Source organism: Taudactylus pleione, unplaced genomic scaffold, assembly GCF_031769625.1.
Source record: "Taudactylus pleione unplaced genomic scaffold, aTauple2 ptg000183l, whole genome shotgun sequence".
In the NCBI taxonomy this organism is placed as follows: domain Eukaryota; kingdom Metazoa; phylum Chordata; class Amphibia; order Anura; family Myobatrachidae; genus Taudactylus; species Taudactylus pleione.
The window spans coordinates 8,485,347-8,761,262 of NW_028284585.1; the positions used below are offsets into that span (position 1 = coordinate 8,485,347).

General features: G+C 43.7%; 2 protein-coding genes and 1 pseudogene across 2 annotated transcripts; 1 reads left to right on the top strand and 2 right to left on the bottom strand.

Moving 5' to 3' along the window:
• Window positions 1-25,335: 25,335 nt before the first annotated feature.
• On the bottom strand, window positions 25,336-92,414 carry LOC148519769 (UPF0462 protein C4orf33 homolog). The gene is made up of 6 exons (XM_088476099.1): window positions 92,181-92,414; window positions 75,491-75,671; window positions 46,182-46,242; window positions 34,525-34,576; window positions 29,591-29,790; window positions 25,336-25,759 (listed from the first exon to the last, which is right to left on the bottom strand). The coding sequence occupies exons 2-6, from the start codon at window positions 75,669-75,671 to the stop codon at window positions 25,669-25,671; spliced, it is 585 nt and encodes a 194-aa protein (XP_088332225.1). The 5' UTR covers window positions 92,181-92,414; the 3' UTR covers window positions 25,336-25,668.
• Window positions 92,415-92,574: 160 nt separating this feature from the next.
• On the top strand, window positions 92,575-239,096 carry SCLT1 (sodium channel and clathrin linker 1). The gene is made up of 22 exons (XM_088476098.1): window positions 92,575-92,692; window positions 101,225-101,295; window positions 109,040-109,107; window positions 124,060-124,115; window positions 124,628-124,700; window positions 127,509-127,564; window positions 150,588-150,723; window positions 151,357-151,479; window positions 154,682-154,747; window positions 161,151-161,221; window positions 161,570-161,660; window positions 163,325-163,416; window positions 164,589-164,766; window positions 171,937-172,035; window positions 174,307-174,378; window positions 184,895-184,969; window positions 185,456-185,601; window positions 201,944-202,136; window positions 205,262-205,458; window positions 219,407-219,485; window positions 229,792-229,887; window positions 238,841-239,096. The coding sequence occupies exons 2-22, from the start codon at window positions 101,259-101,261 to the stop codon at window positions 238,892-238,894; spliced, it is 2,058 nt and encodes a 685-aa protein (XP_088332224.1). The 5' UTR covers window positions 92,575-92,692; window positions 101,225-101,258; the 3' UTR covers window positions 238,895-239,096.
• On the bottom strand, window positions 209,934-212,140 carry LOC148519771 (uncharacterized; annotated as a pseudogene).
• Window positions 239,097-275,916: the final 36,820 nt, after the last annotated feature.

Consider the following 275,916-nt stretch of genomic DNA (forward strand, 5'->3'; position numbering starts at 1 on the left):
ATATACACTACCCTGCAGTTCCATAGTGCACGCCCGTAATGCAAGTGCTCTAAAGGAGCTGGTTATCATTTGCACTTTAACATGAGAGTGGATAAAGGTGCAGAAGGAATAAATTGTTGTATACAGTATAACAATAATGATACTGGGATACAGGAACGTGCATGTTCATTTTGTAATACACCGATCAGGCTTCTTTGTATTGATATACAAAGAATGTCAAAAAATTAATAAACATGTGGTAATTCATAAACTAGAAACAGTAACAAAAAATATACTGTACAGAAGATAAACGGCAAATCCACTACAATGTATCTGTTTTCAAACCAAACAATTTAAAACGTGATCACTGTTCTGAACTACTGCTAAGTACACACAAATTAAAAGTAATATAATCAGCTTATGTATTTTAAATAGTAAAATACCTGTTGACCAATGGGTGATAAGTGTAGCACTCAACAATAAGACTGACAATCAGCAGAGCTCTCATTGTCATTCTGATGGATTTAAATCGCAATGAACATGTATCATATATTTATACCTAATGTGCTTTGCTATAGCCAAGTAACTGTTAAAATATTCAGCTCCTTCCAAGATAAAAAGTGATTAATAGCACATATATCCTTGAGTATTTTTAGAATTGATAACTGCTGGTAGTGGAGCACAGGGCAGGACAAATATTAAAGCCATTTGCCTGCAAAACCTCAGCAAATTTAGCATGAAAACACAGTTCTAAAAATGACCCTTCAACACTTCTACATGCAATGTCAGTCTTACTATGTGACAAGCACCCCTAACCATCTCCATTATAAAAGGAAATTGATTGTGAAGGGCAGAAACTGGGGCGATGCCCATGAGTTTTCCCCTGGCCCCTATTAAATTGCTTTGACTAATTTACTAACATGAAGACAGAGCATTTTAAAATGGCTGCATTCTTCTGCAGGCACTAGCTTCCAAGGGAAGCACAGTAATTGATCAGCATTACAGAGAACACTGATTTACCTTTTTACTCAGCCGATATGCACAAAAAGTACTAAACATATCTAAATACAATAATCTAAATGTTATTACAGTACGTACATGTAATAAAGCACTTTCAGAACAGTAAATTAAAATATCAGCAAATGTTTGTACAGTATATTCATTAGCAATTTGTTGCTTTTTAAGTTTTTTATTTTGTAAAATGTGCTATACTTTGTATTTGCAGACAGTTCAGTGGTGCACCTGATCTGAATCCTAACATCAGTGACCATGGGAACAAATCAATTTAACTCCTTGCACCTCAGGCAATGACATTTTATTGTGAAAGCTTATGACAGCAAAACACAGTGCACACTATCAATGTCACACAAGGATGAAAAATATAATAATGTGGACTTGATATGCCATTTCAACCTGAAAAGAACAATAAAAAGTAAAATACACAAAAAGTTGGCATTTATAGCGCTTTTACAGTCCATTAGATGACTTTCAATCTGCAAAGCTCATAAACCCTTTACTCGCGAGTTAGTCACAGTATCTGTAATGTAGTTTACATGAATGCCTCTTGCCCAAAACACACAAAAAAGTACTTTCTCAAGTGAACATCAAAAAAAAATATGTAGAAAGTGAGTTCCATTGTTATAACTGCAGTACACAATATGCTTATTTAAGCAACACAGGAAATTACATTTTACAAATGAGATAAATATATATATTATTTATATACAGGTTGAGTCTCCCATATCCAAAATGCTTGGGACCACAGGTATTTTGGATAACGGAATATTCCGTATTTTGGAATATGTGCATATCATAATGAAATATCTTGTGAATGGGACCCAAATATATACACAGAATGCATTAATGTGTTATATACATATTATACACACAGCCTGCAGGTAATTTTATACAATATTTTCAATAATTTTGTGGCTCAAACAAAGTTTGTGTACAGAAATTAAATTAATTTATGTTTCATATACACCTTATACACACAGCCTGAAGGTAATTTTATACAATATTTTTAATAATTTGTGCCTTAGACAAAGTTTGTTTACATTGATCAAAAATCAAAGATTTCATTATCTCAGTCATGCCAAAATAACTGTGTGTTTCTGAATATTCCGTATTTCTGAATATTTGGACATGGAAAACTCAACCTGTATATATATATATATATATATATATATATATATATATATTATATGCGTGTATGTACTAGGGATGTGCAGGCTCTCATCCCTAGTATGTACATAAACTGCCACACCAGACTCTGCTACTTTATAGACACATGGATCATCCTTAAAATTGACATATACGTACAGTATGTTATCATTGATATAGAAGTCAAATTTTGTGCAGTTTAGTTCTACACATTATAAACTGTTTTATCATGTTGTAATTAAAGATGACGTAAATACAGCACCTGAGCAAACATCCAATAGTTCACCCACATCATTAGGTTATTATTCAAGATAATAAACAGTAACTATGTTCTAAACTTCAGGCACAGAGAATGAATCAGAAAGTTACAGTTTGACCTTTTTATACTTTCAGGTTTTAAAATACATATATCTTTCTATATCCCCCAAACATTGAAATTGTCACTTTGTAGTATGTAAACTCTCACGGAAAAGTGTTATTTCAAGTTATTGCTGCTTAACCATTAACTCCTCTCATGATTCATTTAAAATGAGGCTAAAGAAAGCAGTATTTAGGAGAATAGCATAAATGTTAAGTAAGGTGTGTTCTAATGGTGACAGTAAGTTTGGAATTTGTACAGTTTCACAATGCTCATTTTCAGGATCATCTGACATCTCAAATATTTTTTTTGGTAGCATTAAACTATACTATTTTTATAGCAGAGGCATGTGTTTTCAGATAGCGATTACAGTATTTCTGTATAGGCAAACAGAACAGCTTGGTGTTAGTAGCATAAAAATTGTAAGTAGTAAATAAAAAAGTAATCACACAGCCATATATATACGGAAGCCTCCTCTGAAGGAGCACCAGTTTTGTGCGCATAGTTCTACAAAACTACAAATAGGCACAGTGGGGCCAAATATTATGCATTATGGATACAAAATGAAGTTTATTTTTTTCAATAAGTGTATATACAGTCAGGTCCATAAATATTGGGACATTGACAGAATTTTCATATTTTGGGCTCTATTCACCACCACAATGGCTTTGAAATGAAACAAACAAGATGTGATTTTACTGCAGACTTTCAGATTTAATTTGAGAGTAATTACATCCAAATCAGGTGAACGGTGTAGGAATTACAACGGTTTCTATATGTGCCTCCCACTTTTTAAGGAGCCAAAAGTAATGGGACAAACTAAACAATCCTAAATCTAACTTTCACTTTTTAATACTTTGTTGCCAATCCTTTACGGGCAATTACAGCCTGAAGTCTGGAACGCATAGACATCATATAGGTTACTGGTTCGCACAAGTTCAATATTTTTATAAATATCAAGATATGGAATTCAAAAACAAAACTTTTTTGCATAAACAACCAACATTAGGGTCCATGGTGCACCCACAAATTTTGTGTAGAACACATCAAACAGGAATTTGGAAATATTACTATGCAAGAGGGCATAGACGTAGTTCCAAAAAAGACAAAAAAGTCTAGGGCGGGGCACTCTTGAGACAGAAAATAATATGACATAAAAGAGATGTAATTTTGGGAGATATTAAAACTTAACGTTTATTTTTACCTAAAATGAAACTCTCTTATACCATAAATTGCAATGCATGAAAGGTAATACTCGACCAAATTATTGCATATGAGGGTATATACGAGAGATAAAGAGAGAAATATATATATGATCAGGATCAATAAATAAACCTTGTGAATATAGCAGTCAATGGTTGCAAAGACACATAGTATATGATATGTGTATAGATGTATTCACTCACAGGTACATAGACCTATATGTGTATATTTATAATCACTGATAATACGTAGTAAAGGTATAATAATCACATAGACCTATACGTGTATATTTATAATCACTGATAATACGTATTAAAGAGGTAGCAGCCAGATGCATATAATTGGAACAAGGTAATAGGCGAAATATATGAGAAGGACCTCAAATCTCTAGTACATAATTGATACTAGACAGAAAGATTAAACACACCACCTCGAGATGTAGAATATATTTATAAGAGCTCAATACTTTTGGAGATGTACCGTCTGTTCAACCATATCTAGCAGAATCACAGTACATATGTAATGTAATAACTGAGCAACTGTACGGAAAAAACCATAAGCAGACACCTTTATTCCAGTTTAAAGGTGTTAAATACATATGAAATCATTTAGTGTTAATGAACAAATAAATCAGCATACAGGGATGAGTCTAAGTCACCTAAATGAGGAAATGAGGTTAAGTGAAATCAAATAATAACCCAATAGATAACTTGGCTGTTAGTGAATATATTGAATCTTAAATCTTCTTTCATGTGTAACAGGAAATTGCAATCCTGCCAAATAAATGTGAACAGGTACCAAATACCCAAGAGAAAGAATTAATAATAAGTGTGAAAAAAGTAAGGTCTGGAATAATTTTACATGAAATCACTTCTGCTGTCCCCCATCTAGATAGGATAGGGAATGAGAGAGTGACAATCATGCATAAACCAGATGAAACAACAGACAGCACTTCTACTGTCTGAGAAAGTAGCTGCATCTCTTCCCTGATACCAAATGGCATTGCAGGGAGAGTCAAGCGCTAAGGGACTCAGATGAGAGAGCGCTATAGGAGCAAAGAAAATACCTGGAAGAAGAATGTATTCCGTACAGCTGCTGTAGGGTGCGTGTGTGGTCCTGCTACTGTGAGCACTGTGAGAAGGATGCACGTTTCGCTGGGAAAGCTTGGACACCTGATCGCCGGATAGTGCTTCTGCCTGCTGATAGATAAAGAGCTAATGCCCAATCAGTAAGCACAGTTGGAGAGTGACTGTGAATACAGCCTATACGTACAGGCTGTGAGTTAACCAATCACTCTCTGCCCATGTGATCGGACACATGTTCTGACTGAAAAAATTAGCATATGTAAACACAGGAGTGAGTCATCGTTATCTTTACATGTAGCGATTCCTGTGCATATGCTACAAATAGAAGAATTGGTAGACTTGCATAAATAAATATATATGTATATATAAATAAATATAGCAACGACAAGAAGACTGGATAGGTATATAAATAAAATAATGAAAATAAATAATAAATAGACTAGAGGATAAACGAATGAGCTGGATGAGAGAATAACTGCAGCAGCAGCTAATTAAAACAAATTAGACAAAGGCTAATCATCACTGACTGATAGACTTGGAAGAGAATACAAAAATAGAGTGAACATGAATATAAACCATTTGAGGATGTAGAATAGATGTGCATATGCATATATACGCGCATGTGTACATACACATACAGATATGTACACCTGAAAATACGCATACATTGACACATGTCCATATGGAAAAATGAATAGTAATTAAAATAAGATAGGGAAGGTGAATAAGAACTAATTGTAAGGTAAAAGATTATTATATAAGAATATAGAGGTGAACAATGTCAGGCCTAACAAAGACCTAGTAAATTCAAAAAAATAATAAATCCCCCGGGGGTGTTGGTTACAGTCAAAGAAAAGAGGGACAGAATCTGGTGAATGTAGAAACAGTAAGGTGCAAGAATAAATACAATAAAATAAATATAAATAAAAAGAGTGAAAAGAAAAGAAATAAAAATAATAATAAAAATGGAACCTACTATAGAGGTGTGTGCAAAAATGTGAAAAATGAGATTAATAGAGGATTATGACTGTATGCATACAAAAATTAAGTAATAAACCAGCACATTGAAAATTACCTCCAAGGATATGTTCTAAAGATATCAGGGTCCTCTAAGGAAGACTGGCGCACACAAAACGCACCAAGGCTCCCCTTGGGACACTGGACCATAACCAATATATTTTGGACATATACTGGAGGACATTCTCTGACCAGGAGAATGGCACCCCCCATTGCTATCACATAAGTATAGCAGATGATTATAGATTATATGCTTTTATTAATAGTTTTTTTTTTTTGTTTGTTTGTTTCTTTGTTCTTTCAGTATCACACTATGGTGAGATTGTTCTTTGAGGCAATTGAACCTTTTTGGAAGAGCCAGTCCTCAGTGAGATTTATTTCTTGTATATCTCTCAAGCAAAACATACAGTACAGCATTTCTGTTGATCCTGTTATCCATTTGTTGCGGAGACAGATAGTTAGTCTGTAACTCTACTGTTTGTACGTGCTATGCTACCTTCTTGTTGTTCTCTACGGTATATTTGTTTCAGATATAAAGATTAACGAGACACAGAAGTCAGTTTTTTTGAGATGCACATTTATTAATTAATTTATGAAACATACTGTATGTGCACTTATTGTAAAAATAAACTTTATTTGTTTGGCGCACCCAGTGTCTTTTTGTAATTTTACATATTTGTTTTTTTTACTGGTTACTACTGTCTAGGCAAATCGATGTTCATAGTACTGTCGATACCTTTTCTCTTTTTCACGCAAACTTTGGGGCTGTTACCTTTACTAAACTGTGATTATTTGCCTACAATATCTATCAATATGAGAATCACATCTGGGGGTTATCTGGTTCTAGGTCTGTCACAGTTTGGATTGCCATTGGCCGAGACAGTGGGCTATCTTATTATTTAAATGTTTCTAATAGACTAACATGCTGGTCAGCACAGTGTGAGGGTCTGCACAATTTGGCCTGGAACAAATATCATGTGGACATACCCTTTTTGTCTCAGGAGGCTTCGATACTAGATGAACATATTCTGCACAAAAGACCATATGGGGGATGCACCGCAGCCCTGCAAAACATTGAAGAAGATTCAGGATAACTTCAAGCAGCAAGAACAGCAGGTGGGACTGAAAGTAGATGAGGAATTGCTTTAAATGTCATACTAACTGGTTCCAAAGCATATATTCCATTCCCTTCACATCTTGCTTTACTTTTCTAGAGACTCATACTGAGAACTTAGCTAATACACAACAACGGTAGTCATAAGACTGGCATTTAATCTCATGCTGCATAGAGAGTGCTTACACTTTCTTGCACTTATATATAGTAATGTTGTTTCTTTTTAATACTGGGGGACTACAAGGCAGTGCATGCCCTGCTAGAGAGCAAGCTGGGACTTACACTTCAAAATAGCTGAATCCGCAAATGTGCACTTCATAGCTGTGTTAATAAATGACCTTTCACAAATTACAAATAGAATCCAGTCAGAGGGAAAATAAAAGAAAGGAGAAGGGACACATGGAAGACATAAGGGAGAGGTGAAGAAACATTGTGGATCTGAAAGGACTAAAGAATTCAAAAGAGATGTAGGAACATGGGAGGCTTTAGGGAAAGATTAGGTACAGCATACACGAGGAAGAGGTGGTGGACACGCAGGGTGGATAGCCTTGCATCATTTAATGTTTTATATTATTATATTAAAGCATCTGAAAAGCATTTTCCCATAGATTTGGAAAGATAATTTGTCATACCTTGGGATTCAGATTTCAGCCTCTATTGGAAATGTCTTTTATAAGAATGTCACACCCTTGATTTTATGAATCTCATTAAGTTTACAAATATTTGGATCAATCACAAGGTCGCCTTGTTGGATCTATTATTGACTTTTATAATTATGTTGCTCCATAAATTAATGTACAGTATATTTTAATAACTATACTTTACATTGTTCCCAAATAAAATATGAGATATGGTAAGAACTTACCCTTGTTATCTCTATTTCTACGAAGTCCATAGGGTTCCACAGGATACCTTGGGTATAGGCGATGGCGGCAGACATCCAGGCACCACAGAGTTAAATTTTCAGCCTCCCAGGATGCACTGGGGTCCCTCTCCTATACCCCGCCCCCGAGCCTCAGGCCACTCAGTTTCGTAACAAGCCATAGGCCGGAGCAGGAGCAAAAAAGAGAGAGAAGACAGTCTGGAACACACAAGAATCACATTCTCACCCGAAGGAGACGGAGAAACCGGTGACCAGATCAAAGCCCATCTGCAGTACAGGTGCGACAGGGCGGGAGTCCTGTGGAACCCTATGGACTTCGTAGAAATAGAGATAACAAGGGTAAGTTCTTACCATATCTCATATTTTCTACTTCAGGGTCCATAGGGTATCCACAGGATACCTTGGGGATGTCCCAAAGCAGTATCCTTTAAGGGTGGGGACGCTCCTGTGCTGTAAGGAGAATCCGCCGCCGAAAGGAAGCATCCTGAGAGGCGAAGGTATCAAAAGCATAATACCTTACAAAAATATGGACAGATGACCACGTGGCTGCCAATCACCGCTGAGGCGCCACGTCGAGCTGCCCATGAAGGACCCACAGACCTAGTGGAAGAGCTTTAATAGAGGATGGAACAGGAAGACCTGTGAATCCATCCTGCCAAAGCTAGCGTAGTGGCAGGCCAACCCTTTTTATGGAAACCAGAAAGGACAAAACCGAGAGTCTGATTTCCTAAATGGACCGGTACGGTCAACTTAAATTCTTAGCGCCCGTACCACAGCCAAATAGGCCTCACCAGCAGACAGGACTGGGGAAGTAAAGGCAAGCACTGCCCTGTTCCTAGGAAAGATGAGAAAAAGGGAGGTCTACATGATAGAGCCTCCCATTCTGAGATCCTACTGGCCAAATTAAGAGCCAGAAGGAATACAGTCCTAGCCGTAAGCCATTTGAAATCCACTGAGCCCAGTGGAACAAATGGCGGTCCTCAGAGAGCCCTAAGGACCACAGCCAAATCCCAAGGAGACACAGGTGGAACAAAGGGATGCTGAATATAACGTACACCCTGCACAACGGTGCGGACATCAGGAAGAGTAGCAATCCTACACTGAAACCATACTAACAGGGCAGAAACCTGCACCTTCAGATAAGCAAGGCGAAGACCGTTATCTAAGCCCACCTGTAGGAAAGCCAACCTCTAAATATCCGGAATACCCGAGGAGCCTAGCCTCTAGGGCGACACAACTGAAAGAAAGTATACCATACCTAATGGTAAATTCTTGCAGATAAAAACTTCCGAGCTCTTAGCATGGACAGAGCCCCTGTTAACTATAGAGCTGGAAAAACTCCTAGACCTTAAGAGGGCAGTCTCCACCGCCACACCGTCAAGGACAGACAACCCAGGTCTGGGTATCAGCCAGGATCCTGAGACAACAGGTCCGGGCGTAGAGGCAACAGCTTCGGAGTGTTAACTGAAAGGCTCCGAAGATCTGAGTAATAGTGCCATCTGGACTATGCTGGAGCTATCAGCAGGAGCGTGCCTCCTTCTTGCTATTACTGGAGGAAGAAGGGATAACGGAGGGACGAGGTACACAACTTGGAAGGTCCACTGGACCTACCTACGTCTATCAGAAGAGTCTCATCTCTGAAAGGCTCCACTTGTTCACCAGAAGATTGAACACCTCCTGATAAAGAGGACATTTCCCTGAATGCAAGTCTTGACGGCTGAGAAAGCCTGCTTTCCATCTGAGGATTCCTGAATGAACACTGCCGATGACGGCAGGGATATAGCCTTCCACCCAAACCAGAATTCGGGACACCACTGTTAGTGTCGCCTGACTTCGGGAACCTCCTAGGTGGCTTACATAAGCCATCATGATGGCGTTGTCAGACTGTACCTGCACGGTATTTCCGTGGAGGACCTGTCCTGCATGCTGGAGAACCTTGAATACTGCTCAGAGTTCTCGGAAGGTTATGGGAAGCGCAAAAACTACTGGTGTCCACCTGCCCTGGAACAAGTGTGGACCCGTCACTGCTTCCCAGCCACGGATACTGGCGTCCGTCGTCAGAAGGACCCTGTCCGCAATCCCAAAGGGGGTGCCCCTTGTTTAGGTGAGCTCTCTGCAGCCACCAGGCCAGAGAGAGACAAACCTCCGGGAAAAGCCTATTGACTTTATCCTATGGGGCAACCCATCCCATCCGGAGAGGACCAAGTTCTTTAGAGGGTTAGAGTGAAGCTGGGTACTCTCCACCATGTTGAACAGCGACACCCTGGAACCCAGGAACCACATTGCCAAGTGAATAGACACTCGGCGACTCTGCAGGCAACTGCGTACCTTTGCCTGTAATGCAGAGATCTTTTCCTCAATCACAAAGATCCACAGATGTTGGGATATGGAGCATCCTCTGTGAAGAATCAAAGAGGACCATTTCCAGTTTATCAGTCAGCCCTTACGTAGCAACACAGATATTGTCCGTTGCATATGGCACTGAAGTATCTCTGGAGACAGTGGTAACAACAGGAGGTCACTCGGATAGGGTAACAAGCGGACCCCCTGCATCCGCAGGTGGGCTGCCATAACTACCATAACCCTGGTAAACCGTGAGGCGCGGAGGCCAGACCAAGGGGCAATGCCAGAAACTGGAAATGCTTATCGACCACTGCAAACCCGAGGAAAACACTGGTGTGCTAAGAAAAGAGGGATATTCAGGTAGTCACCCTGAATATATCCAACGACACCACAAAATTCCCAGGCTCCATTGAATGATGGAATGCAGGGTCCCCCTCCCGAACCGAGGAACCCTTAAGAATTTGTTGAAGGATTCGAGGTTGAGAATGTCCTGGTAAGACCCAATGGGTGTCTGTACCAGAAAGAGGATGGAATAATACCTCGTTCCCCTTTGGGGCAACGGAATAGGTACTATAACTCCTGCCTGTAGCATAGAGTGTAACACCCTCAAAAATTACAGGGCCTTGTCTTGAATTGACAGAAGACCTGTAATGAAAAACCGTCTGAGAGGCTTTTACCGGGAGGAGAGGACATACATTCAAGAAAATACTTCTCTTACCCCAGTGTCCGTGGAGGTCAGACACCAGCACTGGGCGAACTGGAGAAGCCGGCCTCCAACTCTGGGGGCTCCCGAGAGGAGGCCCGTCCCGTGAGGCTGAAGGCTTATAGTCCAACTTGGGAGTAGGACGTCTTGTACTCCAAGCCTGTTCTTATGGCTGAGCAGATTTCCTGGCTACTGACTGTCTTGGAAAGCTGTATTTTAGACTTACCCTGGCCTCACAGGGCCGAAAAGACAAAGCCCCAGACCCTGATGGGACTGTAGCCGATGGCAGACATGCAGACGTAGCTGCTGCCTGCAGGGCCACAATTGCGTCCAGACGAGGGCCAAACAGGACTTGTCCCGTAAAAGGCAAAGCATTCCAAATGGAATCTGTGTCTGCTTTCCAAGAGTGCAACCACAGGGAGCGGCAAGCCGCTACTGCTGCCGAGGAGATTCTGGAAAGGAGTAGGCTATATGTAAGACCGTCTCATTATGAACGTGGCAAAGTTTCTGAGAATTTGCCACTATCCACCTGCTCTGCTGGAGAGTCAGTGTGCAGAGATCCAGTTACCTACTCAGTATTCCATGGCTCTGGCCCCCCAGCACACGGCCATAGCCGCCCTGGAAGCCCCTCCAGCAAGGGAATATTGGATTTTAGATATATTTGCACCTTGCAATCTGGAACCTCCTTCAAAGAGGACCTGGAGGGCATGGGCAACGTAGCACTCCTCACTAGGCGTGTAACATGAGAATCTACCCGTAAAGGTAACTCCCATTCGGAAATGTAATTATCTGCAAAAGGGGTATGCAAAAGGTCAACCGTTTTTGAGGCTGGAACCGCTTACTCGGATTTTCCACGCCTCCTCTAAATGATCCACCTGACCAGATAGAGGAATTACAGTGGAAACACCCTTATCCTTAAAGAAGGCATATTTGGATTTAGCCACGGGGGATATGTAATAACCAAAGCCGCACGGACTGCCCGTAGAAGGCCAGGTATATAGACTTTAGACCCAGACTACGCCTCCTTTGCACTAAGGGGCTCGTGTCTGAAAAAGTCAATAATGTCACCGTCATCAGACGTCATATCTTTACCCGTCTGAGACCCGAAAGGCTGTTTAGAAGGCCGAAATGGTGACTCCCCCTGTAAAACGTCCATCAGGTGCTATACCATTTGGACAATAAATTCACCCACACAGGCTCCTGCGAGACCTGGGGGGGGCGAAAAACAGGATACACTGGGGTACCATCAACTGTCCAGGGACCCCTGCATGTGATGAGACCACCACAGGCTGCGATAACCCCTATGGTGAAACGCAGGGGGCATTGCCCACAAAGGCTGTAAGCATCTTAGCCAGCCGAGGGCGGTCCCCCTTTTTTTTTTTTTTTTTTGTGCAGGCACAGTGACAGACATGGGGCGTGATATATAATACAACATGCCCTCCATAAACCCTCAGCGTCTACATATGCCTTCGCTAACTGCACATGATATCAGTACATTATAGCTGGAAGAGGATATCCTCTTTCACTTTCCGACATGAGGAGTGTGAACGGAGCGTATGTGACCTCCCACACAGAAAAACCACGTTTACTGTGAGGTAATAAACACCCTGCAACACCGCACCGCAAGGGCTGTAGCAGAAGAACAGGGATAGGAAAAGGCTGACAGTCAGAAATGAAAGTACAGGCAACAGCGCTAGCATTTAAGTCACATACAATGCACAGATAACATCCTGCATTACAAGCACTGTGATCAACTACACAGACCAGAGCCTGGTAGGAAACAGTGCTGCATACACTGACCTTAATTGAAGGAGAGGTATGCGGGGGACCCGGGCCGCAATGGCATCTGTATCAGCTTCCAGCAGCGTTTGCCATCCCCAGCACATGTAGTGAGAAAATGGCCACCGAGGAGCAGAGAGGAGGCGGGCCCGGGGGAGGAGCGCTGACACAGCCCGCTCAGACCGCTGTGGAATGGCACTGTGCAGCGGGGGAGACGCCGGCTGTGAGACAGGGAAGGCGTTCTCCCCTGGCGTGCTATTAACCCCTGGGACGCCGCGCTGTACCGCACATGCTGCGGCCTGCTGTCCCTGGTGGTCTAGTGGAAGGCGCAGGATCAGTACCTGGCCCCACGCGCAGCCGGTCCCCAGGGAGCCCCCTGCCTGGGGACCAAACAGGACTGTGTTACCGGCGGGTGCCCACTGCGGGACCCCGCCGCTTACCTTGTTCCCCGTGCATCCGGCCACAGTCCAGGTAGCCGGGGATCACCGCTAGCTGTGACCCCAGCTACCTACCAGCATCCCCGGATCGGTAGCGGCGTTCTGGTACCGGCGGGGTGTAGGAGTGACAGCATGGACGTCAATACTGACTGTCCTATGCTGGAGCACTCTAGTTGTGCAGCCACAGCTGCGAAGAAATATTCAGGGGCCTTAAAGACCCCCCTCTGTACGGTGCGACTGGTCCGGCCAGGCACCTACGAAAACTGAGTGGCCTGAGGCTCGGGGTATAGGAGAGGGACCCCAGTGCATCCTGGGAGGCTGAAAATTTAACTCTGTGGTGCCTGGATGTCTGCCGCCATCGCCTATACCCAAGGTATCCTGTGGATACCCTATGGACCCTGAAGTAGAAATTATGGATAAACTTAAATAGACTCACATCTAGGGGTGCCATTTCTTTCTGGTATAAGTTATTGCACTCCAGAGTCTTGGACTAAATCTCCCACACAGGTTCAATGGCTCTCCTGTCAACAGTCGGAACATATCTATTTATCATCATATTGTATGTCTAAGTGATTGAACCATACCGAAATGCATATAAAGTTACTTCATAGACTTCATCTTACCCCTACTAAACTTCATTAAATGTGGTATATTACACTATGTAGACAAAAGTGATTGTACACTGACAGGAAATAGATCAACAAGATTTTATTGACATCAGTACTTTATAGGTCCAGAGTCTTGGACTAAGGCCCTCATTCAGAGCCGTACGCTCTGAGCAGAGCACACGCTCTGAATGAGGGCCGCCCTCCATGAAAATGGAGCGTCCTCCTGGATGCTCGTATAGCTGTGGGTCACCACCCACAGCCTATACGAGCGTGCATTGTGATGGTCGTGACCATCGCGACCATCGAAACTGCGAGCCGGAGCCTGCGGTTGAGGTTTTCAACTGCAAGCTCCGGAGTGATTTTGGCTCTATCAGAGCCAAAATCACTCCCACTGACATCACTAGTGATGTCAGTGGGCCGGCTTCTGACGGGAGGCGTTCCCGTGGGAACGCCCCCGTCAGGGAGGCACGCCCCCGGCACGCCCACCAAAGGGGGCGTGCTGTCAATCAACATCGACAGCACGCCCCCTTTGATCAGACACAACGAGCGAAGGACTTTCCTTCGCTCGTCGCGTCTGGCGCATGCGCATGACGGAGCTCCCTCCGTCGTGCCCATGCTCAGTGCATAATATCGACCCACTTGCGAGCGGACAGCCGCTCGCGAGTGGGTCTGAATCAGGCCCTAAATCTCCTACACAGGTTCAATGGCTATCCTGTCAACAGTCGAAACTTGTCTATTTATCAACATATTGTATGTCTAAAGGTGCGTACACAAGGAATGATATTGTGAACAATATGAATGATAACAATATCGTTCATACCGTTGAATGTGTATGCAAAACATCGTTAACGATGTCTTTCATGGCCCGAACATGCAGGCCAACTTGACAATATCGTCAGGCCCTGCATGTTCGGGGACCGTGGCCGGTGACGTCACTGAACGATATCGTTCAGTGTGTATGGTTAATGTCGGGAATGACATTGAGCCCGGCAGGTGAGGGGACAACACTGAACGATATCGCTCAAGCCGCATACAAACTAGACGATTTTTATGAACGAGTTGGATGATAATGATATATCTCATATCATTCAGTGTGTATGCAGTGAAAGACCAACGATGCACGCAGGTTGTTAACAATGTCTTTTGTCATCCATACATGCATGCCAATCTTACGATATCGTCAAGAATTGCCTGTTCAGAGATATGGCAGGATGACTTCACTGAAAGATATCTTTAAAGATATCTTTCAGTGTATACACCCAATATCGTTTGTCCTACACTACAGAAAGTTCATGGGAAATCTTAAACCAATATCGTTCATACTGCACATCGTCTAGTGTGTATGAGCGTTAAGTGATTGAACCATACCGAAATGCATATAAAGTTACTTCATAGACTTTATCTTACCCCTACTAAACTTCATTAAATGTGGTATATTACACTATGTAGACAAAAGTGATTGTACACTGACAGTAAAAAGATCAACAAGATTTTATTGACCTCAGTAGTTTGTAGGTCCACCACGTGCAGTGATTACTGCAGACACCCTTCTTGGCAAACTGTCCACAAGTTCATGGACAACAGCAGGTGGTATGTTTTGCCACTCCGCCTTAAGTACAGTCACCAACTGTGACACTGAAGGTGGTCAAGTCGGCCTAGAACGCACCCATCCCTGCAGTTCCTCCCAGAGGTTCTCAATGAGGTTAAGATCTGGACTCTGAGCTGGTCAGTCCATCCAGGTTATGGAAACATGACAGGTGGCATTGTCATCCTGATATAAACATTTGATGTTTCCATAGAACTGCATGTGAATAGGCCTCCCTATGAAGTGTTCTTGTTAAAACTGCCACATTAGTGGCCATTTGGAACTCGTGTGCAATGGTATGAATTTAGTTTGCGCAGGGGTGTCCAATCACTTTGGTCTACATAGTGTAATGTTTGAAGTTGTGGTGGCATATTTGTGATTAGGAGAGAAATATTACACGTGTATTCTTTGACTGCCTAGTTATCCAGCCACTATGGCAGGAGGTCTTTAACCTCTTTAATCTCTATATTTTCAATTTATCAATAGTTCCTGAAACTGGTTTGGCCCTACTACATTTATTCCCCCTTATGTTCCAAAAGATCACTGTTATATTTTGGGTCACATTATGATAGCTGTTAAGGCGGCCATAGCACAATAATGCAAATAGCCTGCCTCTCCCATCATTTCTAAAACTATGACCAAGATACAATATAATTTTGAGATGGAAAACCTAGAGATGCCCTACTCTACTTTGGCCACATCACATTTTTACGAATAGTCTTTATGGCACGATCACATAATGGAGGCGGAGGGCACTCCTGAGTCCAAATCTAGGATAGGCCATTATTTTTTGTAGTTTGTTTTATGCACCCTACATGTTTTAGTGAATCTGATAATTGGTGTATAAATGTTTTAGGTATTTTTGTCCACTAATTAAACTGGATAGTATTGCCTTAACCACTTTTTTTTTTTTTTTATGGGGGGGAGAATAAATAACACTTGTAAAGTGTCGGGGTTTTTTTTTAATTTAATTACATTTCTAATGCATTTTTAAAAATGTATTTAAAGATCCTCCGGGACAATAGATCTCCCTGCATCTTCCCCATCCCTTAGTGGTAATAGATCCCCAGTGGCAGAGCGCTCCCACCCACCAGTGTCCGTAAATAACTGACCATCAGTCCCCCTCGTTAGTAGAAGGGTGAATTGTGGGCAGTCTGACTGGGGTGACAGAAGGTTACCATTAAATGGTGATGAAATGTAACTTGTGGTGACCTTCAGTACATCTGTGTTGTGCAATGTCTATCACATCTGCAACTCATATTGGTCCGCTTTTAAGTATGGTTTTACAGTAGTCTATGGGCAGTAATGACAGCAAGAATAGAGTACAGTAGGTTCTCCAATACTATTCCATTCTTCAAATGCAGCAAATATTTCCTGCTTTGGTTTCATCTAGCAGCGTATCCCTACATCCGCCTACACTTTCTCAATGCATTTTTTCATTCTTATACTCTGTAACATCACATTTACTTTCCAAATTGTTTGGTTTCTTGACAGTCATTTTCATGTTTGTCATTAGCTCCCATAATGACATGCCCCTTTATTCTTTGTTCTTCCAATTTCTGTCAGTTTAATGAAAAAGATGGCTTAGGGCGCTGGCCACATCCACTGTATTTCCAGCTCTGTGATTAAAGTGTAACGTATCTGATAGTGAGAAATGCTTTCTGCGGGTGTGCAGACACTGGCCCATGACAGATTTCATTATCACCCTGAAAAAATAAAATCCTACTATGATATGCTCATTTGTCAGAGTGCTCTACTCAAAAACTTTAAAAAAGCAGCACCTGCCAAAACAAGGAAAGCGGCAACATAACATTTGCATAATGTACTGCTGATTTACTCTAAAAAAATCCCTGCATTTTCTTTTAACAGTATGTCAACATGTACATGTTAAAAAATCTATGATCTGGAAAAAAAAAGAGCTATAAACAGGAAAGGTTTGCAAAAAATATGTAAACGGACGCAAGTTTTTTTTAATTATTATTTGTGATTTACGGAAGTATAGGACATTTCTCAAAAAGAAAAATATGCATACTAGCAACTATATTTAAATATGCAAAATAAATGCACACAAAAACAATAGCTACTATATGGAATTTTAAATATTATGTAGATATTGCAGACTTGATTAATCAACTCCACAGTGGTCACCTGCCACTTCTGCCCTGAGAGATTCCCCTTCCTCCTCCTCCTCCTCCTCCCAAGTGAGCAGCTTATTATATGTAATGAGAATAAAGCTAGATCTTGTAGCATGCAGGCACTTGACTTTAAAATAGCAATAAAAATAATGTTCTTTATGTGTCAGATAAATCACAGTTATACCCGATACTCATTAATCAAGGTTAAAATAACAGCAAAATAGAAAATGAAGATTTTTTTTGCACTGGGAAAGTAATCTGAATATATCATAAATGTAATTTTGCCTTAATATACAATTGCATCACTAACATTAAAAATTAAGCTGCCATCACTAAGTATTTTTTTTTTGTCAACTACTGCATTTTTCTAAGTTTATGCATAATGAACATAATTGCAGAGAAACGGAAAATGAGGAGTCGAGGATGTTGAAAAGATCATGATTGCTTTGAATAAATTTACAGTGAATAGCACCTGAAATGATGTATGTTGATATATGTGCTCTTCTCAGGGAGGACGATAAAGAAGCTACTTAATACTGTGAAAGCATGTTTGCCCTTATGTTTTTCTGCAGTGTAGAGGACAAAATGGATGGCTTCAAGAAAGAGTCACATACTGTGACTCTGAGTCAGAAATGAGTTTCCTGACTATATACAGTATTATAGATAAGGATATTTAGTTTTCCATGCTTACTTAAAAAGAAAACACTGTATCTTTTATAGATAGTAACCTGCTCTGCACTTATCTTCTGTAAACCAATTTTTCACCAAGCAAAAACAGACTGCACTGTATCCGAGAGGCCAAAATAATACTTGAACTGTGCCCTGTGCAGCAAATGAATTGCGATTACGCTCACACAGAGGATTCACTTGCAAAGGGAGTGACTGGTATTCAGTATTTGGGAGAGGTAACGAGGGGGAGGGGTGGTTAGAAAAATGTAGGTGTGTCGGGACCACTTAAACACTGTTTTCTGGGCATCCATAGTTTAGCCATTGAGTCCTTGATCACAGCAGGAGAGCCCTCTGTGTGTTTAGAGACCTGTTATGTCTGCGACAACTTATGCTTGTTCAGAATGATGATGGTCACCTGATCTGCGTTCAATGTGTCCGGTTTTGTGCATGAGCAGCAGATCTGAGATGCTTTCAGGAGGCGTCACTAAGCACTGGACAGCGAGTGAGTCATTAGCGTATTTTTGCAATTGTGATCCACAAGAGATCACAGCTGTTATGGAATTTGCATCCACATCTGATTCACACCCTGGGTTTCTATGCTGTAACATGTGTTGTAGACAGTCAGCAATTAAAGATACAACATTAAAAATAACACAATAAATAGTGCCCGCACATTTTTATTACTTTTTTTTTTCCAAGTATGGCATAGGAATCACTAGACTGCAGCATTTGGATGTAGTTTACTAAAAACAGTGTGACGACCAATTGGTTCCTCCACATGCATAGTACAAAAATTGATTCATGAAGATTAGAGAATAATGAAGAATATGATTTGGGATGGCTTTTCAGGGCCAGTGTAAGGTTTCTTGGCACCCTAGGCATTTCTTCAGCCGTGCCCAGAGTAGTAGTCCCACCTACGCAGTGCCCCTTATATAGTGCCCCCAGTACTAACCCCCCCAGTGCAGTGCCCCCAGTAGTGGTCCCCCCCCAGTAGTAATGCCCACCTTTGCAATGCCCCCAGTAGTGGTCCCACCAGTGCAGTGCCCCCACTAGTAGTCCCCCCCAGTAGTGCCCCAGTAGCCTCCCCCCAGTAGTAGTCGTGCCCCCAGTAGTAGCCTCCCCCCAGAGTGCCCCCAGTAGTGATGCCCCCCCCTCCCCAGCAGTAATACCAGACACACACGGAAGAAAAAAACAAAAAACTCCACTTACCTTAATCCCCGCTCCGGCGTCTGGTCCTCTGTCCCACGGGCCAGGGCGGCTCTGCATGGCGGGACAGACGTCATGACATCTCTTCCATCACTCACTGCGGGAGCCGGAAAATAGAGCTTATGAGTGAGCTCCAGCCCAGCTCCGGCAGTGGGCGCAGCAGCCGATGAGAGTCTGTCTGACGGCTGACGGTGGCTGTGTGTTTGTTCCTAGTAGTGTAGTGCGGACGGCACTTATGTGTGGTCCACACTACCGCCCTGCAGTGGCTGGAGCTCTTAGGCAGCTGCCTAAGTTTGCCTAGTGGTAGTGCCGGCCCTGTGGCTTTGATATCTATATGTGTGTCGCTGTCAGCCATGAAATGTTTTCAATATTCTGAAATATATAAGGCTATACACCGTTAATAAGCGATATACGTGTGACCACACACGTACACATGCTGTGAGATTATAAATCTTCTCCCTGCAAACGCTGCTTCTGTCTAAGGGCCTCATTCAGAGGCGGTCGGAGGATGCAAGCAGTCGCTCAGAAACTGGGCGGCCGCTTGCATCCTGACCGCCCGCCTCTGTTTCGGTCGTTAGGCTGTGGGTTAACACCCACAGCTCTAACGACCGCTAGGGTGATGGTCGCGATGGTCATTGACCATCTGAAATCCAATATTGGTTTGAAAAAAGTCAAACTCTGTATGATGACAGCGTGTTGTGATGTTCTGCTATATGGCTTGGTGCATTAAAAAAACGTTTTGGTTATATACTGGCAGTAAGTCAGCTCATACACTGAATAGTCAGCTTGGCCATTTTTTTAGCATTACAACTTTTGTTATGGAATGGCAAAGGGAAGTTTCTCTTCTGGCCCCAGCACCCCAGGGTTCTCCTAACAGCATTGCAGGCCCTGGGCAAAAGTACTGCAATGGAGCCCTTACTCATTCATTAACAGGAATACAAATGTAAATCGTCAATACAATTAAACCTTTAGATTTATTGATACTTTCAATTAAATAAAGGTTTAAACATAATAAACACTTTATAAGCTTTGCAAAACAACCATTTTAACATATAAATGATAACTACAGTCCACACATATACACATACATACAGTCACACACAAGCATACGTAGTCATATACTTATACACATACATAGTCATATAGATGCATACGTACATAGTTACACACCTACAGTATACACATACATATATTGTATACAGAAACTCACATATATATACAGTAAATATACATAGTCACACACATATATACATTCATAAACCTATACACATATATAGTGTCACATATATATTGGCACAAACCCATACTGTACATAATCATACACACACATGCATACATATAGAGTATGCCCCCACCCTGAATCTCTTACCCTATAGGCTGGTTGCTGGATAGTCTTTATCACTCTGGTAACTGGGTCTGCAGCAGCTCCTCCTACTCTCTCTCCCATGCTACTGCTGGTACAGTGCCGTGTAGCCCTGCATCCTGCTCAGACTCCAGCTCCCCCTTCTCTTCTCCAGGTAACAGAGATGTTCCTGTCCTGCACTGCAGCTGTGATTAAAGTATGGAGCGCCAACCTGTGTCCACCCCTTAATCTAGTTCTGTGGCTGCAAACTGGTAGTTCTGTGGCTGCTTTCTGGCTACTCTGATTGTGTGTAATTCACAACCTGATAAGCCTAGGGGCATCTCTCTGCCTGCCTCTCAGCTACCTGCCCTATGGCCCTGATACAGCAGTGCACATAAGTGGTCGGTAATCTGCGCAGGTGCCGGACTTATACTGCGCATGTGCAGTACAGGTCCTGCGTAATTATATGCAGAGCGGCAGAAGGCTGTCAGTGATTGAAAATTTGCTGGTTTGTGGGCAGGAAGGGGGCGGCGACAGTCTACATTTCCTAAAACGGAGGCATATCGCCGCCATTGGGGAGGAAATAAGAGTCCAGGATCTCTGGCCCTATGCGCTCGCAAGCGGGTCGATGGTGGCCCAGTGCCCATGCGCACGACAGAGCAGGCTCCGTCGAGCGCATGCGCGAGACCCGGATAGCGACGGGCAAACCGTCGCTCCGGGTCTCGTACCAAAGGGGGCGTGCTGTCAATGTTGAGTGACAGCACGCCCCCTTTGGTGGGCGGGCCGGGGGTGTGGCTGCCCAGAGGCGTTCCCATGGGAACGCCTACCATCTGGGGCCGGCCCCATTGACATCACAAGTGATGTCAGTGGGAGTGCTTTCGGCTACCACAAGGGTCTCGTCGCAAGCCCGATGGTCTTGACCATCTTCCTGGCCGCTCGCTATAGCTGTGGGTGGTCACCCACAGCTATGCGAGCGGCCAGGAGGCCGCTCGCTCTAAAAAAACAGAAGGCCGGCCCTGATTCAGAGCGAGTGCTCTGTCAGAGCGTCCGGCTCTGAATCGGGCCCTCTGTCGGCTGACAGAGATTTCCTGACCTTTGTTGTATCTGTGGCAGCTGGATTGCGTGACCCCCATGGGTCACTCAGCCGGCCGATGTGATCGCAGATTATCTGATGCTGCGTCCTTGGATATGTAATGCACGCAGGAGGTGTGACGCCTCCTGCTGAATTACCATATTACAGCTATCACAGCTGCTAACATGTTAGCAGCAGTGATTGCTCCTGCGTCCCCTGCTGAATCACCCCCTATGTACGGAGCGAGCGGCCGCGCACTCCAGGTAGATGCCCACCTGCTCAGACCGACCCTGCTCAAAGATCCCTAGAATTGTTGGGCCCTGGGTAGCTGCCCTGTGTGCTCATGTGTTAAGATGACCCTGAGCATCATGCCTCTGTCAACGCTCTTAAATAGTTGTACTAATTTTTGCACAAGAAAGGTAAACATATGATGACAATGTTACAAATCAGGGACAGACTGGACAGTAGAACAGGCCCGACATCCCTTTATGCACACATGGAAAAGGGGCATGACCACACCTCACTGGGAGTGGGCCTCACAGCATGCCCCCCTTCTCTCTGCACTCCAGGTGGCACTGTTAGGCTTGGCTTACAGGTCGGGCCATCAGCCCTTATGGACTTTGCCAGGAGGTTGGTCTGGCCCTGCTGCTAATTGTGGGTCTTCTTCCAGTAGTTGTGTTAATTTGCTTCTCTTCACTTGCATCAAGGCCTCTACACAATATATTTAATTCCCTGTTACAATGATCCTTAAAAAACCTTAAATTTTTGGCCTGATGCTACATTTGGAGCAAAGCAAAAAAAAAAAAGTAAGTAACTTTGCACTTGGACAAACCATGTTGCAATGCAAGGGGTGCAAAATACATGTAATGTTTTTTGGATGTAGGGTAAATACTGGCTGCTTTTACATGTAGCCCTTAAATGCAGGGAAGCTTTAACCAGCAACTTACAAATGAAACTGCAGACACATCTAAAATACAATAACTAAGGGCCTGATTCAGAGCCGCTCGTAAGCGGCCGCTCGTTCGCTCCGAGTGATGTTCGCACAACTGCGCATGCGTATGGGTTGCAATACGCATGCGCGAACCAGTCATTGCGGTCAGAAATTGTGTGCTCGCAAAATATCGAATGCCTGCTAATTTGAGTGACAGAATGAGGCGTTTGTGAGTGGTAACAGGGGAAGGTGCTTGAAAACGGGGAGTGGAGATCCGAACGCAGGCGTGCCAAAACGGGTGTTTTAAGGGTGTGCATAATTAACAAAGCAGTGTCATCGACCACGTCACTTGGTTGTTTCTTAGCCTGAACTGTTCGCATGATTGTGGTAGGAAAATCCAACCACAAGCACTGCGAGCAGTTCAGAAGCCTTTCGATGTACTCGATTAATCAAATAAGTAGCGGAGATGACGTAGGATGCGAGCGACCAGGGGGCGTCTTTCCAAAATAGCGAGCACATGTTTCGTTCGCTCGCTCAGACATAGAGGCGTCAACAGACCGCAAAGAGCGAGCGCTCAATTTAAACAGCCGGCCCCTTTTTCTGAACGAGCGAGCGCAAATAGCGTCCGGCTCTGAATCAGGCCCTAAATACAGAGAAATTCTTGCAACAAATGCATTTTGGGATACATATTATAAACTATGGTATTATGCATAAGGTTCAAGAAAGCAATTTATGGACGATACACTAGTCCAAGCTACGGCCCGGGCGCCAAAAGGAACCTTCCACCTGCTATAATGTGCCTCCGTGTTCTAGTTCTATGTGAAACTGTGATAAGTGCTCTGCTGATCTTGGGTCAGACGAAAGCTATTTACTACATTTTATGCCATCTCAACATCTAATATAAACTATTAGGATTTTACACAAGACTTTTATACCTTTAGCATAGTCAAAAGATAATGGAGGTTCTTACGCTTTCATTAGTATGCAATTTTGGTTGCATTTCATGCTTAAGGACTCTAATACTAATAGAGACGAAATGGAGGATTAAATGGACATGCAAGTGTAAGACACGAACAGTAAGGACATTTGCATACAAATATGCCAGGTCACAACCAATATGCATATGTGCCCATCAGGAGGCCATTCTCTTATGAGAACCCCTTGTGTAAAACATGCATTGGTGATAATGATGACAAGCGTCAGCCAATTCTGATTGGCTGAGGATGCTGATGACAAATGTATAGCCACTGCTGATTGGCTGAGACTGTCTTGGTCTCACACTTATATAACGTGGCTGCTGTGGTCTATTTGTATTATTTACTGTAACTGATATTTGCATTTGGTACACATCAGGAATGCAGAATACCATTTCTTATTTTAAAGGAAAAGACAATGGGTGGTAGTCTTTAAACTTAATTAGTATTTCATTTGAGTCTGAATGTAATTGTATTTACATTTTGCAAGGTAATTGTGATTTTAATAATTATTAATAACACTGTACAAACACAGTCTTATTAACATATATTGGAGGAAATGTATCAAACCTTCTAAAAAGTGTAGAAGATGCCCAAAGCAACCAATCGGCTTCTACTTATTTTATAGAATGTACTTTCACTGATTGTGGACAAAATGGGTACTGTAACTTTAGAATTTATTAGTAACACTGTCAAACCACAACTCCTAAACCAGGGCTTACTGCTTTATCCTGATGTAAAAGTGTCACGTATGCTACCCTTGCAGGTCAGGATGCATACTGAGATCTCTCCAGCTCTGGGCGATCCGTCTTTTTTTCAGTTGCATTTTAGAGAACAGTTTTTTCAAAGTACATCCAACTGTACATCAGCTCCAATGTTGGATAAATATATCCCAAATACAGATAAAGTTAATTCTCTTCAACTAAATTTTTTATCCATGGATATTCATTAACATATGGAATGTGGATGAATGCTGACGTACTGGTTGGGCTCTTTAGGTAAATCAGTGGCCACTGATGCCTGGTGATCCGTCAGCGGATCGGGGAGATTCAACATGTAAAAATCCCTGACTCGCCGATTCCGACCACTTACGGGTCGGGATCAGGGAATCGAGATTGTCCAAAATGTTGAATATGCCAGATTCGCTGAACATGACCCCGGCAGAACGGGGAATTTTGGCAATCAGTCGCAAAAGTATGGGCCCCTTAAGGCAGAACGGGGAATTGTGGCAATCAGTCGCAAATGTATGGGCCCCTTAAGGCAGAACAGGGAATTGTGGCAATCATTCGCAAATGTATGGGCACCTTAAGGCAGAACGGGGAATTGTGGCAATCAGTCGCAAATGTATGGGCCCCTTAAAGCCTTGGGCAGCACAGACGGTGCAATGGTTAGCATTACTGCCTCACAGGACTGAGGTCATGATTCCCACCACGGCCCTAATTGTGCGGAGTTTGTATATTCTCCCTGTGCTTGTGTGACTATCCTCACACACTCCAAAAATATACTGGTAGGTTAATTGGCTCCCAACACAAAAAATTAACCCTAGTATGTATGCGTGTGCGCATGTGATAGGGAATATAGATTGTAAACTCCACCGGGGCAGGGACTGATGTGAATGGCCAAATATTCTCTGTAAAGCGCTGCAGAATATATGCGCGCTATATAAATAACTGGTAATAAGAAAAAATAAATAAGGCTATCCTTCTATTACTCTGAAAAACACATATACTGTACATACCATACCTTGTTTTATTTATATTTTAATAAGTACTGTGGGCCGTCCCTTTAACATTAGAATTTCACAGAAAGATTCCAGAACCATAAATATGAGTGACATACTGTAGTATCGGATTTACCAATGGGGCAGAGAAGAGGTTTCCCATCTGAAGCAAGGTGATAAGGTGGTGTGATTGTTTTTCTACAGCTGGAAAATTTTAATACAGAGCTGCTCCAGACTGCAGTAAAAAGTATTAAAACATTCAATGCTATGCTACTGTGTGATTTTCTCTGCTGATACTGCAAAAGAATCTGATTTGAATAATTAGAAGACATTTATAGCATAAATGCAGATCTTCAAACAAGTTACATTTTCCAGAGGCTGGATTCAGGCTCCTTCCATTCTTCGCCCATCAACACAGAGAAGTTAAAAGGCCTGAAGCACTCCAAGCGATGACTATGAAATAAAGGAGAGAATAGGCAGTTCTAATTCTGTGAAATACGTTGATAAGTGGATTCCCCTTTTTTCACATATACAATTATTTCACTTTCATAGTAGGTGTGACTGGTTTGGAAAATTCAGCACATGAAAGTTATTCAAGTCACAGGCTCTTCATTTCATATTTGCTCTATATAAGAAATGATACCTAACATCTATGCTACAAATCAGTTTTCATTCTGCAAAATTAGTTGGCAATACGTAGTTAACAGCTAGATGGTAAAATATTTTCTATGTATTAAATACACAGCAGAATACTTACAATTTTATAAACAATGTCACGTTAATGTTTTTCTCACACTTTTGTTAATTTGCAATCCATGAGCCTTGCACATGAGCCTTACACACACATATATACAGTATATATATATATATATATATATATATATATATATATATACACACAGGTTGAGTCTCCCATATCCAAATATTCCGAAATACGGAATATTTTTGGCATGACTTAGATAATAAAACCTTAGATGTTTGATGGTTCAATGTACACAAACTTTGTCTAAGGTACACATTATTAAAAATATAGTATAAAATTACCTTCAGGCTGTGTGTATAGGGTGTAAATGAAACATACATTTATTTCATGTATGTACACACACTATGCTTGAGCCACAAAATTATTGAAAATATAGTATAAACTTACCTGCAGGCTGTGTGTATAAGGTGTATATAACACATAAATGCATTTTGTATGTATATTGGGGTCCCATTCCCAAGATATTTCATAATGATATGCAATTATTCCAAAATACGGAATATTCCGTTATCCAAAATACCCCTGGTCCCAAGCATTTTGGATATGGGAGACTCAACCTCTATATATATACATATGACACAAAGAAAACGTTGCTGCCTTTAAACTAGGGAGTATATGCATTACTATTTGCCGATTTTTCGTTGCAGCCAGGTCAGAGATGTGTGGGGGGTCATAATGGAGCCAAATGGGGTGGTGCATGGTGCGTGACTCCCCCACTATACAGTGCTGAGATTAGCAGCATTGCAAGTGTGATGGGGCCACAATTCTGCACAAATTGCATCATCGAGCCGCCTGGAAAGTCCACTTCACTAAGGAAGTCGGCGGCAGCGGGTGGCCTCTGGGAGATTTGTGAGTTTCAAAAGGGGCTTCATTTACTGTTGGCCATAACTATATTTTCAGGCTGCACATGTGTACCAAAATGCATCAAATTTCGATTTGAGTCTATCTTACATATGTGGCCCTTTAGGCTTGGAATGGTGGAAAGGTGTTATGCAAGAATAAGATAAAACAGTAAGGAAACTCCTCTATCTGCTTCTCCGCCCTCCTCTCTGTGGATAGATTTCATTTTCTTCAGAAATGTGATGCTGGCTTTATGTCCCATAAGAAAAGGGCACAACTTTTGAATATGTTACATATAACTAATTTGTCACTATTACAGCATTGTGCAAAGGCTGCCTTCTCCAGGAAGATGATTAAGTGCTACTTAAGGAGTTGTCAATACACACATCAGTTCAGCAACACAATGCACGTGATTTTTATTATAAGTAAAATTATTGCTTTTATACTACTCACAAATGTGCGCCCTATATCTACTGAATTATACACAGCCTATGCCTTATTTACCCACATCATTTGTGATTTTAAAATACACACACACACACACACACATATATATATATATATATATATATATATATACTACCGTTCAAAAGTGTGGTGTCACCCAGACAATTTCGTGTTTTACATGAAAACTGACTTTTATTTATCAAATGAGTTGCAAAATGAATAGAACATATAGTCAAGACATTGGCAAGGTTAGAAATAATGATTTTTATTTGAGGTAATAATTTTGTCCTTCATACTTTGCTTTTGTCAAAGAATGCTCCTTTTGCAGCAATTACAGCATTGCAGACCTTTGGCATTCTAGCTGTTCTTTTGTTGAGGTAATCTGAAGAAGTTTCACCCCACACTTCCTCAAGCACCTCCCACAAGTTGGATTGGCTTGATGGGCACTTCTTGCGTATCATACGGTCAAGCTGCTCCTACAACAGCTCAATGGGGTTGAGATCTGGTGACTGCGCTGGCCACTCCATTACAGACAGAATACCAGCTGCCTGCTTCTTCCCTACATAGTTTTTGCATAATTTGGAGGTGTGCTTTGGGTCATTGTCCTGTTGGAGGTGGAAATTGGCTCTAATGACATAGCATTGCAAAATGGAGTGATAGTCTTCCTTATTCAAAATCCCTTTTACCTTTTACAAATCTCCCACTTTACCAGCACCAAAGCAGCCCCAAACCTTCACATTACCTCCGCCATGCTTGACAGATGGCGTCGGACACTCTTCCAGCATCTTTTCACTTGTTCTGCATCTCACAAATGTTCTTCTGTATGATCCAAACACCTCAAACTTCGATTCGTCTGTCCAAAACACTTTTTTCCAATCTTCCTCTGTCCAATGTCTGTGTTCTTTTGCCCATATTAATCTTTTCCTTTTATTGGCCAGTCTCACATATGGCTTTTTCTTTGCCACTCTGCCTAGAAGGCCAGCATCCCGGAGTCGCCTCTTCACTGTAGACGTTGACACTGGCATTTTGTGGGTACCATTTAATGAAGCTGCCAGTTGAGGACTTGTGAGGCATCTATTTCTCAAACTAGAGACTCTAATGTACTTGTCTTCTTGCACAGTTGTGCACTGGGGCCTCCCACTTCTCTTTCTACTCTGGAAGAGCCTATTTGTGCTGTTCTCTGAAGGGAGTAGTACACGCCGTTTTAGGAAACGTTCAGTTTCTTGGCAATTTCTCGCATGGAGTAGCCTTCATTTCTAAGAACAAGAATAGACTGTCGAGTTGAAAGTTCTCTTTTTCTGGCCATTTGGAGAATATAATCGAACCCACAAATATGATGCTCCAGATACTCAACTAGCTTAAAGGAAGATCAGTTGTATAGCTTCTCTAAGAGCAAACCCATTTTCAGCTGTGCTAACATAATTGCACAAGGGTTTTCTAATCATCCATTAGTATTCTAATGCGCTTAGCAAACACAATGTACCATTAGAACACTGGAGTGATGGTTGCTGGACATGGGCCTCTATACACCTATGTAGATATTCCTTTAAAAACCAGATGTTTGCAGCTAGTATAATCATTTACCACATTAACAATGTATAGAGTGTATTTCTGATTAATTTAATGTTATCTTCATTAAAAAAACAATGCTTTTTTTCAATAATAAGGACATTTCTAAGTGACCCCAAACTTTTGAACATCAGTGTGTATATATATATATATATATGTATATATATATAAACTGTGCATGTAGGCAACTAACCCCATTGAAAGATTACAAATCTGTAGAAATCTAGTATATTCTGACAATATTTCTAACTTTTTAAATTCCGGAATTTGCTATAATTTATCTATTCCAAGTACATATGTTGTTTATTCTCCATCCTACTAGCTATCGCTTAATTGTAGAGGAACAATTATTGTATCATTGCTTCAGAACTTATGGTGTCTGCAAAATAAATGTTGTAACTGGCTTTCAAAACTTCTTTACAAACTGCTTTTAGCAGTAAACAATTCTGTTCAAATCATGACTATCGCAAACAACTTTGTCAAATGCCTACAATTAGTAATCAAAAGCCTGAACGGTAACTGCATTTCAGCTCCAGCAGTCTCTTTTGTTTCCCTTGTTACTAGAATTGCCTTCAGTCTATTGTGGAGAGAGATCAATCATTCCTTTTTACATAATAAAAAAGTTGTCCACATCAATACTTGCAACACAATTATTTTACACTTACAAATCAGGTTGCTGACCCGCTTGTACTTCCTTTTCAGGTACAGGATAAAGTGCCTCATAGGTTCTCTTCAAGCCAGAACCATATATTGCAAAGGCATTAAATCGGTCTACGGAAGGAGGGAAATATTCCCAGGGAATCAGTGCGCTTCCTTTCCATGTCACCTCTGTAGTGGACGCTTGAAAGGACAGCGGTAGACACACCTGTGTATGAAATGAACCAGGTATTATAAACCCATCCTAAGAGACTCACAAAAGAGTTAGAAAAACAGTGGTTTGCATTATTTGTACATATCTCACAGATGCAGGAGCGTGAAGGACAAAGTCTCTGTATGACAAAGACAAATGTAACATGTTAACACACAGTGCTGCTGAATAGACAGGCACATCTATATTCTCAGTTATGTGCTCAATTGTCCCCTATATTGTAGTTGTAACTCAATGAAGATATACATATATGTATATGACTACAGGTAATCCTGCTGAGATTATGACTACTTAATGTAGAACAGGCACGTGTAAAATAGGATTCTGATTATGAGGTCACCGAGAATAAATTGGGATGAATTTATTAAGGGATGCAACTAACACTTGGCTGCTTATGTGGGTGTACAGATCGCTAATATAACAATGTTTATTATCCATGTCCGTGTCCTGCTTTGTATTGTATTGTAAGTCGCTGGTATCTTATTTGTTTATGTACTTTGTAAGGCGCTGCGGAACACTTGTGGCGCCATATAAATTATAATAATTAAGGGATGTAAAGGACTGTAGAACAACTTCATATCTGCAACTTCAATTATTAACTTACACTGCTATATTTAGAACCGACACACATGTCATTAACATATAATCTTCCATTTATATTTTGTCCTTAGAATTAAAATGGTGTTTTTTTCCTGTAAATAAATATTTGTTAGCACTAAACATCTAGTTTTATTTAATTTAATCAACTGATTTTCTTTAAAAAAAAAAAAAAAAGCAGTATAGATCAGACATCCTTGGAATTCAGGCCGTGTGTGTCATCCCTTTGTCTTATGCTTAAAAAGCAATCCTTTACCTGCTGCCTGTTTTGTCCTTTACTAAGGCTTGTCCACAGGAATATACCCGTGTATTGCACTTGCTCAGTTTGGAACGCAATCAGGCAAAGTTAAACAATTGATCCCTATGCAGTGATACATATGCTGTTCACACTCATTTTGTTCAGCACTCTGGGCGAATAACAAAATGGTCAGGGGCTGACACGTCAAATAAATCTTCTGTCGGCCAGAGATGTAGGTCTTCTCATTCAAAATCCAAGTGATCCTGATCTGATTTTGATTGGACAAAATGAGTGTATGTGTTGCGATAGTAGGATTGGAAAGGGTGGAGATGGGTGGAATATCAATGAATAGAGTCCAGAGGTGAAGATGTGACAGCTAACCTTGTTGTCCCCAAATTTTCTCAATGATCTCTAAGGGGTCGAAGTAGGGTTGAATGCCAGTCGGCCATAATTGAGTATATTTGCTCGTATGCAGAGTTGTAGACACTTCTCTGGCCAGACTGCACCTATCCATATGCTTGGTTTGATACCAGTCACCACCATCAGTACACACTTACACCAATACTATATTACTGTAAGTGCAAAAGATTAGTGTGAAAACAGGTGCATTAGCGCTTCCACACAACTCTGCGTAGCCAGCAATTCTGTCAATACGACCTCAGTGAATACCTGCCTATGGGAGACAGCCTCATTACAGACCAGTAACAGCCCTTCAGTCACAAGTGGAAATGCAACGGATATGCATATGGCTCTGCATCGACCGTACTTGTGTACACCTGGTTCCGAAGCATGTGCAGAGTGAAAACACAATAGATACGGAGTAAAAAAGGACTTGACCTCTACTCTGCATCAGCCCATAAGTGGGACAATTTATAAGTTAATTCTCTCCAAACTTTGATGAATACCCCATTAAACACAGTACTGGTACCTTTGCATTGCAAACTGTCACATGTAAAATAAGTTATTGTATACAATGCTCAGAGGATGGCTGGTAGCCAGACTGAATAGGCAATAATGCAGCATCCATGATGAGCAAGACTGGAGTATCACTGAAACAGCAGAGACTGCTTATACAGGTAAAAATGTAAGTAACTAGATATACAGATAATGCACTGCTAACAGGATTGGAGCAACAGGAAACAGGAATGGCGTGTCATTAGAATAATGAGATACAGAACTGAAGAAGCAGACTTGCACATGAATAATAGATAAATTGAGTAGATTGGAAACAAATTAGTGCCAGTTAGTGACAAGGACAGGTGCCAGATGAAGACAGGGGATCCAAGAATAAAAAAACTTATTGCTAAAGAAATGCACACTGATCATGCTAAGAGAAGAGAAAACTAAATTCATAGCTCTTATGTTAATATGTATAGGATCATACTCCCAGGCTTCTCATGATGCAGGTCATGAGCTTTATCTGAAGGACCAATTACTGATGTAGGTTCCCAAGCATTCCCTTTATCTGTAAATCCTCTTCGAGAAACCATCCAGAATATAAAAATCAAGTATTATAGAGTCGGGCAGCCATCTCCGTAACCTCGGGACAGGCATTCAACTCCCTGGGAACTCAGGACAGGAATCAGTGTCTGGAACCTCAAAACTATAGACAGCAACTAGGACCTAAGGACAGGAGGTAATGACTGGAACCCCAGGACATGGAGCAACAATTGGGCTCTCAGGTCAGGATGCAATGACTGGAAGCTGAGTATATGAGACAACAATTGCAACCTCGGGATATGCTCCAGCAACTGAAAACTCAGAGCAGGAAGCATCTACTGGAACCTCAGAACAGGAGGCAGCAACTGGAACCTCAGGACAATAGGCAGCAACTGTAACTTAAGGTTATTATACAGCATATGGAATCTCAGAACAGGAAGCAGCCACTGGAACCTCAGAACAGGAAGCAGCAACTGGAATCTTTGAACGGGAAGCAGCAACTGGAGCCTCCAGACAGGAGGTTCCAGACAGAACCTCAGGGCAATAAATAAACAACTGGAACATTAGGTCAGACTTTTTTCAGTCTTGTACCTGCACAGCCATGTTATACCAGTCACCTGCCAATGCTATTTCCTGTTACTCTAATCCTGTTTACCATCAGAGCATAAAAATGGCATCCCCTTCACCAACTGATAGTCAATCTGATGCATAAAAGCCCAACCTTCCTTCCTTCCCACACACACACACACACTGCCAACCACCTCCTGCACAAAGACCTCCAGCTGCTAGCCACCTGTTGCACTATGAGTGCATGATGAATTCCACCTTTCAAAATCCTAGCAATCCTCAGAGTAATGTGGGATCTCTGAGTCTTCTGTTCAGGAATAATGTAGGGCTATAAACTCATTTGCATTGAGAGATCCTGGAAGCAGCATGAAAATGCTTATACTATGGTTATAGATGACTATAAGTGCTGATAATTGGTGCACAGTGCAATTTCAGAGCTAAAGGTAGTTTAGCTGTCTTCGTCACAGCCATTGCCCAATTTGGGGAGATAATCGTGCATGGCAGTAAAAAGAAATTATTACCTTGCCCTAAATATGAGTCGTCAAGAGTAAACTTGGAGGTTGCATGCGCAAGGCTGTGTATGCAGCTTCACCAAAAGTCAGTGCTGTGTATGCAGCTTCACCAAAAGTCAATGCTGTGTATGCAGCCTAGAAGGGGTTGTGACCATGCATACATACAGGAAGTTATTGGTTCCCACAGCCACTTTTCCTAGCCTTTAATGTGGTTCATTTGGGGAAATGGATGAGGATAGAGTCCCATCCACCATCACCATAATCTTCCATCACCAGACTATCTAAGAGAGGCCATGGTAATTAGTAACCACCACACATTTACAGCATATGCCACCTCAATGATGTCACAGATGTTTCCATGCCAATAGGCCATAACCTCAAGCCAGAGGTTCCCAAACTCAGTCCTCAAGGCACCAGGAATGGTCCAGGTTTTAAGGATATCCATTATTGAGCACAGATGGTTAAGTCAAACTGACTGAGGTAGTAATTAAGTCACCTGTGCCCAAGCATGGTTATCCTTAAAATCAGGGTGCCTTGAGGATCGAGTATGGGAACAAAGAGATTACGTTATGTGTAAGAGAGGAGATGCAAAGGTCACTGTAACTGCAAGCTGATTTACTAGCACCATTATAGAAACTAGACAAAGTCATACAACAAGACTATATTGATACACTGCCCCTTACCATTTACACAATACAAATAAAATGGGAGTCTGTCTTTAAAATTTATTACGCACAGCCCGTTGTAAATAAATATGAACCTGTAACACTGTATTGGGAATTGTTTGTTGCACTGGTAATATTCTTGTTATTTATATATGTTTTATTTATGTTATGTAGCTGTTTTTTGTTCTGCATAGACAGTGCTACAAGTTCAAATTAAATTTCCTTCAATGCTTGTGAGGTTCTCATTACTTATGGGGTTATACAGATGCACTTAACACTCTGTTCAAATTATCAATTAGATATAATCATCCTGTGATGAAGCCAAGAGCTGTGGAGTGCACGCACATTCTAAATTTGGCAAATCACCACTAATTATTCATGGAGTTAAAAAGAAAGGATGAAGCTAAAGGTTTCTAAACTGTATTATCCCTAATCTTCGCCCGCCCTCCTGTTTTATAGCTGACAACTGTGTTGTGCAGTATATGCCAGCTTTAATTAGAAATTTCATTTTATTAAATGGCTGCTTGGCAGGAAAAGACTGGGACTGAAAGGCCGAGGAAAGAGAAAGCAGACGATCCTCCAGGTAGCTCATTTTCTCTTCTGTGGTGCCGAGTGGAGGATCTGATTTTTTGCTATTTTCAATGTTTATGATTCACATTTCAGGCAGCTCAGCAGGTTTTCAGTCTTCAGCAAAACCACAATCGTCACTTACCTTCCAAATATTCCTGCGTTGTGAAAGAAGCAGCACCAAATGATGCCCATGTCTGCAAAAATAAAATTACACGATAATATGTACTTGAGTGATTTCTAGTATAAATACTTAAACTCTATGACTGGGAAGAGGGACATATGCAGGTATGATTGTTTTCACGCTGTGCACAGAACAGCACATGCACAACTGCGTAATACTCAGCCAGCACTGCTCCGCCATTCAGAAGATTAAAAAACCATTCAGATATAACTTTCCCTTTGCTGTCTTCTGTTTTTAATGTGCAAACAAAAAATGCTGTGTTGTTTACTGCCCTAAAATGAGCCTAATTTCAATATTCTGCAGAGGATTGTTAATTTCAGCAAAATCACACAATGTAAACAACAATTTAGATAAACATTTCTAAACCTCAATTACAACTAACTTCCAGGGTGTCTCAGAGAGATCCAAGGGGAATATCAGCCAGCTAAATTTAACTTAAAATTAAATGTTATTACAATATTTACAAAACTATCTGAGGGGGTATTTTTACTATTTAAAGGCATTTTGTATAAATATATAAAGCTTACAATGTACTTGGTAAATATTTACATATAATGGGGTACTTATGGCCTTATTCAGATTTGGGAATATAGTAAGATAAAGCAAGTAACTATGTACATAGAGAGACCATGTTGCACTACAAAGGGTGCAAATACATATTTTTTTTTTGCATGTGGGCTAAATAGTGGCTGCTTTTGCATGTAGCCCACAAATACTGGACAGCTTTATTTTTACACTGCAATATAAAGTAGATGTTAATTTGGACACACCCCTACCAAATCTAAATCTCTCAGCACATTTTAAATCTGTTTTACCAAGATGCACAGTTATTTGCTCTTTCATAAGGCTGGCTACACACGTAAAGATTTTCTGTCCAACCATCCAACTAGTTGATTGGTTGCAATGAAAATCTGGTAACGTATGGGAGTAACTGATGATCAGCAATTTGCTCCTAAATGCCAGAAAACAGATGAAAATGGTCGTCAGACAAGTTTGTTAAATGTTTGATCTAAACAATTTGTTCAAACAACAGTTTTTGTCCATTTCCCAGCATTTGGGAGCAAATTACTGATTGTCATTTGCTTTCATACCTTAAGCTGGGCATCCACTATACAATTTTCTGTCAGATATCTGTCCAATTTGGCTGGTTGGAATGAAAACCTGGTAATGTATGGGAGCAAATGACAGTCGATCATATTGTCTTAAACATTGGAAAATGGACAGAAAACAATTGTTCAAATTTGTTAAAGTTAACCAATGTGTCTGAAAAAAACATTTTTGGCTATTTTCCAGTGTTTATGAGCAAATAGACTATTGTCATTTGCTCCCATACATTACCAGGTTTTCATTCCAACCAGCCAGATTGGACAGATATCTGACAGAAAATTGTATAGTGGATGCCCAGCTTTAAGAGATTTTCATTCCAACCAATCAACTAGTTGGATGGTTGGACAGAAAATCTTTACGTGTGTACCCAGCTTTACTCTATTCCCAAATCTGAATCAGCCCCCTAGTAAATATAACCGCCATAGGGGCTGATGTCGGGTTCCAGTATGTTATCTGTACTTGATATAAAAAGATGTACCTGCTAGTTGAGACATCACTTGTAAGTACTACTGAAGCCTAATAGTAAATGTCCAAAATAAATAGGTAAATCTATGTGTGCATGTGATGCATGCTGGATGTAAATATGGGACATGCTTGAGCAGACCTGCACACAACCTGCTTTAGTTACTAATTTACATTTGCTTGTATTTCTGGCTTTTTAATGAACACATTTTATGTGATATACTGTAGGGCGCAAACTTTCAGTCACATAATGCAGGACATAAGAAAAAGTTGGAGAAATCCTGATTTATATTGATAGCTCTATTCATTTTACATTTTTGTTCCATTTATTCAAAATTCAACACATGTCCAGTTGGACTAATTGTTTTAATCTCTTTATAATATGCATGATAAAAATATTACCATCTTTATTTATGTTCCTTATTATGAACTAATTATGACATTCTGACCACTGTAATTCCATATACAGGTTGAGTCTCCCATATCCAAAATGCTTGGGACCAGGGGTATTTTGGATATCGGAATATTCCATATTTTGGAATAATTGCATATTATAATGAAATGTCTTGGAAATGGGACCCAAATATACACACAGAATGCATTTATGTGTTATATACACCTTATACACACAGCCTGCAGGTCATTTTAGACAATATTTTTTATAATTTTGTGCATCAAAAAAAGTTTGTGTACATACATGAAATTCATTTATTTTTCATATACACCTTATACACACAGCCTGAAGGTTATTTTATACAATCTTTTTAATAATTTGTGCCTTAGACAAAGTTTATGTACTTTAAACCATCAAAAATCAAAGGTTTCATTATCTCAGTCATGCTGAAAATATTCCGTATTTCGGAATATTCCGTATTTCGGAATATTTGGATATGGGAGACTCAACCTGTACTACATTTCTTCAAACCGCTCTATGTCTATTTTACTTTCTACTGAATGTAGGTAGCATATACTATAAGCAAGTTCCACATCTACTCCATAAATCCCAGATGTGGCAATCATGCCTCTCTCACAAGACAAAGCATGTCATATTGAATCTAGTTCTGGTCTTTCGTTTCCTCCAAATATTAGTATTGCACACAATGACCTTTTCAAGCTTGCAAAAGGGCTGTCTGTTGTCCATATATTATTCACTACTACATAAACTAGATAAATTAATAGCGTGGCGCTTTCTGCAGAAGAATAAACTTATAATTCTTAAAGAAACACGGCTGAGTGCTTACTTTAGGGATCAATCTATAAGGGACGTGCAAACAGGGTAGAGCCTCCTCTGTCATACTCCACCGTCAGACTGCAGATTTATTACTATAAAATGTATTAGAATTATACAAAGAAGATATTTATAACTTATAAATATCTTCTTTGTAATATTCTTATCCTTTTTATATGCAAAACTCACCAAAATTCCAGCACTCCCTGGAAATACAGGGAGTGATGAGGCAGTTAGAGCTCAGCCTCACCTCTGATAGTTCAAACACTGCCTGAAGCTGGGGGCTGGGCCACGAAGCAGCCAATAAAACACATAGAAAAAGAGCTAATGGAGGCATAGCTCATTTTGAGGGGGCGTGCCTTGAGCTCTGATGGACACCTCTGACAATCAGGTGACCAGTCCAGGAAGTACTCAGGCATTGGAGCACAGCAGAAGCACTGAGGAGGGAAGGAAATTGGCATATGCAGACAGAGGAAATACACAAAGGAGAAAAAGGTGAGGAGGGTCTGCTGTTAGGGGGAGATCTGTGTGAGTGTGTGTGGGAAATCTTTTGTCCTAGGGGGAATCTTCTGTACTAGTGGGAGACAAGTGTGAGGGGGATCTGTGCTACGGGGAATCTACGTATGTGGCGGGGAAAATCTGTATGAGGGGGGAGATCTGTGTAAGTGGGGCAGGTTTATATATGTGTGTGTAAATCTGGCTCTGATACTAGCCAGTGCCTCAGCATCCACTGACCTCAATCTATTGACAGAGTTCTATTCTACCCTGAAGATGCCCTGAATGTTTGACTGATAAGTGACTTCTAAAGCTCCATCTACATTTGGATACTTAGATGGGACAGTTTGTCTCAACCCTTTTCTCAACTAATAATTATGCTCTGTCTGTGGGAGACAGCCGAGAGACTTGCCTGCTGTTCCGGGGGGCTGGGAGAGCCACACAATTTTTGGGCGGCTCACGGCCGTCCCGGGAGAGTAGGCAAGTATGACACACACTGGGAAAAGAGCCATGGGTTCACAGGGGCTGGGAGTAATGTAAATGCAGCGCTGTCTGTCCCACAGTCACAGTGCATACCTGTTAGCTGCAGAGAGGAGCAGCCACCTTGTAATGTAAAGTAAATAGCCCTCCTAGTGTATAAACATAGCAGTGCCTTTGCTTCCCCTCCTCGTGTGCCACGCATTTCCGATATATCAATATTCTAACAGATCGTGAAACTATTTTTGGGATAATCAATATTAAGCTGGGTAAACATTAAACGATGTGTGTACCCAGCGATTTCAGACGCAACGGACCCGGCTGGGGTGCCGGCATCGGTAAGTGTATACACACTTGCTGATGCCGGCAACGATGAACAACGGCAGAGGGGGGGAGCGGGGCCATGCTGCATTCGGCAGCATAGCATCGCTAACGTTATCCCCGGACTGTACTGCAAGTACCAACGACTGGGGATATCGTTAACTACCCGCAGGAGCGCGCATCGTTAGCGATATAGTGCATACACACTTGCTGATGCCGGCAACGATGAACAACGGCAGAGGGGGGGAGCGGGGCCATGCTGCATTCAGCAGCATAGCATCGCTAACGATATCCCCAGATTGTACTGCAAATACCAACGACTGGGGATATCGTTAACGACCCGCAGGAGCGCGCATCGTTAGCGATATAGTGCGTACACACTGGATGATAAAAAAACTATATTGTCTTAACGATGTGTCTTTATCGGTAATATCGTTTAAAATATAGTCTAGTGCAGCAGTGGCCAACCTGTGGCTCTTGAGCCACATGTAGCTCTTCCATTGTTCTGATGCGGCTCCCCTGCAGGCTCCTCTGATAGGAGCACAGCTGTTCAGAGGAGGCTCGTCCTTTGTTGCAGCAGTCTGCTCTTCTCCGGAGGCATGTATGGGCGATGTGGTGATGTCACGCTGCAAACAGGAGGCAGAGCTCAACTTGGGACTGAATCTGCAGCCACAAGGAGGACGTGGTCACAGATGCCGGAGCCTACCTATGTGACACAGACAGTCGCAACAGGGTAAGAGCTGTGGGTGTTTTTTAAGATTTTTCATTTTATTTGTGACATTTGGGGGGGCTGAGTTGCCCGTGGAGTGGGAGGGAATATGGGGGAAGGTGGCTGGAGAGGCTCGGGGAGAGAGGGGGGCACTGGAGTGGCACATGAGGGTCTGCAGTTGTGACACATGAGGGTCTGCTGTTGTGACACATGAGGGTCTGCTGTTGTGACACATGAGGGTCTGCTCAAGTGACACATGGGGAGTTGCTGGAGTGACACATGGAGGGGCTGCTGTTGTGACACATGGAGGGGCTGTTGAAGTGATAAATGAGGGGGACTGGAGTCACACATGGAGGGCTGGAGTTACACCAGGGGGGGTTGGATTGTATAAGGTGAATCTGTTTTTTTTTTTGTTTATATATTTTTTGTGGATGTTGCTTTTTCAGTGTATTGTATCATGTGGATGTGGCTTTTTCAATGTATTGTATCATGTGGATGTGGCTTTTTCAGTGTATTTTATGTGGATCTGGCTTGCTTCAGTGTATTTTATGTGGATCTGTTTTTTCAATGTTTTTTTTATATTGTTCTGGCTTTTTCTTTCCCTTTAATAGTTACCTCTACAGTGATTGTGTGCATGCGCTATTACATGCTCCTACAAACATCATACCAGGTGCATGGCCTAGCTGGACACGTCCATTTTGCATGTGCGCCTTTGGTGTGCACATGATTTCGGATCTTTGACTTACCTACAGATATTTTTGGGCTCTGCCTCTGACTGGTTGGCGACCACTTATCTAGTGTGTACACACCTTTAGTATCGATGGTTCCATGAATCCTTTTGATTATGGTTAATAGTTTACATTTCAAGTTCATGGGCAGTATACCATAAAATGGCTATTTATATGGTATATTGTGTTTCAAATAAATTTGTGTTGGATAGGTGTTAAATAGATATTCTTGACCTAATTAATCAAAACTCACAGTAGCGGCTTCCCTGGTATCTATACAGAAAGTAACTTTATTCCTCCCCCTTTCTGTATAGATACCTGGGAAGCCGCTAGTGTTAGTTTCCTATATTGGCCTCTGTTATTGTATCCATAGCTATATCTTTGTAACACTTTAAAAAGGTTAGAAACATATTATTGGGATGTTTTGCTATACCGCTAATTCTATTGGTGTTGACTTAACTACGTGACCGGACCAGTCACGCCGTCGGGAGAACTTCCGTATACCGCATATTATTGGTGAAATTAAACCACGTGACGGGACCGGTCACATGATTGGGACAACGATAACAAAGGAACTTAGAATGCAGTCTAATTCATCTATGTAAGTCAGTTTTCATTATTTGGCAGTTAATATATGTATGAATATTTGGGGATAAGTAAGATTGCCTGCATATTAGTTTTAACAGATTTGATGGACAGTTTTCTGTGTACCGATTGACTACATGTGTTTATAATTCTTAACTAATGAGTGGGTACTTAAGACATACTGTGGACCCACACATTTATGCTTATACTCCTGAGGAAGCTGGGGGGAATCATACCCCAGCGAAACGCGTTGGTAGGCTCATCTTCTATACTCCAAAGACTGACTAGATGTACTCTGGACAAATTCACAAGCCCCTCCGGGCAGGATTGAGGTGTTAAAGACCTCTAGGTGGATAACATCTCATAACTTTAATTACTGCATGGTGGATGCTAAAAGGAAATCCTGAGAACTAATTTCCACGGACTGGTAACTTTTATGCTGCTTAATTTAATCCTCTGGACATACAGGAAGGGGTCCTAATTTCCAGTTTAAGCGATTTGGGAGTTAAACTGCACTAATTTAATTTTTATTTTTGTGTATTTTTTGGATTTTGATTTTAATCATATATGTGTATTTATGCATGCATGTCAGAAACTGCTTAAGTGTGCACTAAGTGCATTTTTTAGTGTGCACTACTTGATAGTGAAATAAATCTCTATATATTTTTATATTCTAAAAAGCGTCCATCATATTTATATGTTATAGCGCTGGTTTCCATACTATTTATCAGAGATGAGAATAACCTTTAATATAAAATGCTATAATTAAATGGCATATATTGTGAAAAGAGTCTACCATATATCGTTATCAGAATGGGAATGAAGCTCTTACTTCAATGGATGAAGTCAATGGCATGACACTCTAGTGCAAATGGAAGAAATAATTAAAATAAAACACTCTGTACTGTTATAAAGCAAATAGATTGAAAAAATTGAAAGTATGCCAACGTTGGTTCGGAGGGAGTGGGGCTACGAGATCAGGCAAACACTTAGGTCAAATATCAATAGAAATGTTTTAATACATAGTTGTGATAAATGGACAATGCCAAAACATTTGTGCTAACCCAGTTTTTCCAACAGGTAAGTGATGAGTTGGAAGCATTGTAAGAATTTTAATTAGGTTTAAGTACCATGTTTCTATTTCTTATGTGGTTAGTGCAGCTTGAGAGGATACTGTGCTTTTAGTTAATAGACCGGCGGACGCAATGCCGCCGGTCTAAATCCCGACGGACCTGCCCGACAAGGGACTTAAGATAGGCGTTGAAATGCTGATGCCTATCTTAATCCCGACACCGGAGGACCGACCCCCGCCATCCTGATCGTCCACTGACGGGTAAGTATAACACATAGCCCAGGGTAGGGGGGGTTAGGTTTAGGGATCCCCTCGCCCCCCCCGGAGAAGGTTAGGGTTAGGCTAGGGGGAAGGGGGGGTTATGGTTAGGCACTAGGGTGGAGGTTAGGATTAGGCATCCCCCCGGGAGGGTTAGGTGTAGGGTGCGGGGAGGGGGGGCTAGGTTTAGGCACCTCTGAAGAAGGGTTAGTGTGCTTACCAACACCCATCGAGATCTCTCACTGACGCTGCCGGTATTTCAATCCCATTCCTTTAAAGATTATAAATAATTTTTGCATATTTTTTGAGGACGGCCCGGAAAAGGAGGCACCCTTCCATCCACATACACAGGCCCCGCAGCAGGGGTGGGGGTGGTGGGGGGGGAAGGGTGGCGATGACGCGATTTACGGGCTGCTAGGTTAAAGGGAGATGAATAGGGTACATGGATTGAATCCAGAAATTTATGTCATCTGAGGATAGCAGACGGGTTAAGGGGTCTTTTGGAAGATTATCCAGGGAGTTGTAGTATTTTACAAAGGCATTTGCTAATACTATGTGTAGCCTCTTGTTACTATGTAGCTGGTATAAGGTGCATGAGTAGGTAGCTTATAATTGTGGTTAGTTAGTGACTAAAAGGTCCCCGCTTGTTCTTGTGTGGACACAGGTAATGTGGTAGGTGTGCATTGCTAGTACTATAATTGGGGCGCCAGACCAGCTCTATTCCAAAATATCTTCTCTTTAGTAAACGACTCCTCCAGAACATTACTTGGTTGTAAAACAATACATGATAAAGGAAAAAATATCTAAGCCACGGAAAGGGCATTTAATTCCTCTATTTGCATATCTAGCTACCTAGTTATCAATTTAGATGGTAATCTAGAAAATCTTTAAGGTTAATGAATGTATTACATATGTCGAGTTCTTATGTTCTCCCTGTGTTTGTGTGTGTGTCATCTAAATGCCCCTTTTCTCTTTCAGAGTCCAAAAACATACTAGTAGGTTGATTGGCATCTGATAAAATGGACCCTAGTAGTTGTGTGCTAGTGAATTTAGACTGTAAACTCTTGATTGATCCTGGAGGCAGAACCAGATTAAGAGGCGCCCCCTTAGACATTAATTATAATTGCGATGATGGACTTCCCCGGACTGTAAGCAGAGGAGGACAAGGAGGGTGTGTGCCATGACGTGGGCAGGGATAGGTGGCACAGTGTACAGTTCTAGATTGAGGGCCATGAACTAATCTTGGGGGCTGTGAATTAACCAGGGAGAGGGTCAGGAATTGATTCTGGAGAAACAAATTTACATAGGAGGACTCTATACCTGCTGAGGCAACGACGAATCTGTGTGATCATAGGATGGCTCATAGCAAGTGCAAAGATCGCAGGGGTGGGCTGCTGTCTCTGCAAGTCAAGGGCTCCCAGCACATTGGGGTTTCCAAACAAAATGCTGACATTCAAAATGTTGACAATCATAATGTCGACATTCAGGATGTTGACATGTTTAGAATTAACCATTTAGGGTTATTTTTAGGTTAAAATATCAGTGTCAACATTGTGAATGGCGACATTCACACTGTGGACACATGCAATTAAGGTTAGGCTGCAGTTTTGGTTAAGGATAGGCAGCAATTAAGGTTACATTTTAGAATATCAGTGTTGACAATGCTGACATTTTGAAAATGACGACATGTCAGTTTTGACATTCAGTGTGCCGACATTATGCATGTCAACATACAGATGTGTTCACATACATCTATCCCCATGCACTACAAGTCGCGTTACACATAACGCGTGAGCGCTGTGTGACTTGGTAGCGCTGAACGTGTTTTGGTGCAACTTTTTACCTTCAAATGCGTCTTATTAGCACAGTGGTGCATATGGAACGTACAAGCAGCTTCTGCTGATTAAAATGATATGCAGCATGCCTACTTTCCTTGTGTGACTGCAGGTGTAATGCTACATTACAGTGTCAGCGGCTGTGACACTATAACATAATGTTTTGCATGCAGATGCACCCTCAGTTGCACACAGAACATAGGCATGCCGCATACCATATTAATCACCAGAAGCTGCTTGTGAGTCATATTCACATTGCTGTGCGAATAAGACGTATTTAAAGAGCATGGCGCGACTAGAAAGGCTGTTTAACGTGTAAGGGGGCTAGATTTGTATGTAGACACATCTGTATTATACCATACCAGCATACTGAGAGAGGTTCTCTGATCAGTTTCAGTTTAGGGTGCTGCTGTTGCTGGTTATGTCAGCTAATACTAGTGTTAACTCTAGGTCCGGCGGGACCGTTATAAGGACACTCATGAAGCGTAGTCACGAGAAAAGGGGCTGTATCCTTAAGAAGTGCCCCCTTTTCATCACTCCTGGGGACGTACCCAGCACATACGAACATGCTGGGCTGCCCTCAAGCTCTCACCTTACAGTGAATCTGAATCTGTATACAAAGTCTAAATCTGTATAAAAACCACAACTGAACTTGGCATGAAATCAGGTTGCGGGCCCCTGCATCGTAGCCCTTCGTATACCGAGTCAGACTCAGTCGCACACAGATATACAAGTGTCGCATATCAAATGAATCAGTGCAGTCTTGGGTAGCAGTTTTGTTGTCTAAGTTGCATTGCAAATTACATGCACCTTCACGCAAAAAAAGACGCTTATCGCAAGCCGAGTTGCACAGTACCTGGCGCGCTGAGTAGGGATGTTTGGTGCAACTGCAGCAATAGTGTATGAGGACACATCTGTAAATTCAGGTGGTAGAAAGTCATTGACAGGAACATTAGTGATATACAGAATAGTATATAGGTATAAAGTCAAATTTACAGCATAACATGAACGAATAATGGTTAGGCTATTAACAGTAGCATATAATAAAATACTAATACAAATATGCTGGGGCAGAGAACACTGCAGGATTTTAATATGCTGGGGCAGACAGCAGTGCAGGTTATTAGGTCAACATTTAACATATTGACGGTCAAATGGACAAAGATATACAAGTGTCGCATATCAAATGAATCAGCACAGTCTACTGGCACATCCTAGTCACATCATGACTTAGACGCATTTTCGGCAAGACGCCCAGTGCTAGCAGTCTCATGGGATCTGGCATGCCATGAGGGCTGTTTGGAGCGACTGCAGCAAAGGTGTGTAAGGACACATCTGTAGCATGGGGTGAAATAATTCTACGTCTCATCCGCGATCAAGAGCCCCATCCTCACAGTGAACAGGTCTGGAAATAAACTGTCCCATGTAGTGATGTACATTGCAGAGCTGCCATTCACCTTGGCAACTGGCTTCTGCTCCCATAAAGGTCCTTTTTAAAGCTAAACCCACTAGGGTAGGGATTGAGATTGTGAAGAAACTGGAAGAGTACAGTAAGGATGCTTGAATCAAATTTTAATTCCTAGTAATTCCATGATTTATTTAAGAGTAATAGACTATCAGTGACATCACTACCATACCTTTCAAATTAGATATTTCAGCCAGTGTAAAAGAGTATTATGAGGCTTATTTTAGAACATGATGCAAGAGAAATATTGTTTTATAATTCATAGCAAATAATCACATACCATTGCTAAGCTTTCCAGTGTAGTGTAGTCTGACTAATGACAACTGACATCTAATTGGTAGGTTAAGCTACAGAACATCAATGCTCTTTGCACCATGCTAATAAACAAACCACTTAGAGCACATGATATTTATAAGAAACCCTTTGAAAAGTTGACTCATCACCCTTATATTATATTTACTCCAATCGCTTCATAAGTCTTTACCTAAACTTAGGACGACAAGGGCATGACATTGCTATAATAAACCAGGCCTAACCAAGTCTACCACAACATCCTGGAGAAATCTGTTTTATGTATACAGAATTCTAGTTTTAAGCTGGGTGTATAGTCAGCAAACATTAGTTGTATGGTATTCATACTTATTTTGAATATGTTATGTACTTGCTCAATTTAAGGGGAATTTCCATTAATTACTGCTAAAGGCTGCAGTCCTGGATGAACTCTCAGAAAATAATTGGCTGTAGTAATTAGGTGGATATCGCAGAATCTGATTGGCAGGTAGTGGTGCTAACAATCAACCCATTCATCACTGACCAACTTATACAAATGTTTTCAGCTGTCCAAATTTTAACATAAATGAAAAATACAGTACTTACGGTCCAAGCTCAACTTCTAGATAGTGCTCCTTTTCACTATTTAGGAAAAAAGCTTCCACCACTTAAAAAAGAAAACAAAAATTATTATTACATTTTATTTATAGGGCGCCAGAAGTGGTCCGCAGCACCGTACATACAGTGAAGGGTACACAGAACATTACTTTACAATACAGTAACCAAAATATAAACAGAACACAAGTAACAATTAGCAACACAATTCTCCATACACAATACAGCTGGGAAGGTGAAGGCTGTCATAGAAGTGCTAGAGAAGAAGGTTGTGAGTCAGTGGGGAGGAGGACCCTGCTCCTAGGAGCTTACAATCTACACTACAACATTACATAATGTTGAAAAAATATTTATTTGTACAGTACACACAATAGCTAAAGTTAAGTCATGATGATGACTACGCAAATTCCGGTCTAGTAACAATGATAACAAGAGATATGGTAAGAACTTACCTTTGTTATCTCTGTTTCTACGAATTCCATAGGGTCCACAGGGTTGACCTTGGGGTATAGCTGGATCAGGATCCATGGGCACCACACAGTTAAGCTTTTAGCTCCCAGGATGCACTTGGGTCCTCCTCTATACCCCGCCCCCGAGCCACAGGCACCTCAGTTGGTAAGCAGCCTAGGCCGGAGGAGGAGACTAAACAGAGAGAAGGAAGACTGGAACACACAAGAAACCATACTCACAAAAATGGGAGATGGAAAACCGGTGACCAGCCACACAGCCCAATTGAAGCCAGGTGCGTCAGGGCGGGCGCCCTGTGGACCCTATGGACTTCGTAGAAACAGAGATAACAAAGGTAAGTTCTTACCATATCTCTTGTTTTCTACTTCAGGGTCCATAGGGGGTCCACAGGGTAGACCTTGGGGATGTCCCAAAGCAGTTCAACTAAGGGCGGGGACGCTCCTGTGCTGAAAGGAGCACCCGGCGCCCAAAGGATGCATCCTGAGAGGCGAAGGTGTCAAAAGCATAGAACCTGAAAAATTTTGAATTGAAGACCAAGTGGCCACCTTACACAGCTAAACAGCAGAAGCGCCACGTCTAGCAGCCCAAGAAGGACCCACAGAACGAGTGGAATGAGCCTTAACAGAGGCTGGCACAGGTAAACCCTCCTGTGCATAAGCCTCACAAATAACGGAACGAAGCCAACGGGCTAACGTTTGTTTGTTGGCATGCCAACCCCTCTTGTGAAAACCAAAGAGGATAAACAAGGAATCAGACTTCCTAACGGAAGCCGTCCGGTCCACATAGATTCTAAGCGCCCGGACCACATCTAAGGAAGTCTCACCAGCTGAAAGATCAGGGGACTGAAAAACTGGCACAACAAGTTCCTGATTAATGTGGAACTTCGAGACCACTTTGGGCAAAAACTCAGGACGAGTGCGGAGCACCGCTCTGTCCTGGTGAAAAATCAGGAAAGGAGGGCGACAGGAAAGCGCCCCCAATTCAGACACCCTCCTGGCAGAAGCAATTGCCAGGAGAAAAACAGCCTTAAATGTCAGCCACTTGAGCTCCACCGACTCAAGAGGCTCAAACAGAGGACCCTGCAGGACCCGTAGAACCACCGCCAAGTCCCAAGGAGCCACAGGAGGCACAAAGGGAGGCTGGATTCTGAGAACACCTTGGAAAAAGGTGTGAACATCCGGCAGTATTGCAATCCGCCGTTGAAACCACACAGACAAGGCGGACACATGAACCTTCAGAGATGCAAGGCGTAAGCCGAGGTCCAATCCTGATTGAAGAAATTCCAAGATCCTAGAAACTCGGAACACCTGAGGATCATAATGTCTGGACTCACACCACTGAAAGTAAGTGTGCCACACCCTGTGATAAATCCGTGCTGAAGCAGGCTTGCGTGCCCTGAGCATGGTATCAATAACCGAACTGGAGAAGCCCCGAGACCTCAAGACGGCTGTCTCAAGAGCCACGCCGTCAAAGACAGCCGACCCAGATCCGGGTAAAGGCAGGGCTCCTTGAGACAACAGGTCCCGACGCTGAGGAAGAAGGTACGGCGCGTCCATGGAGAGGCTCCTGAGATCGGAGTACCAAGGCTGTCTGGGCCACACCGGAGCCACCAGCACGAGCGTGCCGCCGTCCTGCTTGAATTTCCGCAGAACCCGAGGAAGTAGGGATATCGGAGGAAACAGATACGCCAGGTGAAACGTCCATTTCACCGACAGCGCGTCCACCAGACTTGCGCCTGCGTCTCTTGTCCTTGACCCATAAACGGGCAACTTGTGATTGTGACGGGAGGCCATCAAGTCCAGCTCCGGCAGTCCCCACCTGTCCACGAGTAGCTGAAACACCTCTGGGTGAAGCGACCATTCCCCGGGATGCACGTCGTGACGGCTGAGGAAGTCCGCTTCCCAATTGAGGACTCCGGGGATGAAGACCGCCGAGATCGCTGGAATGTGACACTCCGCCCAAGTCAGGATGCGAGACACCTCCGACATCGCTGCCCGACTGCGAGTTCCTCCTTGGTGGTTGATATACGCCACCGTGGTGGCGTTGTCGGACTGCACCTGTACCGCCCTTCCGTGAAGAACGGGACCGGACGACTGAAGGGCCCTGTATAGTGCCCGCAGTTCCAGGATGTTGATGGGGAGAAGTGCTTCCTCCGCAGACCAACGACCCTGGAGAGACAATGAGCCGGTCACTGCCCCCCAACCCCGGAGACTGGCATCCGTCGTGAGCAGGACCCAGACCGGGATCCAAAAGGGGCGCCCCTCGACCAGATGAGCTGTCTGAAGCCACCAAGCCAAAGAGTGCCGAACCTCCGGAGACAACACCAGCACCTGAGAGCGGATCCGGTGAGGTAACCCGTTCCATTCCGATAGAATCAGCCCCTGCAGGAGCCGGGAATGGAACTGGGCAAATTCCACCATGTCGAATGTCGACACCATGGACCCCAGAACTCTCATAGCCGAATGGACCGACAGGCGGCGACTGCTCAGGCAACTGCGTATCCGCAGCTGTAGGGAGGCGACCTTCTCCGGAGTCAGGAAAATCCTTTGCTGACGCGAATCCAGCAGGGCTCCCAAATGAACCATCCGCTGTGATGGACTCAGGGAGGACTTTTTCCAATTTATCAACCACCCGTGTGCTTGCAGGCAAGCGATCGTCAGGTGGAGATGTTGAAGCAGTACCTCCGGGGAGCTTGCCAGCAACAGGAGGTCGTCCAGATACGGCAGCAGCCGTACATTCTGGTTCCGAAGATGTGCGGCCATGACCGCCATAATCTTCGTGAACACCCTCGGTGCAGTGGAGAGACCAAAGGGTAGCGCTCGGAACTGATAGTAGTGTTGAAGGATAGCGAACCTCAGATACCGCTGGTGCGAAGGTGCTATCGGAACATGGAGGTAGGCGTCTTGGATATCCAGGGACACCATGTAATCCCCCGGTTCCATCGCCAGAATGATGGAACGTAACGTTTCCATCCTGAACTTGGGAACTCTGAGGAATATGTTCAGAGACTCCAAGTTGAGGATAGGGCGATGAGGACCATTGGGTTTCTGCACCAGAAACAGAGACGAATAATACCCCGTCCCTCGTTGTGATTGAGGAACGGGAACAATGACCCCTGCTTTCAGCAAGGACTCTATAGCCTCCTGAATCTGTAACGCCTTGGTCTTGTCCTGAGAAGGACTGGTGCAGAAAAACTGGTGGGGTGGTCTGTGCCGAAAAGACAGGGCCCTGGGAGACCACTTCTCGAACCCAGGCATCCGTGGTGGTATTGTGCCAGCACTGGGCAAATAGAAGAAGTCGGCTTCCCACTCTGAGGTCCCCCAGAGGGAGGCCCGTCCCATCAGGCCGCAGGTTTATCTTCCTGCTTGGAAGAAGGGCGCCCGGCACTCCAGGCTTGCTTCTTGGGTTTAGAGGCAGTCTTACTCGTAGACTGTCTCGGGAAGGACTGACCTTTTGCCTTACCCTGAACCCGAAAGGAACGAAAAGCCGAACTCCGAACCTTAGCAGGCAGTGCCGCCGAAGGGAGGAAAGCCGACTTGGATTTAGGCAGGGTATCCACTATTTTGTCCAAGACCGGACCAAATAGTAATTCCCCATTGAAAGGTAAGGCCTCCAAGCCTTTCTTTGAATCAGAGTCCGCTCTCCAGGACCGCAACCATAAGGATCGGCGGGCAGACGCCGCTGCAGCCGATACCCGCGAAGTCAGCAGACTAGCATCTAAAGAAGCTTCCCCAATGTAAGAAGCAGCGTCCCTCATCTGTCCCAACAACGCCCTCTGGACATCCGGAGCGTCGTCCGGGAAGGTATCTTCCAATGCATTGGCCCACCCCTCAATGGCCTTGGCCACCCAGGAGATGGCCATGGACGGTCGGGCCACCGCCCCGGAGAGGGAGTAAATAGACTTTAAGCAAGTCTCAACTTTCCTGTCCGTGGGATCCTTCAGCGAGGATATCGACGGTAATGGTAAGGTAGCGCCCCGAGTTAAACGGGTGACATGGGAATCCACCGCCGGTGGAGTTTCCCATTTTTTACAATGTGCCTCAGGGAAGGGATAACTAGCAGCCAACCGCTTCTGAGGAAGGAATCTCTTACTGGGCGCCTGCCAAGCTACCGCCATATGATCCGTCAACTGATCCGACAGGGGAAACACCGCAGAAGCCACCTTCGACTTAGGAACCAGTGCCTCATCCTCTATAAGAAGAATGGCTCGCACCGCCCTAACCAGTGCTCGCACATTAATGGACGACTTGGTATCCATTTCCTGGACCGAGGCGTCCGAGTCAGTGTCATCAGGGACCTCCCCATCATCTGAGGAACCCTCTGAGTCCGATACCTGAGCCGCCCGCGCCATGAGTGGGCGTTTTGAAACGCTAGAAGGCATGTCAGTCTGCAACATTGACTGAAAGGCCGAGGATGCGGCCGCCAAATTTTGCACGGAGTTGGAGAGCACATCCACCCAGGGTGGAGGAGTCGCCATAGGGGCCTGAAAAGGTACCACAGGCTGCTGCGGCACAAGGTAAGCCTGTATATACATAGGCAACCCCGCATATGGACCCACAGACTGAGACCCAGGAGGACTCCGCAATAACTGCGGGACACCCGGGGAATGGGGGATGGTCGGCTGGGATAACGCCCTAGTAGGGAGAGCAGTCGGGACCGACAGACGGTCCACAATAGACACCAGCACTTGAGAAAACATCGCCCACGGTGGTTCCTGCGTCAGAGAAGGTCTGGATGGGCCAGGAGCCACCTAGCTCAGACTACACAGGCCATCCTGTGACAAATCCTCCCTATCCACTCCTGCAGAACAGCGTCCGCAGGAGGCCAACACCGGAGCCACTGAGCGCTCAACCTCCTCGTCTGACATGACAGAATATATTATATATCTGGCAACAGGGCAGAAGTAAACGCACTCACCGGTGTGTTGAACAACAGCCCACAATATGGCACTGTGTCGCACACAACTGTATGTGACGAACCTCACAAATACGTGATTTATATAGGTGAGGTCTGTAGAAACGCCCCTCCCCCACACACCTGTAGGGCTTGTAGGAGAAGTAAAGGGACAGGTATAAGCTGACAGTAAGCGGAAAATAAGCACAGACAGGCAGCACTGGCAAAAGTCACATACCATGCAGAGAAGATATACTCACTGCACCTTTCCACTACAATCTACCTGCCTAAATTCAGTGTCTGGGAGGGCTATAGTGCTGTGTACACTGTCCTTAAATCAGGGGAGAGGTACACAGGAGGACCGGTCCACGTGCTCCCTGAGATCTGCGTTGCCACAAAGAAAATGGCCCCCAGAGACCTCAGAGGAGGAGTGGCTGAAGAGTCTGCAGCTCAGCGACGCCAAACTGCGTGCTGAAAGGTGCGCTGAGCTGAGGGGAGGAGCCGCTTAACAGGGAAGGCTTCCTCCCCTGGCTGGCCATAACCCCAGGGATGCTGGCTTCCCGCTTGCCTGTTATCCCTGGTGGTCTAGTGGTCCCAAAGGTTATGGGGGGCCCGCCGCCACTACCAGCAGCCTCCGGTCTGTCCCCAGGACCGGAGGCTAAAGGACTGCATCTTAAGGCATTCCGCGCGCCGCCGCTAGCCAGCGACGCGCGGCTTACCTGAATCCCCAGCGACTCCGGCAGCAGTCCTGGGAGGTAGACAGAGTCCGGCTAGTATGGACTCTGTCCTCCCGCCGCGATCCCCAGATCAGTACTGGCGTCGCGGTGCCAGTCGGGGATCAGAGCGGCAGTGTGGGCGTCTGTATAGACAGCCCTTCGCTGCTGTCTGTAGTAAAAAGAGAGATTAAAATAAATAAAATCTACCCTAAAATAAAAAGCTTCTGGGGGCTGCTCCTGCAGCCCCCCTGCGCGGTGACCGACTCCGGCCGGGCACCAACTTACACTGAGGTGCCTGTGGCTCGGGGGCGGGGTATAGAGGAGGACCCAAGTGCATCCTGGGAGCTAAAAGCTTAACTGTGTGGTGCCCATGGATCCTGATCCAGCTATATCCCCAAGGCCAACCCTGTGGACCCCCTATGGACCCTGAAGTAGAAATGTTTAAATTCCTGAGCTGTTCCCTTCTGTGTAGGAGATATAAATAACTACATGCTTTATACATATACGAAAAAGAACTAGAAAAAGCAGAGTCCACTTTTGTTGTGGACAGAGGGCTTGCCCCTTGCCTTGGACATGGCTCTCCTACTACTACCAACTGCGCCCAATCATAGCACTTACCTCTCCTTCTTCCGCTTTCTAATACTGCATATTATTATAAATACCCATTAACACTTCATGTGTGTTCCCTTTTCTGCCTTCTTTTGCTCTTCCTGCTCACCGCTTTGTCATCAGTACACTGTTTCTCTTTTCCTTTCCCAGTTCTACCCCTTTCAGACTAGTAGCAAAATCCATAGTTATTGCATGTGAACCTGGGATTTTGCTTAGTCTAAAAGGGTCCTTAAGAAAAACCTGGGTTGAGCGACTCAGCATTTCAACCCAGTTAGTTAGAAGGGTTGAAATTCCCGATCTACCCGGGTCGCTATGAAGTGTAAACGGGTTACCCGGGACCATTTACAGCACAGAAAGAGGCGGGTCTTGGAGATGATCTCATCTCTAAGTGCTGGCACTGCACCAACGTGGCCGACCCGGGAATAAGCTGCCTGTCTGAAAGGGATCTCAGCCGGGTTGTATCTGGGTTGCACCTGCGTTCAAATTACTGGGTGCGATCCAGCATTTTGATCTAAATGGAGTATTATTTGTTTTCATATATGTTCCCCATTATATACACACAAATCTAAAATAATACATAAGACAACTCCCATATAGAATTTTGCATTTTAAAATAATATTGTTACTATGACAAAAAGAAAGACACTCATTAATGTTGCTTATTGTGCTATGATACATAGAGATGAAATGTTTTATCCTCTGACTCAAAAGCACAAATTGCAGAGCTACTGAATTGCTTTCCATTATGTTCAGATTTTGAGTAGTCCACTCTTGTAGATATGCGTCTTTAATTCATATTTAATAAGTTTCATTTGGTCCAAGTTCGAAAACATTCAATCTTTATCTTGATGTGAAATACTTAACATGCATTTATTCAAAGCTGCTAGTGGGCTGTAAAACATCTCTAATTGATGTAGTGGAATGGAAATGTGTTATTCTTTACTGCTGGTGTAAGAAGAATGCTGCCATTACTAATTGGTGTTTTTGTTAAACAGTGGGATTTAGATTGTTAAGCAGCCCCATTAGAGTTTACTGAATGACCACTTTAGGTGTTAAAATTATAAATATTTATGTAGCTATACTGATATTCCTCACTGTGATCAAAGCAATTGAGATCCAAGTGTACAAATGATATGTGCGAACCAAATACATTGGTAGTTTCTCCTTTAGGTATAAAGCAGTGAAGTGAACCTGGTACAACCTGTAACGTATATCATCAACAATTACAGACTATGTTACACAGCTGATGCAAATGTGAACGGTTAGCTTGCATTTTGAAGCAAATAATGTGCCAGTATAAAACATACAGTATAATCGCAAACACTTAACATTACCATAAATATCAAGTCTTTCAAAAAAAAATAATTGAATGGGTTTATAAGCCCAAGAATACAAAATTTCTTAAAAGAAAGCCAGGAGCCAATACAACCCTCTTTTGAAACAGAACCTGTAAACAATTACCTGTATTTAAATGGCCCACTTGCTATATCTTTATTGAGGGTACAATAGGTATGAAACGTGATGCCTTTGCCATGATTTCTGAAAAGTCACACAGGTACTCTCAATCAAATACTAAACATGGCATTTGGCAAATGGCATTGACTCTGAGCTGGTGTTTCATGAAATGGGCTCTCATATGGCAATTTGAGGCAATGTATTCCACAACATACTGTTGTTCTATTAAAATGCCTCCTGCAGCTCTCTGTCAATGGCTTCCTGCCCTCTAACAATTTCATGTAGTACTCGACAGGGGTGTCCGCTATTCCCCCTTGTTATAGAGCCTTTAGTTGTAAAAAAAAAAAAAAAAAGGGGTTATTCCCAATATCACAGTGTGCCCATCAGACACTGCAGATCTAACACTGCACTATGACTCTCTCCCCACCTGCCTTTGGGAGTTCTTTGGAATCTGAACAAGGGAATACAAACTTATGGGGTCCAACAAAACAATATGACTTTCTGTATGCTGCTAACAGTTGAGTCTCCACGATGTATAAGATAATGATAGTTCCATCTCCTCTGGAGTAATTCCCCTCTGTAATTAAATAGGAACCTTGAATGTGTGTCTTCTCCCCGTCCTTGTCAGATTTATGTTGGCGTTGTTGCTACCAGATTGGACTCCTCGTCCATGCACATGGGGTGGACTTTTCCAACGTTGATAAAACACTGCAAACAAATTAAAGAGCTGATACGAGTCCTCACTGAGGTCAGAGTGTTTCTACCCCTCCAGGGTATGAAAAGCACTCTAATAAACTCATATGGAAAATTGCAGCACTGTGATATCGGAAAGCGCTGGCGCTGCATCCAGGAGATCCTGACTTCTGGTGCTTCCTACTGAAATGAATACAGTGAACAGTATATTTGTAAAATGGAGTGCAATATGAGTATTCTGAATAACTCATCAAAGACACTGGAGAAGGTGTGGCACCCATGACTTATCCAAGACAAATCATAAAGACAATTCACACTAATGCTGCCTCTCCACTAGGCGATTAAACCTAGCGATTGAGCATTAACGACCGTCGTTATCACTCAATCGCTTGGTAATCGCCCACAAATCAGCCAGTAAAATGTTAAAGACGACCAGGGATGCGCGTGCCCGCTGGTCGTTTTTAACATCTATCATCGCCCGAACATGACGATCAACCTGACGAACGCCGTCAGGTTGCCATGTTCGGGGATGATTGATCTGCATACACTTAACATCTGAACGTTCAGTGTATGCACTTCACCCCTAGGGGGACGACAACACGATTATGATGTCGTAATTGTGCCGTCATCCCCGCATCTAGTAGTGGATGGGCAGCTTAAACCCTCCTTGTCTAATATCAGTCTGTCATCTATGTCTGGCCAAGCATGAGGCTCAGGCCCTACTTTGGCTTGTGGAGGCTGCCCCCTACCTTCCCCTTCTTTCCCTTTCCCCCTTCTTCCTCATAGCCATTGTTACATTACTCTAGAAATAATCCAATGTGTACATCACTCTAGAAATATTGTTTTGTCATTGCTTAATAATATATGCTGCTCCTCTTCATTTGTTGTATAACATATACAGTCATCTAATAAAATTGTCTTTGAAAAAAAAAAAAAAATATTTGCATGTAGCTCACTGAACAGCATTTACACAAACAATGAATTATTTATTAACAGTTTCGTATATAGCGCAGCATATTCTGTTGCTCTTTACAATTCAAAACATAAATAGAACAAAACTGGGTAATAACAGACAGATATATAGGTAGGAAGGCCCTGCTCCTAAGCTTACAATCTATAGGGAAATAGGCATTGATACATAAGGATAGGTGCTATTTATTGCATTTTGATCCAACCAGAATGCAGAGTTTCTTGTGGGCTGCATGATCCAGTCACACAGGAATGTCGGCCAAATATCAGGAGGATGTGAAAGAAAGACAATGTGTGAGGTTATGTGTGGACTGTAACAATGTTATAACTGCAGTTTATTTAAGATACAGTTTATGATTTTGAAAATAAAACTAATGCTAGTCCCAGTGGCACTAGTCCTTTCTGCTGGATAACTGATTGGAGTAGACAAACGCTTATAAAGTAGGTTGCAGAGCTCAGGGGAGAACGTTTGCAGACCTACATATTCTAACTCCGTGTTATAATGTTTTGAGAGAAAGTAGCTTTCTTTATTGCATAGTTTGATAGGTTAATGTAGGGAATTTTATTGCAATGTGCAGAAGTTGTCACAGTTATGCCGCATACACACTAGACAATGTTTGTATGTGGCGATATCGTCTGCAGCGGGACCCGGCGGGGGTGCCGACATTGGTAAGTGTATACACACTTACTAATGTTGGCCACGATGAATGACGGCGTGGGGGTGGGGGCATGCTGCATTCGGCCGACTGGGGATATTGTTAACGACACGCGGGAGCTCACACCGTTGGTCGTTCAGTGCATACACACTGGATGATATGAATGATAACGTTATCGATCATATCGTTCATAAGGATCGTCTAGTGTGTATTCTCCTTTTGCGGGAGAAAGACAGATGGACGTGCAACTGTGGATAGGAATTGAAGTTAAAAAGCAGAAAAGTGCCAAACTGATGCTACCATAGTGACAGAAAATACATTGCCTTGTCACACAAGGGACGTGGCCACATGAGACATAAAAACAGTCTTATCATCACTATGGGCCTGATTCAGATGTGGACACAGATCCCACTGCAATGAATCCATACGGACGAAAATATGCAAACACCAGCCTCAGCCTGCAGCATGAGACGACCACCTCCAGTGTCTGACATCCGCCGGTCAGTTACAAAAGCAGGAACATCGGTTGCACATCGACCTTTTGGGCAAGCCTGTGCTGTCTCAGACAGAGTGTCTCTCCTCAGACAAAGGGGTCTCTGCAGCTGCAAAATTATTTGCAGAGGCTTGCTAGTTCACACCATGAAAACGATCCCAACACGCCTGCATATTTCTTACCTTACCCTGCCCACCTGTCACTCACTTTGCTAATAAATCCTCCCTGCAATTGCCATAGCTAATCCATGCGTGTGCAGTGCAGATGTGCCGCATGGGACAAAAAAAATCGCTCCACTGTGTCCACCATCGACATTGTGTCCATCTCTGAATCCGGCCCTATGTCAGTATGGAGACTTCAGAACACTGCATAGTTCTGGCAATACGAGACCTAGGGGCTGATTCAGAGCTGCTCGCAAGCGGCTCGATGTTACCCCAATGGCATGCTCCACCGCCGGCATGAGCAAGACCCGTCAAGCGACTGCAGCTCAGTTGCTACGGGTCTCGCTACAAGACGGGGCGGATGTCGATGGTGTGTGACAGCTCGCCCCGTTTTGTAGGCGGGGAGGGGGGGTGGCTGCACAAACGCAAGCGTTCCCTTAGGAATGCCTGGCGTTTTGTGGGCGGCCCTATTGACATCACTAGTGATGTCAGTGGTGGACTTCCTACTCTACTAGAGCAGGAAGTCCACAAGGGCTTGCGGGAGCCGAGACCCTACCACAGGGTCTCGTTACAAGCCCGATGGTCGCGATAATCGCGACAGACTCCAGGCCGCTCACACAAGCTGTGGGTGGTCACCCACAGCTTTGCGAGCGGGTTGGAGACAAAAAAAACAAAACACTCCCTGATTCAGAGCGAGCGGCTCTGAATCAGGACCCTAGTCTGAAGTTCCATTATGACACTAGCCTATACTTTTCAGACCAACTGTCAACATTTTTATGTGGGACAAAATCTAAATAAGGTTTTTATTTATAACACTGTTGACTTTATTCGGTTAGTGTATGTAAATAAATATCTATTCATTTTTGGGAGGGGTAGTAATGCAGGCAAATGGGTCTATTACTGTAGTATAAAGTAAAATAATAATAAAAAAAAATATTCTCTGTGTTATTTAGAATGTACTTTTAAGATTATATTAAAAGGGAAAATATTCATAAACACTTTCTGAAAAAAAAGATGAATTTTCATAAAATGTAAACAAGCTCTTTATAATAAAATACTATTGTAAGGATATTGCCCATTACATACTCAAGAGTCCACTACATGCCACAAACCCCTGGGAATTTGGAATTACTCACTCTGGGCCTGATTCAGACCCGCTCGCGAGTGCTGAGCGCTCGCAAGCGGGCCGATGTTGCCCAAGTGCACATGCGCACGATGGAGGCAGCTCCGTTGTGCGCATGTGCGAGACCCGTGTAACGACGGCTCGCAAGCGGGTCGATGTTGCCCAAGTGCGCATGCGCACGACGGAGGCGGCTCCGTCGTGCGCATGCGGGAGACCCGTATAACGATGGCTCACAGCTATGCGAGCGGCCAGGAGGCAGCTCCAAAAAGGAGGAGGGACGGCCCTGATTCAGAGCGAGCGCTCTGACAGAGCGTCTGGCTCTGAATCAGGGCCTCTGCCCTTTATAGTGCCTTAAAAACGTTTTAGTTTACTTATTAACTTTTATATAGCACAGCATACTTTGCATCGCTTTACATATGCAAACAAACACAGTGATACCACAAGACTGGGTACTGTATTAACAAACAGACAGTAGGAAGGTCCTGCTCACAATCTACTGTATATGGTGCTATAACACTGTTTTTATAATGCATTATTTTTTAGGTATTTAAAGAATGCCTCGAAACAGCACCTTTTCTTTACTTGTGATTACGTTTGCCATGCAAACATTTCACAACTAGTTTTCGATATAATTAGCAGGAAAACATAGAAATCAATTTGTGTTCCCAGTTTCCAAGTTAGCATATTCAGCTCATTGTGTGACAGATTGTCACATATCTTTTTCACCAAAGAGGATTTTGTACAGGGGATTTGTCAGTCATTTAAATACTTTGAATAATATTGAAAATTGTGTATAAACAGCTAATAATGTAAAGACGAAGATTTAAACATGTGGATTTACATGCTGTCTATGTTTAGCGATTTTAAAGAAAATTACGTTTGCAAAATTAGATAATATGTATAGTATGTGCTGAGCTACTCTGTTGCACAGCTGGTATTTAGGAAGCTCTGATGGATCTAAGAGTTTATAACAAATGACAATTCAATTACGGAATCTTCATTTACTCCAGTGCAGGTCTGAGCTTTGATAGGTTGGTGATGGCCAAGTGATTTGTGTAGGGGATAGAAGCCTGCATTATATATAGATTTCATCAGCTTTCAAGTTTCTCTACAAATGGTTTGCATTTATATATGTCCGCTGAGGGATGTTCTGGCGCCAGAATCCCAAAACACGGACAGGACACCGGCGCCAGAATCCTGACGGCATCCCGATGGTAAGTACAGCGGGCGCCCTTAGCTGTTAGCTGCGGGAGGGGGATTAGGTTTAGGCAGCCCGGGGGGTTTAGCGTTAGGCTGCGTGAGGGGGGTGGTTAGGGTTAGGCTACGGATAGGGGGGGTTAGGCACCACCTTGGGGGGGGGTTTAGGGTTAGGCACATAGGGTGGAGGGTTAGGTTTGGGCATTAAGGGGAGAGGGTTAGGTTTAGGCACAAACGGGGAGGGTTAGGGTGCAGAACAGTAGGGTTAGGGGGTGAAGGAGGGAAGGTTAGGGTACTTACGTGTCCCTTGTCAGGATTCCCAGCATCAGGATGCCGCTGTTGGTCTTTTGACAGCCGTCATCTGAGTGCTGGGCTCCCATCCCCAACCCATTAGCTGATGTAATAGTCTGATAAGAATTTTTTTGCATTTGCACTTTTTGTTTATTCATCCATTAAAGATGAATTTCAGGAAGGATGTTGGCATCCATAGATATTAATGTTTATGTGTAGAACATGTCAAAAATTGAACAACAGCATCAGAGAACAAAACACATCACACAGTGCTCTTTTTCACTGCATCCTGTCTTTACCAAATGGAAACCATAAACCATTTTAGCAAACAGAGAAATGCTAACAACTATAAATATTTGGTGCTCTGATTTTACTACACATACATTGATTATAAAATACAGCATATGATAAATAAGCTGTGCCAAGCACGTGCACTTTAAGTGAGACTTCATTGAGAAAAAGCAAAGATGTTAACCTTTGTTAACTTTTTCTTCGAAGTCCATAAGGTCCACAGGGATACCATGGGGCACATGTGGTTGGAGTGATACAAGGATCAAACAGTAAAGCTTTCAGCTCCCAGGATGCCTCAGGTTCTCCTCCACATATACCCCACCCCTGGCCACAGGCATTCAGGAGAAGGAAGAACACTATACACCAGAAACACTCTCATACAAGATGAGGGAATCCATGATCGAAATAAAAATTACCCAATGCAGCCAGGTGTATCAGGGTGGGTGCCCTGTGGATCCTATGGACTTCGAAGAAAATGAGTTAACATACAGTCAGGTGCATAAATATTGGGACATTGACAGGATTTTCATATTTTGGCCTCTATTCCCCACCACAATGGCTTTGAAATGAAACAAACAAGATGTACTTGAACTGCAGACTTTCAGATTTAATTTGAGGGTAATTACATCCAAATCAGGTGAACGGTGTAGGAATTACACGGTTTCTATATGTGCCTCCCACTTTTTAAGGGGCCAAAAGTAATGGGACAAACTAAACAATCCTAAATCTAACTTTCACTTTTTAATACTTTGTTGCAAATCCTTTGCAGGCAATTACAGCCTGAAGTCTGGAACTCATAGACAACACCAGACGCTGGGTTTGCATAACATTCCACTTTTTAGCCTTAAAAAACTCTTTGGTTGCATTTGCAGTATGCTTCGGGTCTTTTGTCCATCTGCACTGTGAAGCGCCGTCCAATGAGTTCTGAAGCATTTGACTGAATATGAGCATATAATATTGCCCGAAACACTTCAGAATTCATTCTGCTGCTTTTGTCAGAAGTCACATCATCAATAAATACAAGGGAACCAGTTCCATTGGCAGCCATACATGCCCACGCCATGACACTACCACCACCATGCTTCACTGATGAGGTGGTATGTTTTGGATCATGAGCAGTTCCTTTCCTTCTCCATACTCTTCTCTTCCCATCACTCTGGTACAAGTTGATCTTTGTCTCATCTGTCCATAGAATGTTGTTCCAGAACTGTAATGGCTTTTTTAGATGTTGTTTGGCAAACTCTAATTTGGTCTTCCTGTTTTTGAGGCTCACCAATGGTTTACATCTTGTGGTGAACCCTCTATATTCACTCTTGTGAAGTCTTCTCTCGATTGTTGACTTTGACACATATACACCTACCTCCTGGAGAGTGTTCTTGATTTGGCCAACTGTTGTGAAGGGGTTTTCCTTCACCAGGGAAATAATTCTTCTGTCATCCACCACAGTTGTTTCCCGTGGTCTTCCGGGTCTTTTGGTGTTGCTGAGCTCTCAGGTGCGTTCTTTCTTTTTAAGAATGTTCCAAACAGTTGATTTGGCCACACCTAATGTTTTTGTTTTGTCTCTGATGGGTTTGTTTTGATTTTTCAGCCTAATGATGGCTTGCTTCACTGATAGCGAGAGGTCTTTGGATCTCATATTGAGAGTCGACAGCAACTGATTCCAAATGCAAATGTCACACCTAGAATCAACTCCAGACCTTTTACCTGCTTAATTGATAATGAAATAACAAGGGAATAGCCCACACCTGTCCATGAAATAGCTTTTTAGTTGATAATCCCATTACTTTTGGCCCCTTAAAAAGTCGGAGGCACATATAGAAACCGTTGAAATTCCTACACCATTCACCTGATTTGGATGTAATTACCCTCAAATTAAATCTGAAAGTCTGCAGTTAAAGCACATCTTGTTTGTTCCATTTCAAAGCCATTGTGGTGGTGAATAGAGGCCAAAAAATGAAAATTCTGTCAATGTCCCAATATCTATGCACCTGACTGTAGGTAAGTCTACCATAACTCTCATTTTCATCTTCAGGGTGCATAGGGATCCACAGGGATACCATGGTGATGTCCTAAAGCAGTTCCCCTAAGGGTGGGGACGCTCCTGAGCAGAAAGAAGAACCCGTCGCCCAAAGTAAGCATCCCGAGAGGCAAAAGTATCAAAGGCGTAGAACCTAAGAAAAGTGTGGACAGAAGACCACGTGGCTGCCTTGCACAAATGCTCAGCAGAGGCACCACAACGAAATGCCCACGATGGTCCCACAGACCAGGTAGAATGTGCTGTCATCATGTTTGGAACAGGGAGATCAGCCTACGTGTAAGCCTGAGAGATAGTCATAGCAACTATCGAGCCAGAGTTTGTTTGTTAACTGGCCAACCTCGTTTGTGAAAAACATATAACACAAAAAGAGTGCCTGATTTTCTAATAGAGCTTGTACAATCCACATAGATACGGAGAGCACGAACCACATCCAGGGAGGCTTCACCCTACAGAAAGGCCTGAAGACTGAAAAGCTGAAAACAGAAACTCTTCATTCACATGAAAACAAGATACTATCTTAGAAAGGTAACCCGTCCGTATATGGAGGACAGGTCTATCCTTTTGAAGAAAGAAAAGGGGGGGCGACAAGAGAGCGCTGCCAAATCAAGAGACTCTGCATGCAGAAGAGATACAGAGAAAAAGTGTCTTCGCTGTCAACCACTTCAAATCTACTGAGTTCAGAGGCTCAAATGGGGTAGCTTGTAGCCCCTTAAGAACCAAGTACAAATCCCATGGTGCCATCGGTGGGACAAAGGGTGGCTGAACTCGGAGAACACCCTGAAAAAAAATTCTAACATCCGGCAAAGAAACAATCGTTCACTTGAATCAAACTGACAAAGCAGAAACCTGTACTCTCAGGGTGGTAAGGCGGAGACCGAGGTCTAACCCAGCCTGGAGAAAAGCAAGTACCCGGGAAACCCTAAAAACCTTAGGGTTATACTTTCTGTGGGAACACCATTGACCAAAAGAATGCCAGATGGTGTATTAGATCCTTTCAGAGGAAGGTTTTCGTGCCCTAAGCATTGTTTGAATCACAAAGCTGGAGAAACCGTTGGATCTTAACATGGAAGACTCAAGAGCCACGCCAGACGGGGTAAGTCCGGATGCAGACAGGGAGCCTGCGCTAACAGATCCAGCCGTAAAGGAAGAGGAAATAGAGTGTCTATGAACAGATTCCGTATCTAGGTGAACCAATGGCGTCTGGGCCAAGCAGAAGCTACTGGTATCACTGTTCCGCCTTTCTGCTTGAATTTCCTTAGGGCCCTTGGGAGGAGGAAATTCGAAGGAAAGAGATACGCCAGCTTGAAATCCCATCTCACTGCCAGTGCATCCACGAAGGCGGCTGAGTGCTCGCTGGTCCTGGATCCCTACCTGGGGACCTTGTGGATGTGACGTGAGGCCATGAGGTCTACGTCTGGTAGGCCCCATTTGTTCACCAAGAGTTGAAAACTCCCCGGGTGGAGAGCCCACTCTCCAGTGTGTATGTCCTGACGACTTAGGAAGTCCGCTTCCTAGTTGAGGACTCCCGGGATGAATATTGCTGAGATAGCCGGACGATGACGTTCTGCCCAGATCAGAATGTTTGTCACTTCCCTCATGGCTGCATGACTTCACGTGCCTCCTTGATGATTGAGATAGGCTGCTGTGGTCGCGTTGTCGGACTGGATCAGGACTGGCCTGTCTTGGAAGTGGTCCTGTGCCAGGATGAGCGCTATGTATACTGCGCGCAGCTCTAGGATGTTTATGGGCAGGTGACTTTCCGTATTTGTCCATCTTTCCTGAAAGGTATGATGACCTGTCACCACCCCCAATCCACGAAGACTGGCATCCGCGGTGAGGAGCACCCAATTTGAAATCCAAAATGGGCAACCCTTGTGCAGATGAGCCTTTTGTAGCCACAAGAGAGAGACGAACCTCCGGAGTGAGAAGGATCCTTTGGGACGGTATTAGATGATACTGCCCATTCCACTGGGAGAGAATCAATTGTTGCAGAGGCCTGGAGTGGAACTGAGCATAGTCCACCATGTCGAAGGTGGATACCATTGACCCCAGGACCTACATTGCTAAAAGAATAGATACCCTTTGCTTGCGAAACAATTTGCGTACACGCAATAATAGGTCCAAAATCTTGTCCTCTGGCAGAATCTCTGCCCACACAAATGTACCATCCGCTGTATTGGAGAAAGGGAGGATTTCTTCCAATTGATGATCCAGCCATGCTTCTGTAGGCAGGCAATGGTCAGTTGGAGATGGTGTTGTAGAATAGCTAGAGACTGTGCCAATATCAGAAGGTCATCCAGGTATGGCAGTATTCTGATTCCCTGACGCCTGAAGTAGGCCCTCATAACCACCATTATTTTGGTGAAGACCCGAGGGGCAATTGATAAACCAAAGGGCAGTGCCTGAAATTGGTAATGTTGTTCCAGGACAGCAAACCGTAGAAATAGTTGGTGAGATGGCGTAATAAGCACATGCAGATACGCATCCTGAATGTCCATGGAAGCCATAAAATCCACAGGTTCCACCGCCAAAACAATTGACCGGAGAGTCTCCATACGGAACTTGGGTACATGGATAAACTTGAGGGTTTTTTAGATTTAGAATAAAGCGATGAGACCCATTTGGCTTCTGAACCAAAAATAGATTGGAATAATAACCCCTTCCTTTCAGACCCACAGGAACAGGGAATATCACCCCTGCCCACAGCAGGAAGCAGATGGCCTCCTGGAGGGCCAAGGCCTTGATAGAATCTGATGGGGGAGTTGTGCAAAAAAACTTCTGGGGAGGATGCCTCCGGAAAGTGAGGGCATATCCCTGAAAGACCACTTCTTGGACCCTGGCATCTGTTGTTTGATGCCAGTGGTCCGGAAATTGAAGAAGTCAGCCTCCCACTCTGGGATCCCCCAGGAGGTGGCCCATCAGGCAAAGGGTTTGTCATCCGGCGTAGAGGCTGGACGTCTGACCGGCCAGGACCTCTTAGCTTGGCGGTACTGCGAGAAATAAGACGGTCTGGAGGAAGACTGTCCTTTTGCTCTCAGAAAAAGAGACTGCCTAGACTTTGATGTAGCTGTTGATTTTGAGGCTGCCATCCAATTCTGCTCCAAAAAGTATGTTTCCATAAAAAGGTAAGGATTCCAGAGCCTTCTTGGATCCCATAATCTTAATCAAAGGGCTCTACGAGCAACAACCTAAGCTGCCGATGCTTTTAGAAGCCAGTAGGCCAGAATCTATTGCAGCTTCTCCCAAATAGGAGACCACTTCCTATATGTGGGAGATATACGTCAGCTGCTCTCTGGTAGCATTTGGTAATCTTCCAACATCCCCATCCATTCTTCAACAGCCTTGGATACCCAAGCTGGCCTAGTAACAGCTCCAGACTATGAAAACACTGATTTAAGACATGTTTCAAGTTTTCTATCTGTAGGATCTTTAAGGGAAGATGCTGACGGTAGAGACAACGTAGCACTCCTGACTAAATGTGTCACATAAGCATCCACAGTAGGAAGGACTTCCCACTTAGTACATTCAGTAGGTGAGAAAGGATATAAAGATGCTAATCCTTTTTGTAACATGGAACCATTTATCCGGGTTACTCCATGCTTCTTCCATAAGTTCAGTGAGCTGCTCAGACTTAAGAAACTCAGCTTTTACCACCTTCTGGTATTTTATCACTGGAGCCTTAGGTCTTGGAGCTCGTTCATCATCCTGTATATTAGGATAGATGTACTGTAGAAGGATGGTCCTCCTCTCCTGAGATAGACCCTGGAGAAGAACCCGGAACACATCACCTGACTCTTCCGATGCGTCTGAATCTACATGCTGAGCAGACCGATAAAAATATGAGATATGGTAAGAACTTACCTTTGTTATCTCTATTTCTATGACGTCCATAGGGTTCCACAGGATACCTTGGGGTATAGGTGATGAAATCAGGCATCGGGCACCATACAGTTAAGTTTTCGGCCTCCCAGGATGCACTAGGGTCCCCCTCCTATACCCCGCCCCCGAGCCAAGGCATCTCAGTTACGTACCAAGCCATAGGCCGGAGGAGGAGAAGGAAGAGAGAAAAAAGAACTGGACACACACAAGAATCACATTCTCACCAGAGGGAGACGGAAAAAACGGTGACCAGAGCAAAGCCCATCTGCAGCACAGGTGTGACAGGGCGGGAGTCCTGTGGAACCCTATGGACTTCGTAGAAATAGAGATAACAAAGGTAAGTTCTTACCATATCTCATATTTTCTACATTAGGGTATCCACAGGATACCTTGGGGATGTCCCAAAGCAGTATCCTTTAAGGGTGGGGACGCTCCTGTGCTGAAAGGAGAATCCGCCGCCCGAAGGAAGCATCCTGAGAAGCAAAGGTGTCAAACGCGTAATACCTCACAAAGATATGGACCGAGGACCATGTGGCAGCCTTGCAGATCTGGACTGCAGAGGCACCACGTCGAGCAGCCCACGAAGGACCCACAGACCTAGTGGAATGAGCCCTCACAGAAGAAGGAACCGGAAGGCCTTCATGAAGATAAGCTTCAGAAATGGCCATATGAATCCAGCCTGCCAAAGTTTGCTTTGAAGCAGGCCAACCCTTTTTACGGAAGCCATAGAGGACAAACAAGGCGTCCGACTTCCTAAACGAAGAAGTGCGGTCAACATAAATCCTTAAGGCCCGCACAACTTCCAAAGTGGCCTCACCCACTGAAAGATCAGGTGAGTTAAAAGCCGGCACAACGATTTCCTCGTTGATGTGAAAACTGGAAACAACTTTAGGAAGGAAACCAGGACAAGTGCGCAGCACCGCCCTGTTACTATGAAAAATCAGAAAAGGGGGTCTACATGAGAGAGCCCCTAAGTCAGAAACACGTCTGGCCTAAGCAATGGCCAGAGGGAAAATTGTTTTAGCTGTCAGCCATTTGAGGTTCACTGAGCCCAGTGGTTCAAACGGCGGTCCCTGGAGAGCCCTCAGGACCACAGCTAAATCCCAAGGCACCACCGGTGGAACAAAAGGTGGCTGAATTCTGAGAACACCTTGCATAAAGGTGCGCACATCAGGCATTGCAGCAATCCTACGATGGAACCAGACGGATAGGGCAGACACCTGCACTTTCAGAGACGCAAGGCGAAGCCCATGGTCCAGTCCCGCCTGTAGGAAAGCTAACACTCTAGACAGACGAACTCCCAAGGAGCATAACCTCTCTGCCGACACCACTGGAAGAACGTATGCCACACACAATGGTATATCCTTGCAGAGGATGGTTTCCGAGCCCTTAGCATTGTTTGCACTACAGAGCTGGAAAACCCCCTGGACCTTAACATGGCCGTCTCAACAGCCACGCCGTCAAAGACAGCCGAGTCAGGTCTGGGTGAAGACAAGGACCCTGTGACAGGAGGTCCGGGCGTAACGGCAACCGCAGAGGAATGTCCACGGACAGTCCCTCGAGGTCTGAGAACCAGTGCCTCCGGGGCCACGCGGGAGCTATCAACAGGAGCATCCCTCCTTCCTGTTTGAATTTCCGGATTACCCGTGGAAGATGGAGGAAACAGATAAGCAAACCGGAACGTCCACCGGACGGACAGAGCATCCACCAGAGACGCCTTTTCGTCTCTTGTGCGAGACCCGTACACCGGCAACTTGTTGTTGTGCCGTGACGCCATGAGGTCGATCTCTGGGAGACCCCACCTGTCCACCAGAAGTTGAAAGACGTCCTGCTGCAGAGACCATTCCCCCGGATGAACGTCCTGGCGACTGAGAAAGTCCGCCTCCCAGTTTAGGACTCCCGGGATGTATACTGCTGATATGGCTGGGAGATTGCGCTCCGCCCAAACCAGGATTCGGGACATCTCTACGAGAGCCGCCCGACTTCGGGTTCCTCCTTGCCGATTTATGTAGTCCGACTGGACCTGCACTGGGTGACCTTGGAGAACCCGATGTGCCTGCTGGAGAACATTGAAAACCGCGCGGAGCTCCAAGATGTTTATTGGAAGCTCTGCTTCCGCCCGAGACCACCTGCCCTGGAACAAGTGTGGACCCGTGACTGCTCCCCAGCCCCGAAGACTGGCGTCCGTTGTCAACAGGACCCAATTCGCCACCCAGAACGGACGACCCTTGTTGAGATGGGTCGTCTGCAACCACCAGACTAGGGACAGGCGAACCTCCGGAGTGAGCACCATCGTCTGGGATTTTAGACTCTGAGGCAGTTCATTCCATTTGGACAGGATCAATTGTTGCAGAGGTCTGGAGTGAAACTGGGCATATTTCACCATGTTGAATACTGACACCATGGAGCCCAGTAACCTCATTGCCGAGTGCAGAGACACACAGCGATTCTGCAGACAACTGCGCACCCTCAACTGCAAGGCAGAGATCTTTTCCCCGTCCCAAAGATCCTTTGCTGTCCGGAGTCCAATAAAGCTCCGAGGTGCAGAATCTTCTGAGACGGGATCAGGGTGGACTTCTGCCAGTTTATCAACCAGCCGTGCCATTGCAGTACCGCAATGGTCAGGTCCAAGTGGCGTAGAAGGAGCTCTGGAAATCCTGCCACCAACAGAAGGTCATCCAAGTACAGCAACATGCGGACTCCCTGCAGCCGCAGGGAAGCCGCCATGACCGCCATCACCTTGGTGAATACTCGTGGTGCTGTCGCCAGCCCAAAAGGTGACGCCCGGAACTGAAAGTGGTCGTTGCGGATTGTAAACCTGAGGAACTGTTGATGGCGTAAAAGAATAGGGACATGTAGGTAAGTGCCCTGTATGTCCAACGACACCATGTAATCCCCAGGTTCCAGCGCCAGAATGATGGACCGTAGGGTCTCCATCCGAAACCTCGGCACCCGCAAAGACCTGTTGAGAGCTTTGAGGTTGAGGATCGGATGATACGACCCATTGGGTTTCTGCACCAAAAACAGATTGGAATAGAAACCCTGGCCCCTCTGGGAGAATGGAACAGGCACTATAACTCCAGCCTGGAGCATAGTGTGCAAAACCTTCCGCAGTTCCAAGGCTTTGTTCCGGTCTGATGGAAGACCTGTGGTGAAGAATCGAGACGGGGGCCTGTGCCGAAAGGAGAGGGCGTACCCATGAGAAACCGCCTCGAGAACCCAAGTGTCTGTCGTGGTAACCGACCAACACTGGGCAAACTGCAGCAGGCGGCCTCCCACTTTGGGATCACCCAAAGGGAGGCCCGGACCGTCAGGCCGCAGGCTTGTCATCTGGCTTAGGGGCCGGACGTCTGGTACTCCAGGCCTGTTTCCGGGGCTTGGCCGTTTTTTTGGGCCAGCCTAACGGGGAAAAGACTGTACTTTAGGCCTACCCTGGGCCCTGTAAGACGAGAGACATGCAGATTTGGCTTCCGCCAGCGTGGCTACAATTTTGTCCAGATCCGGACCAAATAGGACTTCTCCATTAAAAGGCAAAGCTTCCAAGCCCTTTTTGGAATCAGCGTCCGCCTTCCAAGATCGCAACCATAAGGTGCGACGAGCAGCTACATCTGCCGAAGAAATCCGAGACGCCAGGGTACTGATATCCAAAGCCGCTTCATTGATATAAGTGGCCGAATCCCGGAGATTGCCTATGAACTCGGTCTGTTCAGCCGAACAGTCGGAATCGAAAGACGCCTCCAAACTATCAGCCCAGCGCTCCATAGCTCTGGCTACCCAACAAATGGCCATAGCAAGGGAATAAACAGACTTTAGGCAGATCTCCACCTTACGGTCCGTAGTGTTTTGTTCTGGGTTGTTTGTGGACCCGGGGTGGTAGCAGGAGCGATCACAGAAGCAGATTTGAAAATAAAACTAGGATTTTTAATAAGTGCTTGAGTAGACATATAATGTGGCAGTAAATAAAAGTCCAGGAATATATAAATGTGCACAAGAGTTCTGTGGTGGGAGCAAAAGGGTTAATGTCCAAGTAGAAACAATTAGAGCTGTCCAGGTGTGCAGGTAGTGAAACTGAAAATAATCAAGCCAGGTTTGTAGGTAGTGAACTGAAAATAAGCAAGCCAGGTTTGCAGGCAGTGAACTGAAGCGCAGGATGTCAGCAGGCTCAGGCACTCAGGTATGGGCAAGGGTGATGGAGGAAGCGGGGTAGTCCAGTGGGAGCTAGGAGCTGACAGGCAGACTGGCAGACAGCGAATTCACAGGAACAGGAAAGCACAGAGAACTCCCTCTCAGCTAGGCTGAGATACACGTTGCACTGGCAAAGAAGGAAGGCACTGACCCTTCCTAAATACCCCATGCCGTGCTGTTACTGGTCGGAGGGAACATGTGACTCACCAGGATTGGCCAGCCGCATCACATGGCCAGAAGGCAAGATGGCGGCGCCCATGCCAAACGGAACGGAGACGCCGCCAGGCCTCACCAGCGCAGAGTGACCACAGGGCTGCACAACAACGCGCGCAGCCAAAGCCCCCTGCCAGACACCAGCTCCGCCACCAGACAGCCCGCGCCACAACGACCTCACAGGTAACACCCGCCTAGCACCATGCTGAAATACCCTGGCCGTGACACGTAGCATCCTTCAAGGAAGACATGGAGGGCATGGGCAGTGTGGCACTACGAACTAGGCGTGTCACATGAGAATCCACCTGTGGAGGGGATTCCCACTTAGAAAAATAATTATCCGCAAACGGATAAGCCACCGCCAAGCGTCTTTGAGGCTGATACCGTTTGCCAGGATGTTTCCACGCCTCCTCTAAATGGTCCACTAACTGACCCTAAAGAGGAAACACTGTGGCGTCACCCTTAATATCCTTAAAAAAGGCATATTTAGACTAGGACACCGGAGGATCTTCATTCTCAATCACTAAAGCTGTGCGGACTGCCCGAATAAGTCCAGGAATATACACCTTGGACCTAGCGTCCGATTCTTTAGTACGGAGAGGTTCCTGGTCAGAAAGATCCAGAATCTCCCCATCATCAGACGTCACGTCGTCATCCTCATAAGGAGCGGACAGAGACGCCATCGGCCGCTTATGTGGCCTCAACACAGACTCCCCTTGTAACACGTCCGACAAGTTCTGTACAGAACTTGTCAGTGAATTAACCCACGCAGGCTCCTGAGAGACTTGGGGAGGGAAAATAGGGAGACTGTGGGGTACCATCAATTGTCTCGGGAAACCCTGCATGGGCGACGACGCCACTGACTGCTGGGACAATCCCATCTGTGAGAACGCAGGCTGCGGAGCTAACTGGCCCACGAGGGTTGTAAGCGCTTTGGCGAAACAAGCCCAGGGCGGCTCCTGTACCGGAGCCGTGACAGTAATTGGCCACGCCAATAGATAACACTGCCGACATAGCCCCTCTGCGTTATCCTCCCCCTCCGCTATTGGTACCTTGCATGTAGTACACATAAGCTGGAGAGGAAAGTCACTCTCAGACATGATGATAAGTATGTGACCCCTCTCACTGATACTTGTTAGTACAGTGTGAGACCACCCTGCAATCACCGCACCGCAAGGGCTTTAGCAGAAAAAGATCAGGGACAGTGAAATGGCTGACAGTAGAAAGTGAAAGTACAGGCAGCAGATGCTAGCAGAAGTCACATACAATGCAAAGAAATCAATTCCTGCACTATCAGCGCTGATTCTCAACTACGCAGACACAGAGCCTGGTAGGACACAGCGCTGCATACACAGACCTTAAGCCAACGGAGGAGAGGTATGCCGGGGGACCCAGACCGCGATGCCACCGATCTTCAGCGTCCAACAGCGCTCACCATGCTTCCAGGAAAGATGGCCACCGAGGAGCAGAGATTAGGCCGGCCTGGGGGAGGAGCGCTGCCACAGGGCCAGTCAGCTGAGCAGAGAGGGCTGTGTGCAGCGGGGGAGGCGCCAGCTGTGTTACAGGGAAGGCGCGCTCCCCTGGCATGCATTTAACCCCTGGGACGCCGCAGTGCTACCGCTCAGCCGCGGTCAGCTGTCCCATTGGGGTAGTGGAAGCGCAGGTTAGGTACCTGGCTCCACGCTGCAGCCAGTCCCCAGGGAGGCCCCTGCCTGGGGACTCTGGACCATGTGTCAGCAGGGTCCCACCGCGGGACCCCGCTGCTTACCTGCTGCCCCCTTGGATCCGGCCATGGTCCCAAACATCTGGGGTCACCGCTAGCTGTGACCCCAGATACTTACCAGCATCCCCGGATCAGTACTGGCGTTCTGGTGCCGGCGGGGGTGTAGGGAAGACAGCATGGACGTCAGTACTGACTGTCCATGCTGTACATCCAGATGAGCAGCCACAGCTGCTTTGAAGAAAACTTCAGGGGCTATCCTTAGCCCCCCTCTAACAGGTGCATCCGACTCCGGCCATGCACCAAACGAAACTGAGATGCCTTGGCTCGGGGGCGGGGTATAGGAGGGGGACCCTAGTGCATCCTGGGAGGCTGAAAACGTAACTCTATGGTGCCCCATGCCTGACGTCATCACCTATACCCCAAGATATCCTGTGGATACCCTATGGACCCTGATGTAGAAATTATATTGTTCGCTTAGGCACTTTAGTGGCTACCGGTCTGTTTGCTTGCAACATTTGCTGAAATGCAGCAGCTGACTGAGCGATACTCTGACTTGAGTGGACATAAAGATCCATCCAGGAAGCATGTACAGAGGGGACAAACATAGCAGGCTGCAACTGCTGTTGGTATCCCATTAAGGGAGGCAGCGTGGGAGTAGCCAAACGGTCCACTAGGTGCGTCATAACCTGAGGCAAGGAGGACACCTTGTACAGGGGCTGGTAAACTGGACTGGTGAGGTGGTTCTTTATAACAAACAGCACACAAACCATCATGTATAAGGTCCTGAGGGGATAAGCCCACCAAACAACTTTTAATCAGTTTCCTGTTTACCCTTATTCTTAGACATGATAAGTAAGTGCAAATGTGGCTGCCTTCATAAATAATACAACAAATGTGAAGTACAATTTGAAAACACACACACACAAAAAAAAAATATTTCCCACACACCTGTAGCAAAGGGTTGAGGAGAAACAGTAGTGATGGTTATACCTGACAGTACAGAAAATAAAGGCAGTAGCAACACAGCAGAGCTAGCAAAAGTCACATACAATGCATATACAATATACTTGTGGGCCCTGAATCCACTGCTCAAAGCAAAAGGCTTGGTAGGATTTTGAGCACTGAATAACCTGGCCTCTGGAAAGAGAGACCAGACCCAAACCTCCTGAGACCAGTAGCTTCTGCCAAGTAGTTCCCAGTGAGCGGGGAACCACCTTACCTGCGTCCCCGTGCTTCCGACTGCAGTTCGGGTCCCAGCATCTACGCTAGTCAAGCTCCGCTGGTGCCCGCCGAAATCACCAGTCCAGTTTCTGGTGTTGCTGCTCCGGCGGGGGTAGTTGGAGCAACAGCAGCAGCAGAGGCGTCCTTTAGTCCTTAGGACGCCTAGTGCTGCTTGCTCTAAAGAAAAAAATAAATCATAAAATAAAAAGCTTGGGACTGCCTAAGCAGTCTCCATGTTATAAAAGGTGCATCTGAATCCTGAATCCTGACACACCAAACTCAAATCTGAATGCCTGTGGCCAGGGCAGGGGTATATATGGAGGAGGACCTGAGGCATCCTGGGAGCTGAAAGCTTAACTGTTTGGTGCCTGAATCACTCCAACCACATTTTCCCTATGGTATCCCTGTGGATCCCTATGGACCCTGAAGAAGAAAGAAAGGAAACATCTATACAATTTTGATTCATTTTTACAGTCTCAAATCTAAAACATCCTCCGGAGCCTCCCTGTAGGCTGGTCAGGACTGTCCTTATTTGGCGTCTATGTTTGTTTTAATTTTTACATTGGAAAGAACCTGTCACCAAATGTGACTTTATATTTGCTTGTTACATCATGTCTACTGTATTATATAATAGGAAGAAGTGACACCCAGAGATTACTTAGGTCGGTGGATCAATTGGTAGATTTCAGCGTAAGCGCTGCTGGGTTAATCAGTGGTTAAATCATTAAGTGTCAGAATGAATTAACTACTCATAAATGTAAATATACGCAAAGGGGGGGGGGGTGTTCTCAAAACATACACTGGTAGCACCCCATGATATACAAATATTATGTCAGCTGCCTTATTGGTGCCAAAGTAATTAGAGTAATGTAGTGAAAAAAAATGTACAAGTACTGATTGATGGTAAAGCATCAGATTAGAAGAGGTGATCTGCCGATTAATGGAAAATACTGGCTGCTTCATTAGTCCTCCTTTCTGGCCTGTCCCATCTTATCCACCTGTTCATCATTGTCGCTAACCTCATGTAAATTCTTTATCACCTATTATTACAACTTATGCACTGATCACTTTGACTTGGGCTTTTATGCTTTCATTAGGTCTATTTTTGTTTTAGCTGTTCTCAGGTAATCATAGTTAAAAAAAGAAAAACCGCACTGGTCCGATCCGACAAACACCCTATAGAATTGTTGGTATATTGGATGTCACAAATGGAACCAAGGTTCAATAGAGTTCTATAGGGTGTGTGCTACAAACTACCAATTTATGTATACATTGGGAAGGAAAGGGGTAGTATTATGGTGCACTGGTCGGAAAATACAAAAGTATGTAAAAAATAACCTTTATTAAATATCCATTAAAATTATATGTTTATCCCCCTCCGAAAGTTAAAATGACGGCGAAGTGTTTAAAAATATAGATAAAATAAATGAAAGGAAAGAATAAAATAGTATGCCAAAGGTGCTTGCACACATTTATATACAAAAATGTACTCCTTCAATTATCAATATATTGGAGAATCATCCTCCCATATAAAGAAGACACAAACAGGGTGTTGTTGATGAATGTATAGAAATAGAACGAAGCTAATTGTTCTATTGAAAGAATTTATGAAAATAAATTTTTTATCTAAAAAACTGTGTGTTGACTATTATTTATAAGTGAGAAAATAATCAAATTAATATCAATGTAATAACTAAATTTGAAAGGATAATCCTGTTGTTAATTTTTCAGGGGTAAATCATAAGCAGACATGAATAGATAAATTATAATATATAGAAATGTTAAACTACTGCAGTATTGTCTGGCTGAAGATCAAATTCTATTGTCCTGATAGTAAAATAAGTAACCATTTCATGGTTGAGGATAATGTTGTGATATCGTAATTGGTTGATCTTCAGGAGTCTTTGTTGTCATTATGAGTTGGTGTGTGGAATAAGTCAAATTCCAGATGGCTTTATAAGGGCTTAAATAATAAAACAAACAAAAAATAAATATGTGCCAATTTATAATTAAAAACATTACAAACCTTCATAGTCCCAAAGTTCATTGAAAGGCTCTCCAGCTGGGCCAGATGGTGCAGGAGGGTCATTGAAGAATGGAGCAGTAACATCCATTTGTAGCCCTCCATGCGCTGGTTTCAGACAGATAGTCACTGGGTCGTGTGATACAGGCGTGTTGTTCCATTCACGTTCAATTCTAAATTCCATCTAAACAGAGAACAACAGAATCATTGTAGTGTGAAACTAGGTGCACCTGTGTTGTTTACACTAAGGACTAACTAATGCAGAGCTGAAGGCAAGTTGGTTTTGTTGAGAGTATCTTGCTTACGCATTTCGACTGCATCTACACTTGAAGTGGCATTACTTGGTACCAGGGATAGTGATAGTGCTAGTGTAAGTGCACACTGATGAAGGCTATGAAGCATACATATAGGCACAATCTAGCCACAGAGATGAGTACAACTCAGCATATGGTTAAATATACGCATTTAGTTCTGTGCACACAATGCAGGTACAATTACAGACAACTTTTGTTCCTTTTTGTATTGGCCCCTAAGGGCCGGATTCAATTAGCCTTGCTAGTTTACCATGCTGGGAAAATGGTCATACCCTCGACCTTTTCCTTGTGCAGAAAATCTGCTGCTAATATGCTTTAACCCATAGATTCCAGAATAAGTACCTGGAGCCATCGGTTAACATGTTCACGGCTGCCGCAATAAGGGCAGAAAGCCCTATTTAACGCGGATTTCTTTTTGAGCCTCCGGAGGAGGTGAACACAGCCTGAGGCAGAGAAGCGGCAGCTGGAAGCTTCACAGGAGGATGAAGCTGCCCCACTCCCGTCCAGCACAGGCTTATGGCAGATTGAAACTGGTGAGCAGATGCTGAACTTCACAGCACTGACATTGCCCCCACTTGTGTATGTGCACTGATACCTCTTCTCCCCCAGGTATTATTGTGGGGTTGGGTGTTATGTGACCCTGTGATTATCAGCGCCGATGTGCCAGGTCGTGTATAAACAGTCAGTGGCACTGACTATTCCGACAGCTGCAGCTATCGTTGCTTGATGCCTAGCCAGGGATTGTGCATTAAAAGACAATAAACAACTTGTATATACAAGCACACAATCATCAGCAAATGAGGCTGCACTTGGAAATTATTTTCCATAAGCAAACTCTTCTATCATTTCCCATTCTTAATCATCAAACACCACCTCATGATGAAAGCAAGGAAACTCCAGAATAAAACAATGACAACTTCTTAACATTATTCACAAGCAAACAAGTGTAAGCTACGTAAGAACTAGACGATAAGTTGGACGATATGAACGATAATGATATTATCGTTCATTGCGTCCAATATCGTCCAGTTTGCATGCTGTAAACGACCAACGATGCGCTAGCCCGTTGACGATATCTTTCATCGCCTGAACATGCAGGCCAACCTGACGTTATCGTCAGGTTATGCATGTTCAGGGATGAGGGAGGGTGTCAGCACTGAACGATATTGTTCAGTGTATGCTCAATGTCGTTAATGACATTGAGCCCGGTAGTTCAGGGGAAACACTAGATGATATCGCTCATGGAGCATATCGTCTAGTGCATACGCGGCTAAAAAGAGATGCTATGACCAGGTACAGAATCATACATACTCTTATTTTTTATTTATTTATTTTTAAATGTATTCTTCATATAATTCTTTCTAGTGTTATAGCATTGTTTTAAAAAAAAAAAGCATAATCATTTCACACATTTCTTAAAAATTGGCAAATAACATTAGAAATGAATTGCTCATTTCACACAGCAATCCTTTAAAAAATGCCAAATACTGTACCATAAGAAATTAACCGGACAATGCCAGGCACAGCAGCTAGTTAAGAATAAAAGTATAGTACAGCTCTTTGTATTTACAAAGGCATTACCCACAAAGATGTGCTAAACATTATAGTGTGCATACATATTAAGCTTATTGGGGGCCATTCAATTCAGTGTCCCATTATTTGTTTTAAAGGGGTGTGGCCTAAGTTCACAGTTCTCTAAAATGTTTGAAACATTGCACAGCCCCCTAATGAAGTGGTTTTAGATGCACCTGTAACAGGGAGTTAGCAAGGAATAAATATGTTAAAGGCTACTGGCCCTCTGAACATCACCTACTACACCTGACCCCTATGTGTAAGTGGTGAATTACAATTCATACCAAAAAAATATCAACATATGAAACTCTACGTAGCTGCTATAACTTGTGATGTTGATTCGCACGTATAGTAACAGATAGCAGGAAATGTGTCAGCAATGAACTCTGCATATGATTTGGGTGACAACTGTGTGCTAGCATATACAGTGTGAAGAGCCAGCATTACTAAGGAACACCAACACTTCTTTCCTGTCCTTCAGATATAAAATAAATAAAATTCAGGTACATTACAAATAAAATGCGTATGGTATGTGCTCTCTAAGTAGCAGCCAGCTTGCAAGGTGTAAAAGTTGGACATCATCTCAAATCAACAATAACAATAGAAATCTAAAATTTACTACTAAATACAGCAAAACATCAGTCCAATTTCTAGACTTGGAAATATACATACAAGAAGGGGCAATACGAACGAAAACCCACTACAAAAACGTGGACGTCAACAGTCTCATCCTGGCCACAAGTGGACATCACCCTCAATGGTTAGGAAATATCCCTAAGGGACAATTCACCCGTATCAGGAGGAATTGTACAACCACAGAAAATTACATGCAACAATCAGAAACACTTAAAGAACAACTCCTAGAAAAGAAATACAGAGAAGAACTAATAGAGACAGCCTATACAGAAGTTCTGAACAAAGAAAGAAAGACACTTCTCAAATACAAAGACAAAAATGAGACAGATGACAAGAAGAAACAATCTGTTACTTCATAACAAAATACAATACAGCTTCAACACAAATAAAAAGAATCCTAAACAGACACTGGAAGATACTACTAAAAGATAAAACACTCAGAACCATCCTTCCAGCAAGACCATCAATAGTTTATAGAAAGGCCCCGGACATAAAGAAACAACTTGTACACAATCACATCAAACCATAAAATCCCCAACTTCACACAGAACGAAAGGATTCTTCCGATGTGGAAAATGTAAAAACTGTCTCACCATGGAAAACAAAACAACCAAACTAACATTAACATTCATTTCCAATGTAACAAAAAGAACTTTCCAGATACAACAATTCATAACGTGACACAAAAGGGGTGATCTACATTCTAGAATGCCCCTGTGGAAAACAGTACGTTGGCAGTATCAGACAACTAAACCAGAGAATTGGAGAACGCAGGAGAAACATCATAAATGGTTTGAGATGCACAGCGTCTCCCAACATTTCAAGCAACAACACCACAGAGACCCAAGCAAACGAACGTTCACAGCAATTGAAAAAATAAAACCAAATTGGAGAGGAGGAGATCAAAACTACATCCACAAAGACACCCTTAAAAGGGAGCTCCCTATACATCATCGAAGGACCATTTCTGGACACAGTAACCAATAACTTTTTACTGGGACAATATTTACTAGGATCCGCTATCATATTTCCCCATCTCCTCCTACCCCAACACCAGGCACAGTTGTCCTTGTTTTCCACACAATCCCACACATCCACCCCTTCCCTCCGTTTGACATTTGTCCATACGTTATTTTCCTGTTATACGTGGTGTCCAACTTTTACACCTTGCAAGCTGGCTACTACTTACAGAGCACATACCATACGCAATTTATTTTTAATATACCTGAATTATATCAACAGTATTCCAATAATTGATGCTAATACTAAGATTTTAATAAATGCTAATACTTTATTAAGAAATCCTGACTGTAAGATTTCATTTATAGGGATCATTCCACACAGGTCTGAGCGCTAATGTATAACAAAATCTGTTAAACAATATATAACCAGAGGTTGGTTACCTCCGATATCAACAGCTGCTCCCGTCACAAGAATAATAGGTTTTAGAGCGCTTTGGTCACACAAAACCGCTTAACTCAAAATAAATAAAGACCATCACAAGGTAACAGATGATGTTTTGTAGAGCCCTCATCTATACTAAAAAACTAATGACGCTGTGTCTGTCTGTTTGTTCCAAGTTGGCGCAAAATTCCTGAGACGATTTTCATAAAAACTGCATCATTTTGTAGTGGAACTCCTAGAAATAACCTGCACTTTGTTCATCTTGATCTATCCTAGTTAAAGCTGAGCAATAACTAAATCACAATTTATTGACATCATCAATGCAAGATATAGATGTGGCACCATGCGCGCTACCGGTAAGGAGTGGGGGGAGAGGTATTTTGGGCACGTGTTCACTTGAATATAGCTAGGCTACATAGCAATCTGTGCACAGGACACACAGTGACATTGGTGGGTGAAGTCACTGCTGCCGCCAGTCTGTATAGCACTGCTGGTCACGTGGGCCACTATCACTACAAAGGCCCTATTCAAAGCAAATGCAACTAGAACACTTCAAATAAAAAAAATGTTGGCAGAAGCGATTTCGTGGGCAAAGCTGTAGGCAGCAGCTAGTTGATGAATAAAACAAAAATACTCCAATTTTCTGACAGATAGATGCTTTATTCAAAATGTGATGCCTTTTAAGACCAAGAGCGCATGTTACCATGTTCATGGATTGCTTGGCCACAATCCCATGGTCATCTGTGCCTGATTACACAGGTTTAAGAAAAATGAGGGAAGTTCCTATTAATATATGTAAATCTATGCTTCATACCGAACTGGACAAATCTGTGTGGGCCAATAATGGTAGAAATAAAAGGGTCATTTATGAAACTGCAGAATAATTTCTAAGAAGAGCAAGGACCTGGGCTAATATATCCCTGCTCAGCGTCCGTCTTAAACATTTTGGTAAAACAGACTTCAGTCCCTCCTGCCATTAAAAATTCAGAGACCAAGTAGTAAAATATATAATGGAGAAGAAACAATACAACTGGTCATTTATTTAACTGGTCAACATTTAAGCTAGTAGTGGCACCTATCTCTGGACCTGATTCAGAGACGGACGCAGTTCACATCGCTGCTGCGTCTTTGGACGCAGCAACGATGTGAAAATATACTAATACAGCAGGAGGCATCTGAGAAAAGATGCACCTGACAGCACTGCAGATCCAAGTGCTGTGTCCGAAAACACAGCTTTGGATCACCATCGCGACCATTGACCGGTCGCAGCATTGGTCATCTGAGAAAGCCAAAGGCTACTTAGAATGGCTGTCTTACCTGTGTAGCTGGCCAGGTATTCTGCATCTTGGCATGTGAGGCTGGAGGGGTGAAGACTGGAACTGTGCCCTATATTAACCCATTCCACAGGGGTAAAGTTCACAAACTCTCCTCTCATCCAAGCATTCAACATAAGGTAGCAGCTTTCACAGACAACCTACTATTTTATATTACCTAACCTTCTGTCTCTAAGCCAAATCTTATGAAAACTATTTAGAAATGTGAGTCGCTCACTAAATCAGAAACCCTAAACAGCACACTGTAAAATGTTCTATTCTCCAAGTGCAAAGACAATTTCCCATTCCAACAGAACACATTTCAGGATTGTTAAATGCAATGATTGTTTCCATGGTTACAGATGTTGCTACAGTATGAAATGCTACCTTTTGACAGCCACGTCCGTATCTTTAAACAGCTGATTTTGGGCAGAAGTTTTTTCAATCATCAGGAATTATTCTATTGTATTGTTGCTATAAGGATTTTCATTCAGTAGAATTATTCATTACTGAATGGATGTAACCTTTATTTGGCAAATTTATCCTGGTCACTCTGGGCATGAGGCAAAATTGGAAGTAAATTGGGCATGTATTACTCAAAGACGTGTGCACGAAAAGCTGTGTATATTCACCCATATGTAAAGTTGTACGCATCTCGAAATTATGTCCAGTTCTGCATAGAACACATTTACATGAACACACCCTTACTCAACTTTGCCTAAGTGAGAACACCCCATTACTACCCAGTTCCACCTCGTCGGTTGTAAAGGTAAATGTGGCCTCATGCAAATACACTCTGCAAATGGGCATTAGTTTAACTCTACATCAGCCTCTCTGTCCGCAATCTTTAAACGTACTTTTTCCCTTTTACAGTACTTAATGCTGCACAATTACCTACAGATGACATTTTACAAACCTCCTACCATTATTAGATAGGGCCTGCACTGGAGGCAAGCATTGCAAACTCACAGCTTCCCCCTCTCCTACCCGGAGCCTGCCAAATAGTAAGTGAGATGTTGGGTGGGTACACGATGGGCTGCTGCTTACCTCCTGTGACAGGGTTCGATAGGGTTTGGTTCTGCAGCTCCCCCAGCTACTTCATAATGCCGCCCAGCTTTAAAACATTGCTGGGGATAACACCGCATTCTATATACCTGGGGAACTTTCCCCAGAATCCATCCATGCTGGTCAACCATATATTCGTTTTCAAAGAAATTATTAGTATGACCGGTCGCCTTTCGCCTAGGCCGGCCCTGGTCACGGGTTAGCGCTTTCAGACTCACTCTCACCGTCAGTGACCGCCTGTCACTGACTCCGCCCACTGCGCCGTGGGCGTGTAACGATGCTGCCACCACCAAACTCTACCATCGGCGTTTGGAACCGCTTTTTACGTTACAATCAGGCTCCTGCCTCGGCACCTGGAACCGCTTCTGCTGCGTATGCGTTTGATTAACTGCGGACACACCTCCTGTTTGGTGCCTGCTGTTCTCACCGGATCCCTCGCAATGGACCAGGTCTGCACGGTAGCTGGCAGAGGGCTTGAACTTGGAGACACGGAGCTCTTACCCAGAACAGCAGGAGAACGGAATAGCGTTTTGGCGCAATTCTGTTGGTCACAGGGTATAGATATAGTCGGAGTAAAGGCAACAGTGTTTATTGCTCTCAGTCTTAAAAAAGACCCTCCCTTCGTATTGAAGGGGAATATCAGCATACATAAGATACTATAGCAATTCTTCTCCACACAGGATTTACAAGGATGTACAATATTTCTAGGCACAAAGCCTTCTTTTGTACCACTCCAATACACATTTCCACAGGGGGTAAGCCCGCCCTGTGGTTTCCAACCAATCATCATAAGTGCATGACCTGTTGCTAGTCACATGCACGTTTAGCATTGTCCCTTATGGCAAGGGGGAGTGGTGACTCCCCTGTGCCTGGGCTCAACCTCGGAGCTGGGCAACGCCCACGGCTCCGCTCCGTTTGTATACAGCCTGGGTAGATAAGGATCTCCCTCCAAAAACGGACTTCCAGGAATCTGCTAAGGGACCAAGCTTGCTACCCTGCCTGAGTCTGAGCTCCAGAGGTGGGCAAGCAGGGTCCCCGGGCACGGTTTCCTGGCCACGGAAGGTAAGCTCATTTGGAGCTCCCTGCCACAGTTAGCTGGCTGCATTAGCCAGCTCCCTATGCATCTCCTCATACCACTTCCAGGCATGAGGCTGCATAGGGGAACATTTGAATCGGGGACACCTGTATCATGTTGCGCTGAGACGATAAAGCTTGATAGACAATAGCAGCAAAGAGCTCTGACCACAGACACAGATATCTCAAGCACCAAATTAAAATTGCTCAGAGAAGAACTGACCACAGACCTGTATGGGGATGTAGTTAGGCTACCGGTCTCTATGACAACGCTGGAATCCCGACAAGGGAGTTAAAATAAGGTGGGAGACTTAGATCTAGGAACTAATGGGGAGGGTTAGGGTGCGGGATGGGGAAGGTTAGGGTTAGGCTACAAAAGGGGAGGGTTAGGGGGAGAAGGTAAGTATACTTACCCGACCCCTGTCGGGATACCAACCATCGGGATGCCGCTGTCGATATTGTCACAGGGGGCATCCCGACAGCCGGCATTACATAACCATTCCCCTGTATGATCAAGCAGCCCAGGCTTCACAGTGGCACAGAAGTACTCAGACTATCTGGTCAGTTCCCATCTTAGTAAATGAAGAGAAGCATTGTGGTGATGAACGATGTGTTAATTATAGGACGGCAGATTACTTAGAGGGCTAATAATGTGGGGATATGATGCATAATGTAGGGGGTTAATTATGGTGCAGGAAGAGCGGTTAATGACAACTGAGGATTTGGGTTTCATTATTATAATGATGAAGAGGCCATGATGGGGCACGGTGATGATGATGTGTGGGACAAAATGGTGATGAAGAGGACTTGTTTATAAGGGTACTACACAGAAAAGATGGACAAAGAGGGATATAAGGGGCAGTAATAATGCTGCCAAGGGAAAGAGGAATGATGTACAGGTGTCCTCATACATCGAACTTCAATACGCCATGCAGCGTGACTTGCCTGATGTGCGTGAGCCGCCAGGCCCCGTGTTACTCTGCTAGAGTCCGGCCTCTTTCTTGTTTGCTGAAAATGCATCTAAGTTGCAATACGATGCGACTAGGACGCACCAACAGACTGTGCTGATTCATGATATGTGGCACTTGTGTGCAACTGAGTCTGTATATGAAGCAATTTAAACGTGCATGGGATAGACATAAGGATATTCTTCAAAAGAAGTAAGGCTCAATAAGCGTTGAGGTAACAATATGTTTAAAAATGGGGCAGACTAGATGGGCCAAGTGGTTCTATGTAAGCACAACAGAACTTGAAATAAAAAGAGCTGCCACGGCTACACTTTAGCATTGCGTATACAGATTCGGAGACTCAGTCGCACACAAATATACAAGTCTCGCATATCATATTAATCATCACGGTCTTCTGATGAGTCCTAGTGCCATCACATTTTGACTAAGACGCAGTGTCGACAAAAAAAGATGCAAAAAAAAGATGCCCGACGTTACCAGAGTCTCATGGGAATTGGTGCTCTGAGTGGGGCTTTTAAGCGCGACTGCAGCCAAGATGTGTAAAGAAACATCTCTATGTATGAATAAAGAATATCCAATAAAAGTTTGATAGGATTCAGATACGGGAATTCAACTCGCAAATGTTCATTGCCAAGTGTGATAAGTGATTTAAGTTCCGCCATCCAACTTTGATATCCTGCTCTGTGGAGTTCTCATCAGGCTGTTGATGAAACTGGCTGATTGCACCACAGGTTGTAATTTGGAGTCAATTGATCTGCAGTTGCTCTGTCTGATCTTGCTTTGTACTTCAAATGAATGCATGAATATCTCTATCCTGGAGTAGGCAGTTCTGCTCACAGTTGCCCTTTGCTGATGATGTTTTTCCCTCAGCGTTCCATACTGACACCACCTTAGACACCGACACTCATGAAATATTAGCAAGTTCATCTGTTTTGGTCACCAAAATTTCTGTCAAATTCACTCCAACTTTCAAATCTTTTTTAAAGTCCCCAATTCTCCATTTGAAGCAATGCTAGCCATATTAATAGGCAAACAGGGCAGTCCAGTACTTTCATACATGTCCCTGGCCATGCTGGGATGTTATATACCTAACGCATGAGATACAGCTGTGTCTCATGTTGGACTGAGCACAATTAAATCAATAGTTGCTTTAGCTGCTCTTGATTAATTAAAATATGTGTATTTCATGTGTGAGTTAGATATTATACTGTTTAAATGTTACTGAAGCAGAAAAAATAATCACTACTGATACAATCTCAAGAGAATATGAAAGAAATGCCTGGCTATACTGTATGCATGATACAGAGCTCATTGTCATGCCGCTGCTGTACTACCACTAGTGCTAGTTTGGATCTACACAGTCTGCTAGGACTGAGAGGAATTTAAAACAATGGATTTAAACAAGTACTGTTCATGAATGATAGATAAATATTAGTAGAAAGAGCTATAGTGAAGAGGGCAATGAATAATTTATTTGTTTAATTTCATGCTGAGATATGGTACTGCTAACAATGAAATATCTACATTACAATATTAAAGGTCAGTGTGAAATGTCAGAGGTAATTTACATGAACACACATAACCTAAATAGCAGACGTTAGTGATATAACTGTCTTTAAGATTTGTCAGCTCTTCTTGATTGTCACAGCTTAACTGCGTGCAGCTTCAAGATAAATGACAGAACTATACTAAGTTGGGCCTATTTATGGCTCTCTACAGCTAGAGGCATCTCTAATAGGTGCTTTTTTCATTATTATTTCTGCTTACCATGTTCTACTCCTTATTTTTCTTGCGCTTCTGCAGACTCCCCTGAAACTGTCCATACTCTTTTGTCTCCATGAGAAGTCTCTTTAGGTGTTTCCTTTAACATCTATTATACTAAAACTGAAAATATGAAACGTATATCAGGTTCAATATGGGGGCCAAAGGTACCATCCTACATGCCAACCCCATTCTCCAAAGAAGCAATGTGACATATTGTAGAAAAGACACACTAACGTATGCAAATGAAGATGCAAATTCCAGCTGTCCCTAATTATAATCCTCACATATACTCTACATAGACACGCATACACGCATACACACACACGATCTCTACCACATGATATTGCAACAACATTTTGTTTCACTTAAAAAGGTTTGTACATATACTTTTCTTATGTGTTCCCCCCTGAACATGCACTTACATCTATACTAAATTGTCAAAAGTATGTTGACAGTAGAACATTGCACCAAGGGAGCTAATGCAAAGTTGAACATACGAAAATGGTGGAGCATATCATACATGTTTAACACCACTGCATGTACCACAGCTGAGCATAGGCCAAGCATAGGTACTGCAGAGTCATACATATACACACTTAAGCTGGCCACACACTAGACCAACTTACATCCAACCAGCCAACTTGTTGATTGGTTGGAATGAAAATCTGGTAACGTATGGGAGTAACTGATGATCAGCAATTTGCTCCTAAATGCCAGAAAACAGACAAGTTTGTTAAGTGTTTGATCTAAACTATTTATTCAAACAGTTTTTGTCCATTTTCCAGTGTTTGGGAACAAATTGCTGATTGCTTGGAATGAAAATCTGGTAAGGTATACAATCAACCAACAAGCTGGTTGGACAGATAATCTTTAGATGTGTGGCCAGCTTTACCATAGGTACAAGTGCACACTAGTGATGAGTACACATATGGGGCATGCACACCACAAGGTATGTACAATTTTGCATATGGGTGAATATAATTTTTTTTAAAGTATGCAGTCTGGGAAAAATATAAGCCTGAATTCCATGTAACTGTAATTGTTTAAGATCTATTAAAGGGGTGCCATGGGCTGATGGTCCAGTACCAAATAAAATTATTTTTAGTCAATGTGATAGGCAAAACTAGTGCTGGTGGCTTCCAGCTTTAAAGTTTGTGGACACAGAGAAGCGCAACCTTGTCTATCACCACATAACTGAACCTAAGGATGATGGGTAAGTACAATTTAATTGATTTAATAATTTTTGCTGAGCTTTTCAATAAGAAGCTTGGCGTAGGCGTGCAGTGGGACATGCTTATACTCTAGGGAGCAGCTATTCAAAATAGTTTGGGAACCACTGCTCTAGAATATCATTGAATTGTGTAGCATTAAGATTTCCCTTCACTGGAACTAAGGGGCCCAGGTCAAACCCACACAGTCCTAGATCATTATTAATCCTCTACCAAACTTTGCAGCTGGCAGTACAAATTGCGGAAGTTATATCCCTTTCAGATATAGAACCTGGAAAATTTCCTGCTCAGACCCGGGAATTTCTCCTGTGCAAATTCCCGGGTATTTGGTCGAGACCCCCCCTTTCACACTACAGTGTCTACCCGGGAAATTCCCAGGTAGACCCCTTTCAGACAAGAGCAGGGTTTTTCTGCTTACCTGCCTCTTCTCTGCCGTCTGCTCCTCCTAGCCTATCCCCTCTCTGGCTGATGATGATGATGTCATCATTCAGCTGCCGGAAGCCGGCCAATCATAATGCAGTTTTTTTTTTTTTTAATTATTATTTTTTTATTTCTTTTAATTCCCTGGTGGTCCAGTGGGAGTGCGGGTGGCCAGCTATGGCTGGAACCAGTCGGCGGTCTCCAGCGCAGGTGTCCCCGGCGTCCGGCTGGGGTCCTGTGTCGCTGACACAGCGAACGGCGTGGCGGGCAGCCTGCTGTGGCAGAGACCCGCCGGCAGGTGTCCCCACCGTGCGGCTGGGGTTCTCTGTACACAGCCGGCCGGCACTCGGGGTGGTGTGCAGCAGCGCTGAGCGTCCTATAGGACGCTCTGCACTGCCAACTCAAAGCAGCAGTGCTGAGCGTCCTATAGGACACTCTGCGCTGTCAACTCCATGTAAAAGCTGCTTGGTGCTGCCCGGGAGTAGTAAATTCCCGGGTAGCACCATTCAGACAGAAGCAGGGTAATTTCCTGGGACTTAAGTCCCGGGAAAAACCCTGGTCGATTGAAGGGGCGGCTGCGGCTACCCGGGAATTTGGCTGAGGCAGGCCACATTCCTGGGAATCTCGAGATGTCTGAAAGGGGTATAAGTGATCTTCTGGCATCTGCCAAAACCAGATTTGTCAGTCAGACAGTGAGGCATTGTTCGTTATGCCAAAGAACGCCTTTTCAGTGCCCCAGAGTCCAATTGCGGAGTACTATAAACCTTGTGACTCTTCCTTATATTGTAAAAGATAATCTATCACTTTATTCTATGTATAAAGCATGAAAGTTTTGCCGTGCTAAGGCTGCACTCTCTCTTCAAAACTTTTGTACCTCTAATAATGTACATAACCCTCATTTGCAGGGCGGGCACTTTTGTGCTATGTGCTTGGCATCACAATGGATTGACATTTCTTTATCAAATTTTAGATCTTAACACTAACTCATTATACATCCAGTCTACTGCAAGACTATTCCTGAATATAGTGATCACTCTGTGCTCGTACCTTCAAATGTTGAATTATATAAATAAAAATGTACAAACCTTGCAAACAGTTTGATTTGGATGGTGCACTGCGATGTTGACCCTCAGATAGTCTTGTACACTGATCATCTATAACAGTGTTTCCCAACCTTGGTCCTCAAGGCACACTAACAGTCCTGGTTTTAGAGATATCCATGCTTAAGCACAGATGGTAAAATCAAAATACCTAAGGTACTAATTAAGTCACCTGTGCTCAACTATGGCTATCCTTAAAACCTGGACTGTTAGTGTGCCTTGAGGACCGTGGTTGGGACCCCCTGATCTATAACATTAGAACCACCCACCTAATATTGTGTAGGTACCCCTCATGCCACCAAAACAGCTCTGACCCGTAGAGGCATGGACTTCACAAGACCTCTGAAGGTGTCCTATGGTATCTGGCACCAAGATGTCAGCTGCAGGTCCATTAAGACCTGTAAATTGCGAGGTGGGGCCTCCATTGCTGGGATTTGGATTTCCAGCTCATCTCACAGATGCTTGATCGGATTCAAATCTGGGAAATTATAAGGCAAAGTCAAGACCTTCAACTTTTTGCCTTGTTCCTCAAAGCATTTTTGTAGTGTGTCAGGAGGAATTATCCTGCTGAAAAAAAGCCACTGCCATCAGGAAATACCATTGCCATGAACGGGTGTACTTGGTCTGCAACAATGTTTAGGTAGGTGTCAAAGTTACATCTACACGAGTACCTGGACCCAAGGTTCCCAGCCAAACATTGCCCAGAGCATCACACTGCTTCCCAGACATCCACATGATGTACCAGAGAACGTCATTCATTAGACCAGGTCACCTTCTCCCATTGCTCCATGGTCCTGTTCTGACGCTGTGTCCATTGTAGGTGCTTTCAGTGGTGAATTTTTGGTAGGTAAGTCACCCCACAAGACCTGCCATTTTGGAAATGCTCTAACTTAGTCACCTAGCTATCACAATTTGGACCTTGTCAAAGTCTTTCAGATCCTAACACTTGTCCATTTTTCATGCTTCCAACACATCAACTTGAAGAACTGAATGTTCACTTGTTGCCAAACATATCCCACTCTTTGACAGGTGTCATGATAACAAGATAATCAATGTTCTTCAATTCACCTGTCAGTGGCTTTAATGTTATGGCTGATCCAGTGTTTTCCCCACGCTATATGTCTCGGACAATCCGGCTGGCAAAATTTCCATGCTGACCGACACAGTGACGGGGCCAAAAGTTGCGCTACACTGATGTTTCGTATATACGAACATCAGCACAGTGTGACTTATTGGTCATGTCACAATGCTGCTCACAGCTTCCCCCGCCAGAAGGGGGATGCCGGCCATGCACTTCACTTTGACCCATCCTGTCTGGGCCTCCCGTTCCAGGAGGAAGTCAGGATGCCCACTCACCTCGAGCCACCGTGCACTGGAGGCAAGCATTGCAGCCTCACAGCTTCCCTCTCTCCCACCCGTTGCCCACCAGTGAGATGCCGGATGGAAGAGTGCACGATAGACTGCTCCTTACTTACTGCGATAGGGTTCGGTCCGAACGGGCTGCAGAGAGTGATTTCACACAGGACACTTCACACTAACTATTGTGATACTCATTCTGTATCAGCTCCTTAGTTTGCATGGATTATCAAAGTCAATCTGTCTTGATTCTAGTGACTTTGTGGGTATCAAACCAAACAGCTTCTGCATATCATTTTAAAGAATGTACTTGATAAATGATAACTAGAAGCTGATTGGCTGATATGGACAACTTTTCCACTCATAAAGTTATGGAATTCATGTAAAGGCATATCATGTTGTTCAATATGTGACCACCTCATAAGCTCTGCGAGGTTCCAGTATAAAAGGAATGCAATAGAATTTTAATGATTGGTTTTCCATGGGGTTGACAGGTACTGGGGGCCCATTTGTATAGTTTACTGGGTGGTCCTCTCTTGTTGAAAGTTGCCTTGTGTGACACCCCTTGTAGACAGATGACCATGTTTTTATTAAAACGCAGGTAGTATTAAAGCAGATTTTTAAAAAATATATCTATTATGGGAAGGTGAGTATAAAGGCTTCTGTGATTCCAGGTGCAAATATTGTAAATACGTAATTTACTGTTTATATAATTAGATGTATATTAGTTATTCCCAGACTAATTATTTGTCTAACATTGATTTATTTATTTTTTTACTTGTACAGCATTTGCTACTTTGATGACTATTTTTTATTTAACTGTACAAGGCCACGAGCCTGCACTTTTAAATCTGTCTTTCCTCTTTTCTGATCTTGACAGGAGCAGAGAATAAGTCCTTGCATTGTGACCATTGTAACATCCTTTGTTTATAGGATGCCACAGTGCCAGTTATTGCCCTCTCTGGTGACATTTACTGCCTGTGCTCACGCTGAATAATTTGATTACCATTAAAAAAGAAACCCCTTTAACAGCAAGTTTTAAAGATGTATACTTCAGTATGAACTAATGGAAGGTTTCCAAAAAACATTCCTGGTAGTCCAAAATTGGGCACGAGGTCCGCGTTATTTTTTGCAGTGAAAACCTTGCTCCCAAGTGAATATGCCCCCTTGAAGAGAGATAAAGTACCAACCAATCAGCTCCTGTCATTTTTCAAACACAGCCTGTAAAATGAGTTAGGAGCAGATTGGTTGGTACTTTATCTCTCGGCAAGGCTTATGCTGGGTACACACGGGCCGACACATACGATATATCGGCCGTTCGATATATCGTGTGCGTTGGCCAGTGATATGTCTGTGAACACGGCGTCGTTCACAGACATATCACTACGACTGTGCTTCACAGCTGATGCCCAATATATCTGCAGATATATTGGTGCATTGTGCTGTGTGTACAGGCGGTCAGCTGACCGCCCATACACCTGCCGGTGGCTCAACCATTGGGCGTATCTAAGCGGCAGTCTAGTTGTGATGTCAGTCATGACGAATCAGGTAGTCTGTATGCAGAACATATGTTCTGTACACACTGCAGATAGAATTGCGGATTAGTCGGTCTGCATATATATCGGTAAGGTGTGTACCCACTCAGTTCCGATGCTAGGTGTCTCAGCACCCAGCGCCTTCCCGTGCTCTCCCTCTGCCCCTTCCTTCACTGCGCCCTCCCCCTGAGCTTATTACAGCAGCAGGTGGGAATCTTTTACGTCCAGACCCCGGTGCACTTGTGCAGCCATACGCTCGGAGCGTGCCTGGAGCCGGCCCTGTACCCACCTTTAGAGCTATTTCACACATGCCGGTTTTAACCGAGCGGCAAAAAGCCGCCCAGTATTTAACCGGCTGTGAAATATAGTACTGCAGGGAAAGGACAGGCTCCTTTCACACGGCACGGTCGCCGTGATATAGCCGGAAAAAACTACTATGCAGGACGGTACCATGCCGTGGCCGTCCCTGCACGCCAGTAGTGTGAAGGAAACAATGTTTCCTTTCACACACACGGACTTCTGCCGGACGCGCATGTGCAGCATGCCCAATAAGAAAAAAAAAAACCTGACATAAAAAGCGGCTCAAAGCCGCTGCTTATGAAAGGCACGGAGTGCCAGAAAAAAAACGTCCGGCTGCCACCCGGTTCTTGCCTAGCCGGCAAGAACCGGCATGTGTGAAATAGCTCTATGTGAATAGAGCCCACAGTCTGCATAATGACAGTTAGGAGCAGATTGGTTGGTACTTTGTCTCCAAGGTTTCATGAATACCCCCAGTGGAGACTCCAGCAGCTGTTGGAGCTACACAGGCATACACAGTGAATTTGCTAGCATGTGTGATAATATAAGGTGTGTTTATTATGTGTCGTAAGGTTTAAAAAAACTAAAATAATATTATTAAGAAAAAAACAACGAGACAGTGACACGCCTTGCCTGTCCTGCCTACCTCAGGGAAGTTTCAGAGCTCCCTTCCAGTCATGTGCAGCAGCCACAAGAGCAGGGAACTGCAATAACGCACTTCCTTCCTAGTTCATTGGGGACTGGAGCACAGAGACGTGCCGGAAACGCTGCCGGCGGCTACACGCGGATGGAGTGAGAGGCGGCGGGTGTGGGCACAGCGCATGGGCTCACACTCAGTATAGCTGCTACTAGCTACACAGCAGCAGTGGCGGCTTCTAAGCCCCGCGGCCGGCTAGAGTACAATAACCGTCAAAACATTGTGAGCATCCAATCACCATGCTTTTCTCATGCGTCTTAGAGGTGGTTACAGATAATAGCTACGCTGCTATTGATTGAGTTTAAATCAACCGGCGTGATTGGCTCCTGATTGAGCAGAAGCGTGTACGGTTACCATAGCGCCACACTCTCCTTCCGGAAAGGACTCAGTGTTTGCCAGCAGTTACTAGTCGGTGACCCCATCACACAGCTACACAAGCCCACAGCCCGCACCGGCGCCAGGTATGCCCGTATTCCGCTATGCCTCAGTCTCTGCTGCCATGTGTGCTCGCCCCTAGATGCCAGCACCTTTACCATTTCCCTGGAGATCGTTTATTATGTTGCCAGTGTGGCTCTCCTGCCACAGGCTGCTGCCTCCATATGACTGGCAGGTCTCAGCACTGAGCTTTGCCAGTCATAGGTAACATGATTATTACAGTCATGCTTTGTGCCGAAGAAGGGTATAGGACACAGGTCTGCCATGTCAGTTTTGACATTAACTGCTTAAGGTGCCTACACACTTAACGATATTTTACACGATTTGCCGGATTCCGACGCATCGTGATAACAAATCGTGTAAAATATGCCCAAATCGTGAATGTCCACTCTCGATGCCGATGCGCGTCCCCACAGTTCGTACATCGCATCTTCAGATCTGCCGTGCTGTAGGGCAGATCTGACAATCTCAGTCACGATGCACTGGAATAGTTAGGAGGCACGATAGATCGTTTGTCACATTGGACAGTTTTTAACACCAAATTGTGCCCACGGCTGCTGGGGAGAGTTCAAGGGGAAACCGGACACAATGTCGGATCGTGAGCACATTGTCAAGTGTGTAGGCACCTTAAGATCAGTGGTTTTCAATCTGGGGTACAACTAGTAGCTCCATGGGTACTTTCTGTGAAGTTTAGTGGTACTTGAGAGATGTTCTGTAATTTTGGAGTGAGGTCAGGCATCCAGTTGCTAATTTGACACATACAGCACAGTAAGACCCTGATAGCATCATTAAAAATGATGTCCCTGTAAAACAAAGCATACATGTGCTATAGTTTTATTATCAATTTAATATTTTTCATGAATTTTAATATTTCAGAAATACATATGCAATTCATTTTATTATTGTTTTTTTTTAAGATATTGTTTATAAATATTTGCCGACCCAGAGACCAGCAGACCGAGCAGCCGATTGGTAAGCCAATACATACTTAGCAATTGGCCGCTCTCTGTAACTGCACTGACATCACAACTGGGCGCCCAATTGAGATGTCAGTGTCGGTGGGTCCCTGCAACAAGTGTACGGGAGTCGGCGGGTCGCCCATTCAGCAATGTGTGCTACAGTAGCTCTTCTGTGGGATCGGACCGGACGGGCTAGCCTTTGCTCCCCACGCACATCAATCAACCTTGAGCACCCATGACCCTGTCACCAGTTGTACTTCCTTGGACCACTTCCGGTAGGTACCAACCACTGCTCTGACCCAGTCGTCTAGCCATCACAATTTGGCCCTTGTCAAAGTCACTCAGATCCTTTAGGCTTGCCCATTTTTCCTGCTTCCAACACATCTACTTCAAGAACTGACTGATCACTAACTTGCTGCCTAATATATCCCACCAGTTGACAGGTGCCATTGTTATGGGATAATCAATGTTATTCTCTTTACCTGTCAGTGGTTTTAATGTTATGGCTGATGGGTGTATATATCTCTGGATAACCCTAATCACAGACAGACCAAGGCCTTATGAAAACGGATGTTATTTCATATTTTCGTTACATTTTGTCAGATGAATGGAGACAACAGCGCACACATATATCACTATTCTTCCCAGAGGCACCCTAAAGCAGGGCTCAACAAATTTTTGTAAAATACAGGAGCCAGCTTAAAAGTTTAGGATCCAGAATATCATCCCCGACCAAAACACTTGTAAAGACCACCACACATGCCTGTTCAATGATCACGAGATTCTGCATATGCCCATACCTGCCCCCTATTCATGTTATGCCACACATTGGTACCCCCAATTCATATTATGCCACACGGTAGAGAAAAAATTAATTTAAATGCCTCACGGTAGGACCCAAAATCATTTAATTTCCACATGGTAGGGTCCAAATTCATATTATGCTACACCGTAGGCAAAAAATTCATTCTGGTTTTCTAAGAGAAGTGGTATAGCTAGAAAAAGGCAGGGATGAAGTTAGACTTTCTGTCGCCCAGGGCAAAGACTATGAGACTTCAGTGGCATCAAAAGGTTTCCCTCGCACCTGCATAGAGGTGCGAGGGAAAGCGTTGTTCGCATTACCATATATGGCCAATATGTGTGCAGCCGAGCGTCATACTGAATTCAATCAACCCCAAAGGTGAGTTTTGCTGCCTGTGCTACACTTCCTCACCCACCACAGAGCATCCCAGTAAGAGAGCATAACAGTGACCATAAAATACAGATTGCATACCAGTGTCCGCCATACAGTACGCAGAGCATCAGAGACCGCCATACAATACGCAGAGCAGCACGGTGACTACCATATAATAGAGCAGGGGTCAGGGAACTTTTTTACGTTTTACCCCAAAATATATTTAGATTCGCCAACGTTACCCCCTTGATTTGAAAGGAAGGAAATCATATAGTAGGGCCCCCATAGTTATGTCCCTGTAGTAGTGCCCTCATATAATACCCCTGTAGTAGTGCCCCCATATAATGCCCCTGTAGTGCAGCTTGTACAATAAAAAAAAACCTACCTTAATGCCTGCTTTTGCATCTGCCGCCGTCCTGTCCGCCCGGCTGCTCCTCGGAACTATGGGAGAGACGTCATGACATCTCTCCCATAGTGCACATGGAGAGAGGCGGAAGCTGGAGTTCAGAAGAGATGGTAATAACATCTCAGCGGGTGTCCGACTTAGAACCTCCCTGCGGCACAGACGGGCATGCATATGAATCATTCTATATTATAGAATGATTCATATGCATGCCCGGCTGTCTGTCCATTACCCCAGGAATTTCATTTTTACCCCATGTGAGGTAATTTACCCCTGTTCCCCGACCACTGTAATAGAGCATTGCAGTGGCAAAAGTGCGGCCACGTGGTTCAGGAATTGGGTCCTGCTGAGGCTGTAAGGAGGAGGGGGCAACATAAAGGAGGGATGTCTGCAACCTATTGCTGCAGCACACGGACTCTGGGAAGGATAACTGTGCTGCGTCTTAATTCCCACCTGGGATTGCTGCTCCCCTGCTGGCGTCCTCTCTCCTTCAGCACCCAAGGTAGAGTGGCGTGAAAAAGTTTTTGCCCCCTTCTTGATATTTTCTATTTTTGCATATTTGTCACATTTTCAGATTTTTAAACAGAATTGTCTATAAAACATAGAGTAAACACAAAATACAGTTTTTAAATGATCATTTAATATTTTGAAGGATAAAAGTTATCCAACACCTTGCTGCTTAATCAAACTGCGCTTGAGATCACGGACTGATGGTCGGATATGCTCCTTCAGAATTTCTCGGTAGAGAGCAGAATTCATGATTCTGGGCCTGATTCAGAGTTGGGAATAGAGAAAGAGATAGCACTTAACTGTGAACCTGGACAAACCATGTTGCAATGCAAGGGGTATAAATATTTTTTTTTTGCATGTATGGTAAATACTGGCTGCTTTTACATGTAGCCCACAAATAATGCACAGCTTTTTTATTACTCTACAATTTAGATGTCAGTTTGGACACATCCCTCCCAAATCTAATTCTCACACATTTTAAATCTGCCCCACCTGCAGTGCAGCATGGTTTCACCAAGATGATCAGTTGAGAGAGAGATCTCTCTCTATTCCCAACTCTGAATCAGACCATCTGTCAATTATGGCAATAGTTGCTCAGGCCCTGAAGCTTCAAAGCATCCCCACACCATCACACTACCACCACCATGTTTAACTTTTGGTATCATGTTCTTATTGTGGATTGCTGTGCTAGCTTTAAGACAGGAGAAACGGAACCAATGTCTTCCAGAAAGTAAAATGTTTATCTCAGCAGTCCACAAAACATTAGCCCAAGAGGCTTGAAGGTTTTCAATGTGTTCTTTGGCGATTGTGAGAGGAGCCTTTACGTTCCTCTTGGTTGGCAGTATTTCATGGATACCATTTTTGCTCAGTCTCTTACTTATGGTGGAATCATGAACACTGACATTATTACTGCTTTTATACCTAAATTCCGGGTCTGACCCGGAGGTTGGAACAGGATTCCAAACCGGATAAAACCCGGAATTTAGCCGGCGCCGACCCAGAATATTCCCGAGTCGGCGCTGTTCACACCGGAGCCGGGTCTGCAGTGACCCGGCTTTTCCGGCATTGAAGTGGACGCTTGGAGATGACGTCATCTCCGAGCGCCACTGAAGCCGGCAAATCGGCAGGCATGTGGCACGGATCCAGGTCATTGTGACTCGGATCGCGCCGTTTACACTGCAGGGTTTCATGGGTCTTTCCCGTGTAAAACCCAGCAAGTTACCTGGGTTGGATTGCCGGGTCACTCCACCCGGGAATCCAACCCAGTCCCCTTTTTACACAATGGAGCTACCAGGGTTAACCCTGCAATAACCTGGGTTTTAGCTCTGGTGTAAAAGGGGTATAAATGAGGTGAGAAAGGCCTTCAGTTCCTTAGATGATCATCATGGTTCTTTTATGACTTCCTGGATGAGTCGTCCGAGCCTCTTGAAGGAATTATGGTAGGCCTGACACTCCTGGAAAGATTCACAACTGTTCCAGGTTTTCTCCATTTGTGGATAATATCTTTAGCTGGAGTTCCAGAACCCGGTGTAGTAGGTATTACTGCCTGCCGCATGGCAGCCCGACAAGGGTGAAGATCCCGATCGTCCTAAAGGTGAGTATAAACTAACCTAATTTAACCCCCTAACCCTCCTTTAGGGTGCCTAACCCTAAACTCCCCCCTCCCCCCCCCCCCCAGTGCCTAACCCTAATCCCCCCTCTGAGTATCTAAACCTAACCCCCCTTCCCTGCAGCCTAAACCTAAGTCTCCCGGGGGGTGCCTAACCCTAACCTCCCCCGGGGGTGCATAACCCTAACCCCCCTTCCCCTAGCCCAACCCTAACCCTCCTAGGGGGGTGCCTACCCCTAAGTCCCCCCCGGGAGCCCTAAACCTATGCGCCCCCCCCCGCGGTATGCCGGGCGTCGGTCTTCCAGCGTTAATGACAGGGGTCGAGTTTTTGTCGCCTGTCCTTAGTACCATGCCGGGATTAGAAAGTCTGGAAGCCAGTGGTCGGCATTTAGACCGTCGGCTTCCAAACTACATCCCCCAGAGCCTAATGGTGCATACACACGGTCAGATGAACGATTGAACGATTTTTCCAATGATGAATGATTTCTGACAGTATTAAAATGAAGAAATTGTTAAAATCTGACTGCAAACACATCAGATTTCAGAGATCGTTATCTGACATGCGGGAACATCGTTCATCAATGCGTGCCCCACATGTCAAAGATATGAACGATTGTTACAATCGTTATCGTTCATATCTAAAAGAAAATCTCACTGTGTGTAGTATGCACCATTAGAATAGCTTTGTAACCCTTTCCAGACTGGTATATTTTCAATAATTCAATCATCTCTTCTGAATTTTCTTTTGATCGCAACATACTGTGCTGCTTGTTGAGCCTTTTTGGCCAACTTCACATTGCTGGAAAGGTTTTATTTAAGTGATGTTTAGATTCAACAGGGCTGACCGTAATCAAGCCTGATTGTGTATAGCCTCATTGAACCCAATTATCATTTCAATTTGGTCCATTGGTTGAATGAGTAAAGGCCTCCATACATCAACAATCGATTGTGGCAATTCTGCAATTTGCAAATGATTGTATAAACACATCAGCAATGTATGGGCTTCACAGATTGCAACCAAAAAGTGATAGGAATTGTTAAGTCAGATTGTCCAACATGTTGGATTTTACAGATCTATTGGGGCTGTAGATTGCTAGTGTATGGACATGATCAGCAGATTTGCAGTTACTAGTAAAATGATGGGCCTTTCAAGATTGGCAGATATGTGTTTGCTGAAAATAATCTGCAAATCACTGAAAAAGATCTGTACTGTATAGGCGCAGATTGCTAGATTGGGAAATCCTAAAATCAGGCAATAAATCTTCAAATTGTTCAATTGTGGTTTTCAGATTGCTGATGTATGGGGGCAAATTACTATTTCACAAAATCGGGATAGCAGTGTTGTTTAGTAGTGTCTTCTAAACTGGTGTTTTTTCAAAGGTTTTGACTTTAGTAAATACGCCGGACGAACTATTGGCGTTTTTCACAAACGGCTGTTAAGTAAATTTACTCTTTGATATGTTTTAGACTTTATTGGGATTTCAATACTACTCCAATTATGTGTGTGTGAAATTTAAGGGGAAACCAGCAGCTCATAGATGCTGGAGGAGATGGAGATAAATATTAATGGATGCTTGTAAGATGTCTGACCTTTTATTTTCTGGCAACAGGATAATACCACTTTTACACCTAAATTCCGGGTCTGACCCGGGGTTGGAGCAGGGTTCCAATCCGGATCAGACCCGGAATATAGCCGGCGCCGACCCACGACATTGCCGAGTCGGCGCCGTTCACACTGGAGTCGGGTCTGCATAGACCCGGCGTTGAAGTGGACACTTGGAGATGACATCATCTCCAAGCGCCACTGAAGCCGGACCAATCGGCAGGCATGCTGCGCGCTCCAGGTCATCGTGACCCCACACTGCAGGGTTTCACGGGTTAATCCCATGTTAAACCCTGCAAATTACCTGGGTTGGATTGCCGGGTCACTCGACCCGGCGATCCAACCCTTTCCCCTTTTACACCAAGGAGCTACCCGGGTTAACCCTGCAATAACCCAGGATTTAGCTCCGGTGTAAAAGGGGTATAAGTATGGTAAATCTTAAATACAGATATAAAAAAGTTCATGAATGTTAATAAGGTGTTAGGGGGCAATATGAGCAAGCAGGGGTGATTCCGTAGGGTAAATGATGCTATATTTATAAAGATAACACCATGGGAGGATAGTAAGAAAAGCAATTTGTTAAACATTTAGGAATAACAGGTAAGGTACTAAGCCAGTTTTGCTAAAAGCATAAAAGTGCCTGTTGTACAGGATTCTTCCCAGAATCACTAGTGAAATAATTAGATCTTTTACAATGTGTCAGTCGGTAATAAATACACCTATGATCCAGCTAGGAGATATGGAAAACATGTACTGTTCTAGTTCCATGAGGACTAAGGCACATAAACTAGAGAAATACAGACAGAAAAAATACAACATTACAGATACATTGATAAGGACACTGAGGTAAGGATATGCAGTGTTAGGCGAGAACAGGAGCAGATTGCTTTTGACTGCTTCTGTTCATTGTATTTTCAACTGTGATTTCGTACACTTTATTAGGAAAACACTTAGGGGAAATTTCAGTTGTTTTGTGCTGCCGCGGACACCCATTATTTCTGATCACAGCCTCATGAAGTTGCGAGCAGAAATCCGCCCAAAGTCAGGCTTTTGCGGGCGCAAACTACCATTTGGCCAGCGCACAAAGTAGTTTGCATGAGTTTATCCGCTTTACACAGCAAACTCCCAGTGTATTTGGGCGCTACATGTGCAATAAGTAATGGTCGCCTGTGGCGCTCATGCCCATTGGCATAAACAATTGAATATTGCCCGTCCCTTTAGACAGGAGCTACTGCACAAGAAAATAACTGAATTCCCCCCCTTAGGGTATGACGCAGAGTTGAACGCAATTGCACCTATTTTGCATTCATGGAACTAAATGCAGATAGTTGCCTGTGTCCCGAGCTGTACACATTTTTTACCGCACCCCCGATACGCTTGATTTCCTAGCCATAGTCATTACCAGTGCTCACTTACACCAGACCTATCCTTGGTAGAAGAGATCTATGTGAAAATAGACAGATCTCTGGGTACACAGAACTCTGCATAACTTGCAGTACCGTCTACATAACCTCATTAACTTTAGCCTATGTGTGAATGCTCGGTTGCCACCCAGTTATGCCCATTCAGCCGCAAACAGAGAAGTGATTTGCGACTCAGAAATGCCCGTAGATGCCTAGGCTCAGCTCTGAAGCATGTAGAGTGATTAAAAAAAAATCTGCCTGCAGAACAAACTTGCGTGCAATGCTTAATCGCCCCGTAGTGCCGGAAAGTTTCGCGTTTTCTTCACGCTACTTTTAACCCTTAGTGATATGCCAGAGTATTACCTTTTTTCAACAGCTAGATTTAATATTTTGATATTTGTGTAGGTAACGTGTTTATTCGTCCTATGTATTAGAGGCTTACAGTTTTCTAGTGGCCTAATTGAGTAATTATTACTATGGGCTTATAATGTGTATATATAAAGAACATATTGACAGAGCTATTCAGCTTAGCAGTTAAGTATCCCTGTTTTTGAAGCAAAGCTTGCAGAACTTTTAATAGCACTGAATCTGACAGAGCTGGTTTAGATTATAATCACAGAATGTGGTGAACTGTTATTATATGTTTCCCTGAGCCTTCTGGTGACAATAGTAATTACTTGGAAAGGAAAAGCAAGTTATTCATCAGTTTAGCATTTTACAGTAAATGTACATATGGTCTAAATATTGGAAAAATGTAATACTGCATTCAGAATTAATCATGGAACATTTTTTATTATTTTTTAGTAAACTTTTATTGTACTCCTTTAATAATTACATTATTAATATCTACAACAAGGAAACCTTCACATCTGTATTATTTATTTATGAATTAATCAGGTCTGGGCTGCTTTGTCTTATTCGGAGCTATAAAATGACAACCATTGAAAATGAGTTTCTTCGAGATCAAGGTAAGCAGTAAATGGTTACTATTTCCATTTATAGATTTCTCCTTAAAATTGTGGAATAATGGTAATAAAAGTAATTAAATGTCCATGTTCCATGTACAAAGCATTAGTATAGCAAAGTAACAAACCTTGTCTAAAATATATGCTTTAAGGAAGTTATCATGAAAATATTGATATCTGCTGAGGGTTTGTAAGTAAGAACCAATTGATTGCATTATATGTACATTTCATCTCCATGGAGTTTTGTCCATATTATGTGTATAAATTATGGTTTGTTTGTTTGTTTAGTTTCCTCCCTCCTCTTTCCTAAAATATCTGCTATATTACTATTTGGTATTCTACCTGTCAGTAAAATTATTAGGAGAGCTGAGCGGTTCAGTTTTGACTTTGTTCTTTTCGCCAAATTATCGCAAGTTCAGATTTACCTTACTGGCTATCAACAAAACGTGAGAGCTGGATAGCCAATGAGATGCCATTTTATCAGATCAAAACATAACCGAGTAAAACCGAACGGCTCATCTGTAATTATTAGCGTACTAGAATCGCATACACATAGATAGCTCTGAGTGGTTATTTATGTTCTGTGTCAGCTCTGCATGTTCACAGAGCAGACACCATGCACTGCTTGCAGAGTACAATCCATTCTCCTACATCAAGCTGTCCCTTCACCAATCGTGAACTAGCTCTCTACCTCCTAAGCTTGCTGAACCTGAGAAAGAGAGTCATGCTTGTGATTGGTGACAGGATGTAGCTGAGGGAGAGCTACTGCCTGATCAGAGCCTGCAAATATCTGTTGAAGTTGTCGGTTGTATGGTGGGTCATAGTGTTCCCTCTAGAGTGAACAGGGGGCAGGGCGTAAGCTCTGGGATGGGTGCATGGCATCTACTCACCAACCGTGGGCGCTAAACCACAACTTTTCCCATCTGCAGGACACTGCGGCCCGTGGGTGGGGGCGGTTGAGGACAGGCTGTTTCAGTGGGGTGCCGACATACATTTTGCATTTTAAAATCAGGTAGGGCACGGTGCCCGCTGAATCTGCCTAGCGGGAACACTATTTCAGCCGGTTAATGAGTTTCTAGACAGACGAGGTCTAAAAAAAATGATGTGGGCCTATATCTCAGAAAGGTGGAGAGGAAACATTGTAAGTGATATACATTATATAGGCGGAAGGTTTCATGGTGATGAAAATTACATCAATTGGTCCAAACACAACAGCTGGTTTATCTGAATATAAAGTTTGCTAAAATGTTTTTTTTTTTTTTTATCTGTGGGCTTTAAATCTACATTGGTAACATCTCTGGGAAGGAGAAGTGGGAAGTCACTTAATACAACATTAAGCTACCATTTGTGACTAGTGCTGCTTGTATATACTCATGGCATTGAGTGCTACCATTTGTGACTAGTACTGCCTGTATATACTCATGGCATTGAGTGCTACCATTTGTGATTAGTACTGCCTGTATATACTCTTGGCATTGAGTGCTACCTTTTGTGACTAGTGCTGCTTGTATATAATCATGGCATTGAGTGCTACCATTTGTGACTAGTACTGCCTGTATATACTCTTGGCATTGAGTGCTACCATTTGTGATTAGTAATGCCTGTATATACTCTTGGCATTGAGTGCTACCTTTTGTGACTAGTGCTGCTTGTATATAATCATGGCATTGAGTGCTACCATTTGTGACTAGTACTACCTGTATATACTCTTGGCATTGAGTGCTACCATTTGTGACTAGTACTGCCTGTATATACTCATGGCATTGAGTGCTACCATTTGTGACTAGTACTGCCTGTATATACTCATGGCATTGAGTGCTACCATTTGTGACTAGTACTGCCTGTATATACTCATGGCATTGAGTGCTACCATTTGTGACTAGTACTGCCTGTATATACTCATGGCATTGAGTGCTACCATTTGTGACTAGTACTGCCTGTATATACTCATGGCATTGAGTGCTACCATTTGTGACTAGTACTGCCTGTATATACTCTTGGCATTGAGTGCTACCATTTGTGACAAGTACTGCTTGTATATACTCATGGCATTGAGTGCTACCATCTGTGACTAGTACTGCCTGTATATACTCATGGCATTGACTTTACTGATGTCTGGAAGTGAGTAGGAGGGATGCAGCGCTTTTCTTCTACAAGAAACTTGCTCTACTGTTGACTGGTTAAATGGTGATTCAAAGGTTTTGGCAGTGTTCTGCTCATTAACCTACACATGCTCTGTGTCATCCTGTTAGATACTGGAAAGAAGTAATGCAGAATTAGGGCCAGATTCAGAGTTGGGAATACAGAGAGAAATAGCACTTAACTGTGTACCTGGGCAAACCATGTTGCAATGCAAGAGGTGTAAATACATACATTTTTTTGCATGTAGTGTAAATACTGACCGCTTTTGCATGTAGCTCACAAATACTGCACAGCTTTATTATTACACTGCACTCTAGGGGGTAAATTTATTAAAGTGAGAGTTTTTAGAAGTGAGTTTTAAAAGTGATGTTGCCCATAGCAATCAATCAGATTCTACTTAACATTTAACTAGCACCTTCTAGAAGATAACACCTAGAATCTGATTGGTTGCTATGGGCAACGTCACTTTTAAAACTCACTTCTAAAAACTCTCACTTTAGTAAATTTACCCCTAGATGTCAGTTTGGACACCTCCCTCCCAAATCTAACTCTCTCTGCACATTTTAAATCTGCCCCACCTGCAGTGCAGCATGGTTTCACCAAGATGATAAGTTGAGAGAGAGAGAGAGAGATCTCTCTCTATTCCCAACTCTGAATCAGGCCCTTAGTTGGAGATGATCAATTGATATCTTTAAGTAGAAATTAGCATTGACCATTCTATGTGATGGAATTGCTGCATCCAAACCATGCTAGGATAATGTGCCCCTCAACACTGTGGAACCTCCAGAATCCTGCAACACTGTGGAACCTCCAGAATCCTGCACTGATAAAGCAAGCACTCAAGGCTAAGGGTTCTTAAGTTTGAAGCTACACATAAAATTGTATGTTTGTCAAGAACATAATCAATAATTCATCTGTGATGGGATGTTTATACAATGCAACTCTACTGTGATATCCTGCTCTTGAGTTCTTGACAGACCATAATTATTGGCCTCTGGAGGAGTGGACTGGTGTCCTTGGAGTGACAAATCACACTTCATGATTTTGAAGTATGACAATGAATTTGGTTTTGAGGATGTTAGGAGGACACTTCCTATATGAATGCATACCGCCAAATGTGCAGTGTTATGGAGGCTATTCTTCATGGTTTGGCCTGAGCCCCTTAATTCCAGTTAAGGGAAATATCAGTGCTACAGAATACACTGACACTATAGAATTGTGTGCTGACAACACTTTGGGGATGGCACTTTCCTTTTCACCATGACAATGTCTAAAAGATAGTTTATTGAGTTTGGCGTAAATTAACTTTACGGATACAGTAGCTCTGACATCAATCCCACTGAACATCGTCTATATGAATTGGAATGCGCACTGTGAGCCGGGCCCTATCATTCAACTTTGTGTATAACCTCACTAATGCTCTTGTGAATTGATGCAAATCCAGAATAATGGTGATATAAACTGTGTTTACTAAACAAATACAATGGGCCAAATGTAATAGGGTGAGAGTTTAGAAAAGTGAGCGTTTGACACTTTTTAAACTTTGCCAATGTAATAGAGTCCAAAAACAAAGTAACAGAGCGAACTTGCATGTTTTTTTAGACTTAAAAAACTCTCACAATTTAAAATCTCATTCAGATGTTTTCCCATTTTGAAGATAAAACTCAACCAATGTGACAGTTTACTGCTAAACTCTCACATTTTCTAAACTCTCACCCTGTTACATTTGGCCCAATGTGTGGATATGAAAGGTTTAACCAGTTGCAAGATGAGTGCAGCTCTGTACCATAAGTATTTGCTCCAGGTATATGTCAGGCTTACACTAGATACAGTACACTTACACCCAATTTTGTAAACATTTCTTTTGATAATGTAATATGCATTTGCTATTAGGTTTGAAGTGGTTATAAGAAAAACTGTAATACAGCAGGTAGAACTGTTTCTTATGGGGAGAAAAATTCTTCCTAAAAAAAACACTGAAAAATCATATATATATATATATATATACGAGCAATGAAAAAAGCTCCTATCAGCTTTAGAGGTGAGTATGCAATCAGCCAATGAGAAGTGACTAATAATTGGTATAGACCATTGTCAGTGTGTATTTGCAGCATCTATAAGGCACCTGTAATTGTATTATTAGCACATCTCTATCCTGACCATATATTCCCATGTATTTATGCCATACTTACTGACTTTGTTTTTATCCTTTCCAGGAGCAGCCTGGAGAGCTGCTGCTGCTGGTTGGATTTTGGGGGCGGGGCCAGACTGGTGATATAATTAGGCCGCCCCTTTCTCGGAAAGTCTGCGATTCACGGGTCCGCAGTGAGGGGGCTGGGCCAAATTATGCAAATCGTGTCATTTAGCTCCGCCCCCTCCTCGTGGACCTGCAAATTCCCCATTAAATCTCCCCATCCTACCCGCTTCACTAGGAAGTGGGCAGGATTCAGGAGATCTGCCTACACTTCCGGGGTTGCGGGAGCCTCCCGCATCTTCCAGGACTGTAGGCAAGTATGATTTATGCAGGGTACAGTACACTATCACACACTTGGCTTGATTGTGAACACTGCATCAGCAACTTTTTTTTGCATACTTTCCTACTTTTGAAAAATCATTTCAGGGAGATTGTGAAAGCAGCATCTATGAGCGCGCGTTACAGTGGACGTGTACTACTACATCTGAGAGTTGTCATAAAATGAACTTGCATCCAAATGTAAATGAGCCCCAAAGCAGTTAGTAAGATCTATTTGTTGATGAAAACACACAGTTACTTCTCAGAAAATGTATGTAGCCATAGGGATCATTGTGCCTTATAACCAATGCAGGGAAATGATACTAATGATCCCATTTGAATGTATATATCTCTGGTTTTCATTTTAATATAACAGCTTCATAATGGGGGTAAGGTGAAATCAGGGAGATTGCTGCTATTTCAGGGAGTCTTCCTGACAATCAGGGAGAGCTGACAAGTATGTTTCAGGGATATTGTGAAAGCAACGCCTATGAGGGCTTGCTCATGTATTGTGTTTTATAAGGGGTTCCATATAAGTGTCCAAGAGATACTTTATATGAAAATGCATGTAGCCATAGGAATATTGTGCTTTATAACTAAAGCAGGGAAACGGCACTGAGTTTACCATTTGAATGTATGTATCTCTGATTTCTTTTTTTTTTATTCCCCGAGTACAGATGTGTGCTGCTACATCTTTGCCGATTGCGCTACAGACATGTGCATGCATCGCGCCATGCATTACACGCAGCAGCATACGCTACGGCGCACACTGCAATCGCACCACGCATCCTATGGCGCTGCGGGTGTGAACGCAGTGCGCGTGTCCGCTAGCGGGCACACGCCTCATGCCATGCATGGCGCGGTTTGCTGCGTTAGCAAAGATGTAGCAGGACACATCTGTATATAATATAACAGCTACATAATGGGTGTAAGGTGCAATCAGGGAGATTGCTGGACTCTTCAGGGAAATTGCTACTATTTCAGGGAGTCTTCCTGACAATCAGGTAGAGGTGGCAAGTATGTTTTTATGACATCACTGCATGATTGACATGAGATTTGTTTTTTCTTTGGTGAATCGACACTGTTCGCTTACATAAAAGACTGCTCACTAAGGACAGATTTATCAATGAGTGATTTTTGTTGTCATTCATTGATCACTAATCTTAAATGTGCCCAAACCAATCAGCTCCTAATTGTGATGTGTTTGAAAAATGAAATTTAGGAGCTGATTGGTTGGAGCATCATTTAAGATTGGTAATAAGTGATAACAAGAATATCACTTGTTGATAAATCTGGGCCTCGGCGTCTTATATTCCATCTGTGGAGTTTATTTATAAAACATTTTAAGTTGTGGATTCATTTGTTTTTTTGGTTACGTCTTTATAAGGTCTCACATAGGATTGAAATGTCATTTTATTAGTTTTTCAATATATTCCTCTGTATATATAAATAAATGTATTTGACATTTCAAAGTGCACATTTACACATGCTCTGCATAGCTAAATGAGTTTGGTTCTATCACCGTGTACTGTACATCTGCTGATCTCCCCAAGGTGTAAGCAAAGTGTCAGCAGAGATTTCAGTGCGTCTGCGCTCATTGCCGGGAAATGCAGCCCACTTTCAGCAACCCTCAGGTGACTAAATAATTGGATATCTGTGTGTAGAATACGCAGGCCACTATTAATGGGGAATTTAGTCCAAATAGTGTTATATGGATCATTCTTCCAAGTGATACTGGAGGTGTTCTTTTTTAATAGTTCATTGTTAACAACATTAGGCATTCGTAAAAAAAATGATGTACACATTGGGGAAAACAAATCTTGCACATACTGCAGGATCAAGTGACTATAATATTGGGCATAATGTTGCCACAGTATTAACATTATCAAATGGAATTGGAATATTAGAATAAGTGGAAATAATAGAATACCACTAAAAAGGATTGAAGACATATAATAAGTAGTGAACAGTAATAATAAAACTAAATAATACTGGGCATTGATAAAAAGTACTAGAAAAGGTGTACAGAGATTAAAGATATAAAGAAAATCACACTTTTAGGGGTGTCCCCAAATGTTTCACCACCGTTTTTCCATTGGGTTCTAAGGCCAGATCTCAAATTAAGTGATGGGAACTTCTAGGCCGTGTCTGCAGCATGGCAGCACTATCAGACCCTCCAACATGACCCCTTCCACCAGGGACAAAATAGTAATACTCTGCTCCTGGACTTTCCACCTAATTTATGATTGCAGCCACCTGTGTTGAAACACCCTTCTCATCCATTAACTAGTTCAACACAGGTGCCGGCAATCATAAATTGGGTGGGAAGTCCAGGAGCAGAGCATTTTGTACCTGGTGGAAGGGGTCATGTTGGAGGGTAGGCCTTGATTCAGACCCGCTCGCTAGATGTGATCGCTCGCATGGCAGTGACGGCATGGCAGGCACTTGCTCGGAAAGGCATAAGCACGCCCATTTTGTTTTGGCGAGCGATCACTTTCTTTCTATAGACGCCCTTTAGCTTATGTGGAGACGCCCACTAGCTCACGTCATCACCACGAAGTGTATTCAAACATTGGTACATCGAGGACAATCCAAAGCAATCTCAGTGCTTGTGGTTGCCTTACCCTACCGCAAGCACTGCGAGGACTTCTGTGTAAAAAACAGGCATGTGACGTGTACTATGACTCTGGCTGTTAATTATGCACGCCTCTGAAACGGCGTTGAAACACCAAGGCACGTCTGCATTTTCACCTCCACTCCCTCGTTATTAGTGTCCTGCCCCTGTTACCACCCACAAACGGCCTCTCCTGTCACTCATTCCACTGGGCTGTCTTTGCTGGGCGAGCGAGCGGATTCCAAACGAAGCGTACGCATGCGTGGTCACTTACCATCGGCCGCAAACGAGCAGGTCTGAATCAGGTCCTATGTGCACTGGAGCTCTGTCTATCAAGATAACCAAGTGGCAAAAAATTTTAAATATAAAGAGGGAAAAAAAGATCATTGTGTCAATCCAATCCTGGTGAATGAGTGAGGGTAATCCTGTTCTGCTTATGCATTATTCATACAAATTATGTATTTTTCATTTTCTTTCAGTGAAAAAATTAAGAGAAGAACTAAAACGTTATGAGGATAAAAACTATTCTGGCCATGATGGGCTCCAAGTAAGTTTCTATTTGATATTCTAAAACCCGTAGACTCGTCACTATAGAAGAACGCATTTTTGCTGAGGTGATAATGTTAGTAATTTTACCTAAATGACTGTCTTTGGAAATGGTTCCCTTTCCACTATTACCTCTGTGCTGGGGTGTGTTTTACGGAAGAAGGTGAAGACAGGCTTCAGGGTCATGGAGCTAGCATGCTAGTACAGGAGGTGTGCGCTCTGCATCCACAGAATAGAAATCGGACAGTCGGCATTCACAATGTCGAAATTCTGGCAGTCGGCATTTTAATTGTCAAGATATAGCGCATGTCGACATTCTGAACGTTGACATTAAGAACACGTTGATATGTTGTTGACATTCCTAATGTCGACATAATACAGCACACCAAATGAAGGGTAGAGTATGTCCTGCTCATGACAGAGCTTACATTCTAATTTTAAAAGGGCACCACGTAAATAGGAGGAGCAAGTGTGGCTTGGACTGGTGATTGGGACCATTGTGGGGGTACGTTTGTGTGGGTAGCATAAGCTCTAATAAAACAATGGGATTAGAGAATTCCATAACTTGGTAGTGGCACAAGTTTGTAGGCTAGAATGAGAGTTGTTTACCAGAGGTGATTAATAGAGAGAGAGCGCTAAAGCTGGGTACACACTATATGACGGTGCGTCCCAGCGATGCGGTGAGCGATGTAATGTAATCACGCTCGCGCTGTACACACTGCACAATCGGGTGTACGACGGTGTAATGTATAGTCACATGCTGCATGTAACTGCACCGTTCCATGCAGAACAGCAGATGGGATGATGCGACACACTATACAATATTTCATTCCGATCCACGTTGGAATGATATATCCTATGATACATCATATAGTGTGTACCCATTTTAAGAGGGCAAAATGTTTTTGAGATGAGATTTAAAATGTATCAAGGGGTGGTGCTGTTGAGGGTTTTTAGGTAAGGGTGATATTTGATATGGATTATGGAGGACATGTAGAGCCAGTATTTGTAAAGTGGTGGAGGAGCAAGAAAGAAAGATCAGTCTTGCTACAGGAGAAGTGAATGCGGGAGATAATGGGAGAGTGGATAAATGTTTTGGGAGCATTATTTGTAAAAAAAAAAAAAAAAAGGGCATATTCTGGCAATAAGAGGTGAAAGTGACAGAACTGGAAGTGTGGATGGGGGCTATAAAAATGGTACAGCCAACCAATTGTGCTAATGGAAGGTAAGATGTCAAGGGAGGAGAGGTAAATTTGAGTGTTGTCAGCATAGAGTTCGTACTGAGGGATGAGCGAGTGTTGAAAAGTTGTACAGTAAGAAAAGCAGAGAGCACTAAACAAAGACTTCTGGGACTCAACATATTGTTGGAGTGGAAGAGAGGATGTGCCAGAAGTAGAGAAACTAAAGCAGCTGTTGGAGAGATTGGAAGTGAACCAAATTATAACTGTGTCATGAAGTCCAATGGAGTAAAGGGTGAAGTGGCTAATCAACATTGTCAAAATAAGTGTGGTGAACATACCCAAGTTTGTCTTTGCTGTAAGCAGATAATGTATCGCTTTTGTGTATGCAGTCTACGTGGAATGTTGGTGGCAAAAGCCTGATTGCAAAGAGTCAACAATGGAATGAGAGGAGAGAAAGTAAGAGAGCTAGTTGTACAAAATTGCTTGGAACCCATGGGGAGGAGAGAAATGGTGTAGTAATTGGAGAAAGAGGCTGGGTCCGGAGATGGATTAGCTAGAAAGGTGGTTAGCTAGACATAGACATGCAGTAGGGGAGAGGGAGCAGACATTTGGGATGGAATATGGTGAATGAAGCGGGTTGTAAGGTGAAATAATGGGCACAGAAACTTCATCCTTGGACACTAGATAGAATGATCTGAGGGTGGATTGGAGAGTATAGAAGTAGGGGGAAGTGATGTGTAATTTGGCTTAAGGAAATATCTGGTTGAATTGTGTCTATGAAATAGTTTTGCACCTATCGGCTGTGAGGGAGGAAGGTGTGGTTTAAGTACAAGTGGGCAGAGAAGACAGTTGATGGCATAAAGACGGCAGAGTGTAGATGACTGGGTGTATATTAGACGTGATGTATATTTGCTTGGCAAGTGAAAGTCCCGTGCTATAAGAGGAAAGGATGACGTTGTAGTAGAGGAAATCGTCATAGAAGTGAGATATTCTCCATTGGCATTTAGCAGTGTGTGCAGGTAGCATACTGGTAGCATGAGCTGAAGTGAGGGAATTTATATTGTAGCAATAGGAAGCCTGATCAGAACAGGATAATCATAGGAAAATGAGAAGTGGATTGGGTTGAGAGCATTTAGGTGTTGCTCTATGCTTTTAGATTTACTTGGAGGAGTGGGAGCATAAGGTGAGGCTGAGGGAAAGCAGTCCTTGGTTGGAGAACGGAAAGGTCAAATTGGTGATACCAGAGATGAAGCAGAAGAATCCATCACAGTGAGTACGAGAAGAAGTCCAATGAGAGAGACCAAATAGTTGCAGCAGAAATGTAATGACATGGAATGTGCAGCATGAAGAAAGCAGAATGCCTGCTCCACCACCTTATCAGTTTTCAGGTCTGGAAGTGTGGCTGAGGGAGAATCCCCTGGAGAACAGAGCTGCAATGAATTTAGTGTCAGAAGAATTAAGCCAGGTTTCTGTGATGACATGGAGAGACTGAACTGAATTGATCATGGATGAATGTGAATTGGTTACAAACAGTTCTGTGTACAGGAAAACAGAGAGGATGGAGGAGATATGTGGATAAAATTACTAAGAATTGGAAGTATAAGGTGGATGAAAAGTTTTGTGGTGGAAAAAGAATGCAAGAAGATAGTGGAAATTGCACAAGACCCGAGAACTGGTTGTGAGGTCTCCAACAGTCATGAAAGAGAGCAGGCTGAGAAAGATGTTATGTAAGGGTGATTTGTGGGTGAGAGATAGTGCCTTGCAAAAGTATTCACCCCCTTTGCATTTTCCATGTTTTGTTGCCTCACAACCTGGAATTAAAATCTATTGTTTGAAGGTGTGCATCATTTCATTCACAGAACATGCCTACAACTGTGAAGTTGTGCTTTTTTTTATATTGTGAATCAAACAACATTTAGGACAACGTAACAGAAAACTTCACCCCCCTAAAGTCAGTACTTTGTCGAGCCACCTTTTGCGGCAATTACAGCTGCAAGTCGCTTTGGATAAGTCTCTATGAGCTTGCCACATCTTGCCCCTGGGATTTTTGCCCATTCCTCAAGGCAAAACTGCTCCAGCTCCTTCATGTTGGATGGTTTCCGCTTGTGAAAAGCAATCTTCAAGTCTGACCACAGATTCTCAATTGGTTTGAGATCTGGGCTTTGACTAAGCCATTCCACCACATTTAAATGTTTCCTCTTAAACCTCTAGAGTGTTGCTGTAGCAGTATGCTTCGAGTCATTGTCCTGCTGGAAGGTGAACCTCCGTCCCAGTCTCAAATCACAGGCAGACTGAAACAGGTTTTGCTCAAGAATATCCCTGTATTTAGCACCATCCATCTTTCCCTCGACTCGAATCAGTTTCCCAGTCCCTGCTGCTGAAAAACATCCCCACTGCATAATGCTGCCACCACCATGTTTCACTGTGGCAATGGTGTTCTTGGGGTGTTGGGTTTGCATCAGACATAGCGTTTTCCTTGGTGGCAGAAAGGTTCAATTTTAGTCTCCGAAATAATGGAAAGAGTCCGCACAAGCAATGTCAAAATTCTTTAGGAAGATGAAAAAAATGAAAAAAAATAGAATATTATATACCAACATAATGGTCTATCTTTTACAATAAATTCTGGATGACACTAGGTTGGTGGTGCGCCCACAAAAATTTGTGCAGTACACATGTGAAAAAGTTTAAGTGAAGAACAAAAACTAGAGAAAAAGACAAATATGTCTGTGTGGGCGCACTCTTATAACAGATTATGGAAATAATAAATAGAGGATATTAAAACTTTTATTATTTAAATTTACTAAACGAAATTCTCTTCAATATGACATATCACATTTAATAATGAATCAGTATATTAATCCAATGATCAAAAAAAATTCGGAGAGAGGAATAACAATTCAAGGTGATACAAAGTAATTATAACTAGCATAGAAATGAATATAAAAGACCGAGTCTAGGTCTTATCCACATTAATCAGTGTGCAAAACAAGCAATGGTATATAATGTTAGTAATTAGCCAATGCCTATATGTAGAATGCAGGAAAATTGGCGAACATTAATACTAAATTGAAAGAATCTCTAAGGTCCTGTTACTATAATTGAAGTCCACAGTGGACACAGAGACACCACACACAGCAAATACAGATTCTGACTGACAAAAATAAATAAATATCAAATGAATATCAACAGGACTGATATATAGAGTCTCAGTCAGTCTGACCGATACTATCGCAAACCCAGTTTCAACTCTCACAATATTAGTGACAGATATCATAATAAAGGCACACTTCAATATAACAGATGCGTATCATATCCAGGTACCATCTGGGAGCAGACCAGTGCGGAATCAACCCAATTGATGTATGAGAATTAAATAATTGAGTGTTGTGTCAGAGGTCACATGATAAGAGGAAAACAGTAAGGTCTGAGGTGAGAGAATGCACTAAGTCACTTCTACTGTTCCCAGTCAATCAAACTGGGAATGAGAGAGTGACCAGAGCACATTCCTCCATACATTTGGGGAGTCGCCCACATGCCTTTTGGCAAACTCAAATTGTGTCTTCTTATTTTTATCACTAAGTAATGGCTTTTTTATGGCCACTCTTCCATAAAGCCCAGCTCTATGGAGTGTACGGCTTATTGTGGTCACATGCACAGATACACCAGTCTCTGCTGTGGAACTTTGCAGCCTCTTCAGGGTTACCTTTGGTCTCTGTGCTGCCTCTCTGATTAATGCCCTCCTTGCACGGTCTGTGAGTTTTGGTGGGCGGCCATCTCTTGGCAGGTTTGCTGTGGTACCATGTTCTTTCCATTTGATGATGATGATGATGGATTTGATGGTGCTCCGGAGGATCACCAAAGATTTGGATATTTTTTTTATAACCCAACCCAGAATTGTACTTCTCAACAACTTTGTCCTGACTTGTTTGGAGATCTTCTTGGTCTTCATTGTGTGATGCGTCTTGATTAGTGGTGTTGCAGCCTCTCTCTTGCTTAGTGGTGTGTTTATACTGATGGATCATGTGACACTTAGATTTCACACAGGTGGACTTCATTTCACTAATTATGTGACTTCTGAAGGTAATTGGTTGCACAAGAACTTTTGAGGGGCTTCATAGCAAAGGGTGTGATTACATATGCACATGCCAATTTTCAGAATTTTGTTTATAAAGATTCTTTTTTATATATATTTTTCTCATTTCACTTCACCAAATTAGACTATTTTGTGCAGATCCATCACATAAAATTCAGATTAAAAAAAAGAAATAAATAACAGGTTGTAATGTAACAAAAAAGGTAAAAAGACAAGGGGGTGAATACTTTTGCAAGGCACTGTATGTCTCTGCTTATGTAGGCTAGTGTGGTAGGTGCAAGAAAAAAAAACAGTACATGGGTGCATAGTAGTATGGAGGGAAATGTTAAAGGGTAGATAATAATAATAATAATAATAATAATAATAGGGGATGGAGAAATCAGATGCTGGAGAGAAAAGAGATGTTTGGAGAGAAGTTTAAGTGAGTAGGAGATGCTGCACAGTGGATTGATGTTAGAGATGTGGATTAGAAAGGAAATGTAATGAGGGAGTGGGGAAGAACAATTGATCCAAGTTTTCTTTACCGACTCCTGTGTGGGATTAATATTTAAAGTCATTTACATTTCACCTTAAGCCAGTGTGCAAATATAACATAAATGGATGATATTTATGCCAGTAATCATGCCTCATCACTGTGTAGCAGATTCATTGGGTCCCATGGACCTCTGGCGGCAGCTATTACCATGGGCGGATTGGGATGGAAAACCTAGCATGGGAAATTTCTGAAGCAGCCCTAAATAGGGGGTGGAGGTTTTTTTTTTTGAGGGGGCGGGGTCTGATGGTATAGCTAGATGCGTATGATGATACATAAGGGGCATGTGGAAGAGGATGATGGCATATGAAGGGGCCTGATTGCATATAAGAACATGTTAAAAAGGGAGGCAGGGGGATGCAGCGCCAAGCTGAAACTTGCCCCGTGTGACAGAAGTATAGCTTAACCTCTGGGTTTAAAGACACTGATTGCAAAATAATACTAAGGAGGAAGAGATGATTGTGCAGATAAGCAAATAGAGCAGGTGTGGGCAATCAGCGGCCCTCCAGCTGTTGTTGAAGTACACATGTCAGCATGCCTTGCAAAAGTTTTAGCATTGTTAAATAGCAAAACTGTGGCAGGGCATGCTGGGATGTGTAGTTCTACAACAGCTAGGGGGTCGCTTATTGCCCACCCCCTAATATAGAGAGTACATGAGTGAAGAGGGCTCTGCTGGTGAGAGCTTACAATCTACAGGGTAGGGGTAATTGAACAGAGGTGACACACAATGGTGAGTCAATTTGCTGGGGCAAAAATGGTGTGTTAGGAGGGTGATAAATATTCATTACTAAAAAAGCCAGAGATGGTGCAAGGCCTATGCCTTCTCTGATGTGTGGAAAGTGCACTTCTTTGAGGTCAACATTGTACTTACCCACCTCTCCATTTTATTTACTGACCATAACACTGTCCATCCTATGCGCTCTGCATTTTCTTTACAGCCCAGGTGACTGCTCCCTTCCAGCTCCTCTACACTGACCTCTATAATGATGCAGTATTATGATGCTGAAAGTCCTGGGGAGAGCTGCATGCATCTCATAGCTGTCCATGATTGCTTAGGTTATGCCCCAATAGAGAGGGTTAGCGCCCACCCAAGCCCTGGCACCCTAAACTGCAGTCTGATCTGCTTAATAACTTACTTATCATCCTCTTCACTCACACCCTGGCCACATCCTCTCCTCTTTCATCGTCCTTCCCTCACAGCCAGGCCATGTCCCCCTCTTCCATCACCCTCCTCCTTCCCTCACACCACAGCCATATCCTCTCCTCCATCACCCTGCTCCTTCCCTCATACTCTGGCCATATCTGTTCCTTCATCAACCTCCTCCTTTCTTCATACGGCCATATCCTCTTCTCAGTCATCTTCCTCCTCCGCCATCCTCGCCTCCATCACCCTAATCCTTCCCTTACACACCAGCCATATCCTCTCCTCCATCACCCTACTTCCCTCACACCCTGGCCACATCCTGTCCTCCAGCATCCTCCTTCCCTCACACTCCGAACCCATCCTCTCCTCCATCACCATAATCCTTCTCTTTCACACCAGCCATATCCTCTCCTCCATCACCCTCCTACTTCCCTCACACCCTGGCCACATCCTGTCCTCCAGCATCCTCCTTCCCTAACTCTCCGAACCCATCCTCTCCTCCATCACCATAATCCTTCCCTTTCACAACAGCCACATCCTCTCCTCCATCACCCGCCAAAAATGCTTTTCTACTTCAGGGTCCATAGGGTATCCACAGGATACCTTGGGTATAGGTGTGACGTCAGTCGCAGGGCACCAAAGAGTTAAGCTTTCAGCCTCCCAGGATGCACTAGGTCCCCCTCCTATACCCCGCCCCCGGGCCAAGGCACCTCAGTTTAGTTTGGTGCCCGGCCGGAGTCGGGTGCACCTGTTGGAGTGGGGGCTAGAAGAGCCCCTGAAGCTTTTTCTTCATGCAGCTGTGGCTGCACATCTGGATGAACAGCATGGACAGTCAGTCCTGACGTCCATGCTGTCTTCCCTACACCCCGCCGGTACCAGAACGCCGGTACTGATCCGGGGATGCTGGTGGGCGTCTGGGGTCACAGCTAGCGGTGACCCCAGATGCTCCGGACCATGGCCGGATTCAAGGGGGACAGAGGTAAGCAGCGGGGTCCCGCGGTGGGTCCCCGCTGATCACATGGTCCTAAGTCCCCAGGCAGGGGGCTCCCTGGGGACTGGCTGCAGCGTGGAGCCAGGCGACCAACCTGCGCTTCCACTACCCCCTGGGACAGCGGACCGCAGCAGAGCGGTAGCGCTGCGGCGTCCCAGGGGTTAAATGCATGCCAGGGGAGCGCGCCTTCCCTGTCTCACAGCCGGCGCCTCCCCCGCTGCACACAGCCCTCTCTGCACTGTGCTGACTGGTCCTGTGTCAGCGCTCCTCCCCCAGGCCAGCTTCTCTCTGCTCCTCGGCGGCCATCTTCTCTGCAACGCATGGTGAACGCTGCTGGAAGTCTGGAAGGAAGCATCGTGGTCTGGGTCCCCCCGCATACCTCTCCTCCGCTGTGGCTCAGGTCTGTGTATGCAGCGCTGTGTCCTACCAGGCCCTGTGTCTGTGTAGTTGAGTGATCAGCGCTGTTAGTGCAGGAATTGTTATTTCTCTGCATTGTATGTGACTGTGCTAGCGCTGCCTGTAACTATTCTTCTCTAAACTGTCAGCTTTATTACTGTCCCTGTTCTTTCTGCTAAAGCCCTTGCGGTGCGGTGCTGCAGGGTGGTCTCTCGCCTATTTAATACTTAATTGGTGAGAGAGGTCACATACGTGGTGCCATCATGTCTGAAAGTGATTTTCCCCTCCGGCTACAGTGTACCACGTGCAAAGTACCGTTAGCGGAGGGGGAGGGTAGCGCGGAGGGCCTTTGCCGGCAGTGTTTGTCCATGGCGCGGCCTATTACGGTTACAGCACCGGTACAGGAGCCGCCCTGGGCTTGTTTCGCTCAGGCGTTAACAGCTTTAGTGGGCCAGTTAGCTCCGCAGCCCGCGTTTACTCCGATGGGTTTGTCCCAGCAGTCTGTGGTGTCGTCACCCATGCAGGGGTTCCCACGACAATTGGTGGTACCCCACAGTCTCCCTATTTCCCCGCTCCCGGGTTCTCAGGAGCCAGCGTGGGTTAACTCCCTGACGAGTTCTTTACAGCACTTGTCGGATGTGTTGCAAGGGGAGTCTGTGATGCGGCCTCATAAAAGGCCGGTGGCGTCTCTGTCCGCTCCTTATGAGGATGACGAAGGGACGTCTGATGATGGGGAGATTCTAGATCCTTACGATCAGGAACCTCTCCATACTAAGGACGCTGATGCTAAGTCCAAAGTATATATTCCTGGACTTATTCGGGCGGTCCGCACAGCCTTGGTGATTGAGGACGAAGTTCCCCCAGCGGCTAAATCTAAGTATGCCTTTTTCAAAGATGTGAAGGGCGATGCCACAGTCTTTCCTCTTTCGGGTCAGTTGGTGGACCATTTAGAGGAGGCGTGGAAACAACCTGGCAAAAGATACCAGCCGCAGAGACGTCTGGCGGTGGCTTATCCATTCGCGGATAATTATTTTGCTAAGTGGGAATCCCCTCCACAGGTGGATTCTCACGTGACCCGTCTTGTCCGTAGTGCCACATTGCCGATGCCATCCATGTCCTCCCTTAAGGATGCTACGGACCGCAAGGTAGAAATCTGCCTGAAGTCCGCTTATTCCCTTGCAGGGGGGGCAGCACGGCCGGCTATGGCCATTTGCTGGGTTGCCAGAGCGATGGAGCGCTGGGCGGATTCATTAGAGGCTTCTTTTGAATCCGACTGTCCGGCCGAACAAGCGGAGTTGATTGGCAATCTCCGTGATTCGGCCACCTACATCAACGAGGCGGCTCTAGACATTAGTACTCTGGTGTCTAGAATTTCTTCAGCAGCGGTAGCTGCTCGTCGCACCTTGTGGCTGCGATCCTGGAAGGCGGACGCAGATCCAAGAAAGGTCTGGAAGCGTTGCCGTTTACCGGAGAAGTTCTCTTCGGTCCGGATCTGGATAAGATTGTGGCCACGCTGGCGGCAGCCAAATCTGCTTGTCTCCCGTCGGCCGCTGCTCCTTCTGGTTCTGGACCATCGTCCTTTCGGTCATCTAGGGCCCAGGGCAGGCCCAAACCACAGTCGTTTCCTCGACAGGCTGGCCCTAAGAAATCGGTCAAGCCCCGGAAACAGGCATGGAGTACCAGACATCCGGCCCCCAAGCCAGATGACAAGCCTGCGGCCTGACGGTCCGGGTCTCCCCTTGGGGGATCCCAGGGTGGGAGGCCGCCTGCTGCAGTTCTCCCGGTGTTGGTCGTTCACTACGACAGACACTTGGGTTCTGGAGGTGGTCTCTCACGGGTACGCCCTCTCCTTCCGGCACAGACCCCCGGCTCGATTCTTCAGCACGGGTCTACCATCAGACCGGAACAAGGCTACGGAGCTGCGGAAGGTATTGCACACTATGCTCCAGGCTGGAGTTATAGTGCCTGTTCCATTCTCCCAGAGGGGCCAGGGTTTCTATTCAAATCTATTTTTGGTACAGAAACCCAATGGGTCATATCGTCCGATTCTCAACCTCAAAGCACTCAACAAGTCTTTGCGGGTCCCGAAGTTTCGGATGGAGACCCTACGGTCCATCATTCTGGCGCTGGAACCTGGGGACTACATGGTGTCATTGGACATACAGGACGCTATGGCGGTCATGGCGGCTTCTCTGCGGCTGCAAGGAGTCCGCATGTTGCCGTACTTGGACGACCTGTTATTGGTGGCAGGATCTCCAGAGCTCCTGTTACACCACTTGGACCTGACCATGGCACTGCTGCAACGGCACGGCTGGCTAATCAACTGGCAGAAGTCCACTCTAATCCCGTCTCGGAGGATTCTGCATCTTGGAGCCTTATTGGACTCGGGACAGCAAAGGATCTTCGTGACGGAGGACAAGATCTCTGCTTTACAGTCAAGGGTGCGCAGTTGTCTGCACAGCCGCCGGGTGTCCTTACACTCGGCGATGAGGTTACTGGGCTCCATGGTGTCGGTGTTCGACATGGTGGAATACGCCCAGTTTCACTCTAGACCTCTGCAGCACCTGATCCTGTCCAAGTGGAACGGGCTGCCTCAGTCTCTGAAGTTCCAGACGATTGTGCTCACCCCGGAGGTTCGCCTGTCCCTTGCGTGGTGGTTAAAGACGACCCACCTCAACAAGGGACGTCCGTTCTGGGTTCCAAATTGGGTCCTGTTGACAACGGACGCCAGTCTTCGGGGCTGGGGAGCAGTTTCGGGTCCACACTTGTTCCAGGGCAGGTGGACACCGACAGAAGCGGAGCTTCCAATAAATATCTTGGAACTCCGTGCGGTCTTCAATGCTCTCCTGCAGGCACAGCGGTTTCTCCAGGGTCACCCGGTGCAGGTCCAGTCGGACAATGCTACCACCGTGGCCTACATAAACAGGCAAGGAGGAACTCGCAGTCGGGCGGCTCTCGTAGAGGTCTCTCGGATCCTGGTTTGGGCGGAGCGCAATCTTCCGGCCATATCAGCGGTCTTCATCCCGGGAGTGCTAAATTGGGAGGCGGACTTTCTAAGTCGCCAGGACGTTCATCCAGGGGAATGGTCCCTGCACCCGGACGTTTTTCAACTACTGGTGGACAGGTGGGGTCTTCCAGAAATCGACCTCATGGCGTCCCGGCACAACAACAAGTTGCCGGTGTACGGGTCTCGCACAAGAGACGAAGGGGCGTCTCTGGTGGATGCTCTGTCCGTCCGGTGGACGTTCAGGTTCGCATACCTGTTCCCTCCGGTCTCCCTTCTTCCACGGGTAATCCGGAAATTCAAACAGGAAGGAGGGACGCTCCTGTTGATAGCTCCCGCGTGGCCCAGACGGCACTGGTTCTCAGACCTTCAGGGTCTGTCCGTGGACAGTCCTCTGCGGTTGCCGCTACGACCGGACCTTCTGTCTCAGGGTCCTTGTCTTCACCCGGACCTGACTCGGCTGTCTTTGGCGGCGTGGCTGTTGAGACGGCCATGCTGAGGTCCTGGGGGTTTGCCAGCTCTGTGGTGCGTACCATGTTACGAGCTCGGAAACCGTCTTCCGCGAGGATATACCATCGCGTGTGGCATACGTTCTTCCAGTGGTGTCGACCGAGAGGTTATGCACCGCGGGAGTTTCGTCTGTCTCGGATTCTCGCCTTCCTGCAAGCGGGACTAGATCATGGGCTTCGCCTTGCTTCTTTGAAGGTACAGGTTTCGGCCCTATCTGTCTGGTGTCACCGTAGGATTGCTACAATCCCGGATGTGCGCACCTTTTATGCAAGGTGTTCTCCGTATTCAGCCGCCCTTTGTTCCACCTGTGGCGCCTTGGGATTTGGCTGTGGTCCTGAGGGCTCTCCAAGGACCGCCGTTTGAACCACTGGGCTCAGTGGATATTAAATGGCTAACAGCTAAGACTGTTTTCCTTCTGGCCGTTGCTTCAGCCAGACGTGTTTCTGAGTTAGGGGCTCTTTCTTGTAGACCCCCTTTCTTGGTTTTTCATGGGAACAGGGCAGTGCTCCGCACTCGGCCCGAGTTTCTTCCCAAAGTTGTTTCCCAGTTTCAGGTTAACGAGGAAATAGTTGTTCCGGCCTTTAACTCACCGGGTCTTTCCGTGGGTGAGGCCTCTTTGGATGTTGTGCGGGCCTTAAGGACTTATGTGGACCGCACTTCTTTGTTTAGGAAGTCGGACGCTTTGTTGTCCTCTATGGCTTCTGTAAAAAGGGTTGGCCTGCTTCAAAGCAAACTTTGGCAGCCTGGATCCGTATGGCTATTTCTGAAGCTTATCTTCATGAAGGCCTACCGGTCCCTCCTTCGTGGGCAGCTCGACGTGGTGCCTCGGCAGTTCAGATCTGCAAGGCTGCTACGTGGTCTTCTGTCCATACCTTCGTGAGGTATTACAGGTTTGACACCTTCGCCTCTCAGGATGCTTCCTTCGGGCGGCGGATTCTCCTTTCTGCACAGGAGCGTCCCCACCCTTAAAGGATACTGCTTTGGGACATCCCCAAGGTATCCTGTGGATACCCTATGGACCCTGAAGTAGAAAATATGAGATATGGTAAGAACTTACCCTTGTTATCTCTATTTCTACGAAGTCCATAGGGTTCCACAGGACTCCCGCCCTGTCGCACCTGTGCTGCAGATGGGCTTTGCTCTGGTCACCGGTTTTCCGTCTCCCTCTGGTGAGAATGTGATTCTTGTATGTGTCCAGATCTTTGTTCTCTCTCTTCCTTCTCCTCCTCCGGCCTATGGCTTGGTAACTAACTGAGGTGCCTTGGCCCGGGGGCGGGGTATAGGAGGGGGACCTAGTGCATCCTGTGAGGCTGAAAGCTTAACTCTTTGGTGCCCTGCGACTGACGTCACACCTATACCCAAGGTATCCTGTGGAACCCTATGGACTTCGTAGAAATAGAGATAACAAGGGTAAGTTCTTACCATATCTCATATTTTCTATCCACCACGTCAATGTGAATCCCATAATGTGGGTCCTTAACACCCCTAATACTAACACATTATGTAAATTTATTCTGGACTTACCTATAATAGTGACTATTCTCATATGTAGACAGGAGTGTAGGAACCTGTGCTGATTACAAACACCTAAGGACAGATGGGAGGGGTGTTAATACCAAGCAGACGGAGCCTCTGTATAATACATAAATGTAGAGAAAAGGAAGATGGGCTTAGACTGTACACCCTCATTTTAAATATAATAATGGGCACTACCCTGCTGAATCTTGTAGTACAGTGCAGGAAAAATAAAATGCAGATGCACGCTTTAAGAATAATGAATCAAAATAATTTTGGTGAACTCTACAATTATCATGGAGTATAAGTGAGGTTCTTAGTATATGTTTGGCCAAAAGGGGATGCTGGGACTTGCAGTTCTGGGAAATGATGGCTAACAGCAGTGAAAAAGGAAAGCACTACATACCCCAGAGTGCTCTGTAGGAGACAGATTTGGGAGGCTGATGGGGCCAAGGTTTGGTGGAGAGGATTAGGGTACTCTGGGGGGAAGACCAAATGGCATGGGGGATATACAAGGGTGCCCTGCTTTTGGGAAGGTTTAATGATTTGAGAATACATGAAGTGTATGGGGAGGGGCTGCCTTATAAGAGAGGGGGAACAGCAGCACCTCTGAGCTGGCTCAGTGGGTACTGTACCATGTTCCCTGTGGCCCAATCCCTCTGGAGCTATTTATAAACTACAGGCACTGTACCGGGGCCTACCTCCCATCCTGGTGCCGAGGTCGTTCTATTACCGGATGCCAGGGACGTCCTCCCGCCGGGGACCTGTCCTATTACCGGGTGCCAGGGATGTCCTCCCACTGGGGGCCTGTCCTATTACCAGGTGCCAGGGACGTCCTCCTGTCGGGGGCCTGTCGAGGTGCCGGTGATGTCCTGCTGCTGGAGCCATCCTGCCGCCAGGTCCTGTCCTCCCGCCGGGTCCTTTTGAGGTGCCGCTGTTTATGCTCCCGGGTGCTGCACTTCACTCCTGGCTCTCACCTTTTCCAACGGTGAGCAGCCACATGCAGAGCAGATGTCGCATGGGGTCTGGCTGGGGAGCGGGGGGGAGGTACTGCTTCTGCACCCGGGCAGTGGGTGGGGGCTTGCGGTACCGGGACGGAGCGTGGTGGGCCGGCCGGTGTCTGGAAGGAAGGAAGCTGCGTGCTGATTGGGTGAGGAGACGACGCGCTGTGGGGACAAGTTAAGCAGACGTCGACACGGACTGACTATTGGTTGAATAGACAGTGGCAGCGGCAATTGGCTGCTGTGGTGCTAGCAAAGCCACACAGCGCGTCCTAGAGGACCCGCTTCGTTTTTAAAATTGGGTCCCCAGCTGCCTATAGCGCGTATTTTTCAAACGCTGCCCCCACCTCTGTGTTGAGGTACTCTACACTAAATGTAATTTGGACTGTATAACACACAATGCGCTTATAGTTTAATTGCTCCCTGACAATAACTTCAGCAACAGTGTTACTCATATGCATATTTATGAATATTGTGCAAGAAAATAATGATCCGGCACAATTTAAGTGATACAATATTGGACTGAGGGTCATTTATTTTAAAATAAACGAGTAATCCAAACTTTTTATTTTTTTTGCTTCTCTAGACTTATCAGCCATTAAGAGATAATGAGACTGCAGCATCCAAAGTAACGGAGAAAAGGTAAACCTACAAATTAGATAGCAGATAACTGACACTCTGCTTTCACACACAGACTATGTACGTATAAGGGAATGTACATTTTTAAATACATTTCTTTTTTAATTAATGCATTCTGGAAATTAGGCAAAATATTATCACCATTTGGGAATTAACAAATTTGCCTTTAAGACCTCCCAACATCTGATGCTTCGAGGGCTGGGCTGCTATCAAATAGGGGGAAGTGGTCATGTCCTCGGTGGGAGGAATTGTAAACAAAACAAGTTCTATGACGCACGCTGAAAAGACATGCCACAATACCTGTAATACCTGCCAACCCCTTCCTTGCCAATTTAAGATATATGTCCTGACTGCGGGACAGTCCTCCAAAATTGGGGCAGTCCTGCAAAAATACACTACAGTTATGAGGTAAGGTTATAGAAACTCTGAGTCAACTCTGCATTGGAGACAGATTGCGCAGAACAGATGTGCTAGACTTACTCATATTATGCAATATTTACTCTCTCTTTCTCTAGAAATGTGAATTTCCTAACTGGAGAATTTGAAAAACACAATGAAGAAATGGGCGAGCAACTCAATTTTTATCAGGTATTACCTTCTTCTGTTGTTGTCTTTTAACATGGCAGTAAAGGACCACTTTGTCCAAACAGTTTTATCTTTTTAGCTGTAGCCTTATCTTTATATCATCTGAATAGCTCTCATACCTTAATAGATAATTATCTTCTGGTATTCTGGCAGTAGGACAGTGACAATGGTCTCCATTGCAGTTTTACTATGTAAGACTGTACTGCTGCATAGACAATTATTTGTAGCTCTAGAAAAACATATTGCTTCAGAGTAATGTGGATATTTGGGCAAGAACATCATCTTTTTTTCTTTGCAGCCCATCTCCCTCCAACTAGTTTACCCCACATTCATTCTTATCAGTGCTACACCTGAAGCTTCTTCCTAACAGACTAGTGAAGTGGAAAGTGATTTGCATGGTTATCAGTTTGTCCAATCAACCACATGGACTAAGCTAAACAGTCCAACTTGTTTCACCTGTTAGTATAAGCATTAAAGGTGCCTATACACATACCAATTTATTTTTTTACACGATCTGGCTGATTCCGACGCATCGGAACGACAGATCATGTAAAAAATGCCCAAATCGTGAGTCCCCACTCACGATCACGATGCGCGTCCCCGCTGGTCGCACATCGCATTGTCAGATCTGCCGTTCTGTACTGTAGGGCAGATCTGACAATCTAGGAGGCGATGCACTGTAAAAAGTCTGGATGCAGGAGAGATCGTATGAAGATTGGACACCAAATCGTGTGCAGAACTGCCGGGAGAGTTTCAAAGGAAATCATACACATCGGCTGATCGTGAGCACATCGCTATGTGTGTAGGCACCTTAAGACCAGCATTGGTGCCTCCCATGTGTATAATGTTCTCTATTTCATTCTAATTTCCCACCAGGCCAGAGCAGGTAGACCACTGCTTCCCCTCATGGCCATTAGACTGCACCTGATTTCAGTCATACTGTCCCAACATCAGTTGTAAGATGGTGACACTGGCAGAAACGTGGTGAAACATTGAGGTGCATTTGATCAGGTTTCTGTGTCTAAAGGGCACATCAGCAGCTGAAACTCATCTCCAACTTGTCAAGGTGTACGCTGGTAACGTCATGTCACAGAAACAGGTTTGGGTTTTGTGCACTGCCTTTGAGAACAGCAGGACAGACGTTCAAGATGAGCAAAGATCTGGCCGGGCAAGCATGTCCACCACAGATAACAATTTCTGCTGCATTGAAGCTCTGATTCAGGAGGACAGATGCATTCAAGTTAGATGACAAACTGAACATCTCGGTGGGTACTGAGCACAACATTGTTAATCATCAACTGGGATACAGGAAAAAGTGTTCACGCTGGGTACAGAAGCAACTCACAGAAGTTCACAAAACCAACAAAATGGGATTGTCTCTCGTGCACTTGACGCGGTACCATGAGGAGGAAGTGCAGTTCCTGCAGGGTATCGGTACAGGCGATGAAACGTGGGTGCAGTATGTGACACTGGAGACAACAAGCATCCATGACATGGAAACATGCATTGTCCCCACCTTCAAAGACATTCAAAACAAATCCATCAGCAAAGCAGGTCATGGCAACTGTGTTTTGGGACTCCAAGGGCATGCTTCCTGTTGATTTCCTCACCTAGGGAGATAGTGTGAATGCTGTCTGCTTTTGGGACACATTAAACCGGTTGCGGATGGCAATTCTTTAAAAACTACCTGGGTTGCTGCAAACAGGCGTCCTGTTGCTGCACGATAATGCCAGACCACACTCAGCCAACAGCACGCGTGAGTTGTTACGGCACTACCATTGGGCTGTACTGGACCATCCTCCCTACAGCCCTGACCTTGAACCAAGTGATTTCCATCTCTTTGGACCATTGAAGAAGCACCTGGGTGAATGGCGATTCGCAACCGTTGGTGCAGTTCACCAAGCCGTCATGTCCTAGCTTCAGGCACTTGACACTGATTTCTTCTATGCTGGGATAGATATCATGGTGTACCGTTGGAACAAATGCTTATACAAACAAGTATGTGGAAACATTATCTGCACCAAGGCCATACTATTGATTATACTTGTATGTAATACACACATGCTTATTCAAGTATGTGGAAACATTATCTGCACCAAGGCCATACTATTGATTATACTTGTATGTAATACAATGGATACATTTATGCAATTAGAGGTCTTGTTACCTTATTTACTGAATCACCCTTGTACCTAACCACTTGGGTACAAAGTGTGGGACATTCTGCAGTTTTACTAGGTGGAGGGGGTTGGGCTCATTGCTAAAAACATATTTGGCCTGCAAAAAAAAAAAAATATATATATATATATAATTAATATAGTCAAATCTGCTATAATTTCAACATATTTTGTGCTGAATTTTGTAAAAGAATCTGTCATACCTGCTTTTATTAGGCCCTATGTAAGTGTACACCATGTGACTGCTCTTTTTCCTAAGTAGAGGGTAAACACAGCACTCTATGTGAATGCGGGAACACTGTCTGAGAGTTGTCTTGTAGACTTCAATATACATAGTTTTTTTTATGTTCAAGCTCCTTTGTTTGCAAAGTAGGGAAGCTAAATTAAAGCCATCGGGAGGGAGTGTAATTCAGATTATTGTGGAGCCACTCTCTGAGTACTGACATTTACATATAGTGTGCTGCATTTTTCTACGTTCTTGCTTGCGTTGTGCACTATGTAAACTATTAATATAATCAAATATAATAGGTTCTCTTTAATCTCTAACCTCTAGACAAAACAGAGAAAGGTTCTCTCTGTTGTGTCTAATTATGTAGTAATGCGTGTTTGTTTTTTGTTTCTGTTTTTCCAATAGGCACAAATGGGTGAAATGAGATTAAAGCTAGAAAGCATTGTTAAAGAAAATGAGAAGTGAGTGCTGTTCGTATGTCAGTGTATTTGTGCTTTTTGTAGATCCAGTTGTGTCTTGTGGAATACAGACCTCATGCTCCTGAGTTTATCATGCAGCAGTGTATACTTAGCCCATCCGGTTGGGATTCAGTGGTGCATTGTTAACTCAATCCTACTTACAGATTTATAGCTCTGTGCTCTAGCAGAGTAATTGAGGTTTTAATGATGCCGATTTTGATTGTAATTGTGTTCATCAATCTCTGCTAAAAATGGTCAGCACATATTAAAGCTACAATCATATGGATCAGGCCTGTGACCTTGTAGGCAGAGGCTCAAATATAATAGCCTGAGAGTTGCGAGATTTCACCCATGTGCCCTCGGGATTTAAAGCTAAACATTTTTTTTAAGGCAAAACCACATAGGTTTTGATTTTAAAATAGATTTGGCGCTTTAAATCTCAGACACCTCACCGAAATGTTCAAGTTATAGGGTTTTGTTTTATGATGTCGTCCAAATTCATCCAGTGGAAGGCCCAGAACAGGATTCCTGGGTTAAAGTTCCGACCGGGACCCCAAACACTCCATTACGCATCCCAGACCAATTGCCACCCCTCTGTGAAGTTTTCATCCAGTGGCTCCCCCGGTCAAAGTTCTGGCTAGCATCCCTGGGTCAAAGTTCTGGCCAGCGTACACCAACGGGAGGTCCGACATAGTATGTTTTCTGGGATCCAATGTTACCACTTTGTGAAGTTTTCGTCCAAATCCATCCAGTGAATGGCTCAGAACAGTCTGCCCGGGTCAAAGTTCTGCCCAGCGTACAGCAATGGGAGGTCCAACTGGGATCCTAACTCCCCTAAAACCTGGCCAGGATCCAACTATCCCTCCCAGTGTTCTGCCCAGGCTGTTTTCTGCAGGCGCATCGCCCGGCAGAAACAGCCCACCGCCCAGGACTTTCCCCTGCCGACCCCTGCTGTGGAACGCTGGCATTCTGAAGTGACCGGAGGCTAAAGAAGCCTCCGATCGATTCAGAGGTGAGCGTTCCCAGTGATGCAGTGCGCGGGTGACATGACGTCACCCGCGACGTGAGGAGCCTGCCCCTGCTGGATCTAGATAGAGAGCGGCGAGCAAGTTAATGTAAGTTCTGGGCTGGGGCTGGTGCTGGGACCGGGACCAGTCTGTGGGCACTGCCTAAGGGGCACTATTTAACACCTGTGGATGGGGAGAAGCCTGCTCTAGCAGGTGGATCTGTTTTTCTCTTCTGTTGCTGCCTCTCTCCTCAAGATGTGGTGTTTTGTTCACTTCCTCCTCAATATGCTGCTGTTTCTATATATGGAAGCATGCAAGGGAGAATAATTGGTTATTTATCTATTGGTGTTTTAGGGAGGTTTTTTTTTTTTTTTTTGAGGCTGCTGTCACACAAGCATGACTTTTGAAAGCGGCTCATATATCTGTACAGTTTGCGATTTGCTGTCCTGTTTGTGAGTGCTACCTGGGCTTCTGCATAAGGGGCCAGCCTGGGGGCACTGCATAAGGGACACTATTTAAGCCTGGGGGCACTGCATAAGGGACACTATTTAAGCCTGGGGGCACTGCATAAGGGACCAGCCTGGGGGCACTGCATAAGGGATACTATTTAAGCCTGGGGGCACTGTATAAGGGGCCAGTCTGGGGGCACTACTTCAGCCTGGGGGCACTGCATAAGGGCAAAGCAAAACTGCAGGGGGCAATGCATAAAGGGGAAAACTACAGGGACACTGTATAAAGGGCACAAATACAGGGAGCACTGCATATGGGGATAACTACAGGGGGCACTGCATTATGGGCACTTTTGACTGAGAACCAGTGGGGGAGCAGTCTGAGACCTGTCGGGCTGGAATGGTAAGGGAGATACCCCTTTTCCCGGCGCGCGCATCATTGCGAAGGCCCCCACCTGGCTACTTCTTGATGCTACCCGGCTGGAAAATATTTATGGGTAGAACACTGCCACCTTGCGTTGGTTTCATCCCAATGGGCTCAGGGGTGTCCAAATGCATAACCGGACAGACAAACAACAGACCAATGAATTTTATATATAAGATTTGTCGCGTTTTTGCTGTATTGTCTAATACAGGGCTTGACAAATCCCAGGGGCCAGGCAACCATGGCTACCAGATTTTGCTGCCTGGCTACCAGATTTTGCAGTGAGGGAGGAAGCGGATCCTCATCAGCTCCTGCTGAGATTCGTGCCTATAGTATTGCGGCGTTCACAGGTCCCAACCTGTGCCGACTCCTCCTGTCCATGACTCCTCCGCTCCATCCTGGCCTGCTCTGATCCCTGTTGTCTGTCTCATTCTACGCTGATCCTCCTGTACGTCCCGGCTGTCTACTGTTTCCTATCTACGGCTGCATAAAGCTCTCCGGTAGTAGGGTCTATGTGTGGCCAGGGATTGGGGAGCAGCTTCAGAGGGATAGTGATGTGACCATGAGGGGGGAGGGCTTTTGTTGGCACCATTATTTCATGTGAAATGTGGTCCGTTATTACTGGAGGGTGGGGGGTGGAGCAGGGGAGCTGTGCAGAGCAGTGAGGGGGCCTCCATTTTACTGTATACATTCAACTATGACCATTTTGTGGACTAGTATAGTGTGTATAACAGTTGCATAACACACAGAGCTGTGCTCCTTACTCACTTCTGTAATTTTTTTGGAGGGACAGTGATCTGGCTCCTACACTTTCATCCTGGCTCCTAGATTTTAGAAAAATTTGTCAAGCCCTGGTCTAATTTAATTTTTCGATACTAAATAACTGTGTAAGATTTGGCAGCTTTACTAAACTGAGGGGAGAGTACATTTCAAGTCATTATTTGGACTGTTGCAATAATTGTGTCTAGATTCTATCATGCAGACTTTTCTGGGTGTAGCGCAAATCAATAACTTGTTGTGCATATATATATATATATATATATATATTACAGTCAGGTGCATAAATATTGGGACTGACAGAATTTTCATATTTTGGCCTCTATTCACCACCACAATGGCTTTGAAATGAAACAAACAAGATGTGCTTTAACTGCAGACTTTCAGATTTAATTTGAGGGTAATTCCATCCAAATCAGGTGAACGGTATAAGAATTACAACGGTTTCTATATGTGCCTCACACTCAGGACTAATAGCAAAAAACTTTTTCTTTGCACAATCCTTGGCTCTTGGAACTGACAGCCAAGGACAGTGCTGTGTCATTGAGGCAACTGCAGCTGTCGAAATCGATAGCTGCAGCTGTTGGAACGGTCAGTGCCACTGACCTTTTCAAACATCTGCCTGCACATCAGCGCCCTATCTTGAAGGTAGGAGCGCTAATTATAACAGGGGAGCATAGTGCCACCATAATTCTGCTCGCTTCCCTGCATTACTCCATGCAGGAAAGCGGTAACTGCAGCACTTAACGTGCACTGTTACTGTTTCCCCCCCTATCGCCCCTTCTTACATCTCCCCCAGGTGCTGTTTGAGATTTTCACAACGTATTCCTATTTCTTTTCTCTCTGATTCTCAGGTTTATGTATTTGTTGCACAACAAAATATAGCCCAAAGCTGCTATTCAAATAACCTTTAATTCCCTCCTGCTTTTGTAATGATAATGCAAACTGCTTTATCAAAAACGTTCAGCTTAAAACAGTCATTTATTTCTGATTGTGGTCATGTCCAGCACATTGTAAGATGGATAGGGCATTTCATGCCGACAGGCTTTAGCAGTAAAAAAGAGAGTCTGTAAATGATGCCACATGTAGGAAATGAAAATAGGAGTCTCGCTGATGTCATGTAACCTGACCATCGAACTTTCAGGGTAATGTACACGTTTGCAGAGAAAAAGCGCAAAGCCTACTATCAATTGTAGTCTCCAGATATTCTAACTGGTCAGACATAACTGCAAGGAACAGTCAGTCTGCTAGTGCCTGCAATTGTCCTGTTATAAGTAGATGACAGGTTGCTATTACATGTTCTGGTAGTTCTAGCATAAAAGCAATTTTAAAATTGCAGCTCTTCTGTAAGTTCATTACTGGGGGAAAAAAGCAAGGTGACATTTTGGTCATTTCATAATATACTTTTAACTTGGTTTCATAAAAAAATGTTCCTTGTGTGTTTGTAGCCAGATCCTTTTATTTCCCTATATAGCTGAGGTTGGGTATTTAAATTTGTAAATTCTATGCGTGCAATATATAGTCTGCAGCAAAATATGGTGCCATAGCCAGTGGAGTTTTAAGAAATTAGGGGGTCTGTGTGCAGATTTCTGTGAGCCCTCCCCTCTAGACATATGGCACTTGTGTATGTTCAAAAGATAGTAAAGACGGTCTTTGATATCACATGCATCATATTTATGTACCAAATAAAATTTAAAAAACAGCAAAAAAAAATACAATAAAACCTATTTTGTTTTGTTTTGTAACTTTTTACAAACTTATTTTGTGTGTGTGCGTGAGTACGTATGTACGCGCTCTAGTATATATATTTTCTTGTTTCGCTGGTTTGAGAAATTTATGTAAAAAGCTTCAAAAAGGTAAAAAAAATATTATTTTTTCTGTTTTGCATTAAAAAAGTATATTTGAGCATTTTCATATTTGGACATCATAGACCTTTTTAAAATCCCTTTCCCAACATTTAGTCCTGTTGTAGTTTCAATGCAGTGTGAATGCAAGTACTAATTCAACTTATAGGGGAGGAATTTGCCCCCCAAAATAATAGAAAGCGATTTTGAGGCTTAAGCTAGCTACACACCTGACAGATTTGCTAAGGACTAGACAAATCTGATGACCAAAATATTCCGGTAACGCCAGATGTGGAGTGTACACACTACACAATAATTGCTTTGTTTCAAATGATCGCCTGGACTAAAAATCGTTGAGGTGACTTTTATATGCAGGATTGAGCTGAGCTCCGTACGCACTACAAATTCTGAATGATGCCTTTCCCACGGGACCATGCTACGTCAGTGACAGATTATAGACCGACTGTTGGGCTCTACTGTATACTAGACAATTCTTGGACCAACAATAAAAATAATATTTAAATTTATGCAGACAATACTTTTTTTATGTTAATTGTGGCCATATTAATTCATGCTAAAATCAAATCGATCAGTGATAATTTCAGTAATATGCTGATGACCAAGCCAGATATGATATGCCAGTGATAATGCCCCAAGAACTAATATGTAAAAGGGCATATTACAGTGATAATGCCAATGAAGATCAAATATACCAGTGATAATGCTAGTCTCATTTAATATGCCAGTGATAAATCCCCTTGATCTAATAAGCCAGTGATTATACTCAGTAATGTGATCAAGTTAAATGCACATTAACAGAATTATGGACCATTAAGATGACCATCGATAGCAGTAATACCTAGTGAGATATTTATTAATAGTAACCTTCTGTAAGATAGACAGTAGTGCAACAGCCAATAACATATATATGATGTCCTTTAATAGTAATTCAGTAACATGCCATTTGACAGTAATGTACAGTAACATGATCATTAGTAGTAATATCTTGTATTGAGAATGCCCAGTCTAATGGACACTAAAATACCCATTTATAGCAATTGTCAGTAAAATGGGCAGTAGTAGCCATGTCCCATTGCCCATTATTAGCAGTGCGAACTGTAGAGCTGCCTTGGTAGCACACACTGTTAAACATGAAGTGACACTGTACACTGACTGATGGCTTCTAATTAGGCGTCGCCAGAGGACATACTTCTAGAACATCAAGTTTAATGCTGAAAATTATATTTGCAGGTGGGAGGCAATATAATTATAATGATACGCACAAGACAACACCAATGCTTTTTGTCTATGGATCCCAGTTAAGTCGCCATATCTGTGCTGTGAGAAGTTCATGGTACAGCAGGGAGTGAGTACTTTGATCCATTTATACTCTAGTGCCACACGATGCACCCATGGCGCAGTGCAGAAGCAAGATGCACCAAAGTTTAGTTTAAACTATAGTAGCTTCACCCATATTTCTATACACAGTTTGGAGTACTCTCCACACCAGGTTAAGTGGGGAGGGATGACCATTTGTAGATTAACGTTTACTACTCATAATAAAGAGGACTAAAGAGAATCTGATTTCTTGGCTCACAGGCTCTTAATCCACGGCTCACAGTTCCTAGGAAGCATCTGCTCTAGCAGTGAAATATCTAGTCATGATGTTTCTAGATGAAAAACAGCGACTTCATCATCCAGCACCCAAAATAAATTAGCTATCTATACAATAAGCAAGAATGTCTGTCTGTTTGTCCTTTATGCACAGCCATAGTTTTGTACCTAGCTCCACCAAATTTGGCATAGTGGTGTAGTTTGACTAGAATTAGTGTTTTTGTCTAAATTTGAACTTCCTCAGGGCCACACACTGGTACACAATTCCATAAAACTGGGACATTCTTAAATAACACTGGTTTTGGCTGGCTTCATACTGTCACACTCTGATCTCTTCCAAAGTGCTGTGTTATATCACTTTTCCAACAGCCGCATACATGAAATACAGAGTTAGTCAGCCCTCTGTGTTTGCATTTCAAATTTTGACAGTGTGCATTCTTAGCATTTCACCCACTATCTCATCTTACAGCAGCCAGGCTGGGGGTCTTAGCAGAGTGCCTGGCAGGCTCATGAGCAGCTCAGCACTCGATACATTCAGACTGTGGCAGACAGCATAATCAATCCACAATTTTTGATTCTGACAAAGCTTAGCATACAGAGATTACAAACAACAGGGAAGATTGATCACAGCCACACAGAGCCACTGCGGGCGGGTCCCCTTCTGTCCAGGAACGGGACTCCAGTACCTGCATTCCTCCACTGATGGCAGATCTGCCAAATATGGTATTCAATGTCAAGAGTGATTTCAGGGGATAATTCAGCTGCGGATGCAGTGACAGGGATCATGCACATACCTGATTATCGTGAATCTGTGCATGCTCCTGACCCGTACTGCGCATGTGCACTATGGATCTGTGATCCAGCACGCAGATTGGCAGCAGACTTTCAGTGATTGACAGTCTGCTGTCATTTCTGGAGGGGACGGGGACTGCCCCGGTTTCCCAAATCTGAGGCGTGTTCCCGCCATTGGGGAGAGTGGAGAGACCAGGAACATCTTCAACTGACTGATATTTCCTGGCCTCTTCCTCATCCATGGTGGCCGTCTTGCATGACTAGTCATTCTGCCGGCCGAAGGAATCGCAGATGTTCTGACGCAGCTCGGAGCAGTAATGCATGCAGGAGGCGTGACGTTGCATTACCATATTATAGCTATCACAGCTGGTAACATGTTAGCCACTGCGATAGCATATCCACCCGCCGCTGAATCACCCCCCTCTGTTCTGCAGTGATTTCTGAAACTCAAGTGATTTTGGAAGCTATACTGATTTCTGTCCTGTAAGTCAGTCTGTAGCTGATATACCTCATTCCAAACGGTATGAGAATACGTCTGCCTGCACTGTCATTTATTCCTAATTTGCATAGTTATCCAGGTTATAGACGAGGACAAACCAAAAAAAAAAAAAATGAACACTGCAGGTTTACTTCAGGGTTCAGTCTTCAACCCGGGCAATGCCGAGTATCCCAACTAGTTTATAGTAAACTCACCAAAGCAAGTCATTTTGTCTTTTGCGCAATGGCTAATGCCATTTAGACTTTGGTAAAACCTTTTTAAAACATTGTCGAACTAAGGGCCGGATTCAAATAGCTCCGAAAAGCTGAGATCGTCGAAAAGCGAGATGTTTTTGCCTCATTCGTGTGTTTTGAGGTGAAGTTTTCGCCTGCTTACTCAATTTGCGCCCCTGCTTATCGCCCTATTCAATTGTAAAACCGGCGAAACGCATACGGGGAAATGCAGCAAATAGCCGAACTGGAGAAAAGGTCTGTTTTTTTGGGGGGAAACCAGTCTGTACCCCCAATAAAGTCTAACTCACCCGGGGAATCAATATAGAAGTGTATTATTAGTCATAATAAAAGTAATTAGGCGAAAACGTCCTGGAGTTGAATAGGGCGATACTTCGGAAACAGGCGAAAAACGCTTTCGGCTTTTCGCCTCTAATTGAATATAGGCCTAAAATGGCAATTGTGCCTGTGTTTATTGTTAAATTGTATCCAAGTTTAAGTTTTTTCTTTTCATGTTGGCTAGAAGCTGACTGCTGATAATGCAGCAGGTATTATAGTGTTGTAGAATTCCACCAGAGGTCCTGTAGCATCTCAGTCGTGCTGCATGTTACCCTGCTTCTAGTTTAAAAGCTGAAACAGGATTTTGCATTTAACCTAACTGAGCGATTCAGCTGTCCAGGAGCAGATCCCTGTTGCTATTAGGTAACTGTTTCCACAGCAGATCTGGTCATTGTAACCCTGTGAAATAGTAGGAGAGGGAGCAGGGTGGAGTAGTCATGTGATAGGGAGTGGAATGAAACATTGATGCACCTAGTAACAATATCATTTTGCTTTAACAGCCTTGTCTACCACATAATGGTTGCTGTATACTTCTTAAGCTTACATTGTACAGTTTTAGTTAATTTGTGCTACTTCTGGGAAAAAATATTTATTTTGGGTTAATGTACAATTGATGTTGTATAATTATATATGAAAATCCCAAGAATGATTGAACGGGGCGTCTTGTGGACCAGAAGAATGTCTCTGTACTATTTTCAATAAAGTCCATTTGACTTAACAGTGAGTGCGGATTCCTCATTTCTTCCATTTGAAAGGGTAAGTGTCATTTTTATTTATGTGCCCTATCTATCTATCTATCTATCTATCTATCTATCTATCTATCTATCTATCTATCGAATCATATTGGACCATTAATTCCCCCGGTCTCTAGCAATCGTGCTGGGATTTTTGGCCCTGTCTGTCTCCCTCACATCTGTCTCTCTCTAATCTCTCTCCCCCATCTGTCTCCCTCATCTCTGTCCCCCTTGTGTCTTTCATCTCAGTCCTCCCATCTATCGCTTCTCTGTCCCAGTTGCTCTCTCCTCTCTCTCTTCCTCCTGACTTTCTCTCATATGTATCTCCCTCCAGTCTCTTTCATATGTGTGCCCCTCCCTCAGCTCTCTCTTTCTCATATCTCTCATATATTATTAGATCTCTGCATGCTTTGCTGTGACTTGTGGAGCAAACTATTTATATGTTTTTACACCATATTTTTCTGTCTGTAAGACTGCAAACCTGGTTCTCAAGAACTTGGACTCCACTGGGAACTTACTGTACATAAATTATTGCATATGTATAAGGTTTGGGATTGTGAATTTTGACTTTTATGTAGTATATAGTCAAATTTGGCTTACATCATATATAATAACTAGTGGCCATAGCAATCGCCTGTGCCCGATTTTATGGACTCGTTACAACGCCATTTTGCTTGTTCCAGATACAACTCTAAAGGTGCCTACACACTTAGCCATATTTTACACGATTTGCCCGATTCCGATGCATCGTGATGACAAATCGTGTAAAATATGCCCAAATCGTGAGTGTCTACTCACGATGCCGATGCTCGTCCCCGCAGGTCGTACATCGCATCTTCAGATCTGCCGTGCTGTAGGGCAGATTTGCCAATCTGGGACACGATGCACTGGACAAAGTTAAGGATGCACGACAGATCGTTTGTCACATTGGACACTCGTGTGCAGAGCTGCCGGGGGAGAGTTCAAGGGAAATCGTAAACTATGTTGGATCGTGAGCACATCGCCAAGTGTGTAGGCACCATAAGTATCTAACTTGTGGTTATAATATGAAAATAATAGTAATGTTCTGTAGTGCATAACAGGCATTATGCATTAGACTCTTCATTTTGAGTTGGACAACTGCGGAACACAAAAATGTGCGTATTTTACTGATTCAGTTTAAATTATACATAACTGTAGAAACGAATAAGGGATAGAAGTACAGTCATACTTACCGCCTTTTTGGCAGCCAGGTGGGAGGTGCAGGGGGGCATGACATGGGCAAGTGTGTGTAGGGAGGGGGGCTTATACCGTATTTCTGTCATTGTGAAGCTGGGGCAGGGCCACAATGACATGATTCAGCACAAATCGCGTTAAGTCACCCTGACCGCACACTTGTGTTAATAAACAATCAGATAAAATACATCAAATAACTCACATTTAATATAAGAATTTAGCACCTTACATACAAATCATTATAAGCCAATCCAAGTCTGCCTACTGGAATAAAACACATATGTCAAATGAAGAAGGTAGATGTAAAGTTTCCAGGACTGATTGTTTATTAATACAAAGCACGAGGAGCAAGTCATTGTTTTTTGTTTGTTAGTTTCCCATACCCTCGATGAGAGTATCAAATTGCTACATTGATGTAACTGAACGTCCAGGTGCTGGTTTTAGTGAAGAATCTGCTCAGGCAGAAAATCTTGGAAAAGATGAAAAAAGATAAACGCAGGGAAAAGTAGAAAGTTTTACCTACAACACTTACAAAGAATGTCTGTATAATGTAAGAGCAATACTACGAGGGGTTAAGGTTGCCAGCATAGTAATATCTAAAGCTGGGTACACACTAGGAAGATGGATCGTCCGGCCGATCCTTTGTTTTATCTGGCGATTGGTACGTGCATACACACTTACCAATCGTCAGCCCAATGTGTCGTACCTGACATGTGCCCGCCCAGTTTTGATGTCCTTCACCAGCGTTCTCTGCAGCAAGTGTACGGGTGTTCGGCTGACCACCCGTACACACAACACGATGTGCCAATATATCTGCAGATATACCACCATCAGGTGTGCTGCACAATGACATAGTCCACAGACATATCGCTGGTACACACCTGCCGACGCGCCCACAATATATCGCCTATTTAACTAACGGCCGATATATTGGCGTGTGTTTACCCAACATAAGAATCACAGAGACTGCTGCTTTTGTTTCAAGACATAGATTTCAAGACAATTTTGCTGGGTATACACTTTGAGATATATTGCTGGTTCCATCAATGAGCAATTTATCGCCAGTCCGTCAGCGATATATCGGCATCTGCTGACCGATCCGTCCTCCTAGTGTGTCCCAGTGTATCCGTCATCCCAGTCTTTGAGACAGTTGTTTTTTGAAAGAACTTTGGGCCTGATTCAGAGGCGCTCGCAAAAAGCGAGCGCTCGCTCTGAATCAGGGTGGGCGCTTGGTTTTTAAGTTGCGGCCTCTTGGCCGCTCGCATAGCTGTGGGTTACCACCCACAGCTTATGCGAGCGGCCTTGATGATGGTCAAGACCGTCACGACCATCGGGCTTGCGACGAGACCCTTGTGGTAGGGTCTCGTGGCCGCAAGCCCCAGAGAGCTTTCGGCTCTAACAGAGCCGGAGGCTCTCACTGACATCACTGGTGATGCCTCCGTTTGCGAAGCCACCCCCCGGCCACGCCTACAAAAGGGGTCGATCAACATTGACAGCCGCCCCTTTTGTAGTGAGTCCCAGAGCGAGCGCTTTTTGCGCTCGCTCTGGGGCTCGCGCAAGGCGTGCGCACTGGCCCACCATCGACCCGGTTGCGAGCGCACAGCGCTTGCGACCGGGTCTGAATCAGGCCCTTTGTTTTTTTTTTGCCTTTTTAAGGTTTTAGTATAAAATTAAGCATACATGGCGTTATTTAAGAATATACATTTTTCTCTTACTGTTAAATTTTTATATTATTCCGGCTTCTCTGTATTTTTTATAGGCTTCTGGGTATTTGGAAGCGCCAGTGATATTCTGAATCTAAAACACAGGGATGCATTTGGCACTCCCAATGTTAAGTTGGGTACACACCAGGCTGATGGCCAACCCACTGACCTACCTAATGATTGGTAAGTGCAAGTGTCACTGCACACACAGCCAGACGTGCAATACTGTATATTTGCTTCGGCTGTGCCTCAGGACAGATGCGATATGTTTGTAAACGAAGTTGTCCACAGGCATATCCTCTGTATACACCTGCCGATGCACTACAGATATATCGCTCATTCAATGGACAGGGCGATATATCTGTCAGCATAAGTTTGTAGTATTAGAGAAATTAGAATTGTGACCTATCCCTAGAACTTTCATGAGTTATTGATTCCTATCTGCTTTCTTTGTGCTTTTATATGTAAATAATACATTATAAGTTCACTAAAGTTAGGTCAAACTATTTGCTGTTAGATCTAGAGTAAGGGGTAATGCTTAGCGCATCCTATAGCCCTTTGACAGTATAAAAATTGAGGAGACAATCTTAGTACAAAGGTAATAATTTTTCTACTTCAGGGTCCATAGGGTATCCACAGGATACCTTGGGGGTATAGGTGTGACGTCAGTCGCAGGGCACCAAAGAGTTAAGCTTTCAGCCTCCCAGGATGCACTAGGTCCCCCTCCTATACCCCGCCCCCAGGCCAAGGCACCTCAGTTTAGTTTGGTGCCCGGCCGGAGTCGGGTGCACCTGTTGGAGTGGGGGCTAGAAGAGCCCCTGAAGCTTATTCTTCATGCAGCTGTGGCTGCACAACTGGATGAACAGCATGGACAGTCAGTCCTGACGTCCATGCTGTCTTCCCTACACCCCGCCGGTACCAGAACGCCGGTACTGATCCGGGGATGCTGGTGGGCGTCTGGGGTCACAGCTAGCGGTGACCCCAGATGCTCCGGACCATGGCCGGATTCAAGGGGGACAGAGGTAAGCAGCGGGGTCCCGCGGTGGGTCCCCGCTGATCACATGGTCCTAAGTCCCCAGGCAGGGGGCTCCCTGGGGACTGGCTGCAGCGTGGAGCCAGGCGACCAACCTGCGCTTCCACTACCCCCTGGGACAGCGGACCGCAGCAGAGCGGTAGCGCTGCGGCGTCCCAGGGGTTAAATGCATGCCAGGGGAGCGCGCCTTCCCTGTCTCACAGCCGGCGCCTCCCCCGCTGCACACAGCCCTCTCTGCACTGTGCTGACTGGTCCTGTGTCAGCGCTCCTCCCCCAGGCCAGCTTCTCTCTGCTCCTCGGCGGCCATCTTCTCTGCAACGCATGGTGAACGCTGCTGGAAGTCTGGAAGGAAGCATCGTGGTCTGGGTCCCCCCGCATACCTCTCCTCCGCTGTGGCTCAGGTCTGTGTATGCAGCGCTGTGTCCTACCAGGCCCTGTGTCTGTGTAGTTGAGTGATCAGCGCTGTTAGTGCAGGAATTGTTATTTCTCTGCATTGTAGGTGACTGTGCTAGCGCTGCCTGTAACTATTCTTCACTAAACTGTCAGCTTTATTACTGTCCCTGTTCTTTCTGCTAAAGCCCTTGCGGTGCGGTGCTGCAGGGTGGTCTCTCGCCTATTTAATACTTAATTGGTGAGAGAGGTCACATACGTGGTGCCATCATGTCTGAAAGTGATTTTCCCCTCCGGCTACAGTGTACCACGTGCAAAGTACCGTTAGCGGAGGGGGAGGGTAGCGCGGAGGGCCTTTGCCGGCAGTGTTGTCCATGGCGCGGCCTATTACGGTTACAGCACCGGTACAGGAGCCGCCCTGGGCTTGTTTCGCTCAGGCGTTAACAGCTTTAGTGGGCCAGTTAGCTCCGCAGCCCGCGTTTACTCCGATGGGTTTGTCCCAGCAGTCTGTGGTGTCGTCACCCATGCAGGGGTTCCCACGACAATTGGTGGTACCCCACAGTCTCCCTATTTCCCCGCACCCGGGTTCTCAGGAGCCAGCGTGGGTTAACTCCCTGACGAGTTCTTTACAGCACTTGTCGGATGTATTGCAAGGGGAGTCTGTGATGCGGCCTCATAAAAGGCCGGTGGCGTCTCTGTCCGCTCCTTATGAGGATGACGAAGGGACGTCTGATGATGGGGAGATTCTGGATCCTTACGATCAGGAACCTTTCCATACTAAGGACGCTGATGCTAAGTCCAAAGTATATATTCCTGGACTTATTCGGGCGGTCCGCACAGCCTTGGTGATTGAGGACGAAGTTCCCCCAGCGGCTAAATCTAAGTATGCCTTTTTCAAAGATGTGAAGGGCGATGCCACAGTCTTTCCTCTTTCGGGTCAGTTGGTGGACCATTTAGAGGAGGCGTGGAAACAACCTGGCAAAAGATACCAGCCGCAGAGACGCCTGGCGGTGGCTTATCCATTCGCGGATAATTATTTTGCTAAGTGGGAATCCCCTCCACAGGTGGATTCTCACGTGACCCGTCTTGTCCGTAGTGCCACATTGCCGATGCCATCCATGTCCTCCCTTAAGGATGCTACGGACCGCAAGGTAGAAATCTGCCTGAAGTCCGCTTATTCCCTTGCAGGGGGGGCAGCACGGCCGGCTATGGCCATTTGCTGGGTTGCCAGAGCGATGGAGCGCTGGGCGGATTCATTAGAGGCTTCTTTTGAATCCGACTGTCCGGCCGAACAAGCGGAGTTGATTGGCAATCTCCGTGATTCGGCCACCTACATCAACGAGGCGGCTCTAGACATTAGTACTCTGGTGTCTAGAATTTCTTCAGCAGCGGTAGCTGCTCGTCGCACCTTGTGGCTGCGATCCTGGAAGGCGGACGCAGATCCAAGAAAGGTCTGGAAGCGTTGCCGTTTACCGGAGAAGTTCTCTTCGGTCCGGATCTGGATAAGATTGTGGCCACGCTGGCGGCAGCCAAATCTGCTTGTCTCCCGTCGGCCGCTGCTCCTTCTGGTTCTGGACCATCGTCCTTTCGGTCATCTAGGGCCCAGGGCAGGCCCAAACCACAGTCGTTTCCTCGACAGGCTGGCCCTAAGAAATCGGGCAAGCCCCGGAAACAGGCATGGAGTACCAGACGTCCGGCCCCCAAGCCAGATGACAAGCCTGCGGCCTGACGGTCCGGGTCTCCCCTTGGGGGATCCCAGGGTGGGAGGCCGCCTGCTGCAGTTCTCCCGGTGTTGGTCGTTCACTACGACAGACACTTGGGTTCTGGAGGTGGTCTCTCACGGGTACGCCCTCTCCTTCCGGCACAGACCCCCGGCTCGATTCTTCACCACGGGTCTACCATCAGACCGGAACAAGGCTACGGAGCTGCGGAAGGTATTGCACACTATGCTCCAGGCTGGAGTTATAGTGCCTGTTCCATTCTCCCAGAGGGGCCAGGGTTTCTATTCAAATCTATTTTTGGTACAGAAACCCAATGGGTCATATCGTCCGATTCTCAACCTCAAAGCACTCAACAAGTCTTTGCGGGTCCCGAAGTTTCGGATGGAGACCCTACGGTCCATCATTCTGGCGCTGGAACCTGGGGACTACATGGTGTCATTGGACATACAGGACGCTTACCTGCATGTCCCTATTCTTTTGCGCCATCAAGAGTTCTTTCGGTTTGCAACCGCAGCGACCATTTCCAGTTTCGGGCGTTACCTTTTGGCCTGGCGACAGCACCACGTGTTTCACCAAGGTGATGACGGTCATGGCGGCTTCTCTGCGGCTGCAAGGAGTCCGCATGTTGCCGTACTTGGACGACCTGTTATTGGTGACAGGATCTCCAGAGCTCCTGTTACACCACTTGGACCTGACCATTGCACTGCTGCAACGGCACGGCTGGCTAATCAACTGGCAGAAGTCCACTCTAATCCCGTCTCGGAGGATTCTGCATCTTGGAGCCTTATTGAACTCGGGACAGCAAAGGATCTTCGTGACGGAGGACAAGATCTCTGCTTTACAGTCAAGGGTGCGCAGTTGTCTGCACAGCCGCCGGGTGTCCTTACACTCGGCGATGAGGTTACTGGGCTCCATGGTGTCGGTGTTCGACATGGTGGAATACGCCCAGTTTCACTCCAGACCTCTGCAGCACCTGATCCTGTCCAAGTGGAACGGGCTGCCTCAGTCTCTGAAGTTCCAGACGATTGTGCTCACCCCGGAGGTTCGCCTGTCCCTTGCGTGGTGGTTAAAGACGACCCACCTCAACAAGGGACGTCCGTTCTGGGTTCCAAATTGGGTCCTGTTGACAACGGACGCCAGTCTTCGGGGCTGGGGAGCAGTTTCGGGTCCACACTTGTTCCAGGGCAGGTGGACGCCGACAGAAGCGGAGCTTCCAATAAATATCTTGGAACTCCGTGCGGTCTTCAATGCTCTCCTGCAGGCACAGCGGTTTCTCCAGGGTCACCCGGTGCAGGTCCAGTCGGACAATGCTACCACCGTGGCCTACATAAACAGGCAAGGAGGAACTCGCAGTCGGGAGGCTCTCGTAGAGGTCTCTCGGATCCTGGTTTGGGCGGAGCGCAATCTTCCGGCCATATCAGCGGTCTTCATCCCGGGAGTGCTAAATTGGCAGGCGGACTTTCTAAGTCGCCAGGACGTTCATCCAGGGGAATGGTCCCTGCACCCGGACGTTTTTCAACTACTGGTGGACAGGTGGGGTCTTCCAGAAATCGACCTCATGGCGTCCCGGCACAACAACAAGTTGCCGGTGTACGGGTCTCGCACAAGAGACGAAGGGGCGTCTCTGGTGGATGCTCTGTCCGTCCGGTGGACGTTCAGGTTCACATACCTGTTCCCTCCGGTCTCCCTTCTTCCACGGGTAGTCCGGAAATTCAAACAGGAAGGAGGGATGCTCCTGTTGATAGCTCCCGCGTGGCCCAGACGGCACTGGTTCTCAGACCTTCAGGGTCTGTCCGTGGACAGTCCTCTGCGGTTGCCGCTACGACCGGACATTCTGTCTCAGGGTCCTTGTCTTCACCCGGACCTGACTCGGCTGTCTTTGGCGGCGTGGCTATTGAGACGGCCATGCTGAGGTCCCGGGGGTTTTCCAGCTCTGTGGTGCGTACCATGTTACGAGCTCGGAAACCGTCTTCCGCGAGGATATACCATCGCGTGTGGCATATGTTCTTCCAGTGGTGTCGACCGAGAGGTTATGCACCGCGGGAGTTTCGTCTGTCTCGGATTCTCGCCTTCCTGCAAGCGGGACTAGATCATGGGCTTCGCCTTGTTTCTTTGAAGGTACAGGTTTCGGCCCTATCTGTCTGGTTTCACCGTAGGATTGCTACAATCCCGGATGTGCGCACCTTTATGCAAGGTGTTCTCCGTATTCAGCCGCCCTTTGTTCCACCTGTGGCGCCTTGGGATTTGGCTGTGGTCCTGAGGGCTCTCCAAGGACCGCCGTTTGAACCACTGGGCTCAGTGGATATTAAATGGCTAACAGCTAAGACTGTTTTCCTTCTGGCCGTTGCTTCAGCCAGACGTGTTTCTGAGTTAGGGGCTCTTTCTTGTAGACCCCCTTTCTTGGTTTTTCATGGGAACAGGGCAGTGCTCCGCACTCGGCCCAAGTTTCTTCCCAAAGTTGTTTCCCAGTTTCATGTTAACGAGGAAATAGTTGTTCCGGCCTTTAACTCACCGGGTCTTTCCGTGGGTGAGGCCTCTTTGGATGTTGTGCGGGCCTTAAGGACTTATGTGGACCGCACTTCTTTGTTTAGGAAGTCGGACGCTTTGTTGTCCTCTATGGCTTCTGTAAAAAGGGTTGGCCTGCTTCAAAGCAAACTTTGGCAGCCTGGATCCGTATGGCTATTTCTGAAGCTTATCTTCATGAAGGCCTACCGGTCCCTCCTTCTCTGAAGGCTCATTCCACTAGGTCTGTGGGTCCTTCGTGGGCAGCTTGACGTGGTGCCTCGGCAGTTCAGATCTGCAAGGCTGCTACGTGGTCTTCTGTCCATACCTTCGTGAGGTATTACAGGTTTGACACCTTCGCCTCTCAGGATGCTTCCTTCGGGCGGCGGATTCTCCTTTCTGCACAGGAGCGTCCCCACCCTTAAAGGATACTGCTTTGGGACATCCCCAAGGTATCCTGTGGATACCCTATGGACCCTGAAGTAGAAAATATGAGATATGGTAAGAACTTACCCTTGTTATCTCTATTTCTACGAAGTCCATAGGGTTCCACAGGACTCCCGCCCTGTCGCACCTGTGCTGCAGATGGGCTTTGCTCTGGTCACCGGTTTTCCGTCTCCCTCTGGTGAGAATGTGATTCTTGTATGTGTCCAGATCTTTGTTCTCTCTCTTCCTTCTCCTCCTCCGGCCTATGGCTTGGTAACTAACTGAGGTGCCTTGGCCCGGGGGCGGGGTATAGGAGGGGGACCTAGTGCATCCTGGGAGGCTGAAAGCTTAACTCTTTGGTGCCCTGCGACTGACGTCACACCTATACCCCCAAGGTATCCTGTGGAACCCTATGGACTTCGTAGAAATAGAGATAACAAGGGTAAGTTCTTACCATATCTCATATTATTAAATATTTAAAAAATGTTTTAAAAAATTTAATTGACATATATGTGCAAGTGAAAATCTTTAAAAAAGAGCCTTAAACCGGTATACAACATGCAGCTGAAAACATATACAGTATACGTTAAAACTTATACCAACATATAACAGTACACAAGAGGTAGTGTGTGTTATTGCTGGGACGATTACTATTGGTGATGCGGTCTAAGTAGTACCACTACAGAGTGATATGCCCAAGCCAGTGGTTCCCAAACTTTTTTGAATCATGGCGCACTAGTGCATCAACATTATTTTCATGGCACCCCTAAGCCAAAAGTTTGTTATTGAGAAATTAAGAAATAAATGTAGTAAAGTAGTACAGTGAAGTAAATTGTGCTTACCTGTCATCCTTAGCTTTGGTTATATAGTGGTGGACAGGTTTGTTCTTTTTTGTGCACAGATTTACATAACATTGACCATAAAGAATTTGATTTGGTGCTGGACCACCAACCTGAGGCACCCCTGCAAGTGTCCCGAGGCACCGCCGCGGCGCACAGTTTGGGAACCACTGCTAAGCGTTTTATTCACTCTGGTGTGGGGATGTACAAATCCCAGGGAGAAATTCAATGTCTTTAGGTGGTAAATGGAGTCACAGGGTTTTGGCTTGGTCCAGAAGTGATATAAGGTTCGCGGTGAGCACCGCTGGGGGCTATCGGATATATGTCCAGTCCGTGCCCTGTTGTTTTAAGGCAGTGTTCAGTAGGTGAAGATTACTATTTATCGTCGGGTGTAATACCTCCGTGGGGGTTCGCCCTCTTCTCCCTGGAGTCCCAAGGGGCTGGGGGTCTGCCGACAGACTGCCCGTCTCGGCCGCATCCAGCGATGTATGTCACGTTTCGGGATCGATGATTCTGCGATCAACGCGTTACCCCCCCCCATCCTTTTTTTTGCCCTCACTTCGTTTAGCGCCAACTAGTTTTAGCCCATGCTTTAGCTACAGCGCAGTCCCACTCCCCCCCCCCCCTTTTTTTTTTTTTTACAAACTATCTGGTGTTGCCTGGGTCGTCTTATAGGGTTGGAGCAGTAAGTCCTATTCACTTATAGGGGCCGATTCAGTCAGGTGCGGGTTGGGTACTGTGAGCCATTAATGAACTCACGATGCTAATTCACATTTTGTTGTGCATTTCCCCCTGAGCATGTGGAAAAGTAGGGGGAAATCTTTACCTTAAGTTAAGAATTTCAGGACACAGTGCAGAACCTCTATTAAACACCTCCTAATGAGTAATCATGCACTTGGAGGGGTTTATATAGCATAATTTAGCCAATGAAGACATGTCAGTTTTCAGGTGAATTTCTCTAAAAAGCTATTAAAAGGGTAATACGTATGTACTTTTCTCTGTTGTAGCCTTTATTTACAGTATAGTCCGAGGACATTGTGTGTGTGAGACGGATCTATGTTTGTGATTATGGACAGTCCCAGGTCAGTGCGTGTTCATGTGACAGATTGATATTTGTGCTGTATGTATGTATGTATTTATGTATGTATGTATGTTTATTTGTGTGATGTATGGATTGTCCTGGAGGTGTGTGTGTTTGTGTATGTAAATGTTATGTATTACTAGACCCAGGTTTGTATGTGTGTTACAGATATGTTTTTGTGATGTATGGATAGTCCTGGAGGTGTGTATGTATATGTTCTGTATGGCTAGACCAGGGCTCGACAAATTTTTGTAAAATTTAGGAGCCATTTTAAAAGTTTAGGAGCCAGACCATCGTCCATTACCAAAATTATGAAAGCTTGTATAGACCACCACACATGCTCTTTCAATGCCCCTCAACCTAGTAGTGAGCCCCCTGTAATAGTGCCCACAGTAGTAAGCCCCCTGTAATAGTGCCCCCAGTAGTAAGCTCCCTGTAATAGTGCCCCCAGCAGTAAGCCCCTTGTAAAAGTGCCCCCAGTAGTAAGCCCCTTGTAATAGTGCTCCCAGTAGTAAGCCCCCTGTAATAGTGCCCCCAGTAGTAAGCCCCCAGTAGTAAGCCCCTTGTAATAGTGCCCCCAGTAGTAAGCCCCCTGTAATAGTGCCCCCAGTAGTAAGCCCCCTGTAATAGTGCCCCCAGTAGTAAGCCCCTTGTAATAGTGCTCCCAGTAGTAAGCCCAATCTAATAATGCCTCTAATAATACCCCCAGTAGTAGTGCCCCCCAGTAGTAAGTCCCTTGTAATAGTGCCCCCAGTAGTAAGCCCCCTCTAATAGTACCCCCAGTATTAGTGCCCCCAGTAGTAAGCCCCCTGCAATAGTGCCTCCAGTACTAAGCCCCCTCACACACACACAAAAAAAAAAATAACAAAATCAGAATACTTACCTTAGGCCAGGATCCTGCGTCCGCTGCCGTCTGCCGCTCTTTGGAACTATGAGAGAGACGTCATGACATCTCTCCCATAGTGCCCGTGAGGGGAGCCGGACACTAGAGCCCAGGAGTGAGCTCCGGCTGCCGCCGCTCCTCGTTACTATGGGAGAGACGTCATGACCTCTCTCCCATAGTGCCCGTGGGGAAGCCTGACGCTGGAGCTCAGGAGAGTCGGGTGCCCGCTGGTAAAATTTCAGCGGGCGGCCGTCTATTGGAGCTTCTCTGCGGTCGCCAGGTCTAAACTCTTAGTCGCCATGGCGACCTGGCGCCCGGGATTTGTCGATCCCTGTGTGTATGTGTTTATGTATGTGTGTATGTTTGATGTATGGATAATCCCAGGTCAGTGTGTGTGTCTGTGAGATATATGGATGGTCCAAGGTCATTGTGTGTGTTTTATATATGGATGTATGCATGTTTGATGTATGGATAATCCCAGGTCATTGTGTGTGTGTGATATATGGATGGTCCTAGGTCATTGTGTGTGTGATATATATATATATAAAATATATGTATGTATACATGTGTGATACATATGGATGGTCTCAGGTCAGTGTGTGAGTCCTGCGGAGCCACGAGCTGTACCGCCTTTGCCCCAGTTGCTACCCAGGCATTCGATCCCTGGGTTCTCTACGTTCACCACCAGGTACAGCTGGACATTTTGGGATCAGCGCCCTGTGCTTGGCACATTAATGCTGTCATGCACATGCGGTCACATGACCACTGTTTTGTTTTGTTTTTTATCCTCCATCCAAAATATCTAATAAATGGGAGTCATTGGTACGTTTACCTCAATTGTGTATGATCTTTTTCACATGCATTAATATTTGTGCTACCATTACAATAAATCAGTTAAAAGCACATGGAAATACGTTTTGAATACATACTTAAAGCACACCTTAGTTTTCATGTACCTGTACCCATTTTCACAGCGTATATGTGTAACTTAGCCCTCTGCAGGCTGAGGAAAATTGAGTTCTAATAGTGCGGTTAGGTATAGCTGCAACAATAATGACTTGGGACAGAAAAATCAGCCTAGTGCTAGTAAAAGGAAATCAATAGTAATTGTATAATTGACCTCTGTTCCCAAACCTTAACATTATCAATGCCTTGGTATCCCACATTGCACAATTTGTTGATTTACCACAGTAGAAGGTCTTAATCTTGTTTGTCATCCGTTAGAATGGACTTAGCAGCTTCCCAAACTCTCATCACTTGTGTAATTATGGTGCTGTATTACTGAACCTGTGAGGTGGAAAACCTCTTCAACCCTTAAATAAGTCACATACTCTAGTCACAATATCTTATTTCACAGGTTCTAGCCCTGTGTTTCTGGTCACTTTCAACCATGTTTTTGAAATCACTGGAAAATCTGTCTCGGGTTCTCAGCCAGGTAACGTGTCTGGGATTTTGGCAGGGTTTATTGCCTCTATCACATAAGGTAGGATACAAATGTCTCAAATAACAAAATGTAGCCCAAATGAAACAAAGGGGTCTATTTACTAAGCAGTGATAAGAGACAGAGTGAAAAATGATAAGGAAGTGATAAGGTGCCAGCCAATCAGCTCCCAACTGTCATTTTTCAAACACAGCCTGTGAGATGGCAGTTGGGAGCTGATTGGCTGGCACCTTATCACTTTTCACTCTGTCTCCTAACACTGCTTAGTACATAGACCCCCAAGAATCAAGGACACAATTTCATGGCATACTAATTACTGCTCAATACTGCGCAGCATACTGGCACAGTGGTGCGTTTACCCAGGGCACCTTCTCAATCCAAAATGGTAGGTTTTTTGGCTGCTAACAAAGTATTTAATTCTAGTGCGTGTGTCCATGTATTAGGGGACATGGGGCAGGGACTGATGTGGTGACTCGGCCACAGAAAACATCTTATGTGCATAGATGGAAGTGACAAAACTATCTTTGTTAGATTTCACTGATGAAATTGATATGTGACACTTGTACATCTGAGTGCAAATAAGTCTGAATCTGTATAAGAAGTGCCACCATGCAGCGACCACGACTTTTTCTCACGCCAAGCTCTGTTGTGCTTCACCTGCGACTTTGTACATATGTAACACTAATTCCTGTGCGGTTAAAGTCGCAGCCCAGCGTCTCTAGTGCACTTTGGTGTTTCACTGCGTCTGCGATGCGAATAAGAAGCAAAATGGAAAGAAAAAGACTTTACATTACACCTCTGGCAGCAGCTCTGTCATGCTGGGCATCTCCTGCCGTATGTATAACTGCAAACCTTTCCCTGGCAACATCTTCCACTAATGAAGCCATCATACACGTCGTACATACTGTATCAGTGATAAAACTGATAATGTGATTAATGTCACTGTGTTATTCCCCTGCAAATCCTGTAACTGTGAAAGTTAATTAGAGGTTTGCTTGCACAGACAGCTACAAAACACTACATGTAAAGTGACAGGAGAGGGAGGGAGGTGGTACTGTGTGTATAAAAAAAAAAAGATCAAGAGATTGCTTTTATTTCTCATAGGCTTCATGAACAATTAAAAGAGTCTCTGGAGAGGCAGCTAGACTCTCTCCCAACTGATGTGGCTCTGGCCAGCGATGTACTTACAGAACATGAACTGATTAAAAACCTACATGAACAATTGCAACTCGCAAATCAAGTAAGCATGAAATGTCGCATTATTCCAATATCTTTGTCTATCAAGTAACTTCCCAGTTTTGATGCTGTCACACCTACAGTATGTGATTTTCCCTGTTCTCACAGAGCATAGCAAGTATAAGGTAAAAAAAAAATAATCTAAGAAATACACCCCTTTTTATGACTTTGGTAAGAGCTATTTTAGGTCTGCTGGCACAGCTTTCTTAAACTACACAGATGTACACTAACTCACGAAACATCTGTGACCTATTAAATTAGCTCTCATATATGGTGTTAGAATAGAAATTCTATCTGGAGTACACAAGGTACAGCAATATACTGCTTCAGCCTCTGACAATGAGTACATTGAGAATAGTTGAAGCAACAGCGCCCCCTGCTTGATTGTAGTGTGTTTTGCGTTTTTAACCTTCGTTATGTGTTCCCTTTTTAAGTCTAGATTTTGAAATTCGTTGTAGTGTTCTCCCATATAATATAACTTTTTCTTTTTTTTATTGAAAATCATATGCTACTTTCTGATTGGTCCAGGACAGAAGAAAATCTTTCACCCACCTTGGTTGGTGCATTAGAGATCTGTTGCAGATGTGACAAACTGGCATATTGTTTGTAAGCAATTGTTTGGCTTTTCTATTTCTAGGAGAAGGATCATGCTGTAGAGCTGTCGCAGACTGTTGCACTGGAATTAGATCGCCTGCAGCAGATGTACCAGGAACATATGACAAATGCACACATACATGTGGCAGAGAGACAGAAACAAAAGGTAGTCTGCAGTCCCCCACATAGCTGTTTAGGCTGCCTATTATCATGTTACCAGTGTAAGTGGGATTTGCCAGGCATCACAGAATTTCAAATGACATTCTGGCCTTCAGGTAAAGCTGCCATACGCTGAAATCAGTAGTGGAAGATGACTAATGTTGTTGTTGTAAGCGCATGCTGTAACACTAGTGAGAATCCACAGGAGAGAGGATAACACCTGACTGTGTATTTGCTATAAATGATCAAAGTAACACTTGAACAGCGATCTTCATGTCAAAACATCTGTAGCAAACTGTCACACAGAAGCGTTAATGAAAAGCAGTCCTTCCACCCTCCAATCTTTTATTTTTAGAAAACTAGAGATAAACAGGGCTAACAAAAGGAGCCTTCAGCCCACAGTCCTTCTGTTTTTAGACAGGTGAGCGGAAGAGAGACAGATGGAGGTAGCCTAAGTCTTGCTAATTGAATGAATGATGCAAAAGATATCAGCAAGTGAGATGTAATTTCTGTAGGACATAACAGACCAGCAAACAATGCAATTGGAAATGGGTGAAACAGAGGGGAAAACAGAACTAGATGTTTCATGTCTGTAACATTGGTTATTAAAAGTAACAGAACACTTTCATGATAATGCTTCTTTAATGACTTTGAAGTTACAATCTCAGATTGTTAGCAAGGATTTTTTGAACCAAATCTCTTGGGTAAAATATTTTGGAGGCTTCAGTTAGTAACAAAGGTAAATAAATTAACTAACAAAATAAAAATGACTATACCCCTTTTACACCGACTGAAATATCCCGGGCTGATGCACATGAACGCCCATCAACCCGGGATATTAGTCGGTGTAAACGTATCAACCCGGGTCCAGTGACCTTTGGATCTGACCCGGCTTGATTGCAGGGTTGAGCACGGTTCGTTCCCATGTCACCCTGCAATATAAACGGCGCGGCGCGGCTCAAGATTACATCATCTCCAAGCGTCCACTGCAAGCAGCGCACCTCACCTGCTCTCCCTGCCTCCGGACCGCTGCAGGATAGGGTAAGTAGGTCGCGGAGGGGGAGGGAGGGGAAAAAGCGCTGGTCACCTGCGCCGGACAGCCGGGTCAGTGCTGACCTGAGTCTGCTGTGAATGGTGCTGCCCGGGTCGGCGCCGAAGTGTAAAAGGGGGCTGTCCTGGGTCTGATCCGGGTTGGGAATGTGTTCCAAATCCTGGGTCAAACCCGGGACTTTGGTGTAAAAAAGGTCTTAGTGTGTCCCATATTTCTAGACTGTTCTCTCTGAATTTTGGGGACACTGTTTAGTTTTAGTACCCTAAGATATATCAGTGCAGTTGTAGCATAAACAATCTAATACTACGTACTGAAATCTCGAAGATTGCTAAAGAAATACAGTATGATTGCCAAATGTCATCATTTTGGTCACCAAAGGGCTTTAAAACATTGTATGCTGTCTATGTGGGCCCTCAATTTCAATGCACTTTCAGGGGTATATTTACTAAAGTGCAGGTTTATAGAAATGGACATTTTGCCCATAGCAACTAATCAGATGCTAGCTATTATCTTCTAGAAGGTGCTTGTTAAATAAGTACAATCTGATTGGTTGCTATGGTCAACACCTCCACTGCTATCAACACCTCCACTGTAAATATACCCCTCAAAATTAAAGTATCTCATAGTTTTAATACAAATTATTTGTTAATTTGATCACTTCTGAGTTAGATCCTTCAATTAGAATTCAAAAAATAGTTGTTCTGTGATACAATGTATCTTTAGGAAGCCTATTTATTAAAAAAAAATCCCCAAAATTCATCAAAAAAGGCTGTTTCTGTATGAATTTTTCACTTTTAATTTACAACGTTACCTAGCAAAGGTCTCACAGGAGCTATTACTATGTTGTCCCGGCACAAGAAAAATGGTATAGTGTCCCAGTACTATGGGCCTGATTCAGAGGTGGACGCAAATCCCGCTGCAACTGCGTCTTTGTACGCAACAACTGTTCGAAGATATGCAAATGTTACTGCCATCTAGGTTTGTTTTTAGACTCCCACCGGCGTCTTCACAAATCCATGCAATTGAGTACAAAAATGTACCATCGGATGCAGATCAGTCGATGATCAAACTTCTGAATAACTCTATGGTTACTCGGAATGGCTGTGGGAACTGAGGGCCTGATTCAGACCCGCTCGCGAGCGCTAAGCGCTCGCAAGCGGGTCGATGGTGCCCCAGTGCGCATGCGCACGACGGAGGTAGCTCCGTCGTGCGCATGCGCGAGACCCGGGGAGCGATGGGGAAGCCATTGCTCCAGGTCTCTCACCAAAGGGGGCTTGCAGTCGATGTTGATTGACAGCACGCCCCCTTTGGTGGGCGTGCCGGGGGCGTGACTGCCAGACGGAGGCGTTCCCATGGAACGCCTACCGTCTGGGTCCGGTCCCACTGACATCACTAGTGATGTCAGTGGGAGTGATTTTGGCTCTGATAGAGCCAAAACCACTCCAGGGCTTGCGGTCACCGAGACCCTACCGCAGGGTCTTGTCGCAAGCCTGATGATCGCGATGGTCTTGACCATCGCGACCATCATCATGGACGCTCGCATAAGCTGTGGGTGGTAACCCACAGCTATGCGAGCGTCCAAGAGGCCACTCCAAGTTTAGGTAGGAGGGCCCTGATTCAGTGCGAGCACTCTGGTCAGAGCGTCCGGCTCTGAATCAGGCCCTGAGATGCCAGAGCCTTTGCAACTGCGTATGGGATCGCAGTTGCAGGCTGAGATATGCCCCGAAATAAACGGTGGCGACATGTCTGCGTTTGCGTCGCCATCCCCCATTTGCTGCCAACAAACGGTCCTTGAGTGTCAATCACTTTGCAAATAAGTCTTCACTGCAAGCGACAATGGTAATACATCGGGACAGTGCGACTCTGACGCATGCACAGTAATTAAAACATAGGCCAACTGCTAAAATATCGGATTTGTGTCCATCTCTGAATCATGCCCTGTATCTCTTAGTGCTGCGAATGGTGACGATAAGAAATTTTAGTTTACAAACAAAACTATCAACCTTCTTAGATAGACTCCTTAGCACCTCAGTGATCTGTTCATACCGTTTTCTTTTTCTGTTCTTATATTTATTGATCCTGAAAACAGCCTTTGCTTTATCTAGCAGCAATGAAAGCAACATCATGACCACATATATTTCAACACTTATTTTTTTAGGAACACATAGCAAATCTTCAGCAGCTAACTAAACAACTTCATGGAGCTCATGAAAAAGTGGAACTGGTAAGCAAAATTACAGCACCATAAAAACTGTAATGACTGTGATGTGTGAAATAGAGAGTATGGCTGAATGTGCAGTGCTAAATGTTTTTAGTGGGTTTTTTGATGTATGAACAGTACACATTTTATTGTCCATTACTACCTTTTTTATTAATATTAATTAAAGGTAAACTTAATGCTGCTTTCAAGTCACACATTCAGTTAATTTTAAATAAACTTTTTGTGTATATAATATAGTATAAGGGAAAATATAGCAAGCTATTTTAAGTTGGCCATCAAAATAGCAGTTTATTCCAGAAATGTATTTATTCGTCTTTCTCTGAAATTTTGACCAGAACAGTTAAACATGCAGATTTCTGTTACCTGACCAGCAGCTTCAGCGTATGCAACAGCAAATGTTTTCCCATTTGTAACTATTGAAATTGGACCTATTTATGGCATTTTCTGATCATCGGATTTGCTTAGCTTTCATGAAAAATGCAGCACGTTTCTGCTCACCTCATTTGTTTGGACCTTGAAAGATCAATGGTAGCTGCCCTTTGCCTTCTAATACTTTTCTGCTTGTAAGTAGAGAAGGTAATTTGTCTAAAGGTGAATTTCTGTTTCTGCATAAAAGCATCTAACAGAACAAATTATACATAAAGATTATAATCTTCAAAAATCTTCTTCTGAAATTGAGGTGTAAAATATCCCATAGGCCTAGTGACTACCATACATGATCCACACCATACAATATTTTAAATATATTTTTGTAGCTTTTTTTTTCTCAAGTTTTACTTCTATTAAGAAAAACAGAACTCTATGTACTGCAACTTGAAAAGTAGAGGATGTGTCTTTCATTTGAGAATGACTAGGACTGTCTAGGTGAATTTGCTAAGAAAGGAGATTTGCGCCATCTTATTAGGTGACTGCATGCAGCTGTCCAATTATTCGTAAAGTTTACCTCTTTCTAACTATTCTCGTCCATTAAAATGACTTGTCCTTCCTCCAGCACCAAAAGCTGAATTCTGTTCCTCCTCTGAATCAGTGACTGGTACAACTGATCACTGTAACAATGAGGTTTCCAATTAATGGGGTTAAGAGCTAAAGTAGAGTGTTTAACCAAAGTGGAAAACTACTTTAACATTATTATAAATACATTTAGTATGCAGTACTCTGTCATTTGAATATTTCATCTTGCATGTATCAATTTCAAAACAAAGCCCTATTGTTAATAGCAAATTGTTGTGTTTTGACTGATTGACAATTACTACAGCTAGTCACACTTTTGCTGGGGAAATAAAGAAGACTATCATTTCATGGAATCCCTGAAAAATGTATTGTAAATTTTATGTTTAGTGTTCAGCAATACATGGATGCAAGTCATTCTTACATAGAAAACATTGTTTCTGTTTTTCCTTGTAGACCTGACATACTGTTTGCTTGGTCATATTAAATTAAGCCATTAAAATTAAAGCACGCTAGTATAAAAAGTAATGACACCTCCCAAATTTGTGAAGGGTAGAAAGGGCCATGTTCCACCCCATAAAGCAGGGATGGGGAACCTCAGGCCCGGGGGCCGTATAAGGCCCCTGGAATCATTTGGTCTGGCCTCGGAGCTTTCTTCAGCTAGCCTCATCTGGCTAGCAGGTGCCTAGAATGGCACCCTGCAGCCAGAATCTATGTAGCAGTGCCGCCTGGAGCGTCCTTAGGACGCTTCAGACTGTCACACCGCTGCCGTTACATCTCCCCGGAGCATCCTCAGTCTGCTCCAGGCATTTCTGTAATCACCGGCGATTGTGGTCCCGCCCCCCCATGTGACATCATATGGAGGGCGCGTGGCCTGCACTGGGCCCGCAAATAATTATATATATATATATATATATATATATATATATATATCAAAATGGCCCTCGGCAGAAAAAAGGTTCCCCACCCCTGCCCTAAAGAAATGTGTAGCCTGGAAGTGAATGCTTTGATTAGGTCCTGAGAGGCAGAGGGATAGCAGTGGCAGGGTGCTCACTATAAAAATGGTACACCAAAAAGCTGGCCAAAACCTCTAATGTAAAATAGTGCGAGATGGAATTGTCTTTGGGCCTTCCCACTTATCCTTATATATTAAAGAGGACATGCATAGTTTAATACACAAAACACTTTGGACCTTTACAAATAAAAATATTTTGGTAGTTTGTGGTGCTTGTTGGACTATGGAATTGATAGGTATTTTACTAATGGGCTAACGGTGGTCATATTCTTCAATGTAGACAATGTAATCATACTCAAATATCCATATCATCATCATTCAGTATTATCATACCCACTGGAATCCAGCTTTTGAGATTAGTGTTAAAATTTGTGACATCGATATTCCACATACAGGGCCTGATTCAGACCCACTCGCGAGCGGCTGTCCGCTCGCAAGTGGGTCGATGTTCTTCACTGAGCATGCGCACGACGGAGGGAGCTCCGTCGTGCGCATGCGCCAGACGCGACGAGGGAAGGAAAGTCCTTCGCTCGTTGTGTCTGATCAAAGGGGGCGTGCTGTCGATGTTGATTGACAGCACGCCCCCTTTGGTGGGCGTGCCGGGGGCGTGCCTCCCTGACGGGGGCGTTCCCACGGGAACGCCTCCCGTCAGAAGCCGGCCCACTGACATCACTAGTGATGTCAGTGGGAGTGATTTTGGCTCTGATAGAGCCAAAATCACTCCGGAGCTTGCGGTTGAAAACCTCAACCGCAGGCTCCGGCTCGCAGTTTCAATGGTCGCGATGGTCACGACCATCGCGGCCATCAAAATGCACGCTCGTATAGGCTGTGGGTGGTGACCCACAGCTATACGAGCGTCCAGGAGGACGCTCCATTTTCATGGAGGGCGGCCCTCATTCAGAGCGTGCGGCTCTGAATGAGGGCCACAGTTTGTAGAGTAGCTCACTTTTCTAAAATTTTTTTGTAAGTAGCCTCCTAGGATATTCGCCCACAATGTTCCCTGCTGTGCCAAACACTTCATAATACACACTAGCTATGGTGAAGTTAAGCTGCCATCCACCCAGTTTGTTCAAATTGCCTGACTTCTACAATAGCATTAAAGTAATTGTATTCCATTCAACCAATGCAAAGTTTATTTGCTTGAGACATGGTAGAGGTGTAATATAGTGCTCTTTGTCACAACTAGAAGTTTACCTTACTGGAGTTGGGCCAAAAGTGTACTAAACCTTGCTGGATAAATCTGTAAATGTAATCTTTCATTTCTGCCACATTTGAATACTTTTTTTTTGTTTGTTTGTCTTTACTGTGTGCACAATATTGAGCCACCTTTGGACAGAAATTTATAACAGAAGTGTGGCCCTATTAATGTATTTACTTGGACAACATTGTAATACAGATATGTCCTCATACATTTAGCTTCCTTGCACATTAAACTGCCCTTTCATTTGCTCCATGCCGTGGCGTGACTCTGTAGCACCAAGCGTCTTTTCGTGCGACTTTTATCATTCAAATGCATCTTAGACGCAAAACGTTGTGAATATTGATATGTGGCATGCCTATATTCTGCGTGCATGCGAAACACTACATGTTCACAGCTGCTGACCTTGTAACGTAGCATAGAAGTTGCTTGTGCGTCCTTTTCACATCGCTTTGCATATAAGACGCATTTGAAGGTAAAAAGTCGCATGAAAAGACGCTCAGTGCTACTGAGTCACAGCTCTCACATGTTATGTGTAACGCGACTTGTAGCGCACGGAAGATAGATGTATGTGGACACATCTGTACCTTGTTAAATATTTTAAAATAAAGTAACTATTATAAATACAGTGTCTAAAATGTACACCGTAATTAGCATTTCTTGTATAAATGGTACTGTATATATTGTTGCTGTAGTAAAAGCTAAAGAAAATAAACCTGTACATAAATGAAATATTTCAGTAGTAGAGTATGTTTAGTGTCCTATCACATATTGAATCCCTCTACACAGGAAGCGTCTGTCTTCCCAGGGCCAGCTCTGGTTTCCTGGCACCCTAGGCAAAATTTCAGCCTACTGAAGCCCCCTCCCAAACCCAATACCGACTTTCCAGCCCCAGGTGAAAGTGAGACCTCATTGTTAGAAGTCCCACAGCCACCACATGCATTTAGTACAATAAGACTCTCTCAGATACATCCTTAATATCGTGATAGGCAGACTTTGTGGCGAACCCCAGATCCCAGTGCTCTAGGCAGCTGCCTTATGGTAGTGTCACAAAACTAGGACTTAGTCATTCTTGCCCTGTCCGGTGGTGCTTTACCAAAGTGGGTCATTCTGACCCAGTGCACTGTCAATCCATTCCTTGAGGTTCATGGGCGCAGCCAAAGTTGTCTCTGATCAGGTGAGCAACAGTATCCATTCTCTACCTGTCTCCTGTGTGCACATGACCACCTTATCCAATCTCTTGACAAGAGCACCATATTTAAGCCTACACCTGACACTAGCACCTTGTTGGAACAATATGGTTCTTTACCTAAACCTGTGCTGTTGGATTGCTGCAAGCTGCTGCCTCTGAGTCTGTTCCATCCACTCTGCAGCTCTGTGCTGTATGCTACTTCCAACCTGCATTTACCAGCCTGTGTTCAAGCACCAGCCCCAGTTTGGCTCAGCTACTGTTACTCTCACCGGTCCCACTCCAGTTCAAACCTGTGGTTCCACTCCGGTTGGCTTCTGCGATCTCCATTCCCACTCCAGCTGGCTGCTACTCTCTCTGGTCCCACTTCGGTCCAAGCCTACGGTCCTAGTCCAGCTCACTATGACTCTCACCGGCCCCACTCTGGTTCAAGTCTGTGGTCCTACTCCGGCTGGTTGCTACTTTCACCGGTTCCAATCCGGTCCAAGCCTGCGATTCACTCAGGTTACTCTGCTTTTACCTTCGGTCCTTCTCCAGTTCCACTGTGGTTACTCTACTGTTACCTCCTGTCCCATTCGGGTCCAAGTCTCCGGTTCCACATCTGCAACCTCTGGTTCTTATCCGGTTCAGCTACCGTCCAAGTCTATGAGTTAGTCTCTGATTCCATCCTGCTTGTATTCTGAAGTCTCCTGGGCATTGCAAAGACTTTCCTAGTGCTTCCAGTGCCAAGTCTTCTGCCACAGTGACCTCATCTACTAGCAAGTCCCCTGACTACATCTCTCATTGCTGGTTCAAGTGGACTTTATCCTCACTGTACTTCAGTTTACTTCTGTCCTGCATTATATTGCTTATGCTCAATATTGCAGCTCCTGATCTACTTTGGGACTCACTTGCTGTACCATTGGTACCACCATCACATGTGGTTTTTGCTCTGTGGGTCCTCTCCTAGAGTGTTGGTGTTAGTGCTAAATTTCTGATACAACATACATTCTGGTTATTGGGGACTAGGTGCTGGGCCTAGGCTCCTCATTGAGGATTTAGGTTCCAGTGACTCAGCTTTGATAATCTGTAGCATTTGTTAGCAGAATCCAGACGGGCTACCGATTCCATGAATTACTCTCTACTCTGTCACATGATTTCTGAAACACTGGTTCTGGTCCCTTATTCATACATTAAGGTTAAGAGGTTGAGTTCCACTCAATTGGTTCCAGGGGCAGACTGGGAGCCTTGCAGGTATCACTGATCTCTCTGAAGGCATCAGACATTTTACCACATGGCGTCTCACCCATGAGTAGACCTCTGATCATACCATCTTGATTCTTTTACAACCCACCGGTCCAGTCCATGGGTCCTGACGCTGATCTAAAAACCCTAAACTTTACTGGTAGAGACGGACCTGCTTTTTCCTAGAGCTATTATCTGCCTCCACCACTGTAAGGTACATGTAGCTGTCCCTTGTAATACCAGTGCTCTCAGAATAAAGTATAAATTCACAGTTTTTGTGTGCATGACCTTTCTTGTTTGATATTGTTATCATGTTGTGTATGGTACATGCCTATGGAATCAGTTGTTCTATGAATAAAGAACAAATATTCTGTGGATGATCTTAAAGTTCTAGGATCTTTTTTTATTTATATGTAGTTAATTTAAATAGAAGAGGGGACAGTGGATAAATCCTGTTAAGTGTTGTACATAGTTATTTATATCTGACTACTCCCACAAAAGGGGAATTTGCTGACCTGTGACTAGTTTTGTAAATGTTGCACTTGGTGGTGTACATTACATGTCTGCATTTGAGGTGACCCCATATTTCCTCTTACTGTCACTTACCTAGGCACAGAGGAATAGGGTATTATTATTATTAGCCAACAATATGTTTTCTGATTATTGTTTTAATTCAAAAATGAAAAGGGGTTTGTCTGTTTATTTTTTTATTTTATGACAACTACTGCGGTCTTCAGATATTTCAAGTGTTGTTCTGCAAAGCTAGCCTTTTTCACAAAGTGTTATGCTGCTACTTTCTTACACAAGTGTGTTGTGTGTGTTTGTTTTCAAGACAAATCAGCAGTTTCTACACACTATGAATGAACAACAAAAAGAAAGTGAACAACTTCAAAAACAGCTAAGGTATCGCATACATAGAAGGATTTCTTATTTTATATGTAGATATTTATTTTGTACAAATTGCATCCATATAATACAGTATTATTGATTACTGAACACAGTGATAGTAGAAGAAAATAACATAGTCAAGTTGGGAATGTAAAGTGGATTGTATGAGTTGTATTACTTTCACTAATTTTACCCAAGATTGTTCAAGTGTTTTGCCAATTTTGTTATCAACAAGGACTCCTTTTCCAGACAGACAATTCACTGATAATTGGTCCCATGAGTTTTAGCTATAAACTGTGCAAATACATTTTCCTAGCATGTTTCTGTGTAAATGGCTTATATTCACCTAATGTACATTAACAGGCAAGCAAAAGTGGACTTAAAAGTAGCATCTTTGAAAGTTGAAGAAATGGCCAAAGTTATGGAAACTCTAGAAGGCCTGGTGAAGAGGAAGGTAAGTCATGCTCCTACTTGTGTGTACTCAACACATCTTTCTTATGGAACCATGAGGTTTGTTTTTCCTAATCTGTTACACAAAAAGGTACTGTATAGGAGGAGAAGCGAACAGGGCTAAGATGTACAGGCAGTCAGCATATTATAATGTTATTCGTGGAGGATAGTATGTATAGGGTAACCTGTCTAAGGGGTAATTCAGTCAAACCGCAAGTGTTGAACCATATCCCCAGCAAATACAGCCACAACATGGCATATATATATATTTTTTTTTGCCTCAAGGGCCCCATACACCAGGCGGCCATTTCACCAATTCTCCGATCCGCGGGTCAGAAAGACCGATCAGCAGCCAGCGATGAACGTTGATCCGTCTGGGAATCTGAAAATCTTCATGCTAAAAATCCCTGATTTCCTGATCATATTTTGATCGTGATCTGCAAATCGGGGGCATCGGTGAAATCCAACATCGGTGATTATTAACATGAAGAATTTCCATGACTTATCGGCCATCATCGATGGCTGCGGAAAGGCGGTTCCAGTCTGATCGGGGAATTGGAGAAACGACAGCCTGATGTGTGGGACCCTTAACTCTACAGTTACACAGAGCAGTAATGTTAAGTTAATTTCAAACTAGTACAGAGGATTGTGATGTCTAAAGAACCATTTTTTTGAAATATGGGATATTTTATTTTTTTCTCTCTCTTTGGGAGCGATTCAATTTAGCAGCAGTTGAATAGCGCCGGGAGAGAGCTCCCAGAGCTATTCTATTGACCACGCTGTTAGGGCATCTAAAGGAAATCTGAATAAAATGTCTGCCTTGAGGCTGTTTTCTGGCCTAGCGCGGCGCTAACAGCTTTGCGGCCAGCACTTTAGTAGGAGAATGCCAAAAACCCAGGTTAAGTTGCGAGAACCGGCATTCTTCGACTTAACCTGTAAGTGTTGGACTAAACAGCGCGCTGAATTGAATAGCTTCGGGACCAACTTCCCTGCGATATTCAACTCCCACTGAATTGAATCGCCCCCTTTATTTGTTTTTAGTTCATGTTAAACCTTTGTAATGTGATCAAAATTTCTCTTTAAATCATGGGTAAATGTAGTGGCATTAAATGTTCCACATCAAGAGAGATGCAAAATGTATCCACTTATTTGGATTGGGGTTTTCATGAAGTCATGCTGAAAATGAAGATTCCTTATAATACTCTCAGATGAGAGCGGTGTAACCGCTGTTTGTATTTCCATTACCTAATTTTCTTTTGTTTTAAATAGAAAGTACAGTAGCTGGGTATTCTATTTTTGTACTTTCTAAAATAGTTTTCTTCCTTGTTTGGTTGCATCATACAGAGAACATAACTGCTCTATCTATGAAATCCTGATACGATATGTTCCCCAGCTCAGCACTGTTAAGCTAGTGGATATTTCACTCCCGTCTTATTGCCCACACGGGGGTAGCAGGAATGGAACAGATTTGTCTATGTCTTTATGTTGCAACCCCTAATTGAGATACTGCTGAAAAAAAATCAATAAGTAAACATTTTGAGCTTTGGAAATGTATATGTAATGATGGTTTTTGCAATCTCTCCAGCTCATTATGAGCAGAAAGAGATCCAGGTGCTTTCATTAGTGCTGCAAATGGTTTATATTGAAGCTACGCTCTGTGCTCTGTAGGAAGACGAAGTGTTGACAGCCCGGGGCAAGGAAGGAGCGTCAGACAAACGCGTGCAACAGCTTCAGACTGCAGTAACGCAATTAGAAACCAGGTGATGACTTTTAAGATGAGTTTTCTTCCTTTATGTATGCAGACTGTAGCTGTATTGTAATTAACCAGTGTGCCCAGTATGAGTAGCTAATTTCAGGTGTTTTTTATGGAAAGCTTCATTTTCAGGACATGCAGTCTAAGGGCCTGATCAGAGATTTACGGTAACGCAACTGCATACTCTAAAGGATCGCAGTTGCTAAAATATGGTAATGCCTTCCACAGCATAGCCGAGCATAGAGACACCCACTGCTGCCTTCTCATATTCATCTGACGACTTACAACAGCATAAACATCGGTACTATCGACGCACATGGGGCAGAAACGCAGCACGTAATTCAAGTCTGACCAGCTGCAAACACTGCCGGTCTTCTGATACACAGAGAGCTCTCATACTCTGAAGGCGATCGCAATGACTAATGTATGCATGCCCATGAAACAGCGTTTAGACTGTCACGCATGCCTGCGTTTTTCTAACCTAATTTAAATTTGCCCATCAAGTTATGATGTCAGTGTCTGCGGTCTCTGCACCTAGTGTATGGGCGATCGGTGGCTCGCCCCCGTACACACATGCTGATGCACCGATATATCTTTGTAATATATCGGCATCGGCTGTGCTGCATGGCCGACCTGAGCGACGTCATTCATAGACTTATCGATAGAACGAGCGATATATCGCCAAGTGTTTACCCAGCAAAACTTGTATGCGTATTTCATTTATTTGTCTAGCTCCTTGACACAGTAAAAGCATACAGTCATTTGTATTTGCACACTGTTTCTATCAACGTAAAACGCATGGATTCAGTTACATTTATTATCTGCTATAGCTATACCGCGAAGCTGCATTTTTGTATTGACTCTTCTGTGCTACATCTAAAAAGGGCAGTTAGCTGATTTGTGAATCTGCAGGTGCTCTGAGATTACATTGTGCCATATAATTGGTGACATTTTTCTGTACATGTCATTAATGAACTATGTAGACCATTACAACTGAATGAGAAAAAAGGATATGTAACATTTTCTAAGCCTCACAAGTTATACTTTCATGTTCTAGAGTAATAAGTTGACATTATTTGCAGTATGTAGGTCAGACTGGCTTTATATTGTCCATTTATATAATTGCTTTGATCTGTGTTTTTGTGTTCATAATCCTTATTGCTGAAATTCAATCCTTAGGTTGAGAGCAGCAGTGCAAAGTGTTGAACAATTAAAAGGAGAAAAACTGCAATTAGAGAAACACATTGGGGAGCTACAGACACATTTGTCAGAGTTGGAAGGAGAGAAGTATGAAGCTTTTTCCAGAGTGCGTGACAGTATGCAGATTTTAGAAGAAGCCAACCTACAAAAAGACCAGGTAGCCCCCCTCCTCCTGTCTGTACATATGTTGTCATTTTGTGTTAAATTCTCCTATAGCTTTTCCTAAACGTTATTAATCCTGGGAATAGTGAAAGGATTAGGAGTAGAATCCCACAATTTTCTTTAAACTGGTAGCAAACACCCAGCCACAACACATCTATCACAATATGGCTGTCAGACTCGGCATTTGTGTAGGATTCCCCCTCCCCTAAATTATTTATAATATTGCTTATCCATTACACTTGCTTCAGAACGTGCTTATCTAGTTGAAATTAAGACGTTATATGCTTTAGAAAAAAAAAAAAAAAGTGAGATACTCAATATACATAACCACTATTATTGTCAGCGCTAATGTGTAATAATTTCTGCTATTGTTTTTTTATTGTTTTGTGTTATAATCTGTATTATAAAAAATGTAATGTATAAAGCCTGAAGAAGGGTTGTTTGTGTCATTACGGATTGTGCCTAGTGCAGTTTTGTATTACTTAGCTATACAAGGTATGGGGTAACTGTGTACGCCTGCCTTTTTGTCTATTATTTGTTGAATTATCAGTCTAATGATGTTCCAGTTAATGCTGGGCAAACACTGTTCAATTATTGGCCCGATTAGCCGATAATCAGCTGATTGGGCTGATAATTTTACAGTGTATTTCCGCGACTGAGCAGTAATTATCGGTCTGTCGGACATGCTGAAACTGTCCCACATGTTTGAAAGATCAGATAATTGGCCAGCTGCATCTGGCAGTGTATGCACTGCAGTAGCTGACCACTGAACATTTCCCCTGTACCTTCACAAGGGAGTAATGCTGCCCATCCACTAGCAGACCATAGAAACGATAGCACGATTACGACATTGTAATCGTGCTCTTGTTTCTTTGTCTGTGATAAGCCTACACTGAACGAGCAGTCGTTCAGTGCAGGCCCGTCAATCATCTGGCAACATGCTGAACCTGACGTTATCGTCAGGTTGACCAGCATGTTTGCCCGATGATTGATGTCGGAAACGACCAGGGGGCGCGCGCATCACTGATCGTTTCCGACTTTAAAGTGCCCGATTTGCGGACGATTTGCAAGCGATTGCACGATAACGACGTCGTTATCATGCAATCGTCTGTCAAAATCGCTTAGTGGATGGACAGCCTAACAGGGAAATGTTTCCTCCAAGCAGATATCGTGGGCCATACAGTGTGAATATCTCAGTGTATGGACATGATATCTGATGGTTTCAGCTTGTCAGATTATGTATGACAGGCATCTCACAGTGCATGCCCAGCATAAGTAACACTCAGCAATATAGGGCTGATGCTGAGATGAATGTACGCCTGTTTGGTATGATATCCCGGCTGTCGGGATGCCGCTAGTCAGAATACCGACAGCGGCATCCTGACAGCCATAGGAGTGAATGGGTGAGTATTTTTGTAACTCCTACCCTAATCCTCCCTCCCCGGTGCCTAATCCTCCTCCTAGTGCCTAACCCTGCTAGCTAACGCTACCCTCCCCGCTACTTACCTTCGGGATGCCAATGGTCGGGATACTGGTGTTGGGATCCCGACCTGTCAGGATTTCGGCGCCAGTATTAAGACCGTCAGCATCCTGCACGCCGGGATGCCGACTACATCCTGATGTGGAGTCATATGCATTTCTAGCACAGCTACACTTCCGGCTGAAGTAACTGGGCTGTAACGGACATTCTCAAGTAGGCAAAGTATAGCAGCTATGGGCTATGTGCATCCCTTGGCGTAAGTAGAAATATGCATTACAAGCATATCTTTCGCACCTAGTATAGGTTTGGTGCTAGTTATAACTGATGGCGATGACTGGTAGCTAACCAAGCATACGGGTAGTTGGCAGGCACACCACAAGATGAGCACATCTCTTCATCTGGGCGAGTATAAGCATTACATCTGTGCATGCAGTGCTGGAGCACATCTGCAAAGTTGGGCAGAAATCGGGCATCAGCCCTCATTTCTGTAAACTGTCCTCTCAAACCTGCGGATGACTATCGCAATATGAATGACAAGGTAATAGGGTGATGGAACAGGTACTGTACACAGAAATGGCTCTATAGGCAAAATAAGGTATTACATCTTTGTTAAAGCTAGGAACAGTCTTGCAACTGAAATATTAACCTACATACAACACTTATTACTAACTTTAAACATATAAAAGGAAAGTAAAAAATTATATTTAGTTTGACGTTAAAAAACTAACAAACCACAAATATATGAACCATGAAGGCGAAATATATTATTCAGCGTTCTTGAGACTTTGCACTACAGCTATAGTAAAAATGAAATTACTTCCTACTTTATTACAGACTGCTGAAGCCACTCCGAAAGCTTCATTACAGTGTCTTAATGGGGTATTATACAGGTTATTAAGCTGACAGTGCAGTGATTCCAGGTGCTATGACATTACTGGCCCTGCCCAACGTTTTATTCGCTGTCCCACACCGAGCATGTCTGCAAAACCAGTTCAATCTATGAGTTTTGTGTCAGAGAAAGTCAGCATTCTGGGGATACTAATTGTAAATAATGGCGCTACATGTATATTAGCCACTCATTAACACTCCGCAATTGACATAAATAAAATCCCGACACTCACACTAATTAATTTGCCTGGTGCCTAGTCCAGGTTGACCAGCAGTCATGTAAATTCACATTCCAAATATAGACCGCACTCCCAAGTCTTGATAATTAAACAAAGTTTAGTAATAAATGTACATATCAGCAAATATTACATCACCATTTATTCGACATTTCAGTATGAAGAAGAATACTTTCCTCAGGGAAGAATATAGAGTAAGTTGGAAGTAAAAAGTAAAACAAACTATGCATGATGCTGAAAAGAGGTGGTGTGGCTTGGTTGCATCACATAGCATTGCCATAACGACCCAGCTGTGTATCGGGAGATCAGCCAACTCCCAGAAGGAAAGCCTACTGAATAAAAGGGGAATGTGATCAATGAAGATATATGATTAAAAAGAAAAAGAGTATAATGCTAACATACTATGCAGCAAATATGAGAAAAGGGAATAAGTTATAAATGCTACCATAATGCATGCATAACCAAATACCTAATATCCTCTAAGCACACTGGATCACTACAAAAATACAAATATCCCAATTGCAATACATAGGTAATAATGATACAGGCGGTCATATTGTATATAATATGCAAAACAATAATGAAACATAAAATAAAACTAACAAAAGAGAAAAATAGTCGATAAAAAAAATCATCATAAAAGATGAAAAAAAAAATTAAAGGAAAAAGAATAATAACAAATTACAACAGAAACACATAATCAATACACCAATTAATGAACAAAAAAGAAAAATGCTAGACAGCCCACAGATTAAAAGAGAGAAGTGTGCTGTTTGTAGAATGAGCAGTCAATTGCAAATGATCTGCAGCTGCCTCATAAAGGAGAACTGCAATCTCCCTAACAAAAAGGCACAGAAAGATGTAGCGCTGATTATTGTACTGGTAAAAAGACTGAAACTTGTATATAAAATTCAAAAGTGCATTTATTACATAAATATTAAAGACAACAATTTAGAAATGACTGCAGTGAAATACCATTACTCAAAGTATCAGATCGCAAAAACCAGTGCAAAGAATAAGGCAATGATTAACCACCAAACAATGGTGTATAGATAATAATATTATAAAAATAGTAAGTAGCTTACAATTGTTTCATAGATGACTCCAAATGAATGCAAAAAACAGTCTCATGGATATAGGCATAAAGTTATCGTACATAGTGCAATTGATTGGAACTAAAGAGGTCCTTCTGCGTTAACAGAAACACTGTAAGTACTGTGGCTCACAAAGAACTGAAATTGGTATATGAAATCAGCAGCTCATCCAAAAGATCCAAAAGGAATGGATGTCCCCCCCTAGTATATTGTAAATGACTAGTGAGAGTGCTTAATGCCTGCGCTGTGATGATATGTATAGAGGCCAACAGGGACGTACCAGCAGGACTATGAGCTCCCCCTTGGTAAGATAAATTAGGTATCGTCCTAAGTGTATCAGCAGTTGAAAAGTAAGTAGTGAGAGCATTTTATATATAGCAACGTCATGCAGGTTGGACGCAATGCTTGATAATTCCTGAGTAATTGAAGATGCTGCCAAACTTGTGAAACAACATGTATCCTTGTCAAAAGTCCCTCTTACTATAGGGTAACTGATTTGCATGTCAGAAGTATAGTAATTTTTGCGCACTGTTTACCACATGGGAAACTGTATTTTAATTTTGATAGCAGCTGCACTTATCAGCGACCAGCCTGATCAGTAATTGTAAATATCGGAAAAAAGTGCTGCGCTTATCTTATGTAGTATAGTGCAAGATATATCCTGGTTGATAGTAAACCAGGCAGTTTAAATATGATGGTCTAATTACCTGACACTTGATACAGAGTCAAAAATAATAGTAATAATACATTTTTACTTGTAAATACAAATTCTAAATACACAAAAAACATGAAATATAATGAGACACATTAATAAAATCGTACATTAAACTTGTGCCAGTATTGACATAAAATGTATGTGTAATCAATAGGAGTTAACAACTCCTTTCTGATTGGTGGCTGATGTTATACTCTCTGGCAATTATTCAAAAGGAAGAAAAAAATAGTTTTTTTTATAGTATATGTAGCCAGGAGGCATATGTTGTCCTTTTTTAAGAATGATCCGTCCAGGCTTAATTCTTAATTCAATCGTCTGAATATAATCCACATGTAAAAGTACATAAATGTCACACAAATATTCTGTATAATGCTCAATATACTCAAAATCAAATTGGTGAATGATGTGAAGATGGAGACTGAGCGGCATCCCGCTTTAAAGACAAAGGGATTTTGTAAGAAAGAAGTCTGATGGTGCACATGCAGCGGTACAGGGAGTCATATGGCACACTTACGCCTTGGGGTTGACGGCGTGGGGCTCTTCAGGGGCTCCGGACCTGGCTCCGTCTCCCAGTGCCAAATCACCTAGGTCCGTCTCACTCCAGATGTCCCCCGGTTTGCAGCACTTTTGGACTACTGCCTGCGTCTATGTGGGGGTAGGCCAGGTTGGGCCTGTGATGGCCGGCCGCTGGGTACCCTGCCACTACGGAGACTCACCTGTTTGCCGCTCACGCCGACTTTCCTGCGCACTGGTGCCCGATCTCCCTGCTGTCCGTACGGCTGATTCCTTCTCTCTTCTCCTGCTGTTGGGCGCTCGTTGGACCACGTGATCAGTGCGGTGCTGGGGCTCCCATCCAATTGGACTTTGTCTTTTCTCCTTTTCTTTCTCTTTATGTGGAAAGTTAGTATGTCTATCTCCCCGTTTCAACCAGATATTGGTCTTCCTCTGGGGAATGCTGTCTTGCATGGACCACTAGGTTCTCTGTAGAGATTGCAGTGTGGGTTGCAAAAAAGAAGCAAAAGTAACTGCTCCAATCAAGTGGGACCTGGCCAAACCATATAAAAAGAAGACAAGCCAGCATAAAATCAATTCCAAAGCAATCATATAATTAAGTCCTTTGAGTGCTCCTGTACTCAGGCTTAGAATCCAATTTGCTTCACGTTTCAACTGATGTTTGAGTTCTGCTTGAAAATAGGAGTTTGTTTTTTGTTTGATATCTAGTGTATATTCACTGATATTGGTTCAGTGATTTTGCACATATCTCACAAGTGGATGCCTGTTAGAACACCCCACCCATCTATCAAGATGCAAACACCAGAATTATGCAAATTCGATTGAGCCCATATGCGTGTTCCCACTATTGTGGGCTATTGTGCAAATGTATGCAGGATACACCATGCAACTGGTGTACAGATGTGTCCACATTCATCTAACCTTGCGCGCTAAACAGCCCTGCTAGTCGTGCCATGCCGTGACTTGCCTCTGTACCGCCGAGCATCTTTAATGCGTTTAATTTGCAAAGTGATGTAAATAGGACACACAGGCAACTTCTGCTGATTAAAATGATATGCTGCATGCCTATATTCTGTGTGCGACTGCGGTTATATCCGTATGTGAAATGCTATGTTACAGTGTCAAAACCACTGACCCTGTAACATAGCATTTCACATGCAGATACACCCGCAGTCGCACACAGAAGCTGCCTGTGCGTTTTATTCACATCACTTTGCAAATTAAACGCATTTGAAGGGAAAAAGTTGCAGTTAAGTGTAATGTGACATATAGCGTATGGAGGATAGATGTATTTGGACACATCTGAAGTACACACTCGGCGTCCGGCCCTCAATCCTTCCTCTCTTGCACCATCGGACCAAACATCGAACCCTCAATATTGACACACACGCAAATCACGAATTTAGTAGGAAGCTTGTTTGTCAAATTGCATCTCATATCACAAAATCAATAGACGACCAAATCAGTATCGCGTTTGGCTGTGAAAAGTTTTTATATTTACCTAGCCTTAATCATGATGCTTATAAAAGGAGACAAGCGCACAGCTGCATCACGGTCTGTGATTTAAACATGGCAGAAACAGGCTATTTTGCTGTGTTTGGGCAAAGCTCTCTACATTTTGGATTCCACCATTTGACTAAAAGAACCCAGGAGCAATAGGAATATTTGAGAAAACGTGTTGGGATTACAATCGTATTGGCCATATTTCGCTTGAACTCGCATATCCAGCAATTCACCTGAAATCGATGCATTTGTGAATTGAATCGGTTTCAGGAGGATTGCTGGATTTGCAAATTCAAATGTAAACAAGACCAATATGATTCAAATCGCATACGCCACGAATCACTGAGGATCACCATCAAATCAAAACCAACAGACAAACACTATTCAGGGTATAATTGAGATTTCAATCATAAAACGTTTCGGTGATGACCAGCAATTTCAAATCAACACCAAACACAATTCTTGGTAAATTTATCCCCAAGTGTCTAAATTCCAAATATCAGCTCTTTCATTTTAACTGAAAGTAATAACTGTCCTGCCCTTTAAAATTTCAGAAAAATCATGATTCACTTCTGAGTGGAGGTATATTAATAAATAAATAAAAATATTCTTTATGAGGAGCACCATATTCAAGAATCATTGTTTAGTTTAGGAATTCATTTGTGATCTCCCTCCTTGGATGCAACACACTTGTCTATTTTCCCAAGTCAATGCGATATATCTATATCATTTGCAGGCACTTCTTCGAGAAAAGCAAAAGGAGGAGGAGATTGAAAAAATTAAGCAGGCAATAGCTAGGATAATTCAAGAAGCAGCTACAAGAACACGAAAAGAGGTAAAGGTGGATTCACCAACATGGCTGATGTTTAATGCAGGCTGAGTGTTATATATGAGCTTTCAGTGAACAGTAACAAGGTTCTGAACTCGTACATTTTTCTGACAAAAAGTCAATCTTCCATACACAACTTATCTGTGATCAGTATGTCTTTTTATTCTTGGAAGACTCTATCCACTGTTAATCGCAGTGTAATGGTGCATACACACTAGACGATATGCTCCCTGAGCGATATCGTCTCGTGTGTCCCCGGCAGGCTGTGCTCAATGTCGTTCATGACATTGAGCACAGCCGCTGAACGATATCATTAGCGATGTCGTTCAGCGCCGGGCTCTCTCACCCATTCCCTGACATGCAGCAACCTGACGAGGTCGTCAGGTTGGCCTGCATGTCAGCGCGATGAACGATGATGACGAACGACCCGTGGGAACGCGCGTCGTCGTCATCGTTCATCTTTTTTGTGTTAAAAATGGACGATAAAGTGGACGACTGAACGATAACGATATCGTTATCGTTCAGTCGTCCACTTTAATCGCCCAGTGTGTACGCACCATTAGACGACTTCTGTACACTACTTTAGGATCCCTAGATCTGGTACCTTTTTTTTTTTTATCTTTTTTTTTTTTATCTTTTTTTTTTTTTTTCTTACTTTTAAGTTGAGCAACATCTTCTCATGGAATATACATTTTAAAGGGTAATCAACTAGCTGTGGCCTCAAGGTGCTGGATTTTCCACTGTTTCTCCAGCATCTCAGGACACCCAACATTGCAGCAGTTAGGAAAGGGTTGTTATTAGGTGTCCCGACAAACTGTAACATGCGACATGAAGGCATTGCAGTACTATGGCCATGCTTGCTAGAGGCATTGTACCTTGTTACTCCGAGTCCCATCCTCCATGCCACTCGCTCCATAGGCACCAGGATTAGCTGTTGCTTTTTTATTAAAAAACATATGGTAGGGGTGGAGGAATTAATGATGAGAAGCTTAAATATTTTGTCTGTACGTCACGGCCCGAACAGCAGGATTGCGGGAAAAGTGTTAGGAGCTGTGTTCTGTCACAGATGGAAAGAAAGAAAGTTATAGAGTGCAGGTTGTTAGTTAAAGCTACAAATCAGTGCATTGCAGCTGCTGGGGGGGAAGCAGCATACAAATGTAGGGGGAGCTTTACTAAGTCTTGGAGAGAGATAAAGTACCAATCAATCAGCTTCTGTCACTTTACAGGATGTGTTTGAAAAATTACAGTTAAGAGCTGATTGGTTGGTACTTTATCTCTCTCCAAGGTTTGATAAATCTCTCCCTTACTGTGGTAGTGACAGTCTTACAGGGAGGTACAAGAGGATGCAGGGACAGGGAGAGAGTGTAATTACCTCGTCTGCCGGGCTTCCCTGAAGACCATGTGGGATCCACAACTGCACTGGCCAAAGGGAGGAGCTGATGTGCTTGGACCTGTGCAGCTGCTCCATGTCTACCCTTTAGGTAATCAGTCAGTGCAGAGAGTGCAGTCTTTCTCTCTGCAGTAGAAACAGTAACATTTCTGGCTGTCCAGCTAGGGGGTGATTTTGGGATGCCGAACAGTTGACCTGATAGCAGGAGTTGCCGGGCAGTGTTGATCTGCAGGCCGTAGTTTTGACGCCCCTGGTTTATAGATATACATAGTCTGCTTACATACAGTATAAGAAAAGTATTTTTGAGTATTTCCTTGACAGTACTGATAGCTCTTCAAAATATAAAAGATCTGACAAGCTAGTCAAATTAAGTAATTAAGTTTTAGTGAATGATAGTCGATACTGCATTTATAGTTTTAATTTACTATGGTATATTAACATTTTGATTGACGTGCAGATTAATCAACTGTGATTTAACTAAAGCTGAATATTGGTTAGATACAACAGGATTTAATTATTCCGCTTCTGTAGAGTAGACTGACACATATACCTCTGACTAGTAATGGAGAAACGCGCCAGTTTTGTTTTTTTTCTTTTTGGCTTTTATATATCAAGATTGTCTTTCAAAGCAAGTTCTATATAAGCTATTATTTTAAGCCAGGACTTGTTCCAGATAAACAGGAGAGATTATTCATCTAATCATCACTCAACTTTTCTAGCTGCACTTTTGATTTCTATTTCTTCATTGAGATGAGACCTATGTTATTCCTTGTGAATATTTTTATTTGGATCAAAACAGAAATCTAGTTCCTCTAACTGACAGTGCCATCATCTCATCCAAGCCATTTGAAACACACATTGTAACTGATTTTTTTTATTTATTTCAGGTTGAAAATGCCAAAAAACTTTATAATGTTCAAATTTCACGTTTAACTGATGACCTCTCAGCCCTGCAAATGGTAAGTAGTCTGCCACTGATTGGATGTATACATTCATTGTTAAGTGAGAACTTATAACCGTATGCTGAAGCCTTTTTAGTACGTTTTTACATATATACAGTAATTTCCTGTCTAGTATTAATGCTGAATTTGTATCACATTGTATAGTTACTGTCATTGTTTGTATAGCATTGCATCACAAGTACAATGAAACCTTGTGAAACTGGCAAACTTCTTATTTACATTAAATGTAATTAACAGTGCATTTGATAGTGTAGGATACAATTACTTAGACAAAGTAAATAATTCTATAGTCAGTGAAACTACTTTATTATTCAGTACCATTTAGTGCTCATTAAATGCAAACTGTAACGTTTAACACTTAAGGGATAATTTGAGAAATGACTGAAATCTGTGGATAAAAGTGTTTTAATTTTTTTTCCATTTGCTATAGTGTGAATACAGCTAGCCCACTTAGAATACTGCAAAATCATATTAATTATGCAGTTTCTCAAGAATATATATTGGAACAAAAATACAGGAGATTTATATATATATATGTGTGTGTGTGTGTGTATGTATATATAGATATGCATGTGTATTGACAATGGGGGTCATTCAGACCCGCTCGTGAGCGGCAGTACACTCGCAAGCGGGTCGATGTTCCCCCACTGCACATGCGCACGACGGAGGGAGCTCCGTCGTGCGCATGCGCGAGACCCGGCGAGCAACGGGCTCACCATCGCTCCGGGTCTCGCACCAAAGAGGGCGTGCTGTTGATGTTGATTGACAGCACGCCCCCTTTGGTGGGCGTGCCGGGGGCATGCCTGCCAGACGGAGGCGTTCCCATGGGAACGCCTACCGTCTCAAGCCGGCCCCACTGACATCACTAGTGATGTCAGTGGGAGTGATTTTGGCTCTGATAGAGCCAAAATCACTCCAGGGCTTGCAGCAGCGAGACCCTACCGCAGGGTCTCCGTCGCAAGCCCGATGGTCACGACCATCATCATGGACGCTCGCTATAGCTGTGGGTGGTATCCCACAGCTATGCGAGAGTCCATGAGGACGCTCCAAAAAAAGGTAGGAGGGCCCTGATTCAGAGCGAGCGCTCTGGTCAGAGCGTTCAGCTCTGAATCGGGCCCAGAGGCGGCACTCAAGAATAAATTAAAAAATGCTGAACTTGAATTAAATGTATGCATAGTTTGAGCATTCTTTACTTTATTCCCGAATGCTGCCTCTTCTCTTTATTGTCTGTTTATTGGCTGATCCAGAGTGTGTGCACCCTTTGGAAGGCACTGGGATAAGTATACTTCGAGTCTGGGTAAGTGCCGAATCAATGACTGTTTGTTATACATTTATTTCTGAATAGATGGAGAGATTGATCTCTCTTCTGCCCTCATTTCTTTGTTGAATTATAACTTCTTTTAGATACAGAGTGTGTGTATGTGTGTATATATCTGTATATGTGTATATATATATATATATATATATATATATTGTGACACAGTCAGATTAGGGGTTCCCTCTCCTGGGTAGAAGGACTCCTTTCTTACACACACCCACAGCAGCAGGGAAGTAGCACACCAGTCTGGATGCAAGTACAAGCTGGTCGGCGCCAGTCTTTATTGTACAATGTCAGAAATAACATAAAGAAAACATAAACATAAATCCTAGCCCTGTTGGGGCACTAACTTCACAGGTAGTTCCCTCACTACCAGAACCTGGCAGGGCCTAACGCCCTCACCAGCAACAAAGGCACAGCACAACACTCACAGTTAGGTTTCCAAGTGTCTCTGAGCAAACTCCCTGCCTGCTCTCCCAGGTGAGACACTCAGCCCTAAACACACTAGGCTTATATTGGCCACTCTCAGGTGGAAACCCTAACAAGCCTGTTACCAGGCTGCGAGAACCAAAACCTGGAGTGGCCGTGGGTGGAGCCCTCCCTCTCCTCTCACCCACAACCCCCAGGTCCCAAACCGGCTTTTCAAAAAGCCAAGACTCAAGCCTGCTACACTGCAGACTTTCTCCTGGGGATTTAAAACACATAAGACAGGAATCTGGGATAAATGTCCCTGTCACAGACCACTTATATATATATATATATATATATATATATATATATATATATATATATATATATATATTAGTGTGTGTATGTATATATAGTAACTGGGTTGGAGAAAACAAGGACACACAACAGTGTCTTTTATTGGAAGCAGACACTGGCCCTGATTCAGAGGCGCACGCTATTTGCGTGCGCTCGCTCTGAATCAGGGCGTTTTTTTTTTTTTTTAAAGTTTCGGCCTCCAGGCCGCTCGCACAGCTGTGGGTGACCGGCCTGGCGATGGTCGCGATTACCGCGACCATCAGCATTGCGAGGAGACCCTAAGGTAGGGTCTCAGTAGTGGTGCAGGAAGTCCACTACTGACATCACGAGTGATGTCAATAGGGCCGCCCACAAATGTCAGGCGTTCCTTCGGGGACGCCTCAGTTTGTGCAGCCGCCCCCCCTACCCACCTACAAAACGGTGCGAGTTGTCGACAAACATAGACAGCCGCCCCGTTTTGTTGTGAACCCCGAAGCGAGTGAAGTTCTCACTCGTTACGGGGCTTGCGCGTGCGCACTAAGGCTACAATCGACCCGCTTGCGAGTGCTATGCGCTCGCGAGCGGGTCTGAATCAGGCCCACTGTTCTTTAGCAAATACACATAGTAGCCTGGAATAGCAGACCTACAAATTTAAATAAACATTTGTACTCAAATAACCCAGCACCAAAGTCTCTAGAGTTCAGTCTGCTGCCATGGAATGCAGCCACCTCTTGCCATGCTTCCCAGCACAGCTATAAAGTCAGTCCCTGACACTAATCGCACTCAGGCCTACTCGCTGGCCGCTATTCGGCATCAGTGCCCAGGGCACTGGGTGAATTGAAGTTTTTTAAACTCTTCCTGTCTTCAGTAATCACTTGCAGCTGGGATTGTGCAACCTTGGAAAACCCAGAGTTCCAAATCTCCATCGCTGCTGCAAACTGCACAGGCTTTGCTTTCATCCCCCTTGGAGGGAGCTGATCCCACCAGAACGTGGGTAATTCATGTGAGAGACAACTCCTCTCACCACAATATATATATATATATATATATATATATATATATATATATATATATATATATAATATATACACACAAACTGAGCATCTGGAAAGTATTCACAGCGCTTCACTTTTACCATATTTTGTTCTGTTACAGCCTTACTCCAAAATGGAATAAATTAATTTTTCTCCTCAAAATTGTACACTACAATACCCCATAATGACAATGTGTAAAAAGTTTTTTTTTGCGATTTTTGCAAATTGTTTAAAAAAAAAAACACTAAGAAATCACATGTACATAAGTATTCACGGCCTTTGTCATGCAGCGCAAAATTGAGCTCAGGTGCATTCTGTTTCCACTGATCATCCTTGAGATGTTCCTACAGCTTAATTGGAATCCACCTGTGGTAAATTCAGTTGAATGCCAGGCGTAATGTTTGGAGGAAACCAGGCACCGCTCATCACAAGGCCGATACCATCCCTACAGTGAAGCATGGTGGTGGCAGCATCATGCTGTGGGGATGTTTTTCAGCGGCAGGAACTGGGAGACTAGTCAAGATAGAGGGAAAGATGAATGCAGCAATGTACAGAGGGTCTGATTCAGAGCCGGACGCTATTTGCGCTCGCTCATTCAGAAAAAGGGGGTGGCTATTTAAATTAACCGTTCGCTCTTTGCGGTCTGTTCACGCCTCTATGTCTGAACGAGCGAACAAAACACGCGGTCGTTATTTTGGAAAAAATGCCCCCTGGCCGCTCGCATCATACGTCATGTCCGCTATTTATTAGATTAATCGAGTACATCGAACAGCGTATGAACTGCTCGCTATTCTTGTGGTTGCATTTTCCTACCGCAATCATGCGAGCAGTTTTGACTATAAAACAACCAAGTGACGTGGTCGATGACGCTGCTTTGTTAATTATGCACACCCTTAAAACGCCCGTTTTGACCTTTTGGCACGCCTGCGTTCTGATCTACACTCCCCGTTTTCAAGCACCTTCCCCTGTGACCTCCACATACGCCTCATCCTGTCACTCAAAATAGCAGGCATTCGCTATTTAGCGAGCACACGATTTTCGGCCGCACTGACTGGTTCGCGCATGCGTATTACAATCTGTACGCATGCGCAGATGTGCGAACATCGCTCGGAACGAGCGGCTCTGAATGAAGCCCAGAAACATCCTGGATGAAAACCTGCTCCAGAGCGCTCTTGACCTCAGACTGGGGCGACGGTTCATCTTTCAGCAGGACAACGACCCTAAACACACAGCCAAGATATCAAAGGAGTGGCTTCAGGACAACTCTGTGAATGTCCTTGAGTGGCCCAGACTTGAATCCAATTGAAGATCTCTGGAGAGATCTGAAAATGGCTGTGCACCGACGCTTCCCATCCAACCTGATGGAGTTTGAGAGGTGCTGCAAAGAGGAATGGGTGAAACTGCCCAAAGATAGGTATGCCAAGCTTGTGGCATAATATTCAAAAAGAATTGAGGCTGTAATTGCTGCCAAGGGTGCATCAACAAAGTATTGAGCTAAGGTTGTGAATACTTATGTACATGTGATTTCTTAGGGGTTTTTTTTTTATTAAATTTGCAAAAATCTCATAAAAACTTTTTGCACGTTGTCATTATGGGGTATTGTGTGTACAATTATGAGTACAAAAATGAATTTATTCCATTTTGGAATAAGGCTGTAACATAACAAAATGTGGAAAAAGTGAAGTACTGTGAATACATTCCGGATGCACTGTGTAAGACACACACTCATATATGCACTCACTTTAATTCAGCTATTATGTTATGTAATATAAGCTGATAGTAGGAATGAAAAGTTAATCTAATTTTTCATAGGTTGTTGTAATACAGAATTATATGCACTGATTTTTTCTCCTTAGCATAAATAACAGAACAGCTCTATTTACTCAAGAAAAAATTTAATTGGTTTTTGCTCTGGATATCCAAAGATTGGGAAATTCAGACACTTCCCTGCTGCGATCTTGCTTATTATTATGGATTAATCTTTTTGAAACCTTTTCAGATTCTCTTATATAGCGCATCTACAGTGCCAGGAAAAAGCACTATTTATATTCAAAACATGATTACGTTTTAATCTGAGCCTTATAAGAGAGGCTAACACTGTTGTATAACTAGTTCTTGTGGAAACTGCCATGGTACCTGGACAAAGAGGTCTAGAGCGACAAACTAGCAGTTAGTCCTATTTATTTATTTAATTAGGGCAGCACAGATGGTGTAATGGTTAGCATTACTGCCTCACAGCACTGAGGTCATGGGTTAATTTCCCACCATGGCCCTACCTGTGTGGAGTTTGTATAGTCTCCCTGTGCTTGCGTGGGTTTCCTCCTACACTCCAAAAATGTACTGATAGGTTAATTGGCTCCCAACAAAAATGAACCCTAGTGTGTATGTGTGTGCGTGCACATGTGGTAGGGAATATAGCTTGTAAGCTCCACTGGGGCACGGACTGATGTGAATGGGCAAAATATTCTCTGTAAAGCGCTGCGGAATATGTGTGCGCTATATACATAACTGGTAATAAATAACTACATTTTATTTATATGGCACCAGCATACTCCACAGCGTTTCACAATTGGAAACAAGCTTGATAATAAAGCTAGACTAGGTATTAACAAACAAAGAAGTAAGAAGGTTCTGTCCGCAGGCTACACTTTATAGCTTTGCATGTTGAACACTGTTACAAAACAGTGCTGGGCTGTATAAAGGCAGTTAGCGTTTCATAGTTCCAAAATCCAAGACTTATGCCGCACATCCACTACTCGACCCAGGGAAGACAGTACGATTACGACATCATAATTGTACCGTTGTTCCCCATCCCCTGCAGTGCCTACACTGAATGATCAGTCGTTCAGTGTAGGCACCCTCCATCATCCCCAAACATGGTCAATCTGTCGTTATCGGCAGATTGACCCGCAGCGGGAGAGCACATCGCTGGTCATTTCCGACATTAGCATGCCATATTTGTGCCCAATTAACGAGCGATTGAACGATAACTATGTCGTTATCATTCATTCACTCTGTATAATCTGGTAGTGGATACCCGCCTTTAGTTTGTGCTTGAATGAACATGGACATTATTCCTGTTTTTCTTTTAGTACAATAGTCTTTAAAATTTAAAAATAATGTTTAATGTCCACCAAGTATATATCATACAGTGTGTTTTTGAGTTTCCCTCCTTTTATTGACAAATTAAGGAAATACATAGTAAGAACTCGGCCATTAATATCACTTTTTCAGTGCACTTTATTACAGCCTGGTAAACACAAATTTAGCACAAATTGTCCCCAGTTGGACCTGTACACACCCACTCTCAGGCAAGCATTTGGTTTGCTTTGCATATATTTCAATGTTGCCTGCAATGTACAAGCATTAGCACTTGGTACAGTAAAAATGAATAGGGTTCTATGGGAGAACGGCCTCATTTATCAATTAGTGATATTCTTGTTATTGCTCGTTATTAATCTTAAATGGTGCTCCAACCAATTAGCTCCTAACTGTCATGTGCTTGAAAAATGACAGGAGGTGATTAGTTGGAGCACCATTTAAGAATAGTAATGCTGGGCATATACTGCCAGATAAAATGCCTGTCAGACCGATAGACATTTTATCTGGCAGACTGACACCCTGCAGATAACACAGGCATACACTATGACATATATCGCAGTGTATTGTCCCCGATATCTGTGCTCCGCCCCCGGGGAGGAGCCATTTCCCCTTCCCTGTGAAGGAACAGGGAGGAGCCATTTCCCCTTCCCTGTGAAGGAACAGGGAGGAGCCATTTCCCCTTCCCTGTGAAGGAACAGGGGATATGTCTGTCTGTCAGCCGCAGCTGTGCATACACTGCCTGATGCGGCCAACATACAGTATAACTTACAAAATATCGCTTCAGATGGACATGCTGGACAATCTGGAATGCCCAACCAATCAATATTTTAGCATTTGTCAGCCACACACAGTACAATTATCGGGGTGATCCGCCAATATCGGGCGGATCGGCCTGATAATTGTTTAGTGTACGCCCAGCATATAACGAGTGATAACTAGAATATCACTTGTTGATAAATGAGGCCCTAAGTATATAATACATTATGCTGGAGAGAGGGTTTGAGATCACACTTGTTATTCAGGGCCTAGGTTTACAAGCACTTAGATCTGTTTTCATTAATATTTTTTCTGTTTTATTTATATTCTTTTTTTATTTAATGAGGACACTGCTTTGAACTTTTGATGCTGATCCTTTAGTCGGCAGTAAAGATCTGTGGTGGGGACTGCTCCTTTCATTTGTATAATAGTTATATGGTTACCACAGCCTGCCTCCTCCCTGCTATTTGTAATGGTCCTCAGCTCCTCTCCTGCTGATGTGTCCGGTCTCAGTCGCCCTGGAGGGAGCCATTGTGGGAGGGGCCCCTCCTCTCTCATTGTACATGATGGAGACTGGATCGATTTTGTTCTATAGAGTTTTAATGTGCACATTTAGCATGTAAGGCTATGCCAATTAGCAATAGTGTCATACTGTATCACAAAATTCTCTTAAGTAACCTATCAGCATTCTGTGACTATGAATAGATATATAAACGTCAGCCATTGTGAGTGTTTCATACCTGAGACAATTAGTTGTTGCATGAGCAGCTTGTGATTGCCTTTATCTTTCATATACAACAATTCAAGTTACTATATTAATCCCTCCCTGCTGCAGTCACTATTGGTAATGAGCATTGGTCTTAGACTGGATGACCTGATATCTGAATGTATAGGCATAGCGATTTATCAGAAATTATACACGTTAATTGCACAAGAGCTGGTGAAGATTACTGTACCTGAAAACATGGAAACCTTGACAGTAGGTATTGATTAATAAACAATATGTTTGGTTGTTGCTACGGTGCATTAAGTACTCCAGTTCTCCTTATATGTAATTGGTTATGTTTGAAGTGCATATATATATTCATTATCTATTGGCAGAGGTGATTGTTACATTTGATTATCTGTATACCTTCACCACTGTGCCTCTTTTAACTATGATACATATGGCAAATTGACAATTTAAAGTGGCCCTGAAAAATGTGCTGAAAGTGGCCCCATGTGGTAGGTGTGTACAACTTGTCAGTACGCAGGGTCAAATCAACAAGAGGTGGGCTGGTAGTGTGAGTGCCGTCATAAAGCCAGATGTGGGAGTAACTATAATGGAAGATGTATAGCAAGACTGAGTTAGACCACTCTCCAACAACTTCCTTATCAAACACACTGACAGCGCTGCGTGCATCACTGTTGTGTGCATGTGACTCCCCCTTTATAGTCAGAGCAGCATTAAGAGGGACACGTCACCCAACATTCATATAGTCAGAAGAAAGTTGTGAGTGCATGAGATAGTACCGCCACAATCTGAACACTTGGCAGACAGTCTCTCTCTCCTACCTGTTCTTGCAGCTTTCAGTATCTGTTGATGTTTCAGTCCCTGCTTGGCGTATCCTGGATTGTTGTGGCCCTGTTTGGAAAAGGAATAGATACAATTTACCGCTAGGAAAGTCAAGCAACTAGTAAACACTCTAATAGCCTAACCAGCTCCAAAATAAAAATCAATAGCATTTACATTTAAAAAATAGACCTATATCTCCTTAGACCACTAACATTACGTTACCCCCCCCCCCCCCCCAATTACAACAAAATTACCACACACACTACAACAGTGGTTCCCAAACTTTCTTAAATCATGACACCCTAGAGTACCAGCATTTTGTACACAGCACTCCCTTGTCATGCTTAGTTATAGTTATATGGTTGTGTTTTGTTTTTCAGAATAGTTTGTTAGGCAAAACCAAGGTGTCTGCCAATCACATTGATCAATAATTATTTGGTCCTGAACCATCAACCTGTTGCACCCCTGCAAGTGCCCCACGGCACCCAGTCTGGGAACCACTGCACTACAGCAATCATCAATCAACCTTCACTTTACAGCAATAGTTCCAGATTACAGCAGTCTTCCTTATTCACATATGACATTATTACCACTCCACATTACAGTAATGCACCCAGCCCCTCCACAATACAGCATTACCCCAGCCCCTCCACACAGGGCCGGTTCTAGACCTTGTGGAGCTCTGGGCGAAAATTCCCTTTGGCGCGCTTCCCTCCACCCTCCCACCTCAAAAGACACAGAAAAATCAAGGAAGGCGTTCTTCTGCGCATGTTGAAGGCGCGCGTGCTCCGGAAAAGGTGGTGTGGCTTTGTGATACGTCCCCCGTTCATCCCTCAAAAGGGCATGCCGAGGAAAAAGTGGATGCGCTGCTGCTCCATCCTCCCCTGCAGCCACACCCAGAATGCCGACACCACCGACATACTGGGAGGATTTGGGAAGAGCAGCACCGTTTGTGAATATGGTGCCGCCAGAGTTTGTACGTTATGCCACACAGAGTCCATTCATGTAGTACTCCTTATACACATTATGCTATGCAGTAATGCCCCTTACACATTATGCCATGCAGTAATGCCCCTTACACATTATGCCATTCAGTAATGTCACAAACACATGCCATGCAATAATGCCCTTTACACATAATGCCACACATTGTAATGCCCTTTACACATTATGCCATGCAATAATGCCCTTTACACATTATGCCATGCAGTAATGCCCTTTACATATTATGCCATGCAGTAAGGCTCTTTACGCATTATACCATGCAGTAATGCCCTTTACACATAATGTTACACATAATGCCACACATTGTAATGCTCCTCCCCCGTGACTCACCTCTCCCCCCCTCCAGTGACTTACTTCTCCCCCCTTCCTCCAGTGACTTACTTCTCCTCCCTCTCCCCCCCTCCAGTGACTCATCTCCTGCTGTGTATTGTCCATCTAGGCTCAGGCTGCTCCTTCGTGTCCCAGGTCTTGGTTAGGTCTTCTCTCCCCTGTGCTCTCAGTTTCCAGAATGCCTGGCGCGGCCGTGACGACGTCATGGTGTGTGCCGCACCGGCATACTGGGAGGCCGAGTCAGTGACCATCATGACACTGGCGGCACTGCGGTGGTCTCAGATAGCGGGCAAGGGCGGCGTCTATTCGGCGGGGAAACTGTGGTTGCCCCCCTCAGACCGCAAGCGCCCCGGGCAGTTGCCCTGCTTGCCCACCCCTAAAATCGACACTGCCTCCACATTACAGCATTACCCCAGCCCCTCCACAATACAGCATTACCCCAGCCCCTCCACATTATGGCATTAATAGTTCTTATAATTATGCAAAGTAAGCTTTAATGATTTTTGTACAAAAATCCTACTGAACGTTTGGACTACGAAAACATACCGCCAACCCTTATAGATTCAAAAGGACCCAGTCTCCTTTTTAGCTTTATAAATATAACCAATATGTATTAAACTAGTCACCAACCTGTGTTTTTGGTAATGTGCTTCTTTTTTGTCTGCAAAGGAAAGTGGAGAGAAACAGAGCCTTATTGAACGTGCCTTAAGAGAGAAGCGAGCTGCAGAGGAAGAGCTGGAAAAGGTAAATCATAGAAAAATGCAGGGACTGTCTTCCACAATATAATCAGCGTATTTTATATTAGGCACTATCTAATCAAATCCATTGATTTTTATAATTTAGTAGTCTTTCATGTTGTTCACAATTATTTGTATATTCCTGCAGTGACCTACATTAGAGTCACTAAACACAAATATCTAAAGCAACACAATTGCCACTGTTCATAGACATTGGGACTGTAGCATTCATTTTCACCATTTTATTGTTGCATTCTGCATTACAGATTACAGCTGAGAGATATATAATATTTATTTCATATTTTATTTGCTTTTCTTATTTATTATGCTCTGTCCTTTTTATTCTTAGTGAAATACAATCTCTCCTGCAGCATCTGTTTATTTATGCACAGCATATGCAGTTGTGTATTTCGTTTTTTGACCCTTATCCGGAAAGTACGTTTCAATTCTTCTTGGTGATCTGGTGTCAACATGAACCAATCTCTTGTTGCAGGTGTATCGAGAAGGCCGGGTGAATGAAAGAGATTATAGGAAGCAGGAGGAATTACAGCAGCGATGTCTGATAGCTGAACGCAGTAAAGATGACCTCAAGATAAATCTGAGTGCAGTGCAAAAGAAAATGAAACAATTGGAACTAAAGTGAGCAAACCTTTTTAACCGTCAATTATAGCAGGAAAAAGTCAAGTGCTGTTAAAGCTTTCTGAGATGACTATGTAGATTAAAATCCTATGGGGGACTGTACATCATTATGACATAGAGCTATTTATTCTACAGTGCCTTGAAAACACCAGCTGTACATCCAGCGATTTTTGTTATTGTGTACAAACAATTTCATCTTGCTATAGTCTTTTTGATATATTGCAAAAAATGATATATAGAAATTTGATTGGAAAAACACACATTGTATTATACAGGTATAGAAAATCTATTATCCAGTATACTGCAGAATTAGAGTTTTCAGATGAGTTTTTAAGTAATTTTGGGCATCATGCCTAAAATATATAAAATTATATTATTATGATTATTAATTATATAATGCTAAACATTGCACACAGCATTGTACAGAGAGCATGTAATAATTCACATCAGTCCCTGCTCCACCAGAGCATAAAATATGAGCGGTAGATTGAATAAACACAATTACAGTAGGCTGATTTCTGCTGGAGAGAAGCATCCTGCAAAGTCATTGAAGCCTTTCCAGCAGCAGCTAGTAAGTAATTGAATCGGCCCCTAAATTCCGTAACTACAACTACTAGCAAATAATGTATCTTCACCATATAGCATGTTCAAATATTACAATTTACAAATTGGATGATAATTTAGCAAAAAAAAATGGGAATCAGAGGACCAATTTGGGGTTGCGAGTCACAGATTACTATCTCTTCTTATCTCCAGAATTATTAGAATTAAATGTAAATACAAATCTGGGTACGTGTTAATTACACAGTGATCACTTATAGAGAAAGCATAAAAGCAATGCTGCCCTGCGGTTTGGAACTGGCAGTCTCATCTTTTAAGTTATGTGAACATGGTATAGCAAGCACTAGTCATCCTGCACTTCAGAAATACCATTTGAGCCAGAATATGGGGGAAGATGTTAAAAATGCTCGTTCTACCCCATACTGGCACATACACACTCGAGGCTCCCCCATTATTGAGGGGAGCCCACAATTATGTGCTTCTTTAAGCTTTTATCTGGTGATCACCAAACAATAACACTCTACACTACAGTAAGCATTAAGAATTTCAGAGTTGGTTGGGTTCTAATGCACAGATCTCCTCCATTCTGACATCCATGAAGCCAGGGGTCTCCTCATGTGATGCAGTAGGTTGTCACCTTTCCACATTAGTACGCCTTGGGCTACCATATTATCCCCACACATTTAATGCATTGCTTTTATATTAGTCAGAAAAATATTGCATTATAATGTCAAGTGCAGATGTTGTTATGAAAACCTACATGTATAATCCTAATATTTTATATTATAGAAAGGTCAATTAATGCTGAAGCAAGAACCACAAAGTACTTGGTGGTGGTCGGAAAAATAAAATACACACATTTTTAATCCACTTGAAAACGCTGTTTAAATTTACCCCTCAGCGTCAAATATGTTAACTTCAAAACCTTTATATAACTTTTATTCACAAAATGTAACTCCCTGAAATAACATTTATGTAAGGAATTTTGGGTGAAATACTGTATAGTATTATATGTCACGGTTCAACGAACCTAGGACTCCTTAGGAGGTATGTCAGCTAAAAACTGACATTGGATTGACTTCCCAGAATGCCTTGTGTACTGCCCTGTGTACTGCGCTGCATTCTAGAGCACCAAATTTTTACCTTGCTCAGTTGGGAACTGATCCAAGACCGGGCTCCATGGTGCATGGAATGTACATATGATCCTTTCCCTCATAGTACGTGCAGGGAATCAATGTAGTGGTACTGTAAGTAGGGGAAGAGGTTAATGGATGGGTTATTTAATAAAGGATAAGGCAATGATGGAGGAACACAATGATTGGATCAGAATGGTGGGGTTAGTAAAGATTGTTGTAGGTATCAATGATGGAGGATTGGGGTGTTGCAGGAAGAAGCAATTAATGACTATGTATTAATGATTGACTTATGACTATGAATGAATGTGACTATGTAGATGGGGTGGCTAGTTATGTTTATAATGATGAACTGGTGATGATGGGGCAGGGTGATGGAGACATGTTGATAGTGGACTTATGTGGTGGTGAAGAGGATGATGAGGGGGCAGTGAGGTGGAGGAGGGGATTGATCAAACAGTGACTTATTTTGTTTATTAACATTTATATAGGACCGACTTCTTCTGTTGTACTTTACAATTGGGCATAAAACAGTTATAAAATGAGACAGGCTATTAATAGACGGACAAAGAAGTAAGAGGGGTCCTGCTCACATGGTCACATTCTATCGAATGTAGGATAACGTGAGCAGTAGTAGAAGAACATTTTGTGAAGATCAGCTTTTGAATTCAAAATAGATTGGTTGTAGGAGAGAAAGTCTGTTTAGAGGAAGACCAGTAAGGAGGCTATTACAATAATCATGCAAGACGCTTTTCTTAGATATGTGCATATCCTGGAGATGTGTCTTGGGTGTATGTAACATTATTGGGATACAGAATGAATGAGGGGAGCAAGAACAGTACAGAGACAACACTAGGACAATAGGCTTGAGGGGTAGTGTTTGTTGTTGTGTTGCCATCAGAAATACAGATGTAAAGTTGGTAACTTCTTTTGGCTGGTGCGAATATGAACTATTCTTGACACATTGAAATTGACATGGCGAGATGATATCCAAAATGAAGTGGCAGAAAGCTGTTCAGCAGCACAGATGGTGAGTGATCTGGGAAGGATAGATCAATTTGGGTATCATTGGCATAGAGATGATACTGAAATCTGATTGACTTTATTAATTTTAAGAAAAGTGTTATAGATAGAAAAGAGGACCCAGGATTCAGTTTTGTGGTATTCTAACTGATAGAGGAGGTGGATCCAGAAAAATTAACACGGAAAGCGAGATTTGATAAGTAGGATTGGAACCAGCACAGGACTGTGTCATAGGGATTGTATTGTTTGTATGAGAACAGAGTGGTCAACGGTGTCAAATATAGCAATGAGATCCAGGGGAAAAGAAGTATGTAATGCCCTTTTAAGGTGATCAATGATTTGATCACTGCTGAATGTAGTCAGTGCGGTCTCTGAAGTATTGTGAACGAAAGCTCAACTAAAGTGGGTCTAATAGCTGTGTGAGGCGGGTATAGACTTGCCTCTCAAGAATCTTGGAGGAGCAAGAGAGCCCTTACACAGAGCACCAGCAACGAACATGAAGGTGAAGCAGCCAACAACTTCTATGAATGTGAAGCTGCCAAATTACTTGTGGGACAATGTGAGGGGACAAGCACAACTACCAACGGGTTAATCTGTAATATGACAGTGGCAGATGTTTATAAATGTCAATTAAATAATGTAAATAAGCATATGCTACTTGATATAACCTAGATGCAAAGCTAATGATTTTAAGTGCCATCAGCTGGAGGGGTCAGTACCCAATTAGAATGGGTTGCATAGTGCTGCTGACAGTCAGGAGCACCATCATCATCATCATTGTGTACCATTACACCAGCCCTCTAGTACCCACAAGAGAGAGCTCTCCAAAAAGCCCAATTTGGGAATGCATTTGTTATGCCGGAATGATGTGAACATGCCCTTACTGTCTCCACCTGTAGGCAGATGTTCTGACTGGCGCCACCCGAGTAGTACCAAATACAATGTAACAATAAATTAAAAAAGGGGTGGGTGTAGTGCCAAAGAGTATAAGGGACTTTCCAAAAAGCACAAAGGGGTTAGAGAGAGAGAGAGGTTTCTGTGTGTTTCTCTGGTGCTGTATATGATATATATTTTATTTAAAAATAGTAGGAGAAATAAGGTAAACCTACAATGGGATAGCCCTAATAAAAATGTTGTGGGCTCTAGTTGTGGTCAAAATTATTCCTATACAGTGGAGATCTACTTTTACTCATATAATAATGAGAAATGTATGTATAGAAAAGATCATTCAAGTGGTTAGTGAAATAAATTAACTTTATTAAATCAAATGATAGAAGCACAGATAAATGAAAAAGAATACCAGCTTCTTTTTAATTTACCTTGTGACAATTGTTGGGACTGCATCTAATTCTATCTTTTATTACAGAAGCGCAGATGTCTGGGAATTTCATTCCTTCTCTCCCAGAAACCACTGGTGGACAAAGATATATAACAACTAATATTTAGAATATTGGTCTAAATTGCAGCATTTGAATTAAGAAATAATTGACAATACAAAGCAAGTATATTAAATACCAGATGTTTTCAAATGCTTCTTAACCAATAATACAAATATATATATATATATCTGCACAAAATTCCATAATTTAGAACAACATAGGCAATAAAATATATAATAAGTCATCAAATAATAAATAAAAACAGATTTCTCACATGAAGGAAAGTGCTTGTTACTCTGCAATGCGTTTCTCGGTGCGACGACCGCTTACTCTAACTACTTGGTCTAACAAATTTCTCCTACAATATTTTAGAAAATATTCCATATCCTGCACCAGAGAAACATACACACACCTGTTCTCCACCTATGCCTGCCCGTTACCATTCCACTGCTCCTGGTGTAAGGGGGCAAGTGACAGTTATATAATATATTATGCATATGGACGTATGCATACACTTCTGTTATGGGCATGTACAGTATAGAAATGTGTAGCTCTAGTTGAGACCCTTAAGCGCTTTGTAATTGTAAAAGTTCTAGGTTTTCGATTTTTTTTTAGAAAAATAGTCAGTAACTTACGACTGCGGTTTATGATGTGTGCCTCATGTAGCTAAGTATTATATGAGTGAAACTTTGGTGCTGAGAAAAGTGGTGAGAAGAGAGAGATTCTATTTTAGGAAAGCACTTAAAATACCTGTCCCGCTGGGCGACTCACTGCGTGTTCCACCGACATAGACAGAGGGGACGTGCTTCACATGTTCGTCTATATTTATATCATTATAAATGATCTGTATGGGATTTTCTATACATTTACTCACTGGTCTTATGTCATGGTAAGGAGTAGTCTTAAACCATCTCATGTCCTGTAATATTTTATTTACTAGAATTAATGTGCTTAGTCATAGAAGAAAAATGTTATGAGACCATAACTTTAAGCTTGCTTCTTTATGGTCACAATCCATTTTTATGTGATTCTTTTTGTGTGTTTTTTTTCATTCTGTTTTTTTATGAGCACTTTCTGCTTCCCAACTGCATAAATCTATATGTAATACCTTTTTCTGAAAAGTTGTGATTACAGTTACAATTGTAATTCTCCAAAGGGCATATTTTTCTGCCTGGATCCAGGCTACCTAGAGAGCTCAACTGTTCGGGTCTGATGCAAATCAAAGCTCACACACTTAAACTATTGTTCCATGTCCTGAATTAGTAACTGCAAGATGACAATATTACATCTTGATTTTACCTGCACTTTTTAAATAGCACATTATTCCTAGGTGAAACACATGGATCACAGCCTGCTGATCTGTGGCATTTGGGAAAATAGATTCACCCTATAATTTCTCTTCCAAAAGTGTGCAGACTGAAAGAAAATACATAATGTAATGAGGATGTAATAAAGGTTTAAAGGTCTGTCATATAAACATTCTCCTCTTATTTGCTGGCCATATGGGATTGATGGGTGAGGAATCGGGGTAGCTCTCAAAATTGAGTTGCTGTACTTGACATATATTTTGCTTCTCCTTAGATGGACACCATACATTCTTCTACATGTGAAAGCCAGATAAGCATTTATTTTCCTTTTTTAGATAATAAGCTCTCACAAGCCTTGCCTTCCTCTCTCGGTGTGCCAACTTGTACATGGAAGGCAAGTGCTATCTTAACAAATTACTCCAATAACATGAAGGTTTGTGTTTCCATCACAATGTTAAGGCCAGACCTATTAGAAAGAGAGAAAAACATTATGGACAGCACAGATAGTTTACCAGTTTTATATTAATGTAGCAGGGGTTATCTTTAGTCTAAAAACAATATAAATATATCAGAAGTCCTTGCTAATAAATATATATGATAACATTTCTATATTTAATCAGGCAATTCATAACCTGTTTAAGTTGTTAAGCCAAATAGAGGTTGAGTCTCCCATATCAAAATATTCCGAAATATGGAATGTTTTTAGCATGACTGAGATAGTGACACCTTTGCTTTTTGATGGTTCAGTCTACACAAAGTCACAAAATTATTACAAATATTGTATAAAATGATCTTCAGGCTGTGTGTATAAGGTGTAAATGAATTTCATGTTATATACACAAACTTTGACTCGCAAAATTATTAAAAATATTGTATACAATTACTTGCAGGCTATGTCTATATGGTGTATATAAAACATAAATGCATTCTTTGTATATATTTGGGTCCCATTCCCAAGATATCTTATTATGGTATGCAAAGATTCCAAAATACAGAGTTTTCCGGTATCCAAAATACCCCTGGCCCCAAGCATTTTGGATATGGGAGACTCAACCTGTACTTCTAACATAAAATGTATTAATATAATTTATCTCTTGTAAAAAAAATTCCATTGACACAGTATGTACTTCAATCACCTAAAAAAAATAATGTTAGATGGATTATCAGAATTAGTTTGTCAATTAATTTTAATCACCGTTCTTTCTGAAGTACTCATTGGAGCAGCAAAATATATAAGCCAATATAATCCAAATACTGTTTAGTAGCCCCCCTTGTGTGTATCTAATAACTGCAGCTCCCTGGCTGAAAACAAACCCTGCCCATTATCGGTACTGCTTTGAGAAAGGTAGTCGGGTTTCTTCTGTTTATTCTTAACACATTCCCAACTGATGCGTTTCATCTAGGACAACTAGACTTTTTCAAAGTTCATGTTGTGTCTTTAATATTTAGTTGCAAGAAACAAATTAGATGTTATTTTGAAGCTTTTATAGTTGAGTCAATTCCTTATGTTATGGACTGCAACATTTCCACTTCTTGAGAAAGCCGCCAGTGTGCAGTGAAACGCGTTAAAGATACAGAGCTTAGTACTCAGCAGAGTGAATGTTTTCTCCAGCGCTTCTAGTGACCTATCTGTCACCATGACTCAGAGCTCTTTCTACTGTGGTCAATATCACCAATCTCCCAGCATTTTTTACGTCTGCTGGGGTGGTTATTTGCAAGCTGGTTGCACTCACAATGGTCAAACTATCCCACACGCTAGTCTTGGAGCAAGTGTGAGATCTATCAATGAACACTACACTCAAGTTGGGCAAGGGACTGTGGCACTGTGAGTATTGGAGTGTGTGTCCCAGCCAGCAGCAGGAGTCAGCAGTGATCCACATACTTCAGCAGGAGCTCAGACCTAGAGCCCCAAGGACATTGCCGGTGAAAGGCGAAAGCTTGTCATGGACTGTGACTTTTTCCTTATTGGCGGGCAGTAATTCTTTCCATATCAGCGTATCATACACTGTGAGAACATGTGATCATGGGACACCCTCCAGCGCTTATATCTTTAAGGGCACATCATTACACCAATCAATTTGAGCCCCCTCCACGATTAAAATGGTCTGGTTGGAGTTGTTATCTGGAGTTGCCGGATTTATCTTATTAGTGGACAGCATATCTCCACTGTTTATAATGATCTACTGTAAAGCTGGGTACACAGTGACGGATATATTGGCCGATCAGTTGATCGGCCAATATATCTGGTGCCAGTGTGTACCAGTGATATGTCTGTGAACGACGACGTTCACAGACATATCGCATCGGCTGTGGTGTACACTGATGGACAGATATATCTGTCCATCGGCAAGTGTGTACGGGTGATCAGCAGATCGCCTATACACAGGAAGCGGCAGCCACAGGGAGGGGGTCGCGACTCAACTCCAGGCCAGCGGGACCCGCGGCTGCCTGGAAGATGATGGGTGTTCATTATATTTGAACAATTATCATCCACAGATATATCTGCAGATCACTCGATCTGCAGATATATCTTTACAATGTGTACCCACATTTAGGGCACTGTTCTCTATCTGACTATTTATTTGAACTTCTCTAACAGCCATTTTCACTAACCACATGCTTGGATGCATAATATATTAGCCAGTATCGATTAAGTACCATGCAATACCTATATTGTTTTTTTTTATTTTTTTTTAACCTTTATTACATTATTATACTTGTGTGCTTCTGTTAGTACTGTTGCATCCATTATTAGTTTTCAGTTTGTGTTTCTACAATGTCCAACTCCCGGGAGTTATTATATTGTGTATTATGTTGTTCTATTAAATGTTTACTATTTAAATTCATTGTGCTTTTGTTTGACTCTGTGTTCATAGCGCCACCTACTTTTCTTTTTGTGCTTTATTGTGACCAGATTTACATTACGCTTTGAAGGTTGTCATCTATTAAACATATGCAAAGCCTTTTGTGGATACGTCACCAATTTGCACCAGGATTAATTTGCGTTTGCACTGAATCACTGCCTGATTAGATATACTATATTTGTTTGTGTAGATTCCCTGAACGCTCTATAGCTTTTTTTTTTTGCTTTGTGGCATTGCTATTAGTGTATAGTTGGATTTGTTCCATTGACAATTCTATAAATTCCATTTTATACCCCTTTTACACCAGAGCAAAAACCTGGGTTTTTGCTGGGTCTACCCGGATCGCAGTTCAGTGTAAATGGGTCCCTGAAAAATAACCCGGCAACTCGGCAATTCAACCCACGTAGCTACCAAGGTCAGACCCAGGATGGACCTGGGTAATGGTGCAGTGTAAACGGCGCAACCCGGGTTATCTGACTTGGATCATGCTTAAAATGAGTTGATTGGTGGTTGTGCAGTAGTCACCGCCCACTTTTTATGACCTCACAAGTTTAGCAGGGCAGACCCAGGTTCAGTGTGAACGGGGGCTGACCTGAGAATAACCCAGATTGATGGTGCTGTGTAAATGGTGTCTGACCTGGGTTGGAACCATGTCTGAAAACCCAGGTCGAACCCGGATGTTTGGTGGAAAAGAGATATTACCTTGGTCTTTGAAGGAAGCATGTTTGTTTTCATGCAATAATAATGGATCGAAATGTTATGAATGCAGGATAATACTCCCATAAATGTTAAGAAGCACACTGGATGCAGACCGCAAATACTTTTGTTTAGCATATTTCTTTCTGAACAGACTTTGGGCCTGATTTTGATGTGGACAGTATTGCTCCCTGTAGATGTGCAATACAGTACAACTAAAATGTAAATGCAGAAGGAGTCGTCTGTAGGGAATAGACTCCTCCAGCATGCATCTGCGATCCGAGTGTTACGTCCAAAGACGGATCATCATATCACCATTGCAAACCGGTTGTGATGGCCGGATCCTTCGACAAGTCTGCATTGGCCGCCGCAACTAGTCAGCCAAGTCCAGGAAGTGTGCATCCAACGACTAGGCCCGGCACGCCTTCAGAACGAGGGCGACACGCCCCAATTTGTATAACTGTCCTGGCTCATGCAGTGAGGTGTGCAGTCGGGAAAGCAGCTGCCTTAATGCCGGCTTCCCGGCTGCTTTATCCCAGCGTGGGATAAATGACCGGCGTCTATATCTAGACACCCGTCATTTGCCCGACACCGGGAGACTGGCGCTCGGCATCCCGGTCTTGCGGACAGCCGCCGGGGGGGGAGGGTTAGGTTTAGGGTACCGGGGGGGGGACTTAGGGCACCGGGGGGGGGGACTTAGGGTTAGGCACCCCCCGGGAGGGTTATGGTTAGGCTTGGGGAAGGGGGTTAGAGTTAGGCAACCCCGGGGGGTGGTTAGGGTTAGGCACCCCCCCAGGGACTTAGGTTTAGGCATCGGGGAAGGGGGGGATTAGGGTTAGGCACCCCTAAAGAGGGTTAGGAGGTTAGGTTAGTTTATACTTACCTTAGGGACAATCGGGATTTCCAGCGCTGTCGGGCTTCCGCTGCCGGGCTCTGCTGATCTGTCGGGCTGCAGCTGCCGGGAATCGATCTGCCGGCCAAGTGGCAGCCGGGATTCCATACCTATTCCTGCTGAAGCGTACTGCAAAACAATGCAGGACAAGGACATGGTTTATATACATGTATACAGCACACACAAAGGTACATGTCTACTCACTGATTTTGGGAGTTGTCTCAGCAACCTGGAAATTCGAAGAGGTGAAACCTCTTACTCTTAATAGGCATCATGTGCAAATGTGTCACATCCAATTCAGCATTACTTTTTTAGTGCCACTGGTTTCTGAGAGAGAAACTTTTTTCAGTTTTTCTCCTAAAATACTTCTTGGTTGAGCCTAATCTATGGAGGGGAATTTAAGGCTGACTGTATTACATGTATTAAATTTGTGTTTAGGACTATTTTATGCAGCTGAAAATGCTGTTCTCTATTGTACAGCAACATGCAGACAAAGAATGGATCCCAATAAGAGAACAGGGTGTGAAATAAAGATCGCCAGCTCTGGAGTAAAAAAGAGCGTGACTAGAAAAGAACTAATGTGCAGAGCCGAATTTAGGCCCCAAAGGGCCCTAGGCACAGTGCAAGTTTGGGCCCCCCCCACCTTCTCCATCCGCTTCCACTCTACCTTATGGGTATATGTACTGTTTGGGACAGTATTAAGATTTTCTGCTGCTGCATATTGCAGAGACAGAAAATATTCTATTAACTCAATTTAACATATAAAAAAGCCAGGACAGCTGAGCGATGCTCAGCTCCCTGACGCTATTGACTGGCAGCAGTAATAAGCGACTTATGGTGCGTACACACTGGGCGATAAAGTGGATGACTGAACGATAACGATATCATTATCGTTCAGTCGTTCACAATATCGTCCATTTTTCACACCAAAACTATGAACGATAACGACGAACGACTAACGATGCGTGTTCCCACGGGCCGTTCGTCATTGATGTTCATCCGGCAAACATGCAGGCCAACCTGACGATGTTGTCAGGTCGCTGCATGTTGGGGAATGGGGGAGAGAGCCCGGCGCCGAACGATATTGTTAATGATATCGTTCAGCGGGTGTGCTCAATGTCATGAACAACATTGAGCACACCCTGCCGGGGACACACTAGACGATATCACTCAGGGAGCATATCGTCTAGTGTGTACGCTCCTTAACTCTATAGCTTTTACCGCCACGTATAGTCCCTTCTGCGCATGTGTAGCCTGGCTCTGATGATCACATTTGCACAAATTTAAACTGAAAGCCTTGACTAGAGCATCCAGCAGGTTCTACAAAAAATAAATAAATAAGACGTTAAAAATTGTTAAAAAAATAGTAAAAATATTATAAATTACCAAATAAAAATGATATATATGGTGATTATGTGTCTATTTAAGGTAAGACACTTGTATTCTGCCTTGTCGTGACGTAAGTGCCACACATATTAGGCACTGAAAGTTGCTAAGTTATATGCTGCTATGATTGTCATCTTATATATACAGATATATATGTATGCATCTGTGTGTGTGTATACATAATATATATATATATATAGGTGTCTGTACAGTATGTGTGCGTATATATATATATATCTCAAAGAGCTCAGCACTCAAGATCCTGCAGTATAAATATATAAGTAGATAATATATATATATATAATTTTCATTTACTTCTTTATTTATACTGCAGGATCTTGAGTTCTGAGCTCTTTATATATATATATATATATATATATATATATATATATATAATGTATACACATACTGTACAGACACACATATATATATATATATATATATATATATATATATATATATATATAATGTGTGTGTATTTATATTATGTATACACACACAGATGCATATATATATATACACACACACACACACACACACATATAATTATATCACATTATATAATGGGGGGGTGGAAACAAAGACAGATGGGGAAACAGAGGGACAGTTAGGGGACAGCACAGGAACACCAACAAAGTCACAGATACAGTATCTATAAACACAGGGTTGGAGAGAGACAGTGGGTGATGGGATCATACTCACTGGGAAAGGGGTAAACAAACACTTACTGTACCTACCTATTAATTGATAGTAGCACGGGGACGAGGTGAAGCAGATGTGTCCAGGAAGTGCACTGACTGTAGTGCAACTGCATAACAAGGCAGCCTGCTACGCTCCAGGCCTCACATGTCACAGTAATCCCAGGGGGCGTGGTCAGACTCAGCAGACTGCAGTTTAACTGGTACCTTTTCCTCTCCACTGGTCCAGGAAGGAAGTGAGCACCCGGCCAACAGAAAAGAGGTCAGGGGGCACGGCATGCGTACAGTACAGGGTACTGGGAAGCAGCTAGATCCCCTCCTGTTCCACCACTTCCCCCCTCCCCCCGGCAGCCATATATTGCTTCTGTCTATGGAAATAACTAGTATGTCCTTCCCCCGCCCGGTCAGTGCAGTTCCAGCGGCCGGTGTTTTCAGCTGTACTTGCCAGCGGCGTTTGACAGGCGGGCCCCCTCCGACCACCGGGCCCTAGGCGGTCGCCTGTACTGCCTTGTGGTAAATCCGCCACTGCTAATGTGTGCCCCTTGCAGTCCTTTACCTCATTGCAGAACAGAACAAGGCCTGTCCTAAAGTCACACATCTCTTCCTCTCTGCCTGTGCATACTTATGTTCTTCTACAAACACTGTCATCATGCTCTGTAATACCCCGCACAGTTGCCAAATTTTATGACCAAAAGGCGATTTTATGCAAAGTTTCTATTCTGCAGATAATGCTGACATAGAATGACTGAATCTATAGAAGAACAGAAAGGCGAGGGTATGCAGAGACTTTTGAAGTTTATCACTCATGAAATAATGGGTAAACAACACAATTTGAAGGACTTTGAACGTGGAATGATAGTTGATGTGAGCAAAATGGCTACACTGCTGAATTGTTCAAGAGTGGTAGTTAAAGTGTACACAGAGTGGACCAGCAGACAAAAACTGGGTCTAAGCGCATGGCCTGTGGTCATAAACGACTACTGAACTGGAACGGAAAGTGGGCAGACTTGTTCAGTCCCACAGATGGGCTACAGTGTGTAAAATTATGGATAATCTGTGCATGGCTTGGAGCTACATGGCATAGGTTGTAACTTGCCTGCTCTGCTGTCGTCCATCCATGTGCCCATACCGTCTGAGCGGTGATACTTGGTCGTTGGTGGCCCAGAGGCAATAGTGATCATCTCCTGCTGACATCAGGATCGAATTAGACATGGCCGTGGCTCAGGCTGATCCCTCATCTCTCCCACATGGCCGGCGGAAGTCTCTGGCATCTTACCCTGTCTTCTTCGGTTTTGATTTCTGCTGCTGTGCTCTTGGAGGGTAGCAGTCTCCTCCTGCAGCCTGTCTGGACTGTTCTGACGACTGTCCTGCTTCCTCCTTGGTCCCACTGGGTGCTTCCTGCGTCTTCCACTGGTGGCAGCCATCTTGGGATACTGCTCCTCTGGCTATGTGGAGCTGATTATCCTGGCTGTGATTTTTACTGCACCTGCTCTGGATTTGGCTGAGGTTGCCTCTCCCTCCTGGCTAGTTATTCTTCTATGTGAGACTCTTTGAAATTTTCTGCCTCTTCAGTGTTACGGCTGTCATCTTGGATCTGCTGGCTGGGACCTGTTGTTCTGTGCCTCCTTATACTGACTGTTTCTCTCTGTGCTTCAGGCTGATGTTTTCTGTGACTTTATTTGTATAATATGGGGAAATTGGGCCGTGCTTCTGAAGCTGCTCTGAATTGGAACGCTTTACTTGCACTACTGCCCCCCCTCTGGCTGATGACTCTCCTATGGCTCCACTGCCTCCTTTCTCTGACCCTTTGCCTGGCTCTGCGGGTGGTCCCCCTCTCTATGTCAAACAGATCCTTCAGACCTTCAATGCTTCTGAGAGAGGGGTCACCAATTAAATTTGTGAGGTGCAGGTGGACATTTCTATGATTCTTCATGACCTTAAAAAAGGAATGAGTAGGGGAGGCCAAGCATTGTATATCAGCTGTGGATGATCTCGCTGCATCTTTGCATGGTCAAATTGCGGATTTATCCTCTCAGATGGCTACTTGTTGCTCCAAATTATCTGACTTTGAGGGTCGGCTTTGGAGAAATAATTTATGCTTCGTGGGCCTTCCGGAGCGGTCAGAGGGATTCACAGTCATTCCTTGAAAACTGGCTGGGGCAGTTGTTCAGAAGGGAGGCCTTATCTCCGCAATTTTCTGTGGAACAGGCTCATGGAATTCCTTTTAAGTCTTCTCCTCCTGAAGCTCCACAGAGAACCTTCATAGCCTGTATGATTCACTATAAAGATAGGAATGCTGTGTTCTGTGGCTGGTCTAACTAAGTGGTCCTCTCAAGTTGTACACTCATTCTGTATGTACTGTATATTCAATGCTTTTCAAGTCTCGTCTTCGTGTGGTGGCGGATGTGGGTACTCAATTTTTCAATACCCCTGACGAGGCTGAGGTTTGGCAGGAACAGCGCTGGCTGCTGCATCATTGATATACAGGTTGAGTCTCCCATATCCAAATATTCCGAAATACGGAATATTCCGAAATACGGAATATTTTTGGCTTGACTGAGAAAATGAAACCTTTGATTTTTGATGGTTCAATGTACACAAACTTTGTCTAAGGCGTAAATTATTACAAATATTGTATAAAATTACCTTCAGGTTGTGTGTATAGGGTGTATATGAAACATACCTGAATTTTATGAATGTACACAACCTTTGTTTGAGCCACAAAATTATTGAAAATATTGTATAAAATTACCTGCAGGCTGTGTATACGGTGTATATAACACATAAATGCATTCTGTGTGTATATTGGGGTCCCATTCCCAATATATTTCATTATATGCAAATATTCCAAAATACGGAATATTCCGTTATCCAAAATGCCCCTGGTCCCAAGCATTTTGGGTATCGGAGACTTAACCTGTACTCATTACTGGACTTACTGCTCTTTCCTGGTTCTGGTTTGGGGAGGAAGGGGTGGGCAGGGGGTGATTGTGAACTTCTTGTGTTTACAATGTATCTCCAGTGTTTTTCCCATTCATTTATCTGTCTGCTTTGTTATTTTGTTTTATATTTTGTTATTATGCTGTGTTGTTTTTTACATGTTATATTGTTAGTTTGGGATTTCGTTTTTTTTGTTTCTAGGGACACCGCTCTGATGGAGGGGCTTGATGGCAGTAGCTTTAATTTAGTTGCCCATTTTGTTGTCTTTTTGTAGTTATTTGCTTGGTAAGTTTAGTTCGGGGCTCCGGGTATGCCATAGTTTTAGGCGGTTATACAGGGTGGGATGGGGATCTTTTGTGTGACTTGGATCCTTTTCTGGACTTCCACTCTTTGTTGATGCAAGGTGAAATGTACATTGGATATATACCATAGTTGAATGTAGCTGCTTGTTAGGGATCCAGTCCCTAATCATTGGGGTATAGTTTATAGGATGGGAGAATAGTGGTGTTAGGATTTATTTTCTTATTTGTTGCAATTCTCTGTCACATTGTCATGGTAATATCTTGGTTATTGTGGCACAACTACACCTCTGATCCTTGGATTGTGGTCCAGTTTTCCATGATACTCTGGTTTTGGGATTTTCATGTGCGTGTGGGGGCTGTTGTGGTTTGGATGGCGCTTTCCTGCCTGGTCTGACTGTTATTGCTCATTATTTTTGCTGGGCCTGAATATTATATGTATAATTGTCTCTGTACCCTACTTTGCCTGGATCTTGCTTGGTTTGTTTGGACCTTACTACGACATATATGTTGGGTTAACATGTTGCTGTGTGACCAGTTGTTTCTCTTTCCTCCTAGTTGCAATATGTTAGTACTGTTGCCCTCATATTCTTCATTATCCTTATTTTGCTTCATTTGTTTTTGTATTTTTTTCCTCCCAATTCAATTAAAAATACACGATGTAAAAAAAAAAAAATTATGGATAATCTGAATCGGGGACCAATTTAGATGGCCTCTCAGTGAACAGTATGCCGCACATTACATCGTTTAGGCTACAGAAGCAGAAGGACTGTCCATTGCACAGCACAAAAACTTGAATCCTACTTGCATTGTCACAACTCGTCAGGCTGGCGTAGGCAACATTATGGAGATGCAGTTAATCGTATTTGTACTGACCCAGTGGTCATAATAATTTGGCCACTCAGTGTATAAGTACATTTGCGCAAATGAGGCGCACAGTCGGTCCAAAGTTAGTTGTACTGTACAGCAGAAATTTTGCAAGAAAGAATAAAAAAAGGCATGCGTATAAATACAGCCTAGAACATCAGGACAGCTCTTAGTTTAGTCCCTTTCTTTTTTTTCTGTTCCACTACCCTGGTTTTTGACATGTTGAATAAACTAAACGTGTCTTATTTATGAATGGTTCATGAATTTTTAATATATAGATATGTTTGTATTTTTCAGCTTTGAAGAGGAGCTGTCAAGGTGCCGTGAAACTAATCAGAAGCTGAATGATGTTTTGGAGTCTGAAAGAAAAGAGAGCAGTTCTGTTAGTGAGGAAAGACTGAGACTTGTGCAGGCAAATGAACATCTGCGGAAAGAGGTAGAAGAATGGAAAAGGTCTGCCACAGAGGCACAACAAAAAGTCAGGTTTCAGGTACTGCTAATTTATGGCAAAGTTTATTTAGTTGTATTCAAACTCAACTTACAGTAGGAACGCATTTGTCAAATTATCATCCAAAAAAAAGCTGTAAAACAGGCAGTAAAATGTTCTTGTTTAATGTAAAAAACATAGGTTTCATATTTTTATGTTCTACTGACTGATGTAGATTGGCCACCCCACTGTGTCCAGGGGAGTAGACTGTTTCTGGACGTAACCATTTACTCAGGACAATGCAGCATTGGAGTATCTTTAATGGGTGCAGGGTGAGTGGGTCCAACGCACATCCTGCACCCATATACTGTAAGTATACTTACCTCTCCGGTGTACCGCATCGGCTGGTTCTGAAGATTGAAATCACTGGGAAAATGGCAATGCCATTGATTGCGGAGTAGAGATGTTTCTAGGGTATACAATCGGGAAGCCGGCTGTCTTAATACCGTCAGCCGGCTTCCCGACTGTCATATCCCGGCGAGGGATGAAATGCCGGGCGTCTAGATGTAGACGTGCGGCATTTTCCCGACGCCGGGAGACCAGCGCCCGGCATGCCGATGGAAGGGATGCCGGGGGCCGCGAGGGGGAGGGTTAGGTTTAGGCCACCCGGAGGGGATTTAGGATTAGGCACCCCTCCGAGAGGGTTAGGGTTAGGCTAGGGGGAGGGAGGGTTAGGGTTAGGCACCCCCGGGGGGTGCTTAGGGTTAGGCACCCCCCTGGGGGACTTAGGTTTAGGCAGCGGGGAAGGGGGGGGGGTTAGGGTTAGGCACTTTGAGGGGGGATTAGGGTTAGGCACTTGGGGGGGAGGTTAGGGTTAGGCACCCCTAAGGAGGGTTAGGTTAGGTTAGAGAATACTTACCTATCCACGAACGGGATTTCCAGCGCTGTCGGGCTTCCGCTGCTGGGAACTCTGCTGATGTCGGCCAGGCACTGCCGGGAATCGAACCGAGGCCGGCGGTATTTTATACCGATTCCGTTTCTAGGACTATAGTGCGGGCGCCGTGTTCCCAGAAACCTGCGCATGCACAGTAGACACTGGCACAGTCTGCTGCACTGCCAGAAAGGAGGCTGCACACGGGCCCCCTCCTCTCTTAAACCGCCCCTAAAATGCAACTTAAAAACGCAATAGAAAACAACAATAAAACATAAAGTAGCATTCTCATGAATATTTGTTCCACCCACAAAACATCGGCCTCCACTTTGGATAGGAGACGGGTACTTTTTCAACTGGAACATGGATATGTGTATCAGATGTCCCCATTTTCTGTGGACATTCCATCTTTCATTGTCCAGGAGAACCTGTTCCATACCAGTCTTCCAGCTTCCCTGTATGAATGCTTTGGTCTACATGCTGGCCACTTACTGGCGACGGCAGACAACTCCCAGGTTTTACATAGTTATGCATGCCCGCAACTCCACCACAGCGTCCAGCATCTCCACATCACTTTCCTGCAGTTAGTAGGTTCCAGGATCAGTTAGGGCTATGTGAAGCCCGGAGTGACCTTGGAAACTGCAGTGAGGTGAGGGCAGAGGGAGTTTTACTCTTGTAATGTTAGACAGAATGGTGAGCAATTCCGGAATTGGCTTCGCCTACTGTACATATATTAAACAGTTTGACGTAAATCGGCCCGATTATCCTCGCACAGAGGTATCCATCACCAAGTGAGTGATAGACTGGCAGTGTTTGGTGTTGGTAATGGGAAGTGGTCACAGAAACGTAGGCGTGCCTGTCTGTTTAAATGCCATTACATGGGCATGCAGAAATTATCCACTGCGATTGCATACGCAGCCCTGTGTGTCAGAAGTGCTCCCATGGATGCGGCAGGTCAGTCCTTCCGCAAGGGCAAGATGGCCGCCGATGAACTTCGATGTTACTGATGTTTCTGTAGGTATGCATACTCGCACACAGGTGAGAAGGCAGCAGTGGGCGTCTTAATGCTCAGGTGATCTTCGTGTTGCGTACGAATACTCAGTTGCGATCGCATTAGTGTCCGTCTCTGAATCAGGCCCTCTGATCCTTTGTTATGCTGTGTAACCAGCATATCAGAGGCTGGCTGGCAGCATGGTAAATATAATGTGACACAGCTGCAATCTCAGAAGTCCTCCTTACTGAGCTAGCCTTTTGTGCTGGAAGCAGAGTGAAAAGAGAGCATTAGTTAAATAACTGTAGTAAAAGCACCATTGAAAGTTGTTGTTTTTCTATGTATATTCCAGTACGGTAATTAGAAAATGGAGCACTTTCCATAAATTACAATAAAAATACTAAATGCGCTTGTACAAATAACCCATGCAGACAGATGGTGAGTGTAGATATTTTGAACAAAGCAGGCACTTGGAGCTCGCGGAGAGCAATTTTTATATATTATCCCATTAAAATGTGTATTATTTATTCCCATCAACTTACTTTGTTCACAACTTCTGTAAAATTGTATTAAAGCGGCTATTTCTGAACCTGCAACCATGGCTTTATTTTCTCTTATATCTAATCGATATGGAAAATGTATTCTAAGAACATTACATGGGTAATAAATTATTACATTAACAAAAATAAGAAGAGTGTACTGTACATTTATTGCTAAAGTAATACCATGCAAAATCAATGCTTCATAAACAGGGCAGGAGGAGACTGCAACTCTGGCTGATGAAGACTTATCTGACACCCACTACTAACATCAAATAGAAAACTCTTTATAGTTTACCGCTCCCCGCTACTACCCTCCTCAGGCTTACAGTGGCAGAAGTACATTTCCAAATGTCTTGTTTTTCTTGTTCCCATAAAAGTCTTAGCCAATAGGCGTCCAGATGACGTGGTTTAATATTAATAAATACTGTGTGAGTGACAGTGCTTATTACAGGCAGCACATTTCCTATAGGTTTCTTTTTGAGATATATATATATATATATATATATCTCACAACGGAGAGGGCTATATTAAAGATCTCTTGTGGTTCATGCTCCAATTGGGAAAAGTCAGATTCCAGATCACTGTAAAACAGCTCCAAGTCCCAATTACATATTGCAATGGACCTGCATTAAAGCAGCAGTCATCTTGGTTAAATAGAATTAGTATTTATTTAATATACTTATGTCATTAGTTCCTGACCTGTTTTTTTCTTTCCATTCATCAGTTAAGCACTATGGCACATGAGTTTTCGGTGAAGGAGCAAGGTTTTGAAGTGCAGTTGCAGGAGATGGAAGACAGCTGCCGAAAGTCTATAGAAGAGTTAATGAAGTTGCTGATGGCTCAGCAGAAAACCAGCTACAAATGGAAGGAGGAGACAACCAACCTAACCAAAAGCACAGAGAACAGAATAAAGAAACTGCGGTATGTACCTGCCAATAAACTAGTCTATTGCAAGTCATTCAACAACTGTTCCACTTTTTATAGTGTCTCGATAATTCGCCCTCCATACTTCAATAGTGAATAGCTCTCAGATGAAATCTGGTATCTTCAGAATAGCACCTCGTGGTTACAGCTGACTGCATCAGACCTTAATGTTCTACCTGCCCCTGGCCAAGTCAGTGCTATGACCTAACAACGTCTAAAAGCCCCAGTGTGATAACTGTTTGGACTGGAATTCTCAATCATTATTACACCTGTGTGCTCAAGAAAGTGATTCCGTGTTAGAGGAAGCACTAGCAAATATGATTCTTTAAAGATAGGAGTGTCATGTCAAATTACACGTTATGTGTGTTAATCACATTTCTGCAGAAGTATAATAAAGTTGGTCTCATAATTCATTTATTAATGAGGAAAACTCTGTTCTGCGGACAGCTAATTGTAGTGTAGTTTGGCAATTTACTTTTAGTAGGTTTAGTTACTTGCATGAACTGTAACTTGAACTGTACCTTCCCACTAGTTCAGGCCTGACCAACCTGTGGCTCTTTAGCTGTTGTGAAACTACAAGGCCCAAAATACCCTCCCACCAATCAGCTGTTAAAGCATGCTGGGACTTGTAGCTGCACAACAGCTGGAGAGCCACAGATTGGCTAGGCCTGCTAGTTAGTGGTGCTAGCTTCTCTAGGGAACATAAATGAAAACCGGTGCATAGGAAAAAGTTACTGTGAACCATAGCAACCAATCATTGTCATTTCTAGTATTGTTTACTATGCATTTTCACAAAATAATTTTGCCCATAAAATAATTATTGTCACTAAACCTTTTTAAATTGCATTTGTTTTCATGAATATGCCCAACTTTGTTCCAATCATATGAGATTTAACTCCAAATAGAAGTCTGTCACTAGGGAAGAATTAAATTCTTGGCAATGTGCGGCTGAAATATTTAGCTACAGACATCCCGTAGAATTGCAATAGCCCAACATTGCTCGTGTTCCGACTCAACTTTCTGGGGTGCAACGGAAAATTGTCGATGATGGTGTCTGGACGTTGGCGGCGCTCCAGGAATTTAATTACCCCTGATAATGGACTGCTTGACAAGTAAAAGCAGTACTTTGCTTTTCTATATATCATGTTTGTTTTATATATTATTTTTTGTACTGTTACATATATCATTTTACATGAAGCAGAGGAATTTTATCACCACACTAATGATTTAGAGCTGACTTGCTGCAAGAGTATTGGTTCAGCCTCTATGACATGTATGTGACGGGACCACTATAAGTGAACTGAAGGAAAAGTGGAGAAATAGTTGGAATAATAACTTTATGTTTATTGGGGCAAAGGGAAAGCTAGAGAAACAGCAGGAAGGGCCAAGTGCTGTTAAAATCCAATAAGCGGTGTATGTAATATGAGCTTCGTGTTTCCCCTATTAATAAATTGTGTTTTACCAAGTCAGCAACTTTAACATGAACTTAGATTTAGCCAAGTGTAAGCTGTTATACTCCAGAATATGTCAGCATGATATAGCGCATTCTATTTTTATCTCGCTAGGAAAAAAAAAACTTCTATTTTGCCAACAAACCAAAGTGAAGCAGATAATGAATAGAATGGCACACGGGTGCACACACCTCATCCGTATTTACAAATATGCATTGCATACACATTTCTTTCATTCTCCGTGCCCTTTAGCTGACATTTTTGCTGAGACTTGAAGCTCATCCAAGTGCTTTGCTTTTTCAGGGTATGCTAATTAAAAACTTGCTCAGCAGAATTTAATGTTGCCGTGTTATTTATACTGCTTTAAGATGGGTTTACCAAATAGTGACCATCAACAGTGCTTATACTTTGAAGTATTTTTAACTATTTTTTTTTTTAACAGCTGTTATGTGTTTAATGTTTATTATTATTCAGAAGTGAAACATAGCTGTATGCGGCAATTGTGTTTTTTGTTTTCTGTTGGAAATAGTATATGAATATGTGTCTCTGAAATTTTTTTATGCTGTTGTGTGCTGACAGAAGATCTGTAAATCTTTCAGAGACTGAGCTGGAACGTTGCCCAGGTTTTTAAATTGGTATGGGAGATGCACTCACTCTGAGGAGTTAGCAGCCTAATAGAACTGGTATCTGCAATACATTGAGGCAGACAGAGCAATCTATTGTCATTGGGTGCTTCTGTGTCATTTGCTTCTTGGCATTTTGCAAATTGAGGCACTTCTTCTCTAGAACAAGCTGATGATTACATGGGTGTTATTCTACCTGATCTCTTCAGACTTTATGCTCGTTTGCTTTAGATCCAAGTCCGGCCCACATTCACAGCCGTTTCTATAATATAAGTTTAGGCACCTAGTTATTAGTTTGAGCCCCAAGCATTGCATATTGAAGTGAGCCAGCTGTGGGACGCATATTATTTATATATGGTTATAACATGTCACCTAAACCACTTTCAGTCATACTATCCGGGAATTACCCTGCTCAGACCCGGGTTTTTCTCCTTTGCAAAATCCCGTTTTTTTTAGTCAAGACCCCCTTTCACACTACACATGAGACCCAGGAAATTCCCGGGTCAACCACTTTCATACATAAGCAGGGTTTTTCGTTATTTTACACAGTTTTTCACAGTTTTGTCATTTTAAAGTGGACGCTTTGCTGGCACACAATAATGAGGTCATACAAAGGTGGGGGCTTGCTATAAAGGGATTGGGTGGAGCTCCCATAATTAAGGATAGCCATCGGTCTGGTTACCATCGATGGCATTTTTGCAAGTGGCCATCGATGGCGACCAACTATGCAATGGATGTCCATCGATGGTTTCACCAACCGATGGTCATCCCTGTTTTTTGACTGACTGGCCCGTGGGCCAATCAGAATCGGGGGTGGGGTGTTTTTGTGGGTGTAGGGGGCAGAGCTATGCTGAGTGTCCCGGCACCTTGCAATAAAAAAAAAAAAAGAAATTCAGTTAAACTTTACCATCGATGGAGGAAAACCATCTGGTTCTCCCCCATTGATGGTAAAAACATTCGATATCGGCCATAAACCATCGATGGTTATGAATCATTGATAGTCGATGGCAATCCCTACCCATAATGCATTGCTGTATTCATGGCTGACAAACACCTGTGTAGCATGGAGAGCTTGATTTGCTGTACTACATAAATATCAACTCAATGCTGCAAGTCACAAAAATGAATGGCAAAACACATGTTGATTCAAAGTAAAATTTTGTTTTACTGCTTTTTTTAAGTTCAAAAACATGTGTGAAAGCCTTACTTCCATATTTGTTCCATAGGAAAGAATGACACACAAAATACAACACAAGCAATAGTTCAAAATAATGCACTTATATTTCTGTGCAAAATTGCCACCATATTTTGGGATGGCCTTTGATTAAGTAGCTCATAATTTATTATGAGCGTATACATTTACAACAAAATATTTTTATTATTAACTAATGAGGCATTAGACACCCCATAAAAATACAAAAGTTAAGTGCGAATATAATTCTGCGCGCAATACTCTCCATATTTATGTATAGACTTTGATATACCTGGCTTATATTAGGAACAACTCTGGACTATTGGTAGGAGTAAGTTCTTGGTAAGTAGTACTAGTAGACAATGAATCTACAAATAGTTGCCCTTTGTTTACATTATTAAATGTACTCTTTGAAAATGTTGATGGACACTCAGGTTTTTGCGCATACTGGGATGTAGGTCCAAACGAGGTGGGAGACTGAGCTTGCTGTGCATACTGGGATGTAGGCCCAACCGAGGTGGGAGACTGAGCTTGCTGTGCATACTGGGATGTAGGTCCAATCGAGGTGGGAGACTGAGCTTGCTGTGCATACTGGGATGTAGGTCCAAACGAGGTGGGAGACTGAGCTTGCTGTGCATACTGGGATGTAGGTCCAAACGAGGTGGGAGACTGAGCTTGCTGTGCACACTGGGATGTAGGTCCAATTGAGGTGGTAGACTGAGCTTGCTGTGCATACTGGGATGTAGGTCCAAACGAGGTGGTAGACTGAGCTTGCTGTGCATACTGGGATGTAGGCCCAACCGAGGTGGGAGACTTTGATTGTTGCACATACTATAATATAATTCTGTGCGCAATACTCTCCATATTTATGTATAGACTTTGATATACCTGGCTTATATTAGGAGCAACTCTGGACTATTGGTAGGAGTAAGTTCTTGGTAAGTAGTACTAGTAGACAAAGAATCTACAAATAGTTGCCCTTTGTTTACATTATTAAATGTACTCTTTGAAAATGTTGATGGAGACTCAGGTTTTTGCGCATACTGGGATGTAGGTCAAAACGAGGTGGGAGATTGAGCTTGCTGTGCATACTGGGATGTAGGCCCAACCGAGGTGGGAGACTGAGCTTGCTGTGTTTACTGGAATGTAGGCCCAACCGAGGTGGGAGACTGAGCTTGCTGTGCATACTGGGATGTAGGTACAAACCTAGGTGGGAGACTGAGCTTGCTGTGCATACTGGGATGTAGGTCCAAACAAGGTGGGTGACTGAGCTTGCTGTACATACTGGGATGTAGGTCCAAACGAGGTGGGAGATTGAGCTTGCTGTGCATACTGAGATGTAGGTCCAAACGAGGTTGGAGACTGACCTTGCTGTGCATACTGGGATGTAGGTCCAAACGAGGTGGGAGACTGAGCTTGCTGTGCATACTGGGATGTAGGTCCAAACGAGGTGGGAGACTGAGCTTGCTGTGCACACTGGGATGTAGGTCCAATCGAGGTGGGAGACTGAGCTTGCTGTGCATACTGGGATGTAGGTCCAAACGAGGTGGGAGACTGAGCTTGCTGTGCACACTGGGATGTAGGTCCAATCGAGGTGAGAGACTGAGCTTGCTGTGCATACTGGGATGTAGGTCCAAACGAGGTGGGAGACTGAGCTTGCTGTGCACACTGGGATGTAGGTCCAATCGAGGTGGGAGACTGAGCTTGCTGTGCATACTGGGATGTAGGTCCAAACGAGGTGGGAGACTGAGCCTGCTGTGTATACTGGGATGTAGGCCCAACCGAGGTGGGAAATTTTGTTTGTTGCACTTACTGGGATGTAGGCCCAAACAAGGTGGAAGATTGAGCTTGCTGTGCATACTGGGATGTAGGCACAAATTATGTGGGAGACTGAACTTGTTGCGCATACTGGGATGTAGGCACAAATGAGTTTGGACTGTGCGCTTGTTGAGCAAAATGGGGGGTGGCCCCTGTGTTGGTGTGGAGCAAATTTTGCTCAATAGTTGAGCAAAAAAGTGATTGTTATCGCGACATACTATTTCCTGCATAGCTACCATTTACGATAGTAAATTGCTCTGTAATTCTAGCTCATTGTCCATGAATCGCTGAAGTCTTGCATCCTCTTGAGCCTGCCATTCCGAATCCAGCTCTCGTAGTTGTTCACACAGGATATTAGTCTTGGCTTTTGTGGCGACCTCTATTTTGGTCTTCTTCTTCCGTGTTGGAACTGTGAAAACTGAAAACAAAAGAAAGAAACCATTAAGCATCACGAAGTTTAAAATAATGATTGCAACACATGACAGGCCAAAAGCAAAAAGCAGCACTATCAACGCCTCTATGCATGCGGTGACGTCGTCTAGCACAAGTTGAACGCTGCAACAGATAGTTTCATTCTAGCACTCTGCATCAAACAAGATAACTTGTATAATAATGAACAAAGGGCCTGATTCAGAGCCGGACGCTATTTGCGCTCGCTCGTTCAGAAAAAGGGTCCGGCTATTTAAATTGAGCGCTCGATCTTTGCAGTCTGTTGATGCCTCTATGTCTGAGCGAGCGAACGAAACATGTGCTCGCTATTTTGTAAAGACGCCCCCTGGCCGCTCGCATCCTACGTCATCTCCGCTATTTATTAGATTAATCGAGTACATCGAAAGGCGTCTGAACTGCTCGCAGTGCTTGTGGTTGGATTTTCCTACCACAATCATGCGAACAGTTCAGGCTAAGAGACAACAAAGTGACGTGGTCGATGACGCTGCTTTGTTAATTATGCACACCCTTAAAACGCCCGTTTTCACCGTTTGGCACGCCTGCGTTCGGATCTCCACTCCCCATTTTCAAGCACCTTCCCCTGTTACACCCCCACAAACGCCTCATCCTGTCACTCAAATTAGCAGGCACTCGCAATTTTGCGAAAACACACGTTTTCCGACCGCACTGACTGGCGCATGCGCATTACGACCCATACGCATGCACAGATGTGCGAACATCGCTCGGAGCGAACAAGCGGCCGCTTACGAGCGGCTCTGAATCAGACCCAAAGTTCCGTCAAAGTCGAGGTTATATGTGAAGAATAGCCACAATATTGACCACTGTTTCAAACCATTTTATAGACCAAACCTACTATAAATTGCAAATCACATAGGTTAACACTGCAATACATAGAGGTAATCGAGGTGAACTTACTGTTACTGCATAGGGTGGGCTTGTCTCCCTGGGCCTGAGGCTGTAGCTCTGGACCCTGTCTCTGCGATGGTGCTGTCACATCTGTGGCGGTGCTTGGTTCCAAGTTGATGGTAGATGACTCATCATCAGGATCTCATCAAATAGGACCTGCAATGATGCCGGGCTCTGCTGGCTGCACTCAGGAATTGATGAAGGCGTGCCTGACGTTGTTGCAGACAGTGTGACAGCATCACTTGATGAAGATATGAGCTCCCGGACCTTCTCCTCCTTCCAATGATCTGAAAGCACCACTGCCACTCCTCTTCTCTGTCACTGCCACTTCTCTTCAATGCACTGGCCTGCCTGTAACAATCGCGTGTCTGTCTGCAGCATGTGCGGCGTCTCTTCTTCTCTGGCTGCCGCTGATGATATCATCATGCAGCAGGCAGCCGTAGCTGGCCAATCAGAAGCTGCTAGGTGAAAATCCTGGGTTGCACCATTCAGACTAGAGCAGGGTTTTCTTCCCTGGACTTCAGTCCCGAGAAATACCCTGGTCAATTGCAGGGGTAGCTACCTGGGAACGTACTCCCTGGTAGGTGCCTTTCAGACATATGCGAAACCTGGGAATTTTGGCCGAGGCAGGCCACAAACCTGGGAATCTTTGTATGTCTGAAAGGGATACTAGAGAATAATATACACCTCATTTTATGTTCTGTAGTTAGTACATAAAACTGCTTATGCTGAGGCATGAGGGATAAGCAGTCCTTTATAACCATACAACTGACATTGGGGAGAATTCAATTAGCCACAATAAAACATTAAGCTAACTTGTGGTGACTTAACGCACCTATCGCTCATTATTGTCACTTATCGCCTTTATGCACGCTCCCATTTTACGTTCAGTTTGAAAAGTTGTCTTCCGGCATTTACACGATAATTCTTGCAGGTGTTACACGCCCTAAGGATAGGTGAAAATGGGGAAATCAGCCTGTACCCCAAAAAATACAAACTAATAAAGGATAACAGTACAGAAGTATTTTAGTGGGCCAAAGCAAACTATTTGGGGTTTTAAAGTGTCAAATGTCTGTTATAAGCATTTTTCAATAACAGTGAAAAACCATAGAAAGCGAGTCTTTTTCAGCTAATGAAATGCTGCAGTGATGATGGGTGCATAAAAATGTCTGTTCGTTTATTTTTGGGTCATTTTTAGCCCCATTAAAAAGTGTTAAAAAAACACCTGTAACTGCCATCTGCAGTGTGTGAAACACCTGCCCCATCCATACAGTACCCCCATATACCTGTCCCATTTCTTTTAACCCATTCTTCTCACCTCAAAAATGACGTCATTATTGGCTAAATTAAGCTAATATAAAAACTAATCATTAGGGAGGGCATCCCAGTGGCTCTGAAGCATGTCCCGGCATTTTTAACTATAAAAGGGATTTTAAGATGTGTTAGCCCCTTTGCAGAATTAATGCACGTTAGATTGGTGGCTAATTGAATAAGGCAAAAACAAAATCCAGCCGAAATTCACTTTTACATGCGAGACAGCCTATAGTTTCCTGATATTATACCCAGTAAATTGTGTTGTTGAAATGCCAAGTATAGCACATCCCATATATCTGTAATAAGCGGCCTCATACTGACGCATAACTTAGGCCTTTGGCTTTGTATGTGTATGACAATGAAGATTTGAAACTGTAAAGAACAGCTGCAGATGACAAAAAGTATTACCATTATTTTGTGTTTTGTTTTATTCTATCCACAACTCATTTTCACCTTTTTAGTATGAAGAAACCAAACTTGTTCCCTGTGGAGATTGGCATATGTGGTAGTGAATGCTAGATAGGTGTCACCTTTCCTTACATCCAGTTCTCCTTTTAGGAGAACATTAGAGAATGTATCTTGTATTCCATGTCTGCACTGCAGCCTACCCCTCTCCACCACCTCGCCAATATCGGGTATCACACAGCAGAGCCAGGTACAATTACATGTTTTATAACCGCTGACACTGGAAAAGAAAATGTTATTGCGTTGTTTATTCTGTTGGGATTGTTATACTTTAAGCACCGTATTGCCCTCATATTCCAGGAAAAACCGAGAGAATGTGCTGGTTTCCGAAGCTGATGTGATACAGTATATAAGCTGTTTCATAATGTTTTGTTTTCTATGTTTATGTACGTCATTGTTTAAAAAAAAAATATGACTTTTTTTATATTCCCTGCTTGTATGTGTTTTTTTTTTTGCTTGGCGTCTGTCCTTGTATCTCGACAAAAGAATACCATTAAAGACTTTTCTGCTGGTTGAGTAAGACAGCTGCAGGTACTGGCACAACACAGGAATCCATAATCATGAAGAGTAACTAAAGCATATTGCCGTTTTTTCAGTAGAAGAAAACACATCTGGCATAAGCTCTGTTAATTTGTTATCTGCGCATCATGAATAATGCACCAGCTACAGCTGGCACATCCTAAACCTATTTGCCAAGCTATGAAAGAGAGCACATTTTATTTCTCAATACCTTTGTCTGTGTTAACTGTCTCACTGTTCAAAACTCCTTAATCAGTATCATCCACAACTTGAAGGCAAAAATCAACCTAAAGTGCACACAGACAGTAAAGTATTTTTCTAATAGTACTTGTAAGCTGCCTGAATGCAATTTGCTTATCAGACTTCCAGGGGCAAACATATAGCCGTTACCTGTTTTGCAAAGTTGTTACATTTTCAAGATTTTATAGCTCCTTAAAGGTTGATTACTGTAATAGGTTTTCAATCTAAATATATGGATCATACTATAAGAACAACTAAATAAATAAAATAAACATTCTAACCCACAAAGCTGGTCCTAGTCTCTTCCAAGGATGTGAAAACTTGGCAGAGTGCGAATTACACAACACTTCTTCAGGTCACACTGATTGCATGTCTGCTTCATTTCAAAAGTCCAAGTTCATTTGTACATTTAGACATGAAACAAACAGCAAAAAAATCTACACAAAGAGAAATGAATCCAATGTAAAGGCTTAATTTGTTAAACTGCACAAATTCCTCAGTCTGCGCAAGTAATTATTTGTGTGCTGTACTTTTCCACTTCCCTAATACATCTGTCAGTCTCTATGAAGAAATTTGTGTTCTAAATTAGAAAAAAAAGGCAAAAGTAAATAAAGCAAGATATGGAGATCAACTAGCTGAAAAGTAAGACAGCTCATACATCCAAAACCCTGCAAAAGGACTTGGGGACTAATTCAGCAGCGATCGGTAATGTGATCGCGGCTTCGATTTCGCACGGAACTCAGCTGTAAAAACATGCTAATGCCTGACAAAGCACAGCCGGCATAAAGACCCCCACTGCTGCCTTCTCATATCCGTCCAACTTCGCTCTTCTGCGTAAACATCGGTACCATTGATGCACATCGGCCAGTCACGCAGCATTTACACCAGGTCTAACCAGCTGCAGACACTGCAAGTCTTGACTTAAAAGTTGTAAGTGGTGTTGTCCGATGTGACCACTTCACGTATATGGCACTCGTTCACCGCGGTGGTCTCTTGCATTGTATTCACCAGCAAACGCGAACACTACTCTAGTAAGATCCGACAAAGTCAAAATTGCTACTCTCACTCAGTACTTGCCTGTGATATCTGTACTCACCGTCAATAGGTAGAATTCTAGACCTCTTCCACCAGAACAGATGTATTCTAACAGTTGTACAGTAGTTGCGGTGTACTCTCATTATTCAGTGTGCATTATATACACTCATGGCCTGATTCAGCATGGAGCGCTATTCTGCTTATATGCACGCAACGCAGTTGCTAATATCAGCGGTGATATGTAAATGTTTGCATTTGCATTGCAGTCGCAGTCTAACCTAAAGATGTCCATTTCCCCTTACTCAGATCTATATACTTTGACAACATAGATAAACAATCTGTAACATCGGACCCTTACGCACAGTTAAGGCAGGTCAGACCTCACTCAGGAATTGCTTACTTAGCGCACGCTATGAGTCCTCAGACGGTATTGCAGTGGCTAATTTATGCACGCCCATGCAACGGCATTGAAGCGCACTGGCACTCCTGCGTTTGCTCGACCACCCCCTCCCCATCACCACCCAAAAACGGCCCTTCCTGTCAATCACTCTGCCATGGGTCTGCGTAGCCTCTGCAATCGCAGTCCTGATCGCAGCGTCTGGTTCGCGCACACGCACTGTGAAGTGAACGCATGCGCAGTGCGAGTTAGCCGATTGCGTGCGTTCCTTGCTGAATCAGGCCCTCAGTCCTCAGGTATTAGCAGATACATTAAACACACGGTGGTAAGTAGTGGGAATGAAAACCTTTTTTTTAACCAAAATAGCAGGGGCATATAAAGTCCACACGATCGATTGTGCTGCAGAGGAGACACCAGGTGGATGTTGGGAAATTAAGCTGGACAGAAAAACTAAGCCGACAGCTGCTTCGCAGACAAAATACTTTTTTAAAGTGTTGGATACAGTTGCTTGTCCACAATGCAGCTTGCATGTTATGTCTAGAACAAAGGATCAAAATGTCTTATAATGTTTGTGTGTGACCTGTGTGATTTACATCTAATGCACAACCTTCTATTACAGTCATACTGCACATAACAAGATGTTGCAATTTGTATGTCTGAATATCAGTGTGGGATAAGATAGTCCATCTTGTATTTGAAGTCCAATATTCTAGAAAGGTCCAGCTGTGACTTTATGCCTTGTAAGCCACTTGCTGTGCTCAACCTTCATCTTGCTATTGTTCAGTGTGTGTGTCTATGTGTATATATGAAGATATCAGTTAATAAGCACCTCTATATCCAGGTACTTATTAACTGATAGCCCTGGGTGTGGTCCTGTCTCTTTAAGCCAGGACCCATATTCATGTTTAAAATGTATGCAAGCTTGAGCCCAAGATGGCAGACCAAGATCATTTATCTGAGAATCAGTGTAGGGACTGGCCAGATGGGAATGACCGTGAAGTGGTGGTCAGCCTAACAAATTATTTCAATATTTTGGAACCAACATTCCCTGTATTCAAAGGAGTTGCAGTTTGAAAAACAAGTGAGTGCCGTGTTTGTATGAGATATATATATATATATATATATATATATATATATATACCACCACAATGGCTTTGAAATGAAACAAACAAGATGTGCTTTAACTGCCGACTTTCAGATTCAATTTGCGGGCAATTACATCCAAAACAGGTGAACTGTGTAGGTATTACAACGGTTTCTATATGTGCCTCCCACTTTTTAAGGGGCCAAAAGTAATGGGACAAACTAAACAATCCTAAATCTAACTTTCACTTTTTAATACTTTGTTGCAAATCCTTTGCAGGCAATTACAGCCTGAAGTCTGGAACGCATAGACATCACCAGACGCTGGGTTTCATCCCTGGTGATGCTCTGCCAGGCCTCTACTGCAAATGTCTTCAGTTCCTGCTTGTTCTTGGGGCATTTTTCCTTCAGTTTTGTCTTCATCAAGTGAAATGCATGCTCAATCGGATTCAGGTCAGGGGATTGACTTGGCCATTGCATAACATTCCACTTTTTAGCCTTAAAAAACTCTTTGGTTGCTTTTGCAGTATGCTTCGGGTCATTGTCCATCTGCACTGTGAAGCGCTGTCCAATGAGTTCTGAAGCATTTGACTGAATATGAGCATATAATATTGCCCGAAACACTTCAGAATTCATTCTGCTGCTTTTGTCAGCAGTCACATTATCAATAAATACAAGGGAACCAGTTGGCAGCCATACATGCCCACGCCATGACACTACCACCACCATGCTTCATTGATGAGGTGGTATGTTTTGGATCATGAGCAGTTCATTTCCTTCTCCATACTCTTCTCTTCCCATCACTCTGGTACAAGTTGATCTTTGTCTCATCTGTCCATAGGATGTTGTTCCAGAACTGTAATGGCTTTTTTAGATGTTGTTTGGCAAACTCTAATCTGGTCTTCCTGTTTTTGTGGCTCACCAATGGTCTACATCTTGTGGTGAACCCTCTATATTCACTCTTGTGAAGTCTTCTCTTGATTGTTGACTTTGACACATATACACCTACCTCCTGGAGAGTGTTCTTGATTTGGCCAACTGTTGTGAAGGGGTTTTTCTTCACCAGGGAAATAATTCTTCTGTCATCCACCAAAGTTGTTTTCTGTGGTCTTCCGCGTCTTTTGGTGTTGCTGAGCTCTCCGGTGCGTTCTTTCTTTTTAAGAATGTTCCAAACAGTTGATTTGGCCACACCTAATGTTTTTGCTATCTCTCTGATGGGTTTGTTTTGATTTTTCAGCCTAATGATGGCTTTCTTCACTGATAGTGACAGCTCTTTGGATCTCATATTGAGAGTCGACAACAACTGATTCCAAATGCAAATGTCACACCTAGAATCAACTCTAGACCTTTTACCTGCTTAATTGATAATGAAATAACGAGGGAATAGCCCACACCTGTCCATGAAATAGGTTTTGAGTTGATAGTCCCATTACTTTTGGCGCCTTAAAAAGTGGGAGGCACATATAGAAACCGTTGTAATTCCTACACCGTTCACCTGATTTGGATGTAATTACCCTCAAATTAAATCTGAAAGTCTGCAGTTAAAGCACATCTTGTTTGTTTCATTTCAAAGCCATTGTGGTGGTGAATAGAGGCCAAAATATGAAAATTCTGTCAATATCCCAATATTTATGCACCTGACTGTATATGTATATATATATATGTATATATATATGTATATATATATATATATATATATATATATAAAACCTCATCTCCTTTCCTGTCAAACCATGCTCTGCATTCAGACGCAATTTATTTCTTTAAGGAAGGTTTAAACATATTCATAATGCATGGAAGTGTGTAATTAAACTTGAAATGAGATTCATTTGCAGTTACATTGTGGCTGATATATTTTGACTTCTGTGCACTTCGGGGCATTTACCAAAGTACACTATAAAATACTGTGGCTAGTAATATATACGCAGGGGTTTTTTTTGTACAGAGATTTATAAATTAAGGTTATCCTTGTTTCAGTGTTATAAAGCAATTCAGCGTATTCATTATTGTGTGACTCATTTCGGTGAAATAGACTTGGCATTTGATTAAACTTGTGTCTGCTTTCTGCCACAGATCCATTTAAATGGTTTCTTATAGAATGAATTGCTTTTATTGCTACTTTGCTAAGTGGGATTATGATCATCAAGTGACCTCTAACTATATCTGCAAACTTTATCCTCCTGAGTCACCACACACCGAGGGTAGAATACTGGTGGATCAAGAGGTATTACAGAAGATTTACACTGCAGCTGCATGCACAGATATGCCGTATGGCCTTCATATCCTAATTACACTATTAGCACTTGGAATTGTATGAAAGTACTGTTAGCAGTTGTTGTTCACTTGAGAAGCACTTGTGGGTGGTACTGCTGACAGACATCACAAGGGTTTTTACAGTGTAATGAATGTTAGTATAAATATCTATTGTTATAATTACATGTTTATTTTTCAGAAGTCAATTAAATGAAGAGAGACACCGCAATCAAGAGTTACTCTCTCAATTAGAGACCACCCATGAGAAAAATGTAGAGGTAATAATAAGTAATAAGCTTCATTCACTGCCCACTTCATTTACTGTATGTAATATGTTGTATTGATCAGCTGGGGAACGCTGCAAACTAACTGAGGGAACACAGAATGCCAGAGCAGGAACCAACATAAATGGTCCAGCTAGGTAAACTAGGAGATTAGGCAGAGAGGGCTGAATTCTTAGACAGTTAGTCACAGACTTGGACACATGGAACTAGTTAAACTAGCCAGGGTGAAAGGTCTGGAGCAGGCACTGCTATAGGAGTCAAATGAGAACATGACCAGGATACAGATAGAACTAGGTTAACAAACTAGATTGTAGGAGGAATAACATAAGGTGGTATAGGGAAGGACCGGTTAACCAGACCGCTACTGAAGAACACCATTCCCGGCCACTGTGCTTTTTGGCCTACAGCAGTTGTCTTTCCCCCTAGAACAGTCCTCAAGTGCTCTGCTACCGCCAAGACATGGAACTAAAGGGGTGTAACGGGACCAGGGAAGAAAGACAAGTGACGTTCGCAAAAGAATCGAATCAAGACAGATACACCCTAAGCAGTGGGATAGGGAAGTCTGCATATATAAGACAGACAAATTCAGAAACAAAAGTCAGAAGGTCTAAGGCTGAGACTAAAGGGGCCTATCCATTAGGCAACCTGAAAAACTGAACGTCTAGCGTTCAGTCCTTCAGGTCACTGGGTGCGGTGCCCGCACTGAATGGCGTTCACTGAACTGCATTCAGTGCAGGAGACCGACCTCCTGTCTGTGAACATGTGGAACCTCAGGTTGACGAGCATGTTCCACAGATAGTCGGGGTCAGCAAGGACCCAGCGTGCACACGCATCACTGGTCCTTGCTGGCTATCTATTAGACGACTTTCTGAACGTTCGGACCAAAACTTCCTGGTCTTAAGGGGATAGGCCCCTTAGGCCAAGGTGGTAGATTACAGACTAGGTCACAAGATTTTTAAGTTCTCTCCATAGATTTATCTGACCTAGATTGCTGGGAAATCATTCCAGCCAAGCTTGTTCGGGCAGAGGAGACAGACATAGAAAGTAGAGCTGTACCTGCTCATATAGCCGAGATCAGTGATGGGGTCAGCCTGATATCATTCAAGGGCTACATGTGAGGCACCTTTACCTTCAAAAGAGTTTTTCACTTCTCTGAATCTCTGGAATACACTAAAAACAACATATTTTTAATCAAAGAAGCAACTCCATTCTGTGTTAACATATGATACATAAGTGAAAAAGAGATCTGACAATTCTTTGTGACTTCTGGGTGACCAGGTTTTCCAGCACCTATTGAAAGTTCAATATAATGCTGGGTACACACGGAACGATCTGTACCACCAACGACTTGAAAGATATCTTCAAAGATCTCCTTCAAATGTCCGTACACATGTAGCGATCTGCCAGCGATACAATATCGCTGGCAGATCGTTATGCATCCTTCCTGGAATGCTGGATGATCAGTATCGATCATCCAGCACAAAACCAACTTAACGACAACTATAGCGATCCGCGATCGGGTCCATATAGTAACTTGCTTGAAATCGAGCAAGTTGACCGGCATGCACGGCCGATGGACTATATCACTATCGTCCATACGTGGCCACACATCGCTTATCAACGGTAAGTTGGTAGGGACCATTTAAAAGAACAATTTGAAAGATACCGTTATCGTTCAAATCGTTCTTTTAAATCGCTACGTGTGTACGCACCAAAATATATCTTTCAAAAATCTGTTTTAGTGAAGTCATACTGCCACATCTCTGAACAGGCAAAGTTGACGATATCGTCCAGATTGGCCTGCATGTACAGACGATTATAGATATCATTATCGTTCATGCGGGAACGCGCATCGTTGGTCGTTCATTGCATAGAAATGAACGATATGTCGTTGAACGATATCATTATCGTTCATAGATATCGTACCCTGTGTATGCACCTTAAGGGTGAAAAAAGCATAGTGCAAATCTACAGAGTTTTTTTTTTACCCATTAGTTTGTTGCGTTTTTTCGTATTTATGTGTCCCATGATAGAGAATGTCTGTGGAACAAAAAAGAAAGTTTGTAGCACACAATGCAAAGTTGCTTAAAATTCCTTACCTTTTAATGAAATAAGCATGGTGTGAGACCATATGGCGTAGACTGCATGTTCCTGGCACACAATTCTGTGAATTAGCAGCTCCACCATTTTGTGAGTGACGGCAATCTCACGCTGTGAGAGTGCTGAATCTGCAGTTAACCACATGGTGTCATGGCATACCATATCTGTATTAAGCAAGGAACACATCCAATAAGGTGTCAGCCTTAATGATCTTACTTTCATTGCTTTTTGAAGTTTGAGTGGCAGAAATTCAATAGGTTTTGTGAAATTTCAGATCATGTCTAAGAAGCTTTAAGGGTAAATGTGAAACCATAAGGTTTTTTGTCTATGGAATATATATAAATATGGTATATAAATATACACAAGTCCACTGCTATAAGGCAAATAACTCAGGTGTCTGTTACAAAAATTTCATATAAGCTCCACAATAAACGGCACTTCGAGACTTAAATATGCAAATAGAATGTATTCCAAAGCATCAACGTTTCGGGGTCGTCGCCCCTTCGTCAGAACCACATAAACATAAAAGAACATACACACACACACACTTACATCAATTTGTACCCCCCGCTGGACATCCAGACATCAGCTCACTGCTGTGGCTCACCTGTACCGCCCACTGGAAGCACTGCAGCCGCACATCCAAATCCCGCCTTCGCCTAGAGACGCCTGACCCCGAAAGGTTGATGCTTTGGAATACATTATTTTTGCATACTTAAGTCTCAGAGTTTGTTGTGTAGAATATATATATATATATATATATATATATTATAAATGATAGATATAAAATAAGGATTAAATTAATATGAAGTTCATAGGATGTACAGTCTGTGCATTGGTAAGTTATAATATGGAAGCCTGTAGTTAGTAATGTGACAGGTTCTGATAGTGACTCTGCCCCTGAATCGCCACTTGCAGATATGGAAATGTGGGACACGTATGTGGAAGTGTAAATGATGTGGGACACGTATGAGGAGGTGGAAATGATGTGGGACACGTATGTGGAGGTGGAAATGATGTGGGACACGTATGTGGAAGTGTAAATGATGTGGGACACGTATGAGGAGGTGGAAATGATGTGGGACACGTATGAGGAGGTGGAAATGATGTGGGACACGTATGTGGAGGTGGAAATGATGTGGGACATGTATGTGGAGGTGTTTGATGTGGGACAGGTACGTAGATGTGTAAATGATGTGGGACAGGGATGTGGATGTGTAAATGATGTGGGACAGGGATGTGGATGTGTAAATGATTTGGGACAGGGATGTGGATGTGTAAATGATGTGGGACAGGTATGTGGATGTGTAAATCATGTGGGACAGGTATTTGGGGGTGTAAATTAGGGCTTGACAAAACTCGGGGGCCAGGTCGCCATGGCGACTAGATTTGACTGCCTGGCGACCAGGTTTGCAGCAACCCCCTGGCACCGCTGCACGGGGCGCTATTGTAGTGCAGAGCGCGAGCGCGGTCCACACTACACAGTTTACAAACACACAGCCGCCAGCGGCGGCTGTGTGTTTGTTATAGCAGCCAATGAGAGTCAGACAGACTCTCATTGGCTGCTGTGTCCACGGAGTGAGCCGGCTGGAGCTCACTCATGAGCGGCGCTTTCCGGCTCCCCCTGCAGCAGGTGATGGGAGAGATGTCATGACGTCTCTCCCATAGTGCAGGAGAAGAGCTGGCCGGGACTCGGAGTGGACAGCGGCGGTCGCGTCTAGAGCGGGCTGTCAGGTAAGTTGTTTGATGGGGTTTTTTTGTGTTTGTGTTTGTGTGTAAGAATCACTGTATGGGGGGGGGGTGACCGCTACAGGGGGCACTGCATGGGGGGGTGACCGCTACTTGGGGCACTGTATCGGGGGGCCGCTACTAGGGCACTGTACAGGGGGGGCACATCTAGGGGCAATGCATAGTGGGGACTACTACTGGGGCCCCTGCATAGGGAGTACTACTACTGGGGGCACTGTTTAGGGGGGCTACTACTGGGTGGACTACTACCACGGGCAATGCATAGGGGTGGCCACTTCTGGGGGCACTATATAAGAGGCACTACATATGGGGACCACTACTGAGGGCACTGTATATGGGGACCACTACTGGGGGCACTGCATAGGTGGGGTGGCCACTACTGGGGCACTGATTAAGGGAGGGGAGGGCGCTATTGGGGGCACTGCATAGGGGAGACCACTACTGGGGGCACTGCATAGGGGAGACCACTACTGGGGGCACTGCATAGGGGAGACCACTACTGGGGGCACTGTTAATGGGGCACTGCATAGGGGTCCACTACTTGGGGGGTTTACCTGGGGTACACAGTTAGTGGTGTGGCCATGGGGGTGTTTGCCTGGGGCGTACGTGCTCTGTAATGCTGCCCTGGGGGAAGGGGGGGTCTGGCTCCTACACTTTCATCCTGGCTCCTAGATTTTAGAAACATTTGTCAAGCCCTGGTGTAAATGATGTGGGACAGGTATGTGGGGGTGTAAATGATGTGGGACAGGTACAGTATGTGGCGGTGTTTATCATGTGGGACAGATATGTGGAGGTGTAAATAATGTGGGACACGTCTGTGGAGGTGTTTGATGTGGGGGTGTAAATCAGGGCTCGACAAAACATGATGCTGGACAGGTATGTGGAGGTGTAAATGATGTGGGACAGATATGTGGAGGTGTAAATGATGTGGGACAGGTATGTGGAGGTGTAAATGATGCGGGACAGGTATGTGGAGGTGTAAATGATGTGGGACAGGTATGTGGGGTGTAATTGATGTGGGACAGGTATGTGGGGTGTAATTGATGCGGGACAGGTATGGGGAGGTGTAAATGATGCGGGACAGGTATGGGGAGGTGTAAATGATGCGGGACAGGTATGTGGAGGTGTAAATGATGCGGGACAGGTATGTGGAGGTGTAAATCATGCGGGACAGGTATGTGGAGTTGTTGTGATGGGAGAGGGTTTTTTGAACTTGCAGATGAGAAGTAAAAGTGTGTATTCCAACTTTTTACAAACTTGTATAAAAATTTTGGCAAATCACTTTAAACACATTTTTATGGACCCCAACCTTCTATATAGTCCTGCTAACTCAGTTGCCAGTATTTTGGTTTCCCCACTTTTTCATGCCCTTCTTCCGGGTTGCATGTTATAGAAAAGTCGCAGCGAGTAGTGCAAATTGTCTTTTCTAATTGAATCTCGCATTTCAAGGGTGCGCGCCGATGCATGCGATATATGCCAGTTTCATGAAACAAACTCCCATTTGCAAAATTGCACTTAATTGAATTGACCCCCTAGTGTCTGCGAGGAACCAAGTAGGCAGGATGAGCATAGACATGGGTATATAGCTACCATTAATAGGACAGATTGATTGTTTAAATTTTGCTACCCGCAAAAACCCGTCTGAAACAGGATGTGGTCAGTATCCCGACCACTGGGATTCCGGTGGTCAGAATGCCGAAGCAGGAATCCCGACACTTGTCAGAATCCCAGCCCCTGGATCTGACCGCCGGAATGCCCACCGCCGGATCCTGAAGGCAAGTAGTGGGGTTGAGGGGAGGGTTAGGGTTAGGCACTAGGGGGGAGGGTTAGGGTTAGGCACTAGGGGGGAGGGTTAGGGTAGGGAGAGGGGGAGGGTTAGGATACCGACCAACAGTGTCGGTATTTTAACTCTGTCGGGATGCCAGAGTCGGGATTCTGACCGCCGAAATCCCATACCCAACCTGCCTGAAACCACTCAATTTGCCTCATGACTGGTACACCTATAGTTCTGCAACTGAATCACATCTTACCCTTCTTCCAGTTGCAAAGGGGTGAATCTGGTGCTGAGGAACAACTCCACATCTTTATAACAAATGTGTCCTCATTGCCATGAATTCTACGAAGGGGATGTAGTTATGAGACAGATGGCCGCGATGCCGCTGGTCTAAATCCCAACGGGGGAAGCCCGACAAGGGACTTAAGATAGGCGTCGAAATACAGACACCTGTCTTAATCCTGACGCCGGATTCCTGAAGGACGGCAACCCGAACGAGGTAAGTCCGGGGCACCCTTAGCATTAGCCGTGTGCGGGGGGGATGTAGTTTGGAAGCCAACGGTCTAAATGCCGACCGACGGCTTCCAGACTTACCCGCGGGGGTAGGGGATTTGTTAGGTTTAGGCAGCGTAGCGGGGTTAGCATTAGGTTTTCGGGGGGTCGAGGTTAGAGTTAGGCTACGAGAATGGAGGGTTAGGGGGAGAAAGGGGAGGGGTAAGTATACTTACCTGTCCCTTGTCGGTATGCCAACCATCAGGATGCCGCTGTCTGTATTTTGACAGGAGGCATCCCGACAGCCGGCATTACATACCCATTCCCTACGAAGTTTGGATTGTAGCAAAGGCACTAGAACCAATTTGATGCTCGGCCAAGCCCACAGCTATGCAGAAACAGAAATACATATTATACATATTACTCTGTTTAAATCCCCTCACCCTTGAACATCAAAGAAAAGAATACACAGCCCAAGAAACATTTCTATGCTTTATGGGGGTCATTCAGACCCGTTTGCGAGCAAAGGACGCTCCCAAACGGGTCGATGTTGCCCCACTGCGCATGCGCACGACGGCGGAGGGCGCTCCGTCGTGCGCATGCGCGAGACCCGGATAGCGACGGTCGCTCCGGGTCTCGCACCAAAGGGGGCATGCTGTCGATGTTGATTGACAGCACGCCACCTTTGGTGGGCGTGCCGGGGGCGTGACTGCCAGACGGAGGCGTTCCCATGGGAACGCCTACCGTTTGAGTCCGGCCCCACTGACATCAGTAATGATGTCAGTGGGAGTGATTTTGGCTCTGATAGAGCCAAAATCACTCCAGGGCTTGCGGAAGCGAGACCCTACCGCAGGGTCTCGTCGCAAGCCCGATGATCGCGATGGTCTTTGACCATCGCGACCATCTTTTTGGCCGCTCGCATAAGCTGTGGGTGGTTACCCACAGCTATGCGAGCGGCCAGGAGGCCGCTCCGAATTTAGCTGGGACGGCCCTGATTCAGAGCGAGCGCTCTGGTCAGAGCGTTCAGCTCTGAATCAGGCCCTATATACGAAAGGAGATGTGCTGTATTAGTGGCTGCTGTATTGTATTAGAGAAAAGGAAATCTACAGACTGTACAGATTATGGCCCTCATTCAGAGCCTGGACGCTCGTATAGCTGTGGGTCACCACCCACAGGCTTTACGAGCGTGCATTTTGATGGCCGCGATGGTCGTGACCATCGCGACCATCGTAACTGCGAGCCGGAGCCTGCGGTTGAGGTTTTCAACCGCAAGCTCCGGAGTGATTTTGGCTCTATCAGAGCCAAAATCACTCCCACTGACATCACTAGTGATGTCAGTGGGCCGGCTTCTGACGGGAGGCGTTCCCGTGGGAACGCCCCCGTCAGGGAGGCACGCCCCCGACACGCCTACCAAAGGGGGCGTGCTGTCAATCAACTTCGACAGCACGCCCCCTTTGATCAGACACAACGAGCGAAGGACTTTCCTTCGCTCGTCACGTCTGGCGCATGCGCACGACGGAGCTCCCTCCGTCGTGCGCATGCTCAGTCCAGAACATCGACCCACTTGCGAGCGGACAGCCGCTCGCGAGTGGGTCTGAATCAGGCCCTATGTTGTCACACAATGACTGCATACACATGTAACATTTCTGTTGCTGTTTCTTACAGCCAAAGGTAGTGTTAAAGCTCATATAGTAAAGATAGCTAGGTAACAATGCACATAATTTGGTTCACTAGCTGAGCAGAAGCAACTGTCTTATGTTAATCTTATTTGAACTATGTAGTCCAACATCGGTGTGACCATGACCTTACTTTTGTGATAATAACGTTGTGTTTCTATTAGAGTTGTGCTCTGCAGACGCTCTGGGAAGTCGGAGGGCTGAAAACAAGCTGGTAGTCTGCAGACAGGATGTGACCTGTTGGTTATAACAGATTACAATTGATCCATATATATTTATATATTTCTACAAAAGTGACAGGTTCCCTGTGAGTTACGCTTACAAGAGATTACGCTGTTCTTCTGGGGAAAGAAAATGTAATAAATAAGCAGTGACTATTTCTCTGTCCATATCCACCTCTGTACTTTAGTGTCATCTACCCTGACTTTAAATCTTTGTTTAACCCCTTCACTGCTTATGACAAGTGAGACTCCTCATCCACATGTGCCTCACTCGTCGTCTGCAGAACCGGGGGCAGCCGAATAACAATAATTTCCTGCCCCCAGCCAGCAATAAGTAGCCATCGCCATGTGTCACTTTTGTAAAAAAAAAAAAAAAAAAAAACCTGGTAAGGACCAGGGGTTCCTCCTATTTTCAGGTGATTTGTGCGAATTCCGTCTTTCAAATAATGTGGCCCCCTTGTAGATGCTGTCTGGAGATCACTATATAATATCATCCTGCATTATGCAAAACATACTGGGCCTGATTCAGAGCCGGACGCTCTGACCAGAGCGCTCGCTCTGAATCAGTGCCCTCCTACCTTAAAATGTAGCGACCTCCTGGCCGCTCGCATAGCTGTGGTGACCACCCACAGCATATGCGAGCGGCCAAAAAGATGGTAGCAATGGTCAAGACCATCGCGACCATCGGGCTTGCGACGAGACCCTTCGGTAGGGCCTCGGTGACCAGTGATCACTCCCACTGACATCACTACTGATGTCAGTGGGGCCGGACCCAGACGGTAGGCGTTCCCATGGGAACGTCTCCGTCTGGCAGCCACGCTCCCGGCACGCCCACCGAAGGGGGCGTGCTGTCAGTCACCATCGACAGCACGCCCCCTTTGGTGCGAGACCCGGAGCGACAGCTTGGCTGTCGCTGACTGGGTCTCGCACATGCGCACGACGGAGCTCCCTCCGTCATGCGCATTAGGGTAACATCGACCCGCTTGCGAGCGTCCTGCACTGTCCACCCATACATATGTGGAAATGTATGTTCTCTATCACCGCCATATTGGCCCCTGCCCACATGGGTGTACTTACATTTGAAATATACTTACATATTGTCTTATGATCTCCTGTGTTAGTAGACGTTATCACCATACGCTACAGAAAATGTACATTTTTCAAAGGTGGGAAGGCCTGTCTCCCCCATATGGGCCTGAATACACATGAGGCAGCCTTGTTTGAAAGAGGCGAGTCCTTACTTTCAAACAATGTACCCCTTTAATAGTTGGGCTACCATATTATTCCTACACAGTGTACGCACTCAAATGGAGTCTTTATTATGAAAACCTCTGCATAGAATTCTGCTTTTGGAAAGGTGGATGAATGCTGAAGTGAGGACCATACAGTATTTATTTGTGGTGTGCTTGGTGTGCATATCTTACATTTTAGTTTGCTTTCTTACAATTTCAAATAAAAAACAATTTTGGCCATTTTGCTTACATTTTAACGATTTAGAAGGAGCACAAAGTCTAATGTTGTGTTCTCACAATGCAGAGGCTTCTAAAAAAAAATGTTAGCATTTGTGCACATACTGCAGAAAAGTAGTGATATTAATGTTGGAATGTGACTAGTGCAAACTTAAAAAATTGGCTCAGCACAGGTGGGTAACCCCTTAGCAGCAAAGGGGTTAACTCATTTTGTTTTTCATTTTCGCTTTAAAAATATTCATTTTTCCATTGTTTCTAACCTAAGTATTAACCGCTGGTAAGACCAAACATATTTTCCTGTATTTGTCTGGTTTATGAAACTGGTCCTCAGTAACCTCTGACAGGGCATGTTTTCTATATTTCCTAAATGGGGCAAATGTATGATAATTACTGACTGGTAAAATAATAGACCCACAGGTGATGCTCATTATTTAATTTGCAATTTGTTGAGGAGACTTGGAAAACATGCACTTTTATCTGTCCCCTGGAGCCAAACTAGTCTTATTCAGATGGAAAAAAAAAACAATAAATGTATAATACTTGTATAAAAAAAATGTAATTGGATTTCTGAAGTAGGTATCTCCATTGTTTTTCAAACGGATTGTATTCTCTTTATGATCCACACAAGCCCAATTAAATGAGTTGCAGTATTGGGAGCCAGACAATAACTGTTAGCACAAAGAGCTTTTCTACAGCCTCAGCTGTGCATATTCCCTACACACAGGGAAATAACGCTGAGGACATGTATTCAGTTATGATATGCATAATCTAAAGAAGAAACATTGCCTACTTTTAACCATTCTTTTTATGATTGAATAGCTCGAAAACCTGATAGCAGATTTACAGGAAAAAAGCAAAAGACTTCAGAAGCGCCTGGACCAAGCAGAAGAGAGAGCGGTAGAAGCATCAAAGCAGGTATTCAAATGAGCCATTATGGTGGTCCGGGATAGGTGTTCCCTTGTATGCATGTATTTCCAAGACCTCCAAGTGATGCGTAAACTAGAGTAACTGTATGAATGAACATTCAGTCTATGTAAATGGCCTGTTTTGTGCACTGTGTTTAGCTGAAATCTTGTATATCGTACAGTCAGAGCCGGATTACCAACAAGGCAGTACAGGCAGGCGTGCAGGGCCCAGTGGTCCTAGGGGGTCTGGTGCCCTCTTGATGCAGCCACTATGCATAATGCAGGGGCGGAACGATCAGTGGGGCAGCCTGTGCATTGCATTGGGGCACGCAGCAGGCAGCATAATCAGACTGACTCATTATACGCCAGGGGCTGCAAGTAACATAGAATAAGCAGTGCTGAGGATGCAACCTCGGCTCTGCCTCTCTGAGGGAGTCTTTGCTACCAGTGCTGCAGATCTGACATCATCTCGTGACATGTCAGGGAGGAGAATCGGCTGGGCTTGTGTTACACTGTACCCAGGTTTAGGGACTAAGAGAATGGTTGCTGCTAGATCCTAGTTAAAGAAAGGACCTCTCTGATGTTGCAACCACGTGACCGCAGCGAGAGGGCCGGACTGCTCCAGTGTTACCATCCACGTGGGCATAGAGCGGGAATATATTTTTGTGGCGAGCATAGCGAGCCACCATGCCCGAAGCGCGGTGAGCGAAGCGAGCCCACAAGGGGACACGTTTGGCCCCCCGTTCTGATCTTTGCCCCTCCCCTTTTGGTTGCTGATCACGTGGGTGTGATGTCAGAGGTCCTTTGCAGCACCCAATTCTAAACCTAATCCTAAGAGAATGCTGCTACTATATCTCCCAAATATGGCTGCCCTGAGATCTGCACACCCGGCTGCTGCTGCTGGATCACAGTAAGTGCTTTGTCTGCTTCCTGGTCACACCGGGCTTGTGTACTTAATAAGTGGGGATGTCATGAGTGAGTGGGCTGGGGCTAGCTGTCTCCTTATGTGCGTGCTGAATTATCATTGCATCCCCTCTCCCTGACCCTGAGAGCTGCTCTGGGATCCTGCAAATTCTGGGATCTACTGTATGTACTAAACCTTTGAGAGAGAGAAAGTACCAGCCAACCAGCTCCTCACTGCCATGTCACAGGCTGTGTTTGAAAAATGACAGGAGCTGGTTGGCTGATACTTTATCTCCGTCCACTTTATCTCCATCCAAGGCTTAGGGACCCCTTTATCTCTGTCCACTTTCTCTCTCCAAGGTTTAGTGCATAGACCCCACTGTACGCAAGATGCATATATGATCATACCCCAGATACATATATCTGACCATACCCCTACAGTGCATGCACACGTCAGGCATTTGTAGAATAATGATGCCATCTTCTCCCCTGCAAACCTTAATATTTGCATATTGCTATAATCTGTGTAGAGACAGGTGGGATCTGATTGTAGTTGTGTAAACTGTGTTATTGTAACAGCAGCACATGTGATTTTATGAGTACTTATTTAGAGCCTGCAGGGGGCACTGTCTGGCAGGTGTCATCACTTGCCAGCTGGTGCTGTTGGCTTGGCTAACAGGTAGGCTGTTATGCCCCTTATCCTCTCACCAGGGTGGTGGCATTACCAGCTGGCACCCTGTTATAGTGTTAAATACAAGGAGTAGAGAAAACAAAATATAGGGAGCATGTATAGGGTAACTAAATTTGTAATCTGGATGTAACGGAAGAGGGGGGCCCCAGACCAATATCTTGCCTAGGGCCCTGTGGGGTATTAATCTGGCTATGCGTACATTTTTATAGTCATTTAAGTCACAATAGTTCCAGTCCCAGTTAAGAAATGTACGATGACAAAAACACTTTGGTGGAAAATCATCAGTAGATGGTTTTGTAATTGATGAGAATTACATTTTTATTATATAAAAGAAGGATAAAACGAGAACTAGATATATATATTTATTTTTGGAGTGATCATACCCTGTCATTACATCTATAATTTCTGGGAACAATGATCAGCCACTTAAATGCCTTTGAAATGAGACAACATGCATACAGATGTGTCCTTTATTACTGTTTCTTTAGTTGTACCAAATTGCTGCTCTTGGTGTGCCAGGTAATGGGTGATGCCACGCCAAGCATCTTCTTCACTCAATCTTATTCTCATAATTAAAACACTTCGGGGGAAATTCAGTTAGCTGTGGTAATTTGCCTTGGGCTAATTGATCCCATGGGTATATCCACTTAGCCTGAAGTCAGCCCGCAGCACTGCACTTAAGGCATACTTCATTTTGGGTCTGAGCTGACCCGAAAAGCTTGTTATTGGGTACAAACAGTGGGTTAGCTTAGCACGTAGGTCAGGGAACTTTTCCTGGATTCTGGACCAGAGTCAGCATGCACTGCTGAATGGTTGGGAATCTGCGCAGGCGCCTGACCTGTACTGTGCATATGCAGTACGGGTCCTGCATGGTCACACACAGAGTGGCAGCAGACTGTCAGTGATTGACAGTCTGCTGCCGTTTGTGGGCGGGAGAGGGATGGGGGATTTCCGTAGAGTGACGGAGATTTCCTGGCCTCTTTGTTGTAACTGCGGAGGCTGGCTTGCGTGCCGATGCTCTCACAGATTATCTGATGCTGCGTTGTACATCGCAGCTCGGATAAGTAATGCATGCAGGAGGCGTGAAGCCTCCTGCCGCAATACCATAACTGCAAGGACTGAATTGCAAAGATGCTTGCCTGTAACTTTGCAATTCCGTACGAAGCTGAATCAGGCCCGCTATACTTTAACACCCAATAACAGATCATTTATCAGGTGAGAAAAAAAGGATGTAAGTGAATAGCCCCCCGAGCATTAAAGCCCAAGGCTATCACCTTTTTTCATTACCAATAAATGATTGCTAGCTTACACTGATCAATCTCATGTGTGACACTTGTGTGTCTGTGTGCGACTGAGTCTGAATCTGTAACAAGGGCTCTGATGCGAGCAGCCGCGTCTTTCCCTAGCACCAGGTTCCGTTGTGCTCCCTCTGTGACTTTGTATGTGTGTAGAACCAATTCCTGAGTCGGTAAAGTTGTAGCCTAGCGTTTCTAGTACACTGTGAGCAGCTTTTCTTTGCGATGCGTCTAAGACACAAAATGAAAAGAAAAATACAGTACGCTACTCCTCTCAGTCACGACGGGCGTCTCACAACTATCTGTATTACACACATGCAAGGTACATCCTAAACATTACCCTAATGCTGCCCATCCATTACACGATGCAGGGACGACGGCACGATTACGACGCCGTCGTCTCCCGCGGGGTGAACTGCATAAATTGAACATTCAGACGTTTAGTGTATGCAGATCAATCATCATGACGGCGGTCATTAGGTTGACCGTCATGTTCGGGCGATGATTGATGTTAATAACGACCAGCGGGCGTGCGCATCGATGGTCGTTTTTAACCTTTTACTGGCCAATTTGCGGGCAGTTACAAAGCGATGGAGCGATAACGACCGTCGTTATCGCTCCATCGCTAGGTTTAATCGCCTAGCGGATGGGCAGCATAAGATAACACTATTTGTTATCAGAACATTACAGCAAAATTATTGTTTTGTACATTTAATGACATAAATATTTATGGTAACTTTCCTAGGACACCAGCTTATTTCTGTGATGATATATTCTATCAAGAAGGTAAACAGACACATTTCAGATATTTTATACTAATAATGTTAGACATTTTCTTATATTTCCACATAATCAATGCAAGTGTTTTCTTTTGTGCAAAAAAAATAAAGCACAATAATTACATATATACAGTACATTCATAAATGCATTTTACTTAAGTCTTTAGCATACAGTGTCAGATAAATATTTTTATTAAATTTTTTAGATCATATATAGGCCTATAGAAATTTTGAAACAATATAGCATTCGAGAACCTAGTGTTTCAAATCACAGTAATAGGCTCCAAGAGTTGTCTGGAAGGAATAATGTACAGCTTTCATAATGTGTTTAATATGATCAGAACTGCCTTTGGGATTATCTTGGATAAAGCCATAATGCTCCTTACGCAGGGTGCCCAGCTCCCTCCCTGCTTGCCAGCAGAAATGCCAAAGCCAGTAATACAAAATTGAGCTATTTGCGATCAGAATGGTTGTATTAGACGATGTGAAAAGCAGTTTTCTCACAGATAACAATTGCATTTTTGCAATGATACAGCACTGCCCAAAATTGGTTTTAAGTTATACATTATTCTCAGGGCGAGATTGAGCTCTTAACACTGCTGAAGGCAGGTAAGATGTATCCCAATAACTCAGGGCCGGCTCCAGGAGCACCTTGTAATCGCGCGCGACCGAAATTGGGGGCATGGCCTAATTACCATAGGCCACACCCTCTAAGTGACGTTATTAGGAGGCGTGCCCACATGGCACACCTCCAAATAACGTCAGGCTGAGGGTAAAGATGCCCTCCGTCACTGGCTGGGCTTCCCCCAGCCCTATCCCGTCAGTGAATGGATTCCGAGCGCATTGCATCCATTCACACTCCGGGGGTCCGGCACCGCCGCACAGCTACGGCGGTGGGGGTCCCCCAACCTCCTGATTTGACCACCCGCAGGCCACTCCGGACTACGGGTGGAACAGCAGGACAGTATTGTCCTGCTGAAATCGGGATGTTGGGGAGGGGTGCGTCCTCTCAGGGTGGCGCCCCTGTGCGACTGCACTGGTCGAACACCCCTAGAGCCGGCCTTGGAATAACTTTCTGACCAGTCTATAGGTAGCCGATGATCGTCCCTTACACTGTAAAATATCTTGCTAAGTAATTACTCGTGCTAAGCACGAGTAATGTTAGTTCCTTCCCTTTTTTATTTTGTTATATGGACATTGTAGAAGTTGTGGCAATAGTGTATTGTTACAAAAGAACAAGATAACAGTGGCACGCCAGCTTCAAAGTGATTGGGAACATGACCAACGTTCTAGGCAAATTGAAACATAGGGAATGTTGCAGAGTTGGTAGCAAAATGGGTAAACAGATGTGTCTTCATACACCTAGCCTCAGTACGCCATGTGGCACAGGATGGCTGGCGTGAGCTGTCTGTCCCATGCCATACTGCTTGCTCAGAGTCTTTTTTTTGTGTCTTTTTTTACCTGAAAATGCATCTTTGTCGCAATGTGCACAATGCCGTGATCCGCGGGCCTGTGAACTCGCTTATTCCCTGTATAATCTCCCCATCCTGTCCACTTCACAAGCAGAGTGCGGGATGCGGGAGATCCGCCTACTCTTCAAGAGGTGCAGGGGACTACCCCAAAAATCAGGAGCCTCCTGCATCTTCCAGGAAAGTAGGCAAAGTATGCTTATACTGTAATACTCCAGAACATGTTACTCATGCAGCTGCAGATTCAAAGAACACTTCCAAAACTGGGATGGGGTGTTGGTAACCTCACAGATTGCTTCATATTTTGCAGGACTTTCTATCAGTAAGGTTATATGTAATAGCTCTGGCCACTTAACTCTGCTTCCGCCCATTATCTGTGTTGCTTTTTTTTTTTTTTTTTGTTCTTTTTATAATTTGAGTCTTTGTAATAGAATTATAGTTCATAGCTATACCGCTATCTTAATTTATCACTTAAAGCATTCCAAACCTAAGTTACTTATGGAATCGGTATGAAATAGCGATGGACAGAATGCCGTCTGTCAGTACACTAACAGTGGCATCCCGAAGGTTCCCGACAGGGGAACGGTAAGTAATGTTCCCCTGTCCTATTTACCCCCTAACCCTCCTTTCTTGCACCCTTATACTAACCCTCCCTACCCCGCACCCTAACCCTCCCTGAAAGTGCCTAAACCTAACCCTCCCCCTTAGTGCCTAAACCCCTCTGTCCGGAGCCTAACCTCCCCCCTCCCGCAGCCTAACTCTAAGTCCCTTCTTGCTGCCTAACCCTAATTCCCCCCCCTCCTCGGCTGATACTTACCTTTTCCCAGTGTCCTTACAATCGGGATGCCGTTTGCCTGGGATCCCAGTGTCAGCATCCCGAGTCATGTCGGGATTTCGGCGTCGGTGTTATCTCGGCGATCGGGATTCCGATGCCGGGGTTCCGGCAGACGGCATCCCGGTTGTCGGGATGTTAACTGCATCCCGTTACTTATATATTCTTCATATAAAAGTGTATGCTTTGGCTGCTCTTAGACCCTAACCCCATTCTAAATATCTGTATATCATCAGAAAATTTTATAACTTTTTAATGTGTTTTTTTTTCTAATCTGTATGAAATCATTTTGTAGATAATCAAATGGGCCTCAGATCAAGACTACATAACCTGTTACATCTTATGGGCTTATTATCACAGGAAATGTAATAAATAAAGGCCATGAATTTAATAAAGGTTGTTAAGTGTTCCATTAGCCAGGTATGAATAAACACACCATAAATCAGAAGCCATCTTTTTTTTAAAATACAGTGTAAGGTACTTCCCATATAGCCTCAGACTGAAGGCCTCAGTTTGTAGAGCATTAATATCCTATAAAGTGACAAGAGATGAATTCGGAACAACCATACAATAACCCACTATTTCACCACAGTAGTCACTCAATGCATAACTTCATAGGTATCAGCAAAAGGGGTTTCTAAGCAGTATATTTGATAATCTTAGAGGGTGACATAACATATCAGAAGCAGCAAGTAATAATTACATTGGCAATGACTTTGTTTGTAAGAAATAAAACATTTCCTGTAAGAAATTATCATATGGAGCTGATTCCCATTGAAACTATACATGAACAAAATGGCAATAAATCCAGTATTGAATCCATTCCTTTCTGTCATAAGAAACTTACTGTTCTATAGAACTTCATAAAGTTATTATTCTGCAATACACATCTTTAAAATGAATCAACTACAGGTCGGTTTTCAGAACACATGAAGATGTTGTATACAAGCTTAAATAAATGTAGATAAGTGTGCCAGACCATTTCTGCTGGATTTGGATTTGGCTCTGATTCATCGTCCAGATTTGGATTTGCCAAACCACCATGACTGGTTTTGGATTTGGATTTTTTACAAAAATTGACATTAAAAAAAAAGCTAAAATCACATAATCTGGGATTTTTTTTTTTCCTAGAGTATAATTAACCTCAATAACATTAATTTACAGTCATTTACAGTCAGTTTAGACCACCTCATAGCTCACAATATTGCTTTCACCATTATTGGCCAAAGGCTGCAGTGAGCTGGCTGGTTACTAAGCGACCGAGCAGCGGCACAGACACCGCAGTTTAAAACACATCTATGAAACATTGACACACAGCAGTGGCAGAAAAGAAAGGTAGTGCAAGATGGAATTGTTCTTGGGTCCTCCCACCCACCCAGTGAGGTACGGCCAGCAGGGTCACAGTACTTGTATACACAGTGGGCTACAGCCCAAGGAGTCACGTTGCTTGTATACACCGAGGGCTATGACCCAAGGAGTCACAGTGCTTATATACAGTATATACAGAGGGCTACAGCCCAAGGAGTCACAGTTTTGTAAACAATACACAGTGGGATACAGCACAAAAAAAAATTTTTTTACTTTTTTAAAAAAAAAAAATTTTTTTTTTTTTAATTATTATTATTATTTTTTTACACTGCAGCAGATGGGCATGAGTATAGTGCAGCATACATCAGCATGCCGTGCAGTGTGCCTCCATATACACAGTCACTTAACAGCAAAGCCACTTGTGAGTCTGGAGTCGGACACAGGCTACTACAGCCACTTTAATCAGCAGAGTAGTGCAGCATACATCAGCATGCAGTATGCCCCCTATAGTCACTTTACCAGCACAGCCACTCTGGACACAGCCACTTTAACATATGGTAGGGAGACATTGCAGAGCAGTGCGCAGCGTGTGAGTGAACAATGAAATGGTGCAGAGTCCCGGTGCCTTATATAGAAACAAACTCTCGCGAGAATTCGACGTCGGGAGGATGATGTTCGGCCTCAAAGTGGGATCTGGGGCCGGCGGGAACACCCGAGCCGAGGCTCAGGTGGACTCTGATCCCCGGTGTTCGGAGCGGTTCGGATTCCACAGAATCCGAACGGCTCATCTCTAAATAAATGTAGTGTAAATATAATAATAGCACATTTTATAAACTGCAGAACTATGTATGTGTCAGGATAGATATATTAACTACTCCCAGGATGTGACACAGTTCCTTTATACTGTAGAATACTTACATGCCAGCACAAGTCTACTTTACATGTAAATTTATACTTTAAAACATTGTGCCAAACAGAAAGAAGCTTGTTTAATTAATGAGCAGCTTATATAATAAAACTGCAATCTCAGGTTTTTGCTGTACTATTGCAGTGACAAATATTTAGTAGGATTAAGTACAGAGCATTTAAACAGTCTGAGGGAAAAGAAATATAAGGAGAACAAGTAGATCTTGCTTAGTTTTAGATCAGATATATATATATATATATATATATATAGCAGCAATGTAATCTGGGAACAAGCAATGCTATTAACAAAGACTACTGCTGATCCTGTCCCTCCACCCCCTGCTCTCCTCCGACCCACCTCCCGCGTCGTGGCTTTCACAGCGCTTATTGAGGAGATGGGCAGCCATTAGGAAATTATTACATAGATATAGCACCAATTACATTAAGCAGTGCTATGCATAGAATAGTGAACCTCTCACATTAGTCCCTGCCATATCACAGCTTCCAATTTGTATTCACTAACACATACATACGTCTGTATTGCTTGAACATATTATGCAGTTTGAATATAGTTCTTGAGATGCTGCAGCAACTACAGATTGCCATATCTTATTTGTGGATGTTATAAGAACCTTTATTCTAAACTAAGTTTATTTTATAAATATAATCATGATCATTGCATTGGAAAAAATGGCCTAGCAAGTAAATGATTACTAGTCTTCAGTGTGTTTTGTTATTTAAATATTTATTTTAAATCCACCTTTGCTTATATTTCTTCAGCTCAATCGTGTTGTTTCCCAGAGGAGAAAAGCATCTCATGAACTGGACCCATGAGAATATCTGCCAATAAATGTATTATTGTTATAACTGGGATTGTGTAGCTTCCATTACAAAGATGGGAGACCATAAGCATAAATGGCTTCTGCAATCAGCGGACAAACCTCTGATATTTAGATAAACAGGCATGTTGTTATAATGAGATAAACGGACATCTGTCACAGATTTATTTTTGTATGCCTTTCTTTCTTAAATAACTTGTTTTGTAAAATTAAACCATTTATTATGAATTTTCATTAATGCTTCTTCTGTCTTATTCCTATAAACAAGTCTGCTTTACTCATTCCCAACAAGATTTCTACCTTTGGCCAGTATGATGAGATTGCAGATGGCTGAGTCTCCCATATCCAAATATTCCCAAATACAGAATATCTCACAATACGGAATATGTTTACCATGACTGAGATAGTGACACCTTTGCTTTTTGATGGTTTAATGTACACACACTTTGTTTGAAGGAACAAAATTATATTGTATAGAATTACCTCAGGCTGTGTGTATAAGGTGTATATGGACCCAGGGGCGCCGAGAGGGGGGGGGGGTGGGTGGGAGCGGGTACCCTCGGGCCCCTCCAGCAAGCCCGGGTCCGACACCGCTCCCCCCCTTTACATCACAGCAGCCTAGCACACTGCTCGCGGTTGCTAAGAAGCAGCCACAGCAGTCGCCTATGCCTGTGGGGGGAGCGATCACACTCACACTGATCACGCCGCCCACTGGTTATGCGCCGGGCTGAGGGGACTCACTGTGGCCCCCTCGCCAGCACACAGTGGCCGCTAAGGGATGTGGCCACACCTCCCATGATTAGGCTACGCCCCCTTATACCCGGGCCCGGCGCAGCTCTTGGTGGGCCTGTATGAACCATAAATTAATTTCACGTATGTACACAAACTTTGTTTGAGCCACAAAATTTATGAAAATATTGTATAAAATGACCTGCAGGCTGTGGGTATAAGGTGTATATAACACATAAATGCATTATGGGTTCAGCGATCTCTTGGGAATGGGAACCAAATCATTATGGTATGCAAATATTCCAAAATACAGAATATTCCGATAGACAAAATAACCCTGGTCCCAAGTATTTTGGATATGGGAGACTCAACCTGTATATCGATTAACCACTGGTTATCCATGTTGCAATTTATATGTACAGTACAAACATCACAGGTTTATTAGAAGTTATTCACAAAGTAATTTAATAAATAAACTATACGGTTCTAAAGGCTATCCATATAGGGGTATACTGTATGTAGTACGGTAAATATACATTTGTACTCTTTCCTTCATATTAGTAGTCTCTCCTCATCGCAGCATTACATATGATGCTACTTTTGTCCAAAAAAAACTAGGTACATCCACCTGTGACTAATATGTAACAAAGCTACAAAATAAATAACTATTGTACAAAGTAATATGAAATATGCTTATATAAATTTCATGCATTAAAGGGTCTTCATTGGCATTCAGAGAAAAAAAGTTAGGTCTACTCTAGTCTAAACCCGTTACAAGATTAAAGTAATAAGTGTTTTGCATGATGTAGCTATATATTTTGAATATGCTTAAATAATATAGCATACTGCTACAGTAAAGCTGCATACACACACAATGATTTTGTTACCAACGATTTTCTGTCAGATTATCTGTCAGAATTTTTTAAAGTGTATTGAACGATTTTTTTGAACTACAAACGATTTTTGCATATTCCCTTAATGAAAATCGTTGAGTTGACAAGTCTGACTGAACTACAAACGTGAACGCGCATGAACTATAATCGTTCATTGTTTGACTCAGAAAGTGAACGATTTTTTCAAACGATTATCGTTAAATGATATCGTTTAACAAATCGTTGTGTGTGTATGCAGCTTTAGAGTTTAAAAAATGGATCTTTACCGTTTTATAGGTGCACATTCTGGGGCATATCCAATTAGGTGCGAGAATACCAAAAATGTGCACCTGCAGGGTTTTTCCCGCAGGTGCAAGAATTTTGGTATCCAATTAGGTGCAGAGTTTAACTCTTTTCTTTGAGCACCTCCAGAGCAGGTCCAATTTGTCCTAAATCCACATTTTAAAGGAAAAATTGTCTGCATCTGCTCTGGACCCTTTTTTTTTTTTTTTTTAAATCATGTAGATTTTTATTAGAAAATTTTCTACATATTATAAACAAAACAAAAAACAGATAAACAAGTAAATAAGTGTTGCCAATAAAAAAGGAAAGTACAGTGGTACAATTAAATACCAAAATATACAATCAAAGAAGAATCAGCAGTAAACCGAACCTGAGATCGCAAATATGACATATAAACAGCTCGCGCATGGAAGTAAAATAAAATAATGAACAATAAGGAAGCAAAGAAAACAAAGAACGGGGCAAAAACAAAAAAGGGAAAGAAAAAGGAGAATAGAAGAGGCTAGATTACACGGAAGGATCCCCAATTGGTCTACGAACGCCCAAGAAAGAAAGAGCCCATCTATCCCATAATTTGTGAAATTTAGAAAGGGCTTTACGACTAGTATAGACATACCTTTCATGATCAATGGTATCGTTAACGAGTGCCCTCCATTTGTGTATATCAGGAGGATCTGGAGCACACCAAGAATGGGCAATAATTACTTTTGCTAAAGTGGATAAGCCTAAACCATAATGATAAATATTTGAATTAAACAATTCCTCAATATCCAATGCGAATAAACAAAGTTTTGCCTCTAAGGGAGGTAATGAGGGGAAAGTAAACTGTATATCAGACCATACCAAGGTCCAAAAATCATTAACTCTAGGGCAATCCCATAACAAATGCCAAAAATCGCAACGAAGAGCATGACATTTGGGGCAATTAGTTGGAGTATTAATATCAATATGTGCAATAGAAACAGGGGACCGGTAAGACCTGTGCAAAATTAAATAATGGATTTGTTGGAAACGAACACAAGGGGAAGTGTATCTTATAGAGCCCAACAACTGAGACCATTGTTCATCCTGAAGAGAACTCAAATCTAGTTCCCATTTATTCCTAAGGGGGAGAAGGGCATCTGGCAAATTACGAGAGGTAAGATCACTATAAAGACAGGAGACTGTCTTTCGAACAGGTAATTTGATAAGTGCAAGTTTAAGAAGAGAAGGTGATAATAAAACAGGGTCAGATCCAAACTGGGAGTGCAGGGCATGACGAAGTTGAAGGTATCTATAAAATGCCATACGGGGAAGGCCAAACTCCATGCACAAATGATCAAAGGAGTGAAGCACCCCATTATGAAAAATGGCCAATGGATTTGATACCATATGAAATCCAGAAGGACTCCGATCCCAGCACTCCCACATCAGAAAAACCACCATTATACCACAGGGGGATCTCTGGATCCTCACCCTCATCCCCAAATAATCCCTGAGCAAAATGCCAAACCAGTCGAAGTAAGGGGGGAGATCTACCCGGCAATTTTACAGATAACAAAATTTGTAGAGGAGCTAAAGGGGAGCCTGTTTGCACACTAAGAAATCCCGCCAAAGCGGTATCAGTACCAGCAGATAACCAGGGCACCAATTGTGACAGCTGTGAAGCCATATAATAAATACGTTAATTAGAAAGGGCCAGTCCACCTGAAGATTTAGATCTACAAAGTGTACGGAGAGCAATCCGTGGTCTCATCCCCCTACACAAAAGAAGATAAAATAGAATTAATATGAGAAAAAACTTTTTTGGTAATATATACAGGGGAATGCTGTAAAACATACAAGTATTTAGGTTGAATGGACATCTTAAATAAGTTAATACGATCTGTCACTGTAAGCGGAAGTTTCTTCCACACATGAATCTTTTGTTTAAAAGCTGAGGTAATGGGCATCACATTTAATTCTACAAAGTCAGCAGGGATAGGTGAACTGGAGACACCCAAATACCGAAAGGAGAGAGTCCATTGTAAAGGGCAGGAGAGAGAGGGGGATAGAGGCAGGGAACCATTCAAAGGAAAAATATTAGATTTGGACCAATTAATCAGCAACCCCGAAAAAAAACGAAATCCTTAATAACGTCCATCAAACGATCCAAAGCTGGGCCCGCGTCTGCCAGAAACAGGAGCATATCGTCCGCATAAAGAGCTATTTTGTCAATTACATGGCCCACTCGCACGCCCGGAATATCGGAATCTGAGCGAATGAGACACGCCAGGGGCTCGATAGCCAGTGCAAACAATGCATGGGATAAAAGGCACCTCTGGCGCGTGCCACGCCCAAGTTGAAAAGAAGAGGAGACACAACCATTCACCGACACTCTGGCTGCCGGGGAAGAGTACAAAAGACGGACCCAGCCAATAAAACGAGGACCAAAACCAAATTTAGACAAGACCTCCCATAGATACTCCCATTCCACAGAATTGAAGGCCTTGGCTGCATCTAAAGAGACCACCACCGCGTCAGAGGTATCCCCATGGGACATTTGCATATGGTAAAATAATCGCCTAATATTTTGAGTAGTAGATTTACCAGGCATGAAGCCGGTCTGGTCAGGATGTATAATAGAAGTAATAACAGAATTAAGACGAATAGCCAGCAGTTTAGCCAATATTTTAATGTCCGTGGTAAGAAGGGAAATAGGTCTATAAGAGTCTGGATAGAGGGGGTCCTTCCCAGGTTTTGGGAGCACTATAACCAAGGCCTCCGACATGGATGGTGGGAGACAACCAGCATTCAAAAAAGCACCAAAAGTCTCAATGAGACGCGGAATAAAGACGTTTTTAAATTTCTGAAACACCTCTATCGGGACACCATCAACTCCGGGAGCTTTACAGTGTGGAAAGGAGGCGATAGCAACCTCCAATTCCTCCTCTGTAAAAGGAGCATCTAATAAATTCACTACCTCAATCTCAAGACTGGGCAGACGGACTGCCTCTAAATAAGCACAAAGCTGGGAGGGAGAATATTATACCCGAGTAGCATAAAGAGAGGAGTAATATTGCAAAAATACATCTGTTATAGAAGGAGCAGAGGTATGCAACGTTCCAGAAGAATCAAGGATACCAGAGACCGTTCTGGAAGCACCATCCTCTTTTGCCAAAAAGGCTAAATAACTCCCTCCAACATCCGCCTGTGAATATTGCTTATGACGCGAAAACAACAGTTTGCGCTTGGATTTATCAAACAGGTGATCCGACCACTCCTGCTGGGCACGAAGCATAGTCTCCCTATCTGAGATCCCTCTGGACAAGAGGTACCGAGCCTCAGCATCCCTATAAGCAGTTTCCAGAATAGTTTCCCGCTGCCTATGATATAGTTTAATGTTAGCAATACGCTTAATAAAGGTGCCCCTTAAAAAAGCCTTAAAGGAATCCCAAAGGAGAGAAATCTCAGTACCTGCATTATCTTCAAAATAGGACACCCAAGCAGCCTCCAACTCAGAGCCAGCACCCATTAGGTCCAGCCAGAATGGGTTAAGCTTCCAAAAATGGGCACCCTCCGAGAGGGAGGAACCAACAGTAATACACAACGGAGAGTGGTCGGAGACACCCCATGACAAATAATCAACTGCAGAAACTCTGGGAACCAAAATAGGTGAGAGAAAAACCATATCAATACGGGAAAAGTACGATAAGTAGAGGACTGACAGGAGAAAGCAAAGACAGCAGGATAACGTAAATGCCAGACATCCAACCAGCCCAATTCAGCAATCAATTTAAAAAAGGGAGACGGGGAAGTAGGTAGGGAAGAAATGGACTCTCGCCAACGGTCCAGGGATGGATCCATTACGTTGTTAAAATCACCCAAGCAAATAACAGGGGTAGAGGGAGAAAGTGCAATAAAGGCAGCAGCCTTACCCAAAACATCATTAGAATATGGTGGGGGGATATTGGCCCTCATTCAGAGCCACTCGCTAGCGGCAGTACGCTCGTTCCGAGCGATGTTCGCACATCTGCGCATGCATACGGTTTTTAGTACGCATGCGCGAACCAGTCAGTGCGGCCGAAAATCATTTGTACGCAATATAGCAAGTGCCTGCTATTTTGAGTGACAGAATGAGGCGTATGTGGGTGGTAACAGGGGAAGGTGCTTGAAAACGGGGAGTGGAGATCCGATCGCAGGCGTGCTTAAAGGTCAAAACGGGCGTTTTATGGGTGTGCATAATTAAAACAGCAGCGTCAATGACCACGTCACTTGTTTTTTTTTAACTCAGAACTGCTCGCAAAATAGCGGTTGAAAAAACCAACCACAAGAATAGCGAGCAGTTCATATCCTGTTCGATGTACTCGATTAATCTAATAAATAGCGGACATGACGTATGGTGCGAGCGGCCAGGGGGCGTTTTTATCAAATAAACGAGCGTATGTTTTGCTCGCTCGTTCAGACTTAGAGGTGTGAACAGACTGCAATGTGCGAACGGATCATTTGCATAGCCACCCCTTGTTTTTGAACGAACGAACGCAAATAGCGAACGGCTCTGAATGAGGGCCATAGACCGCAAGTATATGCACAAACAGAGAATTAACAAATGCTCTCAGGAAAACATATCTACCCATGGGATCAATTTGGACTGTATCAAGACTAGAATGAAGACGCTTCTGAATCAAAACAGAAACGCCTCTAGAATTATGAGAGAGAGTGGAATGGTACATCCATCCCACCCAGGGCTTTTTCAAAGCCATTATACGGCTACCAAAGAGATGAGTCTCCTGAAGACAAACAATATCCACATTTAATTTTTTAACCTGTGACAGAACTAGGGCTCTTTAACCTTATCACTAAGGCCTCGAACATTCCAGGTGAGCAAACGAATGCTCCCAGAATTATCCCCAGCAGCCATAATAATAATAAATCACATAAAAGAGCAAAAAGGATAAAAAAAAAATAAAAAAACAGACAGAAAGACAAGAAAGACACCCCCATGCGCAAGCAATATACAGGTCGGCTCATATACCATCATATCAGAATAGCAAAAAAAACTGCAACACATATAAAAATAATTAAAATAAAAACAACATAAGAAAAATAACAAACTAGCCCACATCCAAAACCCACCCTGCATACCCTGCCAAACTTAAGGTATACCTAATCCCCCCCCCCCAAAAAAGAGAAAAATTCCCTAGTCTAAATTAACAAACATAGACTAAATAAGCAAACAGTAACTTACGTATCTAGGTCTGGTAGACAAAGCTATTGCTAGCAAGGCCCTCCAAATAGTTATAGAGGAGCGGTAACCCCTCAGAACAAACTAGAGTCCACTAAACTGTCCCAACTTCCCCCATTACCAGAGAATAAATGAAAAAATCACGACAAAACAGCAGATGGACCACAATATACAATAAAATACATTAAATGATCAAACAAAATGGGGGAAGCACTTAAAACAGGGGAAACCAGTAACGGACTCACAAAACCCCCAGATCGGCATCAGGAAACAGCAAGGAGTCCAAGGCAAAAAAAAGTCAACGTGGAGGCCGCGGACGTCCAGCCAGCCAGGCCTCAGCATCCGCAGGTGTATTGAAAAAATGAGTGGTTCCATCAGCCACCACACGCAGACGAGAAGGAAAAAGCATGGAATATTGGAGTTGGAGCTCCCGTAGCTTGCGTTTAACAGGCATAAACTGAGAACGGCTTTTTTGTACTTCAACAGCAAAATCAGGAAACACTGAAATAGAGTGATTATCCAACTTGAGAGGACCATGGAGACGGACCAGCTGCAAGACTGCGTCACGGTCTTTGTAATGAAGCATGCGGGCAATAAATGTCCTCGGCGGGGCTCCCGGAGGCGGCGGCCTAGCAGGCACGCGGTGGGCCCGTTCAACGGAAAGCTGCGAAGAGAAGGCATCTTTACCAAAGAGTTTCACCAACCACTCCTCCAGGAACTTCTCAGGAGCAGAACCTTCAGCCCGCTCCGGCAGGCCTACAAAGCGCAGGCTGTTTCTTCGGAGGCGTCCCTCCAAATCAGATAGCTTGGAACGACAGGCAGCCACTTCAGTGGAGAGGGCCGCAATCTGCCCAGGTATTGGCGCATTAAGATCCTCCACAGCAGAGATACGATGTTCAGCCTCCCCAACTCATTCCCTTATTTTCTGAAGATCATGACGGATCAGGGAGATATCAATCTGTACTTCGCCTATCTTGTCAGTGACCCTCTTTTCTGACTCCGCAATAGCGTGTAAGATATGTGAAAGATGAGTCACTTGCAGAATCAGACGAAGTAGTAGGAGGAGGAGGTGGCGGAATGACAGGAGGAGGTTCAACCGGTGGCGTAGGGGTACGGGCAAAGCGCTCCAATTTAGCGGCAGCGCCAGAGGAATGGCCAGTTTTCCCCATTATATAGCAAAGGGATCACCAGAGGATACTTGAAAGTAGAATTTTAATGCAGACAGAAACTCCAGGAATTGTAGAATAATCAAACTGCAGCCCAGCAATAAATCAGGAGATACAGACCACACAGCAGGAATCCAGAAGGGTGAACTACAGGTCCCAGCCAGTCACCCACAGAAATTAATTAAGATCCAGCAAGTCTACACCACTAGAAAGTAGACACCTCTGCAGGTAGATCAGGCAGCAAGAGAGAATAAAAGGCACAGGTTGTTCAGGAAGTCACTGACCCTTAAACTGGCAGCAGCACTGCTGTGTGTCCAAATCCAAAATGGCCACCGTCAACAGGAGACACCAGGAGCCAGCACCACAGCCTGCAGGAGGGAGAAGCAATCCGGTCACCAGTACACCCAGCAGGAGAGGAGAACCATGTTCCCAGAGGATCAGAAGGCCAGGAGGAGATACCGCAGTTAGCAGCCACCGGGGAGAGACAGTGGGAGCCACGACCGCCCACGTGACCAGCCGAGGAGGAACACACTGCCAGTCAGCAGCACCAGCGTGCATCCACAAGCCAGCACCGGGGAGAAGAGGAGAAACTCTCCAGCGCCGATCCAGGGGCAGAAGCAGACACTCACCCACAAGGCAGGTAAGTGAAAAGCCCGGGGCACTGCTCCTGTAGGATTAATGAAGGATAGATAGTAGGAGAGCACGCAGGTATGCTCCTACTACATGCCGCTCCAAGCCACGCCCCCCTGCTCTGGACCCCTTTGGACAACCCCCCCTCCCCCTTCCCCCCAAGAATTAAGCAATTGTAAGTTTTCAATTAGTTTAATTAGTCTTTAATTACTTCTGCAGCGCTGTCCTCCACCTCTGTCTCTTCTCCAGCATTGCAGACGGCTTCCATGGACTGGGCACAGGACAGGTACTACTCTGCTTTACTCTACACGATGTGGCTCATCTTGAGAACCTCTGGACAGATTTTGATGCAGTTTTCACTATTCTATAGAGCATTTGTCGATGAAGGTTTAGGTGTATGATGAAAGAGAGAGCTGAGCTGCGACTATTTTAGTGAAGCAAGTCAATGAAAAAACGGACATCAGAGCGCTTTCTTGGCTTACGCTGCCTAAACCATTAAAGCTATATGTATTATTCGTAGTAAAAATTGATGTAAGCCCTGTTCACTGAAACACAATTTTATTTTTTCCGTTTTTTTTTTTTTTACCGTTCCTATTTCATTTATGTGAAAAACTATTCTTTCATTTCAAATGAGTCCAATTGCCGGCAAGAGTCTGCGTAGGCATGACAATAAATATAGCACAGGGACAGACACTTAACGCACCTGGAGTTGACCTGAGTGGAGTGTTTTTCTCATGAACAACTTTACGTGGCTCATTTGCATGTCACGTCAAAGCTAAATCTTTTTGAGTTGACGTCAGGAGGGAAAACTACTAATGACATCTACATGGTCATCTTATAAGACCTCTTTTAAAAAAGGCTATCGCTATAAATTCAAAATTGCTCCCGTGCGAAGCCGGGGCGGGTTGCTAGTATGTGTATATATTGTATAATAGTTTTGCATTGTAAAATTTTGCCTAGTTAAACCTAGTGGCTAAATTGTCAAAAATTCACCACTTAACAAATACCTTATATTTAGGCTGCAGTCTCAAAAACAGAAATCCAGATTAATATCTCCCAATCAGGGTTATTGCAATACGCTAATTTCTAGACACTAATAATAATTCCACCGCATGCTTGTGCTGAGATGAGTGCCCATATCCGGGCCACATTCTCCTCACGACCTATTAGACACATCACCGCGTTGGTCAGATGTTTCGTTATCACTGCATCAAATGTATGATTCTCTACTTGATCTCAATAGCAATATAGTCACAGATGTGGTAACATTATTCGAATAGACTCACACCCCTCGTTCTCTAAGTAACATGTTTCTCTGCTTTAACCATGGAGTTTCTTCGGAAAAGGTTGGAAGTAAGTTTTGCATATTCACCATGCGCAATCATTTTTATTACATTTTGTTATACATAAATTTAAAAGGAATGTGATAAAAAAAATTGTTACAAAACCTGTGGTAATTATAGGTGAAAATATGATTTTCACAAATTTTACTCACACCTCTGTAAGTGGTAAAAAGTTTAGAAAATGTTATGGTTTTTTTTAATCTGGAAAGTTCAGAATATAGTACAGAACATCCAGTGATCGCCTTCTTCTCAGTACAAATGTTGAAAAATACTTTTTAGAGTCTATAAATAAACCATTTACTTTATGTGCTTTATTTTAGTCATTTCCACCTCAAGCACAATAGAAAGAGGGCTATGTGTTTTACGTGGAGCAGCAATGTTAGTGTGATGAATAGAAGAAACAGATTGGTGTTTGCAAAGATAAGCATAAATGTATGTACAGTAGGTCATTTGCTTCTTTAACAACATATAATAATGTATACTGGATATATCTTTAGTGCTTTAGCATTCAAGCACAAATAGCTGCATGACTTACGTACATGGATGGATGGATTTAGGTTGAATGTTCATTACTGAAAGGCTTTATGTTTATGTACTCTCCCTGCAAGTAGTTACTTAGCTAATTGTGTGGACTTGTCCAGCAGCAGACTAATTCATTATAGGTATGTAATAAAAGGTTTCAACAAGCCTACAAATGGCACAGCCTGTACTCCTGAGAGTTAAAACTGGCACTAACAATGAAGTGGTCTGTGGTAAAAAAAACAAAAAAAAAAACTTTTTTTCATCCTCCACTATCGATATAAGGGGTTTCACCGTTTAGTACGATTCATGAAGCTGACAAAGCCATGAAAACCTTTTAAAAGTTGGGGGACCTTGGGGTTCCCCATATTTTGTGCAATTTAGCTTCCCCGCGTACAAGTATTAACTAAGCGTCCTGGCAGCAGTTTATAAAACTGTTATGCCTCACTTATCGCATTCTTTGATAAAATTATAAAACTTTCTCATGCTGTGGTGTTGGCATTTCACTTAGAACCCATATTTTGTTTACTTTCGTAAAAGGGGTGAATTTACTACTTAAATTCTTAAAATATTACATCGATATGATGCAATGCAATATGCTAATTACACAGTCTATGAAAATGTATTAATAAATTGATTCCCAAAATGAAAGTGACAGTACTATGAGGGAGATGATTATCATGTGCCTAAAGATAGTTAAATGCCTGGCCCTGCTTTGCCCATTATCGTGGAGAAGCAGGGCCAAATACCACCAGGATGTATGAATAAATCATTTGCTGAGGAGGGATAGTGTTAACAGGCGCCTGCAAGGAGTCAAAAATCCCCAGCAGCACCTGTGGCTTTATTAAGAAAAAGAAAACTTTATTTACAAGTAAAACAAAAACCATAGACATACAGCTAGGAACCCGTGGATGGTGTTGGCGAAATCGAAAGGTAGGGTAGATAACAGTCAGTGCCACTGACCGTTTTAAAACTTAGAACAGCACTTCGTCACTCTGACTGATTAATAGGAGGGTCGATAATTACAGGGGCACATAGCGCTTCTGTCATTCATACTTGCAGGAAACCGGTAACTGCAGCAATAAATGTGCAGTTACCGGAAATACAAATAACACCACTTCTTACATTTCACACTATGGGCCTCATTTATCAACGAGTTTTATAATTCACAACGAGTGATAAAACTTGTTGCGTATGATAATGATGCTCCAGCCAATCAGCTCGCAACTGTCATCTGTTTGAAAAATTACATTTGGCAGCTGATTGGCTTGAGCACCATCATACACAATGAGTTTTATCACTCCTTGTGAATGATAGGACCCGTTGATAAATGAGGCCCTATATTACCACACCTTTCCGGACATACAGTAGCAGGTATAGTTAATCTGCATGCCAATAGAGGACAATGCAAGGTTTACAAATAAAAATTAACTATTTCTACAAATGTGATCTTGAGTATAGCAAATGAGGGTGGCAGAAGTATAATAACGCTCACTTGGACAAATGACTTGTGGGAAAATACGGCCATTCATTCATTGGGAATGTATCAGGTCACTGACCAAGGTTTCCTCCATGATCAATTACCTAATTGCCATCTATACCTGGAAGAAGAATTTGGTCAAGGTGAGATCCCAACTCCTTCAGCCCTTTGAATAAAGAAGTAAACTGACTATGGTTGGAGTGTATTAATAAAGGTGAATAATTGCTTACAAATACAACCTTATACAGGAGGCCCTCTTCAAAAACGTTTTCTTTAAAGCAAAGAATGGCAACAGCGATAGATTTCCCACCTGGGCAAATGCTGAAGAGACCATGAGCGAAACCTATATTATGGAGTGAAAGGGCAGAAATGGGATCGGTATGAATGACCACTGGACATGAGCCCGGCGGTTCAAATCCTGACGCTGGCAGCCCGAACAGTGCAGATCCTGACGGAGGTAAGTAAACCACCTAACCCTCCGTTAGGGGTGCCTAAACCTATCCCCCGCTCCTCGCACCCTAAATAAACCTCCTGGAGGGGTGCCTAACCCTAACCTCCCCCTGGGGTACCTAACTCCCCCTTCCCCAAGCCTGACCCTAACCCTCCCAGGGGGGGGTGGCTAACTCTAAGTCCCTCCGGGAGCCCCTAAACCTAACCCCCTCGCCCGCCCCCTGCGATGCCCAGCTCACGTTCGTTTGGTATGCCGGGCGTTGAGATTTCAGCGGGTGGATAATGATAGGCTGCTGAAATTTCACAGTCTAAATGCCGACCGCTGGCTTCTTGACTACATCCTGGCAGGAACACACAGTTTTCTCAGTATAAAAGAAAAGTACAGACAAAAATATATTTTCAGTGATACTTAAGCCCTTGCCATTTATGGAATAGATTCTTAATTTGTATTTCTTGTAGATCATGACACATGTCATTAACAGGAGATAAACAATAATATACTTTTGATGTGGGACTAACAAATGTCTGCTATCCCTTCACTTTGAGGACTGTGGTTCCTGTCTGGGATGATTTGTCCTGTCTGGGTTACTTTGAGTAACGGAGCAGATAATGGGGAGATGGATCAGGGCTTCTAAAGAGTGTAGAAGTTACCTATAGTATCCAATCAGCTTCTACCTTTCGTTTTATGCTATTCAGAAGCAGATTGGCTGGTATGAACAACCTCTACACTCTGTAGAAGCTTTGATACATCTTCCCCTTAGTCCTAGAGCATCTTCAAAAAAAAGTTATCCTAATCCTTCTAACCAATTTTTAAAAGAATAAGATTCACAGCCGCTCGAAGCTGGCGGGTGCTCGCTCTGAATGTGGGCATTTTTTTTTTCCTCCGGCCGCTCGCACAGCTGTGGGAGACCACCCACAGCTTGTGTGAGCAGCCAGGAGACCATGGGGTAGAGTCTAGCTGCCGCAAGCCCGAGTGGACTTCCTGCTCTAATAGAGCAGGAAGTTCACTACTGACATCAGTAGTGATGTCAGTCAGCCCTCCTACAAACGCCTGCGTTTTTCCGGCCGCCCCCCCCGCTACCCGCCCACAAAATGGGGCGAGCTGTCAATCAACATTGACAGCCGCCCTGTCTTGTTGCAAACCCCGTAGCGGCTGAACTTCAGTCGCTCAGCGGGTCTCACGCACACCGGACGCGGGGCATGCGCAGTGGGCAACCATCAGGCCACATGCGAGCAGCTTTAAATCGGGCCCTAAGTCTGATGTGGAGGTGTTAGTAATATAGTAATGTTTGCCTATTTACATAATTAAAAAGTGAATGCACCACTAGCATATCTATCACACACATGCAAAACAAAGCACATCGCAATGTGGCCCACTCTGCATAACATGTGCTACAGTTACACCAAGTACTAAAATAAAATACACACATGTAGAGAAGCGCATACAGCTGGGAAGCATGACCGGCAGCATATGCACCATTTAAGGCGTATTTCAACCTCCGCTAAATCTGCATGCACATAAGCTCATATACTCAGCCACTTTCACTGATTCTAACCAACTAACATTTATTCTTCTACTTCACAGGTTATCAAACTCTGTCCTCAGGACCCCAAACAGTGCATGTTTTCCAGGTCTCCTCAAAGAATCACAAGTGAAATAATTAGTTCCACCTGTGGATCTCTTAAAATGTGTCAGTGAGTAATGACTACACCTGTGCACCTGCCAGGTGACCTGGAAAATATGACCTGTGTGGGGTCCGGGTCCTGAGAACCACTGTTCTACTTAAACACAGGATTTATGAGGTTATGTAACACCTTCACAGCCTCTTACTGAGAAAAAAAACCCACAATTATTAAGGGTTAAACATCAACATCTTTAAACCTCATTAACTACTAATATGGAAGCCTAATTCTCCACGAACACGACAGTACTAGAAGTTATCCTAATATCATGATGGCCTTGTTATTACAGTATGCTCAAAGTATCTAGAAAAATACATTATGTGTATGTAATCATTTACTATCATTCTAAACAAATTCTATATTTACAGAACATATTACATGTAGGGGTCATTTCAGTTAGGTGTGAAGGGGGCTGTTGCAATGGAGTAGAAACAGCAACATAACTCACCCCTCCTTGTGGCCCAATCTCGCCAAAATACTTATTGCATGTATATTGGATTAGAATTCTGAAACGAGAGGTTAAACGCACACGATGTCAAAGCTGAGAAATGTCCAGGTGTTTACATGACAGGACATCAAGGTATAGCAATAGATATTTGTAATCCTCACTGGTGGTGCAGATCTTGGCATCCCCCAGACGGACTCCAAGGAAGAGATTTACAGTGAGTAAAAATCGAATTCCCTCTTGTATCCATCTGGGGGATGGCATTACTTCTGGGATATACCAAAGCAAACCAATTAAGGGGGGGGGGGGGGGGGGGGAGAGTCACCTGTCGGCTACTTTCACAGGTGAAAGCCAGAGATAACTAAACACCAATAATACCAGTGCCAAAACATGTGACATCATGTCACCACATAGCGAGGACGGTGCTGCCAGGACCAGGAAGAAGAGGAGTGGTCTGGAGTGTCCTAAGAATGCTCCACTGCAGGTGCTATGGGCCAGCGACGATGCCAACCCCTAGGCTCTGCGCCTGGATGGTGACACCATTTGCACAACCCTAGTTATGGCCCGGATTAATACTCCTTGTGTTATCCGTTTTTACAAGCTTGCAGATTTCTAATGCAGTACTAACAAACAATCTATTTTTAAGACTTCTATAGTATTTCGTTATTGGGGCCTCCATAATAATAACAATAATAATAATATGCACAAGCAATTTACAAACTTGCATTTTTTTATTTTTTACCTGTGAAGTTTTGCCATGAGATCAACCTGCCTACCCCAATGTAGTACTTACTGGACTATCGAATGTTTGTAGCTCACCGCCCTCATTTTAGCAGCTGCAGGAAGCTTGTGAACAATTGCAACACTGATGAGATCTCTAGGGAGATGAGGTCTATATTTGTCAATGAACACACAGTAAACCATAATACACCACTGAGATTCACCAAATACCCTTAACAAAATGGCTGCTAAGCAAATATTTTATTAAATATGAAAACAGGTATGTCTTGAACATGAACAATGAGAAAAGATGGTAGCACCATAAAAGGTAAGTTTGCCCCAAAATGTGGCATGAAACAGTACAGTAATTGCCTATGACCTAAAAGACTATACATATGTCAGAATAGGCCAAAAAAAAACACTTTGAATTGCTTGTCAATTTTAATAGTTTGACTTGTGTGCAACTTGCACCAAGGGGACTTTGATATAATAAACCACAAATGTGCAGCCAGGAACAAAGGAATTGGTCCACAGTAGTTACTAACCACTTCACACTCCATTTTCTTCCTTCACAAAGGATTCATACCCTATTCCAAGATGGTTGCCGGACTTAGCTACTGCACATGCATGGCACATATTGTCACTATGTTGAGTGTCAGTGTGAGAGACAGTTGTACCGCCACCCACAACGCCTTCCAGCCAATGATGAGCATGTACAAAACAGCAGGGAAATGTCCACCACAACAATTTTCCAGGTAATTTCTGTATGCAGCACTGGCTATGGAGAAGTATAATTATATGGGTGCAGTGTGGGGCACCCTGGACCCAGGGGTCTGTGTCCACCGCACACCCTGCACCCATCTGACACTGCTTTCAGCATCCCTGTACCTCTACCTGGTCACTAGATACATTCACTGGCTGGTGAGGTGTACATCAACCTGCTCCGCTCCAACAAATCAGTGTATAACAGTGAATATGGCTATATGTCATATAACACCAATAAAACAACTCCACTGGTTAAGCAATTGGGCTGTGGGTTGTCTCAGGGCATCCACTGGTGTGATCTGGAGCTACAGCTACAAACACAAATATCCAACAGTTACGTGAGCACTTCCTCAGGCTAAGGCCCCCAAGTTATCAAGATTGAACGCAAAATGCATACCATTTAACCTCATTTGTGGGACCTGGCTGCCGGCAACCTAGAGCACCAGCCTCACACAATGACTGACACTTCACCATGCTCCAGGTTTTCTTCTTCGTCTCATCAGGGACTTTGCCTCATGTCTTGTGATACAAGGGTCACTTGATGGTACTATACTCTGAAAGTAGAAGCATCTTTATTCCTTCACACATCACCTTTTCGCCCAGCCCTCTCATCTGATGTCCTTTGCAATGCAAACAAGCAGACAGCAGAGGGAGTACCCACAAGGTTGGATCAGTTACTTTTACCTATTAGCACTGAATTGTGTGGTCACTTAGACATGGATAATGTGATCTACATGATCTATACACAATACAAGGTCCATCACCTGTTTACCTCTGCTGATTAATATAGAATGTCCAAGCCTCTTTTAGGTTTTTACCACATAATCTACTATATAACAGCAAAAATTTGTCCTCCTGTCTTTCTATACAAATCCACAGTTTACAAGCCAAGATCATGAAATTTTACATACGAGCATATTAAAACACGGCCAAAGCAACTAAAAAAATGTTAAGTCGAAATTAATTAGTTACTTTTTAATAAAAACAAAAAAACACACAATTTTTGCTGTACGCTCATTGTGGGGCCTCACGGCATATGGGTAGGGCCTCGGAGAAAGCGTTTTGTGTTGTCATGTTCTGTTACGATCTTAATGTTTATTATCGAAGAGAGCTTTAGCAGGCTTTGCCAGCATTCTCAGGTCTCTGACTATACCAAATTACACAACAACATTGACTTCTTTCTACGAACTGTGTCAAAATGATGACTTTGCAAGGACCCTGCTGTACTGTGAGCTAACAAAATATTACACATGGAATGCTTCTCGAAAAGTTTTTATGCGCAGAAAACAGGGAGTCGCTGTACATGGTCATCCTGGTATCAGAGCAACAGAAGCTCTTGGCCGTGTTTACACTGTACATCAGACAAATTTTGAATGCTTCTATCTCCAAAGTTTGCTTTACACAATTACAGGTCCTACTTCCTTCGACGACCTTAGGACTGTTGATGGGGAAGTTTGTCACACTTTTCGTGAGGCCTGCCTTAGGAGAGGTTTGTTGGAGGATGATGTGTAAACAAACATTCTTAAAATCCTGGGCAACGCCGGGTACTCCAGCTAGTATTGTAATAAATTAACAATTAAAAAAATATTTTCTTTCCTTGAATAGTAATAAGTATACAAACTTTATAAGGTATCATAATCCTATCACACACTTGGCTAGATAATCTTTAGATGTGTGGCCAGCTTAAGTATATCTGTCCAACCAGCCAACTAGTTGATTGGTTGGAATGAAAATCTGGTAAGATATGAAAGCATATGACAATCAGCAATTTGCTCCCAAAAGCCAGAAAATGGACAAAAACTGTTCTTTGATCTAAACTATTTGTTCAAACATTTAAAAAACTTGTCTGAACGTCCATTTTCATCTGTCTTCTGGCATCATCATTTACTCCCATATGTTACCAGATTTTCATTCCAACCAATCAACTATTTGGTTGGTTGGACAGATAATCTTTAGATGTGTGGTCAGCTTAAGCCTCGGAGAGAGATAAAGTACAAACTACTCAGCTCCTGTAATTTTTCAAACACTTTCTGCAAACTTACAAAACTTTATAAAATAAAGTCTGTGCATTTTTCTATTGGAATTACATTTTTTTGTGAATAATCAGAAAAGTATATTTAAAAAAAAAAGTTGTTTATTTTATATAATGGTCTTGAATTAAACACTCATTTACGCACTGATGGTATCAAGGTAAAATGCAAAACAAAAAATAGTGGTAATTTCCATGGTTAGAGTTAGTGACGCACAGTTTCTATACATCATAAACTAAGCTCATGACATCACTCATTTCTGTTGCGTGATGGAAAGTAAAACACCAGTATAAGAGACCTCACACCTATCTTGTTCTTCCTTTGCTGAATTTCTGCTCTCTTATCAAACGAATTCCTTCGGTCCATATATTTCATTATTTATCTTACCGTTAAGATCTATACCCACCATTCCGGAGCCTATAAAGAGTGAGTGAAAAAACTGTTCATCATGATAAGAGCTTCAAAATGTATGCAAACCTTGATGATGGCATAAATAGAAAACAGGAGGTTTTTTTTTCTCACAAACAGTAAGAACTTATTCTTGTGACAACAGACATCTCACTAGAAGATGAATATGTAATATGTGCTGCACATTGTACAGAAAACTACTGGCCTGTCAGGACTTACAGCAGGATTTTCCTTAGGCCAGTACATCTCCTGCCTTTTTTTGTTCTAGAAAATATATAATCTTGCATTAGTCACTACACATAATTTGTACAGTAAATTTACATTTCAAAAGGAATGCAAATGACACGAATTCTGATTTTAATTAAGGGCATGTTTTCGGCAAATTAGCATACCCCCAACTATAAACGCTTTTTAAATGCATATCTCATATTTAGAAGAAAAAAAGCAAAATCTTATTGAAGCTTGGTACAGCTAAAACTCAAAACATGTTATTTAGTGGAAGGACGGATTCAGTTCTGCTACAGGAATAAAAATGCAATATTAAGTCTGTGACTAGAGAACTCTACCTACAATGATTGCATCAATAAAAATGTAGGGGTCTATACATGAAGCAGTGATAACTCCGTTATTTGGTTTGTACGGATGAGAATCCACTGACCACTGCTTCTCCCAATTTAAGTAAAGGTAAAAATCCATGATTTCTCCAGCGGTGCCTCTCTTAGCCGGTATCATCATTCCAAGAATGGGGTTCTTTAGAAGTTCTAGTGACTAACATCCCATTTCACCAGCAGGACCCAGTGAGTTCAACTTTCATTGCTGTTGCCGTCTCCTTTGGCTGTTCCCACTGCCGCCTTTATGGCAGCAGCTATAGCTAAACATAAAGAAAAGGTGTCCTGGCTTTTTTTTCCAACAGTGAGCACATTGCTAAAGAAATGTAGGTTAGTAACAATTAGGGGTGTGCACCGGCCACTTTTCGTGTTTTGGTTTTGGATCTGGATTGGTTTTGCCAAAACCACCCTTCCGTGTTTTGGGTTCTGGGTTTTGTGTTTTGGATCTGTATTTTTTTTTTAAAAAAGCATAAAAACAGCTAAAATCACAGAATGTGTTGGTTTTTCTGCTCCTATGCTATTATTAACCTCAATAACCTTAATTTCCACTAATTTCCAGTCTATTCTGAACACCTCACAATAGTGTTTTTATGTCCAAAAGGTTGCACCGAGGTAGCTGGATGACTATGCTAAGCGACACGAGTGGGCGGCACAAACACGTGACCCATCTAGGAGTGATACTGCAGTGGCAGACAGGATGGCAGTTTGAAAAACTAGGCCCCAAACTGTACATAATGCAAAGAAAAAAAAGAGGTGCAAGATCTAATTGTCCTTGTCCCACCCACCCTTATGTTGTATAAACAGGACATGCACACTTTAACAAAGCAATCATTTCAGCGCCAGGGTCTGCCACACGACTGTGGCTGAAATGATTGGTTCGTTTGGGCCCCCACAAAACAAGCTGGCAATTAATCTGTCCCTGCACAAACTGGCTCTACGGAGGCAAGATGTCGTCCTCATCCTCCTCATCCTCACCCTCTTCAGTGTTGTGTACATCCTCATCCTCACAGAGTATTAACTCGTCCCCACTGGAATCCACCACCACAGGTCCCTCTGTATGTTCTGGAGGCTGGTCTCCCTGGAAGAGTTGCTAATTCATTTTTATGAACATCTTCTCCACATTTTGTGGAAGCAACCTCCTACGCCTTTCTCTGACAAGGTTCCCGGCTGCACTAAACACTTTTTCGGAGTACACACTGGAGGGGGGGCAACTCAGGTAAAATAGAGCCAGTTTATACAGGGGCCTCCAAATTGCCTCTTTTTCCTGCCAGTACAGGTATGGACTGTCTGACATGCCTACTTGGATGCTGTCACTGATGTAATCCTCCACCATTCTGTCAATGGTGACAGTATCATATGTAGTGACAGTAGACATGTCAGAAATTGTTGCCAGGTCCTTCAGTCCGGACCAGATGTCCAAACTTGGTCCTGCCTGCCCTGCATCCCCGCCAGCGGATTGCTTAGGATAGCTAAGTTTTTTCCTGGCAGCTCCAGTTGCGGGAGAAAACGAAGAAGGAGCTGTTGACGTGTCACGTTCCGCTTCAGCTGACAGTGTGTTCACCAGCAGGTCTTTGCACCTCTGCAGGCTTGTGTTGGCCGGAAAGAGAGACACCACATAGGCTTTAAACCTAGGATCGAGCACGGTGGCCAAAATGTAGTGGTCTGATTTCAACAGATTGACCACCCTGGAATCCTGGCAAAGCGAATGAAGGGCTTCATCCACAAGTCCCACATGCCGAGCGGAATCGGTCCGTCTTAGCTCCTTCACTTTCTCCAGCTGCTTCTGCAAAAGCCTGATGAGGGGAATGACCTGACTCAAGCTGGCAGTGTCTGAACTGACTTCACGTGTGGCAAGTTCGAAGGGCTGGAGAACCTTGCACAACACGGAAATCATTCTCCACTGCACTTGAGTCAGGTGCATACCCCCTCCTTTGCCTATGTCATAGGTGGATGTATAGGCTTGAATGGCCTTTTGCTGCTCCTCCATCCTCTGAAGCATATAGAGGGTTGAGTTCCACCGCGTCACAACCTCTTGCTTCAGGTGATGGCGGGGCAGGTTCAAGAGTGTATGCTGGCGCTCCAGTCTTCGGCACGCAGTCGCTGAATGGCGAAAGTGGCCAGAAATTTTACGGGCCACCCAAAGCGTCTCCTGCACGCCCCTGTCGCTTTTCAGAAAATTCTGCACCACCAAGTTTATTGTGTGAGCAAAACATGGGACGTGCTGGAATTTGCCCAGATGTAATGCCCACACAATATTGGTGGCGTTGTCAGATATCACAAATCCCCAGGAGAGTCTAAGTGGGGTAAGCCACTGGGCGATGATTTCCCTCAGTTTCTCTAAGAGGTTGTCGGCGGTGTGCCTCTTACTGAAACCGGTGATACACAGCGTAGCCTGCCTTGGAACGAGCTGGCGTTTCTGAGATGCTGCGACTGGTGATGCTGCTGCTGTTGCTGCGTAAGGTGATACATCTACCCAGTGGGCTCTCACAGTCATATAGTCCTTAGTCTGCCCTGTTCCACTTGTCCACATGTCCATGGTTAAGTGGACATTGGGTACAACAGCATTTTTCAGGACACTGAGGACACTTTTTCTGACGTTTCTGTACAGTCTTGGTATCGCCTGCCTAGTGAAGTGGAATCTAGACGGGATTTGGAACCGGGGACACACTACCTCCATCAATTGTCTAAATCCCACTGCACTAATGGCGGATACCGGACGCACGTCTAACACCAACATAGCAGTCAAGGCCTCAGTTATACGTTTTGCTTCAGGATGACTGCTGTCGTACTTCATCCTCCTTGCTTAGGACTGTTGGAGGGTCAATTGTTTAGTAAAAGTAGTGGTGTTCCTACTTCCTCTCTGGGATGATGAACGACTCCCAGCAGCAGCAACAGCAGCAGCGGCAGCAGGAGGCGTAGCAATGCAGGATCATCCGGAGGAATCCCGAATAGGAGAGTCAGTCATGCCAGTGACATGGCCTGCAGGACTACTTCCGATCCTGACTAAGGAGGAAATTGACGAGGAGGGAGTTGACGGTGTGGTTTGCAGGCGCTTGGATACAACAGGACAACGGGATTTAGGTGTCCCTGGACTGCTTACGGTTTTAGCCAAAGTTTCTGAACTTGACAGTAACTTATTATGAATGCGCTGCAGGTGCCGTATAAGGGAGGATGTTCCTAGGTGGTTAACGTCCCTACCCCTACTTAATCCACCTTTACATAAGGTACATATGGCAAGACAGTTGTTGTCCGGATTTGGATAGAAATATTGCCAGACCAAAGAGGTGGAATGTTTGGTCTTCTGCCCAGGCATGACCGTGATGGGCTTTTTCAACCCATGGACAACAACTGTCTCCCCCAAAGCCTGATTTAAACAAACCACATCACCATCAGAATCTTCCTCGCCAACTTCCTCCTCAGCGCCAGCTACACCAGTATCCTCATCCTGTTGTACTTCAACAGTGACATCTTCAATTTGCATATCAGCAAGTGGACTGTGGGTGCTCCTTTCAGCACTTGCAGGGGGCGTGCAAATGGTGGAAAGAGCCACCTCTTCCCGTCCAGTGTTGGGAAGGTCAGGCATCGCAACCATCACCACACTTGGACTCTCCTTGGGGATTTGTGATATCTTCTTAGAACGCACAGTTCTTCGCTGTGCTTTTGCCAGCTTAACTCGTTTGATTTTTTTAGTGGGAGGAGGGCTTCCATCGTCATGTGAAGCTGAACCACTAGTCATGAACATAGGGAAAGACCTTAGCCATTCCTTGCCACTCCGTGTCGTAAATGAAGAGAAACGTAAACTTGCCAATATGCCAGATGATTAAATGTTTTTTTCAAGGTCATTTTCCTGAACTTTGTCATTTGGGATTGTATGTACCCTCTACTATGACATTGGGCATCGGCCTTGGCAGACGACGTTGATGGCATGTTATCGTCTATGTCATGACTAGTGGCAGCAGCTTCAGCACTAGGAGGAAGTGGTTCTTGATCTTTCCCTATTTTATTTTTATCAGAGAAAGTTTGGTCCTCCATTTATGTTATATTGATATATACGTGCGGCTAAGGCGCACACAAACACAGAAAATAATTTTTTATTTTTGCTGGAGAGTAGTGCACTTTGTGGGTTACACCACCCTTTAAGAAATGAGCCAGCCGGCCCTTTACTTATGGGACACAGGCACACGCTTGGCGCTGCTCCTTTGTTGATGCACGTGCAGCCACAGTGCACACAAGTCACAAACACAGAAAATATATATTTTTTTGTTTTGGAGTGTACTTTGGGGGTTACAGAACCCTTTAACGGTCAAGCCAGCCGGCCCTTTACTTATGACACAGGCGCACGCTTGGCACTACTTTGTTGATGCACGTGCGGCTACTGCGCACACAATTCACAAACACAGAAAATAATTTTTTTTTTGGTTTGGACTGGAGTGTACTTTCGGGGGTTACAGCACCCTTAACGGTCAAGCCAGCCCGCCCTTTACTTATGACACAGGCGCACGCTTGGCACTACTTTGTTGATGCACGTGCGGCTACTGCGCACACAATTCACAAACACAGAAAATAATTTTTTTTTGGTTTGGACTGGAGTGTACTTTGGGGGTTACAGCACCCTTTAACGGTCAAGCCAGCCGGCCCTTTACTTATGACACAGGCGCACGCTTGTCACTACTTTGTTGATGCACGTGCGGCTACTGCGCACACAATTCACAAACACAGAAAATATATTATTTTTTTAGCACTTGGGGGGAGCACCCCTGATGGACAGTGCACCCCCTGGACAACACTACAGCACCCCTTTAGGACTGGGACACTGCACAGGACTTTGGAGTGGACACAGCCCCTATGGAGAACTGACTGCACAACACAGTCCAGCCAGCCCCTATGGACTTTGAAGTAGTGGACACAGCCCCTATTAACAACAGCAGCACAGCACAACACAGCCAGCCCCTATGGACTTTGAAGTAGTGGACAACAGCAGCACTACACTACACAGCCCTAACTCCCACCCTCCCTCTTCACTGTCCACAGCCGAGTGAGAAAATGGCGCCGACGCGGGTACCTTATATAGGATCCAAAACCCGCGAGACTCGGAAGGCGGGATGATGACGTTTTGCCTCGATTTCAGATCCGAGTCAGGCGGGAAAAGTCGAGCCTGACTCGGATCGGGGGGGCTCGGGGGGGTTCGGATTTCAGAAATCCGAACCCGCTCACCCCTAGTTTAAACCCATCTTTCCATTCTCTGTTCTCTTTGATTAACAAGACATTTTAGCACCCTATCTGACATCAATAATCATTCCATGGTCTTTCAATTGCATTACATTTCTTCCCAATTGCAGTAACAGAACCCCTTGACCATGTATGCATGCTTTTATGTATTGAGCATCAGCCACATGATTGGCTGATATTTGCATTAATAAAAAGGTGTAAAATAAAAAAGTGTCCACTGAATGTCCTGTGCAAAAATCTATACTAGTTCAACTTGTATCTTGAACCTATGACAGTCACTATAAACAAATACTGATATTATGCAAACCGATATGGGTGCCCCTCTTTTTGTGCCAAATCTGTAATAAATGCCATAGACCCACTTTAGAGTCCTATTTAAGTAGTACAGATTAATGCGGATCATCTGCGTATAGATTAAGGGCCTGTTTCAGAGATGGACACTATAACACAGCTGTCACGTCTTTGTACGCAGCGGTTGAGCTAAAATATGCCAAAGACGCCCACTGCGCTAACATCGGACATCTGAGTCGACATGCATAGGAGAACTACAGACACTCCAGGAAGAATCACACCAGTCAACGTATCGAGGTGAGTAGAGCATGCAGATACCCTGGAACTCCGCTCCCGTCCGGACCATGCTATCTCACGATAGCACCGCACTGGGTGTCAGATGGTCTTCCTGTGGGGACCACACCGGTGAGCGGCGGACGAGCACTCACCGGAATACGGTCCGGATCACCAGGAAGAAGACAGAAGATAGACTAAGGTGAGGCCTCACCAGAAACTCTATATATTCACAGGTTACAGACTTTTTTTTTCTTTTAACCTAAGAAGCACAGTGACTTTTATTATAGGGGTGAGGGACGCCGCACCACCTAGCTGGTCACCATGTTAATGATATTCAATTATCACCTACTCTAGACATAAGTTGTCATTAAATCCTTTCGCCCATAACCCCTTATGCTGACAGATACCAGAATCTCTGTTTAGGTGCATTGCATCTCATCATCTTTATATAGCCCTTTGAGCATTGTGACTCTAATAAAGGGGATTTTCACATTAGTTAGCTGTGTTTATCCTATTTCCTTTACTGGCATTGACGCCCATTCACTTGATTATTGCATATTGTTAGGCGCAGACCGTTATGCATATGTTTACATATGCCATCTTTCATCACACCATATACCTGAACGATGTACAGTAACAAACGATACCAGCCATTCCAATCTCACTTGCAACCATATGATTCCTAAACACACAATTTTGAGCGTACACACTATGCAATCTTCGGCAGGGATGTAGTCAGCATCCTGACTGTCAGAATACCGACAGATTGCAAAGAAGTATTATGGAACATAAACACGGTCAGATGTGTCAGATGAACGATTGAACGATTTGACCAACGATTTGAACTACGAATGATTTTTGACTGCATTAAAATGACTGAAATTATCCAAAACTGACTGCAAACACATCAGATGTCAGATATCGTTATCTGACCATCGGGAACACGCATCGTTCATTCATGTCAGATTTTCCTTCTGATATGAACGATTAAACGATTTTTTAAATCATTATCATTCAGATCTGAAGAAAAATCTGACCATGTGTATGCACCATTAGGGTCAGGGGGAGACTTAGGGTTAGGCTGCAGGAGGGGAGGATTAGGGTAAAGGTTATAGTACTTATAGAAATCTTAAGGGATCTGTCGGGATCCCGTACCCAACCCCTTTGGAACGCATGTACTAGCCAGCATCTGTGATAACTAACACAGAAAAGAAAGCGCCAGAATCTCAGTTACCACGGCCATTCTGAGAGACCATAGACTCAATCGAGGGTTTGATGTGTTCAGGATCTGAGTCCAATGCTGTGTTTGTGTAAGTGATTGCGAGGGCTCCAGTGGGCGTCTCATTACAAATTCCACCGGCTGATGCATTAGCATATTTTAGCAATTGCTAAATGGCAAATTTTGCAAATGCGTTTGCATTAGTGTACAACTCTGAAACTGGCCCAATGTGCGGTCATGCGTACACACTATACGACGTACAGCACATCGATAGATAGGGTGTACACACTAAAGAATGCTGATCAGAGGTGTAAGCCAGGCCTGGAAACCGCTGCTCTGCAGGTGTTCTGAAACTCCCAGCATACTGCCAGCAGTCTTTAGACATACTTGCCAACTCTCCCTCATTGTCAGGGAGACTCCCTGAAATAGCAGCAATCTCCCTGAAGAGTCTACCAATCTCCCTCATTTCACCTTACCCCCATTATGACACGGTTATATAAAAGAAAAAACAGAGATATATACATTCAAATGGGATTATTAGTATAATTTCCCTGCATTGGTTATAAGGCACAATGATCCCTATGGTTACATGTATTTTCTGAGAAGTATCATTGTGTTTTCATCAACAAGTAGATCTTACTAATTGCTTTGGGGCTCATTTACATGTGGATGTAAATCAATTTTATGACACGCCTGTCAGATGTAGCAGTACACGCCCACTTTACCACTGCACTCATAGGTGTTGCTTTCACAATCTCCCTGAAATGCGTTTTCAAAAGTAGGCAAGTATGTCTTTAGAGCATGCTGGAGCTTGTAGTTGCAAAACACATCAGTTAAGAATAAAACAAGCACTAGGTTTTATTGGTCACTCAGCGGCAGTATTATATGACACAGCTGACATGAGAAACTCAGTAGTGATATGTGATCTTTGAGTCTCAATAAGTAAATGATGCAATTTGACATTCTTGTCAGAAAAACTGCAGACTTCCTTTTGTGAGAGATGTATTTAAACAATGGCTCTGGGAAATCTAATATATATAATTTGCTTCAACCCTTTGTCCAGAACGCTCTTTAAATTTGAATATCTCAAAGACTAATTAAGATATTAATTTGATTCTTTTGCGATGGATTTCAATCAGCAATACATTACAGAATTGGAATAAAACTGTATAAAATTTGCTGAAAACATTTTTTTTTTGCCAAAAACCATAATAAATCCTTTAGTATAGCTACTTCACATTTTGAGGTTAAACTACCAGAGCACAGAGCCGGCATAGTGACACGGGGAAAGTGGGATGGGGGGGGGGGGGGGGGGGGCGGGCACTGCCGGCTGCTGTTCTCCCACACTACTGGTGGTCTTTGCTGTCACATGGACCCGGTGGCCTAGCCATGTTGACGACTGCCCAGTTCGGCTTCTTATTGGCCGCCTAGCTGCGTGACGTAGCTATTACATACTGAAGGAGAGCACGTGGGCGGCGCAACACGTGTGGCTGCTGCCGTAGGGGGCGCTCTTACCTGACCTACTATCTCCGACACGTGGATTCCAACTCCCAATCAGCACCGGGTTGGCGCCTCAAAAGCAACGCCTCTTATCTCAACTTTCTACGAGAGCTGCCGCCAGTTGGATTGGCGGGAGGCGGTGAGGTGGAGTGTGGTGTGGTGTGTACTGAGCGCAGACATGTTACACAGCTTTGTGGCTGGTGGGGGCGCCACTGAGCTGACTGATGTCATGGGACACATTGCTCACCTCCCTGTCACCCGGCCTTATTATTACTGTTGGGACAGTTGTGTAAGAAACTGTCACGGTAGGGGACGCTCTTCCCTGACCTACTTTCTCCAACACATGGATTCCAGACTCGCAGATCCCAGCCAATCAGTACTGGGTTGGCACCTCGAAAGCAACGCCTCTTTACTCTGATTTCATATCTACAGGTCACATGATCACCACTCACCAGCTAAGCCACGGGCATTTATGGTTTTTGCCATTTTTTTTTTTATTGTAACATTTCAGCAATTTGTATGTGTGATGATATATTTGGCCATAGAGTCTGCTGACCCCCTATAGATGTAAATGATAATGCACCGTTACTCCTGCCAATCAGCGGCTGCCGGCAGCTCTCAGGGAAAGCAGAGAAAAGAGGCATTGCTTTCAAGGCGTCAAACTGGTGCTGATTGGCTGTGATTTGGAAGCCTGGAATCTACATGTTGGAGAAAGTCGGTCAGGGAAGAGCGCCCAAATTGGCGAAATCATCGCCAAGGGCATACTAGTCATCATAAAAGCTTGTTGTGATAGCACCTGCACATTAGGAAATCAGCACTTCAGTTTATATTATTGCTTAGAACCTTTGCATCATTTCAAGCAGGTATGATGTGCAGCAGGGAAACAGAATATAAAATTGTTACAGGCTGAATCTAGATGCTTCAATAACACCCAACCACCATTTTAAAACAAGATATTGATACAGAATTGTGTTAAAAGATTTCTGAAGCCAAACGCCTAAGTTTAAATTGAATGCACGGTGGCACAGGAAACCACTAGAGCTGGATCACACAGGATTTTTGTCCTTACTTCAAAAATTCCTTTCTCTGAGCTGTAGAGGACAGACTGTAGGTGGTCTTACAGTGCAGGGCAACTGAAAATAATAACATCTCCTGAATAACTTCTCCTCCATAGGACAGACTGTAGGTCGTCTTACAGGGCAACTGAAAACAATAACTTCAATAACATCTCCTCATTAACTTCTCTTCCATATTACTCCTTGATTTTTCCTGTGTTCAAAATAATGCAGATTCCACAAAGGTGATAATGTCCACTATGTAAATTAATAAAATATGCGCTAATGAGCAGATGTCCCCTCTCCACATCAGCATCAGGCAGCCCGTGTTGTACCACCCAAGAAGGACCAGTCACCATAATAGAGTGTGCCATCAGCCTAGACGGGAACCAATAAACCTAACATAGGCCTACCATATTGCTGTCCTGATCAAGCAACAAATCAACTGTGAGAAGGCACCACAGTCCTTCTTATGCCCCTCAAAGGACAAACAGGGAAGTCAAGTGACAGATCTCCTGAGTTCTAAATAAGTAGAGCAGCAGACGGTGTACACATCCATGAAGTGAAGAGCTGCCTCTTTGGAGTCGCTAAAGAGAGAGCACACGGATAGTATGACTAGCTGCTTGATTATGTGAAAACTCAAAACCACCCCAGACTGTAAATATCATATAAGATCGCAAGATGAAATGCTTAAGAGACATGATCAATGAATGGAAAACATGATCCCCACTACTTTTATACAATAATAGATGGTAGCGCATGGGTTGGTGAGAAGTGGAGAAATTAGGCCATGAATGATCACGTTCAAATTGAGGCCTAGAAACATCAGACATATTGAATGCGTCAACTGTAATTTTGGCCTGTTATGTATTTTTTGATGCAGCTACAATGCTAGAGAACCATCCCACGTGGAGACCAGAAAGAGAACGGAGTAAAAAACCGCCAACTACTAATGATCAAGGAAAGGGCAGATGACTATTCTACAGCAACAATTGAGCACTTTCCAGGTCTTTGGGATCCAGAGATGAAAAGGGATAAAAAGACACAGCAAAAAATATGTTTTTTCTAATTGTCTGTCTGAGCCCTTTGTTCTCACCATCATCAAAGTGTGACTTGTAGTCGCTGCGTAAGACAACTACTTTTGTGCCCCTAACGTCTAGCATTTAGTCAGTATGATTTACCACTGTTACCAGCTTTGAGTTTTCTTGTTCAGAAGCACAAAATGGTTTAGATGTAGACTATGATGATCCTGAGTAGGCAGCCTGGGGGCTTGGAAAATTCTCCCATGACCGTTTCCAGGGATCATAAAAAGCACTGGCAGTAGATATTGATTCCTCCCTTTTGCAGAAAACATTGGTTTCTTCAGCAATATGTGATGAAGTATGGATTGCTGACAATAAGGATTAGCAGCCAGGTCTGCCTAACATTTTAAAGGAGCATGTCCTACATGTAGGAAAGGTGCCTTGAAGATTAGAAGCAGGCTGCATCACCTGTATCCTAGGAATGCCGTTTTGCAGCCCTTCGAGGCGTTGCCCTGTTGAGTTTAGAACTTAAGCAGCTTCTAAGGCTTGACAGCAGTTGTAATATTGAAAATGCTATCCTACCTTATTCAAGGATCATCCAGAAAATAAATGGAGGTCTTCCTAGACAGCAGCAAAACAAAAGGCTCCAATGCTCAAAAGAATGCCTACAACACTAAAGATACATAGGAAGAGGGGCAATGGGCTTGAAAGTATTCATTCTACTGACACCAACTTAATAGGTAATGAGATCACTTCTTAAAAACAAGCGTGGAAATCGCCTTGGTTTTGGCTGTTCTGAATGTTTAGAGTTTCAAGCACCACAATGACAAGATTGGAGTGAAATTAGGCCCTGATTCAGAGCCAGACGTTCTGACCAGAGCGCTCACTCTGAATCAGGGCCCACCTCCATAAATACCGAGCGTCCTCCTGGACACTCGTATAGCTGTGGGTCACCACCCACAGCCTATACGAGCGTGCAGGATGATGGTCGCTATGGTCTTGACCATTGCGACCATCGCCAGTGCGAGCAGAAGCCTGCGGTTGAGTTTCTCAACCGCAAGGCCAGGAGTGATTTTGGCTCTATCAAAGCCAAAATCACTCCCACTGACATCACTAGTGATGTCAGTGGGGCCGGCTTCTGACGGTAGGCGTTCCCTTGGGAACGCCTCCATCTGGCAGGCACGCCCACCAAAGGGGGTGTGCTATCAATGAACATCGACAGCACGCCCCCTTTGATCAGACACAACGAGCGAAGGAAAGTCCTTCGCTCGTCGCGTCTCGCGCATGACGGAGCTCCCTCCGTCGTGCACATGCGCAGTGCACACCATCGACCCACTTGCGAGCGGACAGCCGCTCGCGAGTGGGTCTGAATCAGGCCCTTAGTTCCTTACCACAACTTATACTCGTCTTCACTAGGTTAGCCACTCATCATTTAAGGAAGAGTGTAATAACAAGAAGAAATAGGGGGACAATAGATGCATCTCTAGTGATAAAGTGACTTATAGAGAAAGGTCATTATTGATATAAAATTGTTATTTTTGTTTTCTTTAATCATACCCACATGCAAGTGCTGCCAAGTAAGGTATATTTGACACAACCACAAATTTAATGCACTTGTGAACACATAAAACGCGTACATAACTGCAAAGAAATTTTTTACATGTCTTAAAAAAAAAAAAAAAAAAAAAACATTAACACCACTATATAAGCACCCTTAGTGGTAAATTTACTAAAGTGCTGATTTCTATCAATTTCCTCCGAGATCAATCTCGGATGACATCGTCCGAATTCATGAGTTTCATTTTTCGTTCAGGTTACTGAATTTACTAAGCTGCAGAGTTCCTGTCATTTGTGTTGCTCGATGGTGTAATCATTCGTTGTCATTCGTATTATTCATTACTATTTACGGTTTTGACTAACTCGAACTAACAAATGCATGCCTGGATCAGGGAGATCTGTGATACATGCATCTATGTGTAAATAAACACAGAAGCACGGACGGGATCAGTGAGATCAAACTGTGATTTTGTGTTTAAAAAAAAATGTAAAAACAGATAGATATATCTAACAGCATGGTCCCCCTCCCCCCAAAAAACAACCTTCACCGGGCTTTGGAGTCCCAGTACTGGTTGTGCAAAATACAGGGGACAAATCGCGTAGTGGTCCCCTGTATCAAGCACAACCAGCACCAGGCTATTTAGAATCAGCCCTGGTTGCCAAAATACAGGTGACAAAAGATGTAGTGGTCACCTGTATTTAGCGCAACCAGCACTGGGCTGTAAATTCCAGAACCAGCACCAAACTTTTTATAGCAGGGGAGTAATGCCACAGCCAGGGGAACAGTTTCCAGCCAAAGCATTACCCCTAACCGCTAGTCAGCCCAGGCCGGGGATCCCTGGGAAGCTGGGGACCCACAACAATAATTTTTTAATTATTATATGTTTAATGTTTGTCTTTTGTCTTGTCATGTAATGTAATTTAGTGCTTTCAGCACCAATATTTTAACGAGTGAATCATTAAAATTATTATTTTATTATCATTTCATATCATTAATTTTTCATACAATTATTAAAGAGTGCCCCAGCAAAGAGTCTACTTGGCCTGCCTGTCATGTTATTTATTTGTTTACAGGAACACTCGTTGGATTACTACCTGGAAAAGGGGACCGACCAGCTGGCGGCAGGTAAGTATGTGTGTGAGTGTGGTAGGTAATAAAATTGTACTTACTATGGTGTGTGTGTCTTGTGTTTTTTTTCACTATTTTTTTACAGCTGGGATACAGGTGCTGGCTGCCTGCTGGCACTTGTAGTTCCGCAAGTGCCAAAGGACAGGCATGCTGGCACCTGTAGTTTCACTGTAAAAAACAATAGTTACTATCTTTTTTCAACACTACTATCCCCGTACCCACAGCCCAGGGGTGCGGGGAAGAGCCCCGGACTTCAGTCTAAGCCTCGGGTGCTCAGGAGAGGGGGGATCCCTTTATTGGGAGGGTCCCCACCTGCCGAGACCCACGGATTGGTCTGACCGGCTTGGGGTGATAATGCTTTGGCTGGGGAGACCCGGTGAAAGGGTCCCCTGGCTGTGGCATTACACCCCGGCCGGTTTTGAGTCCAGAGCTGGTTTCAAAAATTGGGGAGCCTCTACGCAATCCCCTCCCCCTATTTTTTTTAATCAGGACAGGCTCAGCAGCCCAGTGCTGGTTCCTAAAATACAGGTTAATCGTAGTCGTTTTTTCCCTTGTATTTTTAGGAATCAGGACTGGGTGAACAACCTGAGTCTGGTTATGCTTTTTGGTGGGGCTACCCTACATCATTTTTATTAACCCTTTAGTGTTTACATGCAGAAACATACACAAATCACACTGATCTGTGTATGTTTCTGCCAAACTCGCAGCTCAGTAGGTGGTCTATTTGAAACTTCAATTTAGCTGCAATTTTGCTACAATTACACTCGAGATTGTAATCTCGAATCTTGGTAAATTCCAGAGTTGTATCTTTTTCATGAAAAGTACTTCAGAGTTTGTCTGATGGTGAGTTTATTCAAGTTGGCAATCTCACCCGAATTTATCAGTGAAAATGGAGAAATCTCAACAGCGGTTGCCTTTAGTAAATTTGCGAGTTGAAATAAATGCCTGAACTCACCCGAGATTGCAATCTCGGACCAACACGACTCTTAGTAAATTTACCCCTTAGAGTGGAGTCATACAAGAATTTTGCATAAAATAGAGAACTCCTAAGAAAACAGTTTCAGGATGACACCTACAGCTTCATGTGCAGGAAGATTTATAGACTTTTATGAATCACTTTTAGACAAAACTGCTTTTCAGCTAATGGTAAATGCTGCTGCAAGGTTTTTAACAACCGTTTGCTGAGAATCCTCTCTGTGTGAAACCACCTAGGCAGAGCCAACTAATAGCAAAAAAATAAAAATTGAGCAAGTACCGACCGTGACCAATAATGTGGAAAAGGTTTCTCTTCGTAAGACCCCACTTATGTTATGTGCAAATGTTTTAGGCAGGTGTGGAAAAAATGCTGCAAAGTAAGAGTACTTTCAAAAATAGAGGTGTTAGTTTTATTTTTATCAATTTACAAGATGCAAAGTGAATGAACAGAAGATAAATCTAAATCAAATCAATATTTTGTGTTACCACCCTTTGACGTCAAAACAGGATCAATTCTTCTAGGTATACTTGCAGTTTTTGAAGAAACTCAGCAGGGAGAACTAACTTGCCACAGATCTTCTGTGGTTGTAGACTTTCTCAAATCCTTCTCTCCATGTAATACTAGACAGACTGTTGAGATCAGGCACTGTGGGGACCATATCATCACTTCCAAGACTCCTTGTTCTTTACGCTGAAGATAGTTCTTAATGACATTGGCTGTATGTTTGGGTCATTGTCAGGCTGCAGAATAAATTTGGAACCAGACGCCTCCCTATTGGTATTACATGACGGAAAATTACCTGCCTGTATTTCTCAGCATTGAGGACACCATTAATCCTGACCAAATCCCCAACTCCATTTGCTGAAATGCAGCCCCAAACTTGCAAGGAAATCTCCACCATGCTTCACTGTTGCCTGCAGACACTCATTGTATCGCTCTCCAGCCCTTCGGCGAACAAACTGTGTTCTGTTACAGCCAAATATTTCAAATTTTGACTCATCAGTCCAGAGCTCCTGCCATTTGTCTGCACCCCAGTTCCAATGTATTTGTGCATAGTTGAGTCGCTTGGCCTTGTTTCCACGTTGAAGGTATGGCTTTTTGGCCGCAACTCTTCCATGAAGATCACTTCTGGCCAGACTTCTCAGAACAGTAGATGGGTATACCTGGGTCCCACTGGTTTCTGCCAGTTCTGAGCTGGAAAACTTCCAATTTCGAAGGGAAGCAAGCATGATGCAATGCGCTAAGTTTCCTTGGCCGGCCACTTTGTCTATGGTCCTCAACGTTGCCAGTTTCTTTGTGCTTCTTCAAAAGAGCTTGAACAGCATATCTTGAAACCCCAGTTTGCTTTGAAATCTTTGCCTGGGACAGACTTTGCTGATGCAGTATAACTACCTTGTGTCTTGTTGCTGTGCTCAGTGTTGCCATTGTGTATGACCTGTAACATGAAATTGTCTTCCACAACCTCACCTTTGTAGCAGAGTTTGGCTGTTCCTAACCCAGTTTTAACCCTCCGTCACAGCGGTTTATGTTTCAGTTAATGAGTTTCAACCTGCATAGGAAAATGATGATCATTATCATCTGTTTGGTATGATTAGTTATTCATACACCTGATTAGAATCATACAAAATCCCTGACTTTATGCAAGTGTACCTTGAAGAACAGATGCTGTTTTGAAGACAAAGGATGGTCACACCAAATACTGATTTGATTTCTCTTCTGTTCATTCACTTTGCATTTTGTTAATTGATAAAAAGAAAACTAACACCTATTTTTGAAAGCACTCTGCTGGCCGCCCACCAAATGATATCTGGCTTGGGAGTCTTCCCCAAAGAATAGCACACACCAAATACAATTAGGCAGCGTTCAAGACTTGTAAAATGTGAATCAAGCGGTTTTTAATAAATCAACGTTTTGGGGTCTTCATCAGGACACACAGTGATAAGGTACAACAAGCAGAATCTAAATACTTACAGTAAGTGACTCTCACCCTCTCCCTGGCTGCCCGTCCTGCTTCCAGAGCTTCACTTCCGGTTGCAGCAATGACATCATTCCAGAAGTGGCATCAACCAGGACCAGCTGCTGAAATGCTAGTTGGAACGGAACAGGTGGGAGAGCCATTTACTGTAAGTATTTATATACTTTATCACTGTGTGTCCTGATGAAGGGGTTCCTGACCCCGAAATACTTGATTCACATTCTTCGAGTGCCGCCAATTTGTGAATATGAAAATTATATATATATATATATATATACACACATATATACACACACACACACACACACACACTACATCCGGAAAGTATTAACGACGCTTCACTTTTTCCACATTTTGTTATGTTACAGCCTTATTCCAGAATGGAATAAATACATTTTTGTCCTCAAAATTCTACACACAATACCCTATTAATGACAACGTGTAAAGGGTTTTTTTTTTACGATTTTTGCAAATTTAATAACACACACACACAATCTCCCCCCCCCCCCCCCCCCAGTTCTGAGCTTTGGCACCTGGATAGTTGCACAGATAAGGAACCTGTGAGACTCCCTGCCAATCACAGTTGGAACCTAATAAAAGGCACAATGCCACAAATGGGAAACAGCTCTGATCACCCCTGGTATACACAATGGATATTGTATAAAATGTAGTTGATAATCTCCTTTCTCCAAGAATGGCTGGCTAAGTTTTTCCATACATACAGTACATACCTACAGCTGGGACAACAGAGAGTTCAGAATGTACACCTTATGTTATTTTACAGAAACCTGGGGGTATATTTACTAAAGTGAGAGATTTTAGAAGTGGTGATGTTGCCCATAGCAGCCAATCAGATTCTACTTATTTATCTAGTACCTTCTGGAAGTTAATAGCTAGAATCTGATTGGTTGCTATGGGGAACATCTCCTCTTCTAAAATCTCTCACTTTATTTCATATTTAACAATAGGGGTACATTTACTAAACTGACTCCTACCCACAGCCTATCTTCTGTAGTACAATTCGGCTTCACCTCAACTGCTAGAAATAGAATTTTCCCAGTTATTCAATGATGATATCATGCAAATCCTGACAAACTGGCTGTATATCATTGCCTGCAATTCCATTATCTCCATGTCAAAAAGTTCCCCTCCTTCACTACTTAAAATAAAAAGCACATACATTTGACATGGATAAACATAATGTTTCTTTGAAAGTACCGTGGACTGGCATGGCACATTTTAATTGTAAAATCTAATAAACTAAATATAATGGAACCATGATGAATTGCAAACTACAAAAGACTCGGAATCGTTTAGCAAAATGTACAGCATTTATTCACATACAGACAAAAAGGCACAATTCTACGAATTATCTGCGCTGAAAAAATAAAGCTGACTTTAACTAGCTTATAAATACTTAAATAAAAGAAAAAG

Bases quoted from the DNA above. Each gene is read 5' to 3' on its own strand.
- LOC148519769 (XM_088476099.1), bottom strand. From the start codon at position 75,671: ATGGAATTTAGAATTGAACGTGAATGGAACAACACGCCTGTATCACAC. The intron at 29,791-34,524 runs GTAAGTGACGAT...TTTCATACACAG, and splicing joins AACGCAGGAATATTTGGAAG to GTGTGTCTACCGCTGTCCTT. The intron at 25,760-29,590 runs GTAAGTGTAAAA...TTTATTTCATAG, and splicing joins GCGGGTCAGCAACCTGATTT to TCATCGCTTGGAGTGCTTCA.
- SCLT1 (XM_088476098.1), top strand. From the start codon at position 101,259: ATGACAACCATTGAAAATGAGTTTCTTCGAGATCAAG. The intron at 154,748-161,150 runs GTAAGCAAAATT...TTTGTTTTCAAG, and splicing joins CTCATGAAAAAGTGGAACTG to ACAAATCAGCAGTTTCTACA. The intron at 174,379-184,894 runs GTAAGTAGTCTG...TTGTCTGCAAAG, and splicing joins ACCTCTCAGCCCTGCAAATG to GAAAGTGGAGAGAAACAGAG.